General features: G+C 39.8%; 2 protein-coding genes across 6 annotated transcripts; one reads left to right on the forward strand and one right to left on the reverse strand.

Moving 5' to 3' along the window:
- The first annotated feature begins 6,022 nt into the window (after positions 1 to 6,022).
- ESCO1 (establishment of sister chromatid cohesion N-acetyltransferase 1) lies at positions 6,023 to 27,372 on the forward strand. Of its 4 annotated transcripts, XM_060775152.2 has the most exons (11): positions 6,024 to 6,323; positions 9,431 to 9,535; positions 9,639 to 11,635; positions 12,701 to 12,812; positions 15,189 to 15,255; positions 15,841 to 15,958; positions 16,282 to 16,413; positions 21,621 to 21,710; positions 24,676 to 24,816; positions 25,242 to 25,429; positions 26,185 to 27,372. In XM_060775152.2, exons 3-11 carry the CDS (start codon positions 9,641 to 9,643, stop codon positions 26,330 to 26,332), a joined length of 2,991 nt encoding a protein of 996 aa, XP_060631135.2. In that variant the 5' UTR covers positions 6,024 to 6,323; positions 9,431 to 9,535; positions 9,639 to 9,640; the 3' UTR covers positions 26,333 to 27,372. The 4 variants fall into 4 exon arrangements, 3 of the variants coding, with proteins under 3 accessions (XP_060631137.2, XP_060631135.2, XP_060631136.2); XR_009631436.2 differs by lacking the exons at positions 25,242 to 25,429; positions 26,185 to 27,372 and adding an exon at positions 20,893 to 20,953 and having other exon boundaries at positions 6,023 to 6,323; positions 24,676 to 24,761; XM_060775153.2 differs by lacking the exon at positions 9,431 to 9,535.
- Positions 27,373 to 28,484: 1,112 nt separating this feature from the next.
- On the reverse strand, positions 28,485 to 227,397 carry GREB1L (GREB1 like retinoic acid receptor coactivator). Of its 2 annotated transcripts, none has more exons than XM_060775150.2 (34): positions 227,220 to 227,397; positions 133,317 to 133,416; positions 115,966 to 116,116; positions 115,647 to 115,844; positions 104,219 to 104,395; positions 98,885 to 99,061; positions 97,067 to 97,189; positions 92,819 to 92,953; positions 91,752 to 91,889; positions 89,923 to 90,042; positions 87,531 to 87,668; positions 85,285 to 85,470; positions 80,495 to 80,821; positions 78,606 to 78,734; positions 74,776 to 74,910; positions 73,580 to 73,777; positions 72,652 to 72,832; positions 71,996 to 72,188; positions 70,545 to 70,678; positions 69,194 to 69,533; positions 63,201 to 63,316; positions 60,975 to 61,219; positions 57,978 to 58,531; positions 52,964 to 53,066; positions 52,094 to 52,249; positions 49,378 to 49,517; positions 46,980 to 47,141; positions 42,898 to 43,102; positions 41,441 to 41,606; positions 40,099 to 40,326; positions 39,470 to 39,611; positions 37,689 to 37,889; positions 37,103 to 37,241; positions 28,485 to 34,153 (listed from the first exon to the last, which is right to left on the reverse strand). In XM_060775150.2, exons 3-34 carry the CDS (start codon positions 116,111 to 116,113, stop codon positions 33,990 to 33,992), a joined length of 5,898 nt encoding a protein of 1,965 aa, XP_060631133.2. In that variant the 5' UTR covers positions 116,114 to 116,116; positions 133,317 to 133,416; positions 227,220 to 227,397; the 3' UTR covers positions 28,485 to 33,989. The 2 variants fall into 2 exon arrangements, with proteins under 2 accessions (XP_060631133.2, XP_060631132.2); XM_060775149.2 differs by having other exon boundaries at positions 115,954 to 116,116; positions 227,220 to 227,396.
- Positions 227,398 to 273,013: the final 45,616 nt, after the last annotated feature.

Raw genomic sequence — 273,013 nt, forward strand, 5'->3', positions numbered from 1 at the left:
TTCCCTAAGGTCCAGCTCTCACATCCGTAGGTGACTATGGGGAATACCATTGCTTTAATTATGCATTGCTCTCCTCCCAAGAAGTAAGTGTCTCCTGATTTTCTGGCTGCAGTCTGCGTCTGCAGTCATCTTTGCACCTAGAAATACAAAGTCTGTCACTACCGACATGTTTTCTCCGTCTATTTCCCAGTTGTCAAGCATTCTTGTTGCCATAATCTTGGTTTTATGTTTAGCTGCAACCCAGATTTTTCGCTTTCTTCTTTCACCTTCTTCTTTCACCTTCACCTTCATCCTGGGATATAGGGCCTGCCTGGAAGGGCCCTATATTGCAGAATTAGGGCCCTTCCACACAGCCCTATATCCCAGAATATCAAGGCAGAAAATCCCACAATACCTGCTTTGAACTGGGTTATCTGAATCCACACTCAGATTCAACAGGTGTGTGGAAGTGCCCTAGTTCTGCAATATAGGGCCCTTTCAGGCAGGCCCTATATCCCAGGATCTGATTCCAGGTTTTCTGCTTTAAACTGGATTATATGAGTCCGCATCGCCAGATTATCTGGGATAAACAGAAAACCTGGGATCAGATCCTAGTATATAGGGCATGTCTAAAGGGCCCATAGATGTACTGAATCAGTGCTATTTGCAACTGGTACTCTTTTCACCGACCACCTGCCTGATTTCATTCTTTGACTTGCAATGGGAGATGGCGCCCCTCTGATTATCCACAGGTGCATCTACATTGTAGAATTAATGCTGTTTGATACCACTTAAGCTACCATGACTCAATGCTATGGAATCATGGAAACTGTAGGTTGAAAAGACACAAGCACTCTTTGGCAGAGAAGGCTAAATACTCCCAGGACTCCATAGCATTGAGCCATAGCAGTTAAAGGGATGTCAAACTGCATTCATTCTACAATGCAGATGCATCCAGACTCCATTTCCAGCTGCCACTACCATTGCCAGATGCTTTGCATTTTAACTGTTTCCTTCTTCCCATTTGCTGGTGTCACTGTATCCCTTTGCTCACTCACCGCTTTCTTTCCTGCTTTGGGTCCCACACCTAAACTCCCTCGCAGTAGGGAAAGAGCAGACAAAAAAATTGTTACTATTTTGCAACACAGAATTTATGTAATATTAGCCGTCCCCTGCCATGCGTTGCTGTGGCCCAGTCTGTGTACCACCACTTTAACTGCTATGGCTTCATAGCTCTATGCTATGAAGCCATGGGAGTTCTAGTTTCACAAGGCATTTAGTCTCATCTGCCAAAGAGTTCTGGTGCCTCACCAAACTACAACTCCCAGTATTCTATAGCATTGAGCCATGGCAGTTTGAACAGAGGCTCTCTGAAGCTCTAGGTGCTCTTACTGCCTATTACAGGGAAAACCAGCTGATTTCTAATCCATCTAAAACACAGGCATGTGCTTTTCATCTTAGGAACAGACAAGCATCCTGAGCTCTGAGGATTAACTGGGAAGGAATCCCACTGGCACATTGCAGCACACCCAAATACCTGGGAGTTACCCTGGACTCTGACCTACAAGAAGTACTGCCTGAATATCAAGCAAGAAGTGGGCACTAGAAACAATATCATACGAAAGCTGACTGGCACAACCTGGGGATCACAATCAGATACAGTGAAGACATCCGCCCTTGTGCTATGCTACTCTGCTGCTAAGTATGCATGCCCAGTGTGGAACGCATCTCACCACACTAAAACAGTAGATGTGGCTCTTAATGAGACATGCTGCATTATCACGGGGTGTCTGCGCCCTACACCACTGAAGAAATTACACTGTTCAGCCAGTATTGCACCACCTGACACCTGGCGGGAGTAGCAATGCATAGTGAAAGGACCAAGGCAGTGACATCTCCGGCCCACCCCGTTTGGGCATCAGCCAGTACGCCAATGACTTAAATCAAGAAATAGTTTTCTAAGATCTACAGAGACACTCGCTGGAACACTTCAGCAAACGAGAGTCCAAAAGTGGCAGGCTCAAACCCAGAACCTCAATCAGTGGCTGATACCAAATGAGAGACTCCCTCCTGGTCACACAGAAAACTGGGCGACTTGGAAGGCGCTGAACAGACTCTGCTCTAGTACCACGAGATGCAGAGCCAACCTTAAGAAATAGGGCTACAAAGTGGAATCCACGACATGCGAGTGTGGAGAAGAGCAAACCACTAACCTCCTGCTGCAATGCAACCTGAGCCCTGCCACATGCACAATGGAGGACCTTCGCGCAGCAACACTAGAGGCACTGTTGGTCAAAGGACATTGAATAGAATACCAAGTCTGCAAACTTTGTGTTTTGTTTGTTTGTTTGTTTTTAATGCAATACAACTGTTTTGATTTGCTCCTGACATGATAAATAAATAGCCATGGCAGTTAAAGTGGTGTCAAACTGCAGTAATCCTACAGTACAGATGCATCCATAGTACCCCTTCCTACCCCCATCAGTCCTGGCACACAAAAGTTTACTATCAGTGGACTGGGGAGCCATAGATGTTGTCTATGTATTGTTGTGCTTGCTGTAGTAAAGGCAAGAAGCATTGGCAGGGCTAGAGATCATAGACGAGAAGGCCCAAGCTGCAGCACTTTGCTCAGTCTCTGACCCAGACGCTCTTCTCTTCTACGCATGCGCAAACGAGGCGGCATGTCAGGTTCTCCGCCGGAAATGCGGGTCCAGCTTCCGGAGGATTGTTGGGGAAGAGCCAGGAGGCAATGACAGTCAGGTGTTCGGACGCGCAATGAAGCGCTGCAGCTCCAGAGTTCGAGGAAGATAGTAGTCGCACATACACTTCAGGTTCTGCAATGCAGTACTTACAATCCACCACAATGGAAGGCAAAAGTATTGTCATGATGAGGAAAATCAACATGGTAACCAATCAGCTAAATATGTTGTTTTCTAAATTTTATTCTAAAGCTTTTGACTGTATGGAGCATAATAAACCGTGGCAAGTTCTTGGTGGTATGGGGATCCCAAGTCACCTTGTCTGTCTCCTGAGCAATCTTGTACAATGACCAAGTAGAACACCATGAAACAACCGACTGGTTCAACACTGGGAAAGGAGTAGGGCAGGGCTCTATACTCTCACCCGACCTCTTCAACATGCATCCAGAACACATCATGCAACGTGCGGGGCTTGAGGAATCCAAGGCTGGAGTTAAAATTGCTGGAAGAAATATTAACAACCTTAGATATGCAGATGATACCACTTTGATGGCTGAAAGTGAGGAGGAGCTGAGGAGACTTCTAACCAAGGTGAAAGAAGAAAGTGCAAAAGTAGGGTGGCAGTTAAACATAAATAAACCCAAGATTATGGCAACTAGACTGATTGATAACTGACAAATAGAGGGAGAAAACATAGGGGCAGTGACGACTTTGTATTTCTAGGTTCAAAAATTACTTTAGATGCTGACTACAGCCAGGAAAGATGCTTACTACTCCTTGGGAGGAGAGCAATGACCAGTCTCGATAAAATAGTGAAGAGTAGAGACATCACACTGGCAATAAAGATCCGTATAGTTAAAGCAATGGTATTTCCTGTAGTAACATATGGATGCCATAGCTGGACCATAAGGAAGGCTGAGCGAAGGAAGATAGATGCTTTTGAACTGTGATGCTGGAGGAAAATTCTGAGAGTGCTTTGGACTGCGAAAAGATCAAACTAGTCCATACTTCAGGAAATATAGCCTGACTGCTTACTGGAGGGAAGGATAGTAGAGGCAAAGATGGGGATACCAAGATGCTTGTTTATAAAGCCCTCCCAATCTTGTTATATTCCTGTGAAACATATGAAAGAGCTGAACTAGTAGTTTCTTAAATTGCCTCAAACTTCTAGTGCAGCTTGGGTGTGGTGCTCATCTCCATTTCTAAGCCAAAGAGCTGGTGTTGTCCATCCACACCTCCAAGATCATGTGGCTAGCATGACTGCATGGAGCGCCGTTACCTTCCCGCCAGATCTATTGATCTACTCACATTTGCATGTTTTCGAACTGCTAGGTAGGCAGAAGCTGGGGCTGACAGCGGAAGCTCATTCTGTTCCATGGATTCGAACCTGTGACCTTTTGGTCAACAAACTGAGTGCTTTAACCCACTGCCCTGGGGGCTCCCAAGTATGTATGTGTGTATACACACACACACACACACATATGCACACAATGTGTATCTAATGTATGTAATGAGTGTGTATGTATGTATGTTGTTGTTCTTCATTTGTTCAGTCGTTTCCGACTCTTTGTGACCTCATGGACCAGTCCACACCAGAGCTCCCTGTCGACCAGCTCCTTCAAGGTCAATCCAGTCATTTCAAGGATGCCATCCATTCATCTTGCTCTTGGTCGGCCCCTCTTCCTTTTTCCTTCCATTTTCCCCAGCATCATTGCCTTCTCTAAGCTTTCCTTTCTTCTCATGATGTGGCCAAAGTACTTCATCTTGGCCTCTACTATTCTTCCCTTCAATGAGCAGTCGGGCATTATTTCCTGAAGTATGGACTGGTTGGATCTTCTCGCAGTCCAAGGCACTCTCAGAACTTTCCTCCAACACCACAGTTCAAAAGCATCTATCTTCCTTCTTTCAGCCTTCCTTAAGGTCCAGCTCTCACATCCATAGGTGACTATGGGGAATACCATTGCTTTAACTATGCAGATCTTGGTTGCCAGTGTGATGTCTCTACTCCTCACTATTTTACCAAGATTGGTCATTGCTCTCCTCCCAAGAAGTAAGCGTCTCCTGATTTCCTGGCTGCAGTCTGCGTCTGCAGTAATCTTTGCACCTAGAAATACAAAGTCTGTCATGGCCTCCACATTTTCTCCCTCTATTTTCCAGTTGTCAATCATTCTTGCTGCCATGATCTTGGTTTTTTTGATGTTTAGCAGCAACCCAGCATTTGCGCTTTCTTCTTTCACCTTGATTAGAAGGCTCCTCAGCTCCTCCTCGCTTTCGGCCATCAGAGTGGTGTCATCTGCATATCTGAGGTTGTTAATGTTTCTTCCAGCAATCTTAACCCCAGCCTTGCATTCATCAAGCCCCACACATTGCATGATGTGTTCTGCATACAAGTTGAATAGGTTGGGGGAGAGTATACAAACCTGCCGTACGCCTTTCCCAATCTTGAACCAGTCTGTTTTGACTGTTGCTACTTGGTCCTTACACAGATTCCTCAGGAGAGAGACAAGGTGATTTGGTATGCCCATACCACCAAGAACCCAGAACCTCAACCAATGGCTGATACCAGATGAGAGACTTCCCCCTGGGCACACAGAGGACTGGGCGATTTGAAAGGTGCTGAACAGACTGCACTCTGGCACCACGAGATGCAGAGCCAACCTTCAGAAATGGGGCTACAAAGTGGAATCCTCGACATGTGAGTGTGGAGAGGAGCAAACCACTGACCACCTGCTGCAATGCAACCTGAGCCCTGCCACATGCACGATGGAGGACCTTCTTGCAGCAACACCAGAGGCACTCCAAGTGGCCAGATACTGGTCAAAGGACATTTAATCAACTACCAAACTCACAAATTGTGTATTCTGTCTGTCTGTTTGCTTTGTTCTGTTAGAAATGTAATATAATATGACGTTGTCCTGACACGACAAATAAATACCACCAAGAACTTGCCACAATGTATTATGATCCATATAGTCAAAGGCTTTAGAATAGTCAATGAAATAGATGTTTTTCTGAAACTGCCTGCCTTTCTCCATTATCCAGGGGATAATGGCAATTTGGTCTCTCATTCTTCTGCTTTTTCTGAACCCAACTTGCATATCTTGCAACTCTCTCTCTCCATGTATTGCTGGAGTCTTCCTTGCAGGATCTTGAGCATTACCTTACTGGCATGAGAAATAAGGACCACTGTATGGAAGTTTGAGGAGTCTTTAGCATTTCCCTTTTTTGTTAAGTTGATGCTTGTGTATGTCTATGGAAACTTTTTCCCCTTGACTCTGCGCCCACTCACATGGAGTGCCGCGAAGGACAACCGGAAATGGTTGTTCAGTGTAGTCTCTTCAGATTGCCGCAGCCCTTGGGAGCGGCAATGATAAATACCCGGATATTGGGAGGCGTTCTGGTCGCTTCCTTTCCACTCCGAGCGCTCTTCGGAGGCACCGGCCGGCCGGGTGACAGGCGGAAAGGAAGGACCTGCGCGAGGGCGGCAGTGCGCGTGCACGGGGCGCGCGAGAGAGAGGGGAAGGGGGCGCGCGCTCGCTCGCACTCGTTCGCTCGCCCACTCTGCTAAGGAAGCGACTTTTTGTTGTTGTTGTTGTTCCGGAGGCGCCCTCGCTCGCGCCCTCCAAGGCACCGCTTCCTTCTAAGGTAAAGAAGAGAGAGAGGCCTGCTTGGCTTCCTCATGCAGTTTGGGAGGGGAGGGGAGGGGGAGGTATGAAAATGGAAGGAAATCTACAGAGGCTTCGGCCTCCCTTCCTCGTCTTCTTCCTCCACTTCCTTATGGTGCCTCCCTCAGAGAGGAGGAGGGGATTGTATTCTATTTACAGTACACTCTCGGTTAACTGGAACTCTCCAGCAACTGGCAGAAAGATGGAAGACCTAGCACTTGAATTAAAATACATATGTAATAGAGTAAAACTTTGATTCATCTTAATTTGCTGTTAATTACTGTAATTCAATGTGAACATCAAGTCAATAGAGACTTTATGGTGTTTTATATATATACTGGATAGGCCTATGTTTTCAGAGTAACTCTCAAGCAACCAGAAACCTATCCACCAATGGGTGCTGGTTTACTGAGAGTCTACTGCAGAGCTTTCCAAACTTTTCATGTTGGTGACAGGTTTTTTAGACATGCACCCTTTCGCAACACAGGAATTCAGTTTTACTGGCAAACCGGAGGTTAAACCAACTCTTTATAAGAGTTTCATAGAAGATAGATAGATATGATACATTCATAGAGATTATATATATATTCCCTGAGAGTGCCTTGGACTGCGAGAAGATCCAACCAGTCCATCCTCCAGGAAATAAAGCCCGACTGCTCATTGGAGGGAAGGATACCAGAGACAAAGTTGAAGTCCTTTGGCCACATCATGAGAAGACAGCAAAGCCTAGAGAAGACAATGATGCTGGGGAAAGTAGAAGGTAAAAGGAAGAGGGGCTGACCAAGGGCAAGATGGATGGATGGCATCCTTGAAGTGACTGGACTGACTTTGAAGGAGCTGGGGGTGGTGACGGCCGACAGGGAGCTCTGGCGTGGGCTGGTCCATGAGGTCACAAAGAGTCGGAGACGACTGAACGAATTAACAACAACAATATATATATTCAAGGTGCAGGTTCTTACCTACAAAGCCCTGAACGATTTGGGACCTGCCTACCTGCGTGATCGTAGTATATGAACCCACATGATTCCTTTGATCTTCCGGGAAGGCCCTGCTCTCGATCCCACCAGCATCGCAGGTGTGATTGGTGGGGACGAGAGAGAGGGCCTTTTCAGTGGTGGCCCCTCGACTCTGGAACTCACTCCCTAAAGACATCAGACAGGCTCCAACTTTGGCAGTCTTCAGGAGGAACTTGAAGACGTGGCTGTTCCAGTGTGCCTTCCCGGAATAATGACCCCATAGCACTTTGTCCTCCAAAGCACTTTACATTTCTTTAGGTCTGCTCGTATGCCCTTCCACAAACACCAGTATCACCTTCCGTTCATGTCCCAGCATTATTTCCAATTTTAACTTAACATTTGGCCTTCCCACTGTTTTTAATTGTGTGTTGTTTTATTGATAATGTTGTCTATGTGTTTTAATTGCTTGTATTGTTGTTATTGCTTGTACTGTTGTGTTTGGGCTCCGCCTCATGTAAGCCGCACCGAGTCCCTTGGGGAGATGGTAGCGGGGTACAAATAAAGTGTTATTATTATTATTATTATTATTATTATTATTATATGGCTGGAGTTACACTTCAAAAATGTACCTGTTCTGACTTACGTACAAGTTCAGTTTAAGAACAAATTTACAGAGCCCATCCTGTTTGTAACTTTGGAATTGCCTGCACATATGTATAATGTGCAGGCAATTCACATACACACACTCACATACACATAAGTAAAGGTAAAGGTTTCTCCTTAACATAAAGTCTAGTTGTGGCCAACTCTCGGGTGTGGTGCTCATTTCCATTTCTAAACCGAAGAGCCAGCATTGTCTGTAAACACCTCCAAGGTCATGTGGCCAACATGACTGCATGGAGCACTGTTACCTTCCCACAGAAGCGGTACCAATTTATCTATTCACATTTGCATGTTTTCAAACTGCTAGGTTGGCAGAAGCTGGGGCTAACAAAAGGAGCTCGCCCCGTCTAGCGGATTCAAGCTGCCAACCTTTTGGTCAGCAAGTTCAGCAGCTCAGCGCTTTAACCCGCTGCGCCACCGGGGGCTCTCACATATATATATATATATGTATGTATGTATGTATGTATGTAGATAGATAGATAGATAGATAGCGTGCGCACACATGCACGCATGTTTTGGGTAGCATAAGGAAGTGTTAACATTCCTGTGGTATTTATTTTGAGGTCTGCCCCTGTTTAGAAGATTTTGCCTCACTTTTTGTCCCTATGATAATTGGATTTTGAAAAAATTGGCTTGTTTAGGAAACACTGATTGGTGAGAAAGCTTCAATGGAGACTCCTTTCCCACCATGATAACTCTTTCAGGAGTGAATTTCCCTTCCAAGGAGTAGATTTCTCTCCCTTCCTGTTGTTTCACCTGTGTTCTTACCTGGGAGTAATTTGTAAGTTGAATGTTTGTAACTCGGGCACTGTCTGCACATGGTTTGAACATGTAAATCCATCCTGAGGTTTGTTGCAATGTCCAGGTTGCCATTGTTTTTCCTATTATTGCTAAAATTAAATAAATCATGGATTGTGACTGGTTTGTATACTAACTTTTGCTGCTGTCAGTAGACTTTAATAGCTAACATTTCTTACTGTGTTGCCTGCTGCATTCTAATTGTAAGGATATCTGGGAATTGTAGTCCAACAGTCTGAAAGGCACATTTTGCCCCACCTCCCATTTCTTAACCCAAATAGGTTCCTCGCTGTGTAGATGTTCTGTAAAACAGCTTTATGTAACTCTCTGAACTCAGCGTTGTCCTTCATATGTTTCATATGTACTTGATTTTAATCCTCAAACAAATTCTGAACTTATGTGGAATGTTAAGATCAAGAAATGCTGAAATGTGTAGGTTACATGTTAAACCAAGCTTGCAAACTTTGTGTTCTGTTCGTTTGTTTGTTAAAAAATGCAGTGCAACTGTTTGGTCTGCTCCTGACACAATAAATAAATGTTAAATTCTCAGATTCTAAGAGAATTAGCAAGCCAGTTTGAAATATAACTTCAAAATGTGGTTCCAGATAATTAAACTTGGGGATATTTGTAAAATAGTTATCTGAGTAATATTTTGTTTCTGTGTTTATAGGAGATATATAACACTCTCTTTGGATGCAAATGTATGAGGAATGTGTTTTTCACAGATCATAACATTTCTTCTACTGAGACAAGGTGCACTTTTAAAACAGTACCTGTGAGTAAGCTAAACCATCGTGTAAACATTTGTATTTAATTTCTTATTTATGCAGAAGTAGTAGGAAAGACTGTAGAAATGACATAATACTTGTCTTTTTCAGAGATGGCAGCACAGAAAAGAAAATCTGTGCAAGTTGAACCCCCTGCTAAGCGGCAGAAATTGGATAAGAATAGTAAACTGGTAACAAGTAGAAAAGAAGAAAAATCGCTCACTGGCAAACATGTATCTGATAAAAATACGGTGCTGAAGAAAAAATTGTGTAAAACAGCTACCAAAACTGACCAGTCATTTGTCAATAAAAGTAGTTCTTCTGTACGCTCTTCCCAAAATAAACGAGCACAGGACTCTAAGCAGGCTTTAAATGAATTGAAAAAGAAAACTGATAAACCATGTATGAAAAGAACATCCCTAAAACCTTTGGGTAAATTATCTTCTACAAAAATATCACTGAGATCTTCCAAAATAAGCCATAAAAACCACCTCAACTCTACAAGGTCCTTGCCTAAGATTTGTTCTAGAAGAAAGAGAAAACTCAGTGATGTCAAAAACAAAACCTGTCATGAAAGCAAGAAGCAAAAGAAGTCACCTGCAGATACAAAAAAACGTTTTACTGAAGCTCTGCGTAAGAAATGTTCAGTGCGGCCCATTAAAACAACTCACAAGAACCAGCGTTCCAAAACAAAAGTGATGAAGGAAAATTCTAGAAAAGAGAGAAGTAGTAAATCTACTAAAGTTCTTAAAAGTAGCAGTGATGATTTAGAGGCTCAGAATTCCAAAAAGTCTTGTGAAAAAAAGACCACTTTTCAAAGAAATGTAGCAACACGGACTCAAAACTTTGATAGCAAAAAGCCTTGTGATAATAACCAGGAAAGAAGAACTACAAGGTCAATGGTTACTAATTCTAAAAAAAGTTCCACTAGAGTTAAACATAAAGAAAATCAGTTACATTTCACAAAAACCAAGCATGTGTCTCGGAAAGAAGTGCAGGACCTTCCTAAATTACAACGTAGTTCCTCATGTGACGAATTTCAAACTCGGAGATCACTAAGACTGAAGCCATCACTTAATGTACGATCATTGCAGAGTGGGAAAAATAAAGGACATGTTTCTGTTAGGACACAGAGCACACAAATGAAAAAACATGTCCCAAATGTTAAAAAATCTCTCCAGCCGAAAGTGGAACATAAGCTTTTGAAAAACGGTGACAGCAAAGACAAAGGGAGTAAAGTATTAAGTTGTGAGAAAAAATCTGCCGTAGATTCTAAAAACAGTGATTTTTCTACATCACAAGATAAGCAAGAAGAATCAGGAAATCTAAACAATATCAAAGAATCTACAAATAAATCTGCAAACACAGTTTCTAGCACTGTAACATCTTCTTGTACTGTGAAAAGTAAAGAAAAGCAAGTGGTGCATAGAAATGGAAAAATCAGTGTAAAAAGTAAGAGAGTATTGCCAGCATCTTCAAGTCCAAAACCTGCTTGTCAACCAGAGGATGTAATGAAAACCAAAAAGATTAGCATTCTTGCACTGTGTGAGGAAATTGCAGGTGAGATTGAGTCAGACACAGTGGAGGTAAAAAGAGATTCTCCTGAGCATGGAAAAGAAGAAGAGAGAGAGAGAGTAGAGGAGTCACCACAAACTGCAGTATCTGCTGAAGGAGAAATGAATCAGAATTCTCAACGTAAACAATTTTTCCCCAGCAAAAAAGGAATACCTGTCAAATGTACTGTGAATGGTAGACATAGCGCTGCAAACAAAAACTCTAAATGGACAAAAATAAAGTTAAAAAAGATTAATCATGTGAGCCAAAACATCTCAAATTCCCAAAGTACACGCAAACTTGGTATTTTAAAACATAGCATTCCAGCGGGAGAACAAGGAAGAACTACAGAAATACACCTTCCGGAAGAAGGCCAAATAAAATGGATACAGTCACAAAACAATGGTAATGCAGCATGTGATCAAAAGTTGGATAACGCTTCCCCTGAAGGAGGCCAGATTAAAGATAAGATTTCCCGTGATGAACTGTCTGTGCAGGGAATAAAAAATGGATTATTGGAGACAACGCCTTGTCCTGAACCAGCTCCAGATGAGGTAATTAGTTGTAATATAGCCTTGTGAGGGTATTTGTGTGATTAACGTTGAGGTATTTCAGTATGTTCCTTATTTTTGTATTAGCAAATTTACTAATATTTCCTAACTATAATAATTAGCATGAGTACAGCATAATTATAATACATTTACTATATGAGATTGAAGAGTCATATTTTGAGATTCAATTTATGCAGTAATTGAATATTTTATGTGCTTCTAGGCTACTTTTAGCATCCCTACTGCTACTTTTTTCAAGATAACACTTATTGAAGCTGCTCTAATCAGTTTTACAGTGATAAAATATGCATTGTTTGCTCTCAGTCATTTAACTCCCATTTGCAATACAGCAGAAGCTTTCCAGAGCTGATTTTCTAAAGGACAGTCAAACGACTCTACAAAACCCTGTTAGTGTACAAATACAGAACATAGCATCAAAAGACAAATGTAGGTGGCTGTTCAAAAAGTGATCCGCAGTAAGTTGCCCAAGATAACACCTGCAGGTATCTGTAATTAAATATAAGATTAGAGGGTTTTTTTTTGGGTTTTTTTAAAATTTAGAACAGAATATGAGAAAGTTTGAACAGGCTTTCGATTCATGGGATCTGTTTTGTTTTGGGTGGACCTTCAAAGTACACTTATCAAAACTAGGTGTAAATTAGTTGGAGAGAGTGTCTGCATGTAGTTAGTGACTTTCTATATCTTAAATGTATGTCAGAAAATTTAACACACACTCATAATAGCCAGTATAGGTTCACAAAGATAGTGTCAAAGGCAAACAAGTCTTATTTTACAGATGGAGAAGAAAGTGAGAAGATATAATTAATATAAAACAACCCATATTAGAACCCCTTTTGATCTATTATGTATCATGCAGAAATCTACCCTGATATTAAAAATACTTACATTAATAGGAATAATTAACTTGAAGTATTTAATTCCTCTAGGCATTTTGTAAGCCAGTATTAGGTGTATTGGCATTTTATGGGCATGTATAAGACTTTAATTTGTCGAGATTTCAGCATATGTGGAGCAGTAACTTAAATGGTATGTTCTGATTTTTTTCAGAGTTTCAACTTGCAGTTGGAGTTAAGTCCAGAAAATACACCAGTGAAAACTAATGCTGGACAATTGTCAGCAAAACAAGTCATAAAAACTACAGCAGAAATCAAATCTGCAGGTGAATATGAATTATTTGCATTTTTATAATTTCACTTTTGCTGAACCTTCTGGCATTTGAATGCTATGTTTAAATTAGTATCTGCAATTGTAGAACTACGGACTGATTTTTATGAATGAGAAAGGATGTTACAAAAAGAAATCAAATGTTGTGCACTTATCAAGGTAATCAGAACTTAAAGAATGACAGCCATTTATGTATAGCATGAAGACATTTGTTCTTTCTGAATTCTTATTTGGTATATTCTTTTAAATTTTTTTCCCCCACAATTGTATTGCTTTGGTCAATATATAATGCAATACAGTGGTGCCCTTGCTTTCCTTTCCTTCCCCCCTTGGTTTTATCTTTTGACTTCTGCTTGAGCACTGCTAGCATATTTCAGTTTTCTGTAGAACGATATTGCAAAATATATTATTCAGATGTTGTTTACTGTGTGATAGATAGCAAGTTTGGTGACTATACCTAAGATTTTGACCAGAGCTGCTTAGAATATTGTGATCCTAAGGTGAACTTGTCATGGGGTCCTCTTGGCAAGGTTTCTTCACAGGAAGTTTGCCATTTCCTTCCTGTGAGGGAAGTGAGAGAGTGTGACTTGTCCAAGGCCACTCAGTGGGTTTCCATGACGAAGTAACTGGTTTCCAGAATCATAGTCCAATTCCCAAATCACTACATTAACTCTTGTATTAGAAATCATAATCTTTCTATGCAGTCTAAAATGTCATTGATCCTTTGGACATGCTGCCTTCCTAATTATTCACTGTATTAATATTTTGACTATTGGAATTACATGGTCCTGTCTTATGAGTCTCACTATAGAGCTATCTAGCCACCTGTATTTCCTGTTCCTAATGTCAGTATCTTAGCAAAGCTTCAAAGTCTTTCCCAGCTCCATTGCTTTTTAATTAGGGGTGCCAACTATTGATTTGAGTCTTTCTGCTTGAGAATTCTGTCAATCAACTGTGGTCTATCTCCACTTTTTTTTTCATTATATGTACTATACAAAGAATGTATAATGATCCCTGTTATATGTATACATCATACAGTTCAAAATTCTATTTTTCCTCTCCACTTCAGTACATTGGCTGCAACATTTTAGGGTGCATTATTTTGTTCAGTAATTGAGGAACAGAATCTGACTTTTATTTCAGTGTCTGCAGTTCCATATAATCATAAAAAAGAGAATAATTTGTCTATATTCATTGGAATCATTCATCACAATGAATCCTCTTGGGTTTATTGATTGTAATTTGTGATTCCTAGATTATTTTCTAGTTATTTTTGAATTTTATTTTAGTTGCAAAATGCTTAATAGGTAACCATAAACCTTCAATCATGAGAAGAATTCGTAAAGAAAAAATACACAGAAAATGCATTTGTTTTAGTTGCATGCACCAAATTGGGAGGGATAACTAACACTCCAGAAGACAGGAGCAGAATTCAGAATGATCTTAACAGATTCGAGAGAAGGGCCAAAACTAACAAATTGAAGTTCAAGAGTGACAAATGCAAGACACCCCACTTAGGCAGGAAAAATGAAATGCAACAATACAGAAGGGGGATGCTTGACTCGACAGCAGTATGTATGAAAAAGATCTTGGAGTCCTCGTGGACAGCAAGTTAAACATGAGCCAACAATGTCATGCGGCAGCTTAAAAAGCCAGTGGGATTTTGGCCTGCATCAATAGAAGTATAGTGTCTAGATCCAGGGAAGTCATGCTGCCCCTCTATTCCGCCTTTGTCAGACAATACTGTGTCCAATTCTGGGTACCACAATTGGAGGGAGATGTTGACAAGCTGGAATGTATCCAGAGGATGATGACTAAAATGATCAAGGGTCTGCAGAACAAGCTCTGTGAGGAGCAGCTTAAAGAGCTGGGTATGTTTAGCCTGCAGAAGAGAAGGCTGAGAGGAGACATGATGGTTATGTATAAATATGTGAGGGCAAGTCATAGGGAGGAGGGAACAAGCTTGTTTTCTGCTGCCCTGGAGACTAGGACGCGGAACAATAACTTCAAACTACAGGAAAGGAGATTCCATCTGAACATGAGGAAGAACTTCCTAACTGAGAGAGAGCTCTTCAGCAGTGGAACTCACTGCCTTGGAGCGTGGTGGAGGCTCCTTCTTTGGAGGCTTTTAAACAGAAGCTGGATGGCCATCTTTCAGGGGTGCTTTGAATGTGATTTTCCTGCTTCTTGGCAGGGGTTGGACTGGATGACCCACATGATTTCTTCCAAATATGATTCTATTATTTAAATGCTACCATTTCATTTATAGGTATATCTATGCTTTGTGTATTTCTTTGTCATTCCAAATTCTTACAATATCTTTCCTCATGTACGTATTACTGATAAGTATATATACTGATTTGTTTTGTAGATCCAGCTCCCGGACAGTTGGTTCGAACACTGTTCACAAATAAAACCTTGGAGACAAACGAGAACAGGTACAGTGTTTTGTAGAGTTCTAAATCTACATTGCTTTTGTAATTTTGTTCATCCTTTTAAGTTTTGCTTTTAAATTTTGACCATTTTCCTTCAAAATAAATATTATCAATTTAGAGTTAAAAATGGTGTAAGAATATTCTATTGCCCCTTTCTGTATGCTGTGAGTATTGTAAAATAAAAATAAGTGTCTGCAAACTGTGAATTTTAGGTTGAGAACCACCTAGACACACACCAATCATAGTGCCATATCTGTGTAATGAGTGGGATCTGCATTGTTTACAAGGTGAATTGTAGGAGGGATTTTCGTCATTGCATGGTTGGGTTAGAATTTTTACACAGCAACCTTGAAAGAGAGTTGCATTGGTGTAAGTCTGACTTACACTAATTCACCAATATGGTATCAGCCCATAATATTTTAAGGAACCATGTTTAAAGATTTTGGAATTATATTTTTAACCCAAGTAAGTATCAATTGTTTTAATTACATATTTATTCCATTCATGTTGTTTGAGAACATTTATGTTCATACAAAAGTATTTTAGGAGGAATAACATTGTGTTCATGAAACTATTTTATATTTAAAGAGCATGTCTGCCAAAGATTTCATTAACATCAAAATGTGGTGGCGACTTCCCTTCATCTGAAGAACATATTCAGAAACTGAAAGAGGCAGCAAAAGATAGCGACAAGCAACTTATCATAGTAAGTGTTGTGCATATTCTAAATGTTGGCTTGTTTATTACTTTAAGCAAAACACATACACTTTTAAATGTGTCCTTATGTTTGGTTTTTTGATGGGTTTTTTTAAAAGGGAGGGGGGGGTTGTGAGGCACATTTATGAGTTGCACAAACTGCAATGTTGTTCACAACAATTATTCCTATTAACAAACAAACCAAACTACTTTCACTGTATCTTTTCGCAAAGTGGAGTTTACAGATACTTATTTTCATTAGCGTTTTTTAAAAAAAGTTATGTATATAACATATTATTCTGGCATTAACAATATATTTCATTTTAATATTAGGATGCAGGGCAAAAACGATTTGGAGCCATTTCCTGCAATGTTTGTGGAATGCTTTACACTGCTTCAAATCCTGAGGATGAAACCCAGCATTTATTCTTCCATAACCAGTTCATAAGTGCTGTAAAATATGTGGTAAGAACTGTTAATTTTTAAAAAATATATATAGAAAAGTTCATTCTTTTGCTTTAGGTTAATGAAAATTCTGCTTATTTCCAGTTATAACATGTTACAGAAAAGCAAGTGCCATTAATAATGTTTACACTGCTTTTCAGTCATTAAAAAAGTCATTCTCTCCCCCCCCCCCACCCCTATGAATTAATACTATATTTTCTTAGTACAAAGTATTATCCAAGCTACCAGTAGTTTCTCTTCAGTGACACATATTCATTTTCTATTGTAGTGTGTTTTGGGTGTATGTAAAAAAACAAAACATATAGAAGGAGTCATACTTCAAATATGAATATTTTCATTATATATGGAAACACTGTTTTGCTAATAGAAAATACAGTTGCCCTTGTTATCTCTGGGGGAGTGGTTCCAGGAACCTCCTCAAGGTTTCTAAAATCTGTAGATGCTCAAGTTCTTTAGCTAAAGGCATTTTTTCTGGGTTTTTAAAACTGTTTTTACTGGCCTTTTCATTGCCATTTCCTCAGCACAGGCAGCACAGCAAGGTTTTGTTTTCCCCTGACAAATATTCTGGACTGGCTTCTACTACAGCCATTCATTTGGGATTCCTTCTGTGGCAAGGTTTGAAACCTAGATAGAACAAAGATAGGAAAGTAAATAATTTCTCTCACTCCTGCACTTTAGTACCTTCCCCATGCATATGCCTCCTTTTGCCCAGGGAAGGAAGCAATAGAGAAGGTGTTGTCTCACAGGCAGAGAAAATCACATGAACTACCTCTTGGCAGTCCCTGGAAAACAGCCCTTCCACCTCACAAGTTGTTGAGGGAAAATTACACTGGGCTACTGAATTCAAGCATTCACAATATTATATATTTGAATCTGCTGTGGGGAGTGTACCGGCCACCTACTTGTGCCTTCAAGGTGTCAGGGTTTCACAAGGCAGAAGTAGATAACTGGCAGGGTTTGTTGCTGCTGCTGCTGTTGTTCTACATCATTTTTAACAGGGTCTGATTGTATAAGCTTTGTGTAGTTTCACAGAAGGATTGCAAATGCAAGAAGTTTATACAAAAAGCCCCTCTTAAAAATGTAGTGCAGCAAAAGAGGCAACAGCAAGTCCTGGGTGATAAGTGCACTGTGTCCTTCACATGCATCTCACCTAGTGTCTGTGGTTTCCCATCAACTTCTCTGCTGTCCTGTGCCATTTTTAATAGAAATTTGAGCATGTACAGTTTTTGGTATTTCTGATGGTGGTCCTGGAACCAATCTCCTCGGAAAGTGAGAACCACTATACGATTAGGTTAATATCCTGTAAGCCGTATTGAAGCCATTGAAGTTTGTTTTCTTTAGTACATATGTTACCTTCCATACTTTGCATTACATTGGTAAGACCTCCAGGATAACTGAACTGAACTTGCCAAGCTATTGAATTTATGCATACTATACGAATTCAATCATTGATTCACCTTGGAGTTATGAAGGAACATCTCCCCCACTTTCATCTGTCTTAGGTGTGCTTTTTCTTACTATCAAGCACTGACTAATTATGTGAGACAGTACTTTTTGTATTTTTTACATTGTGGTTATAAAATATTCCTGCAGAGAGAGACCTGGAGAGAAATACAACCTAGAGTATTTGGGAAAACAGTGGTGTAAATGAGGCAGTGGATTTGAAGTTTCGAGTTGAATTCTGTTGACTTAAACTAAGTAGAATTGCAGCCGCTTATTTCTGTTGATTTAGTTAGATAATGTCATAACATTTACAATAAAGTGTTTTAAATATAATAAAATAACATATACCTTATATCAGTCGTTCTCAACCTATGGGTCACAAATGTTTTGGCCTTCCACTCTCAGAAATCCTAACAACTGGTAAACTGGCTAGGATTTCTGGGAGTTGTAGGCTAAAACACCTGGGGACCCACAGGTTGAGAACCACTGCCTTATTTTAACTTATAGCAAGTCTATAAAAGCAGTTTCCTAAAGCAACTCAACAAAATTTACAGTTTTTACAAATGTATGAAAAATAAGACTCTCCTAACATCAGAAATGATCCAGAATAGTTACCAGATGAAACTCCACAGAAAAGTATTCCAAAGTTAAGGCACTGCTGCTTATCTCAAATAAGGTAAGCAATGAGAAATGCCTCTGATCTCAGAACAAAAGCAGGCATATGTGGAGTCTTGTATCTTGAAGGTACTCTGGCCCCAAGTTCTGATAAGTTTTAAGAGTCAGGGCCAGCATTTTCCATTGTGTTCCAAAATGACTGGGAATAAATCCCAGCATGGTACAGTTGTCTGAGCATTGGGCTGCAACTGGAGAACAGAGTTTGACTCCCCAGTTGGCTATGGAAACCCACTCAGTGACCTTGAGTGAATCAGACCTCAGCCCCAGAAAACCCCTTGATAGGTTCGTTTATTTATTTATTTATTTATTTATTTATTTTATTTACTTCATTTATATACCACTTTTCTCCTCAGTGGTTCATCTTATGGTTGCAATAAGTAGGCACCCAACAATAACAGCAAATGTAGTTGGTTAGCATCAACTTAACCATATTCAGCCATATTCTGAAGTAGAGAGAGTTTATGAATCATCTTCAGAAATAGTTCTGTATATAATCTATCAGAGCAAGCCATTTTGATGTCCCCCCCCCCCCCCCCCTTCTATTTCATGTTCCAACTTTCCCAACTGAGAGCTGAATCTTCTTCAATATCCCAGTAGGATAACACCTACTGGGTGATCTTGGGCAACTCACACTCTCACAGCCTCTGAGGGAGGCAAAGACAAATCTCCTCTGAACAAATCTTGCCAGGAAAACCCTGTGATGTTTTCATCTTAGGGTCACCATAAGTGTGAATCAGTTTGAAGACACACTACAGGATATCTTCCTCTAGTGCATCTGAGGGCAGACGGCTAATGTAGACAATACAGCTAAGGTCCTGTGGGACACAGAGTTCCTTAGTAACATGCTTATTGCTTGCTGATGCCCAGCACCTGCCTCCTGAGGTCACCATCTCTTCCTGTTTTAAAGCCAGCTATTCCTTTAGTTTAGTGTTTGACAATTGAAGATCACCCCATGGTACCCAATAGTGCTGGTAGTGTGAGATAATGAAATCCAAAAACTGGGGGAAGAATGTACAATTTATTTTGAGGGGTTTTTTTTTTAAAAAAAGATACTACTTTTCCAAACTTTAACTATTCTATCTTTGGAATCAGTGGTGACAGATAATGAACTGTACTGGTGAAGTGTAACTGCTTTTCCTAGTAGTGGTGTAAAAAAAAGCCTTCATCTGATAGTAGGGTTGCTGTAAGTTTTCCAGCTGTCTGGCCATGTTCCAGAATCATTCTCTCCAGGAGCATTTCACTCACATCTATGACAGGCATCCTCAGAGTTTGTGAGGTCTGTTGGAAACCAGGTAAGTGAGGTTTATATAATCTGTGGAATGTCCAGTTTGGAAGAAAGAATTCTTTGTTTGAGGTAATGCGAATATTGCAAATGGCCACCTTGACTAGCATTTAATGGTTTTGCAACTTCAAAGCCTGGCTGCTTGCTGCTTGGGGGATCCTTTGTTGGGAGGTGTTAGCTGACCCTAATTGATTCTTGTTGGAATTCCCCAGTTTTTTGAGTGTTGCTCTTTATTTACTGTTGTGATTTTGGGATTTTTAAAATACTGATAGCCAGATTTTGTTCATTTCCACGGTTTCCTCCTTTCTGTTGAAATTGTCCACGTGCTTGTGGGTTTCAGTGGCTTTTTGTGTAGTCTGTTGGGTGGTCCAGCATTTATGTCACCTGATGAACCAACCTGGACATAGCATATTTTTGAGAGCACAGAAATGCTGGACCACTCTAACAACTACCATGTCAGACTACACAGAGAAGCCATTGAAATCCACAAGTATTAAATGCTAATCAAGGTGGCCAATTGCAACATTCACACTTGCCAGCTATTCACACTTGCCAGAGAGCTCTTTCTCCCACCCTGAACATTCCACAGATATATAAACCCCACTTGCCTAGTTTCCAACAGATTTCTCACTTCTGAGCATGTCTACCATAGATGTGAGTGAAACGTCGGGAGAGAATGCTTCTGGAACATAGCCATACAGCCCGGAAAACGCATAGCAACCCAATGATTCTGGCCATGAAAACCTTTAACATCACATCTTCATCTTATAGAAGGGTTACCAGCATTAGTTTAGTGTGTTTTCTTGGGGGAAAAAACAAAACATTAATTTGATTTGAACACTTTTAGCAATGATTTAAATTGAAGGGATAATATTTTCTAATGAGTTTGCCTCCCCCCACTTTAAAAGTTGTTCACACAATCAGTTAAGCTTGTATATTAATTAGCCAATACTTTTTTCCTAATCCTTCTGTGTAATAACTACTTTGCACAGTCTTTCTGAGCAGTGTAAATTCTAATTTTTGAATAAGTCCCATCTTTATAGATTTAAGTGGCTTTTTGTTTTGTTTTTTCCATGCAGGTTCTGCTCATTAATCACCATCAGTGTGGATCTGAAGAAGAGTTAATTACCTCATTTTTGAGTATGTTTAACTTCAGATACACACAACATAGCAACTTTCCCCTTTAGGTTCTTAGAAGGTAGTTATTCTTTTTATAGTCTCATTTTTGTGACTATTATAGTTATAATCAATGACACTATAAGTAACTCCTTATTTTGAACCATTGCATGCCATTCAGTTCATTGAAAACCTCCTGGAGGTCTTTTGCATGCCAAAATATTAAGACTGTGGAGGTAACTGTGCTAAAGAAAACTTCATTCTTTCTTTAAAATTTTATTACCAGTATATATTTATTTGTGGCTAGAATATATATATATATATGTATATATATTTTCTACCATGTCTGTGTGTGATGTGTGTGTAAGCACACATAGTGTACATATATGTACACATACTTGTTCTGTGTTACTTTTAGGCATCAGTATGGTTGACAATATTGCCTGCCACTTCTAAGCTAATTTATACTTGAGGGGACACTCTACAGTAGGAAACAGTTCCAGAAATAGTTTGCTACTATAATTTATGTATTGTATAAGCTTCTAGTCATTTGCATAAGTGAAACAATTAGAATTTGCCCTATGGGACAAATGTAGACTACTTTACTACTGCCTTGCAAGAAGACACAGTTATGAAAAATGGGTTAAGCAATGTAAAAGTGGATGTGTTTAGTATTATTGTTGTTTTCTAGGGCTGGAAAAAAGAGAGAATTTTGGCAGAATATCCTGATGGCAAGATAATAATGGTACTTCCTGATGATCCAAAATATGCACTGAGGAAGGTAGATCAAACTTTTAAAACCCTGTATTCTCTTCTTGCTTTTGCATCTGAAATAGAAACTTCTAGGCTGGTTTGGGGTGCATTTAATAAGGTAGTCTTTATGTGTGTTAAAAGATATACCCAATTGCCACACCAAGCTATTTCAAGAAATGCACACTTTTATTTCTGTGTAGCACAACATTTCCTTCTTTATCTGGGTGAATGGGGTGGCATGAATGGTGATAAAAGAGGCACACATAGCTGCAGTATCTGGGTACATAGATGTCAACAAATATGATGGTAGAAAGGGGAGTGAAATTCCCTGTTTGTACCAGTTGGGGGAAAGGTTAAACTACAGTTCCCATGTAACCTTGCTGGGGATGGGGGGTGGGGGAATATGTTCCTAATCCCTAACTTGTAGAAAACAGTTCCTTTGTGTTTCCATTGTTTCTAGGCCAGTGACTGATGTCACTGTGTTGTGGATGAGTTTTATTGAACTGTATGCATCTTTTAAAGCAGAGATACTAATTTCCATCCATAGGGGGAATTGCTTTGCCACACTTCAATCTGTCAAAGGGCTGCACTACTCATTTGGGTTTTCTGCTCCTGCCAAAATATGGCAGCCGCCACATAATTTGCTACCAAGTTTGTTTGGACCTGCAGTGTTTCTTTGAGGTGCTATAGACTGCAGTATCCTCTCACACTGGAGTGTAGAGTAACAACATCTTTATTAATATCATGAAGTTTGCAGACGACACCAAATTGAGAGGGATAGCTAATACCCCAGGAGGCAGGAGCAAAATTGAAAACAATCTTTAACAGATTAGAGAGATGGGCCAAAACTAACAAAATGAAGTTCAACAGGGACAAATGCAAGAAAAAATGAAATGCAAAGATACAGAATAGGGGACGCCTGGCTCGACAGCAGTCCATGTGAAAAACATCTTGGAATCCTCGTGGACAACAAGTTAAACATGAGCCCAAAAAGCCAATGGGATTTTGGCCTCTATAAATAGGAATATAGTGTCTAGATGCTACCCCTCTATTCTGCCTTGGTCAGACCACATCTGGAATAGTGTGTCCAATTCTGGGAACCACAACTGAAGGGAGATGTTGACAAGCTGGAATGTGTCCAGAGAAGAGTGACTAAAATGATCAAGGGTCTGAAAAGGAGCGACTTAAAGAGCTGGGCATGTTTAGACTGAAGAAGGGACATCTGAGAGGAGACATGATGAGAGCCATGTGTAAATATGTGAGGGGAAGTGATAGGGAGGAGGGAGCAGGCTTGTTTTCTGCTGCCCTGGAAGCTAGGGCGTGGAACAATGGTTTCAAACTACAGGAAAGGGGATTCCACCTGAACATTAGGAAGAAATTCCTAACTGTGAGAACAGTTTATCAGTGGAACTCTCTGCCCCAGAGTGTGGTGGAGGCTCCTTCTTTGGAAGCTTTTAAGCAGAGGCTGGATGCCATTTGGGGTGCTTTGGACTGGACACGAGGTCTCTTCCAACTCTATGATTCTATGAAAGTATCTAATTTCTTTCTTGAAACTATGGGGAAGAGATAGAATGGAGGAAGTCACTCTGACTGTGGTGCAGATGGCCGTGGTGGGAGAATGTAAAGCAATGTTATCTACCCTTGTGCTAAGATGTCAGTTAGTTGAATCCATGATCTAACACAGCCCAACAAAAAAAATATTGGTGTCTTGGTTTTTAAGACTGTTCCTAATGTTGTTTTGGGTGCTGATTCAGAAAATTGCATTGGATAGACCACATCCACCCTTACGTTTCCTAGATATGGTTATAATTATTTTCTATGGGTGAGCAGATGAAGATTGGTATATAGCAGAGGTCCTCAAACTAAGGCCTGAGGGCCAGATACGGCCCTCCAAGGTCATTTACCCAGCCGTCACTCAAGGTCAACCTAAGTCTGAAATTACTTGAAAGCACACAACAACAGCAACGGTCCTATCTCATCAGCCAAAACAATTCCCACTGAAATACTAATAAGTTTATAATTGTTAAAATTGTTCTTCATTTTAATTATTGTATTGTTTTTAAGTGTTTTTGCACTACAAATAAGCTATGTGCAGTGTGCATAGGAATTCATTCATGTTTTCTTTCAAATTATAATCCAGCCCTTCAAGATTTGGAGGAACTGCGACCTGGCCCTCTGTTTAAAAAGCTTGAGGACCCCTGGTATATAGCATATGTTCTTCATCTCTAAAACTAGAGCTTATAGGAGAAAACTGGTGCCATTTTTGGAATCAGCAGGTCAAATATACCCAGAAACAGGTCTTACATTTGAGGTACCAACATGTGTGTTGGTCAGTGTCTGTTGAGAAGTGTAAGCATTTAAAGTGTAAAGAGTTTTAGTTTTTGTGGGTTACTATGATAGAAAAGTTTATAATAAATATTGCTCCTAGAATTTATAACGAGTCCAGTTTGCAGATTGGCCTTTACGTTTGCAAAAAGGTATCCTTATTGAGGCATTCTTAATAATACAAAAATCAGATAGTTATTATTTTCCAAAACTTTAGCAATTGAGATGTACTGTAGATGCAATTGGCCTTCCATATATTCATGGATTAAACCATCCACTGCTTGAAGATATTTTTTTAAAAATCCAATAAACAAACCTTGATTTTGCCATTTATGCAAGGGGTGTTATTTTACTACATCATTGTATATTATTGGACTTGAACATCAATTTGTTTTGGTATCCACAGGGGGTTGTGGAACCAAATTTCAGCAAATACTAAGGCTGGGGAAAGTGTGGTCCATCAAAAGTTATGAGCTGAAACACACATGAGTCTCAGCTAACCTAGCCAACATGATAATTGCAGTCCTGGATCTGGTGGGCCAGATATGTTCCACATCTTCATTATTTGTGGAAAGTTGTTGTTTTGAGAAAAGAACCCCTTCAAAAATCCAATCCTTACAACAAGTACATGTATCCACGTTTTGATCCTGTTGTTCTCTTTCTGGCAGATTGATGAGATCAGAGAAATGGTAGATAATGACCTTGGATTTCAACAAGCTCCTGTTACATGTTCCAGAACAAAAACACTATTATTTATTTCAAATGATAAAAAAGTAACTGGCTGCTTAATTGCAGAGCATATCCAGTGGGTGAGTAATGCTGTCTCCTGAAAAACGACTGTTTCTATTTTCCCTTTGTCCTGGAAATTTTCTGTAAGGTTTAATTCATTATACATTTATTAGTTGAAGCATTTCACATTGCTTTTTTGTTGGCTTACTCACAGCCAATTAAAAACTAGACTGTCTCTGCCTACAGTCTTTCAGTCTCAATCAGGTGACCCAACAAGAGGGAGGAAAGAGTGATGGGGGAATCAAACCTAGACGTGAGTTCAACTATAGTTTTTCTCATGGTCCCACTGGGATGGCTTGGGGGGCCAAATTTGAGGAGAAGCCTAATTGTTTCTCACTTAAGCCCATAGAATGAATCCACTGCATCTTGGTGGGATTTTTGCCAGTTGGGAGAGGAAAGAGGAGCCTTGGCAATAAAAATCCTGTCCACTCTTTGATTCCTCAAGGGCTACAGAGTTATTGAAGAAAAGATTCCAGAAGTCAGTACAGAAAACGAGAAAGTCACTTTTGAAAGGCAAAAAGCATGGTGCTGCTCTACATCCCCAGAGCCTGCTCTCTGTGGCATTAGTCGTATCTGGGTGTTTAGCATGATGCGTCGGAAGAAAATAGCTTCTCGAATGTTAGAGTGCTTGAGGTGAGTAAGTAGGTTTCACTGTATTGTCATGAGGTGGGCTAAGATCTTCTAAAACATGAATATCTGCTAACTAGAATCTATGAATACTACTACTATGTAACAAAATTTGAAACTTTTTCTATTCCTGGTTTGAAAGGATTACTTGCTGTTTAATACTGAGGTAATTACTTTGAAAGTAGTTATTACACTCAAGAAACTTCATTTTTCTGTCTGCCACAAACTATGTTGAATTGGTTGAGATATTCATTGAAAAATTATAGCAAAATTTGCTGCAGAATGTTCTGCAAAACCAATGTTTTTGCAGTTTAATACACTTTTCCATGTTTTTATGAGAGAACCAATGAGAAAATGTCATTTATAACCCAGGAACAAAAAAAGTGTAATAATAGCATCACTGATAGAAATTGTTATTGGCTTCAATGGCATTTTTGGGAAGCTGTTTCATATATCAAACAATCTAAATATTCCGAAACACACTATAAATATTCTATATTCATTATAAAGAGAAGCCAAGTTTATATGCCAATTGAGAGGCTGGAGGAAAGGAAAAAAACCCCCACAACGTATCTGTCTTAACTACTTTTTGTATTACTGAATGAAATGGATAATGGGGAAGTATTTCATTGCTGATAGTTTTGTATAAGAATGTCATAATTAGCAGTTATTTTGTTCACAGACACCACATCAATAGAAAGACAGCTGTTTTAAAAGGGGTGTTATTGCTACAGTAATTTATAAAAATATCTTTTAAACAGGAGCAACTTTATATATGGTTCATACTTGAGCAAAGAAGAAATTGCATTTTCTGATCCTACACCTGATGGGAAACTGTTTGCAACACGATACTTTGGCACTAGTCAATTCCTGGTATATAATTTTCTCAGCGGACAGCAATCCATTTAAAGGTGAACTTTTATAGCAAAAGACAAAGAAAACTTGTTAAAACCTGTTGCCTGGCTGTGGATGTTGACCAAGAGAATGGGACACCTATTAAGCAGTGAACTCAGGAGTAGTAACAACCAAAAAGGTGGTTGTTATATTTTATTAAAACTGTAAAGAGTGCAGATGTAGGGTGGCTTTTTGAGAAGTTATTTTTTTATAAAAGATTGTATGTATTGTCGAAGGCTTTCATGGCCGGAATCACTCAGTTCTTGTGGGTTTTTTCGGGCTATATGGCCTCTAGAACAGCCTCTAGAACATGGCCATATAGCCCGAAAAAACCCACAAGAACTGATTGTATGTATTATCTATAGTAACTTAGTCATGTTTACATGCAGCGTATAATTGTTCATAGTGGACTGTCTACTAGTGCAAGAGCTGTGGTCACCTTTTAGGTACATTTTGAAGTTCACAGAGTAATAATATACCAGGGCAGTGAAAGTGTGCTTTTGATTAAAAGCTTACCATTGGTGGTATAGCAGTGAAGGTTCTGCATCCTCAATAAACGATACCTAATATCAAAAATGGTCCAAGACAATTAGCACATTGTTTCAGTAGGGATCTGGATCTTATTTTAAAAGGTCAGGGGGCATAGAGACTAGCCTCTAAAGGGGATGAGATTTCTCAATTTGTTCAGCTATAGAAGGCATGGGCAAACTTCAGCCCTCCAGGTGTTTTGGACTCCAACTCCCAACTACTGGCTGTTAGGAATTGTGGGAGTTGAAGTCCAAAACACCTGGAGGGCCAAAGTTTGCCCATGCCTGAACTATAACATGTTGGATATATACCTTCATCTGTGGACTTCACTTTGTTACTTTAACCCAAACCCCTCCAGTTTCAGAGAGGGCTTATGTTGAAATAGCTACTGTGGCCTTTCTTGACCTGTATATAATGTAGATTAAGACTAAGCTATTTGATAATTTTTTAAAATAATGTACTAATGATAAATGCATTTAAGGAATTACTTTGATATGGTTGAATATTAAAAACTGATGGAAACAGAAGTCTGACTCGTGTATCAAAATAATGATTTGGGAATGACTATCATTTACTAAACATCTTTAAGGCATAAGAGCTCATAGTCCTCAGTCACTCCTTCAACATCTCCAAGAATGAGCCCAGTCAAATCAAATCACGTTTATTTTATTGTTTAGCATCCTTCTTTCCAACCTGCCTTAATTATATTTTCACAGCATGAAGGCCCGATTTCAAGCAATACAAACACTTATTCAGGAATACAGAGGAGTGTAATATTACTAATGCAATTTGTATCATGTTTGAATCTCTTAATCTATTCTGAAGTGCCAACTTCTAATCAAGGTGTATGATATTTTTTTGAGTCTAATGCTCACCTTTTTAGCTAGATTCTATTGCCAAAACTAGGTGTGCATTAGGTTCAATGGCATGTTAGAATTGTGTGCGTAAACCTACCTGTGTGAAAAGCCCCGGAGATGGATGGGGAGGAAGGGTGGGTTTGTGAAGATGTTGTTTTTGGTGGCAACGGCAGCAGCCTCAGGACTCTGTGGTGCCCTGAGAAGGAGGCAGAGGACCCAAGCAGCGATCCTACCGCTTAACTGCTGATCCTGCCTCCTAGGTGGCTATCAGGTCTCTTGCCCCCACACCTCCCACCCAAAGCTCAGGGCCTCATTCATGAGGCCTTCACACCCCTTGCCCCCCCCCCCCCCCGGTTTTGAAGGCCCTATGAATGAGGCTAGTTGGGAACAGTGCAAAGCTAGTGAGTTTGCCAGTCTCATCCTGACTAAGTGGTGTGGCTTCCCAAATGGCCTCATTCATGCTGCCTTCTGTCTGCCCTCCCTGGCATGCTGTGCCTCTGCTGCTGAGCACATTACATTTGAGAGCAAATCCATTTTTGTAATATGCAATATGCACCTTCAAAATTAAGGTCCCCATTACATTTGATGGCACATTATACTTGAGTAAATATGAATAGTACTTATCTCAACTTGCCTTTGAAATACTAGAAAATCATATGCGGATGCCATGGCAAGTGTCTGTAACATTGATAAAGGGAATTTTACAACTGTTGATTCACCAAAAAATTGTTTGACGTAGAGAAACCTTATACGAAATGAAAAATAGGACAGACTCTTTAAAGTAATGGAACATTCACTGAATTTAATGAAAGGACATTATAAACATACTATAGCCACAACAGCAGACAATTTCAGTTCAAACAATAAAATGTGAGGTAGACTGACTAGTGAAGCTAAATTCACCAAGTTTTGGTTAAGAGAGTTTATATTAAGGACTGGTTTGAACCTGATGGGCTTCCTACACAGACTGGTTCAGTGTGTGTACTTACAGAATGGCTGGACACATTATTTTTGCTTCATACAGATGCTTTGGGAAGTTGTAGCTAATTTTTCATATAGCCTAAATCCAATGTTATACTGATGTTGGTCTCATGTACCAGCATATCAGAACTTTTATTTCGGTGCTCTTTCCCCATTAGTAGCACCTGAAAACTGACTCCACAGAGTTTCCCAGCTTTCTAGGACAGGTGCTTCAGCGGCATGAGATTGCAGTGTGAGGAAGTACTCCTGTTAGCAAATATAATCTCCCATTGGATCCTGGCCATTGCCATCCCATAATTTACACAAAAATTAGTATGTGTAGGAAACTGGTCAAGTGAAAATCAGTCCTAAGAATGCAACATTTAACTCCTTTTCAGAGATCACACAAAGCACTGCATAAATTACAGAAATATCTGAGTGATTTATTTATAATTACAGATTACATTCAGTACAACCTGTGACCTGTCACTTACTCATGTTGAACAAGTCTGCAGGTAAATAATGCTGGCCTATTGAATACATTCATGTCGTTCTCTTCTGGCGAGGCCTGTAGCTAAAATAACAATATGGTGGCATTTTGTGGCTTGCGGATTCTTTTCTCTCCCATATGCCACACCTCAAGAAGCACATATTAATGTATTCCATTAAACTTTTTGATTAGTGTATGAATACATTTCCTAAAATGCTTCAACCAAAATGCTTCTTTCTTATATTGGTGACATTGTTTTGACTGATCAATTATTCTTATCCAGTACAGGAGAAAGCATTCAGGATCTTTCCACACAATCACACAAAGCATTCCCTAGTAACTGTAGTGAAATGTGTAGGCATCCACCAGTGAGAACACAACAAAACTCACAGTCCTGCATAAGTTGCTCAATAGGGAGTGCACAAGGAGAAATTCTAAATACAAACTGCATGAACTGGATAGCACTTGAGTGCAAATGCTTTACACAATTATTTTTAACTAAATGTATTTCTTTGTAAATGGCTACAAAAGTGATATTTTGTGCCAGGAGAAGGAAATACAGTACCTAGAATATGGTACATTTTTTTTCTAGATACTGGCTCAGAAACATAACCCAAGCTTCCTCACAAATGTGGCCCCAAACTCTGGATTGTGTGAAAAGGCCCTTGGTCTCCAAGTCCTCAACCTACAGATATTTCTTTATCTAAGGTCTAATTGTGTAATTCTCAGCACCTGGAATTTTAAGAACTTAGTGCAAACATCAAATATACAAAGAAAGTTTTGAAAGCTTTACAGCTGCAAATTTACAATAAAATGGCAGCTCTCTGCAAACTCAACAACTATATTCCAACTATGTAGGCATTGAATCCTGCTGACAGAACCAGAACAAGGATATCCCTAGAATAGCAGTCATGTGTTTGTAGGCTGTCCCAGTGAATCCACCAGTCTTACAGCCCCTAAACTGTAGCATCTACCCAACAATCCACTAAATTATAAGGCAGATTTTGTATGGGCACAAAAAGAAATCCCAAATCTATACTAAAGTAAACAATTGTTCATTTGAAATATGCTACATTTAAGTAAGACTATAATAAAACCAATTGGTTTGAAAACCACTACTTCCCTTTTTAACTTCAATCAATATATTATGCTTTTTGTCATTTGTAAACAGCTCTTTCACAAGGTAAAAAAAAGTTGCATGATTTTAACACTTTGTTCTAAATGCAGTTTTGGCAGGTGCTTCTTAACTGAGTCACAGTTAAGTATAATCAATGTAATGCAAATGAATATTAATTTCACCATCTTCTGAAACAGGTTGCTAGTCTTAAAATTTTGTGCAACACAAAGAAGTGTAAGAATGTTTATGAAGGAAAAACTATCAATATAGTAAAGAATAACCAAGAAAAGCTGGAAAAAGAAAATGAATCTACCACATCATTGTTAACTACAGTATGAAGACCCGATTGTACTAGACTTATTTAAACTCAGGCTATTTCACAGCACAAAGTGCTGGTGCAAAGAAGTTCATTTTAAAACAATTCAGTACCTGTTTAAAGTAATGCTATTTTGACACACCTCTCCATTTCAGACAAGCAAAAGGACTGTTGGATCCAGTCAGACATACATGCGGTAACTGCATCTGAAAGAGTTTCAGGAGACTTGGGTTTTCCTTATTTTTGTGAAGCACACCTGCAAGCAGTATAAGGAGGCATTGCAGATGGAGGTTCTTATGCCTTTCCCACAATCCACAGCTTAAAGTTTCTTCTGAGGAAGATGTAAACCATCATAGCCCAAGCTGCTAGATCACATAAACTGTTCAAAAAGATGACTGATTTCCCATTCCTACACATTGCATATGAAGGGATGGGAAATGGTGAGGAAAACGTGTCCATGAGTCCATTGAGAGTCTTCTGCTTGGATCAAACCTTCTGCATTTAAAACAGAAGTGTCAAGCTTGTGGCCCTCCAGATGTTTCAAACTCCAATTCCAAGAGGCTCTAGCGAATGAACCCAAAAGATGTTCACCAATGCTTCCTCCTCATCCTAGAAAGAAGTGACAAGTGTAGTGCCGCAGGGTTCCGTTCTAGCCCTGGTTCTGTTCAACGACTTTATTAACGACTTAGATCAGTGGTTCTCAGCCTGTGGGTCCTCAGATATTTTGGCCTTCAACTCCCAGAAACCCTACCATCTGGTAAACTGGCTGGGATTTCTGGAAGCTGTAGGCCAAAACACCTGGGGACCCACAGGTTGAGAACCAATGACTTCGATGAAGGGTTAGAAGGCATTATCATCAATTTTGCAGAAGACCCCAAATTGGGAAAGATAGCTAATACTCTAGAAGATAGGAAACAGAATTCAAAACGATCTTAACAGATTGGAGAGATGGGCCAAAACTAACAAAATGAAGTTCAACAGTGAGAAAATGCGAGATGCTCCACTTAGGCAGAAAAAATGAAATGCAAAGATACAGAATGTGGGACACATGGCTTGACAGCAATATGTGTGAAAAAGAGCTTGGAGTCCTTGTGGACAACACGTTAAACATGAGGCAACAATGTGATGCAACAGCTAAAAAAGCCAATGGGATTTTGGCCTGCATAAATAGAAGTATAGTGTCTAGATCCAGGGAAGTCATGATACCTCTCTATGTTGCCTTGGTCAGACCACACCTGAAATACTGTGTCCAATTCTGAGCACCACAATTGAAGGGAGATGTTTACAAGCTGCAATGTGTCCAGAGGAGGGCGACTAAAACGATCAAGGGTTTGGAGAGCAAGCTCTCTGAGGAGTGGCTTAAAGAGCTGGGCATGTTTAGCCTGCAGAAGAAAAGGCTGAGAGGAGACATGATAAGGGCCGTGTATAAATATGTGAGGGGAAGTCACAGGGAGGAGGAAGCAATCTTGAATTCTGCTGCCCTGGAGACTAGGATGTGGAACAATGGCTTCAAACTACAGGAAAGGAGATTCCACCTGAACATGAGGAAGAACTTCCTGACTGGGAGAGCTGTTCAGCTGTGGAACTCTCTGCACCGGAGTGTGGTGGAGGCTCCTCCTTTGGAGGCTTTTAAACAGAGGCTGGATGGCTATCTGTCGGGGGTGCGTTGAATGTCATTTTCCTGCTTCTTGGCAAAGTATTAAACTGGATGGCCCATGGTGTCTCTTCCAACTCTTATGATTCTATGTTTCTAGCCAGCTTGTCCAATGGCCCAGAATTCTGGGAAGTCCAAAGTACAAGTTTGACACCACTGCTTTAAAATAAATTAACCAGAATTTCTAGATGTATTCAAGACATTTAAAAAAACCATGGCTCCTACTGTTGGTCCCAACTCAGCCTAAGGAATTATGTAAGTGAAAAACATAATTTGGGAGGTGCTGCATTGCTCTGGCTGTAGGATTCACAGACACAGCTCCATCCCACTACTGCCAGCTGTAGGTGTGTACCTGCTAATATGAGATCCAGATCTTCATGCACCCGAGGAAGGAGGAGCCACCTTATGGGTTGAGAGGTATGAAGCACTATCATCCCCAGATACATTAGGGTAGCTGGAACATGGCCCAAGTGGCCAGCAGCCTAACAGATAGAGCTGCATCCATGAGCCTTCCTCTCTCCTTGCTGGGGGAATTTTTCACTTGGCAGCATGTTTCCTGAATCTCAACAGCCTGTGGTTTGATTTGCTTTTGTCATTAATTACTTTATTTAAAAACTATTAAAATCTTTAACGGGACAGCAAATGCTCTCAATAAGACAATAGTGTTATTTGCCCACAAGACCTGAGGCTTAAGCAAGATACTGATTGAAGAGGAAGAGGAGAAGGAGGAGGAGGAAGGTGGTGATGATGATGATGATTAAAACCCATGAATATCACTGGTGTAACAACCAAGCTAGAACAAAACAATGGGTTGCTTAGTCACTTCCCAATGGGTATTGGAAATCATTCAATGGTGTTTAAATACACTGCAAGAGACCACATGCCTAAGTAATCTATTTAGTCTGGCTGATCAGCTATTTTTCAAGGTTTCTCCCTACAGCTTGGGTTTTAAAATTTCAATTTGATACATACTATCGCAGAGAAAGAATCTGATAACATTTAGGGGATATGTCCTATCCCTTTTATAGAGACCTCTGGATTCAGATCAACAAAGTTGGTTACCCTAAAGGACGAAACAAAAGCTGTTAGACAAACCTGTGTGTGCATACAATGCCTGCTGTACATTCATTGATTTGTTCAGGCTTATGTAGTAAACGTTGAAACTTTTGTGAAAATTTTGCCAAAACAATTTCAATACATATAAAATTACAAACCTTAAGCTAACACTGCACAGAAAGTGAACAAAGATTACTCCTTTCAACACAAATATCTATGTTACTTTTTCATTTCAAACCCCTGAGTTTTACCGTACCAAATGTACAGATACAAAGAGAAACAAGAGATCATTCCTCAGTATATTATCTTCAAATTCTTCCCCATTCTTAGTGTGGACCGTATAACACATTCAAGTTGATAGAGAACAAAAGTCAGTTCAATTTCCGCTATTTAGCACAGTATGAAGAGCTCAGGAGACAGCATCTACCCAAATGTTATTCTCCTAAGTTGGGTCACAGTTGGTATACCATGATGTTCTGTAATGCTGGCCCATGAGGAATTAGCTTGAATGAATACTCGTTCCATCATAAAACAGAGAAACATATAAAGACTGGTCCAAAAATCTGGGAAATCCTTAGTGAACATAATTATTCGTTGCACTTTGCTCCACAGTGATTGTACTTAAAATGAAAGAAGGGGGAAAAACCACAGTCAGACTTTTTAGTTTCTCTTCTCTTCATCATTTTTCTCAAGCTTATATATGGCGTCCAGTCAGAAAATAGAGTGGCTTATCGTCACTACTGTTGGCAGTTTGAAATTCATCTCTCAGACGAAACTGCCATTCATCTTCCAGCTCTAAACGGACTATAGTTTGACGCAAGGAGCTCCTGTCTTGGCAAATGACACACAGGGTTGCACCTTAGATCAAAAAACAAAATACAGTTTACAACATGGTTCATCAACTGGCATGTTTATTTTCTAAAATGTCTTTTGCTATTTGAAAATATTAGCCAGACACAAGTAAGGATTGCTCCTGAATAAAAATCCTTTTCTAGGTTAATTTTATAGTGTATGTAATATGTTTGTATCAGAAAATTATGAGGGGTGGATCTCAAATACCACTCTTAAGGAAATAGTTTTCACATGCTTTGTTTCCTATTGTAATTAAGCACATAAAAGGGCACACAAGCCAAGGATAAACTAGTGGAAACTGCATGCTGCTATGGAGTGTAGCCATTTCTGCGATTTCTGTTGCCTTTTGTTCTCTCTTGGTTTCCACATTGGTTTCCTCCAGCAAACAAAGATATTCAGTAGACTACCAGCACAGAAATGGATCTGTTGTGATGAGATTCCTCAAACAGTAATCCAGTGGATGGGCTATATTAGTGACTATTTCTAGTGTTGAAGTTGCTGCTAACTGTGAGAGAAATAAGGTTGAACACTGTGTAAGCCACCCACTGCATGGCTATCAGCCTCCTCCCAGTAGACTCAAATTAAGGAAAAGCTTCATGAGAACCACCACTCCTCTTAATGTGCCCCCAACAACAGCAAGAGCATCTCTCTGAGCAGCTAAACCAGGTAATCCCAACTGGATGGGTCTACCTTGAGGGGCAAACCAAGAATGGTCAACTTGGAAGTCCCTGGACAGACTCAGGAGTGGAGTGGGCAGATCAAAAGACTACCTGGCTACCTGAAATAATCCTCTGCCTTGTGCGACTGTGGAGCAGAACAAACAACTCAGCACCTGTGTAGTTGTCAACAATGCCCTGCCTCGTATACAGAGGAAGTATTGTTTAAAGCTACAGATAATGCGGTTTTGATCAAAAATTATTTAGCTGCTTGTGCTCCTTCTAGTTTTATCAGTTTTATATTTATGTACGCAATGCTTTTGACATGAAATAAAGCAATGGCAAAGGTAGGCAGTCAAAATCTGCTGGCTGCGAGTAACTATGTACCTCTACTGCAGAGCTTTCCAAACATTTCATGTTGATGGCTTGCTTTTTAGACACATATCATTTTGCGACATAATACAGTAATTTAGTTTTATTACAAAATGGAATTTAAACCAACCCCTTATAAGAGACACAGACACAAATTATAATAAAGAAATCTATGGGGACACAACATAACTCATGAAAACTTTTCATTTATATTGCTTATTTCACATAGACTCAGATGTCTGCGCAACAAACCCCACTGTAGTTGAAACATGTTGCAATGAACAGTTTGGAAAGTTCTGCTTTAATGAATTCATTTCTTCATGGCTACAGTGTCCACAGCCTCCTCCTTCTTCCTACCTACACTGACATATGGTACCAATAGTGTTTTGGCTGTGACTTGAGATCCCATACTGTCTTAGGGTAACATTAATACCTGTTGGCTGAGCTAGCTTAGGACTCTGGACTTAGACTTGGAGTTGTCTCTTTTAAATGTTCTTTTAAACTTACAATTATGTTTTAATTAATGTTTAACCGTGTTTTTATTATTGTTGTTGGCATCTAATGGTTGCTGGTTTTAAGCCGCCCTGAGTCCCCCTCTGGGAGTGAGAAGGACGAAATATAAATGTAAATATAAATATAAATATAAATGTCTGAAATAAATAAATAGCTGAGTTATGATAGTCCCATGTAATTGCTATATTGAATACCACCGATGCACAATGCATGAGAAAGAGTAAATACACATATCTATCATGCTGTGCAATGTACTGTGTCAGTATGCATTGCACCATTTGCACTGATATACTGCTCAAAGCGTGTAATTGGGCATCTGCAATGATTCCACATTTGAAATTCCAACTGCACCAACAAATCATTTTGCATTGTCAAAGGCTTTCATGGCCAAAATCACTGGGTTGTTGTAGGTTTTTCGGGCTGTATGGCCATGTTCTAGAAGTATTCTCTCTCCAAAGGAGGATGACTAAAATGATCAAGGGTCTAGAGAACAAGCCCTATGAGGAGGGGCTTAAAGAGCTGGGCATGTTTAGCCTGAAGAAGAGATGGCTGAGAGGAGATATGATAGCCATGTATAAATATGTGAGAGGAAGTCACAGGGAGGAGGGAGCAAGTTTGTTTTCTACTGCCCTGGAGACTAGGACGCGGAACAATGGCTTCAAACTACGAGAAAGGAGATTCCATCTGAACATGAGGAAGAACTTCCTGACTGTGAGAGCCGTTCAGCAGTGGAACTCTCTGCCCTGGAGAGTTGTGGAGGCTCCTTCTTTGGAAGCTTTTAAACAGAGGCTGGGGTGCTTTGAATGCAATATTCCTGCTTCTTGGCAGGGGGTTGGACTGGATGGCCCATGAGGTCTCTTCCAACTCTATGATTCTATGATTCTATGACGTTTTGCCTGCATCTATGGCAAGCATTCTCATAGTTGACCTCAAAACCTCTGAGTATGCCTGCCATAGATGCAGGCGAAACATCTAGAGAGAATGCTTCTAGAACATGGCCATACAGCCTGGAAAACCTACAACTACCCAATCCATTTTGCATTGTTCAAAAAAGTCATTCTGCATGTGCATACATTATTAAGTATTATGGAGCAGCTGGTTCTAAATTATTTTTAGTGGACATCTTGAGGTACTCAAGAGCAATACAGAGTTTCAGTAGGAATGTTTCTTAAGAGTCTGGGGTGAATATGATGTATAGTGCCCATCTAGCTTTTAGGGCATTGGTCCCTTAGTTTTCAGATTTAAAGTACACTTGGGAAAAAGGAAGTGGAAGTTTTTAGTGATGCCAGCGTCCCTTACATTATGACAGCTCCTTCCTTATGCAACAGGTTCTTGCATGCATTGCCTAGTTTACTCTACTAGGAAAAAAAATAAGGAAGCACTAAATAATGGGTCAGTGCAGAAATTGTATTACCTTTCAGGAATTTGAACTTCTTAAGAAAATCTGCTCCTACAAAAGAGTCACAAAGATATAGAAGAAGCCCACTGAAAAACACCCCTTCGTAGCTGACGTTAATAGAGTGTGGCCGTGAACTGACATAGCAAAGAGCTACCTATATCGGGGGAAAAGACAGAAAGTTATACAGATTTGAATATTATCTCTTTTTATAACTTAGCATATCTGCCGCCATAACATCAATGGTGAACTTTAGCTGGAGAGAGGTTGGTCTCAGACCTGGCAGTTGCCACCCTTATTTAGATAACCCCAGAAGAAATTGAAATTATTGCCCTCAGCAAGTTTAAATCAGAAATCAGAAGAAGTATGAATGAAATCACATTTAAAAAGAAGAACCCATAGTAAATGTAAATGTATTAAAAGATGGAACATAAAAAATGAAATAAAAAGAGGAGCTAACTTATGGATGCCATTAGCCTACAGTTTGATGGAGCCCCACTTGTAGCAATTACAAAACAGCATTAGAGCTACAGCTTCATAAACTCTTTCAGAGGCTCATTTTAAAGAAAGGATTCGGCTATTTATAAGATTCCTAGAGACATACTTGCAGCCCAATGTTTAGATAGCAGTCAACAGCCAACACAGGGTTCTTGAAGTTGTGAATGGCCTTTGGGAAAAGCTTGTACGTAGCATGTTGAAGGAACTTCTCTAAAAGAAACTGAGCTGGAGCTGCTAGGAGTGTGTGCTCACTGTCCGGAGCACAGACATATTGAAGAGGCATTATTGGAGTCAAACTCTCTGATACCTGTAAAAACAACAAGAGGTTAATATATAAAATCTGTATGTTAATCAGAAGAATACTTGCAGATGCAACTCTAATGACTTCATCATTTCAAAATGTTGGGCACAATAGTAAGAATACTGCGCAGTTAGTGGAACCACACTGAGCTAAAGAAATATTACTACAGAGTAAAGGTCCTCAGGCCTTAACACATTTTCCATTGATCCAAGAAATTCAACTAATGTTAGAGCCCTGGATCTCTACTCTCATACTTTATCTACATACTTCACTTTCTCAGAGATCAGTGGGGATAACAACACGTAAAATCATCTGCAGTATCACTAGCAGCTAAATATATTTGGAGGACACAGCCAATGCTGAAAAGTGCAGAATGAATGCATGAATAATCGTTCTTGCCAAATACGCATGTTCAAACGCTATGCACTTGTGAAAGTATATGTGCATGTTTTACGGCTGGGACAAGAAATTGTAAAAAATATTAAAAATTAATTACAAAAATGTGAGTCAAGCACTGAAATATTAATGGATGCAATGACTCAGCGAAACTGCAGTTCAATATAAGCAGGTGTGCCTGTTGCTTAGTAATGCCTCAGTGTGACAGAAGCTTCTCTGTGTGAGAGAACGCTTCAGTGGGAGAATAGGTCTTAGTGGTAGTAGGCCTCAAAGGCCTCACAGTGTGAGGTAGGCTTTAGTCTGTGAGAAGCTTCAGTGAGAGACGCTCCAATGTGAAGGCTTTTGTGTAAAGCTACTTTGTAACTTTGGTGTGAGTGGAGGCTCCGTGAGAGCAAAGCTGTTTATCTGCATAAGAAAGAAGCCTAGCATGGAAGCAAAGAAGGAAGTGTAAAGAACTTTATTTGTCGTACCTTGTTCTTGTAAATAGTGCAACCATATTATTTTGCTATAAAGAAAAGTCTCCTATAGAAGAGATAACATTGTTCTGTGTGTTTTTGTTGTTTTTATCACTTTTGACTACTGGTGCTGGGTCATATTCTGCTGTGCATTTATAAGGAGGGTCTTTTGTTAATAAGCCCACTTGCCCAACAGAAATAACAGGGCTCCTGTCCCTTGAATGGCTGCGCATTCCTCACACAAAGAACGATTGTGCCTGGGACCAAATGACCACTGGGAAGCAGAACTTCTATGCAGACCTGGTTGTAACTAATGTTTCCAGCATCACATGGCAGGTTTCAGTTTGTGTGTTTTACTGTTTTCCAGCTCTACATGGGTATATTTTCAGGATGTCCCTCACTACCAAGTCAATATTTCCTGGAACAGCATTTACCAAACACTAGACTTCTAGATATTCTGGACTTGAGTTCCCAGAACCCTGCATCATATGGCTAAGGCAACCAAAGCTTCTGGGAGTTGAATTACTGTCCTAGAACAATTTGGTAACTCGGGTATTACCAATCATATTTTTACTTCATTGGTTACTTCAAAATGAAAATGGAAGGAAATTCAATTTTTGTCACTCAAAAAGAAAGAAGGATAGAAAGAATGAAAGAGAATGAGAGGGAGAGAAAAGGATGGGGGATACTATTTAGTCTTTTTCTTCCATTTTTTGGTTCAACCATGGCACTTACCATAATTTTTGGTTTAATATCAAAGTCCTTTTGACCTCCAACCTGGATGTGTTTCTTCATGAGGCTGAAGTTGTTAAAGCAACAAATAAGGAGACCGCTGCTATTTGTTCTCAGATTAAAATCTACATCTTCACAGAAATACCTAAACAGTTGGATATAGGATTACATGGATTCAATCAAAACAATGATTTCTACTTTCTATTACATCTTTTGATTATTTGCAAAAAGTTGTACTGAAACCTAAATGTGTACAATCCTGAAAATAAAACAAGTTGCTGATCTAACACTGTCTAAAGCAGGCATGGGCAAACCCAGGCCTACAGGCTGGATGTGGCCCTTTGGGCTCTTTGCCCGAACCCCCATCTGCTTTGGCTTCCCCTTCAGTATGTGGATGCAGTGGCCTGCCATGACCCCAGGCTGAGAGGAGGGCACTCGGCAGCAGTGTGTTTGTCTCCCTCCTTTCAGCTCTGGGGAAGGTGGGCTGCTGCCTTCCTGGAGCCCAGAGAAATAATTCTACTGACTTTCACACGCTTATTGCATTATCTGTACCCCTCAGTCTTATTTTAAAACTATTAGAAGTTTGCACTTATAACCAAAAGCCATATTAGTAAAGATTTTAATTTGCCTACCTGTTTAGATCATATTGCACATTTTGGGTCAGGTCTATGTTGAGCAGTATGAAGTCGTGTATGTGGCACCTGGAGAAAGGAGTTTTGGGTGGGTTGGAATTTAACTTGCTGTTCCATTTCTGAATGCCCAGGATTGCATAATGGACAATTTTTGGTGTGGCTTCAATGTGTTGTAGAACACTCTTCAGAGACACATTTTTACTAGTTGATCCTTGCTCCATGGGCTGACTGTAAAAGGTAAAATATTGTTATTGTACTCAACACTATAGAACATGAGTGAGAAACCTTATAGTACAGAAGTGTAAGAAATATGCAGTGTGCAGTGGGACTGCTAGAAAGTGAGCAGCTTTAGGAAGATTATGGCTCTGGCTTTTAACTATTGTGTGAGGAGAGGGCAACAATTAGAACTTTTTCACGTTATGATTGTGAAGTAAATGAATTGTTGGGACTTGGATTAGGGAGACCTGTGATTCTGACTGTTTCTGTCTTTTGTTTGGGGATGTTTATTTCCTTCTCTTTCTCATATTTTGTGATTGGTTTTCATTGTTGGCTGCTCTAAACAGTTTACAATCATCAGAAGGGACAGCTATATATTTGGGTTGCTGTGAGTTTTCCAGGCTGTATTGGCCATGTTCCAGAAGCATTCTCTCCTGACGTTTCACCCACATCTATAGCAGGCATCCTCAGAGGTTGTGAGATCTGTTGGAAACTAGGCAAGTGGGGTTTATAAAGGATTCTCTCAAGGCAGGAAGCTGCCAGGCTTTGAAGCTGTAAGGATATTCAATGCCAATCAAGGTGGCCAATTGCAACATTCACACTTGCCTCCAGCAGACAAGAGTTATTTTGCCCATCCTGGATATTCCACAGATATATGAACTCCACTTGCCTAGTTTCCAACAGACCTCACAACCTCTGAGGATTCCTGCCATACATGTGACACATCAGGAGAGAATGCTTCTGGAACATGGCCATACAGCCCAGAAAACTAACAGCAATCAAGTGATTCCGGCCATTTAAACCTTCAACAACACCACTATATATTGGTTCATAAATAAACGAACAAGGAGAGAGTAATCAGGTACATTGACATGAATTCATTGAATGAGGACCAGGACACAAATGGAATGAATTAATGTAATTTAGTCAGAAATATTTATAATAACTGTTGTTGGAAAAAAGATATGCAACTAGACAGATGTATTATGTGGAAAAACTATTCTGACACAAGGTGACAGAAGAGGAGACCTCTGTGTCAGAATACTAACACTGGGATTTAGCTTGGCTTTCTGGATGGGGAAATAAGTAGAGCACACATGCTAAATAGTCAACAGACCCTGAATACCTTGACTGCTCTTGGACACCATGACTATTCCATAAGACACAGGAATCATCCATGACAACAATAAATGGCCAGACACATTGGCGCTTGACTCCCAACTCCTCCAGCCGGTTTCTCTCCAGTTCCAAGTTATGGTAAGAAAGTTCCTTAATAAGAAATCTAGCAGCACCTGAGAACAAACAGCACAGAGATTTATTTTTGGAAAGGGAGGCCGGTGTTTCTAAATCTCAGCAAATATTTTTGAGCTTGTTGAGTCTATCGAGAGTTGTGTTATCTCAGGTGTTGTGATATCTCAAGTGAACCTAATGAACTCAATCTTTTACTTATTGGAGTGCAGCTGGCACTGCTGAAGGGTGCACCAAATGCCCTTAAGGAGGTCCCAGAAATTCCTGTTTCCCCACTTGCTTCCTGTTTGCTTTGGGGATCATTTTGCCTTAGACATATCTCTTATGCCTTCCATTATTGCGTTTTATTCCCACTTCAATTGCCATTGCTCATTAATATGGCATTCTAGGAAGTGTAGTCTCGTGAGGTCCTAAAGCTTTCTGGCAGAGATTTCTGGATACCTCATGAAACTACAAATCCCATGATTCCCAAAGACAAAATCTTGGCATTTAAACTGGCATCGAGATGCTCTAGTTGTATAGTAGGAAAGAAACCCCTAATTCTGTGATGTCTAGTATTACATCAGGGTAAGTTATAGCTGCCAGAGATAGTCAATTGCATGGATATAAATGCATATGTGTGCACACAAAAATACTGTTTTATTATTCAAGAATACAAGTAAATATAGACTGAAGCTAGATCTAGTTGGAGGATAGCAAAGTGTTAAATGAATGCCAGTTGCAGAATCAACTGGCATTGTAATTGTTGTGCATTCACCTGACTGAAGATCACATACATGGCACTTGGGAATAATTTCAAATGCCAGTATTATTAGGGCTTTTTTTCATGTCAGGAGCGGCTTGAGAAGCTGCAAGTCGGTTCTGGTGTGAAAGAATAGGCCGTCTGCAAGGATGTTGCCCAGGGGAAGCCCAGATGTTTGACCATCCTGTGGGAGGCTTCTCTCATGTCCCTCCACATGGGAAGCTGGGGCTGACAGATGGAAGCTCACTCCACTCCCTGAATCCGAACCGTCAGCCTTTCAGTCAGCAGTCCTGCTGACACAAAGGTCTAACCCATTGTGCCACCAGGGGCTCCTTGTATTATAAGGTAGGCTCTAGGTGTAAGCCATTCACACACTTGAGCTTTTTAAAAAATATTTGAAATAACAACTCAGTGATGGAATATTCCTCTATTTAAAAATATTTTACAGCAACGACTCCTGTGTCCAGCCTTAAAATGGTTTATGGCCAAATAAATGTCAAATTCTGTTTATTGAAACAATTCTTTATCTCCTCCTGGTTTTTGAAATAAAAGAAATATGTTTGCACTTTGGTATCTCATCCTGCTTTACTCACCAACTCCAGCATTGTTGAACATGCCTGGTAAAACTAGCATGATATGGTTGGGCCAGTATTTGCGGTAAAGTGGCATTTCATATTCCTTGACCACAAGAAGATGGAGATGGTTGATGCCTTCCATAGCATGGTAAAGATTCAAGAGGCCATGCTCATGGCGCCCACTTGAAGGAGTGAAAATGGGACTCTTTACTGCATTCAGATTCTGTTGGAAGGACAAGTTCAATGAATCTTTTTATGTGTATATGTGTTTAATTTTTTATTACTGGCTCATGTGACAGTGCAGTAAATGGCAAAAGTATTGTACAATATACAATGCTGCACACAATGTAATGCAGTTTACAGTAAATACAATATCCATACTATCTAATGGATTATTCCATTATTTTGGAGGTTGAACACATTGGATATTACTGTATGATAGACCTCAGTTGGGTTTAAAGTTCTGTCTTTCCATAACAATAACATTTACATTTTACTTTTACTATCTAACAATGCACTGGCTTTCTGCCCCTTCCAAATCATGCCATTCAGACACCAATATCCTTTTCACATGTGTAACTCATCTCACATTTGTACATTTAATTTAATTCTTCCTGCCCAAAATATGACAGTTCTTTAGTATTTGTGCAATAATTATTTTCAGAGAACAAAAACCTGAAAATCACCAAAACATGAGGAAATAAAGCAAGAGTCTAGTTCAGGATCACTAGGTTCAACAATTGTAACCAGAAAGAGATTAGCCAATTTCTTTGTACTTCGGTCATTGAAAGGCAGAAAACGTGGCTGTGCTTAATTACACAATTAATTACTGACTTAGCTCTACCACTTAGCAATAGCACCAACTGTCATCCCTGATTAATTGAAGTAGGTGCTTTAATGGGAAGGATGTATAATGTAATCTGAAGAGTGCCATCTCTCTGTTAGATGGATGATTGTAAAGGGTTGGTTTGTGACTCTTTCTGTCATCTGCTAAATTCAGCAGCTCCCTTTGTTCGTTCAAGTCTTTAGTTGTTTGTATCTTCCTTACACAATATTCACATCTTATAATTGCACCCTGAAGCTACAGTAGAGTCTCGCTTATCCAAAATAAATGGGCTGGCAGAACACTGGATAAGTAAAAATATTGGATCATAAGGAGGGATTAAGGAAAAGCCTATTAAATGTCAAATGACATTATGATTTTACAAATTAAGCACCAAAACATCATGTTTTACAACAAATAGACAGAAAAAAACAGTTCAATACATGGTAACGTTATGTACTAATTATTATATTTACAAATTTAGAACCAAAACATCACAATGTATTGTAACAGCTGTGGATGCGGGTGGGAGGCAGACTGTGTTGGATAATACTGAAGGTTGGATAAGCAAAGGCTGCATTAGCAAGACTCTACTGTATTTGGGTTCTGTGATTTGGAGTACAAGATATTTTTTTTCTGTATCAGGAGCGACTTGAGAAACTGCAAATTGCTTCTGGTGTGGAAGAATTGGCCGCATGCAAGGACGTTGCCAGGGGATGCCTGGATGTTTTTGATGTTTTACCATCCTTGTAGGAGGTTTCTTTCATGTCCCTGCATGGAGAGCTGGAGCTGACAGAGGGAGCTCATCCACGCTCCCCCCGGATTCAAACCTCTGACCTGTCGGACTTCAGTCCTGCTGGCACAAGGGTTTAACCCATTGCACCATGGGGGACTCTGGACTACAATAAGCTTACTCAATATTTTGATTAGTGTGGCACGGGGAGAAAGATCAATGAGCAAATCAATTGACCTAGAGGGCAATCATTTCCCTTGCTTCCTTATTTTCAGGAAAATTTCTAAACCACAGGTTTGACCTGTGACACCCTTTTTTTTTTTTTTTTTTGCTCTTGTCTTGAAAACCAGAAACAACTCTCGCAGCTCCTGTACTATAGACCCTTGAACTGAGCTGAATTGTGGGGATTTCCTTGCCATGATGTTTACAGTTGTGTGTTTTCTAAACAAGTTAAATCTGCAGCAGTCCAGTCTATTCGTAGTTCTGCACAAAGCGTTTGGATATGATCCTAGAGGAATTAATAGGCGAAAGACTCCTGTCTTTTGGGTGATTCAGCACTATGCTGAAGGAATGTCTTGTGTTTCAGGTTACAGATTCTGAATGGTCTGGGGGCAGAAAGAAGGAGATAAGATCATGCTTGTTACTGATCCAGGTGTTGTTCCATTCTTAGGTGCAATGGCGAAGTCAGAGCATTCTCTGGTGATGAGACTCATTTAGCAAGCAGGGAAAGACAAACTGGTAAGTAAAGCTGAAATTCAGCAGCTATCTCAGCTGGTGACAGGACACTACCATATGTATTCTATGTTATGTACAAACATACACCAACAGTATCCTTGCCTCTGATGTAACACATCCTTTTGCCCTGTAGGGGTCATGTGTACTTCACTACATCAAGGCAAGTCTGCCAAAGACTGTAGGTAAAATTTTCCCACTTCTCCAAGTCTAGGAGAGCTGTAATGTACAGTTAGGTTAAAAGTAGTTTCATAGAATCATTGAGTTGGAAGAGACCTCGTGGGCTGTTCAGTCCAACCCCCTGCCAGAAAGCAGGAAAACCACATTCAAAGCACCTCTGACAGATGGCCATCCAGCCTCTGTTTAAAAGCCTCCAAAGAAGGAGCCTCCACCGCACTCCGGGGCAGAGAGTTCCACTGCTGAACAGCTCTCTTACACAGTTAGGACATTCTTCCTCATGTTTAGGTGGAATCTCCTTTATTGTAATTTGAAGTCATTGTTTCGTGTCCTAATCTCCAGGGCAGCAGAAAACAAATTGCTCCCTCCTCCCTATGACTTCCTCTCACATATTTATACATGGTTATCATGTCTCCTCTAATCCTTCTCTTCTGCAGGCTAAACTTGCACTGCTCTTTAAGCCACTCCTCATAGGGCTTGTTCTCCAGAGGCTTGATCATTTTAGTCGCCCTCCTCTGGAAACATTCCAGCTTGTCAACATCTCCCTTCGATTGAGGTGCCCAGAACTGTACACAGTATTACAGGTGTGGTATGACCAAGGCAGAATAGAGGGGTAGCTTGACTTCCCTGGATCTAGACACTATACGCTATACTTTCGTGCCCATGTCTATTTAAATTCTGAATTACAGCACAATAGTCCTCCTATAGAAAGTTGCAGAGGAGTAAGGGACTGCAACCAATAAACTACAAGCGGGAAATAAAATTATACAACCTATTATACCAATAGTGACTTTACTAGTATTAAGAATTAACAATCATATCTTGGGAATACACAGTAATTTTTTACCTCTTCCGGAATCCTATATCAGAAGCAGTTTCTGAACTATCTTCGATGATAGTCCCATATCAAGTTCATTAGGCCAGGCTAAATGTAACTAGTACATGGATAATTGCGATAGGATAAAATCATGCCAAGTCTAGAATAACCTCACACTGTACACCTGAATCTTCAGGGAATGGGTACAACCTCATTAAACCTTGGAAGGTTTTTTTTATATCAGAAGCAGCTTGAGAAACTGAAAGTCGCTTCTGGTGTGAGATAATTGGCCGTCTGCAAGGATGTTGCCCAGGGGATGCCCTGATGTTTTACCGTTTAAGGACATAAGGGTTCTCTCATGTCCCCGAATGGGAAGCTGGAGCTGACAGGCAGGAGCTCACCCCATCTCATGGATTCGAACCACTGACCTTCAGGTCAGCAGTTCAGCCAGCATAAGGGTTTAACCCATTGCGACACCGTGGCTCTTGTTATTAAATCTTGGTTAAACTGCACTATTCATATCAACTCGTGGAATTCAGTCATGCAGTGCAATTAGCATCAAATTTCTGACAAAAGACAGAACCTTTTAGCTCAAGGCTTACTTGTGGCCATAAACCGATAAGTGTCTGCCCTACAATTGCATTCTGATTAGAAGAAGGCAAAGCAGAGGGTGAACAAAACTCAAAAACCTGGAATTAGACACTAGAGAAACCTGTTTGAAGTATTATTTATTTGCTCACTTTTTCAGGTGTAATACGTAATGACAAATTATAGCAAAAAAGGGCTTGTTCGATGCATCTAAAACATATTTCACTCACCTTATCCGAGACAAGAGGAAGACGCATACTTTCCAAATGTTTGCCCTGTTTGCTGAAGACAAAATAGCTCTCTTTGGATTTGGGGATTATAAAATGAAGCTGAATCTCTTCTCCTAACATTGAAGATGAGAATGTAAAAGCGTGTAGGGTGGAGTCAGACATCTGCATACAAGGGAGAGAAAGCAATTATGACCTACTAAGGAGTTTTGCATGCCAACATAAAGCATATCTGGATTTGTAGGAATAGATCATCAATATATTTATTTCTTTACTATATTTACATCCCACACTTCTCATCTCGAAGGGAACTCAGAGCTCCTAACAAGTAGGCAAGAATTCAATGCCACATAAAACAGATATACAAATAAAATAAACATATGCACTAATAGCCATAAAATTAAAAAACATCTAAACATTAAAACCAATGATTGAAAACACACAATCCAAAATCATTACATGGGCAAAATTATCATATAGAAAGTACTGTATCAGTTGAAGAATACAGCTGAACTGGGTGCATTTGTTATTTCCAAGGTTTTCAGTTGTTGTTGTTGCTGTCTGTCTCCAGGTAATTTTTGACCTATGAGAACTCTGAGGGAAACCTAACGCGGGGTTTTCTTGGTATGATTCATTCAGGAAAAAAAATCACAATTGGGAGAGAACAACAACTACTACTACTACTACTACTTTATTTTTGTACCCCACCTCCATTTCTCTGAAGGGACTCGGGGTGGCTTACACAGGGGCAAGCCCTATCAACATAGTTAAAATAACACATTAAAAATAATAAAACAACAACATTAGGCAAAATAAAACAAAAACAAACAAACAAGAGCATAACGCAATATAAAAACAACCATCACAAGTGTGACTTGCTGGAAAAAAAAATCACCTACTGGGTTTCATGGCAAACTGGGGATTCAAGTCCTGGACTCTGGAGTTGTAGTCCATGGTTCAAACCACAAACACCACCCTGATTCACCCAAGTTTACACTACACAGCATTTATTTTTCTTGTTTACTACACCAGGGCTCACAAAACTTCTATAACTGTTGCTTTTCATGTTGTTAGTAAGACAAATATTATGTTAGCAGCCTACTAACTCTTTTTTCTGAATTGAGAACAGAAGAAATGTTGTGCTGGATGGCTCAGATTAAAGGTCCGTCTAGCCCTATATGCAAGACTGGGCTGCAACAGCCTCTGATACCAAAGGTAATACATTCTTGTGATGAATAGCAGCTAATAACTGTGTGATCCTCCATAATAATAATAATAATAATAATAATAATAATAATAATAATAGGTAGTTGTGCGTTTTCTGGGCTGTATGTTCCAGAAGCAGTCTCTCCTGACATTTTGCCTATATCTATGGCAGGCATCCTCAGAAAATGTGAGGTTGTTTGGAAACTATGAAAATGGGGTTTATATATCTGGAATGTCCAGGGTGGGAGAAAAAACTCTTGTCTGTTTTTTCTAATTACCTCCCAACAAAGGATTTCTCCCAAGCAGTAAGAAGCCAGACCTTGTAACTGCAATGCCATTAAATGCTAATCAAGGTGGCCAATTGAAACATTTACACCTAGCTCCAACAGACAAAAGTTCTTTCTCCCACCCTGGATATTTCACAGATATATAAACCCAATTTTTCTAGTTTCCAACAGACCTCACAAACTCTGAGGATGGCTGCCGTAGATGCAGGTGTAACATCAGGAGAGAATGCTTCTGAAACATGGCCATACAGCCCAGAAAACAACAACCCAGTGATTCTTTGACAACAATAATAATAATTTATTTATATCCTACCCCCTCTCCAAAAGGACTCAGGGTGGCTTACAACAAATAAATATACATGCAAGCAAGAATAAAAACATAATACATAATGATAAAATAAAAAAATATTTACTCCCTTTTCATAGCCATACAAGCTGTTGGCTAACTGGGAAGTGAATCCCAAAATTTAAATATGCAGTGTAATGTACTTTAAAAAAAATCTGTTCTGAATCTCCAATAGCTTGGTTTTATTGGCATGACCACAGTATTAAAAGAGAGAGAACAATGTTATTCTCTCTCCTTTAATAAATATCCTGCAAACTGAACATCTTGTGCAAGTGACCACATTCTTACACTGACAGAAAAATGTGTGGTAAGAGGCCAAAACATTTATAGGATCCACAATATCAGCATATATAACCCATATTTTCAGAACAGCTCTGCAGTACAACTTAAATGTTGATTTTATATCACTAGATTGCTACACTATCTCCAAAAGAGTCCTGAGAGATGAGGTTTGATGATGACATTAAATTATTTCTGTTAGTGAGGTTCCTGTTTCCGCTGATAAAATGACAAATCCTACAATCTAAAACCAATTAGGTATAAATCTGGCCTGTGTTCATACCGAAGCTGAAGTATTTATATCCATATATTGATGACACTGTTCACAGTGATGGAATGTATTGTAAGCTGCATACTTTGTCAACATCATGGATACAGTATTCCGCTTTCTCGGCTCCTCGGCTTTCATTTCTTTGCTTGTTTCTGCAAAGACAATGAAGGAAAGCCATCAACATACATGTGAGGATCTGCTAATTGTTTCAAAACAAGAAACATTTGGAAATACCCAATGGGAGCCACAAGAAAAACAAGTGACACATTTTAAGATACTCAAAGATAATATACTTATTAGTTGAAAAGCCTGGTAAGTTTCAGCCTAAGTGTGCTCTTAAGAAGGGATAAGCAACTATCGGAAGGCAAGGGGATTGGATTATTCCCCCATCGGACCTCAGAAGGCTATTCTCCCATCATAGTCATTTGCAAACAAAGCAAAACATCAATTCCTCCTAAATGGTGTTAACTGTATGAACACCATGCTCTGATTAGCTGTGGTCCATGGCTTAATGTATCATGCTGAATGATGTCACCACAGACCATTTCCTATGACATGGAGTAGTTAATAATACTACCATTATACCTCTGATTAATCGCTACAATCCGTATTCATGCCTTTTTCGCCCCATCAGCTCAATAGAGATCTTGAGCAATGATCAATCTATTTGTCCCCAGGGATTGGAAAATTGATGCTTCTGTTCAAAGTCTGATGTTTTGTCTTATGTCTAATATAACAGGCTGCATTTTTATTTAATTTTAGTTATTAAGTCATAATTTGTTTTTATATGTTGGGTTGCCAAATTTTGTTACTATGGATGGCTGAGAGGAGATATGATAGCCGTGTATAAATATGTGAGAGGAAGCCACAGGGAGGAGGGAGCAAGCTTGTTTTCTGCTTCCTTGGAGACTAGGATGCGGAACAATGGCTTCAAACTACAAGAGAGGAGATTCCATCTGAACATGAGGAGGAACTTCCTGACTGTGAGAGCCGTTCAGCAGTGGAACTCTCTGCCCCGGAGTGTGGTGGAGGCTCCTTCTTTGGAAGCTTTTAAACCGAGGCTGGATGGCCATCTGTCAGGGGTGATTTGAATGCAATATTCCTGCTTCTTGGCAGGGGGTTGGACTGGATGGCCCATGAGGTCTCTTCCAACTCTTTGATTCTGTGATTCTATTGTTGTTGTGTTCAGGTGTTGAATGTTTGTCTTTTATGTTTGAAATCTGCCCTGAGTCCCTATGGGGAGATAGGGCGGAATATAAATGAAGTTATTATTATTACTACTACTACTACTACTCCCTAGGAGACACGAGAGGTCTGTGGTTTTGGGATGCTCCTGATCTTGCAACCCAGTTCGATCAGCCTGTGAATTCAATAATCTTGGAAGTGTGTCTCTAATAGACACACTGGCCACAGGTGTCCCATAGGTCTGAATGAATCCCATAGAATATTTTGTGATGTTTACTTGTGCTCCTTGAATGTGCTTCTAACACATTCAAGAATGTTCTTTGAATGCAATTCATAGACGACATGAACAAAAAGGAACTATCCTGTAGCACTTATCACTAACAACTGTTGGGGTTTTTTTTTTGTTGTGCTACAAAGTGTTCTGAATTTCTGTTTGTCCATTACATCACAGTATCATAGAATCATAGAGTTGGAAGAGAGCACATGGGCCATCTAGTCCAACCCCCTGCCATGCAGGAAAGCACAATCAAGCATATGATCCTATACAGTCCTCTGAAGGAGCTCTTATGAGTAAAGGGTGCCAAGCCTTTCAACCAATGAATTGTTTATTTTTGAGTATTGAAAGAAGCCAAAATATTCACTGCATTGCAATTTTTGAGCATTTTGACTTTTGTCTATTATTTCTCCAACTAATTATTTGAACAAATACTACTACTGCTAATAATAATAATAATAACAACAATAATGCACTCATTATTCGCCAAAACATCACATAGTACTAGACACTTGGGAAGCGTCCGACAACAATACAACAGCCAGCAGAGTGTCTGCTGTGGACTCATCTTGTTGTGTTTCAAATAATAATAATAATAATAATAATAATAATAATAATAATGACTTTATTTTTCTATCCTGCCATCATCTCCCCAAGGAGACTCGGGACAATTTACATGGGGACCAAGCTCAGCATAAACAAGGATTACAAGCTAAAATACAATTAAGAACCTAATGACATATAAACAGTATAACTGAAACAATTAAAACCAGAACAATAAAAACATCATAAAAATACATCAAATGACATCAAACAACCAGTAACCAGGAAATGGTGGGCATGAACAGTTTCGAGAGGGCAAGGCCAAACACAGACGATAGGGCCGGGGCTGGGAGTAAGGTGCTGAAAAACCAAATCAATAAATTCAGGCTGGACAGACCTGATTGGGGACTTAAACCATCATTCAAAGGCACACTGGAACATCCAGGTTTTCAAATCTTTACAGAAGGTGGACAGAGTGGGGTCAAATTTAATCTCCCTGGGGAGGGAGTTCCAGAGCTGGAGGCCACCACCGAGAAGGCCCTCTCTCTTGTCCCCACCAACCATGTTTGTGATGATGGTGGGAGTGAGAGAAGGGCCTCTCCTGGAAGATCTTAGAGTCCGTGCCAGTTCATAGGGAAGATATGTTCAAGAAATGAGTAATTCTATTGCTTTCAGAGGTATTTGAAAGGCCAGAAAGTAGGAACAGCAAAATCAGTTTTCACTTACCTTGTTTTACTTTTTGCACCTGTTCTGTATATACTGGACTCATAAGTATATATTTAGGATCATGCACACTGAGGTCAAAAGTCATTTTACTGATTATTTCAACATCAGGCCATTGATCATTGTTCGACTGGGCAACATCTTTGTCTTCTAAATTGCCTCAAAAATAAAATATATAGATTAAATGCCAGTATAAAGGTTCATAATAAAGGGGAAAATGCATCTATATTTTACACATGTCATTGCTAGAAGACATAGTTATGTCAATCCTTGACAGGTTTAAAAACAGGTTACAAAAATAGACAGTAGTCTGCCTTTCAGAAGTAACCATAAGATCCAAGAAAAGAATTTCAGAATTCAGTGAAAGATAGTATGCTATTAGTAAATGTTGAATTAACATCAAAATAGATGTCACCCTCATAATCTTGTGAGCTTATAAAGGCATCTGACTGACTAATACTGGAAAATGGACTTTTGAAGCTATTTGTAAATCATGAGTGTCAACTGCAGCCTGGTATCCTGTAAAAGACATCCTATATGCGGGAGAGTGGATATCTGGTTTTGGGCACTGGGAGGATTGGTATTTCATTCGTTCTTTCTATAACATAACACCCCAAGTGCTCCAAATTACCAAAAAAGGAAATTATTGGAATTACTATAATTCACTGCATTCAATGGTGATCAAGGAGAACTTGATGTAACATCCCTGTATATTGGACATCTGTACAGTATGCGTGAATTTAAAATCCATGTATATGGACATATTTATATTAAAGGATTAAACTGCCCTCCCTCTTCCAAGAGTTCTTTGGAAGTTTTTTCCTCATATGAGAGAATTAACTCAAGAAATGTCTATGAACTCCTGATACTTACTGATGTTAATTTCTTCCTCATCATATACATCCACTTCCAGCAATCTTATTAGCATGCGAAAGAGAATTCGTAGGAACTGTAAATAAGAGCCAGTTTTCCCAACCTAAATCAAAACCCAAGAGAAATAACATTTCAGAACATATAAATTGCATCTTTCTACAAATATTAGAACTGTACAGTTCCCATTAGGGTTATCTAATCCAATTCCATGTCAATTATGAAATTCAGACTGAAAGAACCAGATAAGCATTGTATGTCTGGTTAAAATATTCAGTAAAGTGCCATCTATCATATTCCAAGGCAGCCTATTCTGCTCTTGAACACTGTGATGACATTCTTCCTAAAATTTAGTCAAAAACTCCTTTTAAGCAATATTTTAGGTGCTATGACCATGTCTCAATCTTCTCCCCTCTAGGCTAAAAATAACTACTTTCCTCTAGGCCAATGGTTCTCAACCTGTGAGTTCCCAGATGTTTTGGCCTACAACTCCCAGAAAACCCAGCCAGTTTACTAGCTGTTAGGATTTCTGCGAGTCGAAGTCCAAAACATCTGGGGCCTCACAGGTTGAGAACCACTCTGCTAGCTTTCTGCTAGCTTGGCCACCTTCCATTTCCTTTTCCGGATTTTCTTTGAAACGATGTTGCTCAGAGTTGGATACATTACTTCATGGGAAGTCTGACCAAAGCAGAACTATGTGGTACTATTACTTCCTTTGATGTAAACCAGTGGTTCTCAATCTCTGGTCCTCCAGGTGTTTTGGACTTCAGAACCCACAATTCTTAACAGCTGGTAAGATGGCTAGGATTTCTGAGAGCTGAAGTCCAAAATAACTGGGGAGCCAAAGGTTGAGTACCACTGATGTAGACACTGCACTGATATATTTGTGTATTTGTTATTTCTTGCCTAGAACTATACACCTCACTGGAATTTATTTTGTTAGCATTGGCCTAGTTATAGTCTGTAACTGGAAGTTTGAATTACAATTCCATCTTAAGAGATGTTTGATGGCATCTGCAAACCTGATGAGCATGCCCTCTTATTCCCCTATAATCGTCATTTGTAAAAATGGGGGACTAATCCAGTCTCAAAACTGCAGCATCTCACTTGTTACTTTTCTCTGAGAGGATGAGAAGTGTTTTTTACGTGTGTCGTTCTTTGATTCATCCCACTGCCTGCTCCAGATCCCATCATTTGTCCAATTAAGCAATCCCTGGCAATGTCCCATTTATTTATTGCAGGAAGAATATTATGCTATTCTCTACTTGGAGAGTCTTATTTTATTGGAATAAGGATTTAGATCAGGTGATCTTAATAAATTTCTCCTCTAACTTTCAGTACAAAAAACAAAAGGCGCCCATTAAAATAATATCAATTCACCATTTTCTCTTCCTCTCATTTCCTCTTATCCAATATTACAATTCACCAGCACAAGACATATGTATTCAGACAAACACACAATGTTTATAAATGTTCAACAATGCATTGCATTGTTAAACAATGTTCAACAATGCAAACAATTTACAGTTTCCTCTCCCCACAACTGTTAATATATATGGTGAAGGGCCTCATGAAAAATACCGATTTCTTCCCCTAGCTAAGAACTCGAGAAGAGACTTGGGGCAGTGATTAACCTGATATACTGATGTATAAGTCTAGAGATTTTAGTTTTTAAAAAACCAACCCCCAAAACTTGGTTTGATTTACCTAAAGGCTGCTGTGAGTACTGTCCTTTAACTTTTATATAAAAAGGAACCATTCCCTTTCTGAGTAGAGTGGCAACAAACAAGAGTTTAGTCCAGTGGTTCCCAACCCTTTTTTTTTTAACCAGGGACCACTCTCCAACATTAGTACCAAAAGGGTTACAAATCGGTTTTTCGTCAACTTTAGATTAGGTTTGGTTATTTGGGATGCCGATTCAGAAAATTGCATTGGATTATTCACATCAGCTCTAGTTTCTGATACAGAACATATGTCATTATTTATTTATTTATTTATTTATAGTATTTATATCCCACCCTTCTCACTCCAAAGGGGACTCAAGGTGGATCACAATGCACACATACAAGGCAAACATTCAATGTCATTTTTAGATATACAAGACAGACGACCAGATAGAGGTATTTTGGCATTTCCAACTTCGGTACCTGGAGGTTATGTTCAGTTCCAGCCAAACTGGGGTGCTGTCACTTCATCCACTATGACACCAAGTCATTTTGATCATATTTCCTCCTTGTTCTTTGATCGCGGGCATTTTTTATGGTGTCATAAAATACCTCCCCGCTTTAAGCAGTCCCTAATTTCTCTACACACAGCAAAGCTCTTTTCAAACTGCTTAGGTGGACAGTAAGCTAGGCTTAACAGTTGGGTGCTCAATCCAACTTGGGCTTCGAACTTGCCACCTTCCGGTCGGCAGTGATCTATGGCCGCTGATAATTAACCAGCTGTGCTACAACCATCCAATAGTTGCCATCTGCTTGCTCACAGAAAACCATATTTAATAATCCAGAGCTGATTTAATCTATCCAATGCAATTTTCTGAATCAGCACCCAAATAACCCCAGGAATAGGCCTAAATCAAAGACACCAAGGTGCCCCCGCTTACAGGCACCACATGGAATGACTCCACTCAGAGGGAGGGCGGGCGGGTGAGAAGCAGCCATCAGGAGGCTTGTTGTTATGCCTTTCATGGGTAATCAGCCTCTCCCCTCCCAACATCCTCATTGCCTCAGCACTATTTCACGAGACCAATCACTCTTGTTGCAACAGTGTAGTAACTATGAGACCATATTTTAGATCTTGTGGACCAATGATGGTCCAGGGGCCACAGGTTGGGAATTGTTGGTTTAGTCAGTGATGGGGATCCTAAAAGAAACATTAGCACGCTCTGCTCTGGCACACTTCTGGCCTTTCTGAATGTAGGGAAAACGTAGCTGACTTTATGAGATGGGTGCTTCCCCCTCTGTGGAATGATCCTTGATTTATCCATGAGCCATATCAAAATATATAATGACCCTCAAACCCGCCTTTGACAGGTTGACTTATGCATGAGTATATATGGTACTTTCCCATGTAAAGCTATAATTTAGAGACTGGTACCTATGCACTAACTGAGGGTTTATTTTATAATTGAGAATTTAGCAGCCATGACCAGTTCAAAGCAAGCAACAGATAGTTTACCAGGAACTTTTAATATCAAGAGAAAACTTGAAGGCAATATTTCTTGAATTAGTTAAAGAACGGAGCAAAGAACCAGTTTAACAGTTTTGAATAGGCACAGTAGCTAAAATTGAGGCAAAACCTGCAAATGGAAGAAGGCTCTTCCGAAACATGGTTCAGAGATCAAATATAGGTTCAAGATTTTTATCCCTATTTTTAAACCACATACTTACTTTTGATAGTTTCTGCTTATATGTTTACAAACATGCATACAATATTGCAAATAAGATGAAGACATCACAAATTCTCCTACATACACTTATTTACAGGAAAAGAAATCTTACAGTATTATATCTAACTTCCTACATGCAGGGTAACTGGCGTTATGATATATGATGCAAATATATAACTGTAAAAAGCTACTTTCAGTTATTGTAGTTACTCAGCAGAAATGTATATCCCATATTACTGATATCACATATTCTTTGATAGTTCTGTGTGAATGTTTTGACATTGGCACTAATGTCCGCCTTAATTACCAAGGACTTTTCCACCTACACATGGATTTCAGCTGCAACCTAAACCCAACAGACAGCTCAGTGAGATCAAAGGAAAGGATTAGACTGGAAACATATTTAGAACCAATCATGCTATGACAGCAAATAATAAGATATAATCTTTAATTATTTGAAAACAGAGCTACTGACCATGTGCTAGACAATTGGGCGTCAACATCTGGAACACATGCAGGTACCTTACACCTGCTCTGTACCACTGATCACAGGGCTTCCCTATGCATTGGTTTACAGTGGGCAACAGAGCCAGAGTACAGTATGAAACCCACCATCCACCCTGTGAGACATTTATCCATGTCTGACATTTTTTTCCTCTCCAGGTATTTTCTTGGTTCTCTATTGAGACTCAATGGGCTAGAAATCCTTCATTTCAATAAGGTTCACAAATATATACAGTATTGCTTATCTTTACAAAGTCCGGGGACATATTCTCCATAGATTTGGGAGTCATACTATAATGGCATAGAGCAGTGGTTCTCAACCTTCCTAATGCCGCAACCCCTTAATACAGTTCCTCATGTTGTGGTGACCCCCAAACATAAAATTATTTTCATTGCTACTTCATAACTGTGATTTTGCTACTGTTATGAATCGTAACGTAAATATCTGATATGTAAGATGTTTTTTAATTTACTAGACAAAATTTGGCACAAATACCCAATACACCCAAATTTGAATGCTGTGGAGTTGGGGGGGATGATTTTGTCATTTGGGGGTTGTAGTTGCCTGGATTTATAGTTAACCTACAATGAAAGAGCATTCTGAACTCCACCAACAATGGAATTGAACCAAACTTGGCACACAGAACTCCCATGACTAACAGAAAATACTGGGTTTGATGAGCATTGACATTATAGTTGCTGGGATTTATAGTTCACCTACAATCAAAGAGAATTCCGAACCCCACTGACGATAGAATTGGGCCAAACTTCCCATACAGAACCCCCATGACCAACAGAAAAGAATGTGTTTTCTGGTGGTCTTTGGCTATCCCTCTGACACCCCCTCGTGATCCCCTGGGGTCCCAACCACCAGGTTGAGAAATGCTGGCATAGAAAATCATGCAATAGTGCACTATGTAATCTACTTGCAATTTTGATTTTTTTTCCCCTATTGATTTAAAAAATATGCAAACGGGGATATGAATGTATGGAAGAAAATACTTCCGTCCTTATAGTAAAATGTGGCTAACAACATTTTAAAATGATATTTTATATCTCAAACTCAGGCCTGTATTATTTAATGTTGTTATCTAGCAGTGCCAAGTTGCTATTTTCTTTTACCTGTGGAGGTCCAGTCAGGAGGAGCCGCCGTGGGTGAAAGCTCCGGCTGCCAGTGGTTTCATTGTGATTGCTGTAGTCTGCATGGTGTTGCCGGGCTGCAGTCCACTGCCTGTAGTACAACGACTGCTCTTCACTGCTCATATCCTTGTGTAGCAAAGGCCTCAAAGAGCTAACCCAAGACACGTCGGCATGAGGCAAGAGGGAGGAAGAGAAAGGCGGGTGCCCACTTTTCTGTGAGCCCAGAAGGCAGTAGGCAGCTTTAGACAAGATCACAATCCGGGGTAAGGCCACACGCAAGGCGTTGCGCTCCTTCACAGACTGACTGGGCCACCGGAAAGTCTGACTGATCGAAGAGGATGCCGCTGACAATTTAGACGTGGTACTGCTGGCTATCTGGTTGCCTAGAGAGTCACATTCTTGTTTCAAGGTCTCCCCAGCAGCAAAGCCTTCATCGATTGAGCTATTGGCCACATTTTGGAAGTTTAGAGATGATGGGGGCTTCTGAGATTTGTCTGTGGCACTGGAGGAGCTCACACCATTTTCGGCTATGGAACCTGAAATGAAATAGTAATAGATGAAAAGCTGGGCAACATCTTAATAAATTACAGTACAGAATATTAGTTTCCAGTGTAGAATGTTTATAATAGAATACTATAAAAATAATACTATTTAGTTCATGCCGTAAGACCCTGAACTGCCCTAATGCCCAGGAAATGAAAAGGCTGGTGGGTAAGCACAAAGCCAGACACATTTTCTGCTGTAAATGTTTAATGACGAACAGATGAAGATGCCAAAAACCTGAACAATGGCAAACAGGAAGAAAACAATAAATAGTAGATAAATGGAGCATCCAGTCTTTTCTTTCCTCAGGTGCTATCACTTAATTTTTATTTATTTACAGTATTTATATTCTGCCCTTCTCAAGGGAACTCAAGGTGGATCACAGAGCACATATATGGCAAACATTCAATGCCAATGATACAATAACAAGACAAATGACAGATAGAGGGGTGTGTGTCTATCTATCTATCTATCTATCTATCTATCTATCTATCTATCTAGGCTTTCCCATCTTTTAGTATCTTTGGAGGCTGTGCTTGGCTCCAGCCAGAAAGAGGTGATGTTGCTCCATTTCCTTGCCAATGAGCTTTTCTTTGCTCATAAACTTCCTCCTTTTTTCTAATCAAAACACACACTTAAAATACCTCCCTGCTTTAATGCAGTTCCTATTTATCTATTCACATTTGTTTTCAAACTGCTAGGTTGGCAGAAGCTGGGCAAAGGTCAGGCGCTCACCCTGACCCGGGCTCCAAATTATCAACCTTCCGGTTATCAAGATTTATTGCACTTTTATAAAATTGAGACATACTTATTCTTGTCATAATATTCTCCTATGTAAGATTATGACAAGAATAAAAAAAACCTCAGAAATGTTGAGGCAGCTCTTTACAAGGACAGGAATTCTCCACAGAAAGCAATGAACCCCAAGGACGAGTTGGGGGGGGGGGGATGATGGCCTCTGTAGCACAGCGGTTTAAACTGATAGCTGCAGGAACGCTGTTGACTGAAGGGTTGGCAGTTCAAAGCCATGAGTAGGGGGAAAGCTCCTGACTGTCAAGCCCTAGCTTCTGCCACCCTAGCAGTTCAACAGTATGCAATGCGAATAGATAAATAGATACTGCCTCGGTGGAAAGATAAAAGCCACCCCGTGCAGATATGCAAAACATGCCAGTAACAAATTAGAGATATCTATGGATAAAAGGCTCCTAGGCATGGAAAATGGGAGAACAGCACCTCCCCATGGTCAGAAGTTGAGCATCTCCTCCAGATGCTGGAAATTATAAGGGGGGGGGGGACACTTTTACCTCTGTCTGTGTATTGTAGGTTGTTTTATAAAAAGATATTGAATGTTTGCCTTGTATGTATTCTGCTTTGAGTCCCTCCGGGGAGATAGAGTGGAATATAAATAAAGTGTATTAAAGTATTTTACAAAATAACTTGCCAAATCTACCATGGAATGAAAATGACCAAATCATTTCACTTTCTTCTTGTTTATTTATATGTATACCACCTTTTTTTTAGCTTCAAGGACTTCAGGGCAGTGTACATCCCCCATCCCACCCCCATTTTGACTGCAATATTAGACTGAAACATTATGACTGACATAAAGCCACCCAAACTGTCTCATGAATGATTAAGGAAATTAACCTGGGTCTCTTCAGTCCTTGTTTTTACCCCATTCTTGTTCAAGTATTCCCACTCTGAAACCAATGAAAGACTAACACAGTGGGCATGCTACCAGGCTTCACTTTATTACTCAGACTACAGCTATGGCAACAGCTTTCTGAGATGAACAGATAGATGCCTACAGAAATGGCAACTGTAGTCTAAACCACCCCAGGGGAAACAAGAATGAAAAATTAGGTTTAAAAATAGATGGTATTGCATTTTTCATAATACCAAATTAGAAGGACACTTAATCTTTCCACCTACATTCAAGGCTAACTATTCCAATTCTAGATCTCTGAAACAAGAAGCAGATGTCCTAATAATATATCTGTTACTCATACAAAACTGTTCCTGAATAGGCAAAGAATGTACTATGTTTAAAGCACCATAATACCCATTTGTAAGTCTCTAGCTTTCTATTTTTTCCATTTCAGTATCTGACTAATTATGAAATCAACAGTCTAGATAATTTTAAAGTCTCATTTCTATCAACTCCTCCTTTCCCCTTGCCTTCACCTTCTCTTTCCCCATCTCCACATCCATCTTGTGTCTAAAAGATTCATGAAATATGGGAATAAGAAAGATGCAAGATTGTATATCTCATTTCCACGTTTAGATTCTTCTCTCTTGCAGAAATTGCAAAACCTTGTACCACATTGTACAAGTAGTTTAAAAGCTGGCAGCTCAGCATCCTCTGTTAGTTCAGTGCCTAAGACAAAGAGTATTCCTTGACAAAAGCAGAAGGAAACGATAAAGCGAGCAACCAACCTGAAGTCCCAGTCACAGCACTGCTGTTACTCTGGGGCCTCTCCAAGTCAATCAACAGCTCGTCAGCATCATTCTCGCCAACACTGGCCTTCTCCTGCTCCTTTTCACTAAGGTCAAGGGCCACAATCGGCCCTCGGATTGCTTCCTTTGAGACATAACAGCATGCCAGGCCCACTTCTTGTTCTAAGGCAGTGCGAGTTAAATAGCTTGAATCAATCAGACGGAGATCACAATATTTCAAGGACCTGGAAAATCAATAGATAAGGATGTGAGGGGCATGCATTCAATTATCTGTTCTCCATAAAAGTGTGAAACAGTAAGGATCAGTTTACCTGCACAAGAGAAGGAAACTTGGATAGGCAGCCTTTAGAAAAAGTTTTAAAACTTGGCTATTCTGGTGTGCTTTTGAAGAATGAATAATTAATTCCCATGTCAGGTCCTGCCTCAGTGTCAATTGGTTTTCTGATGCACTTTATCCCATCCCTCAGTTGAGAATAACCTCATTGTTTATCTCACCCGAGTCTCTCTCGAAATACAGCACTTTATTTATCTACCTCACCCACGGGTATTAAAAAAATTACACTACTCACTTGGCCTAGCTCAACCTTGTCTAAACTCTTGTATTGTTTTTATACCCTGTTTTATTATGTTATTGTTATTATGTTATTGTTTTATTATGTTATTGTATAAGAATTTTACATGATATTGCCATGTGTCTTGTATTTTTGTTTTTGTTTTATTGTAAGTGTTTGGGCTTGGCCCCATGCTAACCACCTCAAGTCCCCTTGGGGAGATGGAGGCGGGGTGCAAATCAAGTTATTATTTGCACCCCGCTGAGAGACTTCTCAGTTTACTGGCAAGTCTTATTCCATCAGGCTTCTCCCCTTCAATTTCCCCCCTGGAATTTGCAATCCACATTATCAAATCTTTTTTCAAGGGTGGAACTGAAGAACACAATTATTCAATTTCCCAAATTTTGCACCTTATTTCAACAGTTTGCTTAGCTCATGCCTTTTTCTTAAAGGTTACATGTGCTCTGGGACATATGTATTTTGGTTATAAGCAAAATGTATTGATACCATCCAAACAGGTCTGGAATTTTTGTACAGTAGACTCTCCTTTTTTAAAATCTGAGGGAACACCTTTCCAGGAATGTCTAGTATTTAAATGTAATTTTAATTATATTTCAACTCTTACACTCATTACACAATTTATTTTATTTTTATACTCTTATGCATATATTCACCTTGATTTAAATCTTATTGTATTGTGTCATGGCATTGTTAACAGCCTTGTGTCTCTATGGGAAGAAAGGCAGGATGAAAATGATGATGGTGATGATGATAATTTAAACCCATATATGTACACATTGCAATGCATCAGGAAACTGTGCAGGTAAAAAAAGAAATGTGAACTAAAGTGGCAGCAAGAATGGAAGTCTAGTTGTGTCCAACTCTGGGGGGTGGTGCTCATCTCCATTTTTAAGCTGAAGCACTGACGTTGTCCTTAGACACCTCCAAGGCTGTGTGGCCAGCATGACTGCACGGAGCACCGTTATCTTCCCGCAGAAGTGGTACCTATTTATCTACTCACATTTGCATGTTTTTGAACTGCTAGGTTGGCAGAATGGATTACCTAACATTAATCTGAAAAATTACCACGTTAAATTGGAAGATTAGTGGATGATACTGTGAAACAGTTTGTGTCTACAAATAAGAAATAAATTCTCAGCCAAAGTCCTCTTGGGTCTTATTAAACTAAAAACTCACAAATTCAAAAGAAGGTTGCCATGGTAGTTAAAGTGGAGTAATAGCAGAAATACAGTGTAGTGTGATAGGAGTTCATATTGGCCAGGTTTTAATATATAGTACCTTTGTATGTTGACTTAATTTTTTTTACTGAAGAATAATGTTGCATTTTTATAGTGTGGTTTTGCTACTGAAAATGAGTTTATATTTTTATAAGCACGGTTGCACTGACCACCCCAATATTCTGCTGTAGGGCTGCCTATAAAACCTCTGCAGCTGAATAAATTGTCCATTCAACCAACAACATTTTGAAAAACAACATTTATGTGTTTCCTTTTTCAGCAGAGGGCAAAATCTATAAAGGAAGGTGCACCCAAATTTAATAGACTGTTGCTCAAAATAAAAAGCTTAAAATAATACAGATATTTTAAGAGGTTTCTATCGTAAGACTTGAACTGTGGATTAGCTCGGGTCATACCTGGGGAATGTTTCTCCTAGTGGATCTTTGCCAGTTAAAACAACAATACAAGGCAGACCTTCTAAATCCTGGTATGTGTGAGGAAACCAATCATCCTGTTCATTTCCTCTCCATGCCTGTGAGAAAGAATATCAAGAAAAGCAGAACACTTCCTTCAGTTTTATTTTGCATACATCCTTCATGCTGAAAGTTAAATTGTTTCCTGGAACGAGCAGAACACAGGTGGTGAAATTTTTCAGGCATCAGCCATAAATATACTTAATAGGGAGGAAGACTCATTAAAAGCAGAGACTTGCATCTACTCATATACATGTTTCCGCTTGAGTAAAAAATATATACAAAGGCACTTTTGTTAGCCATACAGAAAAATCCAAAATGCTTTTCAGCGTTAAGTGCCTCTCTTCCTAGGGGTTCTTGCAGGTGAAACCTAAAAGTATTAGCTGATGGTCCCCCTTTTGAATGTCTGTATGTGATAGAAGATGGGAGATTTTTCTCTTCCTCTTTTGGACTATAGCTTCCAGAATCTTGCAACCTGTGGCCATGTATGTTGCATGAAATAAAGAAGGAAAGAATAATCTCCACATAATTTGAAGGTTGGATCATTCAAGGCAAGCTTGAATAATCCAAAGTGTACCAATGGGGTCCTACATTTACTGTTACCGCCTCAAATCCTTCAGATGCCTATTCTGAGTTTTTTGTTTTGTTTTGTTTCAGGAGTGACTTGAGAAACTGCAAGTTACTTCTGGTGTGAGAGAATTGGCCATTTACAAGGATGTTGTCCGGGGGACGCCTGGATGTTTTACTATCATGTGGGAGGCTTTTCTCATGTCCTCACATGAGAAGCTGGAGCTGACAGTCAGGAGTTCACCCCACTCCATGGATTCGAACTGCCACTTTCGGTCAACAGTCTTGCTGGCACAAGGGTTTAACCCATTGTGCCACCGAGGGCATCTCCTTTTCTTAGTGAAAATGATGAATTGCTTTTTAAAGAACTATCTGAGACTCTTCCACACCACACAGGATGTCATAGGACGCCACTGCACTACAGTGTTCCCTCACTTATTGTGGGGGTTCCATTCCAGGACCACCCGCAATAAGTGAAAATCCACAAAAGAGGGATGCCATATTAATTTTAATATTTATACATTATTTTATATATTATATTCTTACCTGCGCTTCCTTACCTGCCTCCCAGCCCATCCCAAAGGAACCTGCCTGTCTCCCTGGTCCCTGTCGACCCAGGCAGAGCCTCCTGAGCCACGCAGGTGGCAGCAGGCCAGGGAGGCAGACCTTCCCCACCGCACCTCAGGCCGCCGCACTCCCGGGGTCTGTGGAGGCCAGGGAGGCAGGCCTTCCCTGCCGCACCTCAGGCTGCCTTACTTCCAGGGTCCCTGGCCTCCGCTGGACGTAAATATATATTTTATTAATATTTTCAAAACCCGCAAAACAGCGAGTCCACTAAAAGTGCATTGCAAAGTAGCAAGGGAACACTGTATAACTATATGGAATGCAGAGATCAGTGGCTTCAAAGTACAACAAAGGAGATTCCATCTGAACATTAAGAAGAACATCCTGACTGTGAGAGCCATTCAGCAGTGGAACTCTCTGCCCCTGAGTGTGGTGGAGGCTCCTTCTTTGGAAGCTTTTAAACAGAGGTTGGATGGCCATCTGTCAGGGATGCTTTGAATGCAATATTCCTGCTTTGGACTGGGTGGCCCATGAGGTCTCTTCCAACTCTATGATTCTATGATCCCAATAGAAGCAGCTGACCTTTCAGATACACTAGATTGCATGCTCATCTCCTCACCTTACCATTAACAAAAAAAAATCTGCTTCATGTCCCCATTTTGGTCAGTCTGGATAGTACTTGGATGGTAGTAGAGCACAATATTGGTCCCATATTTGGCATAGATGCCCACTCCTGCTGTAACGCATAATTGAACATCTAAATGCTATCTTACCACATTTTGAATTAAAAGAAGAATATATACTTAAAGTAAAAGCAGCATGTAATAACAAACAAAGTAAAACACCCAGTCACACACCTGTCAAAAAAAGAATGAAGCAAACATATTTTTCAGATAATAGTGGGTGTAACACTGCTCTCCAAAAAAATACATTTGCACATAAACATGCAGTGACAATTTCCTGTCCTAGCTACCTGATCTTCTCTCTCTGATAATTTCTTTCTTTCTCACAAAATCTTGTGATGCATGAGTCATTTCTTTTGAGGTAAAAGAACAGGTCAGAAATGGAACACCTAACAGCAGATCAATGAGTCACTATTGTGTTCTGCGTTTTAAGAAGCTTCTACCGCAAAGAGGCCGATGACTAATCCTTTTCTCAAGCCTTGCAATAAAGGTTGTTTTTTTCTATTCAAAATCTACTTTCTTCTGTTAGTCATCCTGGCACCTCAGTTGGAAATGAAGGCAATACAATTTGGATTATGCCACTTACACAGACATCTGCCAAATATGAAATTACTATCTTATCATAGTCTATGCCCACAGGCTGTGTTCAGATGCAGGAAGTGAACAACAAGGGCACATGTGTGATTTTAGTTTTACAAATTAAAGCTTCTTCATCCCGTGAACAAGGAGTTGTAACAAACTGAGTGGGTAACTGTGGAAGTGTAAGGGGCCACACTGGTCCCAAGAAGACCTTGAATGGGCATTCATCCCTGGGGGGAAAATACAGCTTTTTGTGTACTTCACTCCCTGTAGGGAACATAAGGCATTTTCACCATGTTCTTGGGGCAATCTGAATAATTTAGGATCAAGAGGAACATTTAAAAAAGGAATTGAGAAGAAATAACGTTGTTCATTTCCTTTTTGAAAAAGAGAGAAAGAGGTCGTTGGGGACTATATTAACCCAGACCATCCAAAAATATGATGGAAGTGTTCCCATGTCCATGAGAGCAGGGCTTCTTAAACTTTTCCATTTACAACACCTTTCAGCCTGAGAACTTTTGCAGGACCCTGAGTAGATAGATATATAAAATAGGTATAAAACAATCAAACATTTGCTGATAACAAATCAACATTTGCAAGGCTTGCTAAAGAGATTGATTTCCCTTTTTATGAAGTACAACTGAAGCATTTTCTTCAAATTCCACTGTAAACACGACACAACAGTTTCGTGTAAATGTCTAGAACAGCCTATAGATGACATTTAGAACACTATTACTGTTGTCATTTTTGGGACCCCACCATTCAGCTAAGGGGACCCAATTTGGGGTTTCAGAAGAAATGGACGAGAGGGCATTTGGGGGCAAAAGGACTTTTGAAAAATTCCACAAAATGTATTTTGACCTCCAAAAATGTGATGCTAAATTGCATTCTGGAGCAACATGATTCGTTTCCTCCTGAGCACCTTGGGCCACACTTTGCCACCCTTGTCATAAACTGTCAATCCTTTAGAAGACTGTCTCCACCACGGTTTGGAAATACAGGATTTGTTCCTCGGCATCCTGTTTAATTTTAATGACTTTTCTCATGTTGCTATTCATTCTAAACTGCAAGTCTACATAAAATGTCATATTGTACCAAGAACTTGATCTTATGCTCCCATTAGTCATTTAGCAAAAAGCTTCTACTGCAACAATTAATTCCACTAATTCAAACTAGTCAACACTTATTCCCATTAAGAAAATGGTGGTCTAGTTGGACAATGGGTGGCTATAATTCTGCAAGGTGGGATCCTTGGCTATGTGAAAAAAATATATTGATTTGTCCATCATATCTCCATTACATATCCCTTCCTGCTTCATATTATTTGTCTATAGTGCACTTTGGCTTATTCATATGTATTGCTTCCAGAAGCTGTAACATTCTGCAAAATCTTAGACATTTTGCTATTATTATGTACCCACTAACATTGCAATATCAATCATTTAAGCCTCAGTGTCATCTGCATTTTTTTTCTTTTTGCTCCTTTGCATACAGACTATTACAAAGCCATTGGGCCAATGAGTATTTTACATTATTTCTCGAACAACAGGGCAATAATCTCCAAACAGTGCTGTTCTCTGGACCAGTGCCAGTTCATGAGCTATCTGATGCAATTCCCTGGCAGTTTGCAGAAAGGAAAGAAGCAATCATATATTGTGCCGGTCCCTGGCACAGATCTCCCGAAAAGCACTTATTTAAAAATGTTTTTCATTCACGATGCTGTAAAACATAGAAACTGAGATGCCAATGTTTGCATTAGTAATGTCCAGTTCAACGTAACTTGTCTACCAGGGATGTGCAAGCCATAAAAAATGGTTCAAAAGTCATCACAAAACTTGGGGGGGGGGGGACTTTCTTTCTCCTTGATTTTTTTACAGCTATTGGGGTGAAACATGCTACAATGGTAGAACACATTTACCACTTTTGGCCCACCAAATTTAAGAATGTTTCACTTATTTTGGGGGAATTTTCAAAGTTTCTATAAACATTTTTTTAATAATAAAGAAAATATGTCCCTAGTTTGAAAGTATTATTTCCCGTTTAATTGTGTAGTCCTTACTTTGAAAGTAGTGGTTTACACCAGGAACTTTGTTTTTGCATCAAAAACTTTATTAAATGGGTGGATGATGATGTTAAGTTAGTGGACTAAATCGTATACTACAGCAAAATGTGCTATAACATGATGTCCCTCATGCAAAGACAAAGTTTTTTTTATTAAACTTTCACCATGTTTTTATGATAGAACCAATTAGGAAATGACATTTATAACCCAGGAACAAAAATCATAGTGCAGAATATTCAATTTGTTGGAATTCTAGCTAACTACAAAGGAGCAAATCTCCCTGATGCTGAGCAGTGCACTGAATTCTGGGAAATGCAGTTTATGGCAGGGTCTTTTGAATTCTCTGGCATAGAGCTCTTCCCTTTCCAAACTACATTTCCCAGAATTCTGTGCTGTTCCCAGCAAACACTGCGCCCTCATTTCCCCGCTCCTTATGGCAACATTCCATTAATTTGCAGAGGAAAGGCAAGATTACTAACTGGTGCTTCTTACAGAGAGCGATCAACCCTCCTGTTTAAGGAGCTCCACTAACTGCCATTCATTTTCCGGTCCCAATTCAAGGTGCAGGTTCTTACCTACAAAGCCCTGAACAGTTTGGGACCCGCCTACCTGCGTGACCGCATTTCTGTGTACGAACCCACACAATCTCTTCGATCATCTGGAGAGGCCCTGCTCACGCTCCCACCTCCTTCGCAGGCACGATTGGTGGGGACGAGTGCCCTCCCCTGACTCTGGAACTCACTTCCCAAGGACATCGGACATGCCCCAACGCTGGCAGTCTTTAGGAGGTGCCTGAAAACGTGGTTGTTCCAGTGTGCCTTCCCAGAATAAGGAACACTCTTAGCAATATGTCCTCAAATGCACTTTAACATTGATTTAGGATTGCCTGCGCACCCTCATCTTTCTTTGAAACCCTATCCTAGTTATACCCTACCTGTTCATGCCCAGCATTATTTTTAAAATTTAAATTATTACATTGGCCCCGGCCATAGGTTTTTAAATGCTTGTATGTTATTGTTTATTGTTTATTTTTTGTTTATGATATTTATTTTAATTGTTTTGTATTGATTATTTTGTTATTGCCTTGTTTATTGATGTACTGTGTTGGCACCGAGTCCCTTGGGGAGATGGTAGCAGGGTATTAAAAAGTATTATTATTATTATTATTATTATTATTATTATTATTAAGGTGCTAAGGCAGCCTTTTCAGCTTTGCTTCCTTGCATTGAATAGGAAACTAACTTTGGGAGCCTTCCAAGATTTACAAAACCGAAACGAAAATGTTTGGGATAAGTTTTGATTCCAACGTATCGGATATTGCCTTGTAAGTACAAAGTTAACAAATTCGATACAACTTACAAGGAATGACAAAAATGCACACCTCTATTGTCTACATATCTATTTTGCACTTTTTTCATGTGGAGCCTTAAGATACCACTCCAAAATGACCATGTATTTGCTTGTCTTGGGTGTAAACAAACCTTTAATCTCTTCACAAAGTGCTTGGCAATAGTAAGCTCTGAGGCCGGGCTCCCCAAGATGATCTCGAAACGGTACTGCAGGCCAAGTTTATCTCGTGCTTCTTGCAGCCGCTCTTTCGCCAGCATTGCTAGTTGCACAGAGGGAATCCGAATGAGCAGCATGTGGCCACGGCCATTCTTGTCCTTGCCTGGGGTGCTGATGATGTCATCCATGATGCTGAGGATCTCCGGTGTACTGTGGTCCCTGAGTGAGGCCATGGTGGTGAGAGCCATCAGAGCTTCCAAATACTGCTGAATGAGCAGGTAGCAGCGGATCACCATGCTGTGCAGCCTGGGGTACCTTTGGAAGGAAAGTAGTTCTGTTTTAGTCAGGTTAAAACATGGTGGCCTGAAATGAGATCTAAACCCCAGAGAGCAGGGATTTATGAAAGAGGGATTTATCCTATACATCACTTAGAAATTCTTAACAATGCTTGTGTTTTAAACAAACCATCTCAGCCTGTATGGATGAAAAGGACAGAAATTAGTCCAAGTACATGTTGAGTACTGCTTATCTGAAATGCCTGGGACCAGAAGTGTTTTTATTTTGATTTTTTTAAATTCTGGAATTAATGTATTTGTATATAAACATGTATAATGAGATGTCTTGGAGATAAGGCACAAGTCTAAACACAAAATTCATGTATGTTTCACATATACCTTAGATGGCAATTTTATACAATATAATATTGTGCGTGAAACATAGTTTCATGCACAACAGAAAGCAAAGATGTCTAGACAGTCAGAAAGCAAAGATGTCTTTATTTCCGCCACCCATGTGGACAATTCCAGATTTTGTGATATATTGGATTTCCAGATTCTGGAAAAGGGATGTTCAACCTGTAATTGTAATCCCGCTGTACAATCCATGTTGATTCATACTGGTCTTCCTGGGTTCAGTATAGGACTGCAACCTAAGCCAGGCAGGTACCATCCCAGAATAAATGCAGAGTGAAAGAGAGAACGAGACACTTGAAGGCTGAATAACAACCTTTTCCTTACATAGTTACTGAAGCTAAGAAGTGAGACCCTCTATAAAGGAGATGTAGCTGTCAAATTAAGAGTGAACATGAAATATGGATCTGTCAGTAGGGAAGGAAGCTGGTATGTTGTCATTACACTGTGTTTCAGAGAGATGGCTGGCTGCATGCATCCTATTCTCATGATGCAGACACTAAATCTGTGATGACTAAAAAAAGCTGTCAGCCATGAAAAACTGCAGCCCTCAGGTCTAGCTTGGTTAGTTTAGTCAAGAATCTACTATATCAAAGCACTCTGTCCAGAAATCTTGATAATATCCTAAAGGATTTACCTCTCTAAAAGTGTATTCACCATTTTTTCAAAGGTTTCATCACATCTCAGAAGAGGACTTGTGATTCCCCATTGGAGAGACTTGCTGTATTCATTCAAGCCAAAATATAGCTTCTCATCTTGACTTAGTTCCTCCTGTTTGAAATGGAAATATTGCAAACAACGCAATTCTTATAGTTTATCCCTGTTTAACATCCAAAACATTAGCATATTCCTCCCTTCTCACATGCAAATGAACAACACCAGTTATATAATCTTATACAGACCTGTTTATATCATATTTAACATATACATTCATACGGTTAACGAAGCCCACAATTTCACTGCTTTCAGAGTCTATTGCTGAATGATCTTTTTAAAGAAATACCTTAATGATTACAAAATAGTGGCTCATAGAGCAGTCCACATGAACTAAAATGTTATGACACTTGTCACCACCTTGTTAGATGTGTAGTATATTACTTTAATGAGCTCTGAATAGACTGCCTTTTTATGGTACTTCAGGAATACCGATAAGTCCAAAATTCAGGTTGCCAAAATAAATAAACAAACAAATAAATATTGAGAGGTAAGCACATGCTACCATCTTCCTTGAGAAAAACTTCACTGTTGTCTTCCAGGCTGGAATTCAAAGTTCTAGAGACAATCATTAATAAGTCTTTCATAACTAAGGGCTTAAATACCTGGTGGTCCACAGCTCTGCTAATGCCCTTTGTAGATGCCCCAACCATGTGTGAAAAGATACGTAGCAACCAGGGAGAGAGCCTTTTCAAAAATATTCTGTCCTTTATCAGATCTCAGGTGGGCAAACAAATAAAACCAGTTTAAAGCATTTTTAAAAGTTAAAAGTTTAAACAGTTTGGGATAACTTGGGTAGTCTAAAAGTGTTTCAAACAACTTAATGTGAAAACTAATTAAAACAGTTGGAAGGAGTACTGGTACAAGGTTGGATCGAATTACTAGACTCTAAGGGCCAAAATAGGCCAAAATGAAGCCAGCATTGATGCTACTCAAACCTCCAAGGAGAAAACATTCCAGAACAGAAGTTGTCTCCTGTGTAGTCATATAGAAAACTTGTGCAACCAAGAGGAAGGACACTCTGGCAGACTTTAATCCTTGAGCAGGAGTCTATAGAGAGAGACAGCCCTTCAAGTACTGATGTCTCAGAACATTTAGGGCTTTAACTGTTCAACGCCAGCATCTTGAATTCAGATTAAAAGCACACTGGAATTCATGAAATTTTATTAAAACCAGTGGCATCAAGCTTCTGCATGATGTTCCAGTCAGCAGCCTAGCTTCTCAGTTGTAGTCAAGGGAAGCTTTGCACAGAGTGCACCCCTCTGACCAGGTTATTCTTGTCCAGAAAAGCCTAAAATAGATTATACGAACTGCAGTGCACTTACAAAACATTTCCTAAAAACTGTATTGTGCTTACAAAATGTAGACTCTTACCATGTTGCCAAATTGTATCCAGTGTACCTCATTGGCAGAGCTTATTCTGGACTGCAATGTTTGAAGACCATACGGGAAAGAACTCACTTGAAGGACAAGGAGATTGAAAGCTTCAAGAACCTCTCTGCAGTTTATCACTCTATCTGCAAGTCCATAGCTAGGCTCTCCATGGGATAGAGAGCTTGAAATAGCACTAGGAAAGAGGGATAAAGCATACAATTTGAACATTCTGTATCACAACTTGTAGATTTCAAAAAGGATTAAAATTATATGCATCACTTTTGGTCCACAAACGATCAAGACATAATGCTTAGAGCCCCCTGCCTCCAGTTCCCCTCGATCAAACTATATCCATGCATATTATATACAGTATGTCCATAATGTCAGGATTTTTAAAAAAAAGGGGGGGGGGGAGCTGTAGCTCTTTCTAAACTTGACAGTGACAAATGTGAACATATAGAAAGGGCACCAGACTATGATTTGCCCCTCCTGGATCCAAGAATTCTTGCTGTATCTTGAAAACAAATTCCAAAAATGTGTTCCATTCCTTGCCATACAACACGGTATATGAAAAGCTGTGGAAACATCCTTTGGAGCTAATCCTCATCATTTGTCCTATAATCTGTATAAAAACAGTTTTATTTTGAAGGACTTACCTCATCATATCTACATGGGCATTGTCATGTACCAGCACAAAAAGAGTGTATGGATTCTGCTTCACCCGCTTCATAAAAACATCAAACTTGGTTTGAATTTCATTGTCTAGCCGCACCACATATTTTTCAGCTCTTTGGTAAGCTGCTCCATTTTCTTCAAGGCCCAAGTCTACAAGAACACCTGGAAGAAGAAATGGAAAATGAAGACTTGCTTTCTGCTTCAAATTAGGAAAATATAACTATATTTAAGAACAAAATATACTGAAACCAGAATTGATCAATGCTGGGTGTGAACTCATAACAGATCCAAATGTCAGCTAAATTATCAAGCTGACTGGAAAATATTTCTATTTTCTTTTCTTCGGTTTGTACATATACATACACACACATCATGTCATACTACATTAAAGACTTGAGATTGATGTGCTTTTGCTTGTACAGATCTCCTTTGTGTCTAGTCCTGAATGTTATCAAAGTTAGGCTAGAAAAGGATCTGGAAGTAACACATTGCAAGCAACTTTGCTGCATGTAAACACATTATTTTGAGGGATGACAAAGGCATAATGACATTTATTTTGTGAAATGACGTAACAACTGTTTATCTTTTCAGTATAATGAGTAACATTTACTTATTTTTCTAAAAAAGTACTGTTTTGGGGAAATAATTTCAGCCATTCTGAGTCCCCCCAGGGGGTTGAGAAGAGCGGGGTAAAAAATATCAGAAATAAATAAATAAATCTCCTAATTTATTATTTTATTATCATTATATTAACAATGATGATGATAATGACAAGGATGATGATGATGTACTGTTCAAATACCAAAAAACCCCTAGCAAACTACTTTGTAAAACTATGACATAAGACCAATTTTGTTCTACATTTTAAAAAATTACATCCGAAGCTCTAAACCTGACTACTTTTTTTACCTGATTGTCGAATCCGTTGAATGGTTTGCTGGACCAGCACTTCTGAACGAGGGACCACAATGATGAAATCTACTTTGCTGAAGTGACCCAGATCCAGACTTTGGTTACCACTGTCTGCTATGGCACATACCTGCGACAAAAGTTTTCTGGCAATTGTGAGCTGTGGTTGATAAATTTGGAAGGTTTCAGTGTCCAAATCTATGAGAAAGAAGAGCCATAATTGAAATTCTAGTTCCAGAGATGCCTAATCACCTCAGAAGTTTAGAAATGGCTATCATCGCCTCAGCATGTGCTCAGAAGCTGGGTGAATGATGCCAAGAGAGGATGTCCAAGATCTAAAAATCTCTGGGCTCCAAGGGAAACTCTAAGGGGAAGACATAGAAGAAACCCCAAACTGTGCATACAATTTTTGTTGTTTTTCTAGTTGTTAGCACAGAACTACTACAAATGTGAAAGTAAAAGCATTTATGTGTTCCTGACACCACTTAGATTGGCTCACCTAAATTTACTCCACATAGGATAACTAGTTCATTGTTACAATGTGTGTATGACAGATTGATTTGGGTATACAGGTACTGAGAGAGATCAGATCCATCTATCATTGAGAGTAAAGAGTTAAGCTATGAAATGTGTTTATTTTTCAATGTAAGATATTTTGCAGATTTGCAGCAGACATGAAAATATAAATGAAATCTAAAAGTTTAACATTTAAATCCATAGCAAGCCGACTATGGGCACATTCCTCCAACCTGAACAAGAAAAGACATCAAGTTTGTCAGCTGCAGAAATCCTAATAATACTTCTCTTGCATTGTTGAGACTAGACAAATTTTTAGCAATAGATCTACAATTGTAGCATTTTCCTTCTAGGTCTTCTGAGCTTAATTGTCTGGGATGGTAGGAAAAAACCAGTTACTCAACAGCAAGGTTGGATGGTTGCATGGATGTATACCAAGATTTCTATAGATTGGGTATTGCAGCAAGTAAAAATCCATACTCTTGGATTGGGTATGTGCAGAATGTAAACTTCCCTAGGTAGGAAAGCCACATAACTCACAATATTCTTATTTGCTACACTGGTTTTGGCTGATGGGAGCTGGAATATATTATATTATATTATATTAACTGATCAGTAGATGTAGATTTAAAATGTGATTTTCACTTGTAGTGTTTCATTTCTTGAGAGGCAACCCTTACCTAGTTCTTGGGTGCAAACCATGGCAGCTGCTTCTTGAGATGATACACATTCATTAATATCTCCATTGAATGGAATTACAACATTATCTCCTCGTCTCTGCTGCATTGTCTCTAGCAACTTATCTAATTCATCACCTAGCAAAGGATTAGAAAAAAAATGTATCCAAACAGGTCATATAATATTTCTCTACAAGAAAAATCAAAAGCAGTAGTGCAAAAGAAGACGTGATATGCTTAACATCCATTTAACATGAACATTAAAATCAGCTACAGAAGTCCACACAGATTTTTGTTATTACCAGGGACTAGAAAATGAGAGTTATAAATAGCTAAGCAAAGTAGGGGTAGTGGTGATGTCTTGTAGTGGTTTTCCATTTCCTTGGAGGGAAAATTCTGTAAGTGGTGCTGGGAATATTGTCTCCATCACGACTACCAGTGAACCTATGTATTGCCACAACATTCAATGTTATAACTCGGGTTTTTAAACATCTACAACTGTGGTTTGATATTGTCCAGAGATATGGCATCTCACAAGGCTGGCGATGTCACCCAACTTGGTTTTTACTTTTCATCAGACCTGTGGGTATCAGTCACTTCTCTGAAAACAACCTTTTGGAATCACTGATGAAGATCACTCAAAGCAAAATTAAGTTAATGATTACTGGGGATTCGAAGAAGGCATTGAAGTCTTATTGTGGATGGATGGACTCTCTGCCTACCTAGGAAGAATTTCAGTTTGTTCTACATGAAAAATCACCTAACCCTACCTCAGCTGGTATAAATGTTCATACTGTCTTTATAAGTTCTTTTCCGTGTTCTCTCTATTTCTTGCTCTTGGTATGCTGCCTCACTAAACTCTGATGAACTTATCTTCCTAAAGATTGCCACTCCCCAACACGGAGACTTTTAATCCATCTGAGTTAGTTAGAATCTCATAGTGGTTCTGAATAATTTGAATTGGTTACTAATTTTTTCCTAAATTTGATTCAGATGTTTTTAACTAGTGCTTCCAAAGATTAACTGGGTTACATGATTGCAGCTTTGAAGATATCTGGCAACACCTATGTGGGGAAAGAGTGAATTATCAGCTGGTACTTGAAGAAGCTGGCTGAGTTCTGAAGAACCAGGCCAAGAGCATCAAAGGGAAGCTCTGCTATCTACAATCAGTGAGATCATAGGGGTTCTTGTAGGTGGACCGGGCTGTGGTGCATTAAATCACTACTAACTGAGAGGTCATGAGTTCGAAGCCCAGGTCGGAGTAAGCTCCCAATCATCAATAGACTAGCTTGCTGTTGACCAATGCTATGCAGCCTGAAAGACAGTTGCATTTGCCAAGTAGGAAATTTATTCAGGGAGGCTAATTTAACTAATTTACGACACCATAAAACCTTCCAGCAGCATGCAAAAGAATGAGGAAGTACTCCATCAAAGGACCTGGTGTCATAAGTGGACAGTGAAGCCGCAGGTCCCACTGTGGCTGGAACCGAGCATATCCTCATGAAGCCGGAAAAGCTGAAATGTTAAATTGTCTATATATGTTGTATGCCTAAATGGCATTGAATGTTTGACATGTATATGTGCATTGCAATCTGTCCTGAGTCCCCTGCGGGGTGAGAAGAGCGGAATATAAATACTGCAAATAAATAAATAAATAATTCAAGCTGTGGATTCCAGATAAGTTTCAAGTCAAGTTTGTTCCAAAGGTTCATCTTGTTGGCACTTCTCCAGTCTAGAAATGCCAATGGAACCAAGGTGTATCTTGTTATATCATAGTCATTAGCTGCTAGGCTTCTTTGACTAGTGCAATTCACTGAAAGCCAAGTTCACTACACAGGAGAGGAAGTCTAAATTTTCATGTTCCTGAAGCTGCATTTGGCCATACTTCTACAGTTCCTCAGTAGAAGCTTTCCACAAGGCTATTCCATTTTGCTTGGGTGTTCATGTTTCGTAATTTCCCTACGGCTTTGGTTGACCTTTGACTTATGACAATTTGACATTGACCTCAACTGACTTTCTCTTGTGTCACTTCCCAGAACTTGAACTTGTGTCCAATCATGTAGAAACTAATCTGGTTGGGAGTGACATCTGGGCAATCTTATTTTACAGAAAAGTAAAATGTTTTATAATTTCACATATTTGTCACAGGAACATTTAGGGGTGAATATATTACACCTATATTAAAATCACTCCACTAATTGCCAATTAGTTTCCAGGCAAAATAAAAGTGTTGGTTTTGACTTTTAAAGCCCTACATGGTTTGAGCCTTCTCCCATGTAACTCACCTTGTACACTTACATCCTTTGGGAGACATTACTTCATTTTACCAGCTAGAATCCTATTGGTGATTGTCCCTTAGAAAACCTTTTCATCAGCTGTCCCTAGATCTTGGAACAACCTGCCAGAAGAGATCTGACAGCTAAATGAGCAGTTGAAATTTTACGACAAAGTTGAAGATCTAGTATGGCAAGTCAATTTTACCAAGTCCATTTTAAATTATGAATTTCAAATGTACATTTTGTTAGTATTGTGTATTAATCTTTGTTCTACATATTTTAATATATGTATTTTAGTGTGATTGTGTTTAAATTGTGTTTAAACTGTGTTGGACCCTGCCTCTAGCAGTGAGGAGAGATGGGAAACAAATTGTTGTTGTTACTATTATTATTCCACTTGGGAATTTCATGGAAATTTGTTTTTACATTGTTTAGCTACTTTATTAAATCTTTCATATGTTCCCCTTTAAACTTATTAAAATGGCCTTAGGAACTTAGGAACTTCTGTGTAAAAATGTGGAATAGAAATGGAATATCAAACAAAACATCACCACTTCAACATTACAATTATTTTTAAGTCTAGGGACTAATGAACAGATTACTAACTGGAGCGACATACAGGGAACATACCACCCCTCTGTTATGTCAGCTCCACTGGCTGCCAGTCCACTTCCGAACACAATTCAAAGTGCTGGTCTCGGCCTGTAAAGCCCTATACGGTTCCGGCCCAGTTTACCTGTCTGAATGTATCTCCCTCTACGTCCCGCCTTGGAATTTAACATCGTCCGGGGAGGCCCTGCTCTCAGTCCTGCCCTCTTTGCAAGCACAATTGGCAGGGACAAGTGACAGGGCCTTCTCAGTGGTGACTCCCCACCTGTGGAATGCTCTCCCTAGCGAAATTAGGTCAGATCCGTCCCTCCTCTCTTTTAGAAAGAAGCTTAAAACATGGTTTTGAGACCAGGCCTTTGGACAGTAGATTTGGCAGTACTCACATTGCTTAAACTCTGACAATGACAGACTTGAACTGAGTCGTTGGTTGCTAAATTAAATTTGGACTCGGCTATATGATGAATAATAATGTTTTAACGTATTTTACTCCAATGTATTTTAATGTATTTTAAGCTAATGCTTTTTCTCTTGTATAATATTGTTGTAATGTGTTGTATGTTGTTGGCATCGAATTGATGCAATTGCAAGCCGCCCTGAGTCCCCCTTTGGGGACTGAGAAGGACGGGGTAGAAAGGTTGAAAATAAATAAATAAATAAATAAATAAATAAATAAATAGGAGGAGTAGCCCTCGCAACACACTCTTATTTTGGCCCACCATGTTCATTCCTTCAATAGATATGTAGTACATTTTAGCCAGTTTTGTGTTGTCTTGAAATTATGTTACATTTTTATATCATATTTTTGTAGCTTGTCCTTTTTTTTCTGGGAATAGTTTCAAATAGACTTACATTCAGTTGGGACGCAACCAACTTGGTTCATTTTTTACTGTGTGAAAATGATTAGTAACCCAAAGAGAGCAGTAGCCATAGGGGCTTACATTCACTCACCTAAAGATGTATTTTTGAAATGTGATGCCAGAAAACTAACTTTTCCAGTAATGAGCTCATAACTGATCTCCTTTAAAAACTCACTGGTAGTAAGCATGCTCTCTGCCAAAGCTCTTGACTGATGTTGACCTAGAAAACAGAAAAGGGATGAAGAAACCACAAGATACTATATTACAAGAACTTTGCCAACCTCATCTTCTTAATGACCTAGGCAATATGAATGGAGTTTTACATTTACAGCATTAAACTATACTGTTAAAGTACGTATGAATGTATTGGAATACCAACTTCATCAAATGTGATAAACTCCATGTTAGGCTATCCTCAAAAATGTGCTTATTTGTTTATCCATAATTTCTACATATTCAAGAAATTTGATGATCCCAGTGGTAGAGTTGTGCACCCTTTTTCCTATGCAGGAGGTAGCAATGTTGTATGTAAACTGTATTCACCTGATCTATTAACAGCTAATGTTCTGGAACAGAAAAAGATTAGGAATTCCTTTTTTCTCTAGGAATTTGATAGGTTCTCTAGATGATTTAATCATATGCTTCCCTTGGAAGTTACAACAGAATTGCACTGGAGGATCTAGTAAATTGCTAGAGAAGATACCTCTCTAGGAATCTCTAAGTCCTTCAATGCAACTCTATGGCATGCTGGAATTGGAAGTCAAGTAATATAATGGTGTTCGATGAATCTGTGGTTTCAGGTAACTGCAATCTGGGCAGGAATGTGAGTCTTATTGTATGCATTGCCATGTAAGATTTCAACTGTAAAATTATTCCTAATTTCCTGACTTTCCTTCTTTGTTTTGTTCACTTTTACTTACTCTGGAAATATGGAGTACTTTATTGGGGACAGCTATTGTTTCAAGCTAATTTGTGTTCATCCCTTTGGACCAAATTTTTCCTTTACATGACATCTTTTATCCAGAAAAGCATTTCCAGGCCAACCTGACCATGGGTAACAGCAGGCAAATAATGCTAAATTGATGTGGAAATGCACTCTTATATTTCTCTTTCTAGTCCAAATGAAATGGTAAGACTTGCTCATGGAATAAATAGTTAATTCATGTTAACATCGTGAGTCATTATCCATTGGAACATACAGTGCTGTCTTTGCAAACATTCAGACTCTCCCACATAGTATTAAAAGAACTATAAAAGCAAAACTGAAAACAGAAAACAACTCATTTTTAATCATCTACTATGCTTCTGCTGTAGGTTGGGTTTAAAAGAACACACAATTTACAGGTCAAGTCTACATCTATGCATTCAAAGATATCCTCAATTGAACTCACTAGGATTACAAAGCCTAGATACTGGATTGTAGTCTGAGGCCCCTTCCACACAGATGAATAAAATCCCACATTTTCTGCTTTGAACAGGAATATATGGCAGTGTGGACCGAGATAACCCAGTTCAAAGCAAACATTGTGGGATTTTCTGCCTTGATATTCTGTGTTATATGGCTGTGTGGAAGGGCCGTTAGGGTCACACAATGCTTTTAACACTTGAAGCTGAATTCCACAAATATATATTCCACCAATTGTCTGGTGAAAAGTGTAAATATTTTACAAATCCCAGAAGTCAAGGTAGTTAGAAGTGCTTTAATTGTGAAGTACTGTTGCATGTTCATTCTGGGGTAGATGAAAATACTGGCTCTGCTCTTAAGGCTTAGGTCTACTGACAAGAGCCCTGCTATTGGCAAGGGAAAGTACTAATAACTAATATGCCTCATAACTTTGTCAACAACTGCTAATACCATGAATGTTCTCCAAGAAATGGTCTGAAACATCAAATTTTAGTACCCCTTTTCACAACTGAATACAAGATAAATTGTATTACCCGTACTAAGTTCTTACCATTCTATGGAAAGAAGATACTCACCTAAAACTACTACGCAGAATTCATTCCCCCGGATCTTTGAGGTGCAGATTGCAACCACATAATCTGGCAATCTTTGCTGGCACTTCATTTCACTCAGTGATCTCAGTGTTTCTGAGATGCCTTCGGCCAGGGAATTTTGGGAGACTACCACATGCACCATGTCCTGAGAGACGCTGGCAATTAACCTAGCAAGCCATGGGAGCTGAGTTGGTGACAAGGAGAAGCACTGAGCATTCATTTGTAAAGACTGCTCTCTTAAAGTAAATTCCTGCATCGCTTTCAGCATTATCTGTTCAAATTCTTCCCTGAGAGGTATCTTATCGGGACCTGAAATATTTGTTAAAGAAAGAATCAAAACACAGAATCAGGATGATTCATTCTATTACCAGGCAAGAATGTTGTCAAACTGCAGAACTCAGAAAATCTTTGTCACAGGAAGACTCTCCAGTTCATTGCATCTGGAGCCTTTTCTCCTTTTCTGCAAGTACTTTTTGCATTGTGCTCTCACTCTGCAAGTGGCATGCAAGAATTTGGATTGCATGGCTATCTGATGACTGAGTGAAGGACTACTTGGTGGGTGTCTGGAACCACTCACTTCTAACAATTGTACAACAGACTACTTTTACAAACAAAGTGGAGAGAAATCAAATAAGAAACTGGCAATTGTACCATCGGCTAAAAGCACAGGCAGGCAACTGAAATAAGAAACTGGACTGGTCACAATACATTGTGATATACTGATAACAATGGAGAAGGGAGGAGGATGTGATGGCAGCAGCAACAGTACAAATCTATCCATATGAACTATACCTACCTACATATTTTATATCTTAGATTTCTCTTAATATGGAACCCAATATTGCAAACAACATACACATCAACGTGAAAGGAAAAATATGTCAGAAAGCAACATGTGTTTTCTGTAGCAAATATTTAGCTCCGATGAAAGCATTAATTGGACCTCATCACACAGAAGGTGTTCTCCATTTCTACATGCTTCAAATACGAAATTGCACAGATTCCATGGGTTGCTAATGGGATTTCATCTCTGCAACATGTAGAAACGAGTGATCGCAGCTCCCTCTATGAACCGGCGTGAACTTTAAGATCTTCCAGGGAGACCCTCCTTTCACAAGTACAGTTGGTGGGGATGAGAGAGAGGGCCTTCTTGGTGGTGGCCCCCCACCTCTGGAATGCCCTTCCTAGAGAAATAAGATAGGCTCCATCCCTCCCCTCCTTTCATAAGAGCTTGAAGACCTGGTGGTTTAAACAAGCCTTTGAGAATGACTAGTATATCTCATATTGCTGAATATGGCCGATTGGGCCCCAGAAATAAACAGCCATAGACTATACCTAATATTGTTGTTGCCTGCTATAGCATTCCACCAAATTTCCCGGGCCCTCTAGAAACAGGCAGGATTATTTTAAATATAATGTGCTTATTTTTATGCTTATATTGCTTTGTCAATTTTATGTTTATGTTAATTACTCTGTATGTATTGATGATGTTACTTGGAAACTGCTCTGAGTCCCCTCGGGGAGATAGAGTGGGATATAAATAAAGTTTTGTTGTTGTTATGAGTTTGAAAAATAGGTTGAAATTGACGTCACTCATTTCCCTGTGCGTAGAAACGGTTAGAAAATGCTTTTTGTGTGTGTGAGTGTGTGTGTAGGATGTGAAATTGTGTATTTGCCCAATTTCAGTTTGTTTTGTAGTTTCACAGTGGGGATACATGGGAGCAGTCATTTTATGCCCCTCAATGTTTCTTCCTCCATCATTACTTCTTGGACACAGAAATGAACTGGCAAATAATTCTATCTCCCTCCCCCCCCCCCTTTTTTTTAAATGTTGTAAGTGCAATCTTGAAGCACTGAATTCGGTCTTATTGATAATCTCCTGCTTTGAAAGCTCTGTGGCAGTTACACAATTTTTTAATGAATGGAAAAAATCCTGTGATGTGCGCATTTGTGGATGACAGAATGGAAGGAGACAACAGTATCCTGTGTGATGAGGAATGAAGTCCATGGTGTAACTAGAAATAGCGGAAGTGCATCCTGTGTGGTTGGGGTGAGCAAATTCTCTATCTTCTTCCAGGTTGGAATGTCACAGAACATGACAGGAAGATGACACTACTTCCCACTCCCCGCTTTGTGTGATGAAGTCCTGAAGGTTTAAGAAACATCACAAGCATTGCACAGCCTCCATCAAATGGGTGCTCTGCAGATGTTGTAGATGACAGCCATTGCCATTATTCTAATTCAACAGATGTGGTGGCCGTGGAGTTGGGACGGATCCATTACAGCCTCCAGGTACACATGATATCTATAAACATGGCCATGCTTTCAGCTGTGTTTGTGAGATATGACTGAATAGGGATTTTGCCTTGGGTTTTTTTGTATTATTTTTTTTCCTTCTCGCTAAACAGTTCTATGGCAGAATGTAATAGAATTGCGTAACATTTCAATTATTTTTAGACAAACTGAACAGTATTATTCACTGTAAGGAATGACCAGTTCTGACAGTTCTCTATTGCTTACCCAGAATATCACAGCAAGTGTCTCCTGTAACTCAAGTTACAGGAAAAATAAGAACCACAAGAGATTAAGAGTATCACTGGAGTAAGAATTCAAAAGGTTGACAAAGGCTATTCCATCCTTTGCATAGAACTTGATGGGACCACTACATGGTGTTTTGAGAAACCTAAGCATGAGCTTTAACTCTGTCCCACTAATAAGAAAAAGACCAAAATGCTCTTAACTGAACGAATCATGTCATGTTTGTATGAAGACAGCTTTTCTGCAGGGACCTGAAAGCTCTTACTAGAACAAAATATTATTTTGTCTGTAATGCCAAAAAACATTTTCCCCCATTTTATTCCGCCGACATAACTGAAACAGGAGATAATTGTAAGGTTCACACACAAAGCAGATTAGAGTCTGCAAAAGGACTTATTATCAATCCACAGAAAGCATCTGTGCTACATATTGATTGCAACCAAGAAGCGTGGGACAGAGGAACAGAAAGTACCTAAATAAGACCAAGGATGACGCTTGCTGTCAGATTTTGAGAATACCCAATGAGTTGGAAATGCAACTGGAATAACAGACAGAGACATCCACAGTCATTTGAAGCAACTAACAGACAGCTATAGATCATTAGTGAATAGAAGTACTCAATTGGAAAATACACACAACACAGAAAATGCATGGAACCATGTTCTGAAATATGTTTCTTCATTCCTGGATGACATAAAATCTTTGGAGATGCAATTTTGAGCAAGGAAGCAGCATTTTTCTAGATAAGCATATGAAACCCCATAAGAGGAAAATTATCTCAGGATGTGATTTTTATCAGAAAAACGCTCACATACACACCTCTCTTTTAGAAGGTACTAGAATGGGAGATAAGCATTGTCCAGGAATAATACATTTTAATAACCTTCACCTACAATCTACAACCAATTCTATATGGCAAATGACTACTTCCTTGAAGATCATAAAGAGATCATATGCTTCTCTCTTTTATCTTGTCTGAGTTTTTAATTAGTCTTAATTAGTTTGTTTTTTAATAATTACATGCAGCCCACCCATTGTTTCTGTGCCTGTGTCTATTGTAATTCTTATATTGTTATGTATTCATATGTTTTATGTAATTATGATGTTGTTTATTGTTTGCGTTTTCAGTTGTGTTTTGGTTTTCTTTATTGTAATTGTTGTTCGGGCCTGGCTCCATGTAAGCCGCTCCGAGTCCCCATTGGGGAGATGGTGGTGGGGTACAAATAAAGTTTATTATCATCATCATCATCATCATCATCATCATCATCATCATCATCTAATTAAGATCTCAGTAGTTTTTTGTATTATAAGGTAGCAGATAAATATACAGATCAGGAGATCTGCATATTTATCTGCTACCTTAAAGGTAAAGGTAAAGGTAGTCCCCTGACATTAAGTCCAGTCATGTCTGACTCTGGGGTGTGGTGCTCATCTCCATTTCTAAGCCGAAGAGCCAGCGTTGTCTGTAGACACCTCCAAGGTCATGTGGCCGGCATGACTGCATGCCTTCCCGCCGGAGCGGTACCTATTGATCTACTCACATTTGCATGTTTTCGAACTGCTAGGTTGGCAGAAGCTAGGGCTGATAGCGGAAGCTCACGCCGCTCCCCGGAATCGAACCTGCGACCTTTCGATCAACAAGCTCAGCAGCTCAGTGCTTTAACCCACTGCGCCACCGGGGGCTCCATATCTGCTACCTTACAATACTGTAATTATTCCTTTTGATGTAATAATAATAATAATAATAATAATAATAATAATAATTTATTTATACCCCACCACCATCTCCCAGAGGGACTCAGGGTGGCTCACAAAGCACTCAAAGGTGCAAACACACAAAATACAAAAAGTTTAATGATAATAACATAAAAGCAATTAACAATCAACATAAACATGACAAAGGCACTGCCATATACAATCCAAATTATCTCCTTTGAACTGGCAGCATAGACTCATATAATCCAGTTAAAAGCAATGTGCATCATCTACTTTAATAATCTGGATTATATGGCAGTGTAGAAGGGACCTAAGGTGCAATTTGCATGTCAGGATATGAATGTCATTTCCCCAGTACCAAAGTTATCAACTTCTACCAAAACCAAAATTGTTCTCAAATTTACCCTCACAAGCATCTAGTAATGAAAAGAGAATTATTGGTTTATTGCCTTAAAAAAAGAACAACAAGGAAACACTATTTATATATTTTAAAAATCAATGCACGTGTCACATCTTACCTAGCCGGACAAGATACTGTATTGTTAAAATAATCATGTTCTCCACAGTTAGCAACTGGCTCCCGGCCAATCCAAAGAGATCCAAATCTTTGCTTTCCATCTGAGGAATCTTGTAGCAGTTCACGAGCAAGGGACTTACTACAATGTCTCCAACATTCCCATAGAAATAGGGTAAAGTGCCATAACCTTTTAAAAAAAAAGACAAACTCAAATCAAGCTGATACAAAACAATTCTGCAGTAACTGAAATGTGTTCAAAATATTATTTTACTAAATAGAAGAAGGAATAATAGGCCAGGGATTGACTAGCCATGACCTTGACTAATCCAAGCCATCTCAGAGGTTTGTAGCTAATTGGTTTCTAGAAGGTATTTGCAAAACTGGATGACAAAGGTCTGGACTTTATGCCTTAAAACATGAAGTAGGGAAAAGAATGGAACTGACTAAAAATAGAATCTGCAAGCCAGGTTTTTGCTTGTAATAAATGAACACTAGTCAGGGACATCACCTTGAAGGCGGTGCAAGATATAAGCAACAACTGTTCTCTGATCTTATACCAGGAGAAACCGATGGTGTTGTGTATTTTTAAATGTTTTGGGATTGGATATACATTATATCCAGATGTATGATTCAAGTGTAATTCACACCTGCAATCTAAAGTACTGAGAATGAAGGCTATAAGGACACATAAAATATTATGTAAAATTAGATCTTTCAACATGAAGAGATGTGGTCTGGTAGGAGAAGGTTGCAAGGCAGCCTGAGATCCTTACTCCCACAAAAGTAACACTGGAACAGATTCAATATCTAGCTTTCTCAATATGTGCTTGGTACGCTTACACACTTAACACCACAATTGTATAACATGAAATTAAATGTTTTATGCAAATAAAATATCTTTTTGAAGATACAATTTAATTACTATTTATTTATTATTTAAAACATTTATATTCCGCCCTTCTCACTCTGAAGGGGACTCGGCATATATATGGCAAACATTAAATCCCGGGACAAGAATTCATTATATGCATATATAAACATTAAAAACATTTGTCTCAATATTAAATTACACTATTTAAAACCATCTTGATCAACTGCGTCTAATCTAATTGACCTGGTAAGGTTTCCTATTGCTGCTTTATTGCACTGTCCCAAAAGCTTGGTCCCACAGACAATTTTTTACCATCCTTCTGAAGGACAGGAGGGAGGGGGCCGATCTGATCTAACCAGAAAGGGGATTTCATAGCCAGGGGGCAATCACCAAGAAGGCCCTCTCTCTCATCCCCACCAGTCATGTCTGTGACAATGGTGAGATGGAGAGCAGGGCCTCCTCCTCGGATCTTAATCTCCGTGGTGGTTCATAGGGAGAACGCGTTCGGACAGGTAAATTGGTCCGGGGCTGTTTACCCATTTATCCATTTAGTATATTATTATTTTGGAGTGGGTGGAATTACAAGAAAAAACTTGGCTTGCAGAAACGGTTTCGGTTCAGCTAACCTGTCTGAATGTATCTCCTTCTATGAGCCAGCTAGGAAATTAAGATCTTTTGGGGAGGACCTGCTCTCGGTCTCACCTCCTCTGCAGGTGTGGTTAGTGGGGACAAGAGACAGGACCTTCTCAATGGTGGCCCATCTGCTATGGAACTCCCTCCTGAGTGAAATCAGATCAGATCACAATAATAAAAAGTATAGAGACAATTGTTCTATACTTTTTATTATTGTGCTGAAAATAAATTTTCAGCAAGTGTTGTTTATTATCCAACCAGGTAACAAGCAATTGATTTCTAGTGATAAAATATTGTGCAGAATGTCTCCAAGATACTTCCAAGTTTTGTGTTCAGATTGTATTCTGGTCACTTGTCACCATTCAAGGAACAGCTGATGGAATGAAGAGCTTTCTCAACAACGTTCCAAATTCACTGGGTTTTTGTAGGTTTTTCTGGCAATATGGCCATGTTCTAGAAGCATTCTCTCCTGACATTTCACCTGCATCTATGGCAGGCATTCTCAGAGGATAGATGCAGGAGAAACATCAGAAGAGAATGCTTCTAGAACATGGCTATATTGCCCGAAAAACCTACAACAACCCAGTGATTCCGGCCATTAAAACCTTTGACAATACATTGTCCCAAACTCATTTTAAACATGTGAGGAAAGGCTAAAATATGGAGGATTCGGGACCTGAATTTGCTAAACAAAACACAAATAACCCAGTTGTGGATTATTTTATTTCACACCCTGAACTTACCTATCAGAATCACTGGTCTGACTCCTGAGTTATTCAGCAGATTTTCAGGAACTATTACAGTCTCCCCTGCAGGGATGGGCTGAGGCTGTAAAATTCCAGTTAACATTGGTTGGGGAACTGGGACTGACAAAAGAGGCTCTATAAAAAATACAGAGAAAGAAAAAAATCCCATTACTAAAGGGCTCATACTGTGATTTGGCCTTATGAACAATTAAGGAGAAAGAAACCTCCACCCAGCCCTCCTGATAATCAAACACAATAAAATTCAAAACACATCCGCATTTCCCTTCAAAGCTATAATGGATTTCAAGAAGAAGAAAAAAACCTTCCATAACTCCACCCCATAAAGTTTTAAAAAGAGCTTCTCTTATTGTTTGCCGTTCCAAGAAGGAAAGAGGAATTAAAAAAGAAACAGGTGGTTATGTAACACAGCACAAGCCCAGATGTTGGGCTAGAGGTGTTCACAGGGGCCAACTTTTAATGCTATGGGAGTCCACACTAATCTGTCACCCATGGCATGACGAAGACACAGCTGCAGTTTCAAAGCTCAGCTGAAAATACACTCAAATTTCATAAAGTTCTGAATTCAGAACTGTAAATTTAAAAATAGTAGTTCTGCAGTAAAGAGGTGTCCAAATGTTTCCTAAGAGCAAGATAGAATTTTTATCTTACACCTGACCTCAGGAGCCCCCGATGGTGCAATGGGTTAAACCCTTGTGCCAGAAAGATTGAAGACTGACAGGTCACAGGTTCGAATCTGGGGAGAGCGCGGATGAGCTCCCTCTGTCAGCTCTGGCTCACCATGCAGGGACATGAGAGAAGCCTCTCACAAGGATGGTAAAATATCAAAACATCCAGGCATCCCCTGGGCAATGTCCTTGCAGACGGCCAATTCTCTCACACCAGAAGCAACTTGCAGTTTCTCAAGTTGCTCCTGACACACACACACACACACCTAACTTCGAAATTTAATCCATGAAACCCCAAAATATAGAAATAGTTGCAGAATTGCTGGAGTTACAATACATACATCATACATACACCTTTACAATGTTTTCATTTCAAATCTACCAGAAAAAAGAATGCGTCTTTTGTTTTAATTTTTAATATCTTCTCATCTAGAAAACGGCTCTCTATTAAGAATACACTTCAAAACAATCCAATTGAAGTGAAAAAGTACACCTGGAAACCACAAGATGCTTTCTCATATTTTATACAAAAATAAAATAAAATCCTGTGTGCTGTCTTAAAAGATAGATGTCAACATTTATATGGAATTTTATCCTCCAAGAGATTTTATGTGTTGCATTCTAAACTTTCCAAATGTTTTAACTATAGCTTGGAATCCATTAGGATTTTGGCTGTAATTTCCAGAAATCTCTCAGCCACCACAGTGCAGTAAAGTTGGAGGAAGAACATATAGTTTAAAAATAGTGCCTGTTTATGACCAAAGGATGTGGAGTCACTACTATGGGATGGGTAGGAGAATGGAATTGCATATTCAGACACAATGACTGTGTAGTTGTAAGGAAATATTGCATTTGTTTATGTATAGATGGTTATTTTTTTTGAATAAATATGCCAAATTAAAAACAAAGAAGAATTTTGTGAAAAATAGTGCCTATGAAACCAACAGAAACCACGAGGGTTTGAACTTTGTCACAATGTTTTCGAATAAGATCTTCCATGTTGTGGAGAAAGGGAGATGCTGACCTAGGTTGCTTTCATACTACACAATTATAGCACTTTGATACCACTTTAACTGTCATGGCTTCATGGCATCCTGGAATTTGCATTTTGTAGATGCACTAGCAATGGTTCTCAACCTGTGGGTCCCTAGATGTTTTGGCCTTCAACTCCCAGAAATCCTAACAGCTGGTAAACTGGCTGGGATTTCTGGGAGTTGTAGGCCAAAACACCTGGGCACCCACAGGCTGAGAACTACTGCACTAGAGGCAGCTGGTAGAGAATTTGAAATGCCTTACAAAACCACAAATTCCAGGATCCGTGGATGGAACCATGACAAAATATCAGTATGCTGTTAACTGTGCAGTGTGAAAAAGATATGGACAGATCTTGTAACTGATGAAACTTACTTCTTCAACAGAAAGGTTTGATAACACTCTGAGCCAAGTTTACATGAGATGCAAATCACTGTGGTATAGTGGTCAATGTCACCCTAAGTTCCAGGCTGAAGTTCCAGGCTGACCAAAGGCCTGTTTACTATTACATACTCACAACTTCTGCTGTGAGTAGAAAACTAGGGGAGAACTGTATATGTCATCTTAAGTTCTTCAAAAGACAAGTAGGACACCACTGTAATCAATCCATAATAAGAGTCAAAGAAGCAACATTAGGACAGTGTGCTAGCTAAACAAACATAGACTCTTGCCTGCTCTGGGAAGAGGCCGAATTGCAGGAACAGGCACGACTAAGCCAGGAGGAGGGACTGGTGATCCGGGAGACCATCCTCGATGACGTTTCTTTGGAGGCCCAGAACTAGACATGGATGCTAGGTTGACATAAATGAAAGCACATATAAAGAATGAGAAGTACAACAGTTCAGTCTTGCATGGTGCAGATCTCCATCTCTCTCTTTCAAAAGTGTAACCAATCTGCAATTGGATCTTGATGTAAACGATTTCTCCTATTAGGTGTATTCTCTAATTAGACATATTGCATCAACTTTTTATTGCAACAGGAGTGAACAATAACAGCTGCAAGCCAAAAAACTCCATTGAATATGTATGATACAACAGCACAGAGAACCTTAAAGGGATTTGCTTTAGTTGGGGATTCTACATAAGGTCTGATGAGCATAGACAATTTTTGTACTCCTCGGGTTGACTCCAAAGTTGCACTTTGTTCTATTCCTCACATGCTCGATACAAGGGATAAGGAGCCAGTCTTGGAGCTGCTCTGGAAAACTGGAGAAGGAAGAAGAGCCTCCATGGCTAGAGGCTCTTTTCTCCATAGTGTCACTCTTTGTGCAAGGGAAAGCAAGGCAAAGGAATTGGATTCTTCCTCATGTGTTTACTTAACCTAAATAGATAACATCTTGATTGGGGGTGATGTTTAGTACAGTGGTTCTCAACCTATGGGTCCCCAGATGTTTTGGCCTTCAACTCCCAGAAATCCGAACAGTTAGTAAACTGGTTGGGAGTTGTAGGCCAAAACACCTGGAAACCCACAGGTCAAGAACCACTGGTCTTGTAGATACCAACATCACAATTTGGACAATCTGTGATGTTCACTTGTGCACAACATTTATAGCAAACCACAGTTAGTGCATTTAATGCTTTTTGATATCTCTTTAAGTCAGTGGTTCCCAACCTTTGGTCCTCCAGGTGTTTTGGACTTCAACTCCCAGCAATCCCAGCTATCTTAGCAGCTGTTAGGAATTGTGGGAGCTGAAGTCCAAAACACCTGGAGGACCAAAGTTTGGGGATCACTGCTTAACTACTGTGGCTCAGCATCAGGGAATTAGGGGACATGTAGTTTGGTGAGGCACCTGCACTATTTGATAGTGAAGGCTAAAACAGCCTCCACGATTCCACAGAACTAAGCCATGCCATGATGCCAAGCTGCATTAATTCCATAATGCAGATGCACCCAGGGAGATAGAGCGATAAAGCTGGCTGTCCTGGAGGAGATCACCAAAAGGTATATTGATAGATTTTGCACTGAATTAGCTTACTCCAGGAGGAAGGATCCCTCTCCCAACCATCCAGTAAATTAAATATATGATAACCAGTCCAATCACAGAATAGCCCTGAAGATGTTTAGTGATATGAGACATAATATCTGTGTGACCTCTGGAATACCAAAAAAAGGCATATGAACCTGATGTCCAAAAGCTTTGTTCACACCCAGAATTGCTGATTCTAGAGCAAGGTACTACTTTTCATCTCACATAATTTTAACCAGCAATAAGAATTACTATGAATTAGACAACCAGTCCCAATTCTGGCCCCATATTTTGTTGGACAGTCTGAGGATACTAAATATATGCACGAACACTCATCACATCAATCAAGGAAGTAGAGAAAACAACATGGCAAATATACAATAGCATCCTTTTTATCCTTCTACAGATTATCCAATGTTCTCCTGTACCTTAATTCACTGAAAATTCTTATCAGAACATTCAAATGCTGGCCGGAATAATGAGGAAGTAAATAGTGATAAATCTGAAAGATTTTTTTTAGAAAAAGCAATTACCTTGCTCCCCCGCCACACAGCTAGGCCCAGGAGACATTGAATGAGGCACAGGGCGAGCGATTGGAGAGCTCATTGCATTCATCCTTCCTCCACTGTTGTTTCCACTAGCAACATCAGAGGCATGGAGAGGCAGGGGAGCTGAATGCAACAAAACACAGAGTGCCCCTTTAGGTGACTATTGGGAAAGGAACAAATGTGTTGCAGAATCAAATAAGGCAACAATAAGATGATAACTGAGTACCAACCGAACTCCCATATATCTCAACTCTCACCTCTGTTTTTCCTAACCTGAGCTTTAGAAGAAAAGCAGATATATTGTCGAAGGCTTTAATGGTCGGAATCACTGGGTTGTTGAAAAACCTGTTGGAAACTAGGCAAGTGAGGTTTATATCTGGCTACTAGTATTTAAAAACTCTAAAATCAGGAAAGTAAATAAAGAGAAACACTAAAAAGGGGAATCCCAGACAAGAATCAATCAGGGCCAGCTAACACTTCCCAACAAAGGATCTCCCAGGCAGCAACCAGCCAGGCTTTGAAGCTGCAAGGCCATTAAGTGCTAATCAAGGTGGCCATTTGCAACATGTACACTTGCCTCACACAGACAAGAGTCCCTTTTCCCATCCTGGACAATCCACAGACATGTAAACTTCACTTGCCTACTTTCCAACAGACCTCACAACCTCTGAGGACACCTGCCATAGATGTGGGCGAAATGTCAGGAGAGAATGCTTCTGGAACATGGCCATACAGCCTGGAAAACTCACAGCAACCCAATGAAATAAAAACTCAAATATTGTTTCACATACTTGTATGATCATTATGAAATAATACATGGGTATTGTAGGTGGAAGACCTTGTTGACATCAAGTGATAAAGGCAAGATTTTAGATTTATTTCAAACATTGGGGGGAAGAGGTTCGACATTCTTCAAGTTTCCTTACTCCAGAAAAGTGACACAGAACATAATTTTTGCCATGATATTTCATAAATACTTTCACAAATCTGATTAAATTGGCTACTTCCTTACATACCCTGTTAGTCCTTCTGAATTTCTGGGAAGACATTACCTGTTGCAAATGTGTTTCCTACAAGTTGCACAGGCAAAGCAAGTGGTCTCACTACATTCTTATTCCGTGACAAATCTTGAATTCCACTTAAATTAACAGCAGATGAAGATTGTGCTTGATTGAATACTGAGGAATCTGTCAAAGAGATTGTTGTAAATAACTATTAGGCAAAATCTACATTAACTTTGGAATTTTCCTGAGAATTTAACATACATAGTTCTTCCCTTAGAAGCCATTACAAACCTGAGAATCTATCAAAATATCCTCAGCATCATAATGTATAAGGAATTTCACACATTCAAAGCATTTATAAACTGTTACTAAAATTATACGTTTTACAACAAAATCTTTTAAAGCTATTTGCTGACAGAATTTTTTGTATCTTAGGAGACTAGTACTATTTGGAAAACATTGATAAATAAATGTTCTTGCGGAAGAAAGACAGTGTAAAAGCCAAGACAGGAATTTGCAGGTTTCTGATTCTCAGGTTTGTGAATTATTAATTTTTAAATACTAGGCATAAACAGACATATCATTCCCAGAACAAAAATTACAGACATTCTGAAATGAGGTATTTACCCAAAGTGAGGTGCCAAGGCTAGAAGCACGCACATGTATGTCACTGTCTCTATTTTTGTAGCATTGTGTTTTGCAGAATGTCAAAACCAGAGCTTAGTACCTAATATACCACCTAATATAGCCATTGCACTAGCTAACTGTGAAATTCTGGGAGATGGGTCCAAAACTCTCATGCAAAACTTGTATGTAAAGCTCTGCCCCCAGGCAAACAGTGATACAGAAGACGTAATAATGCACTTTATTTATATTCCTCTCTTTCTCCTTGAGGGGACTCAAAGCGAATTACAGTATACACATATATAGGCAAACATTAAATGCCTTTTATGCAGTGAACAATGACATACAATACACAAAGGCAACATTTTCCCTTTCCATCTCCAGCGTCTGGGGGTGATTCTCAACTCTGGCTATGGGGAGGTGCTCTTTCTATCTTTTTTCGTGTCAGGAGTGACTTGAGAAACTGAAAGTCACTTCTGGTGTGAGAGAATTAGCCATCTGTTAAGATGGTGCCAAGGGGATGCCCGGGTGTTTGATGTTTTACCATCCATGTGGGAGGCTTCTCTCATGTCTCCACATGGGGAGCTTTCCATGCCGAGGAGCCTGCTGTCTGTTGACCCTCCGGATCATGTTTTGCCAGCAAGGCTGCAGAGTGCCCTTTACCTTCTCGCCGAGGTGGTACCTATTGGTCTACTCACATTACATGTTTTCAACCTGCTATGTAGGCAGAAGCTCAGGCTGATAGTGGGAGCTCACACCAACCTGTGTCTTCGAACTGCCAACCTTCCGGTCAGCAAGTTTTTCTGTAGCTAGCAGTTTAACCCACTGAGCTACAGTGGCCCTCTGGGATAGAAGGAAATACTGATATAATGGTTTGAGTTGTCTGTATTCTGAAATCATACTGCCCAACAACAGAAATCCATATTGGCTTTGCTGATAAACCTGTTTCAGATAATCAAGATTTTAGTGTTTCCTAGACCCAGCAGCTTTGTTCGCCTTGGTTAGTTCACCAAATCAGGGACTTCTATCTGTGTCAACCTGTAGAAATCGTCAGTATTAACAATAAGGCAGGAATCATGTTGTCATAATTAAAGTGTTGACTACATCTCTTTGAATCTCCGTTCCACCATGGAAATCCACTGGGTGACCTTGGACAAGTCACATTTTCTTAGTTGCAGAGGAATGTAAGGACAAAAAAACCCTTTAAACAAATCTTGACAAGAAAACCTTGCAGTTGGATTTTCTAGGGTCACCATAAGTCATAAACAACTTGAAGCCATGCAACAACATCAGCAACATGAGTGATAAGAAGTGTCAATATTTCAGCTCCCATGTGGATAATTTTGAACTCTGTGGAGTATTTTGGATTACAGAATTCTGGATAAGAGATGCTCAACTTGTAATATATTTGCTGAAAGCTTATGTATCTAGAAAAATATTTGTTTTGCTTTAAAACAATGTTTTCACAACTTTGACCTCTCAGGCAAACAGTAATACAGAAAAGTAACCAAACAAAATAACAATGAGCCAAAAAAAGAATAAAACAGAAAGTAACTTTACAGCCTTGGCAGGTGTAACCCAAGACAAAACTATGTCTATATTGGCTTACTCATTATTAGAGACAGAATGGCTACTCTTCTGAGTATATGTTTCTGTGCCAGGAAACTTCAAAGGCAATATTTCAAAACATAAAAATGTAAACATCCTTTGCCTCCTGTTTAAACATTCTTAAGCTAGTTCAGAAGTTTAAGTGTCAGCATAAGAATGATTCTTGTTCCTTTAAAGTGTTATCTTACTAGGGAGAGATTACCATTGACTACTCAACTCTCTTCCGATAAGAATAAGTGAGGTATTAATACTAGATAGATAGATAGATGGATAGATGATGGATAGATAGACGTTAGCATTCTGACCAATAGAGAATGCCATTTTAACATTAAAACTTCTATTCATCTATACATTTATAGTGACTTAGATCTTTATAGTACTCATCATCACTATGTGCCAGTGCAAAGCTACCCATGCCATCTTAACACTTCAGCTGAATTAAGCTAAGCCAAAGAACAGGCCCGTAGCCAGGATTTTGTTTCGGGGGGGGGGGCTGAGTTTGGTTTGGGGGGGGCTGAGTCCGAGTGAAAGAGGGTCTACCCTAGCAAACCTTTTGTATCGTTACCCCAATACCCCCATGCATATGGGATATATTGAGCATGGTGATCAGATCATGATATGAATAAACATAACAGTTTAAATAATGTACCAGTAAGGCCTTCTCGCGGACCACCATGAGAATTTCGGGGGGGGGCTGAAGCCCCCCAAGCCCCCCCCCCCCTGGCTACATGCCTGCCAAAGAACTTGATCCCAGGAATGGAGGGAGCAGAAAAGGGTTTGTGGCCCTTCATCTCCTCTGTCTCTAGGTCAGAGTTAAAGGGATCACACTAACTGTAAGTATCTTATTTCCTTTCAAACATCCTGGCAATGATCATAAAATATATTTAGGAATCTTTCAAACAAATTATAATAAAAAAGAAAACAGTTACACTGTTTTTAAGATAGCATTTTCAAACAGTAAGTTCAGTTGCATTGAAACATTGGCCAATGTCAACACTGTTGTTGTGTAGCTTCAAATCACTTCTGGCGACCATGAAAGCTAACATATCATGGGTTTTTCTTGGAAATATTTATCCAGGTTTTGCCTTACCTTCCTCAAAAATGGAATGTGACTTATTTGACTTTGGTCTGAGGATTTCCAAGACAGGGATCTAAACCCTGTTCTCCAGAGTTGTAGTCCAGAGTTGTAGTCTAACACTCAAACCAACTTGGATGTAAGGAGCCTCTGCTTAACATATAAGTGTGATCCACAATGCATTGATATGTAGATGTAGCCCTTTGCAGCAACTGTCCTCTCAGATTATTACAATTGTAGGAGAGGACATCAGAGACTTCACTAGCCCCATTACCCAGATAGGGAAGATCTGAAGAGAACCTCATCAACATGGATAGGGTCCTTCCCCACATCCACTCCAGGTTTCAAAATCATATAAAGGGATATAGAAGAAACTTCCTAATCCAGACTTTTCTCCAGTATAGGACAGTGGGAAGGATGTATCTATGAGCCTTCCCTTCCTGTAACCATAAACACAAGAGGAAAAAATGCCCCACAAGGCCCCAATTTCAAGTGGGCTTTGTGCAGATCTTCTTCACACTGAAATTAATGCATCTTGGACATGGATTGCCACACTTGGATAGATTACTTCTTTGGTTATTGGAAACGTCAAGACATGTAAAACCAGCCCTCCTATATGCACTGGGAATAGTGGAATAAGACTCCTGTGAAAGTGAAAAATTGCAAATAAAGAAGTGCTATTTTTTTAAAACCTAGGAGAACACCTCTCTAGGAATTTCTAGGTTTTCCAAAATGATTTCCATCTTCCACTGACGATGACCACAGAATTGCACTGGAGAACCAAGCAATTCTTACAGAAGTGTTCTGGATCACAGAGTCACACTGGAGTACCTAAAGATTCCTAGAGATAACACTTTTAATCAACCAAATCCACAAAAGTCAAAACAGCAAATATGCAGGATTGACAGTAATCACAAGAAGCCAAAATGGTAGCCAGCCACTACTTCACAAGCATCAGATTTAGGACACAATTAATTCTCTACCCCTACCTGTTTGTGTGAACCCTGGCTTGTATCCATTAGCAGTTCCACTCTCAGCGGTCATGGATGGAGATGCGGATGAACTAGGTTTAACAGAATGGCTAGCAGCAGAAGATTGCCTGCTTCTACATTCTGCAAGTGAAGCAGCTATAGTACATATTAAGGCAGCCTGACTTGACAGTGAGAAAATACAGCATTAATTAACAAATGTTAATTAAACTCATCAAAAGGTATAAAAACACATTCTTTTCAAAAACCAAAAAGGCTATACATTCAACAGTTGAGTTCATTGTAAAGCAAAATTGCTGCAATGTCATCAAGAATTTTGTTCAGTTAAACAGTCACTTATACTTCAGTTGTGTGAAGGTGGAGGAGGGAAAATTCAATAATGGTTTTAATGTAGGGATATAATTCTTTGCAAATTTTCTTATCAACAGAAGCAACAACTAATTTTAGCATTTGTCACCCCCCTGCAAGAAAATGCTTAGAGCTGTTCAGTTTGTAGAGACTTTTCACAGTTCAAGGTTTATTCTACATACAATGGCATTTTTGTACAGAAAACAGCATTTTCTGCACAGAAAATAATATTCTCTAAAATGAATTTTATACTCTTATCTCAGTGAAAAATTCTAATCTACTGAATACATTCACTCACCATATCCTGGTCAATTAACTGGCATACATGAGAAAAAAAATGGTTCATGCAGGAACACTGAACTTTCAAGGCCCCAAAGTATATTTCGCTGCTTGCCCCATTTAAAATGTACACCCTAAACAACCTTTCAGGATATCATGGCGGGTAAAAGAAATATGATTAGCTGAAGGTGATATTGGACATTAATTTGGTCATAAACCCAACTTTGTTTTTATATGACTTGTGGAATAGGCCTTCAGTAACTGTTAGAGACAACCGAAACCATATGTTATCTTCCAAAGACTAAAAAGAACAGTGTAATGGTGTACTTCATCTTGGGACTCCAAACCCATCCATTTTTTTTTTAAAAAAGAAGCTGTTTAAACAGTTCCACTGGCTGCTGATAAATTTCCGGCCCCAATTCAAGGTGCAGGTTATCAACTATAAAGCTCTAAACGGTTCAGGACCTGCCTATCTTCGTGACTGTATCTTCCCCTACGAGCCCACATGGTTTCTAAGATCTTTTGGGGAGGCTCTTCTCTCATTCCCATCCCCCGTCTCAGACGCGGTTGGTGGGGATGAGAGAGAGGGCCTTCTCAGTGGTGGCCCCTTGGCTCTGGAACTTTCTCCCAGGGAGATCGGGCTAGCACCCTCTCTATTCACGTTTTGTAAGGAACTAAAGACATGGAGGTTCCGCTGTGCATTTGATTGACAATTTCTTGACAGAGGGTCCCTAACCATGGCCTAAAATCAAGTCCCTATATTTGACTACTGTACTTTTCAAGCTATAATGACCCTGTTATAACTGCTCTATCCCTATGTTGCTATATGACCTATGCACCTTATTGACCAGCCTATTTTCTAACTTGTTTGCACACCAGCACCCCCCCCCCCTCCAGCCATAATGAGACTTGAAGTATTTTGGTTGTTGCTTATGATGCTTGTCTTACTATTGTTATAATGTTGTTTTTATGTTGTTTTAATATTTTATATGCTATGTTTTTAATTCTATGTGTTTGGGCTTGGCCCCATGTAAGCCGCCCCAAGTCCCTTAGGGGAGATGGAGGCAAGGTATAAAAATAAAGTTGTTGTTGTTGTTGTTGTTGTTGTTGTTGTTATAAATAAAAATGTAACTTTCACATCTAATCATGCTACATTTCAACTTCTCTAATATTTAACAGGACACTTGTTACCTTTCCAGCATATAAGGGGTCCCTTTGACAGCACACCTTGAGAGGTTCTTACTAGGTAGTACTTTAAGTGCTTCTGCTTCTTTGGCTGAGTGGTGAGCTTCAGGTTGATGTGGTTGGAAAATTCAGTGAAATATCGAAATCCTCTTTCTCCACAGCCTACACAGTTTCCAGAAAAACCTATAAGAGAGGTGAAAGAGATGTTTTTCCATGATAATCTGTGTAGCAAGCCATTTCATTGCTATCAGCAAGGTTAATAAAGTATCTATTCAACTTTATTCACCAGTCATCTAGTGGACACATATTGTGTTTACTAATATAGCACCATCACACACAAATAGCATGCTAAAGAAAGAATAGAAATCAAAACCATTATTATTTTCCACGTTGCACCTACTTTGGTTTCAATCGTTCATGTACTTTCTAAGTTACTGGTTTATGGTCCAAACAGAGATTTTAAGGACTCAGTCTAGATCTCTGGTAAGAGTGAAACATGTAACCCACGCATGCTTGGTTATGGTCATGAGCAAACTCTGACAGGTTTCAACCACAACTTGAGAAAATAATTTTGGAGAAGAGCAATTTCCACAATCCCCCAACCAGCCGGGCCAATTCTGAGAGTTAGAGTGCCAAATAAAATAAAATAAAACATTTTCCAAACTGTGGTTTTACCCAAAGTAACATGATCCTCAACAGAAAAAAAAGTTTCTCACTCCTGTCCTAGAGTGACATTTCAAAGGAGACTAAACTTTCAAAAATCACATTAACATAGCAATCTTAGGAAAATGAAGTCATTTGGTAGATCTCTTCAAAAACTACCTTTCTTTGCTAGGGTTAGCAGGGAAAAATGCCCTTATCAATTCACTTTTAATGTTGCATCAGGTTTCTCTGCATTTTCAGAGGCTCTCATTTCAATTTAATATAATATATTTATTTCAAGTGTCTTAAAGGAATGAGGGAGAGAGAAAAATAAGTACATCTCCCATCTGTTCCAGTAAGAAGTCACCCAGGTGGCCATGGCATATTGTTCCTCTTACAGGATGTTCTAATAAAGCATAAATAAGTAAATATTTGAGGCAAAGCACTTAGTGCCATTGAAACAAAAGTTGAAAGCCCATCACTCTAAAGAGTGCTGTAATTTCTTCTAAACATAAAAGACTTGGGAGAAGAGGTCAGAGGGTCAAACTAGTTTTGCAAGGTGGCTAAATTACGTCTTTAATTGGGCTTCACGGGATATAGTGAGGGCTATATATTGACCTACTGTAGATTTCCCACTGATTTCAAAGATGTCTTTCTATGATGGCAGAAAGCAAATGAAAGTCAGTAGGTGAGTCATCACAAAGCCGCCTTCTTCTGTCATTGTAATTTGTTGCTAAGCCATTTGTTCAGCATCACCATTCCCATAGAAAAATGCATCGTGGCCAATATTGCATTATCTTTTTTAGAAGTCTAATTAACAGTTTGCAAAATGGGTATGGTGAATATATTTAACTAAAATGAAAAGCTAAGTCATTTTAAACATTTAGCAACTTCTCTAAACTGAAGCAAAAGGAAACGTGCCACTCCTAGGGAATGTATATTTTAATATTGGAGCCACATACTAAATTCAAAGGGCAAAACAAACATATGATGAAACCTTTCTCGTATGCATATAAAGATGTTTGCTGTTTTCTTATAGTACTTGTTGTATGCTACGTACACAGTCCTAACTTGCAGCAACCCTAAGGGGAATCTTTTAAAAGATTTGAGGGTGGGGGTGAGACAAGGTAAGTTTGCCATTGACTTCTTCTAGGGTTGGAAGGGGTGTTACTTGCCCAAGGTCCTTCATGGCCATTAGTTTTTCATGGCCAAGCAGGGATTTGAACTCTGGTATCCCATGCCACAGTCCTAGTCCAATGCACAAACTATTACACTACACTGGCTCTTCACCACTCCAATACAAGTTGTTGAAATAATAAAATGGAATACGTTGCAACTTGGACACTTCACATATGCTTAGTTTTAGGGATACTTTTAAAGAAACATGCAAAAATATAATGTAAACGGTGTACTAAACAGGAAATTTAAATTAAAAAGACAGAAAAAAAGATTCAAGAGGTACATATTGATAGCAATCAAGAAGAGAAGCTTATTCTGTATCTGAAGTATATTGAACACCCACACAAAACACTACATATCCAATTACTCTGAATAAAGGTAAAGGTTTAAGTTTAGCCATGTCCAACTCTGTGGAGTAGAGCTCATCTTCATTTCTAAGCTGAATAGCTGGCATTGTCTGTAGAAGACTCCAAGGTCATGTGGTCAGCATGACTGTATGGAGTGCCGTTACCTTCCCGCAGAAGCGGCACCTATTGTCTACTCATATTTGCATGTTTTCGAACTGCTAGGTTGGCAGGAGCTGGGGCTATCAGCGGGAGCTCACCACACTCCATGGATTTGAACCACCAACCTTTTTGGTCAGCAAGTTCAGCAGCTCAGCAGTTTAACCCGCCTCACCACCGAGGGCTCCACTGTATAAAAAATACAGCTAAATACCATCCTGAATTTTATGTTTCCAAAACATCACACATACTTAAACATGTCCACCTTCTGAAAGGGATAAATGACATTCAGCTACCTGAGACTGAGATTGTACTTGAGCTTCACTGACTGATTTAACATGTCTGGCTTCATCATGAAATGAATTGTTCCTATAACTTCACATTTGTTCTCTCCCATCACATGTGTTCCTCTCCTAACTGTTTTTATATAAACCAGATGACATATTGCCCCTTTTCCCATATGCTCACTAAAATTCACAAACCTAACCATAAAAATTGTATCCCACATGTTCAAAACTCAATTAATAAGATGCTGGTCTTACTAATAACTCCAGGACTATTGTTTTATGAATGTGTTATGAAACATGTAGGGTTATTGATAAGATCAACATGTCGGTTCCTATGATCTCTGGGTCACTATAAGCTATAACTGATTCAAGAGACGCTCCTCCCCTTCCATAAACTGCTCCTCATCCGAACACCTAAAATTTTCTGGGATAATCTTAATGTGGAGTGAGATAGGCAAGTAAATTGCATTGTTACCTCTGATCAAAGTTATGCTACTCAAAATAGTAATACAGAAAAATTATTATTCATGCACCCAAAGAAAATACTGAACATATATGGTTTTGAATTTACTTCCTGAAAAGCTGGAGTGAAAGTGCTTCATGCAAAGAAATACCACTCCAGAACTGAGTAAGACAGGATTCCATCTGGAGTAGTGACATTTTTAAGACAACCTCAGGCAAACCGAGTACAATTTGCAGGAACAACCAGATATGCAGTTCTCAAAATACGGCTGCCTAAAGAAATCTGCTTTCTTAACACCATGCTTATGGGGGGAAATCTGTAACATCTGTTATAGACCTGCAATATGCTGATGACAACGTCATCTGTGCACATTCAGAAGAAGACCTACAAGTCATTCTAAACACCTTTGCAGAAGCATATGAAAAGCTTGGTCTGTCATTGAACATCGAGAAAACCAAAGTGCTCTTCCAGCAATCACCAACCAACCCATCGGCAATGCCAGAAATACAGCTTAATGGTGTAATATTAGAAAATGTTGACCACTTCCGCTACCTTGGCAGCCACCTTTCTCCAAAAGTCAACATTGACACTGAAATACAACACTGCAAGTGCACCATTTTTCTGAATGAAGCACAGAGTGTTTGAGGACCGGGACATCCGTAGGGATACCAAGATGCTTGTTTATAAAGCTATTGTCCTCCCAACCCTGCTATATGTCTGTGAAACGTGGACTATCTAGAGACGTCACATGTCTCTAACAGAGGCTGGATGGCCATCTGTCAGGGGTGATTTGAATGCAATATTCCTGCTTCTTGGCAGGGGGTTGGACTGGATGGCCCATGAGGTCTCTTCCAACTCTTTGATTCTATGATTCTATGATTCTATGTTCCATCAGTATTTCGGAGACAACACTGATGGAACAATTCCATCAGTGTTGTCTCTGAAAAATCCTGCAAATCTCTTGGGAAGACAGGTGGACACATGTCAGCATGCTAGAAGAAGAAAAGACCACCAGCACTGAAGCGATGGTCCTCCGCCATCAATTCCGCTGGACCAGCCACGTTGTCCGAAGGTCCAATCACGGTCTCCCAAAGTGGTTGCTCTACTCCAAATTTAAGAATGGAAAACAGAATGTTGGAGGACAGGAAAAGAGATTTAAAGATGGGCTCAAAGCCAACCTTAAAAACTGTGGCATAAACACAGAGAACTGGGAAGCCCTGGTCCTTGAGCACTCTAGCTGGAGGTCAGCTGTGACCAGCAGTGCTGTAGAATCTGAAGAGACACGAATGGAGGGTGAAAGAGAGAAAAGTGCCAAGAGGAAAGCATGTGAAGCCAACCCCGACCGGGACCGCCTTCCACCTGGAAACTGATGCCCTCACTGTGGGAGAACATGCACGTCAAGAATAGGACTCCACAGTCACCTACGTACCCACCACCAGGACACCAATGGAGCCAACTGCATTCCAGTGAAATCTACTTTTCAAGATGTCTTCAAAAAGAGTCTGGGGAGCTACTTACACGAAATGCTCAAGATCAGAATTGAACAACCTGTGGCCCTCTAGGTGTTTGGAACTTTAACTTCCAGAGACCTTAGCCAGCTTGTCCAATGGTCAAAATGCATTGAGGGCTCTTCCAAGCAAATGGTTCTATGATTTTGCACTAAGAGGGATGAAGGCCAGTGCATGATCATGGGGAATTAGATTTCTAACCAAGGATAGAAGTAGTTGTTTAAGAGGTGAACATCATCAGCAAAAGCTTATCTGTGATAGAGATCCTACTGCATCATTTTATCGCCAACTAAGCTTATCTTATGGCAGTAATTGCACATCAGTGTTTATTATCAAATGAAGCCATGGGAGGCTGGAATTGCAGACAATTCCAGAACATTACAATGGTAAATCAAAGAGTTCTCCCCAGTCCCTTCCACCTTATCCCTTCCCCACCACCACCACCATTGGCAGACTTGCCATGAACTCCAAAGACTCCCACATATGCATCAATCCTGGCAGAGGCAGCAGCACAGTTGCTGACATTACATCTGTATAATGTATCCTCTGGACAGTCCTTAAGTGCCTCTGACTTTATAGCAATATTAAAACTGAAATACAAGATTCAGATCTTGTTTAGGAAGAGCCTTTTAAAACAAATTTCAGGGTATCATGATGAAAAACAAATGCACTGAATTGGCTTACCCTTACAGTAATCCAGCCTCTGGACACCATATGTTTATCATGGCAAGAAGAATAATGAATGAAAATCCATTTACCTAAAAGTGCATTTTTTCCATGGTCATCTGGCAGAAACCGCTTGTCAACAGCACACACTAGAATGTGCTCAGGAAGATTTGGAGACTTGGCTCCAACCAACAGGAAGCCTGCCGGGATATCGATCTGTTCCATACACAGCGATACTAACCGCAAATCTTTGCCTGCTTGACAAAAACCTGGAGAGAGAGAAAGAGAGATCTCACGAAACATGTAAGAGTGATTTACTATGCCCTCATCCACCTAGAACAGCTAGGGAGAATACTAGTCACTTGCAGCCTAATGTTTTTCCTCCTTCAGCCGCCTTGTCCTAATTCAACATTTCATCCAGCCCTATAAAGTCCATGGACAAAGAGAACTTGATAAAATAGTGTATGTATGTGTGTATACACACACACAGAGAGAGAGAGAGATACAAATGAGAAAACATGAAGAAGGAAAGGGCAGCGCTATTGTATGATACTGCAGAAGCCGTTAGTTATGTATTGTGCAAACATATCATTTCATTGTATTTTTTCTGGAAAACCAGTGAACATTTCACAAAGACAGGGAACACTGCAGTGCAAATAGAAAAAAATAATCTGTCTTCTTTTTTCCTGTTACAAATACTTCTTTGTTTCAGTCCAACCAAAGACTTATTGAAATAGGCTGGTGTTCAAAAAAGGTTAATGGTAAGTAAAACCTGTTAGACTTTAAGGTGAGCCAAGAATCGGTGTTGTTTTTGCTGCAACTGTACCACCCTGAATTCCAGTGTGTGCAAGAAAGACAGGTATGTATATTCCAGACCTGTTTCAATTATCCCTATCTTCCCCATATGAATAAATAAGGTTCAAAGTCAGACTCTCATCCTATTTGCCTGCACATAGTTGCTCTATTTATTATTTATTTATTTAAATTACTTATACCCCGCCCTTCTCACCCCCGAGGGGGGACTCAGGGCGGCTTACAAACAACGGCACAATTCGATGCCTGAATCAATAAACAAACAATACCTACAACAATTTAGACAGTTAACAAGTTAAAAACATTAGTACATAATAAAATAGCAAAACAATCTCATGCTCAGTGTTCAGAGTTCCGTATATCCATTCCATTCCATTCGTCCATGTTTGTCGTCAGATCTTCCTTTAGCTGCCAGCATGTCCAAAAGCTTGGTCCCATATCCAGGTCTTCAGTTTTTTCCTGAACGTCAGAAGGGAGGTCGCTGATCTAATCTCCCCGGGGAGTGAGTTCCACAGGTGAGGGGCCACCACTGAGAAGGCCCTGCTCCTCGTCCCCGCCAACCTCACTTGTGATAGTGGCGGAGTCGAGAGCAGGGCCTCCCCGGACGATCTTAAATTTCGAGATGGGATGTAGAGGGAGATCCGTTCGGACAAATACACTGGGCCAGAACCGTATAGGGTTTTGTAGGTTAAAACCAGCTGATTTCGGAAGAACCATACTTGAGCCAGACCACTGTACTCCTGTTCAGGTATCCAACTCTTTCCTTTCACAGTAGGAAGGTAAGTAGTGGCATGTCCCTGCCTCTCCTTCACACCCTGGAATATCTGTAGGTATTCTTAAACGTAAACAAGGAGTACATCAGATATGCACTTGAGAATGGATAGTATCAACATGTTGGGATACTGCTTCTTGAACAAACAGGGTGAATCCATATATTGCTGAAGTGGAAGGAGGATTTGGGAACATCTTTGTAGACTAGACCTTCATCTACATTTAGGCATACTGGCCAACAAACCACACACCATAATGCTTTCAACAGGATCTGCATTCACACCTAAGTTTGGATGCCAATAAACTGCCCGAGAGCTTGAATCATTGAGTTGGAAGAGACCTCATGGGCCATTCAGTCCAACTCCCTGTCAAGAAGCAGGAAAATCACATTCAAAGCACTCCCGACAGATGGCCATCCAGCCTCTGTTTAAAAGTCTCTCAAGAAGGTGCCTCCACCACACTCTGGGGCAGAGAGTTCCACTGCTGAACAGCTCTCACCATCAGGAAGTTCTTCCTAATGTTCAGGTGGAATCTCCTTTCCTGTAGTTTGAAGCCATTGTTCCGCGTCCTAGTCTCCAGGGCAGCAGAAAACAAGCTTGCTCCCTCCTCCCTATGACTTCCCCTCACATATTTATACATGGCCATCATGTCTCCTCTCAGCTTTCTTTTCTGAAGGCTAAACATGCCCAGCTCTTGAAGCTGCTCCTCATGTGCATCTGAATTGCTTGATTCCTGATCTACAAACTGTAGTTCCCCAAGCTGGTGTACTCCAGATGCCTGTCATCTCAATATACACAGCCTTCTCCGCTCCTTTTGTAAATTCCCTTATAGCTTTTTCAATGCCAGTAAAATTTTCTAAGATTTTATTTTCTGAATATTAGCGGGTGTAGTTATCATGTAGGCAGTTGAAATTACTTCTATATTGTGCGTATCTTGTTATTAATATTTGTTTATGTTTTTATGACTTGCAAGTTGCCTTGAAAGATTTTTTGATGTGCCAGTGTATTTATTTTCAATAAAAATGGAAATAGACAAACGTGCGATATAATCATTGATATGCTGTCGAAGGCCTTCATGGCTGGAAAAAAGATGGAGTAGCCATGGGGAGCCCTCTCAGCCAGGTCATAGCAAATTTCTACATGGAACACTTTGAAAAACAAACCCTAGAACAGCAACAATAAAAGCCCACTATATAGTTCAGATATGTGTATAACACCTTCACCGTTTGGAGCCATGGAGGAGAAGAACTAAACAAGTTCCTGGACCACCTCAAGAGCATCCACTCAAACATCCAATTCACCATGGAAAAAGGAAATGAAGGAAAACTGTCTTTTCTAGATGTCCTAGTCATCTGCAAACTCAATCAACAATTGGGCCACACAGTTTACAGAAAACCTACACACACTGATAGATACCTACATTAAAACTCCAACCATCACTCAGATCAAAAAATGAAGCACAATTAAAGCCCTGGCTAACTGTGCAAATCCCACTTCCTCCAAGGTGAACTAAATCACCTAGACTGGGCTCTACTGACCAATACATACTCCACCACAGACATCAGAAGAGCTGCAAGACTGAGAACAAGACACAAGAGTAAAGACAAAATCCACCCAGAGGAAAGGTGTGCTTACCATACATTAAGGAAACCACTAGCCACATAGAGAAACTGATGAAGAAACACAACATACAAAAAAAAATCTACAGACCCACTAAGAAAATCCAACAAATGCTACGTTCAGCAAAGGACAAGAGGGATCCTCTCACCTCTGCAGGAGTTTACCATATACCATGCAGCTGTGGACAAGTCTACATAGGGACCATCAAATGCAGCACTGCCCAAACACGAATGAAGGAACATGAAAGACACTGCAGACTACTTCAACCAGAGAAGTCAGCCATAGCAGAGCACCTGATGAGCCAACCTGGACACAGCATATTATTTGAGAACACAGAAATGCTGGACCACTCTAACAACCACCACATCAGACTACACAGAGAAGCCATTGAAATCCACAAGCATGGGGACAATTTCAACAGAAAAGAGGAAACCATGAAAATGGACAAAATCTGGCTACCCGTATTTTGAAAAAACTCTAAAATCAGGACAGGAAAAAAGAGAACACTCATGAAGCAGAATTCCAGACAAGAATCAATCAGGACCAGCTAACACCTCCCAAGAAAGAACTCCCTCAGGCAGCAACCAGCCAGGCTTTGAAGCTGCAAAGCCATTACATGCTAATAAAGGTGGCCATTTGCAACATTCACACTTGCCTCAAGCAGACAAGAGTTCTTTCTCCCATCCTGGACATTACACAGATATATAAACCTCACTTGTTTAGTTTCCAACAGACCCCTCAACCTCGAGGATGTCCGTCATAGATGTGGGAGAAACATCAGGAGATAATGCGTCTGGAACATGGCCATACAGCTCGAAAAGCTCACAGCAACCCAGTAGTAATTGATAGCTGATCTAATATAGAACATATTGTGCCAGTCATTTTATCCATGTTGGAGGTTTCTCAGATCAACAAACATTACACTGTTTGCTGGGGTTAGGGTACATGTGCCTTCAAGTCGCCTGTCTACTTTTAAAAACCACAGGAATTTTATAGGATTTTCTTAGGAAATGAATACTCAGAGATAGACCTGGCAGTTCTTTCTCCTGAAACACAGACTACAGCACCTAGTATTCATTGGTGGTCTCCCACCCAAGTACTAAGCAGAGCTGACTCTTCTTACCTTCCAAATTTGGATGGGATTTGGTGCCTCTGTGGTATCTAGGGCTGTGCTCTTTTACGTACCATAGCAGTTACCATTTCTGGACATCACTGGGGACCAGTAAATAATTTATTTCCATGGTATGGTCAAGAGCATAGCTAGGCACCCAAAGATGGGTGATAACAGAATCAAACAGCACAAATAATAAGGAAACAGCAAGGAGGGCTTGGTGTCATCATTATTGCGTGGTGTTTGGGGAGGGGGTTTGTCAGGACTATTACCTTTTTCAATATTATATGTGACATTACCAAAGCAATTCAGTCTAACTTCGTTCTAAACACATTATTTTACCACAATGTGTGATTATTAAAATGTGACATTATCACAAAAATAGAATGCCAAAAACAAGAGAGGCAACTTGTGCATTGTAAAAAAAGAGGAAATGCATCTCCTCCCCCTTAATAAAGTCAAAAGCAGTTAGAGATTTACATAGAGTTATATGTGCTGATTTACATGTAAAATGCAATTAACTGCTATCATTTAAATAGAAAAACCATAAAATTCCCTATACTCTTACCCACAGTCTACTATCCAGGTGTTAGCTACCGATCGGCAGCTTCAAGGCCTCTGTTCTCCCTTCTTGTTATTCCTTATTTCGAAAGTAGAATAAGACTGGCTAGCCCTTCAAACAGAGGACGATCTTCAACGAATTAGGACAGAACAGCCACGTTCTAACAGGGCTGCTGGTGATCTGTATGATCACTAGGATTCTGCTGTCACCAGCTGATCAATGCAGCTTGATGGTCAAACGACCAGCTCTGCAAAGAATCAATGAGATGAGGAATATCCTTAGCAACATCCAGATGCAGTTGCACATTCAGGAAAAAAAGGGAACAATAGTCTCCCATCTGGACCTCCCGGGATATTTGATCCTTTTCCCTAGCTGTGCTACTGCATCACACGGATCACGCATTGCCTATGAGGATGCACCTTGGCGCCATCACCCTGAAATAATATTGGTGGGGTTGTTGCACAAGAAGGATCTGGGTACCTTCTTTTGTAACAACCAAGTGCATGTACTTATGTAATAGGTGATAACATCAGCATCCATCACCTATAGGACTCTAGCCATGATCACCCTACTTAAGACACCCAACAAGAGCTTTTGATAGAGAAGAAATTCAAGTTGGGAGTATTGCTTCCAGACCACACCCTTTGCCCTTTCATCATGTATATATACACATGCCAATAGTTTTGTATATGTTTAAGATATCCAAATAACATATTTATTTGTATACATGTAAATATTAATTTTTATACAAATAAATTTTGTGGTGGTGCAATGGGTTAAACATCTGAGCTGCTGAACTTGCTGACTGAAAGGTTGGCGGTTCGAATCCACGGGAAGGGATGAGCTCCTGGTGTTAGCCTCAGTTACTGCCAAACTAGCAGTTCAAAAACATGCAAATGTGAGTAGATCAACATGTACATCTTTAGGAAGGTGATGGCGCTCCATGCAGTCATGCCGGCCACCTGACCTAGGAGGCATCTAAAGACAACACAGACTCTTTGGCTTCTGTGTTTGGTTGTTTCTAGGCATTGAATGTTTGCCTTTGTGTTTGTGCATGCTGTAATCCACCTTGAGTCCCCTCGGGGAGATAGGACAAAATATAAAGTATTATTATTATTATTATTATTATTAGATTTGATGAAACACCATTATTTTTTAAATCTATTTCCTCTTAAAGGACTAAGCACCTAAAGGTATAAATCCCATCTGATCTTGGAAACTAAACAAGGCCAACTCTTTGGGTGCTGTAGGTTATATTTCAGAGAAAGAAACTGGCAAAACCCTTCTTGAGTATTAATTGTTTATGGAATTCATGAGGTCACCATAAGTCACGAAAGGCAACATTTCCATTTAAGGGGTGCATGCATACTCAAAATTCCATTTCCTATAGTTGAAACTTAAACCTGGCCTTTCGACTTGCCCTTAAACTTAGTGAACATCAAAGGAACAGCATTTAATTAGATTCTAAAGAGTCAAATATTGAACAAGTGGCAGCCTAGTCATTTTAGTCAACATCAGCCATTAGCTGTTGTTGTTAATGTGGAGAGTAGAGTGTTATTTTCCCCCAGGAAGGCCACAGAGATTGTTTGTACTTCCACTATTGTCCGAGCAAAGACAGTTAAACATCTTGGACCAGGGATTTAGCTCAAAGCGAGAGGTAATTAAGAGATGCAAATCTGATTCTCTGAAGTAAAACATCTTGCATTTGCTTCCAAAGAAATGCAAATAGAGCTTGCAGAAGCCATTCATTAGCCTTTATTCCCTTTGCTTTTGACCCAGCAAATCATGATGGAGGGTTTAAGCGCCTGCTGGTTTTCAAAACCAAATCAACATATCCCCAACAAAAGCCCCCTCAAATTATACCAAAGTCCATAATATTGCTAGCACACAATAAACACACTGATCCTAATAAAAATATCACCAGACCAAGAATTTCCTTGCCTCATAAAATTAACAATACAGCATCTTTTGTTTTTTGTATTTTAAATTATTGTGAATGAGTGTTAGTGTCTCCAAGTGTTTAACACTCACAAGTATGTTGGGACTAGTTCAAGTTTCAGCAGTTTTAGTGAGCTTAACCTTTTTGGTCTACAGTCAGTTTATTACCTTTTGTCCAAAGTAAATATTGCTGGCAAAGTCCCAGAAGCATTCTCTCCTGACGTTTTGCCCACATCTATGGCAGGCATCCTCAGAGGTTGTCAGGCATGTTGGAAACTGGGCTATTCAATGCTAAGCAAGCTGGCCAACTGCAACATTGAAACAGACAACAGTTCTTTCTCCCACCCTGGACATTCTACTTCTCCAGTTTCCAATAGACTTCACAACCTCTGAGGATGCCTGCCATAGATGGTGGCAAAACATCAGGAGAAAATGCTTCTGAAACATGGCCATACAGCCCAGAAAACTTGGAGCAACCCAGTGACTCCAGCCATGAAAGTCTTTGACAACACATTGCTGGCAAAATTCTTATTTTCACAAATGACATACAACTTTATAACTTACTGGCCTTATAGACAGATACTTTTTTTTTCTTTTTTGGTCTCAGAAACAACTTGAGAAACTGCAAGTCACTTCTGGTGTGTGAGAATTGGCCACCTGCAAGGATGCTGCCCAGGGGACACCCAGATCTTTTACCATCCTGTGGAAGGCTTCTCTCGTGTCCCCAAACGAGAAGCTGGAACTGACACATGGGAGTTCACCCAGCTCCCCGGATTCAAACCGCTGACCTTTTGGTCAGCAGTCCTGCTGGCACAGGGGTTTAACCCATTGTGCCACCAGGGTCTCCTAAGACAGATAAATAAATAGATGTGAAGTTTATTTCCAAAAGATACCAAATTCATCTGAAAAATATGATACAGGAATTTAAAAAAAACATGCAGAGGATCTCCATTCTTTTGCTATAAAAGGCATTTTCCAAGCCTTGTACTGAAGTGATTTGTTCAATTTGGATAGTTTTGATCTGTGTAGAATAATATTATATTCTTGGCCAACAATGTTCTCCCACCTATAACTCTTTTTTTAAATTTGGTACATTTGGAAACAATGTCCACATGTGTGCAGTATATCTGTAGGAGATTTCCCACTATTTCTATTAATATTAGGAGCACTATTATGAATTAATAGCAAGGACCACCACCACAACACTGTCTAAAAATGTTTGATTTGTCTTATGTATTTCATAAATATTTTTGGAAGTGAAAACATAGTAAAATAGCAATTTCCACATCGACAATATTGATATATTCCCTTTTTCAAACACGGAGCATTGACAAGCACATTTATACAGACTTGGGGCCCTTCCAGACAGGCCCTATACCCCAGTATCTGATCCCAGGTTTTCTGTTTTAAACTGGATTATATGAGTCCACACTGCCAGATAATCTGGAATAAACACTGCCATATAATCTGGGATCAGATTCTGGGATATTGGGTCTGTCTCCATGGGCTCTTGGATGCACAACATATTTTCTGAAATGACTGTGATGTTTTCCACTGAAAGATTTAAGAGTTCAGTGTAATATTTTAAAATGTGATAGATTCAACATATGAAACAGCCATAGGGCCACACATACCCGTTTTGAATCAGTTTTCCCAGTGACTTGCAAAGTAATGAAAACATTTTTAAAACCTAGCTAGAAAAATATTTCTGACTTCCCAAGTTATTTAGATTTTTTTCAGCTAACCAAATCTATTTGCATACTACACTCACCTCCCATTTGAAAGCAACACTGAACTGACCAACTAAAAAGAAACTTAATTTAACCAACACAGCTGTGAAAACATAAACAAAAGCAAAGATTGTGTAAAGCAAAGATTGCCTTTCTCTCCCATCTCATTCGCTGTATCTTAGCAGCAACAATGAACATCCCCTCTGTGGGGTACAGACCTGGCATTGTGCTGCTGTAAGATAAGGAATCTGCATAAGAGATTGCCTCTTCAGATTTACATAAGAATCGGAGTTCACAGTCCTTTCCCCATGCATTTTCACAGCAGCTCATTAGGTATTAACTATCTGCCTATCTAATAGCCTCTGAAATTAAGGCCTGATCTCTCAAGGTGCAGAAAAACAGACAGTTTACAACCAGACAACATGACTAGCCTTATTTGTGTTTCCCAAATGTCCTGGATGCCCTTTTAAAGACACCAAATCACAGGCAGCTGCAAGGGCCATGGAAAACTAAACAAATGGTGCATGATCATAAAAATTAGGAGCATTCACCCACACACTATTGCAAAATTGACTGCAATACCAATGAAATCACACAAAGAGGAACACAATGCAATAAAAAAAATAGTTGCCTCTATGTATTCTTTTTAGATACAATTTTATAGCTCTATTAAGAACTCTTGAGAGATCTCAATGGGACACAATCCCAAAAGCTGCACATTTCCACACTCACTAGAATAATAAAATAATAGACATGGAAGAGACCCCAAGGCCATCCAGTTCAACCCTCTGTTAATGACTCAATACACAATCAAAGCACCCCTGACAGATGGCCATCCAAGCCTCTACTTTAAAACCTCCAGAGAGTGTTTTGAATGCTCACATTCCACTGCCAAACAGCTGTTACCAACAGTAAGTTCTTCCTAATGTTTAGGTGGAATCTTTTTTTTCCTGCAGCTTGAATCCATTGCTCCGTGTCCTATTCTCCAGAAGACAAGCTTGCCCCTCCTCAATGTGACCTCCTTTCAAATATTTAAACTTGCTATCATATCTTCCCTCAGCCTTGTTTTCTCCAAGCTAAACATACCCATCTTCCAAAGCTGTTTTTCATCTGACTTGGCTTCCAAACCTTTGACCATTTTGGTTGCCCTTCTCTGCTGAATTCCATTTTTTTCCATGTCAGGAGCACCATGAGAAACTACAAGTAGCTTCTGGTGTGAGAGAATTGGCCATCTGCAAGGACGTTTCCCAGGGGACGGCCAGATGTTTTGATGTTTTACCATCCTTGTGGGAGGCTTCTCTCATGTCCCCGCATGGGGAGCTGGTGCTGACAGAGGGAGCTAATCCACGCTCTCCCCGAATTCAAACCTGCAACCTGTTGTTCTTCAGTCCTGCCGGCACAAGGGTTTAACCTACTGCACCACCGGGGCTCCACTGAATTCCATGAAGCACCCAGAATGACTACTAAATGAGACAGAAGTCATAACAGTGGATGAGACCACTGGTTTCATGCTGCTGATGGATATAGAGAACCAATGATCCCAAGAAGGGTCATCGGAGAGAAAGCTTATTCTCAGACAAGGGCTCTTCTGACTGAAAACAACCTGTCCAACAATCTTTCTAATATTAATGAATCTAACCTTTGGAAATATCCTTTCTGCATTTACACTCTACATTTCATCTTGTATTAACAAGAGCTCTCAACAAGCTACACGTGAAAACTTGGAAACTTCCTATACTGGTCCTGTCATCTTGTAGGAATATTGAAGATGAGCCAGTTTGAACTCTAACTCCATTAGTATCTTAAATGTTTCTCCCTTTTGCTTTAAGCAACTGTGAAAACATTAACCAAGATAACCCTAGTCCAGTGATATATAATCATCTCTCATTTTCTCTTTCAGAACATATACTTGAAAGTTTCAACTTCCTTCATATTAAAAATATGAAAAATGTATATTTTTGTCTTTAGAAAGGGAGGGCCCCACTTAACCTAGAAGAGAGTGGAAACAGCTTCTAAGAATAACAAGGATTGCAAACAAAATTGTAAATCTTCCAAAATATGTATTTTAGATTAGTTTCTCTGTTCTAATATGAACATACTTTACATGCATTCTGAGTGAATCAAAGTTATTGTCATATAAGTGAGGAGAGTAAAATAATGAGAAACATGTTTATATAAGAAAAAGGCACCTTGTAGGCTGGTAAAATTATTACGTAGGAATCCTGCCATTCTATATTGGGTTACTAAAGTGAAAATTGTAGAGGTCTCCTATTTCTTAAATGGTTTTGTGTACAAAACCTACTTGACAAGGAACTCCAGATGAAATGCCATCCTCTAAACAACCATTAAAGGTACAGGAACGCTCTCCAGTTTTCAATCTGCCAATCCCAAATCTTATACCAATGTCTCTGGAAGTAAAGCCATGCCTCCACATTAGTGGGTTTGACTTTGTAAGTTTGATTATTTGTAAATTTGATTGTTTGTGGATTTGATAAATGTTTTCTCTAGGTCCTCTAGGCATGGCTTTGAGGTCTACTTCCACCAATAGTTGTGCTGGAGAACCTGGATATTCCTAGAGATGTTCTCTCAGCTAAAAACTGTATTTTTTTGTGTTCTCAAAGGCTTTCATGGCCAGAATCACTGGGTCGCTGTGATTTTTCCAAGCTGTATGGCCATTTTCCAGAAGCATTCTCACCTTAGGAGATAATGCTATACAGCCCGGAAAACTCACAGCAACCCAGTGTTTTGTTTTTTTTTAATCTATCATTTTCCACTTTCACAGGCCTGCAGATATGGAGAGCTGGCTGTACATTCCCCAGTGGAGCTTACTCGTTAATAGGAACAGAAATGGTAAAGTACCAGAAGGTGTTATATATGAACATTATATATTATTCTAATGGCTTTCCTTTTATGCATTTTTTGCTAAAGGAATATTCTAGGAAAGTTACATTTTAAATAGGAAATTCTTCAACCAACCATCAGTAGTGCAAGACCCTTCTGGGGCAGGTTTTTGTGCATAAGGAATTGGTGGACTATTGGAATCGGAGGTATCCTCATCTTCTTCTTCATCATCCATTTCATTAATAGTTTGGGTAGTGGAAAAATCCAAGCTTCCATTCTGGGTGTAACGGTGCATGAGTTCTTTGTCCAGCTCCTCTACTTTTGGCTTCACGTCTGAAGTTCAAAAATGGAAATGTCAGGAGAAATGAAAACTTTTGTGCTTTCTTATTTTCAAAAAAACGTTGTGTGTGTAGCATAAGAAGGACATGAAAATATGCCATACTTGCTTGGTTACCTTCCGGCGGCTGGTCAGGATCAAGATAAAGTTGGGAGAAAATGGGCCGAGGAACGACAGTGTTACATCTTAAAGAGGCTTCTATTGAGTTGTGGAGAGCTTCTTCAAAACGGGCAGATTTCAGTTGCCCTGCATATGAATTCCCCATGGTCTGGAAAACAAGTTTAAAGGGTAGAGAAGAGAGAAAGGGTTAAATATAAAGACACACAGCCCTTCATTATTGGAAAAAAGAAGTGATGCATTAACAAACATTTTGCATCAAAACCACATGAGGGATAAAACATTAGCAGTGACCAAAGAAGTTATAAAAATAACATCTTGGAAAAGTACTGTTTGTTCTAGCATTCATTTAAGCCTGCCAGCTTGGTTTTCAGTGATGGGAGTTATTTACTGTCACTTAAAAGTACTCTAAAATATCTGTTTATAAATTAATGCCCCTTTTAAAAAAAATCAAATTAAAAACCATCATTTCAGATTTCAATAGGGACAACATGAATTCAACAAAAACATAGGGCAAGCTTGTAGAAGACGTTCAAGGTTAAACAGTGCAAACATCTATTTTAGGAACCTCTTATGTTTTTGTTTTCCATCCTTAATATTTTGTAAGAATGATAGGAACTCTGTTTTGGCTGGACTGGCCGCCTGTTCAAACTCAAAGCACTACAGAAATGGCAAAGAAATGGAGGATAACAAGTTAATGTGTCCACGAAAATATGTGGTGACTGAGATCCAACATGCTCAAGCGTAATATGAGTTCAGTGTGTGGGCCATTGCTAGGGCTCCCTTGGCACCATCCCAGTCCTCTCCATTATGCTGGGTTAGCCTCCCCCAGAGCCATTCCATTGCTGATGGAAAGCAAGGGAGTCAAAAAAGATGAGAACATCTTCTGTAACCATCTCTGGATATATTCTAAATATGAAAACTTACACTATTGCTGGGGAGTAGGACCATGCCACAAACTCAACCCTCAAACTCTTAACGCTTTCCATCATTTCCAAGCAGCCGATATGGATGGCAAGATGGAGAAAAACAACTTCCCTGGGAGCTGCAACATTTTGCAATAAGGTTCCTAGTTTCAGGGAAGTCTCACACATAGAAATCTACATATCTTGTAGGCGTTTTCTCTGACAACCACACCTAAGTATGGTTGTCAGAGCAAGAAGCAAGGAAGACTATCCAACCCTTAATATTATTGAATTAATTTCCAAATGTCCCAAATTCTGAGTATATAGTGGATATCTTGGAGGAATATGTATACCCTCTTCTCCCATCTACAGAAGTGGCGCCACTACTCTTCCCCAGTCACTGAATGGGTGTGGACTGTGGTCTGGAATTGGGAGATTGCTTTCTCCTTGGTGAGGTGGAGCACTGCCCCTAGATATGTCAGCGTATGTCACAAACAGGATTCCAGCCTTCATTTTCATTGTGACCAAGGTTAACAGCTACATTTGTGGTGTTTTGTGTGTATTATTTGCTGTCATTGCTTTATGGAAGCTGAGAAGGGGGTATAGCTAATGGATGGAAGAAAACATGATGGATGTACAGTTACTACATGGTACCTCAGCAGACTGGACTGGCGGAGCTTTGTCTTGTCCACATAATGCAAACAGAAGCAAGAACTAAAATTCTCTTCCCTCACCTGAATGTATTTCCTGACACTGATAGCCAAATGATATATAAATAGGCTCTTTTCATAATCAATGTTTGTTAGTGACAGATGAGAATGGGATCATGCACTGCCACCTGGAAACTCCATTGTGTCCAATCACAAAGCACTGTTTCTGAAGGGGAGGATGCACCTGTTGTAAACAGATGGGCAGGATGTTGTGACTAGAAAGAAGCAAAATCAGGATTGGAATATGGTTCAATTGCATTGGTTTCAGCAAAGTAGTGCATCAACCGTGGTTTAGCCTGATGATGCAAATTATCAAACAAGCACCAGGAAAGAAAACAAGAAATACATTTTCCTTCTGTTTTAAGCACTTCCACATCATATGATGCTTTTCCTATTCAACTGGTACTCAGCATGAAGAATCAATATCTATCTATCTATCTATCTATTCACAACACACAAACATTTTTGAACCTTGACACACACCATCTGAAATGTATTTCACCCCTGCCTGGAATATTATCTGGAATGCTACCTCTGAAAAGATATATGAACACACGATGTGAGCATCTAACATTAACCAAAATTTAATGGACAAAGCCCACCATAAGACCATAAAATGAGCTTTATGGAATCAAAGCAAAGTATTGCCTAGATCTGAGTTTCTTAAACTTTTATACTCATGTGTATTTTTGACTCTGAGTGTATCAGTATATAAAATACATATAAAAATCAAACAATACTGATAACAAATCAGTATTTCCAAAGCTTGCTAAACAGGCTGATTTTTATGATGTAAAGCTGAAGCATCTTCTGCAGAGTCCACTGTTAACAATGCACAACAAATCTGTGCAAATGTCTAAAAGCAGCCACTAGGTGACAATCAGAAAAATTCTACTGTGTGCCAAATTTTTCATTAATCCAACACTGAGCTAAGGGGACCCCATTAGGGATTGGGACCCACAGTTTAAGAAGCAGTGTTTTAGAGTAGCAGTTCTTGAACTATCTGAGGAGAGGGGCAGCCAGGGATTTTCTCCCCCAATATGCTAGGGACTGTCACCATTTGTACCCATGGACTACAACCGTTTCTTACAACTATGCATTTTAACCTTTATTCATACACATATACACATTGTATTGTCAAAGGCTTTCATGGCTGGAATCACTAGGTTGTTGTGTATTTTCCAGGCTGTATGGTTATGTTCCAGAAGCATTCTCTCCTGACATTTCACCTGCATCTATGGCAGGCATCCTCAATGCACATACACATTTATTTATTTATTTATTTACTATATTTATATACCGCCTTTCTCACCTCATGGGGGGACTCAAGGCCGTTTACAATATGTTAAAGGCAAAAATTCAATGCCAACATATATAGTCAGAAAAAATCATAATAACTAAACACTAACAGATAACTATAAATTAAAATCATTAAAACCATTAAACATAAGACATAAACAACATTTAAGCATTTAAAAAGCATGAGAAACACCCTAGCATAAATATTAAAATCACATGATCAAAAAAATCATACACACATATATGCATACATACATGGGATTTTGATGTAAAAAGCAAATGTATAAAACAAAATAATAATACAAAATATAACAAAGAAAGCAATAAAAAGAAAGAAAACAAGGAACAGCAAAACAGAAGGATTTGTTTCCCTTCTCTCTCACCCACCTTCTTTAGAATCTAAACTTTTTTAGAATGAGATCTTTTCCCCCAACCTAAATCATACATAATTCAGTAGACCTCTTCCCATTTTAGCTGACACTGCTAAAACATTAAAATTGCTGATAAGGCAAGGCAAGATTCAGTGACAAAGCACTTCTCGATGAGGAAAAGGAATTTTGTATTCTGCAAAGTTAACTTGCCAAAACTAATTAAAACATTAATCCAAAATCTAGGAAGAATCTATCTATCTATCTATTTATCTACAAAAAACAACATTTAAGAAACACCTACCCCCAAATATATTGTATTCAAAAAGCTTGTATTTCTGAATCCGTGTTATGTTTCAAGTTCAATCAAGGACAGAGTTTGCAGAACATCTTTCCTTTGTTTGTAATTTGCAAAATCTGAAAATATAACCTACTGCATGGGTAATAAATCTTTTATTTAAGAGAATCCTGAGGCTAACTAAGCTTTTGCAACATCAGTGGGGAAGATAATTTACTAGAAAGTGTTTCTACTGTTGAGTGAAGTATACGGTGCGTATTCCAAGAAAATGCTGTAACTGTAAACCACATGCAGATTTCCCAACTTTCTTCCCAGTTCCCATGGCGAATCCCACTTATATCCACACTATGCACAATATTAGATAATATAATGAGGGCATTCTTTTCCTCCCCTCCGCCTCTTGCATCACAGAAACTTCACATGGAGTCTCATGGTCTAACGCAGGCATGGGGAAACTTCAGCCCTCCATGTGTTTTGAACTTCAACTTCCACAATTCCTAACAGCCTATGCCTTAGAGTTGTAATGCATTGGAAATTACGTGAAAACATATAATAATAACAACAAATATTATGATGATGGAATGTCTTCTGTTCTTAAATGCTATGTCCACTATATATTTGTACTGTGGAACCAAGGGCTACGTTTGTGAAACATAGTATGGATGAATGAAAATCTGAAACTTGATTATTAAATCATTTGGTCTTAGTTTTGTTGTTTGTCCCTATTTGAGTAGACCTACTGAATCAATGGTTGACTGTTGAGTCCACACATGGACAAATACCATCAATTCAATGGGTCTTCTCTAATAGGAACTAACAATAGGATTCAAACCTAAGTATTTTATTTTAACACGGTTTGCCTTTTCTTCTAGGACAGTGTTTCTCAACCTTCTTAATGCCGTGACCCCTTAATACAGTTCCTCATGTTGTAGTGACCCCCAACCATAAAATTATTTTAGTTGCTACTTCATAACAGTAATTTTGCTCCTGTTAAGAATCTTAACGTAAATATCTGATATTCAGAATGTATTTTCATTCACTGGACCAATTTGGCAAAAATACTGATATGCCTAAATTTGAATACTGATCGGGTTGGGGGGATTTATTGTAGAGTTGTAGTTGCTGGGAGCATTCTGAACTCCACCAACGATGGAATTGAACCAAGCTCCACACACAGAACTCCCATGACCATCAGAAAATACTGGAAGGGTTTGGTGGGCACTGGCCTTGAGTTTTGGTGTTGTAGTTCACCTACATCCAGGGAGCACTGTGGACTCAAACAATGATGGATCTGGACCAAATTTGGAACAAATACTCAATATGACCAAATGTGAACACTGGTGGCATTTGGGGGAAAATAGACCTTGATATTTGGGAGTTGTAGTTGCTGGGATTTATAGTTCACCTACAATTAAAGAGCATTCTGAACCCCATCAACGATGGAATTGAACCAATCTTGGCACACAGAACCCCCATGACCAACAGAAAATACTGTGTTTTCTGATGGTCTTTGGTAACCCCTCTGACACTCCCTTGTCACCCCCACAGAGGTCCCAATCCCCAGGTTGAGAAACACTGTTCTAGGATGTATCTTCACCCTTGAGATTTCAGATTCAAAAGAATAAATAAAACTGATCTCATAATCTGAAATAATGGCCATGATCTTGAGTATACTACACATACCAAAAATAGTACCCCTGAAACAAATGGGAATTGTTTTCCAACAAATTTGCTCAGAAGTTGCCAAACACAGATGTCAAAGTAATACATTTTGCTTTATAGAGTGTCGATAACAATGTCCAGCAAATAGAATAAACTGCCGAGCACCTTGAAAGCTTTTTTAAAAGCCTCTTAGATTAACATGGTAACTAACAAGCTACTTATGAAAAGCTGCACCATATGTCATTCTGTGCATCAAGCCTATTAATGCAACAGCTTGCCACTCATGAGTTTCTCCCCACCCTCCCTTATTTTGTTCTACTTTACTTTTCTTTCATTTTACCCTTACACTGCTTTTCATCTGTTTTCAAGGTTTTTCTTCTTGTGAGTTGATTTCAGTCAACTTGGAAATTAGTGCATTCTTCTAAAATGGACATGCACAGCCCTTCAGACATTGAGAAGTGTTAGTAGTGAACACAATTTTCTGAAAACTATAAACAATACTTTAAATATTCATTCAGTAAAGTTGTATATAGCGAAACATATGCTGACACACTGCAAATATTTTCATTTTGATAAGATATATCCATCACCAAACGGTATAGTGGGATGGCTTATATTTTTAAAAGCACACCACTGATCAAAAGTAAAATTTTGACAGATTCTGTAGCAATGTGCTGCTTCATATACATTTGAAAGCATTTTAATCTGTTCACAATGTGACAGGTTTGCAAGGACAGCCTTCTAAGATAATAAAATGAAATGGGCTTATGCTTGCAAACAGGAAGGGATAAAAATCAAGAGGGAATAAAGACCTGAGTGTCAGTACCATACATATTTCTGTATTTATTTTGTCTGTTCTTTGTAATTCTCAGTGGAGATCCGGTGTATGCAGAGCAGTGAGAATCTATAAAAACAGAAGATCTCTCACACGAAGGGCATCTTTTGTACATGATGAAACAGAAGGTAGTAAGAACATCAATCAGCAAAGTTTGACCTCATTGCAACTGTTAAATCCTGAAATGTTGATGTAAAATGACAGGGAAACAAATACAAAATATCACAAGTAAATTATTTTTTAAAACTGTTAGCTATCACAATGACGCATCACACACAAAATGCAAGCCTATTGAAATGACTTGGCATCTATGATCTATCTGATGTGGTTTACAACTATAACAAATTCACAGCAAGTTAATGTACGTCAACAGACACAGAAAGCTGAAAAGCACTTAGAAATGTTATTCTACTTTTTTAGATAGGAATTTCATGTACAGATTGTGAGTGAAAACTACTACTCAGGCATCTACGAAGGCCACTTTTATTGTTTATTAACCTAAGTATTTGTGTGACATATCACAATCCAACAGACTGAAAAACCAATGAAAATGTTTTTATTGGCACTCTGTTGCAGTTGAGTCTACTGGCAATGTTACAACTGATAGTAGGAGTAGCAGAGGAGGGAAGAGAGGTGCTCATGTGTTGGATGAAGAGCAACAAAGAAAGCGAATCAGGGAAATATTCATGTCACCTACAGACGAAGACTTTTTCGAAGGCTTCTCAGAAAGGGAAATGGAGAAGGAGGGAGATGGGAGTAGAGGTGTAAAAAGGACTACTCACGAGCAAGAGTCAAACAAGGAGTGTCAGAGGAAACGGATCCATGACATACTTACTGCTCCAACTGAGGAGGAAGATTTTATTGGCTTTACTGGAAGTAATGGGTCTGGGAGTAATAAGGACGAAGGGGAATCATTGGATTGGACTCAAGTACAAGAAGTCAGGAATGTGTGCATGCAACCCACATCCAATGATACTTTTGAAGGGTTTTCTGGGGATTGGCAGTCTGGTCACACCAGGGACTCATGGGGAGACCTAAGCCTTGACAGGAGGTGGAAGAATTGGAGAGATGGGTGTTGGTGCTCAGCTGTAATGGGTAAGACAGCTGACAGTGATGAGGAAAGGGCAGAGGGCAGCTCATCAACGGATGATGAGTTGTAGGATAAAGGAAGGCACTGAAAGTTTGGAACTTTGCAGTAGGCAAAGTGTTGGATTCGTGCCTTGGCTTCTGTCGCTGCTGTTTCTCTTGTTGGGCTTGGGTCTTGGAACTGCAGGCTGCTGTTTCCTCCGTGTATCAACTGGTTTGGATTATCATAAGTGTGGATTTCCCCTTCTCTTCAACCTTGGATTGTTTTGACGACGAACTGCCTTTTGGACTCTGAATACTTCTGGAATTTTCTCAACCTTGGGCTGCTTTTGGACAATAGCTTTTCTGCACAACTCTTTGTTTGTTTGCCTACTTTGAACTGTGTGAGTTTGGGGCATTTTGCTTGAACTTTTGTTTATCCCAGATTATATCTCTGTTTAATCCGGATTATTTTCCAAGTTAAGTTTTTGAGCTGCAAACTGCTACAGACTTTAAGTTTTGACCAGAGGCACTGAAGTAAGTGTCTCTGAGTCCTTTTGTTGCCTTAATAAACTGTTGCTTTGAGTTTACTCCTGTGTCTGGCTCTTTAAAGGTGTCTGGGTTCTGACACACTCTTTCAAAAGTTATTCAAATGTTTCTGCCTATGGAAGCAACTGCTGGCAAAATTATGTTGTGTATGTTTGATTTAATTGTGAGACTGCTAATACTTCAAAATTATCAGAAGGATCCTCTGTTATACCAAGCAATGGGCTTGTGCAATTTGGCTGGAGGGCAATCAAATTTTGGTATCTGAATTTCGTTGGGTACCCACATTTGTTTTCGGGAGCCTCCCAAAAACCAGCTAATGGAAAAATCTGTTTTTGGCTAGTCAGCTGGAAGATCCTGCCCTTTGGAGGGAATAGGGAATTTACGAGGCTCCTCTTTCCATTCCTGGGACCCTTTTCCTTTCAAAGGTGTTGGCGTCCGAGCAAAGGGGTTAAGGAAGCACCCTTTCTGGGATCCTTTCCTTTATTGCCTTCAAGGAAGTCTGGGTTTTAGTAACGGGGTTCCTGAGCCCCTTTTCTTTCCTCCTTTCGAGGGAGCCTGGGTTTCAGCAACAGGGCTAAGGAAGCATGAGCCACATGCTCCCATACAGAAAGGAAGAAGCCATGCCCAGCAGCCACATGGGCTGTTTCAGCCCAAAAAAAAACATGGCAGCTGAGCCCTTACTGTTACGGCTAGCTGAACAAGCCAAACAAGCCAGATTGGCTGAAGAAAACTTCACAAACCAAATCTGTGCACAAGCTTACCAAGCAATATGTCATAAATGGCATTGAATCCTTACTGTGGGTAGCAAATTTACCACCAGAGAAGTTGTGGCTAGTTGCAACCATGGTGGAATTTTTCATCTTTGGCCATGTCACCTAGGGCATATGAGATTTGTGGTTCTGAAATGCCACATGATTCTTATCCTCAGTTGCTCCCCAAATAATTGTTGTGAAGATAAACAAGGAGACTGATTTCTCTGAGGAATAGAAGTATGGTAAAAACATGTTTAAAAAACAGGTTATGTACTGACTTGTTGTTATCTGCCTTCAAATCTCTTTTGATTTATGGTAACCTTAAGGCAAAATTATCATGAAATTTTACTGGCAAAATTTATCCAGGAGGGTTGTCTTTGTCTGCCTCTGAGGCTGAGAGAGTGTGATATGCCCAAGGTCACCCACTCGGTTTCCATAGCTGAATTGGGATTTTAACCCGGCTCTCCAGAATCAAAGCCCAACACTTAAACCGCTATACCAAACAGGCTTTCTGACAATTTAATGCTGGATATGGGAATCTTCTGACTTTGCTGTAAGAGGCCTCTCCTTTACTCAATAGAAAACTGCATCACTGGTTATCACTGATGGAATTACAATTGGCCCTCCCTATCCGTAGATTCAACCATCTACACCACTGAGCACGGACAGATTTTGGTGTCCACAGGGAGTCCTGGAACCAAACCATAGCAAACATAAAAAGCCCATTGTGCATTAAATGGAAATGACTTGAAGACACACAACAAAGCAACCCACCAAAGACCAAAATTAGCACAAATCGTATCATGTTGATAAACTGGAAAAAAAATGAATGAATGATATATTGATTTAAAATTTCTAAGCTGAAGAGCCAGCATTGTCCGTAGACACCTCCAAGGTAACGTGGCCGCGGTTATCTTCCCGCAGAAGCAGTACCTATTGATCTACTCACATTTACATGTTTTTGAACTGCTAGGTAGGCAGGAGCTGGGGCTAACGGCAGGAGCTCACCCCGCTCAAGTTCAGCAGCTCAGTGGTTTAATCCGCTGTGCCACCAGGATGCATATGAGACATACTTAATTATATTTGTTTACAATGCAAGACAAAACTTTATTATGGTCAATAGCCGGCACAGTATTTGTTTATAATCAATCACATGTAGAATAATGCCAATAGCAGGGTACTGGATCAGTTGTGGGTTGTTGTTTTTTAATTAATCTCTCCTTTTCTCCTCTCCTCTTCAAAATGAAATACTGGCTGCTAGCCCATTATTGCTGTTTCAAGAAAGAAATGTAGTTTTGTGGTGACAGTACACGTTATCATGTGATGCTAGGTCTGCACAACAATCGTCTATGCTGATACAAATGGTCTACACATTGCCATTAAATTCTAGGACAGCTCAAAAACGTGCATAGGATCTATCTGCACAGTAGTTGCTCCATGCCTGCCTACTAACATCTAATCAATTTTGCCACTCTTAATTCTTCAATCAGATGGAGAGTTTCTGTGATAGCAACAGACATGGCCTTGCTCTGAAACTCTCCAAACAACCAAGATCTATATAGCAAGCCATACTAGAGACAAATGCAGGATTTCCAGAGTGGCTCTGAGACAGGGCTCTTGTAATTTTAATCTTTAACAGATCATTGAACAGGGAAAGACTCTGCCAAGCAGGACAACTGAACTGTTCTTGCTCATCTTCCAAATCTCACTTTTCAGCTATCTCCTTCGCAAAAGGAATAGTAGCTCAGCAGAAGAGAGAGAAAAGGAAAAAAATTGGTGACAAAAACAAAGCTAATCACACCTCTCTGTCCCTCCCTTCTTAGAGAGCTGTCTCTGACTCATTCTACTCCAAAATCACAATGATTGTGACAAGAAGAACATTTGTTTGTATCCTGCCTTTTTCCCCAGTTTGGGATTCAAAGAAGCTTACATCAGTTAAGGGTAAAAATCAGCTGAAAATTGGAGTTATAGTAGTCCCTTTTCCAGACCCAATCTGGCAACCCTAGGCTAATGATGAGGCCATTGAGCAACATCGCTAAAGCAACTGTTTTGAAGAAAATACGAGTAGTAGACAGATCAGTTCTGTGAATGGCAGTTCTTTTCATCAGTGTTTATTAATCTGCACTGTGAAAATATAGTTGACTCTGCTGTTTTGGCTGTCTCCATTGGCACCTGACTGTGTAATATTTTAATAATGATTTAAATTAATGTTAAGTGTTGTTTGTATAATTTATGCTGAATATCTTCTATGTCAGGTGCTAGACTAACTGATTGTTTTTGTTTCTACTTGTTTATTGGAGCTGGCATTGAATATTTGCCATCTTCTGTTGTAATCTGCCCTTAGTCCCCCCAGGGACAGAGGCAGAATATAAATAATTTTTAAAATATTGTTATTATTATTTTATAACATTATAGCACATCTCAGAAATTATCTTTATGATGACTCTAAATGAGACAGATTAATGGTTATGTCTCTAGTACAGATCAATAGTTATGTTTTGGATCATTCCATCCATCCACTCATTACAGTGAGTGATTACAATTATTTGTACAGCTCACAGATAATAAAGTAACTATTCTTGCCTTAAAGTTTTAAATTAGAAATTATACAACTATTCTTATTTATTTTTTTTGTGGTGTCAGGAGCGACTTGAGAAACTGAGAAATTGAGAAAATAATACATCCTTGTTACACATGCCTAAGCATGCAGTACTCATAATCAAGTTTTCAGTGAGTCAGTAAGATCTATTTCAAGGCTGGAACAATGCCAGTTTCATAAAATCCAGCCCAGTTTACTGGGAAAGTTCACTGCTTTCATCATTACAAATGCATTCCAAAAAAAGGACAGAAGTCACTCCTAACTTAGTCCCCACAATACTTACCCCCACCCCAGCTATCTTAAACACTCATTGAAATCACATCCTTTAACAGATCACAAGAATTTTAGGATATGAAAAGGCAGGAGGTGAACCTTGCAATGTAGACTAATAAATGTGAATGTTATGTTATATATCAGCGGTTCCTAACCTGTGGTCTGTGGACCACAGTGGTCCGCAAGAACTAAAATATGGTCCGCAGCCTACACAGTTGCAACGAGAGTGACTGGTCTCGCAAAACCCTCTTATAGTGCAGAGGCTTATTAAATATGGTATTCTGTGGGTGAGCAGATGGCGACTACTGGATGGCATATGTTTTGTATCAGAAACTAGAGCTGATATGGTCTATCCAATGGATTTTTTTGAATCAGCATCCCAAATAACCAAATCTAAAGTGGTCCAAAAACCAATTGGTAAACCTTTTGGTACTAATGTTGGAGAGTGATCCCTGGTCAAAGTGGTCCCTGGTCAAGTGATCTCTGGTCAAAAAAGGTTGGAAACCACTGGTATGTATCAACAATGCTGCCCTGTAATCAACATAAGGATTTCTTGTTTATCTATTACAGCAGTGGATCCCAACCTTTGGGCCTCCAGGTGTTTTGGACTTCAACTCCCAAAAATCTCAGCCAGCTTATCAGCTGTTAGGAACTGTGGGAGCTGAAGTCCAAAACACCTGGAGGCCCAAAGGTTGGGAACCACTGAATTACCATTAGTATCAGGGCCGGTCTCCATGGATGCCCATGTACCATGATATACAATGGCATACTAACATGCTGTCCCTAACATACACTGGAAAAGCCATGGTGTATTTTATTAATGTTTTTGAGCCATGGATGATGGTATCAGCGAATTAAGAATGTATTGATATGGAGGCTAGCTATAATAAAAATGTTATATCCTTACTGTAACCTAGCAAATGGGAATCAGTATAATGTAATGGCTTGAGCATTGGCTACTGGTCCATCTTAGACATGGCACACTCTCTAAGCTTCAGAGGAAGGCAAAAGCCAACCCCATCTGCCAAGAAAATCCAGGTTCAGCTAAGTCACAAATGACTTGAAGGCACTCAAGTACAACTAGTATTTAGTGTAACTCCATATGTATGTGTATACACACACACACACACATGCTTTGTATAGTATAGGGTAGGAGTAGCACCACTATGGTGTTTGTTTTGCTGTCTGTGACTCTTTTCAGAAGATGTTATTACACTTTCTGTCCCTGTGAGAATTGGGATTTTGAAAAATGTGACTTGCTGTAGTAACAAGTTTGGGTGATAAAACTTCAGTGGGGACCCCTTTTCCCCATAGTAATTATTTCAGGGGTGAATTTCCTTTCCTAGGGATAATTTCTCTCACTTCCTGTTGTCTCACCCCCATTTGTTACTATGAGTCGGATGTTTGTTACCCAGGGACTGCCTATACTAGGTTTGCCAGAGTAGAGAGGGAATCTCTGCAGATGTTGCTTGTTACCTGGCTATATGACAAGCAACATCTTCTGAAATTCCCTCTTCTGAGCAACTATTAAAGATACTGAGGTCTTTCCAGATTTTCAACCTGAAAATCCTATGAGTCTTAGGAAAAGCTCCAAGGTCATTTCCATGAGCTGGTTGTGACCCCAGCATCCAAACGAGTCCTTTTGTTAGTGAGTGATCAAGAAGGGAGCAAGCAATGAAGATGCAAGAGATGTAGCAACTAAGAAACTTATCTTCCACAGACCAGACTACAGATGACTCAAGAACAGGAGTGGAAGTGAATCTATATACCTCTTGTCAATATTTATTTTAAAAATTGGGTGATAAAACAGCATAGGTGCTGTGGAAAAATCCCCAAAAGGCCCATGATTAGCAAATTAGTACATATACATAATTTCTCCATTTTATTCCAGGAACTCAAGCATAACAAGAGAGGGTAGAGGAGAGAGAGGAGAAAGATACAGGAGAAGCATTATTTCCTTGCATTATTACCCAACTGAGGAAAAGCATGGCATAAACCTCCCACAATTCCAAGTTCTTTGCCTAACCATGGCTCACAAAGAGGTCTTGTAACACAAGCAGAAACAAACATTTCTTACTTCTTCCAATAAGAAAAACAAATGTGGCTACTTTTCAAATCCACCACTGTTATTCTTGATACGTTATTATTTTCTGGTGAGATGGGTTATTTGTGCAAAATGACACAGGTAAGAAAAATTAGGATGACTCAAGACTGTTAGCCATGACCTAAAGTATTATAGACTATATGTGTACCGTCCCTTCACAAAAAGAAACCTTTCTATTTCTCTCTGCCCTCACAATTCTTTAGGACCTCTTGAAAATGTTGTATAGGAATTTCCCATATGAGACACACACCAATAAGCATGAGAAGCTCATTAATTTTAAAAAGAGAGAATAGGACTCTCTTTCTTTCACACACATGCACAAAATTTCAATACTTCTGAATGGAAGAAAAATGTAATGGTAGCAAATGGAAAGCATATTGAGAAACAAAAGCATTTTTAGTTTTTTTTAGAAATTGTGGTTCTCTCTCTCCCCACCCCCAAATTCAACTCAAGGAAAGCACAATCTAGCCAAAGCCAAGAACTGCTAAGTCCTATTCATTTTAATGGATGAGGGACAAGCATATGCTGAACTCTTTTACTAAAATAAATTGACTTTCAAGCTCTTAAACAAGACTGTGGAGTGTCCCATGGCTTATAAGGATGGGGGGGGGGGGTATAAGGAGAACAATCTGGAAAACAAAATTAGGAAGTGAGAGTAACTGTCCATCATCCTCTGCTTCTGTAACTATGCCTTCCAGTCCTACATTGACCAAGCTGCCAACGCCTCAAACATTTGTTAGGGATCATCTTTTAATTTAGACAAAAGGATGCATTCCTCATTCCTAGACCAGCACTTTTTTTGCCATCAGGCTCATAAAACCTTTTCACAACCTGGATTACAAGAGAGCCCTTTAAGGTTTTAGGATGTGGCTTCTCTTACTAAGTAACAAAATACACCCCATGGTGTCTCATTGACCCCACTCAGCTGTCCTTTGACCTTTCCGATTGTTATAACCTAACTGGGGAGCCACAGAACTTGCCTCCCATATCAAAAAGGCTAATGTTGCTTCCTCCTAGCACCTGGTGAAACAAAATGCAAGGAGCAACCCCCACCCTTAACCCCAAACCCATGACTTCGAGGACTCTCCAGATGTTTCCATCTCAAATCTTCTTGAAAGCTGGTTTGGTGTCTGTGTGGTAACTAAGAAGCAGCAATTAGGACCTGGTCGATGGCAATGACCCTCTTGTTCTATCGGGCCTGAATACCCCATTGGGCCTCCGGCCCCTGAGGATACAGCAGGTCATAAAAAAGGAATAGATCTTTGGCCTCCTGGAAATACTGTGGCATTTAAGTACAGCTACAAACAATAGGACTCCGATCCACCATATAAAGTAAGCCATGCTTCTTTAACTGACCCATAGCGAAGAAAAGGGGAAAAGGTCACTTCCCAATCGCCCCACAAGTTATTTTCCCTCTTATTACTGAAATTATATCCATTCCACACTTTCCCCTTCTTTTTCTTTTATCAAAGAAAAAGATAAAATATTTTACAATTCTGTCAGGAATTCTAAACTATCTCATTTTTACTAACTGTACTGAAATCTGACACACTGATTGTGAAAACAAATGTCTACATTTGAAAGGAAACTGCCAAGTGCTATTCACATCAAGATTCCAAAATATTTCTAAGAGACATACTACTATATTATTCTTATGTCTGTTTTTCAAACAGGAAAATCTGAAAATATTAACTTTCAAATTCAACAACAAATACCTAATTAATTCCTAACTTCTTAATCATTGTGTTACTTTTGCAACCAATTGGTTGTAGGGGAATAAACTGAAATTTAGTCCCAACAAAACTGTTCATTGTTGGAAGTCTTGCTACTTTGGTGGCATAGGCCAACTCCTTCTAAACCTGTTCTACTGGGATGGATCCAGTGGTGGTACTACTGCTTCTTTGGGTGGTGGCACTGAATGGGAATGCTTTGACCCACTTCCAGCAAGTGGACCAACTATGCACCACAACTTTCACAGGCATCAAGAATATATTACAGTTGGATCTTAGGATCCATTAGGATTTGATTCCAGGACCCCCTGTGGACACCAAAATCCATGTATGTTCAAGTCCCATGATGTAAAATAACATACTAAAATGGTTTCACTTGTATAAAATGGCAAAAATCAAGGTTTGCTTTTTGGATTTTAGAAACATATTTTCAAGTCATGATGCAGAATCCATAGATATGAAAAGCCCACTATACTATGCCATCTGTCACATATAGCTAAACCTGAAAACAGCTTAGAAACTACAGATAATGCAGAAACCAGTTGCTAAAGTGTGAAGTGCAGAGCTTTCTTGATTAAGTTCTTATGGGTTTTTTCGGGCTATATGGCCATGTTCTAGAGGCATTTCTCCTGCCTCTAGAACATGGCCATATAGCCCGAAAAAACCCACAAGAACTTAGTGATTCCAGCCATGAAAGCCGTCGACAATACATTGAACATCTCTACGCTTTCTTGATTGTTTATCTGTTCCAATACATCAACTGAAAACTAGCTTCTGGTTGCCATTTGAATTGAATATACCCTATATAGTACAAGCCTAGAAATTTTAGTAAAATCACCCCCAAAAAATCTGAGTTGACTTATCCTTGAGTCAATGTGAGAGCTGTATTTCAAATATATGGCACAGATCAAAATCCATATCCCTCCCCCCCAACCTGCCTTCAACTGATACAGGAGGTTGACTTATACATGAAGGTATGTAGTACTTAAAGGGCAGCCTTGTCTTGCACATTCTTGCATAAATATTACACCACTGGACCACCCTTTAGGAAGGTAATCATTTTCAGTTGTGGCACCTAGCCTCTATAACACCACTCATCAGCAATGTTGATAATGTACAGTCATCTCTCCATATTCACAGATTCTGTATTCATGGATTGAAAATATTCCCAATTATTTTATATAATAATAATAATAATAATAATAATAACAACAACAACAACATTATTCTCATATACCGCTATCATCTTCCCAAAGGGACTTGGGGTGGCTTACAGATGGCACAAAGTGCCTAAAAACAAACATAAAAGTGAACACAATATAAAATACAATAAAATAAGACACATGCACACATAAAAACACCAATTCAAATTCAATCAAGCTGTGATCTGCTATATATAAGGGACACTATTTTACTACAGCACTGCATATAATGGGACTTGCACATCCAGAAGTTTTACGATCCATGGGGTGTTGTGGAACCAAACTCCAGTGTATACTGTGTTGTTGTGTTTTGAAAGGATTTTTTACTTGGGAAGGAAGAAAATAAACATTTCTAATAATGAATATGTAAATGTTAAAAGCAAATTGTACAGTACTTACAACAGACCAATAATAGGGAAAACATTTATACTTAATCCTATTACACTACATCCCCATAAATACACAAGTTTCATTTGTACTGCCGTCTATCTACAAGGCTTGAAACATCAGATGAAAATAATTAGTTTTTCTATGCTTTAAAAAGGTTTTTATTTTAAAATTATCACAACGAGGGTTTTGTTGACTCCCTGTCCTTTGGTGTATTCAAAGGGTTTCTTGAGCAAATTAATCATTGGTTCCAATCATTAACTGTGCCAGCAGCATATAAGTGACTAGGAACAGCATGTTCAATTTGTTAACCTCAAAAGCACCACGAGACGCTTGTTGTTAGGAATGGAATGCTGATCTACAAAGATATAAACTATAACATTATGATGATGCTAATTTCATAGACACATACTAACATAAGTGTTTGATATTCAAGCAGAAATCACTGCCAAGGACAACTGCGGTGAAAAAACATCTTTACATCTGAAAATGTCTCCATTAGGAGGTGAGATGAAATATATTCCTGCTTCCACTACAACTGGAAATCAAGTTGGTGCACAAAAGCATAATTATTCAAGCTGCATCATGAAGGTAGGGGAAAAAGCAGAGATACCTTCTTGTATTTCTTTCAACGTTTTTTAAATGCTTTCATGATGGACGGTTGCTCTCAGTTGTTCTGCCACTGGATCCAGATGGCTGAAAACGTTGAAGACCTGTAGCAAAACAAAATGATTTAAAATAATTGAGGATCCTGGTAGATTATGTGTAGGTAAAGGTAAAGGTTTTTCCCTGACATTAAGTCCAGTCGTGTCCAACTCTGGGGTTTGGTGCTCATCTCTATTTCTAAGCTGAAGAGCCAGCATTGTCCATATACACCTCTAAGGTCATGTGGCCATCATGACCGTTTGGAGTACCGTTACCTTTCCGCCAGAGCAGTACCTATTGATCTACTCACATTTGCATGTTTTCAAACTGCTAGGTAGGCAGAAGCTGGTGCTAACAGCAGGAGCTCACCTCGCTCCCTGTATTCAAATCAGTGAGCTTTCGGTCCTCAAGTTCAACAGCTCAATGGTTTAACCCACTACGCCACCGGGATTATGTGTACCAATTCACAATTTAGAGCCTCCTTATAAAAATCACATAGGAATTTGCATTGCAAATCTATGTGTGCCTAATTACACATTCTTCCATGTCTAATTATATGTTCAGGCTGCAGTTGGATTCCCCCCACCCCACCCTTTGAGAGATTCTCACTGCACGCAGCAGAATCTACTAGTGAGTAAACTAGCATAAGACTACAATACAATTTTCCTTGCATTAGTGTTACACAGACTCTATAATTTGCTGGGTTGCACTCTGAACAGATACATAGTGTTTCAGACTCGTAAACAACAAGGTCCTATGCATCCAAAGAATTTTGGATCAAAAATCCTGAGGATAGTTTGAAAACACATAAAAAATGACACAGACAAACAAAACAAAGAGTGGTCTCCAAAATAAACTGTGTCCGAAAACTCATGCAAATCCACACACCACTAGCACACCATGTGGAGCACACTCCACCCCACTTGGGTTTCAAGTGACTACCATATGGATATTCCTTTGTGTCAATTGGTCTGACACTGGGAGAGATAACTCCAAATGCTGAAAAAGTATTGCTAAGAAAATACATACTTGGCACATTCCCTATACACAGCAGAATGGAAGAACTTAATTGTACAGATTTGCCATCTACTGTAGCTAGGAAGTTCATAAAGTAGACAGTAAGAGCTTGAGAGAAAAAATCACTTGTTAGCCTCAACTAGACACATTATGAACTCTTTAATAGGTGCACCTACACTGTAGAATTAATGTGACTTGACACCACTTTAACTGCAACAGCTCAAGGCTATAGTATCCTAGGAGTTGTAGTTTGATGAGGCACCAGCAATCATTGGCAGAAGGGGAAAGGCTAACACCTTGTAAAATTACTACAATTGCTATTCCATGGCATTGAGTCATGGTAGTTAAAGTGATGTCCAACTGCATTAATTCTAGAGTGTAGATGTAATCTTGGTCGACACTTATGAAAGCCCCGTTTATTCAACCCTTAGTAGTAATAGTCACTAAATTTAAGAAAATTAAATATTGTATTAATTAACTATATTCCCTTTATTTTTATTTTATCCCACCTATCTCTCAATATAGGGATTTAAGACAGCTTAAAATAAACAACAAGCTAGATGTAAGCTTGCTAATGTTGCTTTATAAATATGCCATTGCTTTTAGTAAAGTCTATTACTTCAACCTTTTAAAGTCATTAACAACATGAAAATGCATCTGAATGGATGTGCACGTTCAGATGAGAAAAGGAAAAGCTGAAATGTATACATCGTTAAATGAGTTTTCTCAGCCAACACCTTGCATAAATACATTCAAATTAACATACAATATTTATATTACAATGTAACATAACGTAACATAATGTTTACATAGTATTTATGGTAAAACAACAGTCACCAACAATGCCAGAAATGACATCCAAAAGAAACACTGTGTTTTTAAAGAGAACATTCTGTTTTAGAACACGAGAACCCAGAAATTAAAATCTGGATGCAGGAAGGTAAGTTTATTGCACCAGAGAATTAAGGTTACCTTGTAATTCAGGAAAAAAAAACTATTACAACCTGTTTTCATACACTATATTGTAGTATAGGAAAACATTAAAGAGAAATATTCAGATAGTCATCAATTATGTGGTTACTGAAAAACACTGCGGCTTTGACCACATGGTTATTTTTATGTACCTATAAGTCAATTCTGATTTATGGAGACCTTAAAATGAACCTATCCTGGGATTTTCTTGGCAAGTCTTGTTCTGAAGTGTTTGTCATTGCCTTCCTCTTATTCTGAGGGTGTATCTACACCAGGCATGGGCAAACTTTGGCCCTCCTGGTGTTTAGACTTTAGCTCCCACCATTCCTAACAGCCCCAGGCCCTATCCTTTCCTCCCTCAGCAGCTTAATTAGGAAGGGGCTGGAAGCTGCCTTCTACACTGTAGAATCAATGCAGTCTGACACCACTTTAACTGCCATGCTATGACAACTGTAGTTTGATGAGGCACCAGCATTATTTGGCAGAGAAGGTCTTGTAAAACCACAAGTCCCATGATTCCATAGTGAGACTTGTGGTTTAACCCATGGTGGTTAAAGTGGTGCCGAAATGCATTAATACTACTGCAGATGCACCCTTAGAGAGTGTGGCTTGCCTAAGGTCACTTACTAGGTTTCCATAGCTAAATTGAGATTTGAAACCCAATCTCCTAGCATCCAATACTCAACCACTACTCTACACTGCCTCTTAACCTCATAAAGAAACAATTTTGTAGACTGCAACAATACAATGTGCCAAGCTTGACCAACCTTTCTGAGTGACCATAGCAGCACGGGAAGGTTCAGCTTATAATGCGATCAGAATACTTGTAACTGATTTTTTTTTAAAAAAAGACTACTTGTAACTGGTTGTCACTTGGTCTGAACTGCTGAAGTTTTGTGACTGAACAATAAGGAGCCATGTAATTCTACTTACCCTTCCTCCTAACATGTGTTCAGGGTTGAGACAGCTGGGAACATCTAAATCAAGTATTGTATAGCTGCAACCTCCAAGGGTCTGAGCACATTTCCTTCTACATGAACCTTTTGTCTTACAAAGCAGCTACTGGCCCTGGACCATGACCTTGAAATGGTTACTCCATTAATTCAAGCCTTGCAGGGTAGATTTAGGAATATATTTATTTAAAAGATAAACTCTAAAGACTTAACTTTGATACAATGTGCTTCCCATTTCAACCACAAAATAGCACAATAGTGAAGCTAATCTCTGACCATGTCCCGCAACTTCCAAAAATGCTGAAGAATTCAAGCAGAGCAAGGAAGACATCTATCATTATAATGCAGCATCTAGCCAGTCTAGAGCCAAGCCAACCAAGTATTCTTCATTGCCCTGATTTGTAGCTCTCCTCATTTTCTAACTCCCTCTAAGCTGTATCACTTTCCACACCTCCAGCTTTTAAAACAATCACTTATGGTCATTAGAGTCAAGCTACATTGCTCCTGACCCGGCAAATGCTTTCATTATGATTATTTTTAACGTCCATAATCCAATTCCAACAGCACCAGGGCTGAAATTGCTATTTTCGGGGCCACGTGCTGAACATTTCACCTGCTAGTAATGACATCTTTGTATTTTCTTCCAATTATGCTCAAAGCTAAGACCTTTTGCCCTGGGCCACAGACCTCTATTCAGGCTGCACACATTCGCTTAAGCACCCTGATCCTTTGTTGTCATTCTCAGTCTTTCATCTATTATTTACATCCATTGAAGGGGGAGCTACTCGACCATTTGGGAAGCTTTAAAGCAAAGCTTCTAATCATCTTAATTTCTTTGCCTTTTCCACTCCTGGTTCCCTCTGCGTGAAGTGACACAGCAAGCAAATTGACAAAATCATTTTGCAAGTACACAGTTTTGACACTTCCTCAAGCTTCCCAAAAGTAAGGGGAATCTCTCTCTCTTGTGTGTAATAATAAATATATACATGCAGTCTGAAAGCGAGATATACATTCAGTTTTCTTACCAGAAAAGTTCTAGCTTTTAATAATTTATTTTCAATCTATTATTCATTAAAATATGCCAAATACAATCAGCCAAACTAAGAAATTATTGAGCTTTTTTGTATTGATAAAATGGATACTGAGTAACTCCAAGATGTTTGCTATTTTAAGCTGTGAACTAATGACACAATCGGATAAAGCTTTGTATTAAACAAAACAGCACACTACAAAAAGCATTTTAAGAATGGCAATCATATACCAATTCCAGCATAGCACACTACAGTTCTCTATCTTATTTTTGTATACAATTTGAAGTATACCCCAAATGTACATCATACATACAAACCACAAAATGAAAAACACTCTGCTCAATCAACATGACCCCAAAAGGCAACCCATGATATGATGAAACATAACAAAACAAGATAGCTTTTTGCAGTCCTGATTATTCCAATGGCAACAAAACTCAAAAGTGCAAATTAGATTTTTCTGTTTACCATCATTTCAGTTAACTGGGTCTGATGATTATATCCATTGGAGAATCCTGAAATCCAACCAGAGCAGCGTGTAATTCATCTTGAAGAAGCTTTTTTTCCTGTAAGGACTCCCTTTCTAACTGTTGGTCTCTGCCCTCTTTGAAAGCCTCCTGCCCCCTTGTCTTTCCTTATTTCCACCATTTGTTTCAACCAGCAGTTCACCTGAGACTCATCTATCTTACAAGGCCTCAAGTGACAGATGCTCTTAGAAATGACCATATTGCTGAGTGAACAAAAGATAACATCACCTCTAGGAACTCAAGGGAGAAATACAACAGCAGCCTTAACACTGCGTCCTTCTGATGTTACATCGTAAACCATTCACAAGTGAGAAAAGACCATAGCTATAAAGAAAATAAGTCTTTCACAACAAATTAAATAAGAAAGCAGATTCCTGAAAAGTACATACTACAAAAGTGATCTAGGGTTTACTCTATTGGGAGGAAAATCTGTTTTCTTTATTGTTTATTTTCAAAAATTAACAAAATCAAGGATGATATGGTTGTTTAGAAAGAGTACACTGAAACAGAACATTGGTTGGTCTAAAACTGAGGAATGTTAGGTTGAATCAAGATTTACGCATAATTAACATATTCATCATTGAACCCAATCAAGCTTACGTTTAAGCACAATCACATCTGGCTCCAAGCAAACTCAGGTTTCAATCCAATTTGTGTTATACTTTCCAGGAGTGGGAAGACTCACTCTACTGAATGGAAGATATGGTTACAAATAACCAACTTCTGTTCTGGAATACATATCTTTTATTTTTCTACAACAAATTCTGATTGTATGCAGAAATGAAGAACTTTCACTCAGAAACAGTAATATTTATTTATCCTTACAGCAAAGCTAGTGGTATTGATTATGATAACAAGGGGGACAGACCAAGTCATCCGACTATCAAAATAAATTATACATTTAAAGATTCCAACATACAATTCAGCATCATACATATTAGCTGAAGCCTGGTTATGATGTTGGACTACAACTCCCAGAACCTCCAACCACTGTCACAGTTTGGGGTTTAAACCTCTGCTTTTGAAAGTTAAGTTAGTATTTCAAGGATAGAATGGAATTTTAAACAATTATTTTAAACTAATTATCATGAAATAAACAAAAGAAATGATTACTGCATTCCTTATCTGGTAGAGCAAGCATCTGTGCTCCTTCAAGATTTTCCTTAAAAAGTTTGTTTGTGTGGACAATTCTTTCCAAGGTCCCTTGCAATAGCTGAAGCCCCCTTATTCTATAACAGAGATAAGCCTTCATGCTGCCCCTGGTCCCCACTTTTACAGTCTCGACAATTGCCGTGATGTAAGCCTGTACATCAATTTAGAACTCAATTTGCGACAAAATAAATGTTTGCTTCCCCACCCCCACAATATATTTGAGCTGTGATTGGTTCCATCCATGGATACAGAAAACATGGGTGTGGAGGGTCAACCATATTTGCATTTTCCCTCTATGGTTCTTCTCACCACTTTTGAGAGGACTACTAAGGAAAATGAAGGTATTTGCCCACCTACAATGAAAGAACTGTGTTGGGATAACTACGGGCAACTTTTATTAATTGTTACCTGTTTAATCTTTCTTCCTGAACTGCAACTGACTATAAATAGGTGTGTACTTGATGTTAGATAAGCTGAAGCAGTGGCCCTAACAGACACAGTCCTCAGAGAACTTGGATGAGACACCAGAGAACATATATGAGAGGATGCTATTAAATCAACTAGGTCCTGTTATTGAACCCCAGCTTATTGAACAACAAGTGGGCTTCAGACCAGGAAAAAACGATACAGTTCAAATTCTTAATCCGACTGAGGACATCGAGGAAGGATATGAGAAAGGTTGCATTATTAGAACAGTTTTTGTCAACCTTGCCACAGCCTATGACACGGTGCAAAATAAAAAAAAAACTGCAGAAAGTCTACCATATTACCAGAAGCTATGATTTTACAAAAACAGCCCAGATCCTCCTAGAAAACCATAGCTTCTGTGTGGAGTTTCAAGGCAGGAAAAGTTGATGAAGGAGGCAAAAAAAATGGCTTACCCCAAGGCAACGTTCTTGCACCAACCTTGTTTAACATCTTTACTAACAATCTAAGATAGCCACCACTCACAAATAAGACTTTGAAACAGTCGAAATCCAACTTACTTATGCCGTGAAAGATCTCTCCAGCTACAGCTACCTGAAGCTTAAACCTGCCAAGACACAAATGTATGGTTTCTACTATGGAACCATGAAGCCAACAAGAAATGGAAGGTCAAGAGGTTGAACATTGTTTCCATCTTAAATATCTCAGTGTCACCTTAGATAGAACACTTGTTAATGTTTCATACCATCCTATTTGTAGTATTATTAAACCTGCTGAATTACATATCTCTGAACACGTATATGTTTACATATATGAACATATGGCCATTGATCTAATTATCTCCAAGTGGAGAAGGTACAATAAGGTATGTGGTCAAAACTTCAGTCTTTTATCTGAAGAAGTTGCCAACACTGGAACATGACCTTGAAATGACAACTCCATTAAAGCTTATCCTATACGGTCCGTCCGTCCCCCGTCCCCCCCTTTTTTAAAGGCCCTCGTTAAATTAACTACTTTTAAACACAATAGGATCAATATGAATGCAGGAAAAAGTACACCCTCATGGTAAGTTCTTATTGCATGATTGATCAAAAACAAAACAAAAAACCCTGTAGCTTTCCAGATCACAGCTAGTGCAAAAAAAAAAATACACCCAGGGGAAGAAAAATCCATCAGAATGAAAACTCTGAAAGGGCTTACCCTTCACCAACCTCTTTGCATTTCAAAAACTCCTTAAGTCCCTTCAGCTAAACCCCTGGGTTTAAAACACTGCAAAAATACAAGAGGGGGTAGCTGTCATTTATCTTCCATTTGGCCTCTGTTCAAGGCTGTAAAGTCAGCCAACTTTGAACAGAAAAAGAAAATAAGTCTTTGTGTGACCCATTCTGTTTGAAAGAAAACTTCCAGACGTGTACCATTTGTCCCTTTACATCTAATCTACAGTTAATAGCAAATAGTATAGCAGGGTGTTCATAAATGGCTACTGAAACCCGCATAATTATGAATTATATCTGTAAAACATTTGTGCGTACATATAAAAGGAAGTGTGTGTGTGTGTGTGTGTGTGTGTATACACACACACACAGGTAAAGGTTTTCCCCTGACATTAAGTCCAGTCGTGTCCGACTCTGGGGTGTGGTGCTCATCTCTATTTCTAAGCCGAAGAGCCGGCGTTGTCCGTAGACACCATGACTGCATGGAGCGCCGTTACCTTCTCACCTATTGATTTACTCACATTTGCATGTTTTCAAACTGCTAGGTTGGTAGAAGCTGGGGCTGACAGCTGAAGCTTACGCCGCTCCCCAGATTCAAACCTGCGATCTTTCAGTCAACAAGTTTAGCAGCTCAGTGGTTTAACCCTCTGCGCCACTGGGAGCTCCATGTATATATATACATACATGTATATATATACATACATGTATATACATACACGTATATAGGACATAAGAGAAGCTTCAAGTGTCCTTAAATGGCATGTTCCAAAATACAAATCAATACAAATCAATTCAAACTAATAATAAGTCATACACTAGGCAAGGTACAGGCTGTATCTTAAATTTCTACAGTTTAAGAAGCATAGGCAATTTCAAGGGAAATTGGGATTTTATCGGTCACGGGGACCTTCTTAAGTTTATTGTCAGAGCGCTATGACTCTATTTATATGTTCTGCCCTCATTATCAGACACATCCTGTAACTGCAGTCTTTAAAATGCTTTTTAGAGCTTTAAATTTATACAGCTCTTGTTTCAGAGTAATTTCACTATATTGATTAATCAAGGCATTCAATATATATATGGCAAAGAGAAAGAAATTCCATTTGGAAAAATGATATGCTAGTGTCATCTTTAATATCTGTTTAATACAGGCAACCCAAGCCTTGAACTAAAGTTACCTGAATAAAGTCTCACTGACATCAAAGAAACTTCTATTTATGGATGCGTGCTTCAAATCTGAGCCATATGGCACACGATCTGTAATCAACAGAGCTTTTTCCTAGCAACGTGTGCATACAACTGCAAATCCTAGTATACAAGTCATGTTCACAGATATTAAATGCATATTTTCCTGCTGGCTATGAACAGAAAACAAGTTGGCAGCAGTAAAAAGAAAACTAGACTTCAAATTTTATTCACTTTCTCTTGGGGTGCTTTGATGTTCTTTTTTTCCTTTCTATTATCCACTGTCTTTGTATAATTGCTGTATAACTTAGCAAGCAATTCTCAAAATTACCCTTTAACTGGATTGCCAAATTAACTTTATTTAAAATAGCCGTATTTCAAAATATTTGCCTTTTACCCCAGAAAACCACAGTGTTCCTAATTTGCAGTGAGTAGCAGGTGGGGGAAGAGGGAGGGAGGGAGAGAGAAACTTTATATAGTGTAATTATAGGAAATAATTGATTGCCTTATCAAAACAATTAAAAGGTTTTATGCAGATAAATGCTGGAATGTGCATAAATGATAGATTTAATGTAGCTTTCAGCTAAACTCATTGGATGAAAATTGAATGTATTACATTCATAATTACATATTTTGAATGTCATAAATATATCTGTTTTAGAACTAAATTATCAGACTGCAAATGATATCTGAATGAAACCAGACAGTCAGAAAAATTGTCTTCGACAATACGTTAGTCAGAAAACTGTTGTTGAAAACCAGTAAAAAAATCTACAAGAGAATGTAACAAATATGTTAAATGCTACATGCCATATGATAAAACTTAACATCGACATTCCCGTTTCCTGTTTGTGTTTCCAAGTAGAAAGATGAAACATACACTTTAAGTTTTCTGTATATATGCCACAAAGCCAGTATGATATAGTCATTTGAATGCTGGACTAGGACTAAGAGAGACCAGGGTCACCATAAATTGGGGCTGACTTACAAGGCACAAAGGGTAGCTCACCTGAAACTGTGATGAAACAATCTCTGTTTACACAGAGCCCCTTGACTTAGAACTGATAAGCAGCCCTCTCTCTGAAGCAGAACAACTGTCAAGAAGAAGAATTCCAGAAATGGCAGGGAGGTGTCATTCCTTACTGTGTGGATGGGAGAAGGGGACTGTTGTTTTACTATTCATATTCCTCTTACTGAAAAACAACTGTATCTATCATCACCTCAGCTTCAATTTATGGTGACCATATGAATGAGAGACCCCCAAGTCACCATATGTCCTGCAGACACAGGGCTGTGGTTTTCTTAACTGAGTCTATCCATCTGTAAGACAGAATTTCCCTTTTCCTCCTGCCTTTTGCCTTATCAAGAAGAAATATTATCTTCAGATGACTTGTGTCTTTTTGTGATATAGCCAAAGAACGACAGTCTTGGAATAGTCATCTTGGCTTCATGGGCTTCAAGCTTGATTTGGTCTAGGACCCACTGATTTGGGATTTTTCTAGCAGTCCATGGTGTCTGCACAGTTCTTCTCTGTACATAGCACCATTTTCAAATGAGTTGATTTATTTCTTCTTCACTGTCCAGGTTTCACAACCATAGATAATAATACAATAAATTATTATTATTATTATTATTATTATTATTATTATTATTAAATAATAATAATGTTATTATTTTACAGAAAATGAACACGTCAAACTACTCTGGGACTTCCGAATTCAGGCAGACAAAGTTTTGGAGAACAATACTCCTGATCTCACGATCATGTTAAAAAACCAAGTATGGATCGCCAATGTTGCAGTCCCAGGTGACAGCAGGATTGAAGAGAAACAACTGGAAAAGGTGATATGATAGAGGATTTAAAGATCAAATTGGCACAAGCCAGTAAAGGTGCTCCCAGTAGTGATCGGCACACTGAGTGCAGTGCCTAATGACCTTGCCCTGTACTTAAACACAATTGGCGCTGACAAAATTACCATCTGTCAGCTGCAAAAGGCCACCTTACTGGGATCTGCACGCATTATTCGCCAATACATCACACAGTCCTAGAGACTTGGGAAGTCTCTGATGTGTGATCCAATACAACAGCCAGCAGAGTGATCTTGTTTGCTGTGGACTCATCTTGTTGTGTTTCAAATAATAATAAACTTTATTTGTATACCACCCTATCTCCCAAAGGCACTCAGGGCAATTTCCAACATGGAAGGCAAACATTCAGTTGCCAGAAAGAAACCATACAGACACAATTACATCAAAATAAACACATTCGACAATATAACACAACCTAATTAAACTTAATAGACAAAATAAATACGTCATAAATACAAAAAATACATAGAAACTGGATTACAATGGCAGCGGCAATCCTAACTTCAGTATTCAAAGGTTTATCTTTACACTTCAGGGTGTTATCTAGTTTCTTTATGGCTTCTCTTCCAAATCCTAGTTTTCTGATCTCTTGACTACAGTCTCTATTCTGATGATGATTGAGTTATGGGTTGAAAAACTTCAGCTACTTCAATGTCTTTATCATCTACTTTAAAGTTCATTATTTTTTCTTAATTGTTCCAAGTAATTATTGTTCCAAGTAACTGTTCCAAGTTGATAATGTTTGTGAGCAGTGTGGTTTCATCTGCATATCATAAATAATTGGTGTTCCTTCCTTCAATTTTCATGCCTCCTTCTGCCAAATATTCAGTATTTGTCTTTGTAGCTTAAACCAGCTCTATTGGCACGCCATCTATTCCTGGTGATTTATTTCTTCCCACTGCTCTGAGTGCAGTTTCCACTTCACTTTCTAAAATTGGAGGGTCATCTTCATATGGTTCTTCCTTGATTGAATCTGTCATCCTTTCATCTCTTTTATATAGTTCTTCCATCATTTTAAAAATTTATTTCTAACTTGTTCATGAAATGTGTCCCATTGCTGGCCCTTAGCTTCAATTTCACTTTGATTTCTTGGATCTTGTGAAAATTATACCTATGCATTATTAAGTAAAGGTTTCTAGAAATATTAGAATTTGAAATTAGCAATAAGTGAGCATCATAAGGTTTTGTGAAGGTAATGTTGTGTTGTCATATAACTGGTACACATAGAATACCCAGAATTACCGTTTGAATAGTGCACCCAATGTTCTTTCTTTCTTGCTGTCTTCAGATCATCTCCAGGAAGAGCAACGAAATGAAGCTGAAGCTTAATCCAGACAAGACAGAGGTCCTCCTGTTCAGTCACGAGGTTGATCAGGGTATAGGGTGGCAACCTGTGCCCGATGAGGTTACACTCCTCCTGAGGACACAGGTCCACAGTCTGAGGGTCCTCCTGGATTCGGTGCTGATACTTGATGCCCAGATGTTGGTGGTGGCCGGGAGGGCCTTTGCATAGTTAAAACTTGCGTGCCAGCTGCCACCGTACCTTGAGAAGCCTGATTTGGCCACGGTGGTCCACGCCTTGGTTACATCTAGATTGGATAACTGCAACACACCCTATGCACCTTGCCTTTGAAGATGACCTGGAAACTGCAACAAGTACAAAGGTTGGCAGCCAGATAACTAACTGGAGCTAGTTATAGGGAGCAGACGATGCCCCTATTAAAGCACTTCCACTGGCTGCTGATAAGTTTCCAATCCCAATTCAAAGTGAAGGTTATCACCTATAAAGCCCTAAACAGTTCAGGTCTTGCCTATCTTTGCAACCGCATCTTTCCCTATGAACTGGCAAGGACTCTAAGATCTGCCGGGTAGGCCTTCCTTTCACTTTCGCTACCGTCACAAACATAATTGGTGAGGACCAGAAACGGGGCCTTCTCAGTGGTGGCCCCCCAGCTCTGGAACTCCCTCCCCAGGTAGATTAGATTAGCCCCCACTCTGTGTGCCTTCCACAGGGACTTGAAAACAATGTGCATTTGAATAACGGTTAGTCCCTGATCATGAATGCCCAGCCCTAATTTACTGATAAGGTTTTTCCAGTCCCGGTGCTATAGTTTACGTTTTGCACAAGTCCTTGCCCAGCCCTCTCTAATCTGATCATGCCTACCACATTCCTGGTTTACTGGTTGTTGAAGTAGATTTGTTACATTTTATGATGTTTTAATACTCTGTGGGTTTTAATTGTTTTAATTAGATTGTTTATGTCATATTATACGTTATTATGTTTTTAATTGTGTCTTAGCTTGTAAATTTTGTTGTATGCTGGGCTTGGTCCTCATGTAAGCTGCCCTGAGTTCCTTTCGGGAGATGGTAGTGGGGCATAAAAATAAAGTTATTATTAATAATAATAATAATAATAATGATGATGATGATGATGATGATGATATAATACTATGTTACATCACAATGTAGATATGATCTTGGTCATCACAGCTGTGTTTGGAATTTAGTTATTGGGATTACAGGAGGATTTTACCCCGATATTACACACATAGAAATAATTGCCTGGTTGATACATTATGTTTGTTCATGTTTGTTAATGACTAACAGTGGGCGAGACTAATCATGGGAACAAAAAACATTAGCTGAAAAACGTTGAGCCTCCTAAATAATTTTTAGTTTATTACTGGCTGTGAGGCTAGAACTATGGGAGTTGAAGTCCAAAACTTTTGAAAATCCAACATTTTCTCTGCCACTGCTGATCAGTGTTATTTTCTTATCTTGACAGATTCCCAGTTTCACTGTATGGGGTAAATGGGAAAAAATAATTCACAAATTCAATCCTCATAAAACAAAAGAGGGTTTCTTTAAAAAAAAAACTAGCCAAAAACTGCCCAACTCTATAGGGAAATAACAGGAGCATTTAACTACTATCTTACATGGCAGCTAGTACATGTTAAATATTTAAAGTTAACCATAGTCAAAAGAAATGTACTAGAATTAAAATGCAATTAAAAAGGAAGATGAAAAATAAAAATGCAGTGCATACGAACACACAAGCTATTCTGTGAATTCACTAGCAACTAGGGTGGCAAGCCCTAGCCTAATTCCCTAATAAAAGCTCATGACAACCTGCAGTGTATAGGAGTGCAAATCACATTAGTGGGAGATACCAGATGACCAAGGAAAGTGCTGGAGGCCTGGTAAAACCAGTAAACAAAAGGCAGCATTCCAGATAAATACCACTGCTAGGGTCAGCATTGTGTGATGCCTGGATCTGATAATGCAAAAACAGATTAGATGCTAACAACAAAGGAATAAAACGAAGAACAAAAGGGTCATTCTGACACATCAAGGAATTATCTTCATTAACCCAAAGTACATTTACTGAGCGGTAATAATAAAAAAAAACAACCTCACCCTATTCTTAAATGCCATTTGCGGCAATGAAACTGCTGACGACCCTGAGACTTCACAGGCTACTGGATGTGACTCTTTACTGCATCTAATTCACCAGGCAAATTGGTCCCTTTCCTTCAGAAACTCTGTGACATTTTAAAGACCTTTAATGATTTTAAGATTTGTTGTTTAGCTCATTACAATTTCCTGCTGGATTGCCACAGTGTAGAATCATAGAGTTGGAAGAGATCTCATGGGCCATCCAGTCGAACCCCCTGCCAAGAAGCTGGAAAATCACATTCAAAGTGGAGTTTGAGATGGAAATGATATACGGTGGTCTAAACGTTACTAGCTCCTTTTTATGTGCTCATAATACAGTTACTGTCATATAAACTAGGTTTCACCCCATGCTTCAAGAAATTACATATTCTGGAAGGTCTGCCTTAATAAGTCCTTGAAATCCAATGGTTATAATTTAGTGGGGTCTAAAATCTACTATATTTATCCCTCAAGTCTGAGCCAACTGTACTTTCAGTCTTTGGGTTATGACCAGATGCAGACACATGGCTTGACCATCAATATTACTTTCCCTCATCCCTTTCTTAGGTCTTGCTTAGCATTCTGCCTATCTGAGAGCTTTGGAGACCTTAAAAGCTTGGATAGTCTTTTGCGACTTTGGTTTGGTTAACAGAGATTTGACATTTTTCTTTCAATCATAATACAGCTATTTTGTTTTTTCGTTAAAAGTGTGTAATTCTCACACTGACTAAATTATCATGTACCTTTAAAAATATTCCAGCAAGTGAGTATGTTGGTACATTAGGAATTATGTTTAAAATGTCAAGGATACTTACAGCGCAATGTATAATTCTATGCTTCTCCCTTTGGATATATTTTCTGCTTTTTAATACTTCCAGCATACAATGTGCCTCCTTGGACTAATGCAGTTTTGTGTCTATGTGTGTGTCAGGAGCAACTTGAGAAACTGCAAGTCACTTCTGGTGTGAAGAAATTGGCCGTCTGCAAGGACGTTGCCCGGGGGACGCCCGGATGTTTTCGATGTTTTACCATTCTTGTGGGAGGCTTCTCTCATGTCCCTGCATGGGGAGCGGGAGCTGACAAAGGGAGTTCATCTGCCCTTTCTAATGCATAGGAAGACCTAACTGCAACAGTGCAGTCTTCTCGATGTCCAAACAAAAGTGTAAGCCTCATTGAATTCAATTATATTTACTCCCAGCTCTGTTGGAAAAGGAATACAACCAATGCTCCCGTTCTACTCTGCTGGAAGTATGTAAATGGGACTTGAACTATATATGAATATCCAGAAACCTCACAAGTGACTTATTTTCTCATTAGGAATCAACTTCTCCTGTAAGGATGGCATATTTATAGGATTTGCAACATCTTAAGAAGCAACATGAATTTAGACAAAAGTCCCCAGTATTATTATTAATAGGCTGGAGCATTCTGGGTTTCCTTATTACCAAGCTATTCCACAAGTTATTACAGGCACATGCTCAAGAAATCTTGCTTCAGCAGAATTATGAGCCAGCTAGAATAAGATTTCACCTCACTTTCTGTCTCTGCGATACTTGAATTTTGAAAAAAACTGGCTTGTTATGTAAACAAGGATTGGTAATAAGGCCTTGGTGGTAACACTTTTTCCCTAGGATAACTTCCAGGAGTGAACTTCCCTTCCTAGGGATGAATTTCTCTCCCTCCCTGTTGTCTCACCCCCATTTGGAACTATGAGTCATTTGCAAGTCGGATGTCTGTAACTCGAGGACTATCTGTATGCTTCAAATATCTCCTTTCCTTTAAAAGTTCAAGATAGAGACAGCTAAACTACACTTCAGAAATGCTTTCTTTTCTAACAGAGATGGGTACCATAGATCAGATCAGATCAGCTTAACATGCCATAATCATTTATGGGAGTTTTACTCAAGTTGTTTCCTTTCTGTTGTCCTAGCTAATCTATGACATCTATATAGCAACTTACTAAAAAAAATTAAACCAAAAAAATCCCAAGTACACATTGGGGTGATATCTTTATTAGGCTAATGACCAAAAGGTGAAAAAAACAATTTTCAAAACGCACTAACTACATCTTCAGTAATGAGGAGAAAAGTGACAGTGGCAGTATCACAGCCCTACACCTTGCTAGAGATATTTGCGTAAATTGTTGCCCTTGATGGTCCTGAGAGAGAACTGAAGCACAAAGGCCACACACCTCTCCTTCAAACCATGGTCTCCAAAGTTGATGTCCAATGCTCAAACCACCATAGCACCATTTTATCAATCTCTGTAATTTGGAAAACATCTCTGCCAAATAATAGTGCACTGGACAAAATTTTGTAGCACAGCAAACAAAAAATTCCAGGATCCTATAGAGCCATAGCTCTCAATGTGGTGTCAAACTGCCATGTTTGCACTTAAACACTAAGTAGGAGACATCTGCTTAAAGGTAAAACAAGGACATCAGACAAGCCCCAACACTGGCTGTCTTTAGGAAGAGTCTGAAGACCTGGCTGTTCCAGTGTGCCTTTCAAGAATAGGAAACTCCTGGCTTCAAGTCCCAAATGCACTTTACTAGAGATTCAGGATTATCTGCACATTGCACCTACCTCCGAATATATATAACCTGTCAAGCTCAGCACTTTTAAACTTTGTTCATTACATTTGGCCCGGCCTTTGGTTTTAACTGTGTCATGGTGTCATGGTTTTATTGTTTTACTGTTTTGCTTGATATTTTATTATTTGCTTATAAGTTTATTGTGTATTATGTACTGTATGTTGTGTTGTTGGCGGCCTTGGCCTTTCTAAGCCGCATCGAGTCCTTCGGGAGATTTTGCGGGGTATAAATCAAGTTAATAATAATAATAATTCCAATGATCTAATTCTATTTTAATCTGTTGGAATTTAAAAGTCAATCTACATGTTTCCACTTGCAATATTTCAAACTCAAATTATCCCAAAGTTAGATAGTGATTTTATGAAAATCTCAAACACTGTAGAGACAAAGATGAAAACAATGTAGTAGCTTCTACTATTACATCAGTGACCTCGTTTTCGAAGGGTTGCGATTTCATTGGTTGAGAAATAATTGTGGTGTCAACATAAGATACAGTACCACCAACTCATGTAGCAAGTACTGTTTGCGTTTGAGGTGGGGGGTGGGAGTCAGTGGCCAAAAAAAAAAAAAAAAAAAGAAGAAGAAGCAACAAATAGGCTTTATCCCTCAATTAAAAGTTAATGTAACCTAGGCCAAAACCTGTTGTAGGCTAATATCCATGAATGGCTTTGGAAATTATTATTGCTCATTAAAGTACCCCAGTGATTTTTCATCACAGGTACTGAATCATCACCTGAGGCCAAGCACAAGAATGGCACACTCCGAAGACCAGGATTTGAATACCCATTTGCCTAGGAAACCCAGTGGATGACTTTCACCAAGGATAAATTTTCAGTCTTAGAGGAAGGCAATGGCACATCTATTCTAAACATATCTTTCTAAGAAAATTCTGTGATAGGTCCATGTTAGGTCTACAGTAGATTAGAAATAACTTAAAGGCACACAACAACCTCAACAATTATGCCATCACTGTAAGATGAAGTGCCATCCCCACCCAAAGCATGGACCATAGGTACTGCTCCAAATAGCTTATTCCCCCCTCTGACAAGTGCAAATGGCCTTTGGCCATCCCATCATTACAAAATTTGTTCAGGGTGACATAATGGAGGAGCAACCTAAATTGTAAATAGTAGAGCCTTGAACAATGGATGTTTGAAACATATTGCATAATGTTCTAGACAGAACCTATTCCAGCAAGTAGATTAAGGGAAAGGCCCTCAAGAAGCACTTGGATATCTTGATCAGAGATGTTATTACAAAAATGATTTCTAGTTTACTCATATTTTTAAAGTCAAATAACAAAAAAAAAATGGGTTGTTCCAAATTAAAAAATAGATCAAGCAAGATAAAACATGCAATCAAAGGCTGCAATATCTCAATAATATATTGGGAAAGTGGTGACAGGGGGGAGGAAGTCTCTGAAAGCAAATCACTCTGAACACTTTTATGATCCCAGAATACCCTAGCGAAAGGATACTGGGAGCTGCCATCTCAAAAAGGAATTTTCTCAAGCCCCAATCAACTGTTTTTATAAACTGAAACTGTGCTGCACAACCAGTGTGCCTCATCTAGAAATATAAGATTGCCAGGAAATTTTGAAGCCATGGGAAAAAAAATGAGGAAAAGTTTTTTTCCTCAGAAAAATTGGGGGAAATGCATTGCTAGTATCTTTTACAGCAGGCATGGGCAAACTTTGGCCCTCCAGGTGTTTTGGACTTCAACTCCCACAATTCTTAACAGCCTGCCGGAGGGCCCAAGTTTGCCTATGCCTATTTACAGGTTGAAAATAATTTGTTACTTTGGGAAAATACAATGTATTACATACATAATAGGATACAATTATAAAATTTTGTTTGGCATATAAATATCTTCTTTTGTGTCATTTCAGCCAGACACGTGTTACAAATGGAATTCCCATTTAAAAGCTTAAAAAAAAATTGCTAAGAAATTGCTAAGGTTTCATACTGTAAGAAACCTTTTGGTTTTATTAGGACCAGGCAAATAAACAATACGTTTTATTAGGAGCAGAAAAATAAATAAGGAGTTTTATTGGGAACAGGCAAATAAATAAATAAATATAAAAGAAACCATCAACGTTAGTAAAATCAATTTTTGTCTCCTCTAATCTTCCATAGAGTCAAAAAGACATAGAAAGAAGAGTGAAAAGGATACCAAAACTAAGTATTATAATGATCTGCTTCTGTACATTAGAAATGACGTACATGTTAGAAATAGGAGTATTGTGCTCCAGAACTCTGTCAGTCTGAATTTGGAAGTCCCAGAGGAGTTTGACATGTTCATTCTCTGTAACTTTTTCTGGCTTGTGATCCCACTAGTTCTTTGTCACAGGTAAATTATTATTATTATTATTATTATTATTATTAAATTATTAATTATTAATAATAAATTATTATTATTATTTGACCAGGGACCACTTAGATCAGGGACCACTCTCCAACATTAGAACCAAAAGGGTTATGAATCAGTTTTTGGTCAACTATAGATTCAGTTTGATTATTTGGGGGACTGATTCAGAAAATTGAATTGAATAGATCACATGAGCTCTAGTTTCTGACATAGAACATATGCCATCCATATGCCATGCACTACAAGAGGATTTTGTGAGACCAGTTACTCTCGTTGCAACAGTGTAGGCCGCAGATGATATTTTAGTTCTTGTGGACCACTGGTGGTCCATGGATCACAGGTTGGGAACCACTGGTATATAGGGTAATCCACATGACATTATGTTATATTTGCGTTTTTATTTTTGCAAGGAGAAATTCAAAAACCTTCAGTTGTTTTGCTGATGCTCAACTGACCCAAATAATTACTGTCCAGTTAGCCTCAAGTCGATACCAGGCAAGATTCTGGAAAAGATTGTTAAGGAAGTGGTCTGCAAGCAATTAGAAACAAATGTGGTCACCGCTAATAGTCAACATGGATTTATCAAAAACAAGTCATGCCAGACTAATCTGATAGAGGTACAAGCTGGGTAGATGCGGGGAATGCCATGGATGTAGCGTACCTGGATTTCAGTAATGCCTTCAACAAGGTCCCCCATGACCTTCTGGCAAACAAACTAGTCCAATGTGGGCTAGGCAAAACTACGGTGAGGTGGATCTGTAATTGGTTAAATGGACAAACCCAGAGGGTGCTCACTAATGCTTCCTCTTCATCCTGGAAAGAAGTGACGAGTGGAGTGCTGCAGGACCATCCTGGGCCCAGTCCTGTTCAACATCTTTATGACTTAGATGAAGGGTTAGAAGGCATGATCATCAAGTTTGCAGATGATACCAATTGGGGAGAGATAGCCAATACTCCAGAAGACAGGAGCAGAATTCAAAACGATCTTGACAGATAAGAAAGATGAGTCAAAACTAACGAAATGAAGTTCAACAGTGACAAATGCAAGCTACTCCACTTAGGCAGAAAAAATGAAATGCAAAGATACAGAATAGGGGACGCATGGTTCAAGAGCAGTACGTGTGAAAAAGATCTTGGAGTCCTCGTGGACAAGAAGTTAAAAATGAGCCAACAATGTGATGCAGTGGCAAAAAGGCCAATGGGATTTTGGCCTGCATCAATAGGAGCATAGTGTCTAGATCCAGGGAAGTCATGCTACCAAGTCATGTGCCTTGGTTAGACCACACCTGGAATATTGTGTCCAATTCTGGGCACCACAATACAAGAGAGATATTGACAAGCTGAAAAGTGTCAAGAGGAGGGTGACTAAAATGATCAAGGGTCTGGAGAACAAGCCCTATGAGGAGTGGCTTAAAGAGCTGGGCATGTTTAGCCTGAAGAAGAGAAGGCTGAGATAGCCATGTATAAATAGCCATGTATAAATATGTGAGAGGAAGTCATAGGGAGGAGGGAGCAAGCTTGTTTTCTGCTGCCCTGGAGACTAGGACACGGAACAATGGCTTCAAACTACAAGAAAGGAGATTCCTCCTGAACATTAGGAAGAACTTCCCGACTCTGAGAGCCGTTCAGCAGTGGAACTCTCTGCCCAGAGTATGGTGGAGGCTCCTTCTTTGGAATCTTTTAAACAGATGCTGGATGGCCATTTGTCAGGAGTGCTTTGAATGCAATATTCCTGCTTCTTGGCAGGGGGTTGGACTGGATGGCCCATGAGGTCTCTTCCAACTCTTTGATTCTATGATTCTACTCTTGCCTTCTCAGTCTAAGTCAGAAGACATTTGCCATGCTTCTATATTCAAAAACCAGTGTTTACTGCCTCATTAGACCTGGACAGTTGGCTTGGGGCCTAAAAGCTGACACAGTAAGGCAGCCAGTTCACACAGTAGACAGCTGGCACTCTGGAATTGCTAAAGGTCTATCTGTTACAGAAAGGCTGAGCAAATGGACACAGCCAAGTGCTATTCCAGATGCTTCAAACTTGATTTATGGAACCGTGCTACTGCCAGAGTCAATTACTGAAGATGCTTTTCTGTGTTTCCTATGCTTCCCAGCCACCGAGACATGATCAAACATGCCCACTTTAAGGCATAGATGTTTTAATTTCAATGCAAAATTTTAAAGTTAAAAGAATCATTGAGTAGACTTTAGGCATCTTGTTTAAAGGTTGCGGACTAGGAAAAGCAGATATTGTTCCCTTATTAAATATTAGCTCAAATTGTTTGAATAAAGACTTTAAAAAATTGAGATGTAGGGAATATAAAGCCCCAAAGGCTCTGTTCACAGATTCCTGACATTTATGGACTGTACATATGTTAAACAATTTTTATGAGGCCTCAATATTACTAATTGACAGGAAAGGCTGACAGTTAGTGAAATTGCTCCATAAATCTTTGCCTGGAATATACTTTGACTCTTGAGATTTTCTCTAACTCTGATGTTTACAAAGATTTTTGTATTTCATAAAGCAAATCCTGAGAGAAGTTTTAGCATCTAAGCAATTTTATAAAATTATAATGTTATTATTTTTCCTATTTAGTATTTTACAATTTTTATTTCATTATTATACTTTATTTCATTAAACAAACATTTATTATTATTTGGGGGGTTGGCTATTTTCTCTCTCTCTACTTTTTTACTACTTCACTACTTTACCATTCATTAATTCAATATGAGACTTATTTCTCAAACATGTTTTTCCTGCTTTTTAATAACTCCAATAACTGTAAAATTATAAGGATAAAATTTGAAAATGGAAAGTAGCATCATCGTCATATAAAGCCCAGGAGCAGTAAACCGTTTTTGATTTTAGGCATAGTTTCAATGCCATAGGATGGTCTCTACATGGGCCCATATACGCAAAGCCTCTGCTCTGAATATTCTGCCTACCCTTGTTCAAAAGTCAGTTTTAGACTATTATGACCCAACCAATGTTGAGAAAGAATCAGAAGCAAGTGAGCATTGGCTGAATCGAGAATTCATAGATCTCACCACATTAGACAGAGTAAGTACCATTAAGACAGTGGTTTCAAAGGTTTTCATGGCCAGAATCACTAGGTTGCCGTGAGCTTTCTGCACTGTATCACCATGTTCCAGAAGCATTCTCTCCTGATGTTTTGCCTACATTTATGACAGGCATCCTCAGTGTTTGTGAGGTCTGTTGGAAACAAAGGAAGGGAGGTTAATATATCTGTGGCGTGTCCAGGGTGGGAGAAAGAACTCGTCTGCTCGAGGCAAGTGTGAATGTTGCAAATGGCCACCTTGATTAGCATTTAATGACTTTGCAGCTTCAAAACCTGGCTGGTTGCTGCCTGGAGGAATCCTTTGTTGGAAGGTGTTAACTGGGCCTGATTGTTTTCTGGTCTGGAATTCTCCTGTTTTCTGAGTGTTGTTCTTTATTTACTGTCCTGATTTTAGAGTTTTGTTTAATAATGGTAGTCAGATTTTGCTCATTTTCATGGTTTCCTCTTTTCTGTTGAAATTGTCCACATACTTGTGGATTTCAGTGGCTTCTCTGTGTAGTCTAACATTGTGGTTGTTCGAGTGGTCCAGCATTTCTGTGTTCTCAAATAATGTGCTGTGTTCAGGTTGGTTCATCAAGTGCTCTGCTATGACTTCTCAGGTTGAGTTAGTTTGCAGTACCTTTCATGTTCCTTGATTCGTGTTTGGGCAATGCTGCGTTTAGTGGTCCTTGTGTAGACTTGTCCACTGCTGCATGTATACAGTCGACTCCTGCAGAGGTGAGGGGACCCCTCTTGTCCTTTGCTGAATGTACCATTTGCTAGATTTTCTTTGTGCAACAATGGAGGCAAGAGATTATGCTAATGGAGCAGAGTCTATTCCTCTGTTCTCCCTTACTGTAGGTACTGCTAATTGGTCCATAGACCCAGGTCTGATGGAAGTGACTCCATTACCAGCATTGAAAAGACAACTGTCCTTATTTTAAAAATTGGATGAAACGTGGAAATTTGTATCTTTGTCTCCTAAAGTGGGATGTTGCAGGCATTCATAAGCAATTACATTGGAGTTCATAAATGAAAAAATGTGAACATTAAACTTTAAAGGTCCCACAAGGCTTCTTTTTAGAAGAAATAATGCAGCAATGGCAAAAAAAGTTGTGTTGGTAGAAATAATTTCTCTCACATTTCCATGCTGTTAGCTAGTAGAATCATCTTTTTCACCATTTTCCTGAGTCTGTTCTTGGCTATTAGAAAATGCACATCCGGCACCCTTGTTTCTTCTCTCCCTTCCTCTCTCTCTCTCTCTCTCTCTCTCTCTGGCTCCTTTCCTCCTTTTCTCTTCCCCCCTCTCTCTCTGCTAGTGAGGGGATTGTTAAAACAACAAAATGAGACCTCAAGCAAGGAGGGGGGGCAATAGAGGGAAAACAGCAAGACTGTCCAGGTATTGACCTTTGTGTGTACGTGACTTTTTAAGCCCCCCTCCGCAGACACATGAGCCGACACAAAGCCAGGCCTCTCAGTTATTGCACTCTTCCAGTGTGATGTGGAAAAATGCCAGTGTGCTAGCAATTACATTTCCACCACAGTTAGTTTAACCTTTGAAACATGTCAGTCAGTGGACAGACCACCAGGTAAGGTCAGCACAACCTTGCCCATGCCAGCATTCCCTCTCTGTTTGTTCAGCAACTTAGTCCTGTGAATTCACAATGTTCCCAGCCGATCAGTTAGATACCAGCCATACTTAAGAGTCACAGCAGGGAATCAAGGCTACATTTATATTTTAGAACTGTAGCCTATGTTAAGATTATTAGTTGAAAATCAGGTGGAAGTTTACAGAAGTATCATATATTACCTTATTGCATTGATATGCCTCCATCCACCCAAAACTGTGACTCGGAGAGCCTCAGAAAAATTTCTTTAAAGCACAATTAGGTATTGTGTAGTAGGTCCCCCATTATTGCAATGTTTAGGGGCAAAATTCCCATGAAAGTGGGGAAAACTCATTTTTTTTAATGTGAGAGAATACCTTTCTAGGAATTTCTAGGTCCTCCAGGGAAACTCTTGCCAGATCTAAGGGTGAACTTGAACATGAGGCCCCACAGCTCCATATTTCCATCAGTTCTCCCTTCCCCACTCAGTCTTTAATACGTTAGAGGAGATCTGAAAGCACAGCAGAGCTGAGATGAACTTCAAAGGACTTTCTGAGGAACTTGCCCTATGCATGGAGTCAATGGATGAGCTGCGGGCCCTTCCACACAGCCATACAACCCAGAATATCCCACAATATCTGCTTTGAACTGGGTTATCTGAGTTCACACTGCCATATGTTCCAGTTCAAAGCAGATAATGTGGGGTTTTATTCCGCTGTGTGGAAGGGGCCTGGAAAACACATGTTCAATCATTTCCCCATAAACATACGCTGAATTGATTCCAGTAGATAAAGGCTATAAGAGTTGGTCTCACATATTTTCCCTCAGCCTCAATTTCCAGATCCATCGTGACAGAAAGCAGTACAACTATGGGAGGTGAGGAAAAGGAGAAACATCTGATAGGAGAACCAAAGGAGATAGGAATTCAATTTTTCAAGTTCTCTCCTTGTCCTCCACCCCCATTGCAGCCCACCATATTCATCAGGTTTCCCTATAACCTTGACTGTAAAGATCTGCTAGACAAAACATGGAAAAGACATGTACTAATTTACAAAAGTTCAAGGGTGGAAGAAATCAAGCCTAGTAACCACCTTTTCCAATTCCCACCCATTAGGTATCATTAAGGAAGAAAGACGAGTATACTAATGTGTTACTTTCAAGGGCCTTTGATTCAAAATGATTTCAGCATAAAATGTACCTCCTTTAGAACGAAGAAACACAGAGAACTCGAGGGTCAGAGAAAAACTCTAAATGGCAGGTAGTAGCATTAGAAGATTTGACAACAAAGTTATTAATGTTCTTTTTGTATGTTTCTGAAGAGTGTACATCGAACACATGCCATAGAGTGTTCTCATTCAGTCGGGAAGTATGCATTTGAAAACAAACACAATGTACTTTGGATGAAGAATGCCGAGAGCTCCTTAGGTACTTTAGAACTGGCAGGAGGTGGGCAGGAGGTCAGCTTAGCAGAACCAATTTCTTTTTGTTTTCTGAGAACATGCATTTTAGCACAGCTCTATTTTCAATGACAAAAATATCAGAAAGTATTGTTAGAAGTACAGCAATGCCGTCCTTTTTTCACAACTCAGTTGGTTGCCAAATATTTCAGTTTTAGCATAGAACATGCAATTTAGTGCTTCTTGGCTAACTCTAAATCTGTTCCATTACACATGTTGTTGTTGTCTCCCCAAGCCCTTCTTTTTATGGTACCAAGGAGATCTTAGAGCAAATCTGACCATTGCATATTTCGGAGTTGCAGTCTCACACATTCCAAAGAAGTCTGTAAATGTTTTCTAATTCTTAAGGATTTAAAGCCTTAATGTCTCTATAGTTGCCTAGAACAGCAAGCACTTCTTGAAAATATATCCCACTATAGCCCTTTTGAACAGTCCCTGGTTATTCACAAGCATTATCATGGAGGCAGAGTTTAAGAAAGTTAGTTTTTAAGAAGAATAGCTCTAATGACATGCTGAAGCCAGCAAACACTTGACAGGGGTAGGATGACGTTCTAGACCACGGGTTCCCAAACTCTGATCCGCAGGCCAAATGTGGCCCTCCAAGGTCATTTACCCAGCCCCTGCCCTACATTTTCGACATAGGGTCACCCTAAGTCTGAAACAACTTGTAGTTACACAACAACAGTCCTAATGAACTTGACTCTCCCAATCAGCCAAAAGCAGGACTATACTTCCCACTGAAATACTGGTAAGCCATTATATTGTTTCTATGATGTTGCTTGTTTATGATGTTTTTATTGATCTATTGTTGTTGATTGTATTTTACTGTGCTTGTTTTAATCTGTAATTCTTGGCTTTTCCCTTTGTAAGCCACCCTGAGTCCCTTCGGGGAGATGGAGGCGGGATATGAAAATACAGTTGTTGTTGTTCTTCTTCTTCTTCTTATTATTATGGTGGTTATAACTATTATTCATTTTAAATGTTGTATTGTTCTTTCATGTTTTCTTGCACTACAAATAAGATGTATTCAGTTTGCACAGGAATTCATTCATTATTTTTTTCAAACTACAGTCCAGTCCCATAACAGTCTGAGGGACCATGAATGTGGCTTCTTTTTAAACAGTTTGAGGATCTCTGTTCTGGGACGAGGATCATCCTACTACTGATAGCTTCAGGATACCAAGAATCATAAGAACTGGAAGACATTACATTCTAGCCCCCTGCTATGAAGGAACACACCAATCAAAGCACTTCCGACAGATTGCCATCTAGTCCCTGGTGAAAACACACCAGAGAAGGAGATTATTATTAATTAGTAAGTAACTTTCCAAGCTCTTAAGCAAATTTCCAAGCTCTGCATGGGCCATCATTGCCTTTCCTGCCTTGTAAAACATGCTTCTTATTTCAAAGAGTAAGAAGCATGTCTACAAGGCAGCGAAGGCAATGGTAATCAAGTCTTTTAAGTCTTTCCCTGAATAGTCTTTCCTCTCAGAGATCAGAAAAATGACTTCCATCAAAGTGGGTGAAATGTTGCAGTGTGGCATGCACACAATTGATCTTTGGCACCCTTGACAAAGAAGTTCCTTGAGAGGAGAGCCTTCTGATTGCCTCCCAGGGCAGGAGATTGTCTTGATCCATCATTCTGACTTCCTGTTTTCTTCTGCCAACTATCCACATCAGCAGAACTGCCTATCAGATGAGACAGCAGGAAAGGAAGGACTAAATGATGGATGAGACACCAGTCCTCTCCCATCCCCATTTAAGTGTAAGGATCTATTGTCAGAAACTGACTTTACAGCAGTTTAACAAATATAATGGTTGCCAGATCAACCATTGTGCGACTAGAGGTGACCTAAAAGCACTGGGGGGGGGGGGGGGGAGCATGTTAGCTAATTACACTAAGTCAAATCTTAAATCCAGTTGATTTCTACTGGCAGGATAGTGTGAAATTCACAAATACCACAAGAAGATTGGATACTTATATTTAGAAATGCTGATATCAATGCAAATGCAAACAGTTTTAACACAGCCAGTGATTTCCAATTTGCACTTGGATAGCAAAATCTTGGTTCATACCAAGTTTAAAACCTCACTTTAAAAAAGTATTCCATAATTTGGCAAATTGGTAAAATGGCAGTTGTAGGAAATCAATGATGGAAATGCTGAAGAAGAAAGACATATGTTGTTTTACCTTCTATATACTTAATTATGTGTTTTGTGATTATAACACTTTTTTGCCAATTTTCTTGCTATGCCATAATGGAATATATTGTTTCTATTCTTACTTGCTTTAAAATCATTCCCAACTTATGGTGACACATGCCTGGCAGCTAGTGTGTTATAGTGGTTTAAGTGAGTGTAGGCACTTGGAAACCAGGGCTTGAATTTCCACTTGGCCATAGAAACGTTGGGCAGGTCACATACTCTCAACCTCAAAGGAAAGCAAGAATAAACTCCCTCTGAACAAATTCTGGCAAGAAAACCCTGTGGCATGTTTGCCTTAGGATCGACATAGCTCAGAGATAACTTGAAGGCAAACTTATTAAGGTATTTTCTTGGCAAGATTTGCTGCATTTCACTTCTTCTAAGTTTGCGAGATTGTGACTTGCTCAAGGTCACCTGAAGGTTTCTGTAGCTGAGTGGGGTTTGAACCCTGGTTTCCAGAGTCATAGTTCAACACTCAAAACAGTGCACCACATTGGCTCCCAAAGAGGAATGTGTTTCAGATAAAGCTCAGATAATTAGCTGTGTTAGAGAGTAATGTGGTATCTTAAAGATTAACTGATGGCACCCATCATTATCCCCCAAGGGCAACAGCCTACCAAAGAAGATATTTCTTCAATCAGTTAAAACAGACTATCAAAGGAAACACATTCCACAGTAGGTCAATTATAACAACCCAATACTATTTGCAATTAGATACACCGAAGACTGCTTTAATCAGAAGACATAAGATTAGTAATACTTCTTAGGGATATATCTTTGTTTGTGAATCCCATCACATGAGAGGAAAGAGTACTGAGATGTTTGTTGACCATCTCCACCCGCTGTGTTTTCAAAAGCCCAGTTTTGCAGTCTCCCAACTCTGTGACAACTCTGACAAAGTGTATTCACCAGAAACCTGATTGCCCTGGTACATGGTTCACAATTACACTTATTATTATTATTATTATTATTATTATTATTATTATTATTTCTTACCCACCTCTCCTCGATCCAGAGTGAAACAGTCAACACATCATGAGAAAACATTGCATAAGATACATATATTAAAATGTATTTCTATGAAATACATATTAAAATACGCAGAGAAAAGATTAAAATACAGTAAACACAGGACATAAGTTTAAAATTCATAGTTAAACACTGATTGGGCAAGGCTGCCTGAAGAGATAGGTCTTCAATTGTCTCTTGAATTCCTACAGTTGATGAAGGGTTGTATATTACACAAAGAGCTTACACAAGGGAAGTGCACAGCCAAGGCAAAAGTGCAGTTCTCCCCAATTCATGCAATGAGGAACACATGATGGGAAATACCAAAACAGGGTTTCATACTGCAAGCTATTTTTCCATATTCTTCACTTTGAGGTACTTTTGGAAATGGCAAGCAGAGCTTGGAATTTTTACTCTTTGGGTTCTTGGAGCCCAGCAAGTATAGTCAATGGCCATACTGGCTGCAGGTTATGGAAGCTGTTAACTTTTCCAATTCATGATACTACTATAATGTAGTGGTTCTAGTCCTTCCAGATGATTCCCCAAGCAGTAGTAGTAATTGTTCATGGATCTGGACCTTGGTGTCAACAGTATATTGATGACATCTGACATATTTTCCCCTTCTCTCTAGTCATATGGTGAAATTCTGACCCAGTGTCAGGGACTAGATTGTAGTTTAAACTCAAACAAGAAAAAAAGCATCAACCTTTTCTGAATGGGTCATCATTCATTAAAACAACCAGGTGTGCAGCTTGAAGGGTCCTTGACTGTTTCAGTGATATCTACAACCAGGAGTTCTTTTGTTGTTGTCATGGTGGCTAAGCCTGGAGTGCCAACTAACCATTTCCTAAAGAAAATAGTTCTTGCATGCCTAGGCAACAGTCCGCTTCAAATGCATGAATACACGTTACATGTGGCTGCATTTGAGTTTTTGAAAATGTCATCATTGACAGATTATTAAACAGAGCTTGTTGCAGAGCATGTTATTTGGCATCTTCACTAGCCCACATGTTTTTCTAGTCACATTTGAAATTGTCAAACTCTAAATAATTTGAGTCCAAGATATTTCTGAGACTGTCCACTTACCAGAGGCTTATGTTCCTGAACTATCTAAGTATGGTATGTAAGCTTCTCAAAGAAGACCTCAAGTTTCTTCTTTGGAAATACAGGAGTTTCAAGGAGAAACATGAAATATATTCAAATATGGATTGCTAAATAATGATTGCTATTGGAGTCCTCGTGGACAACAAGTTAAACATGAGTCAACAATGTCATGGGGCAGCAATAAAAAAGAGCCAGTGGGATTTTGGCCTGCATAAATAGGAGTCTAGTGTCTAGATCCAGGAAAGTCATGCTACCCCTCTATTCTGCCTTGGTCAAACCATACCTGGAATACTGTGCCCAATTCTGGGTGCCACAATTGAAGGGAGCTGTTGACAAGCTGGAATGTGTCCAGAGGAGGGTGATAAAATCATCAAGGGTCTGGAGAACAAGCCCTATGAAGAATGGATTAAAGAGCTGGTAATATTTAGCCTGTAGAAGAGAAGGCTAAGAGGAGAAATTATGGCCATGTATAAATATGTGAGGGGAAGTTATAGAGAGGAGGGAGCAAGCTTGGTTTTTGCTGCCCTGGAGACTAGGATGCAGAGCAATGGCTTCAAACTACAGGAAAGGAGATTCCACCTGAACATTAGGAAGAACATCCTGACTTTGAGAGCAGTTCAGGAGTGGACCTGTCCAAGAGTGTGGTGGAGGCTCCTTCTTTGGAGGCTTTTAAGCAGAGGCTGGATGGCCATCTGTTGGGGGTGCTTTGAATGTGACTTTCTTACTCCTTGGCAGGAGGTTGGATTGGATGGACCACAAGGTCTCTTCCAACTCAATGATTCTATGATTCTATTATTACTGTGTCATTGTTATGTTTTGTCTAGGTGATAAATCTCCTACTGACTAACAAAAGTCAAATGAATGAAACCCGTGGCTGAAAAATTGAAAATGAATGGCAAAACCTTTCAATAAACATTTTTGATGCTCAAAGTGTGGCCCATTTCTATAATTGTGACTAAAGAGGGTGTCTGAATGTTCTAGTAGTATGTTTTCCCTGATGTACGTATATGCAGAAGTGGACTGCAATTCAAATTAAATATTCACTTGTTGAGGCATGTGAATACAAAGAGCAAAATATTCTATACATTATTTTTCTATCATTCTTTATTACTAAATCAAATGATCAAAACTCAGAGATGACCAAAACTTGCAAGTATCTCTTCTTTTCAGTGAGTGGAGGAAAAGCCTCCAAACAAGGCTAGTCTAGAGCCTTCAGATAGCTGTTGTACCAGTACATCAGGGAATCGCAGCAAAAGGTTATAGCAGCCTAGATATGCTTTTGTTGAGACTGCCAAGAAAAGCAAGATATGAGAACTGAGTGAACTTTTCCAGTTTATCTGTACCATTATAACCTTGACTGTTTAGGTTCTGGACTTGCATCATAAAAATATTTATTTGCCTTGTCTGGTCTTGAATGTTCTGAAGGCTGGCTTTTCCCCAAGAATGAGAAAAAGCAGGCAGGAAAAACCTTGGAAAAGCAAGATTAGATAGGCAGCATATCACTTTACCTAAAAAGCCTCTGCTCTCCCTTCAAAATCAAAGCTTTTTTCCTAAACAGAGCTAAGGCATCCATAGGGGGTCTTGCACATTTTTGCACATTTGCAAGGAGGGTTTAAGCATTTAATTTTGCACCAGAAACGCACAATGCTGGATCAAGAGCCTGGTCTCACATACTCCTTCTATCAAGGTTTGGTGCCCCTTTGAGTCTACTTATGGAGAGAAAAAGTGGGGGTATAAATAAACATAATAATAATCATGAATGGTGTCACTACAGTCTGCCCGCATAGTTGCGTCAGTCCTTTTCCCTTTAGGAATTATGATCAACTGACATTGAATCCTCTGGAAAGATAAGGCAACAACAAATTCTGCCAAATCCCTAACCATTGGCTATGGAAAACAACATTTAAAATTAATAACGTAAACACTTGCCAAAATGACAGCTTTAAATAATCAGAATTTTAAGCTAGTGCCATTTATTAATGGGATGATAGATAGGAGATAGATAGGATGTGTTGTGTGTGTTTTTATAGTGTTTTATCTCTTGTTTTAACAATGTTATACCCTGCCCTAAATTAATTACATTATTATGGTAATTATCTGAAAATATGATTGTGAAATGGTCAAATACAGCCTGGTTAATGGAAAAGTATTACATGTTACCACCAGAGCTTATTAACAGCCAAACTATGAAGGACATATCTACATTGCATAATAAATGCTATTTGACACCACTTGGACTACCATGTCTCAATGCTATGGAATCACGAGAGTTCCAGTTTTACAAGGCTTGGAGCCTTTTCTGCCAAAGCGCAATGGTGCCTCACCAACAATAAATCCCAGGATTGCATAGCATTGAGCCATGGTAATTAAAGTAGTGTCAAACTGCATTAATTATGCAGTATGATTATCCTGAAGATAAAAGCAGAAGATGTACCTACATCAGGTATGGGTAAACCTAAGCCCGGGGACTGGATGCGACCCTTTGGGCTCTTTTCTCAGGCCCTTCTCTCTCTCACCATCCCATCCTTCCTTTCTCTTTCCTCCGTTCTTCCATGCTTCCCTTCCTTCCTTACCTTCCTCTTTCTCTCTACTCCTTTCTCTCCCTTTCTCATTCCTATCTTCCTTCCTTCCTTCCTTCCCTCCTTCCTTCCTTCTTTCTTCTTTCCTTTCATCCTTCCCTCTTTCTTTCTCCTTCCCTCCTTCCTTCCCTTTCATTCCTCCTTCCTTCTCTCTCCCCCCCCCCCCATTTCCTTCCACCCTTCTATTCCTCCCTTCCTTTTTCTTTTTCCTTCCTCTTTTCCTCCTGGGGGATGTTTAGCTAGGAGAAGAGAAGGTAGAGAGGGAACATGAGAACCATGTTTCAAGATTTAAAGGGGTGGCCCATTGAGGAGGAGGGGTGGGGCTGACATTCTGCTACTCTAGAGACCAGGACACAAGAGAGCATTGGATTCAAATGGCAGGGAAAGAGATTTGATTGAAAAGATTAGGTAAAACTTCCTGAGAGTAAAAGCTGTTGGAAAGTGTGATGGAGGCTTTTTCAGAGGCTGTCTAGCGGGAGTATTTTGATTGTGATATCTTGCATGGCAGGGGTTTGGCCTTGATAGCCCTTGGGGGGGGGGTCTCTTCTAGCTCTAGGATTCTATATAAGGAGTGGGCAATACGGGGGTCTAATGGATACGCTTTTTCTCTCCCGTCAACTATCTCAACCTGACCAAGGCTAACCCTTTTGGGATCCAAATGTTTCCTGTCTTTCCTTCACTTTCTGCCTCCAAAAGAAAAGAGGAAGGGGAGGAAAGGGTGGGGAGGGGGCTCGGGGAAAACCTCCCCCTCCTTACCCGCCCACCCCACTCTGCCCTACCATGCAGCCCCCAAGTTAGAAAGTTTGCCAATGCTGACCTACATGATCCTCAAGTACAAAACAATGTATGGTTCTTTTAAAAAAGGGAGCGAGCCATGGGATGGCTTGTCCATTATAGGACCAGAGTTCTGGGCAAGGGAGCTAACATTTCCTTTGAATGAAGCCACAAATGTGAAGCTACACTTCACGGACTTATTATACAATGTCTTAATGAAGATGAATCATGGCAGATATGTGTTTTTCAAAGCTACTAATCAAATTCTACTGTAATGAGAATATATTATGAAATAATAGACTAAATCTTACTGTTCCGGTGATGGAATAGACCATATAGTTTGCATAAACTTGTAAAGTTTACAAGCTTATGTAAACTGTAAGATATATTCTGTTATGTAAAGCAAGCAGTAACAACTTTAGATCTGACATTATGTACTTTCTTTGATATGGCTGAACACATGACTAACGATCAGAATATCTATTTTGGTCAAAGAAAGTACCACTGGTTCTTCACTACACAGCATTCTTTGATCATAAGCACTTTTTAAAGGTACCAAATCACATCAGAAAAATGGGGAAAGCTACATGTAAAGCATGTTGACTCTTTTATCATTTACTTTGTAGTCTCCCATTGTCCCTCTTTGAAGAGAAGCTATGCATCTACAATACAATATTGGCTCACTCAGTTATGCAATTCTTGCCAACACTTCTATAAAGCTTTGCCTTACATCAAACTTGCTAAACTGGGATCATGTGGAAGGAACCGTGATTGTGTTGCAATTTTTAAAAAATCTGCCTTGGGCTGCAATTTGGAGTATGTCCAACTGAGCCAGTGGGACACATGTTTGAGTACCTTGTCCTAAGACTATGTGAACATCTCTCCCAAGCAGCTTGAGGAGAACTCATTTCCCACACAAGATTAACAATTTGGCCTGCTTTCCAATCTGACTTTTTTTTTTCAGCTTGGAAAATGAGCTCAGATTGTATATATCAACAGAATCAGCACTATCAGATGAAATAAGTGCTTGTATGCTTGACCCAAAGACTGAGGAGCAGATGGGGAATTCTCTTGCTCCTGTAAATGGAAGTGGGGGGGATTATTTCCACCCTTTCAAAGAATTATACAACCATTCTTGGGCTAATAAAGTCTCTGACGAAGAAACTCCTTTCCACAAAATCTTTTTGTACTGACTCAGATCGATTTTCCCGCTTGTCCTCTGTCTGACCAGGGATTTTCTGAGGCATTGGAATTGGATGGATAATGAAGGAGAGTTGGAGAAACACAGACCTTTGGTGTTGTGTTGCACAAGCATATCTGCAGTAAACAAGGCAATAAAGCCGGGAAACGGCAGGATTCTACTGTAGTCTACTATAGAGTGTGTGCTTCCCCACAACAAGCGAGGTTAACAGCAGCTATCTCCAGAATCCCTTACTGAGCAGGCATGAACAGACATATCGGCCTACCTCACTAGCCAGCACCCAACATGTTTTCTTTAAATCTACCATATATACTCATGTATTCGCTGACCTCATGTATAACTCGACGGCAGGTTTGAGGACTAAAATTATTGATTTCGATATGACCTGTGGATAAGTCCTAGGATGGCCCACTCACTGATCTTTCATGATTATACTTTGAAAAGGGGTTGGTTCCTATTTTCAAATAAGAGTTAAGGAACAGTATTCACATTCAGCTCAATTCTCAACTAAAATTTCAAGATTTTTTTGGCTGGTGAAAAACACAATTACTGGATTATTTTGGAGGAAACTTTTTAGTGGTCAGTAGAAAGTTCAAATTCATTTTATTTACCCATGTATACTTAAGTATAAACTGACTGGAATATAAGCCAAGGCACCTAATTGTGCCAGAAAAAAACTGGGAAAACGTATTGACTCGAGTATAAGCCGAGGACAGGAAATGCAGCAGCTGCTGGTAAATTTTAAAATAAAAATAGATACCAATACAATGACATAAACTGAGGCATCAGTAGGTTGAATGTTTTTGAATATTTACATAAAACTGTAATTCAAGATTAAAGTGTCCAACTCTGATTAAACCATTATTCTAACCTTCTTCAATGTAAATGTGCTTATGTATCCTTCCAATAATAATACAGTAAAATAATAAATGCAATAAAATAATAGAGTAAAATAATGGAAATGTAATAACAGTAATAATAAAGTAATAAATGTAATAATAACAATAATAAACAGAGTAAAACAAATAATAAAGAGTAAAATAAATGTAATAATGATAGAGTAAAATAATAAATGTAACAAATAAAAAATAATAGAGTAAAATAATGAAAATGTAATAATAATACGCAGAGTGCAACAATAAATGTAATAAAATAATATTAATAACAGAGTAAAATAATAAATAACCTTGATTCAAGTATAAGCTGGTGGGAGCTTTTTCAGCCTAAAAAAGAGGCTGAAAAACTAGGCTTATACTTAAGTACATACAGTATGCAAGGTTCACCTGACCTCGTGGGCCATCTGTCGGGGGTGCTTTGAATGCAATTTTCCTGCTTCTTGGTAGAGGGGTTGGAATGGATGACCCATGAGGTCTCTTCCAACTCTATGATTCTATGGTTGTAATTTTACTTGAGCATATTGAGAGTTTTAGATAAAAAGATTGCTGAAACTTGTTCAACTGCTTTTAGTTACTTTATAGGAACTCACCCCTACCCTTTCCATATTATTTCCAAACCTGATACCAAATTTTGTGTTAAAGGAATAATGCCCAGGGGAAGAAATGGGGTAGAAAGACTACTACTAATTCTGTTGCCACTTATAATAATAATTTCCATTAACTAAGATAGAGCTGTATGGAAGATGTTAAGGGAAAATATGAGGTGAAAGAAAAGCAGCTCACTGTTGACGCATCAGATCGATAAAAGAAACTCTTATGCAAGTAAAATGACTCTCCTAGACCCAAGCCAGTATTTTTTCCTCAAAAACAAGATGGCCTTAGGATGTTTAAATGTGCATTATTCAAATCATACTACTACTAGTACTACACACACACACACACACACACACACACAAAGAATTCTGTCTGATGATGACTCACACATGTCTGAACACTTCATTCTTCTCAGTTGCGTGCTGTTCTTACCATCACAAACTATTTACAACAATTCTTATCTTCAAGGGGTACATTTTGTTCAGTGTTACTCAAGCGTGTATGCCAAATAATAAATTAGGGATGATTGCCAATATAATGGAATGAATGATGGCCACTTTCATACACATTTACTTAAGCCTTTGGAAGCCAACTCAGCTTCCCCTGCACTTTTCCCTCTCCCCTTGCACACTAGTTGAAATTGTTGATTGCTTACCTTTTAAGAATCTCAATTCTCTTGGCTATTGTTTACCACAGTTACTTCTGTCAGATAACATCACACATATCCTATTACATAACACAGTACAGAGCAGGCATGTTCAAACTTTTTAACTTGGGGGCCACATTGCGGGTCAGAGTGGGGTGGGTGGGCCGGGAGGGAAGGGGTTCTGCCCAAGCCCCCTCCCCGCCCTTTCCTTCCCTTCCTCTTCTCTTTCAGAGGCAGAAAGTGAAGGAAAGACAGAAAATGTTTAGATCCCAAAAGGGTTGGCCTTGGTCAGGATGAGATGGTGAACAGAAAAGAAAAGGTTTATTCATTAGACCCCCATATTGCCTACTCCTGATATATAATCCTAGAATCCTAGAGCTGAGATAGACCCCCAAGGGCCACCCAGTCCAACCCCCTGTCTTGCAAGAAGACGCAATCAAAGCACTCCCAATAGACAGCCTCTGCAGAAAAGCCTTCTGAGAAGTAGGCTCTACCACTCTGCAACAGCTCTAACTCGTATTTTCAGTCTCTTTCACTGTCATTTGAAACAAACGCCCCTTGTGCCCTGGTCTCTAGAGCAGCAGAAAGTCAGTTTTCCCTTCTCCTCAATGGGACACCCTTTAAAATCTTGAAACACGGTTCTCACGTTCCCTCTCTACCTTCTTTTCCCCCAGCTAAGCATCTCCCAAGAGGAAAGGAGGAAGGAAAATGAGGGGGAAGGAAGGAAGGAAGGGAGAAGTAGAAGGATGGAAGGAAGGAATGATGGAAGGGAATGGAGGGAGGGAGAAAAGCCAAAGGGAAGGGAAGGGAAGGGAAGGGAAGGGAAGGGAAGGGAAGGGAAGGGAAGGGAAGGGAAGGGAAGGGAAGGGAAGGGAAGGGAAGGGAAGGGAAGGGAAGGGAAGGGAAGGGAAGGGAAGGGAAGGGAAGGGAAGGGAAGGGAAGGAAGGAAGGGGAAAGAGAAAGACGGAAGGAGGAAAGACAGGGAAGGAAGAACAAAAGGGAAGAAGGGAAGGAAGAAGGAAGAGAGAAAGAGGGAAGTAAGGAAGGGAGGGAGGAGGAAGGAGAGAGAGATGGAAGGAAGGATAGAATGATGAGAGAGAGAAGGGCCTGAGAAAAGAGCCCAAAGAGCTGCAACCAGCCCCCAGGCCTCGATTTGCCCATACCTGGTATAGAGCCACCTTATTTGTTGAAAGCACTTTAGTACAAGAATATTTACAATTATATCTTCAAGATTGCATAAGTGGGCAAAATGACCTTCATGCTGACACATTTGTAGAGGATCATGGCTTTTCCATGCACTGATGATCATTCTAAAACATAACTATGAAAGCTGAACTGGATGACACTCAGTATTAGCGCGGATAGAAATATTGGGGGGGGGGGGGGGAATCAGGTTTCTAAATCAGTTTTTTTACATTTAAATAACATATCACATTTCTCTCAAAAAAATTAAAAGTTCAAACAAAGCTATTATCGTGATATTAGTTATACAACTTCAAATTATATTCTAGTAATACAGTAGTAGCAGTTTGGGAAGATGGAATATAAACTCAACATTCTTTAACTTAATGCTCTTTTGCTTTCTTGTTCACTACAATTTTCCCTTCTTCCCTCTATAGGTTGTATATATGTATATGTGTATCTTCAAGCTGACTATCAGTCTATGGGGACCTCATGAATTTCATAGGGCTTTCTTAGGAGTATCCAGTTACCAGTTCCATCCTCTGAAATATTGCTTACAGCAGCTGGTATTCACTGGTGATCTCCCATCCAAGCACTTTCTAGGACTGACCCTGCTTAGCTTCCAAGATCAGCTAAGAGTGAATGTCTGACCAAAAATAACCTCCAGCAAACAAGCCAGACTTCTCTGAGTCATAACTAGTTTGCTAGGAGAGTAATAACATTGTACATCTTGCTGCTTTAACCTCTTCCTTGGGAAGCAATGTATGTAAGAGTCCTTCTAGATAGCCTATAACCCAGAATATCAAGGCAGAACATCCCACAATATCAGGTTTAAACTAGGTTATCTGAGTTCACACTGCCATATATTCCAGTTCAAAGCAGGTGATGTCGGATTTTATTCAGCTGTGTGGAAGGGGCCTGTACTTATATGAATCACCATCATACGTGGTGGCTAATGCAATGGGATGGATATACTTCCCTCATTCAACTGTACTTTCTGGATATTAATGGAAACATTTCACACATGAAACCCATTTGACACTGCATTACCAAAACAGAGAGGAAGGTCCCAGGTTCACAGCAACGTGTTCCGTCTTCCTTCAACATGACCGGAAGGAGAAATAAACCAGCATTCAGGTTTCTTTCTCCTGGCATGAACTCCCTTCTTCCCTTGGATGCAATGCTAAGCTATGGTTTAGGGCTTCTATATGAAACCTGCCAATTTTTGGAGAGATTTTTGGATGTGAACTGGCTCATTGCCTCAATAAATAATGCATGCAAACTCAGCTCAAATGAAGCTTCAAAAGAACACAAAGAAGAACAAGAGACGTGGAATGTTATAACTCCCAGGCCTGAAGGATTTATACTTCTGTTCTTTACCATGCCATTTTAAAGCTAGGAATCCTTTTAAGTATGTAACAATTAAACAGGAAATAGCAAAGTCATAATCAGTAACCTTAGATCTTTTTGAAGTGCAAAGAAGCTGAGTGACAGCCCACTGAGTGAAAACAACATCACACCTTTGCAGAGGAGCAAGTGAGTGATGAGAGAAAAATCATTAAACAGCCATGCTATTGTACAGTGACAACTTAGAAACCAATTACACTTAAATAAATTGAGGTGGGGGAAAATTCACATTACATGCATTTCACATTTAGAAACCTGTGCATTGTAACTGTAACATCAAAGCAGCATCTGAAGGCTTCAGATGAAAACACTTCTGCAATTTTGGTTCCTCGGAAAACAATATTTATATTATTTTAATATGTTTGTATTAAAATTATGCAGAGCAATATTATTTTAAAAGTAATAATAAATAAATAAAAACTTTATGAAAAATCAGAAGTGACCAAGAAATTGTAAATATAAAGACTTGTCTCAATGGGTTTTTTAAAGTCTGCTTAATATGTAAAGTGCATGAGAAAAACATCTACATAAAATGAACATCACAATATTAAAGGAACACATTAATGATGATGATGATGACGACGACGACGACGACGACAACAACAACACTTTATTTCTATACCACCCTATCTCCCAAAAGGGACTCAGGGTGGTGTGCAACAAAAGATCGGCAAACATTCAATCTCGGAGAAGCGTAACATAATAAAGCACTTCAAATAATAATCCAATAGAAAGTATCAGGATATACTTCTAAAACAACTTAATAACAATAAACACAATAAATCTATACCATTCTTGCTTTTTAAAATTGCACGGCTGTGCAATTACTTAAGTAAGATCTTTAACCTCCCACACTACAGATTTAAATGTGTTCACAGAGAGAAAAGGGCACTCAAGCATCAAAAAGAACACAAATAATTACCCTGCATAAAGCATGGCTTGGCTTATAAATTACGAGATTTTAAAGGAATTAGTTTTTTTAAAAACAACTATTATGTGATTTGAACCAAGAAAGCAAATTAATAATTCAAAATCCTTGTCCTGAATGTCCCACAAAGGAGCTTTAATACATCAGCTCTACGATTATCAAAATATGGTTATACAAAACCAACCAATAGGATATCATGCGATTAATATCACATATATTATGTCATCCAAAGGGCCTAAAAAATTAGCAAAGTTACATTCTTATTGTAGAATAAAGGGAATCTATTTCAGATGAAAGAAATGGAAACAAATCAAAGATGAAGTTGGATGAAATGGTCTGAAAACAGATGTATGTTGGCCAGTACAGTCCAGAAAACAACTATGATATGAAGAAAGTAAACTTCTGTAATGTTTACCTCTCCTTTCAGGAAACACACACATTCACAACCCACATAATTTATGTCAACTTCAAAATCAACTCCATGTTTGTCTTTGATTCTTCTGCCCATTTCTTCTGGTGCAAAGAAGTAGGAAATCAATGAGGAAGCATCACTCAAAGCAGAATCATTTATTGTGCCCTCGAAAGGGTAAGTGCCCCATAAACGGCAGTGATCCGTTTCCAATTAGTGTCACACAACAGAAGGCAACATCACCTACATTAACATTTTTTACAGCCCCCATACATTTTAAAAAAAGGAAAGTTGAGGAAATTGCTTATTTCTTTTACTTCTATAAAACACAATTTCAACAAATGCTGTCATTGTTTGGCATGAGGATGAAGAAAACTACATTTCTCCTACTAGAAATGTGATACTATTGTTTTTAAATCAATACATTAATTATTACTACCCTTTTTTAAAAAAGGAAAGGAAAGATAGAGCTTGAAACATTATTTATGTGCAAGGAAGGAGAAAGCATACAGAAAAATCCTAAGAATAAATGAACAAGAACAAACCTTCAGAAGACAAAATTATCGCATCATATTGCATCAAATAGAATCAATGTATTTCATCATCATTACAGAAAAGTGAAGAAAGGCCACAATTTTCCTCTTTGTTCATTGCTTGCTTCCCTTCTAGGACAGCCAAAACAATGGCTTCAGATACACTAATTTAATGGAGAACAGAAAAGTATAATATCTCAGTCACAACAGAAAAATATAGGCATATAGCCATTTTCTAATTGCAGCTACACATTTCTATTAAAAAATCTGAGAGAAAGATTCTAAGTTGGAAGAAGTCCCAGAAGCAAAACTCTTCGAAGAACTCTTATGGGATTAGACCAGTGGTTCCCAACCTTTGGGCCTCCAGGTGTTTTGGACTTCGGCTCCCACAGTTCCTAACAACTGGTAAACTGGCTGGGATTTCTGGGAGTTGAAGTCCAAAACACCTGGAGGCTCAAAGGTTGGGAACGACTGGATTAGAAGGGTTGGGTTTTTGATATGGACAAAGTTCCCTTGTGTGTATGAAGCAACTTTTTTTCGTGTCAGGAGCGACTTAAGAAACTGCAAGTTGCTTCTGGTGTGAGAGAATTGGCCGTCTGCAAGGACATTGCCCGGGGGATGTCCGGATGTATTACCATCCTGTGGGAGACTTCTCATGTTCCTGCACGGGAAGCTAGAGCTGAGACGAGAGCTCACCCCGCTCCCCAGATTCGAATCACCAACCTGTCGGTCAGCAGTCCTGCCAGCACAAGGGTTTAACCCATTGTGCCATTGGATTCAACTGTCCTCCTTGGATAGCTGACAAAACCTCCTGAGAAATACAAACATTAGGAAGGCAGAACATATTGTTACTAGATGTTTATATAACAAAGGAAAATCACTTGGGATGGTTCGAGGAGCTACCCCTGTTAAACCAAAGAAGATCCTTCGGTATTTTTCATAAGCAGCCAGCCATGTGGGACTCACTGCTAGCTTCCCTAACACATCTATGTAAAAATATAAAGAAAGGAAAATACCTAATAGAGCAAGCACAGCACTAACAGATAAAAGATATCCACTAGACCAATTATTTCTGTATCCAGAGGTTCCTTCCTTCCTTTTTTAGAAGATGAGAAATGTAATGGCACAGAACACTTGGGTTTTTCAAAGCAAACATTTAGCAAGGTGATACCTCAGTTGTGTGCCAACACTATGACGTACTCATAGAAAAAACAAACTTGGCAAAGATTTTAAAGAAAAACAGTAGCTTCTGGTTTACAGAAGACTGTCTCTTTCTATGAAATTAATCAGCCAATACATTTTATTTATTTATTTATTTATTTACTGCATTTATATACCGCTTTTCTCATTCCTGAGGGGACTCAAAGCTGTATACAACAAGTAATGGCAAGATTCAATGCCAACATATATACGAAACCAAAGCATAATAACTAAAATGATAACATGTAACTATAAATTAAACCTTAAAATCATATTAAAGAATAAAGTTAGAAGGCAGACTTCTCTGAGTCATAACTAGTTTGCTAAATGTTAGTGGTTTTATTAAAATGCAGCAACCATGACACATTCATTTAACATGCCACTGACATAAATAATATTTCTTCCTGTACCATCCACATGTTCTTACTAATGACCAAGATCGTGGCACACTGTGGCAATAATATACTGGAAAGTAAGGAAGTAGAAACTCAGCCAATTATAACTAAAGATGGCAAATTAAATGGCTTTTGTAACTTAACAAATCTTGAAGGAGGAAAAGGGACTGTAAAGCATCACTTCTCAAGCTATTGGATGTGGGGGACTGGCAACTATTGTTTTCCAATGTGTCATGGACTGGCACATAATTTGTGCCCATCTACTGCAAATCACCTAGAGATCTTTCAGTACATAGTGATCCACCTTCTGTCCACGACTGCCACAGACCCTAAAACTACATAAAAATCAATATATATTTGCCCACATAATAACAGCTCATGGTAGTGCTGTTTAAATCTCAGTCATTATGATACAAGAAATCAGACTAGTCAGAAACAGGTTTTTGACACCAATATTTGTTGTCAACAGTGATTGCCCTTACCACCCACAGAATTCCCTACCTCAAGGAATGTCGTACAGCTTCATAAATCACACAAAATGCACCAAAGAAGCTCAACAGGGAAACACTAAGTACTGCTGGTAAACTTTTCAAAGTACTGAATAGTCTGAAAGCACAACTTCAAAGCATGCCAAGAAGTTACTGAAATACTTTAATAATCTCTTTAGAGGCAATGATCTCTCCATGTCCATGCCTGGTTTTCTCATCTGCAGCATCCTCATATTTTCTCCTTATTTTATGGGCCCCAAGACACATCTATCAGGCATTTCTCCCACTCCCTCAGTTTATTCCAATCCACCTGTTCCAGAAATGGTTGGCAAGTGGTCTCTAAACTTCCGAAATATCTTTTTTATTTTCCAGAAAGAGCAAAACGGTCAATTGGAAAGGGCTAAAAGTAGGCATCACGAAGAAAGCTTAGATAAGACAATGATGCTGGGGAAAATGGAAGGAAAGAGGAAGAGGGGCCGACCAAGGGCAAGATGGATGGCTGGGATCCTTGAAGTGACTGGATTGACCTTGAAGGAGCTGGGGGTGGTGTTGCTGTGAGTTTTCTGGGCTGTATGGTCATGTTCCAGAAGCATTCTCTCCTGAAACTAGGCCTCACAACCTCTGAGGATGCCTGCCATAGATGTGGGTGAAACGCCAGGAGATAATGCTTCTGGAACATAACTATACAGCCCGGAAAACACACACCAACCCAGTGATTCCGGCCATGAAAGCTTTCGACAACATAAGGACACATATTTTTACTACACATTTATCTTATGAGCAAGGATTCAGAACGGTTGTTTATCTCTCCAATTTCTTGTGGTAAGCAGACTTAAAATGAACTCTTAATTTACATTCTAATTATCTCTACAAGATGATACTCAGATAAGCCTAACCATGAAAAATAGTAAACTGAAGAATCAGCTTTTAATTGTTACCTCCAGTGGAGATGATAGAGCACATGCCAGATGTTGTCTACTTAATCTTTTATTGCAGCCACAGCACAATTCATGTAATATTGTTGCATGTGCATAGCATATTGCTTCTAGCCCATGCAACTTATGACATGTTTTTTGGTTTATTGATGTTACAAGAATGTCTTCTAAGCTGCCAAAACACATAAAAGCCAGGCTAAAGTCCACGTGCCAAAGCTGTATGAAGAGCTGAAATATCAGCCCTTTCTTCTAAAGGTGGTCACTAACCAGATACTGACTTCAAAGAAAGTTTCAGTTGTACTGAATAACTCATTTCCAGGGCTCAATGAAGATGATTTTGTGCTGGAGACACTTCAAATGTTTTGAACTACAACTTCCATAGGTTTGGTGCAGCATGACCAACAGTAGAGGAATTATAATCCAAAACATTGGAAGTAGAAACCTGATTTGAGTGATATGTTCGCACGTTTCCAAGGCTTACAAATTTCTCTTCCTTCCTCCTCCCACTTTGCTTTTGTACACCTATAAAGAATGAACTATCACAAGAATTTGCAATTATAGATTGAACTGGAATTGTAGTGTTTTCTAAGCAAGTTAACCCCCATCTACACTGCCATTGAAATGCAAACTGAACTACCTTATGTGATCAGTGTAAACCAGATATGGGCAAACCTAGGCTTGGACCCGGATGTAGTCCCTTGGGCTCTTTTCTCAGGCCATTCTAGCCAGCCTGCCTGCCTGCCTGCCTTCCTTCTCTCTTTCCTTCCTCCTCTCTTTCCTTCCTCCTTCCCTCCCTCCCTCTCCTTCCTTCCCTTCCACCAATTTATCCTTTCTTCTTTGCATCTTCCCTCCCTCCTTCCTTCTCTCTTTCTCCTTCCTTCCTTTCTTTCTTCCTTCCTTCCACCAATTTGTCCTTTCTTCTTTCCATCTTCCCTCCCTCCTTCCCTCTCTCTTTCTCCTTCCTTCCTTCCTTCTTCCTTCCTTCCGTCCTTCCTTCCACCAATTTGTCCTTTCTTCTTTCCATCTTCCCTCCCTTCTTCCCTCTCTCTTTCTTCTTCCTTCCTGCCTGCCTTTCCTTCCTTCTCTCTTTCCTTTCTCCCTCCCTCCCCTCCCTCCATTCCTTTCCACCCTTCCTTCAACCCTTCTATTCGTCCCTCCCTTCCTTTCTTCGTTCTGTTTTTCCTTCCTCCTTTCCTCCTGGGGGATGTTTAGCTGAGAGAAAAGAAGGTAGAGAGAGAACATGAGAACCATGTTTCAAGATTTAAAAGGGTGTCCCATTGAGGAGGAGGAGGAAAATTGACTTTCTGCTGCTCTAGGGACCAAGGCACAAGGGACAATGGTTTCAAATGGCAGGGAAAGAGATTCGACGGAAGAGATTGGGAATAACTTCCTGAGAGTAAGGGCTGTTGGAGAATGTCATAGGCTGCCTGGAAGTGTGGTGGATCCTCCTTCTCTGGAGGCTTTTCTGCAGTGGCTGTCTATCGAGAGTGTTTTGGTTGTGCCTTCTTGCATGGCAGGGGGTTGGACTGGATGGCTGTTGGGGGTCTCTTCCAGCTCTTGGGTTCTATGATTATATATAAGAAGTAGGCAATACAGAGTCTAGTGAATAAACTTTTTTCTCTCCCTTCCACCATCTCATCCTGAGGAAGGCTAATCCTTTTGGGATCCAAATGTTCCCCATCTTTCCTTCACGTTCTGCCTCTGAAAGAGACGAGGAAGGGGAGGAAAGGGCTGGAAGGGGACTTGGGGAGAACCCCCTCCCACCTGGCCCGCCCAACCCACTCCGGCCTGCCATGGAGCCCCCAAGTTAGAAAGTTTGCCCATGGCGTAGACTCATATAATGAACTTTAACTGCATTGACTTGTATTATATGACCATATAATATAGTTCAGTCTGCATTATAATAATAATGTAGATGGTACCTTAGTTGTCAAATACAAAGCGACTTTCTTATTTTGAGGGACCATACAATGCAGATGTAACATAAAATACAGGCAGGGAAATGTCATTCAAGCAAAATGTGTGCCAAAAATACTATCACTAAAGTGGGATACATTCTCTATATATTCACCTTCCATTTTGTATAAGTGCAATGTATACATGGGAGGTGAAAATTCTAGAGAGAAGACTCAAATGAGTGCCTTTTCTTAAGCGATCCCTAAGGGATTCAGAGAAATCTTACATGCCTTAAGAACTAGCACAGAATTGAATATATACATTCATGTCTGCCACCTGGAAATATCCCCATCAACAGATGTTAGTACTTAAAACATTAGCTCTCAAAAAGGGGTAGAAGAGATTAGTGGTCAGACAAAGTCTTGAAAAATCAAACAGCCTTCCATCCAGATAGCCAGTTCAGGGCAGGCTAAATCCTTCCATTCCCCAAGAATGGAAATAATTTTTTACTTTATGTTTTACAGAAATAGTACGCTTGCGTTTGCATTATTTGGGACAGATAATAATGATCTTTGTCTTTGAACATACACTATCTCTTTCATTCCAGAAATTGATTTCAAGGGAAAGTTCAAAATTATAGTTTCAAATACAGATATAATGGGATTGTTGTGAGATTACTGGGCTGTATGGCCATGTTCTAGAAGCATTCTCTCTGGACATTTTGCCCACATCTATGGCAGGCATCCTCAGAGGTTGAGGGGTCTGTTGGAAACTGTATACCATGCAGCTGTGGACAAGCCTACACAGGGACAACCAAATGCAGCATTGCCCAAACACAAATCAAGGAACATGAAAAGCACTGCAGACTAATTCAATCAGAGAAGTCAGCCATAGCAGAGCACATGATGAACCAACCTGGACACAGCGGATTATTTGAGAACACAGAAATGCTGGACCACTCGAACAACTACCATGTCAGGCTACACAGAGAAGCCATTGAAATCTGCAAGCATGTGGACAATTTCAACAGAAAGGAAGAAACCATGAAAATGAATACAATCTGGTTACCAGTATTAAAAACCTCTAAAATCAGGACAGTAAATAAAGAGGAACACTAAAAAATCAGGGAAAATCCAGACAAGAATCGATCAGAGCCAGTTAACACCTCCCAACAAAGGATTTCCCCATGAAGCAACTAGCCAGGCTTTGAAGCTGCAAGGCCGTTAAATGCTAATCATTGTGGCCATTTGCAACATTCACACTTGCCTCAAGCAGACAAGAGTTCTTTCTCCCACCCTGGACATTCCACAGATATATAAACCTCACTTCCCCAGTTTCCAAAAGACCACCATCTCTGAGGGTGCCTGCCATAGATGTGGACGAAACATCAGGAGAGAATGCTTCTGGAACATGTCCATACAGCCTAGAACACTCACAGCAACCCAGTGATTCCAGCCAAGAAAGCCTTCAACAACATATAGATATAATTTCCCAATCAGATCTGAGGCAGCTGTCCTCACAGAAAATCTGTGATTAGCAGCTTTCTAAGTGAATATAAACAGTGAAACAGAAAGTTAAATGATCATGTTCAAACTGATTGCCAACACCAATGATTTTCTAACAGATGGCAAGCATCAAGAATTCAGTCTGTAGAAAAAGGCAACTAGAGTACTGAGCATCAGGTTGAAGTGATAGGAATCGTATCAGATTTTTAAAAACACAAGTGTTCCTGACTGATAGGGTTTTGCAATAATACTGGGTGAAAACATAACATGATTCTGAGAGGTGGCGAATTACAACCTAGTGATTACAGACAATATATTGAGACCATTCTGGCTCATTGTTGCAAAACATTAAAGGGTACAAAAGCAATGTATAATTTACAGGTCAAATATTGCTTCTGAGATCTGCTAAAACTTGGAACTTTGTGTAAAGTTTTTTTTTTCTTGTCAGGAGCAACCTGAGAAACTGCAAGTCGCTTTTGGTATGAGAGAATTGGCTGTCTGCAAGGGCGTTGCCCAGGGGACACCCAGATGTTTGATGTTTTACCATCCGTGTGGGAGGCTTCTCTCATGTCCCCATATGGGGAGCTGGAGCTGACAAAGGGAGCTCATCTGTGCTCTCCCTGGATTCGAACCTCTGACCTGTCAATCTTCAGTCCTGCTGGCACAAGGGTTTAACCCATGTGCCCCTGAGGGATTGTAAGAACAATCATCTGAAGACTAAGTGCAGTAAGCCCCCAACATCCATGGATTCTGCATCCATGGATTCAACCAACTATTAGTAAAAAATATTCAAAATAGAAAATCCAAACAGGTAATTTTGATTTTATCTTTTGCTATGCCATTGTATATAATGGGACTTGAATGTCCAGTGATGTTTGGATGCACAGGGGAAGGGCTGAAACCCATATTGCCACAGGAAAAAAATGTGACCATTCTTGCTATCCTTTTGGCTCCAGTTGGGAGGATGTTCCATCATTTTATGGTCATTCCTAGATACAGAATTTCCTTCCAAATCATGGGACTCCCTTGTCCCTCTTATCCTTCTGCCAGCAGCCAAACAGTTTTCCAGTTTGATAGGGCATCAGAAACCAACCAACTGAGGTCTTTAAATAGATGTGCTGGCCTTTTTAATGTTTGTCAGCTTATTTATTATTAGAGTGGCATTTAAAAATACTTTAATTGGTGGTGATATTGATATTAATTTGTTGTTATTCATTTGTTCTGTCGTTTCCGACTCTTCGTGGCCTCATGTCCCAGCCCACGCCAGAGCTCCCTGTCGGCCGTCACCACCCCCAGCTCCTTCAAGGTCAATCCAGTCACTTCAAGGATGCCATCCATCCATCTTGCCCTTGGTTGGCCCCTCTTCCTTTTTCCTTCCATTTTCCCCAGCATAATTGTCTTCTCTAAGCTTTCCTTTCTTCTCATGATGTGGCCAAAGTACTTCATCTTTGCCTCTACTATCCTTCCCTACAATGAGCAGTCGGGCTTTATTTCCTGGAGGATGGACTGGTTGGATCTTCTCGCAGTCCAAGGCACTCTCAGCACTTTCCTCCAACACCACAGTTCCAAAGCATCTATCTTCCTTCGCTCAGCCTTCCCTATGGTCCAGCTATTAATTAGAATTAATATTAATTATGATATTAATAGAAGAATAAAATTCATTTACAATTTTAATGTGATTTAATTTCAACATATCACTATCAGTTCTCTCTCCTTCATCCATTTGTTCATAATTTGCGAGAAAAAACAGCATCATCTTGTTTCTATGGGGGAAATGTTCCAAGATGCTCTGCAGATGTCAGAAACCATGGATAATAGTGAACCTACTTTGATTATACTTGCATGGAAGCAGACTTGCACTGGAGGACCTAGAGAGCCTCACCAACACTTCTGGGGGTAGGAGTTGAGTTGGGGTAAAAGAAATTAGGAATATAGAGTCGATAGATAAGGATGTTGTGCCATACTCCCAGAAAAAAAAAACATTTCTATAGGGTGGGATGTCCGTTTACATTTCAAACTCTGTTGCTCCCTTCATTTGCAACCCACACAGAAAAACTTTTTCAACTCAAGGGCCAGATTTCAAAGTAGAAGAGTCTCCAGGAGCCTAACTTCATATCTGAGTAGGGACAAAGAGCAGGAGTGAAAGACCTAAAATGCTAAGTGTGCGCCTTTGTAGAAGAAAGATAGCGATGCTTTGGCATCTCATAAAAAAACAAGTCTGAATCGCTCAGCTATATTTTCAAATAGCTCTCCACATGCCAAGCTCAGTAGCAGGAGAGAGTAACATGTCTACTCACAAGTAAGTAAGGCAAGCGTCTGAATGTCTAATCAGAGGTGTATAGGACAATACTTTGATAGACAACCTCAGACGTACGCACCAGAAGTCTCAAAAGAAAGGACTAGTGAATGAACCAAAGTTATTATGCACACAAAATACATACCTACAAACATCTATTCTGACTCACACAGTACATTAACTAAAGGCAAATGCTATACTGTTATCGCCAATGGATCAGTTGTTTTAATCTCTGCAAATAACAATTTATGATCTGAATTGTACACTCTAATATGTGTAGATAAGACAAGGCCCACATTTGAGTTACAACCGTATATACTAGAGTATAAACCAACCCAAATATAATCCAAAGCACCTAATTCACCACAAAAAAACTGGGAAAACTTATTGACTTGAGAATAAGCCAAGGGTGGAAAATGCAGCAGCTACTGGTAAATTTCAAAATAAAAATAGATACCAATAAAATTACATTAATTGAGGCATCAGTGGGTTAAATGTTTTTGAATATTTACATAAAACCGTAATTTGAGATAAGACTGTCCAACTCTGATTAAATCATTATTCTAAGCTTCTTCAGTGTAAATGTGCTTAGGTATCCTTTCAATAATAATAAAGAGTAAAATCATAAATGTAATAGTAGCAATAGGAAATAGAGAAAAATAATAAATGTAATAATAATACTAATAAATGAGTAAAATGAGTAAAATAATAAATGTAATAAAATAATAATAGAGTAAAATAATGTAAATGTAATAATAATAATAATAATAAATAGAGTAAAATAATAAATGTAATAATAATAGTAGTAGTAGTAGTAGTAGTAGTAGTATAATAATAATAATAATAATAATAATAATAATGCAACGCACTCTACATGGGGTTGCCTTTGAAGACTGCTCGGAAGCTTCAAAGAGTCCAATGAGAGGCAGCCAGGTTAATAACTGGGGCGGCATACAGGGAGCATACAACTCCCATGTTACGCGAGCTCCACTGGCTGCCAGTTTGCTACCAGGCACAATTCAAAGTGCTGGCTTTGGCCTATAAAGCCCTAAATGGCCCCAGCCCAATTTACCTGTCCGAAGGCATCTCCCCCTATGAACCACTGCAGAGATTAAGATCCTCCGGGGAGGCCCTGCTCTCTGTCCCGCCATTGTCACAGGCACGATTGGTGGTGATGAGAGACAGGGCCTTCTCGGTGATAGCCCCCCAGCTTTGGAACTCCCTTCCTGGCAAGATCAGATCGGCCCCCTCCCTCCTGTCCTTCAGAAGGATGGTAAAAACTTGGCTGTGGGACCAAGCCTTTGGGACAGGGCAAAAAAGCAGCAATAGGAAGGACTACCAGGCTAATCAGACTAGACGCAGATGACCAAGACGGTTTCAAATGGTGCATTTTAATATTGAGATAAATGTTTTTAATGTTTTATGTATGCGTATATGAATTCTTGTCCCGGCATTGAATGTTTGCCGTATATATGCTGTGCTCTGCCCTGAGTCCCTTTCGGGGTGAGAAGGGCAGAATATAAATGTTTTAAAGAAATAAAGAAATAAATAAGAAGGAAGCTTTTAACATTAACTACTTTTAACATTAACTACTTTTAACATTAACTGGTCAATGTTAAAAGTAGTGGGATCCACAGATGGGTGTGCTCACATCCTCTTGTGATTTGTTATATGAATAAAAGGAAAAACCAAATGATATTGAACACATATCTCAGCTTTTGAGAAACTGGTTTCGGTAAGTATGGGGAATACTGGATTAAATCCCACGATAAAGAAAATGGTGAAAGAAAGGAGTTTATGATTTATGGCTTTTGCCTAAAGGCAAAAAACTGAAGGTGCTGTTGCAGATAATTTCAATGAGAAACAAAACTGCAAGCGTGTAAAGAACTTTCAGATGAGTTGGAATTGAAGAGAGACATGTATAAGAAATAGAATAAGGAAAATTGCCAAAGATGAATACAAATAGCCAGAATTCAAATAGGAAAATAATAGTACCAACCCTCATTTAGTTACATCTCGACTGGAGTACTGAGCCAAGTTCACTATGAATACTGATGAGCTGGAATGTGTTCAGAGGAAGATAATCAAGACAGGAATCTAAGCCCTGTGAGAAATGGCTTGGGTGTGTGTATATATTTGGCTTGGAAAAGAAATGAAGATTCAGTTACACCAAGATGCCTATCTTTCAATATCTGAGGTTAGGTGAGAAAATAGTATCTACCTAAACATTAGGAAAGTCTTCCTAATAGTAAGAACTATTCAATTGTGAACTGGACCAATCCAGAGGATGGTGCCTCTCCTTTTCTGGAGATCTTTAAACAGAAATTGGATGGCCATCACACTCAGGAATACTTTAGCTATGTATCCCTGCAGAGCAGGCCTATAAAGCCCCTTCCACACAGTTATAAAATTCACATTGAACTGGAATATATGACAGTGCGGACTCAGATAATCCAGTTCAAAGCAGATATTGTGGGATTTTCTGCCTTGATATTCTGGGTTATATGACTGTGTGGAAGGGCTCTAAGTGCCACGATTTTGTGATTCTAGCATTCATCCCCACACCATGACCAGCTCAGCACAATATGCCCGTCGATGCACTTTATCTCATCTTTTAGTGATATTCACCCCATTGCTTGTTCCCCCACCAGGCACACTACCCTATTCATCCATCTCACCCAGGGTTTTTATATTTTACTCTACCCCATGTAACTTGGCCCAGTCCGCTGTGCACATTTTTATATCCTTATTTCATTTCCTGTATTTGAGTTTGCACTAACTTGTTTTGTTTACATTTAATTTGATGTTATTATTTGCTGTATGTATTTTATTTTGATTTGTTGTAATTGTTGGGATTGGCCTCATGTTAGCCGCCCCGAGTCCCCGTTGGGGAGATGGTGGCAGGGTATAAATAAAGTATTATTATTATTTGAAACACAACAAGATGAGTCCACAGCAGACAAGATCACTCTGCAGGCTGTTGTATTGGATCACACATCGGACACTTCCCAAGTGTCTAGGACTGTGTAATGTATCGGCGAATAATGCGTGCAGATCCCAGTAAGGTGGTCTTCTGCAGCTGGCAGATAGTAATCTTGTCAGCGCTGCTTGTGTTTAAGTGCAGGCCAAGGTCTTTAGGCACTGCACCCAGTGTGCCTATCACCACTGGGATCACCTTAACTGGCTTGTGCCAGAGTCTTTGCAGTTCAATCTTTAAATCCTCATATCCTCATATCGTGTCAGCTTTTCCACTTGTTTCTCTTCAATCCTGCTGTCACCTGGGCTTGCAACATCGACAATCCATACTTTGTTTTTTAACATGATCATGAGGTCAGGATTATTGTGCTCCAAAACTCTGTCTGTCTGAATTCGGAAGTCCCAGAGGAGTTTGACGTGTTCATTTTCTGTAACATTTTCCGGCTTGTGATCCCACCAGTTCTTTGTCATTTACAGATGGTATTTGTGGCACAAGTTCCAATGAATCATCTGAGCAACGACGTTATGCTTCTACTTGTAGTCTGTCTGTGTGATCTTCTTGCAGCAGCTGAGAATGTGATCTATTGTTTCATCTGCTTCCTTGCAGAGTCTACATTAGGGATCCGTTGTCGACTTTTCAATTCTGGCTTTGATGGCATTTGTTGTAATGGCTTGTTCTTGGGCTGCCAGAATCAGGCCCTCCGTCTCCTTTTTCAAAGTTCCATTTGTGAGCCACAGCCATGTTTATCTTTGTCAATTTGGATCTCAATTTTTCCCAGGAACTGTCCATTTAAATACTCATTTGGAATCATCCAACCCCAATTTTCAATTCTCTGCAGACACATAAAGAGATGTGCTTGTTAGCTAATATTAAGTTATTGCAATGTGTGATTCCTCAATCCAGATTACTTTAAATAGGAGAGAGAGAAATGAGAGTGAAAGAGTGAAAGAAAAAGGAGAGAAAGCTGAAATAGTTTCTTTACCTAGTTTTGTTTTTTAAGTACCTTGGCTGATGAAAAGAGAATGTGATTGATTCATTACATCAATGTCCATTTTATTTCTTTTTCTGTTTTAGCCCTCATTCAAAGGACATTGTTCAAATTGCCCTAATTTGAAAGTAGCCACAATGCATGTAGGAAATACTTGACAATGAAGATGTAAAACCTCTAAAAATCAGTTACCTTAGTAACCAGCGAGCATGTAGAAGGCGGAAGAATACACAGATAGTAAGGACATCATTTCAGATGCTACAGGATTTAGGTTGGAATATAGTCAGCTTTCATTGGCTTTTTGTTTTTCTCAGCAGGTCCTTGGACTTTGAAAGGAAATCTGAATGACAGCTAAGAGGGATTCCAGGCTCAGCCCCCACCCGCATTACCCATCCCAAATATGACTGTTTTATCCAGTATTAGTTTTCCAATTATTCCATAATCAGCAAGCCTGTGAATTATATTACCAAATCATAACCAATATATGCAATGATCTTAACAGAACTAATATTTGGATATTTAATGAGCAAGATACTGGGGAAGGAGAGCAAAGCTTGCTTCTCTCCCTTCTGACAACAGTTAGTATATCAGCCAGAAAAACGACAAGATACTCAAAGAATGAAGCCTTCTTGTACACACAAGCCATGATGTTTAAAGCTGGGGAGCAGAGGCTCTCAAAGTTTAAAAAAGTCTGCCCAAGGTCACTAGTGTAACGTCTGGCAAAAGTCAAAACGTACAAGAGATTGCTAGCTACAGTACTAAGTGGGCTTTTGGCTCAATAGCTACAAATAAAACATGATTGAAAAGATGGTTTGGTAGTTCAATATTCAATGCCAATGGAATTGGGGCTTGCATATCCTCCACTCCCACTGCCGACTTTGATGGTGCAAATACACAGAAAGATCTGTGCCAAATGGTTTCCTAGAGCCCTAGAGCAAGTGACGTGGAATGGTAGTGTTATGGAGAGCAACTAATTCTAGTGGACATGGTAGGATCTAAGCCAGTGGTTCTCAACCTGTGGGTCCTCAGAAGTTTTGGCCTTCAACTCCCAGAAATCCTAATAGCTGGTAAACTGGCTGGGATTTCTGGGTTTGTAGGCCAAAACACCTGGGAACCCACAGGTTGAGAACCACTGATCTATGCAGAAGTGCTGTGGTGGATCCTATCCATGGAGACAACATATCTTGAGACTCTCTTAAAATAAACAGTAAGGTACCATATATATTCGAATATAAGCTGACTCGAAAATAAGCTGGAAAACTAATTTTACAAACAAAAAAACTGGGAAACCTTATTGACTCAAGTATAAGTCAAGGGTGGGAAATGCAGCAGTTACTGGAATATTTCAAAATAAAAATAGATACCAATAAAATTACATTAATAGAGGCATCAGTGGGTTAAATGTTTTTGAATATTTACATAAAACTGTAATTTAAGATAAGACTGTCCAACTCTGATTAAATCATTATTCTAACCTTCTTCAATGTAAATGTGTTTACATATCTTTCCATAATCATCATAGTTTATTTTAACTATACATTTTGGGGGAAATGCTATGTGTATATGAATAAGGAAATGTGGGAAAGACTGGTACCGAAAGAGGAGGAAAGGCGTGTGCTGTGCCGAGAGAGGAAGGTGCATGCTGTACAAGAGAGAAGAAGAAGGAGAGCTGGGTTGCTATGCAGAGAGGAAAGGGTCCTGGCAGGAAAGTGTGGTGCTGAAAGAAACCCTTCTTTCAGCCGGCATTCCCACCAAAACCCTCACCCGAGTATAAGCCGAGGGGGGGGGGGCTTTTCAGCCTAAAAAAGGGGCTGAAAAACTAGGCTTATAGTCAAGTATATACAGTATTTCTTAGCAACATATTAATAGTAATGGGAGTAGTTCGTGGAATTGCAGATTTAAAAACGAAACATGAGCAACTCTATAGCTATTGCACAGACTAAGAATATCAGTATTGTTTTATTTTTTGTTTCAGTTGAATTCTCCAAAACTCCCTCCTATGATTCCTGGTTTGTACTTGGATAGGAGACCAGCAATAAATACTAAGTGCTATAAGCTATATTTCTTAAGAACAACCTGGCAAAACCATCTCTGAGTATTCCTCGCCTTAAGAAAACCCCTTGAAATTCATAGCGTTGCCATAAGTGACAGGAAACTTGAAGGCACGCACACACATATGTATTTGGAAACTTTAGATGAAATAATAAAATGGAGCATGTTAACATAATTAAAATTTCATTTCTAAGATCAATCACAATAATTTATATTCAGCGAGCTGTCAAAATAACAGCAATATACATAAACACGGTATGGTTTACATTCCGCGCCAGGCTGTCATATTTATAATATGTTGAAGTCTGAAACAGCTAACTAAATATAAATGACTGTGATTGATATCAAAAATGAAATTTTAATTATGTTTACATGCTCCATTTTTTATTACATCATGAACCAGTAGATTAAAAAGTTTGAGTTTGTTTCCCAGGGGCCATCAATTAGCTTCTTTCTTTTTTCTCTCTTTCTTACAAAGGCAACAGAGGGAAAGCTCAATTATTCCATTTGTGGCATTACCTCTGTAATTACAAAGTGGTTATTTTTATTTTTATTATTGTCATCAGTGCCATCCAAATACAACTATTCGGCAAGCAAAGCTATACCATCAGTTTCATTTGGAATTGTATATGGGCCCTAAAGAGAAGCAATTGTTTAAAAGAGACAAAAGCCAATTCAATAGGAAGCCAACCAACCCAGGACAGATGGTCACTGATTCTAGGTTTCACCCCCTCCCACTACAAAAATAAGCTTAAGAGGCATTTTCTGTTACTAAGCAACATGCCAAAGAAGGCATAAGTCTTTTACTACATGTTATTTCCTCTGGTTCTTTCTGATTTACTGTAAGAAAACAAAGTTATTGTTTTCAAATGGTGAGGTTTACAAGACGAATTGAAATTAGCTGAACTGTTCACATCCCTAACCAAAGCTAGCTGTTTATTTGCTCAAAGTATATAAATTAAACAACTAAAGCTACACACTTCAAAATAAGATATCCAGCATTTCAAAATGTATATTCCAGGCTTTGGGCACTTAACACTGAAGTCATATATATTGTTGTCTGGATTCATTTCAAACATGTGGGCTAGAATGTATTTTAATCCATGTTTTATAACCCAAGAATGCAAAAACTGTAATTCATTGTTTCTGTTATTCATTTTGGAATGTTACAAGAATATCTGAAACTAGCCATGAAAGGATGGCTAGTTTCAGATGTCCCTGTAACATATCAAAGTGCAAGTGTCCCTCGATTTTACAAAAATCGTTTCTCAACTTAGGGGTGGTGGCGGCGAGGGGGTGTCAGAAGGGTTGCCAAGGACCATCAAAAACACAGCACTTTCTGATGGTCAAGGGGGTTCTGTTTGGCCCAATTCTATCTTTGGTGGGGTTCAGAATGCTCTTTGATTGTAGGTGAACTATAAATCCCAACAACTACAACTCCCAAATGTCAAGATCTATTTTCCCCAAACTCCACCAGTGTTCACATTTGGGCATATTGAGTATTTGTGCCAAGTTTGGTCCAGATCCATCATTGATTGAGTCCACAGCGCTCTCTGGGTGTAGGTGGACTACAATTCCAAAACTCAAGGTCAATGCTCACCAAGCCCTTCCAGTATTTTCTGTTGGTCATGGGAATTCTGTATGCCAAGACTGGTTCAATTCCATCATTGGTGGAATTCAAAATGTTGATTGTAGGTTAACTATAAATCTCAGCAACTACAACTCCCAAATAACAAAATCAATCTCTTCAACCCCACCAGTATTCAAATTTGGGCATATTGGGTATTTGTTTCAAATTTGGTCCAGTGAATACATCCTGCATATCAGATATTTACATTACAATTTATAACAGTAGCAAAATTACAGTTATGAAGTAGCAACAGAAAGAATTTTATGGTCAGGTGTCACCACAACATGAGGAACTGTATTAAGGGGTCATGGCATAAGGAAAGTTGAGAACTACTGTTTTAACTCCACCTCAAATACACACTGTTTGGGGGGGAATGAAAAAAGCAAGTAACAATGTAAACCAGGAGCCATAGAACTTGCTTTTAGTGACATGGATTCACTAGAACATATTCCTTCAAATATAAGCTTTTGTTATAGACATTGACATAGTATATTAATACTGACATCTAGCCTATTACAAGTGATAAGCATCACAAGAGTCTGCAGTCTCGCTAGCTAGAACGGAGTGATTTGTTTCACTTTGCCATTGTTTCCAAATACTACAACACAGGCCCACAAAGTATGTGAAAATGTAAACACAAGCATTTAAAAAATCAGTTAATGAAGGTTTCCTCTCACATCCCTTACCAGAATCTGTCCACTGCTCTTGAGTATCAGCTATAGAGCAAGGACTGGCATTTCTTTGCAGCCTTGACATTTCTATCACAGGACAAGCCAAATAACTCCCAAATGTCTGCAATTGCAGACATCAGGGACACACACTAAAAGGACAGGGGAGGAGAAGAAAGAAGAGTTAATAGGAGTTTGAAAATGCTATCAACATAATCTCCACAAAGGAAAAATGGTTGAAAGGCTGAGCTGGTTATGGAGAAAAAGAATGATGAGTCAAGAACAGAGCAAAAGGAGAGTTTCCTTAAGGCCTTTTGGTTCAATTCAGATTAAGATCAAGAAAGAGCAAACAGGTTTGTTTGACCCTATTTTATACAAGTGGCTAACCAGAGGTCCAGCTGCAAAGGCACATGGTTAAAGTTAGCCATACAAGTGATTAATAATAATAATAATAATAATAATAATAATAATAATAATAATAATAATAGCTAAAAAGATTGTCAATTATATTTACCCCAAAATGTGATGGAAAGACAGCAGCTTCTCAAAACAGTAGTCAATAAGCTCTGGGGCCCTTGATATACCACTGTCACATTCTTAAGCTGTTTTCACAAAGGATTGAGTGCCCCCTCCCCACCCCTGCCAGTCTTTGCATGTCTTGTTTTGCCTATTCAAGCACAGACTCGACATTAGCTACAGTGGACATTCATTGTTGTCTTTAAAGCAGCCACCTTCTGCCTCTCTAGCTCACATTAACAACATTTATGCATTCCAGACTAAAAGGCGTCAGGATCACTAGGTGGCGAAGAAAACACCCACAGAGTACAAAACATATGGTCAAATCGAAAACAAATGAAGAGGAGGAGTGCTATGACAATATGTGCTCTAGAAAGGATCTGAGTTGTTGCCCACAGCATTGCCGAATCCTGTACACTGATGTAAGCTTTAGGAACTATAAGCAAGTGTTCTATGAGTGTGGGATTGTTACATTTTTACTAAATGTTATTAGACATTGCAGCACATCAAAATATCTGGGAGTCACTCTGGACCATGCTCTGACTTATACGAAGTACTGCTTGAATATCAAGCAAAAAGTGGGTGCTAGAAATAATATCATATGAAAGCTGACTGGCACAACCTGGGGATCACAACCAGACACAGTGAAGACATCTGCCCTTGCACTTTGCTACTCTGCTGCAGAATATACATGTCCAGTGTGGAATACATCTCACCACATTAAAACAGTGGATGTGGATCTTAATGAGACATGCCACATTATCACAAGATGTCTACATCCAACACCACTGGAGAAATTATACTGTTTAGTAGGTATTGTACCACCTGACATCTGTTGGGAAGTAGCAGCCTGTAATGAAAGGACCCAGGCAGTGATATCTCCGGCCCAACCCCGTTCGGATTTCAGCCAGCATGCCAATGCTTAAAATCAAGAAATAGCTTCTTAAAATCTACAGAGATACTAGTAGGAACACCTCAGTAAGTGAGAATCCAGAAGTGGCTGCGCAAAACACCAAACCTCAATCATTAGCTGATAGCAGATGCGAGAGTCCCTCCTGGGCACCGAGAAGATCAGGTGACCTGGAAGGCACTAAACAGACTGTTCTCTGGCACCACAAAATGTAGAGCCAAGCTTAAGAAATGGGGCCAAAAAGTGGAGTCCATGACATGCGAGTGAGGAGAAGAGCAAACCACCTATTACCACCTATTACAACACAGTCTGAGCCCAGCCACATGCCCAATGGAGGACCTTCTCACAGCAACACCAGAGGCACTCGAAGTGGTCAGCTTCTGGTCAAAGGAAATTTACATGTGTCCAGGATTAAGAAAAGCTATTGGTGAACACCCTTTGGGTTTGGCTGGTCAACAAATTACAAGTTCACTTAACAACAGCATTGTATAGCCCACATGTTATTATCTTCTTTGCAAGAAACTTGTTAAAGGCCTTTTTGCAATCAAGATCTACTACATCCACAGCACTCCCTTCATCTACCAAGCTTGCAAATCTATTAAAGAGAGAGGGAGAGATAAGCAATCTGGTATGACATGCTTTTGAGCAATCCATGTTGACTGATCTGAAAGAAGATAGTGAGGCTTGCTGGGCATAATGCTTTTAGCAACATCAGAGCTGGGAGGCAGGTGAGAGAAATGCAGGCATTGTGCCATGTTTTAGTAGTAAATAATGCAATAAATTAATCTTGAGCTGGGAAAGAGGGTGGTTCTTCTCCAACTAATCCAATGTAGCCATGCATGCCTCCGCAGCTGCCTACAGAATACTTTACCATTCCTGCACACATAGCAAAACAGACCAGATTTATTTATTTATTTATTTACAACATTTCTGCCCCACCCTTCTCAACCCCCAAGGGAGGACTCAGAGCGGCTTACACTGGCAACAATTCGATGCCGCAAATATCACAATATAATAGCAATATATAACCATAAATAAACAATAGATTAAAAACAATAAACATTAATTATCACAATCATGTGGCCATTTCCACTGTCATAATCATATGGTCCAGTTCGATGTTCAAAGTGCCGTCATGCCTGCTAGCCAAAGGCTTGGTTCCAGAACCATGATTTCAGTTTTTTCCTAAAGAAAAGGAGGGAAGACACCAACCTGATCTTGCTGGGGAGCAAGTTCCACAAGTGGGGGTGGGGGGGGGTCACTACCGAGAAGGCCCTGTCCCTCATCCCCACCAGATGTGTTTGCAAGGCTGGTGGACTAAGAGCAGGGCCTCCCAGGTGGATCTTAAACTACTAGGTGGAATTTAGAGGGAGATACGTTCGGACAAGTAAGCTGGGCCAGAGCCGTATAGGGCTTTATAGGCCAAGACCAGCACTTTGAATTGTGTTTGGAAATGGACCGGCAGCCAGTGGAGTTGACACAGCAGGGGGTTGGTGTGCTCCCTGTATTGCGCTCTGGTGAGCAATCTGGCTGAAGCCCGTTGGACTAGTTGCAGTTTCTGTACAGTCTACAAAAGCAAACCATGCCTATCCAGGGTTTTAAATCACAGATCTGAAAGTCTGCCCACCAAAATGGAATTCACAAGCAAAGAAGCAGCTAGCAATAGAAAAAGTAATCCCTGGTGACATTTTAGAGAAGTGTTTCTCAACCTGGGGGTCAGGACCACGGGGGGGGGGGGGGGTCGTGAAGGGGTTTCAAAGGCGTCATCAAAGGCCATCAGAAAACAGTATTCTCTGTTGGTCATGGGAGTTCTGTGTGGGAAATTTGGCCCAATTCTATCTTTGGTGGGTTTCAGAATGCTCTTTGATTGTAGGTGAACTATAAATCCCAGAAACAACAAGTCTCAAATGTCAAGGTCTGTTGTCCCCAATCACCACAAGTGTTCACATTTGTGCATTTTGAATATTTGTGCCAAGTTTGGTCCAGATCCATCATTGATTGAGTCCACAGTGCTCTCTGGATGTAGGTGAACTACAATTCCAGAACTCAAGGTCAATGCTCACCAAGTCCTTCCAGTATTTTCTGTTGGTCATGGGAATTGTGTATGCCAAGACTGGTTCAATTCCATCATTGGTGGAGTTCAGAATGCTTTTTTGATTGTAGGTGAACTATAAATCCCAGCAACTACAACTCCCAAATGACAAAATCAATCCCCTTCCCCAACCACACCAGTATTCAAATTTGGGCATATCGAGTATTCGTGCCAAATTTGGTCCAATGAATGAAAATACATCCTGCATAACAGATATTTACATTACGATTCGTTACCGTTGCAAAACTACAGTTATGAAGTAGCAACGAAAACAATGTTATGGTTGGGGGTCACTACAACATGAGGAACTGTGTTAAGGGGTCACGGCATTAGGAAGGTTGAAAACCACTGTTTTAGAGGAAGCCTAAAAGTGCTTTCTTCAAGGTTCAAAGGGGTTTTGTTTACTGATGCAAGGTTTATCAGATCTGGTTACTTCACTTCACACATACATAATGTTTCACTTTCAGTAAAAAAGTGTTTCTGCTGAAGAAGTAATGTCTAGGAACACATGCACTTTTTAGGTAAAGTATGTACTGAATATCTATATTTTCCTCATTTTTTGGTCTTGGTGTCCTACTTTTTCGTGTATGTGTGGATAGGCAAGGTTGATGATTGCTGAATTATATTTAATACAGTCTGCAGACCACCCCTTGGCAACCTCACCAGGGCCCACTTCCTGTGACTTCATTAGAGGTCAAACCTTGGTCTCAGCTTTTGGTCCTGAAACCTTGGGGCTTGGCATAGTCATAGGCTGAACACCTTTGTCAAGTCCACAATCTAGCCTACAAGACAGGGAATCCCTAGTGTCCAATGCTTGCTATAGACATTTCTAAGGAAATGAAGACCATGACAGCATTATTACATATATCTCCAACATAAGGATCCAAATAATTAAGGTTTCATCTTACTGCATTTGAAAGACAGTTGAATGGGACCTAACAACAGCTAATAGATGTAAATCTTGCTCTGTCAACTTCACCTTCTTTTACTTTGTTCCTGAATTACAGGACTAGAGAACAGAAAGAGAATGTTCTGCCATGCTCATCAAATGTTTATATTACATTTTGTTTCAAGTGCCTTGAGAAATCACATTGGCCTCTTCCTGTTTCACCAAGTTAAGTTTCATTTAACTTTCTGTCCTCAGCTTCACAAATCTGGAAGAGATTCACATTCTGACATGTTTTTCAAATTAAGCTTGATTAATATGACAAAAGCTAACCATTACATCATCACCGATCTTGAAAAAAAATCCCTTAGGTCTGATTTTGGTAGAATGCAGGAGGTGGTTCAAAGAAGTGGCTCTTGTCTGAACTGACAGCCTTAATCAAGTTCACATGGAAGCACTGGGTTGGAAACATCTTCACAATACATACCCTTTCCTTCCCTTTAAGAACATTCCCTTCTCTCCTACCTGCTTGCGACACTTCCTCATCAGTCTTAAATGAATATATTTAAAATAAATCCTATGTTGTCCAGAGGAACCTCTTCCAATGATGCGAATCTAGGAACAACAGCATTTCCAAAGACAAGAGGGTAGTGCACAGAAACACATTCTGCCTTTCTGTCTTTCAAGAAGGCCATAGCTCTCAAGGGATCTACACATTTTGGCACGCTTTTATTACAAGAACTTTGTGTTCTCATTTGTAACTACTAATTAATTTTCATAATGAATATGACTGTTGGTTACATTTTTAAATAGCCCGGGGAGGAGGAAAAATTAGATGTAGGTTCCACAAGACCTTTGGCCATATGTCTTTCATTGGCTCTTTTGAAATCTTGAGTACTATTTAATAGAGTTGGCCATCAAATCCTTCTGGGCTGCCAGAGCTAGATTGGAGTGAAAGGAACTGCTGCTGTTTGGTGGGTTGGCACTGGATCAGAGTGCTCTGTAATATCTATTCTGTCAGTGGGCTTTGTCTTGTGTTCCAGCAAAGTTTCATGTTGTTCCCCAGCACTTTTCAATATCTGCCCTGCATGGAACCACTAGATGAGACTGTTTAGTCTTCGTAATTCAAACTATGTATACAATTGGATAATATGTGGCCTGGTTTTAGTCTCCCTGCACCAATCTAGGCTTGTAGATTGTAGATACCAGGGAAGGGAATGAGGCCATTGCTTCAACAACAAGAATTTTCCCCCCATTAAAGTTCCCTGGTAGATCCAAATTTAGAACCAATTTAGATGCAGAAATTGTCTCACAATGAATACTGGATATAGAAGCTCAGAAAGACATTGCTACCTTCAGTAAGGCCGGCTCATTGAAATGGCAAAGTCGTTTTAAACATACTTTTCAAACAGCCCAATACCTAAAGACAACAATACTTAAACCTCAGGCGGGTATTTACCAGAACTAGATTTGAAGAGCTGAACACAACGGTCACATATGGAAGGTTTAACCAAGTCCCATATAATTAATGATTTTGTATCTGTGGAGTGACAGAGATAGAAGGTGTGTGTGTGTGAGGAGTGACTTGAGAAACTGCAAGTCGCTTCTGGTGTGAGAGACTTGGCTGTCTGCAAGGCCGTTGCCCAGGGGATGCCCGGATGCTTTGATCTGGATCAGGATACCATCCTTGTGGGAGGCTACTCTCATGTCCCCGAATGAGGAGCTGGAGCTGATAGAGGAAGCTCATCTGCGCTCTCCCCGGATTCGAACCTTCAGTCCTGCCAACACAAGGGTTTAACCCATTGTGCCATCGGGGGCTCCTAGGTAGAAGATATCACACATGTACTCTTTAGCTGTAACTTGTGTAAGAAAGAGAGAAACTAATATCTTGGGCCATACATTATACAAAAGACACACTGGGATTCTTAAATTATAACTACATTTTATTGCCTGGCAGAATGCTAAAATAACATCCAAACGGCCCTTTTTCTATTTAAAGCAACTCAGCTGAGAACTTCATATTTGGAGTCAACTGGTGGAAATTGTAGGGATGATGCAGAAATTTGATCTGGATCAGGACCTTGGCCCCTTGTTAACAGCTTGCTTATTTTAACTTTGATTGTAATGAGGGTTGTATGCTGTATGGGTATGTGTTAAATGTGTTCGTTAAATGTTTTGATATATATATATGTTTTATTGATTAGATGGGCTAATCAATAAAATATATGTATACAATTGGATAACATGTAGCCTGCTAGTGCTTGCCGTCTCCCTGCCCCAATCTGGGCTATTTACAGGATTATAGATACCAGGGATGGGAATGAGGCCATTGCTTCAACAAGAAGAATTCTCCCCCATTAAATTTCCCTTCAGTCCTCAAACCTGTCCCTCACTAATTTAGTCTTTTTGTATGATCCCTAAACTGTCTCTACCTCTTCCACTGAAGTTTAAAGTTATGGCAATGCTAGAAATTTAGAAAGTATGGGGGGCATATAAGGCAAGATTTGGGGAAGGAGTGCCCCTATTTTGCTGCCCCATCCTCAAGATTCAGTGGCAAATTGTGTTCACCAGATGTTGGCATTAGACCAGTGGTTCTCAACATGGGGTTTCCAGATGTTTTTGTCCTACAAATCCCAGAAATCCCAGCCAGTTTACCAGCTGTTAGGATTTCAGGGAGTTGAAGGCCAAAAACATCTGGGGACCCCAGGTTGAGAACCACTGCATTAGACAGTCAAACATCATTACAGCAAGCAGTTTCTGACCTTTATTGAAATTTAGCAACACAATTCACTGCCACATTTTGAAAGTTAGCAAGAACATGCAGCCCATAGCAGGTCCTGAAACCTGGACTGGCCCCTCATGCAGTCAGGAGAGCCAATTTAAAAGGACTGTGGTAGTTATCGTTCATAATATTTGGACATCCAAAGGCTCCCTAATCCTGTTAGGTCTGCCATTATTTCTGGGTACCTTCCTCCCTTTATTCCTCTTCATGCCCTTAGGTAGGTGTTTCATACAGTTATTTTCACAGAAGTACAAAGTCACAGCTTCTTTATGGTACAGCTCCATATCTGCAATTTGGCCATTTCTGTCTCCAAATTCCAGAACCAGGCCCTTCAAAAAGGCTAATTGTACTGACTAAAGATTTATTGATTTGGCTGCATGCTGTTATTTTTTAAGGATATAATTGTGGGTGGTTTTCCACTTCGCCCGTGAATTTTATTGGTAGCTGAGGGTGACTTCATTGTTAATGAATTTGAGTTTTGCATGCTCACTGCTTTGAATAAACAAAAATAAGTGAAGGTAAAGGTTTTTCCCTGACATTAAGTCGTGTCCAACTCTGGAGGTTGGTGCTCATCTCCATGTTGAAGCCAAAGAGCCGGCATTGTCCAAAGACACCTCCAAGGTCATGTGGCCGGCATGACTGCATGGAGCACTATCACCTTCCCGCCGGAGCAGTACCTATTGAGCTACTCACATTTGATTGATTTAAATTGCTAGGTTGGCAGAAGCTGGGGCTAACAGTGGGAGCTCATGCTGCTCTCCAGATTCAAACCTGCGACCTTTTGGTAAGCAGGTTCAGCTGTTTAACCCACTGCATCACCGGGGGCTCCAAGTAAACATAAACAAGCAGAAATATGAGCTTAAAAATGCTGAATGAAGGAAAAGCATTCTTGCAGTTAAAAAGACTTCTTTAGTGTCAACATGTTTTAGATGCCCTCATGTTATTTATGTTAACTATGTTGTATCCATACAATATTTGTCAACCTGTAAAATTACAAGTCATTGAAAGAAAAAGCAATCTTTCAATATATATATCCCCTCATTTCACCAACAAACTATTTTCATATTTCCTGGCTCTTTCTTCTGCCATGAACAGCTGGCAATGGCTTGCCATCCACCTATTTCAGTGCCATACATGTAATCCAATTCTCCTGATAAGCAGCTGCTCCTTTTCCAAACACTGTGAAGAGTTACTCAGAACTGGCCATTTCCAGATAGAAATAGCGAAGGCCAGTCTCAAAACTGGGAAAAGGGAACCAAGCAGAAGCTGTGTTTTTATGGAAACTTGCTGTAAATCAGCTCCTTCCAAGCCAAGAAGACCTGCTTCTATACAATTACTGTATTTATGATCTGCTTGCTCAAGTGAACTTATACTCATGTTTCTTTAATATCTTTGGATGCAGAAGTTCTTCCTACTTCACAGTAAGCAGAAGAGATTTATCTACTGACAGATCCAAGGATGAGTTCGTGTGCCACTTTACAGGATTACTTTATGATGTTACCATAAAATGCTTCAGAACTTATGCAACTGGAAAGCATTATAGAAATATTTCTAGCAACAAATGTGGACTAGGCAATAGGAAGAATAGCTCTGAATACATTTTAATCAGTTTTAAGGATTTTAGGTAAAGCTTTTCCCCTGGCATTAAGTCCAGTCATGTCGGACTCTGGAGGTTGGTGCTCATCTCCATTTCTAAGCCGAAGAGCCTGCGTTTTCCGTGGACACCTCCAAGGTCATGTGGCCAGCATGACTGCATGGAGCGCCATTACCTTCCTGCCGGAGCGGTACCTACTAATCTCCTCACAATTACATGTTTTCAAACTGTTAGTTTGGCAGAAGGATTTTAACTGTTTGTTCTAATACCACTAATATTTAATCGTATTTTAATATCTCTATATTTTTTAGGTTTCAAATGGTATTGCATTGGTTTTGTTATGAGCTGCTTTGAGTCTCTGTGGTAGAGAGAAAAAGTGGTGTATAAATAAACATAATAATAATAATAATAAGAGATGCTACTCACTGCTTCACTAGATAAGCAATTGGAAGTCTTTGAGAAAACTGCAGCAGAAAGACTGTATTCAAGCTACATAACAGAATCCTCCCCAACAGCAGACAGAAGCAAATGTAAAAAGAAATGGACATCATTAAAAATTAACTTGACCTCAACTCTACTCCAAATTGTATTCTCACTATCACAACTCGGCAAGACCCTTTAACCATGGTAAACATACCTGCAGTTTCACTTGCCCATGTCTGTAAAATAATGTTTCTCGAGCTTGGTGATTCAATGGCATACTTTCTTGGAAATTACTGTAGAGTTTGTTGGTGGACATAGCAAATCCCTAGAAAAAAATACCTCTCTAGGGATCTCTAGATCTTCCAATGCAACCGAATGGTAGGCCAGATCAGAAGCCTCCCACAAGACTGGTAAAAATCAAAACATCTGGGCATCCTCCAGGCAATGTCCTTGCAGATGGCCAATTCTCTCACACCAGGAGCAACTTGCAGTTTCTCAAGTCACTCCTGACACACACACACATACAAAAAAAAATACTGTAGATTATGTTGGCTACAACAAACAAGTCCCTGGGATTATAGCCCAACTCTTCTTGAGTTTATAAAGCCCTAGCGCTGGCAAATAGTGCAGTTACACAGAAAAGAAGCTTGCAAAGAAACAAGTCTCACTACAAGTTTTACATTCAGAATGGCAAAATACTATGGCTCATCAGAAGCCTCTGCTATGGCATACTAGTCCAAAACCACCTGTTGAGAACAAGCAAAAAATCCTTATTTACACAACAAACAGTATTTTTATTTATATAATCAATACATCTCTATAAATGCATCTCATAAACTAAATATTTTTAAAACATTGAAATGCCAACAAGACAATAAATGAAATTATTTTCATAAATACAGCAAAAATAAAATAACAATACAGTACAAGCCGTTTGTTCCAATCATACAGCTCTGTGAGGAGTGTTGCTAATCTTCCAATGCTCTCCCAGAGTTTGGGTTATTATTATTTTTTGGACTGCAACATCCAGAATTCCCTAGTGAACACGTTAACTAACTGGCCATGCAGGCTAATAGATTCTGGGAGCTGTTGTGCAAAAAGTAATTTTCTGAGCCCTATTGTTTTTTCATAATACAGTATAATCCCCTTCAAAAAAGGAATTGTCCTTCAGACTATTTTTGTCCTGGACTGGAAATGTGAAGTTTCCAAATCTTTTATTTGCTTGTTTTCGCAATGTTGATATGCATATCAAATCCTTAAACTGCTCACAATAATACATTTTGATACATAGCTACAACCAGATGGAAGAACAATGCAGGTAACACCAATGACAATTTATTCCCTGGTGACCAATGTCTGTTCTTCAAAGGAAGTGGCCTTAGTGCGATGAAGAACCATATTGTTCCAGCTGTAGTAAAGAATCTCTATTCTTCCACATGTTCAACTCCCACCAACCTCACTGTAGGGTTAATAGACCAAAATATAGAAAAGGGAAAAGGTTACCCACCCTTCCCAGTGATGTTACTAGAAAGAACTATATGAAAACAGCAAACAAACATAGCTGGGATACAGCGGCCAAAACCTCATTTTTGTTGGCTGTTTACAACCCCATTCTGACAACAAAAGTTGTCCTTTATTTGTTTAAAGCTGCTAAAAGGAGATCAGAGTACATAGATCAGATTGGGGTACAGTGTATGCATATATCTATGCCTAAACTATGTTGGTTTTAAGTTGATAAATTCCTATATATTTGTTTTCTATTTTAATAGAATAGGACCAGACGTATGTTGTATGTTGTGTTTGCACTGTCTGTTTTTGATATGGCCAACTGGCTAATCAATAAAAATAGTTGTTGCTCAGCAAATAAACATAACTGATTAACTAGGCTCAAGATTACTTCTTAACTGGTACCGCCATTAATAACTACAGGAGTCTAGATGTCATGATTTAAGAAGGAGATGGACAAGTTTATATGGCTATATTTGTAAAGAAAGGAACAAGAAGGGAGGCAAATAATAAAACTAGAATGTAAAGAATGTCAGTGCTAGAGAGTATAACCAAATGTAAAGAGTGATGGAAACCTCAGAAACAGATCTTTAGAATACCCAGTTGTTAGATTAAACAGATTTAACTATAATACAGCACATAGGCTAGGGAAAGCACAGACTGAATAAGTCCATATTACCATATGTTTATATCTATATACACACACACACAAGTCTTTGTCTATGTATGACTAAATACCAAGGAATACTGCATGTCATAAATACTAAACAACCACACTAATCTGTAGGGGGAGAATCCAAAACTGAAAATAGGTAAACGTCATTAGTAGAACTAGCACCCACCTGCTTCATAGGAAATCTGCTACAAAACAGGAGTTTTTTTGTTGGTTTCCAGGGCCAGAGAAGCAGATGGTGAAAACAGAAGAACAGCCTGCCTTTGGGGAGCGTGCTTGCTCCATTGATGTTTAATATTTACACAAATGATCAGCCACTACCAGAAGGGACTGAGAGTTTCATCTATGCTGATGACTGTGCCATCACCACCAAAGCAGAGAGCTTTGAAAGCTCTCCAAATCTCTAGGTGCTCTACTGCCGATTACAAGGAAAACCAGCTGATTCCTAATCTGTCTAAAATGCAGACATGTGCTTTTCACCTTAAGAACAGACAAGCATCTCTGAGGATTACCTGGGAAGGAAACCCACTGGAGCATTGCAGCACACCAAAATAACTGAGAATTACCCTGGACCGTGCTCTGGCTTACAAGAAGCACTGACTGACTATCAAGAAAAACGTGGGTGCTAGAAATAATATCATATGAAAGCTGACTAGCACAACCTGGGGATTACAACCAGACACAGTGAAGATATCAGCCCTTGTGCTTTGCTGCTGAGTACGAATGCCCAGTGTGGAGCACATCTCATCATGTTAAAACAGTGGATGTGGCTCTTAATAAGACATGCCACATTATCACAAGATGTCTACGTCCTACACCACTGGAGAAATTATACTATTTAGCTGGTATTACACCACCTGACATCCGCCAGGAAGTAGCAGCCAATAATGAAAGGCCCATGGCAGTGACATCTCCAGCCCATCCCCTGTTTGAATATCAGCCAGCATGCCAACACCTTAAATCAAGAAACAGTTTTCTAAGATCTAGAGAGATACTCGCAGGAACATCTCAGCAATCAATAGTCCAAAGGTGGCTGGCTAAATCCTGGAACCTCAATCCATGGCTGATACCAAATGAGAGACTTCCCCCTGGGCACACAAAAGGCTGAGCAACTTGGAAGGTGCTGAACAGACTGCGCTCTGGCACCATGAGATGGAAAGCAAACCTTAAGAAACGGGGCTACAAAGTGGAGTTCACAACATGCGAATGTGGAGAAGAGTAAATCACAGATCAGCTACTACCATGCAACCTGAGCCCTGCCACATGCACAACGGAGGATCTTCTCACAGCGACAACAGAGGCACTCCAAGTGGCCAGCTTCTGGTCAAAGGAAATCTAGTATAATGCCAAGTATTTAACTTTGTTTGTGTTTTAAAATGCAGTAAATATGAAATCATATTTCTCTGAAATCATATTGGAGGTGTTGCTGGACTCCAACTCTCAGCATCCTTTATCACTTGCTATGATATTTAACTCTAACATGAACTGAAGTCCACTAGCATAATAATGTCCTTGCTCAAAGCATTAGCAGAACTAAAAGCAACTTGTAATTTTATTAGCTACAGTTCTCCCTTTTATGTTCTCCTGGCAAATTTGTAATACATTAATAAATAAAATGTTGCAAACATCCTGTTCTAAAATCTAATAAGTTGAATAAGAATCACAGGACTGTGAGTAACTGCTACTTTTTATATATTTTACTTATTTTTATTAAACATTCTAAATTCTTTAACAATAAACTATGCGGATAATCAAACATATGGAACACAATCAGATAAGGAAATACATTACAGGCATTTTAAGGTGGCATACCAAATACAAGCAGTGCCCGAGTTACAAACTACTCATAGTTAAGAATGGAGCTAAGACAAGAGAAAGTGAGGGAAATCTATCCCTCAGAAGGGAAATTTATTCCTGGAAGAGGTATCATGGGGAAAAGGTGTCTCCACTGAAGCTTATTCCCAATCCATGTTTCCACAAAAAGCCAAATTTTTCAAAATGCAATTATCACAGGGTCAGAAAGTGAGGTGAACTCTTCTGAACAGGGACACGGAGCGCAAAACAAATACCAAATGCTATCCAAACCTAAAATATATCTATTTTTGGCTGGCGTTACACTTTAAAAAGTACCTGTTCCGACTTACAAATTCAACTTACCAGTAAAAACAAACCTACAAGAACCTATCTTGTTCATAACTTGGGGACTGCCTGTATACCAATATTTTCAATCGGCAAAGTATCTCTACAAGAGCATTTTTTCTCAAAATAATTAAAAATCCAACTTTTCTATTAAAGTGGAGGTCCTTGATTGCTTGGTAGTGAGCAAGGACAAAAGATGTGACCTTCCCTCCCTACTCTTCCTCATACAGCCCTTGTGTTGTTTAAAGCTGCCAGGCAATTGATATTTTCCTCTCAAATACTTATATTCACGTCAGGAAAAGCCTCCCCTTGGAAATCTCTCCTTCTCTTCTAGAGCTGCTAGAGGCACAACCGAAGAGACAGGAAAAACTACAGGTTCCAATTATATAATCATTTTAGCTTCCAGCACAGGTTGAGTATTACTTACCCGAAATTCTTGAGACCAGAAGCGTTTGGGATTTTTTTTTCCAAATGTTGGAATTTGCATATATAGGCGGTCCCCAAGTTATGAATAAAATAGGTTCTGTAGGTTTGTTCTTAAGCTGAATTTGAATGTAAGTCAAATAAGTACATTTTTGAAGTATAACTCCAGCCAAATATATGTATGTAAGTAGGTAAAGGTTTTCCCCTGATATTAGGTCCGGTCATGTCCAACTCTGTGGGGTTGGTGCTCATCTCCATTTTGAAGCCAAAGAGCCAGTGGTGTCCATAGACACCTCCAAGGTCATGTGGCCAGCATGACTGCATGGAGAGCCGTTACCTTCCCACCTATTGATCTACTCACATTTTCATGTTTCAAACTGCTAGGCTGGCAGAAACTAGGGCTAACAGCAGGAGCTCACCCCGCTCCCTGGATTGGAACCGGCGACCTTTCAGTCTGCAAGTTTAGCAGCTCAGTAGTTTAACCCAGTGTGCCACCTGAGGCTCACATGTATGTATATATATGCAATAATAATAACTTTATTTTTATATCCCACCACCTTCTCCCTGAAGGGATTCGGGACGGCTTACAAATGGGACCAAGCCCAACACAAAGTTTACAAACTAAAAACACATTTTAAAAATATAATACACATATAACAATCTGATTAAACAATTAAAAACAGCAGAATATAAAAACAACCATTAACATGAAACAAAACAAAACCTCCATAACCAGAACCATGGAAAAGGTGGGCAAGTTCAGAAGTTGGAGAGGGCTGTGCATGGGCTTGTGCAAAAAGTGCTGAGTTCACTGTAATGGTCAGTTTGGGATGGACATTCAAGACAGACAGACGGCTTTTAATAGCATAGGGAAGGGTCAACACCCCTGTGCTGTTTGTCTTGCTGTCTATGCACCTGTTCAGAAGATTTTGCCTGATTTTTTCTCCCTGTGATAATTGGATTTTTAAAAATTTGGCTTCTTATAAAAAAATGGATTTGTGGTAAAAGCTTCGGTGGAGACACCTTTTCCCCATGACAACGCTTTCAGGAGTCTAAATACATGAATTCATTCATATTTCATATACACCTTATACTGTAGAGTCTCGCTTATTCAACATAAACGGGTCGGCAGAACATTGAATAAGCAAAAATGTTGGATAATAAGGAGAAATTAAGGAAAAGCCTATTAAAAGTCAAATTATATTATGATTTTACAAATTAAGTACCAAAACATCATGTTTTACAACAAATCAACCGAAAAAGCAGTTCAATACATGGTGACGTTATGTAGCAATTACTGTATTTATAAATTTAGTACCAAAACATTGCAATGTATTGAAACAGCTGTGGATCCAGGTGGGAGGCAGACCGCATTGGATAATACAGAACATTGGATGAGCAAAGGTTGGATAAGCGAGACTCTGCTGTATGTTGTTGCTCATTCATTCAGTCATTTCCGACTCTTTGTGACCTGATGGACCAGCCCATGCCAGAGCTCCCTGTCGGCCGTCACCTCCCCCAGCTCCTTCAGAGTCAAGCCAGTCACTTCAAGGATGCCATCCATCCATCTTGCCCTTGGTCTACACTGTATACACAGCTTGAAAATAATTTTATACACATCATTTTAAATAATTTTCCACATGAAACAAAGTTTGTATACACTGAAGCAACAGAATACAAAAGTGTCACCATCTCAACCACCCATGCAGCTGTTTGTGGAAATATATGACCTGTGATCATTCTAATGTCAGGAACACCCACACAGATTTTACTTTTACTTTTTTTCAAGGAAAAAAGATGGTTTACATTACCTTTTGAACACAGGCTTTTCTCCAGAGCTCATTCTGCTTTCAAGGACACCTAGTGCTTGATACAACTATATGCCAATTAACTGATATAGACAAAGCACAGAGTAAAGTTTCTTTTTTAGCATTAGTTTCCAGAGCGCCTCATCTAGACTTGCTAGCTTTTCCCAGTTCTGGTTCAATATGTCTAGGGCAGTGTTTCTCAAATTTCCTAATGCTCCAACCCCTTATTGCAATTCCTCGTGTTGTGCTGACCCCCAACTATAAAATTATTTTCATTGCTACTTCATAACTGTAATTTTGCTACTGTAATAATAATAATAATAATCTTTATTTATACCCCACCACCATCTCCCCCAACAGGGACTTGGGGCAGCTTACATGAGGCCGAGGCCAAACAACAGATTACAACAAAATAAAACCAAAAACATTACGATTCATACTGTTATGAATCGCAATGTAAATATCTGATATGCAGGATGTATTTTCATTTACTGGACCAAATTTGGCACAAATATCCGATACACACAAATTTCAATACTGGTAGGGTTGGGGGGGGAGGGGTGTTGATTTTGTCATTTGGGAGTTGTAGTTGCTGTAATTTAAAGTTCACCTACAATCAAAGAGCATTCTGAACTCCGCCAGTGATGGAATAGAACACCCATATCTCCCATGACCAACAGAAAATACTGGAAGGGTTTGGTGGGCATTGACCTTGAGTTTTGGAGTTGTAGTTCATCTACACCCAGAGAACACTGTGGACTCAAACAATGATGGATCTGGACCAAACATGGCACGAATACTCAATATGCCCAAATGTGAACACTGGTGGAGTTTGTGGGAAATAGACCTTGACATTTGGGAGCTGTAGTTGCTTGGATTTATAGTTTACCTACAATCAAAGAGCATTCTGATCCCCACCAATGATAGAATTGGGTCAAACTTCCCACACAGAACCCCCATGACCAACGGAAAATGCTGTGTTTTCTGGTGGTCTTTGACCACCTCTCTGACACCCCCTCATGACCCTCCCAGGGTTGAGAACCACTGATTGAGGGATTTAGAGTGCAGAATTTTTAATTGCTACTACACTGGTGAGAGATGCTATGAACAATAACATGAGTCTCGTGTAATGAAATTGCTAATGGGATCCTCACTGTGTCATGGCCTGTCTGCTTCCATAAAGACCTTTCCTGCTTTTGATATCCACTGCAGTTTGAGGCTCTTCTCTCAGAACACATCTCCACTGTAGAATTAATGAAGTTTGGTAATACTTTAAATTCCATGGAATAATGCTATGAAAGCCTAGGAGTATTTTACAAGGTATTTTAGTCTTCTCTGCCAAAGAGTGCTGGGATCTCTACTAATCCCAGGAATCCATAGCATTGAGCCATGGCAGTTAAAATGGTGTCAAATTGCATTAATTTTATAGTGTAGAAGCAACCAGAGAGTGATTGCCATCTGACCTTTATACACAGAAGCTAGCTTCTTGCTACTATTTAGCATTAAATGAAGTAACAGGAAAAGCTGTGAGGCTAGTATGAGTGACAGTGAGCTTATGAGCACAGATTCCTAAGCAGCTGGTGTGCAATGCAATGTTTGGTAAGGAGAAGGCAATAACAATCTGCAACTAAGGAGATTATAGGGGTCTTTGTTTTCTTGGATTTCTTTGGAATGGGGAAGAGCACAGATTCTCTCACTTGCAGTATGCCCTTGACCTGTCCCCCAGAAATACTATATAGTAACCTGAAGACTTGGGGGTTGCTAAGAAGTTGGTAAGGATACACTGAACCATAACCAGATAGTATTGTGTTGCATGGCTTATTCCAGGTAGTGCCACCTGCAGATGTGTGGAGGCATGGTGACAGTGCCTTTTTGGTTGTGTTAACCTTTGTGAAATGCTCTTCCTTTGGATGTTGCAAACACATTTCCTAGCTGCCTGCTAAGCACATCTGCAAAACACATAGTACATTTATTTGGTTTTTCCTCCATAACAGGCTTTGTGTGAATAATAAGGAATAAAAAGGCTGAATAAATAATAGCAGCACACAGGAGAATTACAATGAGCCCACATATAATCCAATGCTTTGGGTATGGCAAATGGTTACTTAAGTCCTGAAGTGTGCATTTTATATCACCGCCATTCAATAATTTGGGGATACGATCATTTGTGGGGGGGGGGGGGTGTATTGGTGCAAGTTCTCATAACTGGGGACACAATAGTAAAGGTTTTCCCCTGACATTAAGTCTAGTCATATCCAACTCTGGGGGGTGGTACTCATCTCCATTTCTAAGCCGAAGAGCCAGTATTGTCTGTAGACACCTCCAAGGTCATGTGGCCAGCATGACTGCATGGAATGTCGTTACCTTCCTGCTGGAATAGTACCTATTGATCTACTCACATATGCATGTTTTCGAACTGCTAGGTTGGCAGAAGCTGGGCCTAGGTTGGGGCTAACCGCGGGAGCTCACCCCACTACCCACATTCAAACTTGCCATCTTTTGGTCAGCAAGTTTAGCAGCTCAGCGCTGTAACCCACTGAGCCACCAGGGACACAATAGATCTCACTATAAATCTATATATAAATTAAAATGTAATGTTCATTTGTGGGATTAACATAACTCAAAAATCACCTGGCACATTGACACCACATTTGGATCCAATACACTTATCAGGCCAACGAGTGACCATCACTCATAAAAACACTGGAAAACACAGCAGAAGTGACTTAAAAAGCAAAAAGAATACACTGATGCATGCGCCAAAAAACACACATATATATGCAAACACACACATATATATACGCATATACACAAATATATATATCCACATATATTCACACAAAACACATATACACAGACTTGGCAACAGCAACATGTGGCAGAGGACGGCTAGTAAATCGTATTATTCTTTTATTACAGCCACATTAACTTCTATAGTAGCCTTGGCTGAAAGGAACCCTCAAAGTTGTTATTCTTGTTATCTTTATTTATATCCTACATTTCCCCCAGAGTGGGGCTCAAGGCAGAGTTTGGCAGGTAAACAAACCCAGCTAAAAAGTCACAGCCCACAAAAGTTTAAATTCAGTGAGACCACTATAAAAAATCAGTTAAAAACATAAACTAAGTCCGGCCCATTATACAAGGCCCCTTTCCCCTAAAACAAACAAATAAATCAATAGCCTGCCAGAATAAAAAGAGTTTTTTCCTTGCTTGTGGAAAAATAGAAGGAAGGTCTAACTTTCTGGGGGCCCTTCCACACAGCTGAATAAAATCCCACCTTTTCTGCTTTAAACTGGAATATATGGTAATGTGGTCTCAGATAACCCAGTTCAAAGCAGATATTGTGGGATCCAAGTCCACACTCAGGGCCCTTCCACACAGCCCTATATCCCAGAATATCAAGACAGAAAATCTCACTTTATTTGAGTGTAGACTCAGATAACCCAGTTCAAAGCAGATATTGTGGGATTTTCTGCCTTGATATTCTGGGATATAGGACTGTGTGGAAGGGACCTTAAATACAACTCCCAGGATGCTATATGGTTGAGCTACAACAGTTAAAACAGTGTCAAACTGCATTCATTCTACAGTGTAGATGCACCCATACATCCAAAATGCTTCGGACCAGAATTGTTTTTGATTTTGATTTTTTTCCTAATTAAAAACACCTATATTTTCATATATGTAAATTGCCTGATTTCTTCTTTAAAACTTGTATTAATCTGGTAGTTTAGGCTAACTTGGCAACTGTAATAATATATTATTTTATCTTCAGTGCTACCAACTATTTCCAAATTTGAGCAGACAGTATTTTTGCTGCTGTTGTCATATACCATATAGACCATATTTGCTATTCAGTTCTTTGTTCATAATGCTCAACAAAAACATGTTTATGAGCTCTCCCTTACAAATAATCTGCTCCTCTTTTATCTCACTCTGAGTTTTAGCATTTTATCTTGTACATGTGGCCCACTCATTGTCATTGTGATTGTGGATATTGCATTTTTATATTGCTTATTGTATTCTAACGTTTTATGTAGTTCATTGTGTTGTCATTTGTGTCTTTGGTTTTTATTTTATTGTAATTTGTTGTTTGGGCTTGGCCTCATGTAAGCCGCCCTGAGTCCCAGTTGGGGGAGATGGTGGCAGGACATAAATAAAGTTTATTGTTATTTCTGGTACCACTGCAAGAGTTACCTTTACATTTTTAAAATTAGCACATGAATCTTAGACCAATAGCTTTTGACTTTCTTACATGACCACCACATATGAAAAAGGAACCCTTCTTATCCTGACAACTCCCACATTGATGATGATGATGATACTTTATTTATACCCCGCCACCATCTCCCCAAGGGGACTCGGGGCAGCTTACATTGATTTAAAGGACCTTTACACATTTTTGAGAATTAATTTCAAGTAAGACACTCCTATAAAATAATGTTTAAGTGGTAACTGAAATTTCTGATCCGGAGAAAAAATGAAGTCAAATATTTCAGACCGGAAAAGAGGGAGTCAATCCCAGTGCTCTCAACAATACTTCAATTAGAACTATGACAAGAGAACAGAATACAAGTAGCAATGGGAAGTTACATCTGAAAGTAAACACTCATGATAGTTGGAAAATGTTTGTGACATCATATAAATAATAATTAAATCACATTTATTTTATTTTTCTTCATTTGACTTGTATTTTATTTTCATTCAGAATTATTCAGAATTATATATTATACACAAAATACACTGATTTTAACAAGACTCTGTGTGCGCATGTGGTTTCTAAGTTTTTCTCTAGCCATGTTATATATAGATTAAACAGATTCCAATTCAAATAAACCAGCAAAAGCTAAAGAAATTCCAAAGCTCAAGGCCAGGGAGGCTTAACCAATCCCTTCACAAGCATCATATGCTAATGGAAGAGCTCCAATTGTCTTTAACATATAAGGGAGAGAAAGGAAAGAATTATAGTGAGTTATGATCAAGTACAGAGAACCTTCTGGAGGGAAGAAAGAGACTAAATTCCTGAATTGTACTCAGAAACCAATGTTCTAGTCTTCAAAGAACGGGTAGAATGTGTTCCTGGTCACAAGCTGTGCCAAGCAGATAGCTGGATTTTGCTCCAAAACACAAAATGTTCTCTCCAAAATGTGTGCAGCTAGAATAACCAGCTATCAAAATGATTTTTGTAACAGCGTTCCCGCTGTCAATTCCAGAGGGGTGGGGAGGGGGGCACTTTATTGCACAGCAGTGGATTAATCTATTTTATACGTGGAAAAACTGGAGATTGACAGAAGAAAATATGAATGCATATGAAGGGAATAAAATGCCAACCAGTGCCTTCAGATGAATATTCAAACTTCTCTTCAAATGGGCCACAATACAGCTAGAGTACCGAAGTAATTCCATTTTGGAAGAATAATAGAATATTAGATCTGGAAGAGACGACATGGGCCATCGAGTCCAGCCCCCTGCCATGGAGGAGGAGCACAATCAAAGCATGCCTGACAAAAAACCACCCAGTCTCTGTTGAAAAGCCTCAAAGACTATCAGAAAACACAGCAATTTCTGTTGTCGTGGGGGTTCTGTGTTGGAAGTTTGGCCCTATTCCATCATTGGTGGGGTTCAGAATGCTCTTGATTGTAGGTGAACTATAAATTCCAGCAACTACAACTCCTAAATGTCAAGGTCTATTTTTCCCAAGCTCCACCAGTGTTCACATTTGGGCATTTTGAGTATCAGTGCCAAGTTTGGTCCAGATCCATCATAGTGCGCTTGGGATGTAGGTGAACTACAACTCCAAAACTCAAGGTCAATGCCCACCAATCCCTTCCAGTATTTTCTGTTGGTCATGGGAGTTCTATGTGCCAAATTTGGTTCAATTCCATTGTTGGTGGAATTCAGAATGCTCTTTGATTGTAGGTGAACTATAAATCCCAGCAACTACAACTCCCATATGACAAAATCAATCTCCCCCCCCCCAACCCCACCAGTATTCAAACTTGGATGTATCGAGTATTCGTGCCAAATTTGGTCCAATGAATGAAAATACATCCTGCATAACAGATATTTACATTACGATTCATAACCGTTGCCAAACTACAGTTATGAAGTAGCAACAAAAATAATGTTATTGTTGGGGGTCACCACAACATGAGGAACTGTATTAAGGGGTCGCAGCACTAGGAAGGTTGAGAACCACTGCTCTAAGGGCCCTTCCAGGCAGGTCCTATATCCCAGGATCTGATTCCAGGTTTTCTATTTAACCCAGATTATATGGCAGTGGGGACTCATATAACCCAGTTTAAAACAGAAAACCTGGAATCAGATCCTGGGATTTAGGGCCTGTCCGGAAGGGCCCTAAGGAAGGAGTTTCCACCATATTCCAGGGCAGAGAGTTCCACTGTTGAACAACAATCAGAAGAAAGATAGTTTGTCATTACTATACTTGCACACTATATATGTCAAACAAACAGCTGTAGTATATTTACTTTCTCAGAATTCCAGCACACTGCTCTACCACCACTCAATAGATAGATAGATACTAGATAGATAGATAGAAAGATAGATAAGACAGATAGAGAATTTCTCTTTGCCAGGACAAGTCCATACCTGAGTGTTTACTCCGGTTCTTACTACACCTTCAGATTTGGAGGTGGGTGTTAAGTTGTGAGAGTTTCTTTTTAAGCAGCCCCACACCTGAAGCAGGTTTTAACCTACTATTTTTCTGCAAATCCCTCAGCTTACCTCCTTTTTGATATTGCAGCCTGAATCAAAGGGTAACAATTCCTCTTTGGAAGTTTTTTTTTCCCCAAGGGTCTGGACACAGGTGAGTATTTTTAACTTATGCTAGCACTCAACAGAATGTAGTTGCTGGAGGGGAAACAGCTGCATTCTTGGGGTAACTGCAGGTAACTCAGAAGGCAACAGCTACAACAAAGGGTTGTGCGCCTTTAAAAGATATGCAGATAAAGCCACCAGGGACTGTTTTACCCTGTACTTTACTGTCATGGTGAGACAGGCCACAATTACCTATTTATGTAGAAGTCAATTATAATGAAGAATCTTGTATGCTTTGGAAGCCAGTGTATATTCTGTGAGGGAGGCAACGTTTACTTGCCCTAATACAGGTATCAGCCATGTGTATTTTGGATCTTAAACTCAATAAGTGACATCACAGGTTGGCAAATGGAATCCCCAAAACTTGGAAACAATCACAGCAGACTATCAAGAACAATACAAAGTGGCATTTTAAAAAAATCTTTCTTAATTGGATTAATTGAAGATTGAAAGGGTATTGGTGCACTTATATGTTCCTATGGGCTAAAACCCATTTGCATCTGCCCTGCAGGAAATAAGAAAGGCATGGGTTTTTTTACAGCTAGCAAAATCTCTGCAAAGCTATGGAATGCCTGGGCCACAAAAGTTTATATCTTCCAAAACTTATGAGAAGGAGAAGAAGGAGGAGAAGAAGGAGAAGAAGGAGAAGGAGAAGGAGAAAGAAACTGTGACTGCTAACCAGTACCTTCAAATGATTTTTTTTTTCCTCCTCCCTTTCTCATTTTATGCTACAAGAGATTAACAAAGCTTATCCACCATCTTTGGTGCTTCTTCAACACATGAGTGGAGAATATTTGGGCAACTCAGTGGTTCTCAACCTGTGGGTCCCCAGGTGTTTTGGTCTATGACTCCCAGAAATTCCAGCCAGTTTGCCAGCTGTTAGGATTTCTGGGAGTTGAAGGCCAAAACATATGGGGACCCACAGGTTGAGAACCACTGTGCTAGGTTAACCCATTGCCTTATCCCAAACAGTGTCCATAAATATTTACTATGGTATCAGAAGCAAACTTAGGGTACAGTTGTAATGTATTAAAAAAACACAAAGTTTTAAAAACTTGGCATTATACTAAATATCCTTTGACCAGTAGCTGGTGACTTAGAGTGCCTCTGGTGTTGCTATAAGAAGGTCCTGCATTGTGCATGTAGCAGGGCTCAGGCTGCATTGTAATAGGTAGTCTGTGGTTTGCTTGTCTCCACACTCACATGTCATGGACTCCACCTCGTGGCCCAATTTCTTAAAGTTGGCTCTATATCTCGTGGTGCCAGAGTGCAGTCTGGTTAGTGCCTTCCAAGTCACCCAGTGTTCTGTGTGCCCAGGGGGGAGTCTCTCATTCCAGGCTCCAGGTTTTAGCCTGCCACTCTTGGACTCTCACTTGCTGGGGTATTCCTGCGAGTATCTCTGTAGATCTTAGAAAGCTGTTTCTTGATTTAAGGTGTTTGTATGCTGGCTGATATCTGTACAGGGGTTATCACATACCCACAAAGCGGTGTGATCTATTTTTACTCATAATTCGACTCAATAGTCCTATTTCATTGTGTCTTCCACTTTGCAGATGGAAATGTGTACATGCAGCAGGCAATAAGAGTACAGGCAGTCTCCGGATTACAAACATCCCAAATCCAAAACATTTATGGGCTCAATTATTTTGTATAAAGAATATTCCACCTGTACTCAGATTTTGTCAGCTAGCTTGACAAACAGTCCCAAATCCTCCTAATTCTATGACAAAATGCAAAAGACAAAGAATAAACACAAACCACTTGATCCAACTAGCTAAATTAAGCTACTGGGGGCCCTTCCAGACAGGCTCTATACCCCAGGATCTAATTTCAGGTATTCTGTTTAGCCCAGATTATCTAACAGTGTGGATTTAAAGCTGAAAACCTGGGATAAGATCCTGGGATATAGGGCCTGTCTGGAAGGGCCCCGAGTCTCGTTGACTTCTACATAGTAGTAGTTGATTTATATAACCCCTGGATTTAGTTATATAGAATTTCAGTTGAAAAACTGTATGAATTGTTTACCTGCCCTTCAACCTATTAAGATTGCAGTTCTTCTTATCAGGTCAAGTCCAAGACCCCAATGTCAGTGACACAGTGTAGCAGCTGGTCAGAGGCAAAATAAGATACCTAGTTCAATATGATCTCGTACATTTGGTTTTACTAATAATAATCTATTCACTAGTGATTACAAATTTAAATGTAAGTTAACCCTACATAGATATGCTTAGCGAATTCCCCAAATCCTGCAGCCATCCTGCTCTGTTGCCATGCCAGTTGGGGGATTCAGGGAGAAGTTTCCAAAAATGTAACTTCTCCTAGCTTTGCATAAATAATATGAGTATCAGTTATTCTTCAAGGCATCTTATAAAATATCATTCAAAACAGTAACGAGAATTAATTTCCTCATCTGGGCTTTAACAGTTAATAAAGGTAAAGGTTTCCCCTTGATTTTAAGTCTAGTCGTGTCCAACTCTGGGGGTGGTGCTCATCTCCATTTCTAAGCCAAAGAGCTGGCATTGTCCATAGACGCCTCCAAGGTCATGTGGCCATCATGACTGCATGAAGTGCCGGAGCGGTACCTATTGATCTACTCACATTTGCATGTTTTCGAACTGCTAGGTTGGCAGAAGCTGGGGCTAACAGCAGGAGCTTGCCCAACTCCCTGGATTTGAACCACCAACCTTTTGGTCAGCAAGTTCAGCAGCTCAGTGGTTTAACCCACTGCATCACCAGCTACCCCAGTTAATAGTTAAGAATAAATAGTAGGGGATTATTTGAAGGCTAAGTAAATACATATTGCAGAACCAATGCGTCACAAACAAAGCTACAAACTTCATTGAAAGTTTATCTTGTAATTTTGTAATACTTCTCTGTTATTGTAATCTTTAGTTGTAGTAACAGTGTACTATACTGTGTATACTTTTGGGGGAGGGAGAAGGCACCCCCCCCCCCCCCGTGTAAACTGTTAGAAATGTATACATTTTTAATACACACAACAGAGAGAGAACAGGGGGAGGAGGAGGAGGAGGATATGTCTGTATGCATACACATTGTATCTCCTTTATTTAGTATTATTTTCATCTACTTGTAATCCAATTTGGGTGGAGAAAGATGGGATAAAAATCCAATACTTCCAGTAATTTTAATACATAACAAATAAAATGAATGCCAACATAGGAACAACCTCTTCTACCATTCTAGTTTTACAAAGTCAGGAAAAATCTGCTGAAGAATTTAACAGCTCAAGAACATAGAGGTCACCACCAGCTAGTAGATATTAGGATTCTTACTGAGATAGACACTCACAACCTCCTCCGTCCAGGTAGCCATGATCAAATAGGTCCCACCAGCATTGAAGCAATGCTCCTACGCCATCAACTCCGCTGGACTTGCCATGTTTTCTGAATGCCCAACTCAAAAACGAAAAACAGAATGTTGGTGGACATAATCTTAAAAACTGTGGCATAGACACTGAGAAATGGGAAGCCCTGGGCCGTGAGCGCTCTAACTGGAGGCCAGCTGTGACCAGCAGTGTTGTGGAAGAGGCATGAATGGAGGGCAAAAGGAAGAAACTTGCTGAGAGGAAGGTACATAAAGCCAACCCTGACCGGGCCTGCCTTCCACCTGGAAACTGATGCCATCACTGTGGAATAATAATAATAATAATCTTTATATTTTGCCACCATCTCCAAAAAGGGACTCGGGGCGTGTCAAGCCAACCCTGACTGGGACTGCCTTCCATCTGGAAACAGATGCCCTCACTGTGGAATAATAATAATAATAATAATAATAATAATAATAATAAACAATAATAAATTGAAGTTCAGGAAACTAAAGAGGAGAAAAAGTTAGAATCCTTTTTCAGTGCCAGGAGCAACTTGAGAAACTGTAAGTCGCTTCTGGTGTGAGAGAATTGGCTGTCTGCAAAGAGGTTGTCCAGGGGACTCCTGGATGTTTTACCATCCTGTCGGAGGCTTCTCTCATGTCCCCGCATGGAAGCTGGAGCTGACAGATCTGAGCTCACCCCACTCCCCGGATTTGAACTGCCAACCTTTTAGTCAGCAGTCCTACTAGCACAAGGGTTTAACCCATTGCACTATCAGGGGCTCCACTTAGAATGATAAAGTTAGTAGAACTGTTGTTTTGCAGCAAAAAAATGGTTTTGAATATGCTTATCTACAGATAGCTATGCTGGCTTTATTTTCTCAGCATTTTCCTTTTAAGGCAGGTCACATCCTTGCCTATGCTTTTGTTGCTAACATTCTAATCTGTGACCTTCTGAAGGGTAAAGGAGCTCAGCCTCCAATTCCCTCTCTTGAAGATCAACAAGAGATAGTCCAGGTTCTGCCACCCTCCTTTGACTCTGATTAGTGTCCAACCTGATCTCACATCTTTCCCTTCTTCATCTGAAGAGACCTCTTCCAAGTGGGGTGGATTGTGGTAGGAGAAACACAATGGTGGAACAAAAGTATGATTTCTATATCCCTAAGAATGCCTAAACAACTTGAAAGCACTTGATTTCTTCTGCTATCTGAATCTAAGCAAGGTCAATCCTGGATAGATGTGGGACTGACATGGACTATCAGGCCCTGGAGGCTGTGGTACAAAGGAAAGCAATGGCAAACAGAGTATTCCTTGTCCAAGAAAACCTTATGGAATTAATTGATTTGTCAGAAATAGACATAAATAGACTTGGAGACATGGGCACTCACACACAAAAATGCTGCCAAGTAGGACTTCAAACAGGTTCTCAAGTAAAGATGTGATGGGCAAATTGTGACCTGAAGGCTAAATGATATCCCCAAGCACTTTATTGCAGACTTTAGGGTACTATAGAATTTTTATTTTTCTAAGCAAGAGGATTTTGCAATTTCTAATTGAAATTAAGCAGCAAACCATTCAATACATAGCAGTCAATTAGGAAAAATACTAAATGCATTACAGTGAGTAGGACAGTCAATATCGTTGATAATTTCCTTTTAGTTCAATATGAGTAGCCAGTATTATGGACAATACTACATTAGAGGTCATTTAAGTACATTTAAGGTTCAATTCTACATTAATATAAATGTAATTATGATCCATGAAGTTTGAATTGTGACTATTAAAAGTAAAGGTAAAGGTTTCCCCTTGACATTAAGCCCAGTTGCGTTTGACTCTGGGGAGTGGTGCTCATCTCCATTTCTAAGTCAAAGAGCTGCCAATGTCTGTAGACACCTCCAAGGTCATATGGCCAGCATGACTGCATGGAGCGCCGTTACCTTCCCACTGAAATGGTACCTATTGATCTACACACATTTGCATGTTTTCGAACTGCTAGGTTGGCGAAAGCTGGAGCTAACAGTGGGAGTTCAGCCCACTCCCCAGATTCAAACTGCCGACCTTTCGATCATCAAGTTCAGCAGCTTGGCGGTTTAACCCACTGTGCCACTGGGAGCGCCATAGAGATGATTACTTTCCAATAAATCTGGATTTTTAAAGAAATGTTAATAAAATATAATGGATTTCATCCCATTTTGTCTGTTTTACATATGAGTAGTTAATTTTTATGTCTTAATTCCTTGAAAACATCTCCAAAACCAAAACAAAATGATGAGAAGTGCCCCCAGCCTTAACTGTAGTTCTCCACCTTGTGTTGCATTTTAAGTCTTTCAGAAGAATCTGAAGGCCTTTTTTCTCCATCAGCACTCCATATATATGTTTCATATAGAATGGAGGGGCTAACCCAGGCATAGACAAACTTCAGCTCTCCAGGTGTTTTGGACTTCAACTCCCACCATTTCCTTTCCCCCCTCAGCCGCTTAAACCAGATCCAAACTAACAACTAACAAGAGAGAATGCCTAACTAAGCTTATGGGGATTGCTCAGTTTAACTCCAGATTCGAAAGACTGACAAGGTTTCAGCAGACCTGACAGCCATGTCAACAGAAAATCCCTTGGTGTGGTCTGGAACTAGTGGGTCTCTCAGTAGACCATTACAACTGGTCTGTGTCTATAAAGCGGAGCAAAAACCAACCTAATCATGAGGAAATTCATTTTAAACCCCTTCCTGCACACACAAACACTGAGAGAGAGAGAGAGAGAGAGAGAGCTTTTAAAAAGTGACTATGGGCTTGTCTACACGGACTGCTTAGATCAGTTTGGAACTAGATTGGCAGAAACCACTTTCGTTGAATTGATTATTAGACAGGTATTTCTGGAACAGGTTAGAGGTCAAGGTGATTACATTGACCATGGAACTTGGCTTCAAACCGGTTCCAGAATCTGTAGTATTCACACCTTGACAAGACATTGGAGAATGCCCCCCCCCCTTTTCTCCAGCCCCCACAATTTTCCAGTAAAATACGCTACAGAGTTCTGGAGATATACAAGAAACAAACAAGAAAGGTAAGTGACAGTTAGCAGAGGAGGTAAGTTGCCCCCCTGCTGTCTACCTATGACCTTGATGGAGCAGCCTCCACATTCTGACTTTTACAAAGCACTTTAGCATGGTTGGTGTGTCCGCAATGCGCTTCACATTCTGCAGAGCCAATTTCACTGTGTGATGAGGTTTACATTTGGGGTTTACATCACAGTCTTTCCCTTGACTTTGCTTGATGTTGTCTAAAGGCCTTAACTGGTCAAGTAGTACACTTTGGTAGCATGCATTTTCTGGGCAATGGCCAGCGTAAATGACCCTATGTCACCAATAAAATGATTTGAAGAAGGTAGATAATGGTGTCTGTAAAGTTCCCTAAGGACCCTTCCAGACAGGCCCTACATCCCAGGATCTGATCCAAGGTTTCTCTGCTTTAAACTGGATTATATGAGTCTGTACTGCCAGATAATCTGGCATAAACAGAAAACCTGGGATCAGATCCTGGGATATAGGGCCTGTCTGGATGGGCCCTAGAGGTGCTCAAATCTCCCAAACTCAAATCCCCAATCCTATTTCTACTGGTTCAAGTAAAGAGACTATAATGCACAAATCAAAGCATTTAATGTCCTTTGGACCCACAATCTACTATCATAATGCAGGTCAAGTCAGCTCTCTTATTCAGGTTTGAAGACAATGGTTTGAATGTCAATCAGTAACACTAGGATTGATGATCTGCTGACAGGATAAGAGTCCACAGCCTCCATGATCCCCTCAAATCATCCTCAACTCATTAACACACACACATCCACCAGACTTCTTCAGAGTTGAGGAGAAGGTTCCCAGGCCAGCAAAGTCCCTGGGGATTTTGTCTTAGAAAGAAACTTTTCCAAACTTTGACCTTGCCAGGAAAAAAAGAAAAGAAAAAAAGAAATACTACAAAACGGAAAATATAAATTGCCATTTAGGTTTTCTTTTCAAAGCAGACGTATTAGCTGCTTTAAAAACAACATCAATAACAGATTAATAGCCAAAACCAGTCACTCACTTAAGCTGCAGTCTTAAGCACATTTGCTTCCAAATAAATACTTCTGAAATCCACAGCAGATTTCTCTCTGAGTAATATCCCTGAACAGGAGTTTTCCAAATGGGCATTCACAGATCCAACCCATGCTTGCTTACTTGAAAGCATGGAAGAAAAGAAGAAGAAGAAGAAGAAGAAGAAGAAGAAGAAGAAGAAGAAGAAGTGTCCAACACGTGATCCAATACAACAGCCAGCAGTGTATCTGCTGTGGGCTCATCTTTTTGTGTTTCAAATAATAATAATAATAATAATAATAATAATAATAATTTATTTCTCTCCCCCAAGATATTCAGGGCTGTTTACTAATTCAAAAAAGGCAAGCATTCAATGCCTCAGGTGGGTACAAACATATCAAAATAATATACAATAAAGCAACAGTAATAACAGTGAGCTCGCGACAAAGGATTAAGCATTCTGATGAAAAATAAAACAAGATTGGTCCCAATCTTCAAGAAGGGAAAAAAGGACGACCCAAACAACTACCGTCCGGTCAGCCTCACGTCGATACCGGGCAAGATTCTGGAAAAGATTGTTAAGGAAGTTGGTCTGCAAACACTTAGAAACAAATGCAGTCATCGCTAATAGTCAACATGGATTTATCAAAAACAAGTCATGCCAGACTAATCTGATCTCTTTCTTCGATAGAGCTACAAGCTGGGTAGATGCGGGGAATGCCGTGGATGTAGCGTACCTGGATTTCAGTAAGGCCTTCGACAAGGTCCCCCATGACCTTCTGGCAAGGAAACTAGTCCAATTTGGGCTAGGCAAAACTACGGTGAGGTGGATCTGTAACTGGTTAAGTGGACGAACACAGAGAGTGCTCACTAATGCTTCCTCTTCATCTTGGAAAGAAGTGACGAGCGGAGTGCCGCAGGGTTCCGTCCTGGGCCCGGTCCTGTTCAACATCTTTATTAATGACTTAGATGAAGGGCTAGAAGGCATGATCATCAAGTTTGCAGACGACACCAAATTGGGAGGGATAGCCAATAGTCCAGAGGACAGGAGCAGAATTCAAAACGATCTTGACAGATTAGAGAGATGGGCCAAAACTAACAAAATGAAGTTCAACAGTGACAAATGCAAGATACTCCACTTTGGCAGAAAAAATGAAATGCAAAGATACAGAATGGGGGACGCCTGGCTCGAGAGCAGTACGTGTGAAAAAGATCTTGGAGTCCTCATGGACAACAAGTTAAACATGAGCCAACAATGTGATGTGGCGGCAAAAAAAGCCAATGGGATTTTGGCCTGCATCTATAGGAGCATAGTGTCTAGATCTAAGGAAGTAATGCTACCCCTCTATTCTGCTTTGGTTAGACCACATCTGGAATATTGTGTCCAATTCTGGGCACCACAATTCAAGAGAGATATTGACAAGCTGGAATGTGTCCAGAGGAGGGCGACTAAAATGATCAAGGGTCTGGAGAACAAGCCCTATGAGGAGCGGCTTAGGGAACTGGGCATGTTTAGCCTGAAGAAGAGAAGGCTGAGAGGAGATATGATAGCCATGTATAAATATGTGAGAGGAAGCCACAGGGAGGAGGGAGCAAGCTTGTTTTCTGCTTCCTTGGAGACTAGGACGCGGAACAATGGCTTCAAACTACAAGAGAGGAGATTCCATCTGAACATTAGGAAGAACTTCCTGACTGTGAGAGCCGTTCAGCAGTGGAACTCTCTGCCCCGGAGTGTGGTGGAGGCTCCTTCTTTGGAAGCTTTTAAGCAGAGGCTGGATGGCCATTGTCAGGGGTGATTTGAATGCAATATTCCTGCTTCTTGGCAGGGGGTTGGACTGGATGGCCCATGAGGTCTCTTCCAACTCTTTGATTCTATGATTCTATGATTCTATGAAAACAATCCAATAAGACATGGTTAACTAAAACATAAGTAAACATTACAACAAATACTCTAAAAGCAATTTAAAATACAGTTACTTTAAAAATGGCTGGAGTGTTCCAATGACTGGCATGTTCCAATGTACTGGTTGAGATGGCTACATTAAATCTCTTTTTCTTTTTCCTGCATCTGGAAATGTTAATTTAAAGAATGCACTAAGAATCAGTATAAGAACCAGGTCTCTAGAAGAACTCAAAACCATTTTTTCTGCAAATACTACTGAACTGAATAGAACTCTATTTAGAAGTAAGCGTGAATAATTCAATTTTTAAAGATTAAGTATATAAATAGTTTTGAAACTAGAAACAAAAGATAAACCTGTACAAGTATATATAATAGGTAAAGGTAAATGTTTTCCCCTGACATTAAGTCCAGTCATGTCCGACTCTGGGAGTTGGTGCTCATCTCCATTTCTAAGCCAAAGAGCCGGCGTTGTCCGTAGACACCTCCAAGGTCATGTGGCCAGCATGACTGCATGGATTTAAACCCAATCAAAATGTCAATATCATAGAATGCTGAGTTTATCAAAATAAGGATGGATTTGTAAGAAGGTGGAAAGTTAGTAGTCTAAGATTTTGCATGTTAATTAAAACAAACATAGATTTTGTAATATTACCAGAAATGTTTTTGTCGGGTATGATTAATGAAGAATTGGGCAGTAAATATGGGCCACTTCCGCAATCATAATCCAGGCCAAATCCATCTATTGCACTATATTATTCTCCAAAGGCTTGATCTCTTGCTGAAGGTCAGGAGGGAAGGGGCTGATCTAACATCACTGGGGAGGGAGTTCCAAAACCAAGGAGCCACCACTGAGAAGGCCGTGTCTCTTGCTCCCACCAACAAGACGTAACAAGGGGATTGTAAACTCCCTGTACACTGCTCTAGTGAGCAATCTAGCTGCTGTCTGTTGAATCATTTGGAGCTTCCGAATAGTCTTCAAAGGCCAACCCACATAGATTGCATTGCAGTAGTCTATTCATTATGTAACCAGAGTGTGGACTACAGTGGCCAGGTCTGACTTCCCAAGATATATATAGTGGCAGAGAATCTGTACACGCACAGTCCGTGAATTATGGAGAGCCAGCTGTATTTTAGAAATTTTCAGGAGCAATTCCTCAGCATTCACAAACACAAAATCACCTCCACCATTACATCCGATCAAGCACAATTCTGGGTTTGTTTGCTACAACAAACATACCCTTTTCCCAGAGTTTGTGGCATACAAACCACACTTCTGGGGGAAAGCAACACAGTGTGTTTACTGTTATAGTGAAGAGCTGGCCCTCTATGGAGAAAAAAATGCAGTTGTCCCTCCACATTTGGAGAATTTGATTATTCCTCCGACGTGGTCAATGTCCTCTGGTCATGCTGGAGGACCTGAAGCTTTCTATAGAGAACACATCTCCAGGAATCTCTAGGTCCTCAAGTACAATTCTTTGGTTGGCTTCCAGTGGAAGACAACCATAGCGAGATACTGGTAGACCTGGACATTCCTAAAGAGATATTGTCTCAGGGGAAAAAAAATACCCATCTCTTCACTCATGGGAGTCCTGTGATCCTAACCCCAGAAAATGTGGAGGGTGCTTTCAGTTGTGTTTGAATTAGGTTGTGGCATTGAATTTTTGCCTTTTGTGTGTGTAAACAAGCCTGAGTCCCCTTGGGGGGAGAGAGGGCAGTCTAGAAATGAACTTTTATTATTATTTCAGTATTAAAGAAGGTGGGAGATGGAGTTTTCACATCTTTGTGTATATTTCCATGATTAGGGATGGAGGAGACTTATGTGCTGAAACTCATCACATTAGAGAAAAAATCCATTTAAAATCCGGCTTCTGCCTCCTGCAGAATTCTGGGGTTTGTAGTTTAGGGAGGAGCCTTTAACAGCCTCATTAAGCTACAAACCCAAGAATGCTGCAGGAGGCAGAAACCAGATTTTAAGTGGATTTGTTCTCAAGCGTGATGAAGTGGCAATGGCTGCGCACCAAAGTCTTCTGTGGACTTGAGCCCATCAGTGTGCAGCCCTCCTTGGAGTTGCTGAATAGAGGCTCCTTTATTTTCCCCATGATACAATTACAATACAGCCTCGCTTATCCAACGTAAACGGGCCAGCAGAACGTTGGACAGTAACATTGTGTAATTACTATATTTACAAATTTAGCACCAAAACATCTCAACGTATTGAAACAGCTGTGGATCCGAGCAGGAGACAGAATGCGTTGGATAATGCAGAACGTTGGATGCGCGAAGGTTGGATTAGTGAAATTCTATTGTATTGTATGCCTCCAACTGGGCATGTGTGTGCGTGTGTGCAGAGGTGACCCTAAGGTAATTTTCAATGGTAAGCATTTTCAATGGTAAGCAGTATTTTGGCGCCCCCCACCCCCCAACCAATCATTGACATATATTTTCTGTTGGTCGTGGGAGTTCTGTGTGCCATATTTGGTTCAATTCCATCATTGGTGGAGTTCAGAATGCTCTTTGATTGTAAGTGAACTATACATCCCAGTAACTACAACTCGCATATGTCAAGGTCTATTTTCTCCCAAGAGTGCCTCAAGAGCACCCCTGGGCAAAATCAACTATACTGTAAATGCTTACTTTGCGTATGGGGTTGAGCCGCCCCTGAGTGTGTGTGTAGGGGGGGGGGGGAGGCAGACTCTGAGTTACAAACATTCTACTTAAAACTGACTCCTAATTAAGAACACCTAGTGAGACAACAGGAAGTGAGAGAAATCTACCCCTCAGAAGGGAAATTCACTCCTGTAAGAGTTATCATGGGGAAAAACTGACTCCACAGAAGCTTTCTCACTAATCCTTGTTTCCACAACAAGCCAAAATTTCCAAAATCCAATTCTCACAGGAACAGAAAGTGAGGTGAAATCTTCTGAACCAGCGCACAGATAGCAAAACAAACACTACGGGGATGTTAATCATTCCCCACGTGATCCAGAGCAAACACACACATACACATATTTGGCAGGAGTTACACTTAAAAATGTACCTGTTCTGACTTACATACAAATTCAACTTAAGAACAAACCTACAGACTCTATCATGTGTATAACTTACGTGTGTACAAATATATCTATATATACACATATAGATATATAGAGGGAGGTTCTGGCCTTGATGGAAGCCAAGTTATTAACTTGATGGTGAAGATGATGAAGGATAGGGTGCTCTAGCCTGCCCTCTCCTTGATCTCTATATTCTGTGTTTCCCTTATTCAGCCCTTCTTTGCATTTGCTGAATAGGGTCGTCTATATTTTCCCCATGGTAAATGTAGCATATACTTCCAACAACTGCCTAATACAGGCATGGGCGAACTTGGGCCCGCCAGGTGTTTTGGACTTCAAGTCCCACCATTCCTAACAGCCTCAGGCCCCTTCCTTTACCCCCTCAGCCGCTAAGCGGCTGAGGGGGTAAAGGAAGGGGCCTGAGGCTGTTAGGAATGGTGGGACTTGAAGTCCAAAACACCTGGCGGGCCCAAGTTCACCCATGCCTGGCCTAATACTTTGTGTTGTGTGTATATATGTGAATGCATGCCTGTGTGTGTCAGAGAATCATGGAATTGGAAGAGACCCCCAACCCAATCCTCAGGAAGGAGCACACAATCAAGGCACCCCCGACAGATGCCCACTCAGCCTCTGCTAAGGAGCCCCCGGTGGCGCAGTGGGTTAAACCCCTGTGCCGGCAGGACTGAAGACCGACAGGTCGCAGGTTCGAATCGGGGAGAGCGCAGGTGAGCTCCCTCTGTCAGCTCCAGCTCCCCATGCGGGGACATGAGGGAAGCCTCCCACAAGGATGGTCAAAACATCAAATCATCCAGGCGTACTCTGGGCAACGTCCTTGCAGACGGCCAATTCTCCCACACCAGAAGCGACTTGCAGTTTCTCAAATAGCCCCTTACACGACAAAAAAAGCCTCCAGAGAAGGCGACTCTCTCTGAGTGAGATCTTTCCCGCAGCCAAGTTCCGAACTTGCTCCAGCCCAGGGCCACTCTCTGCTGCCTTTCTGCCTTGTTCTGCCCAAAGCCATCCAGGCCAAGGGGCGTAAACACTGATCAGCAGGGCCTCTGTCCTTGTCAGAAGCCCTCCCAGGTCCCGCGAGTGAAAGAGACCCCCACCCTCTTCCTTCTTCTCCTCCACTAACACGGAAAACTTTAACGCCACGCACGGAAAAGCGACTCAACGCTCCCTGCTTTTCTTTCCTTCCCCCCTCCGCCTCCCGCTGCCACGATCCGGGGGTCTGCAGCCCCCTCCTCCGATCCGAGCCCCCCCCCCCCCCCCCAGCAGGAGCAGCAGCTAGTCTTCCAGCTCGCGAAGTGAACCTGACACCCGCCTGCGTCGGCGGAAGGAGGGGAGGGGGGGACGGGACGCCAAGGCTAAGCGCAGCCAAGGGCCAAGGAGCTCCCCTCTCCCCTCTTCCTCAGCCTCTCTCTCGGGGAGACGGAACCTCAAAGCCAAGCCTCCTCCTCCTGGAGACGGAGCCCAAGCCAGGGGCCACCCTACCTCTTCTCCCCAGGGGCCACCCGCGGTTCCCTGCCCTCTCCTCTGCCCCCCCCCCTCCCCCGGCCTCGCGGTTTCTTACCGGCGAAGGAGGAGGCGATCCAGAGCCACGTCTCTCCGGGGGGCGCCGTCCCGCCTTCCTCCTCTTCCTCCTCCTCCTCCTCCTCCCCCCACGGAAACTCTCCGCAAGCGATCCCCGCTCGGTGGGTCTCTCCCTCTCTGTCTCTCTCTCTCTTCGGTTCTGGAGAAGGAGGGGCGGGGACGGGGGCTGGACTCCTCGCGGGGGCGCCGCCCCCTGACTCCGGACCAGGAGGAGGAGGAGGGGGAGGAGGAGGAGGCGGGGAGGGGAAGGCAGCCAAGGCTCCGCCTCCTCCCTCCTCCTCCTCCTCTCCTTTTCTTCCTTCTTCCTTCTCGACCGTCTCCTTTTTTTCCTTGCTTTTCGTCCCTTCACATTCCTCCTCCTCCTCTTCTTCTTCCTCCTCTTCTCCTTCTTCTCCCTTCTCCTCCTCTCTTTTTCCTTCCTCCTTTTCTCCCCTCCCTCTTCCTCCCGCTTCTCCTCCTTCTCGTCCTTCCCTTCTCCTTTCCCCTGCTCTTCGTCCCTTCACATTCCTCCTCCTCTTCTTCTTCCTCCTCTTCTCCTTCTTCTCCCTTCTCCTCCTCTCTTTTTCCTCCCTCCTATTCCTCCCCTCCCTCTTCCTCCCGCTTCTCGTCCTTCCCTTCTTTCCCCTGCTCTTCGCCCCCTCACATTCCTACTCCTCTTCTTCCTCCTCCTCCTCTTCTCCTTCTCCCTTCTCCTCTCCTTTTCCTTCCTCCTTTTCCTCCCCTCCCTCTTCCTCCCGCGTCTCCCCCTTCTCGTCCTTTTTCCTCCTCTTCGTCCCTCACATGCCTTCTCCTCTTCTTCGTTCTCCTCCTCTTCTCTCTCTTCTCCCTCCTCCTCTCCTTTTCCTCCCCTCTCTCTTCCTTCTCGTCTTCTTCTTCCTTCCTCTCCTCCTTCTTCTCCCTCCAATTCTTCTTCCTTCTCTTTCTTCGCCCTCCTCTTCCTCCCCACCCCTCCTCCTCTTTTTTCCTTCGCCTCCTGTTCTCCTCCTTTTATTTCCTCCTCTTCCTCCCCTCCCACTCCTCTCCTTCTCCTTCTTCTTCCTCCTTTTCCTCCACCCCTCTTCTTCCTCCTTCCCTTGTCCTTTTCCCTCCTCTTCGTCCCCTCACATTCCTTCTCCTCTTCTTATTCTTCCTTCTCCTCCTCTTCTTCTTCTCCCTCCTCCTCTCCTTCCCCCCCTCCCTCTTCCTCCTCGTCCTCGCCTTCTTCTTCCTTCCCCTCCTCCTTCTTCTCCCTCCACTGTTTCTTTCTCCTCCTTCTCCCTCCCCACTCCTCTCCTTCTTCCTCCTCCTCTTCCTCCCTCCCTCTTCCGCCACCTTCTTCCTTCTCCTCTCCTACTCTTCTTCTTTCTCCTTCTTCCTTCTTTCTCCCTCGTCTTTCTCCCCACTCCTCCTCTTCTTCTACTACTACACTGTAGGATTCATGAACCCGCTTCCACTGCCTTGGCTCAAGGCGACGAAATTCTGGGAGTTTTACCCGACCTTTCGCCTTTCCTGCCAAAGAGTGCGGGTGCCCCCATCAAACTACAGCTCCCGGAGCCTTGACTGTTTTGGACTTCAGCTCCCACAATTCCTGGCTTCAGGCCCTTTCCTTTACCTCCTCAACCGCTTAAGTTTCGGCCCTCCAGGTGTTTTGGACTTCAACTCCCAGGCATTGTAGGATGTGAAGTCCAAAACACCTGGAGGGCCGAAGTTTGCCCATGCCTGAAGTCCCCTCTAGAGTTTAACCTATATCAATTCTGTAGTTGCAGTTTTCGTGGTCTTTAGTCTTCTGTGCCAAAGGGTGCTTCCACTATTCCATAGTATTGGGACATGCCAGTGAAAGTGATGCGGTGCTGCATTGTTTCTGCAGTATACTAAATACACCTTGGTCTGTCCTGATTTTGGATGACGTTTACTGGCAGGCATCAGGATTGCTAGATCCAAAGTGGGGCGCTCCCAAGCTCCATCATCCAGATAATTCTCATGGCGAGGGGAAGACCCCGTGATGTTGAATTTGATGTTGTCAACACACACACACAAAAGCCTTGAGAGAAGGGGCTTTGTTTGGATTGGCTCCCTGCCCCCCGGAAAGCCAGGCGATTGGGCGGAGCGGTTGCTAGGCTGGCCAAACCTGCCCAGCGCCCGTTTGCTCAGAAGTCGAGTTCACTCAGGGGGGCTGCTCTTCTGACGTGTGTCGCCCCCTTGCCAAATGAAAGACAGCCCCGATGTGTGTGAACTACAACGCCGAGAGTCTGGAAGTTGCAGCCCCAAAAGTGTGGTTTTTGTAAAAAGTGGGGTCCCTAATTTGAAAAGGGACTCGCCAAAGTTCTGGGATTCAACAGAAGTGAAATAAGGGAAAAAAGAAACAAAGTCAAATGAGCAGGATGGAGGAGAAAGGGCAGAGAAAGGAGAAGTAGAAGATGGAAAAGGAGAAGAAGAGGAGAAAGGAAAGGAAAAGAGGAGTAGAAAGAGAAGAGAGGAGGAGAAAAGGAAGAAGAGGAGGAGAAAGGAAAGGAGAGGAAGAGAAGGAGAAGAGGAGGAAGAGAAAGGAAAGGAAAAGAGCAGGAGGAGAAAGAAGAGGAAAAGGAGGTTGAGGAGAGAAAGAAAAAGAATAGGAGAAGGAGAAGAGAAGGAGGAAGAGGAAATGGAGAAGAAGAAGAGAAGGGAAAGGAAAAGAAGGAAAAAATGAAGAGGAGGAAGAAAAGAAGGAAGAGGAAAGGGGGAGAAGGTGGAGAGTAGAAGAGAAAGGAAAAGAGGAGGGGAAGGAAGAGGAAAAGGAATAGAAGAAGAGGCAAAGGCCAAGGAAAAGAGAAGGAAGAAGAGAAGGGAAAGGAAAAGAGGATGAGGAAAAGGAGAAGAGGAGGAAGAGGAAAAGGAGGAGAGGAAAAGGAGAAGGGAAAGGAAAAGAGGGGGGAGAAGGAGAAAAGAAGGAGGAAGAGGAAAGGGAGAAAAAGAGGAGAAGGGAAAGGAAAAGAGGAGGAAGATAAGGAAAAGGAGAAGAGGAGGAGGAAGAGAAGAAGGAAGAGGAAGGGGGAGGAGAAAAGGAAAAGTGGAGGAGGAGAAAGAAGAGGGAGAGGAGAAGAAGAGAAAGGAAAAGAAGAAGAGGAGGAGGAGGAGATAAGGAGGAAGGGGAGAAGAAGAAGAGAAGGAAAAGGAAAAGAAGGAGGAAGAGAAGAAGAAAGAGGAAAGGAGGAGGAGGAGGGAAATGAAAAGAGGAGAAAGATGAAGAAAAGCTGGAGGAGGAGAAGGGAAAGGAAAAGAGAATGAAGAGAAGAAGAGAAGGGAAAGGAGAAGAGGAGGGGGAGGAAGACAAGGGGAAGAAAAGGAGAAGTAGTAAAGGAGAAGAAGAAGAAGAAAAGGAGAAGAAGAGGAGGAGTAAGAGAGCCTTCGACAACACAACCCTTAGTAGTTGAACAGGAGATAGGGAACGAAGGCTCTCTTAGGAGGTGGGCAAGGGACATTTGGCCAGCCAGACCACCCACCACCTCAAAGCCGCTCCTCTCCCTCCCCTTTTCTCCTTGTCCTTCAAAAGGGGAAAGCTTGCAGCCTTGGGGATTGAGATATCAAGGGCTTAGCCAGCAGTGATATCCTGCCTTGTTTCTCTCCTTGGGGGCTGATGGCTACACAAGCAGCCCTTTCTTGGGACACAGATATGTCTTTACTAGCCCTTTCAAACTGGGCTGTGTATGTGTGTGAGAGAGTGTGTGATTGACAGAAAGATAGAGAGAAAAAGAAACAAGTTTGAAGGCTCAAAAGACTTCCACCAAAAGTTCAGGTGCCACAGAAAAAGCACAGTTAAATAGCAATTCATAATTTTCTGCACCCCAGTTAAGCTTTATAACACCCATCCTTTCTCTTTAATACAAAACTTTTTGTGAAGTATTGGCCTTTTGGCTTTGGCTGTCTGAAGGTGGATCTGTACCGTAGAATTGATACAGCTTGACACCATTTTAAACCGCCTTGGCTCAATAGTATGGAATGATGGGTTTTGTAGTTTTACAGGGTCACTAACCTCCTCTGCTTCTTCAAACTCCAAACCCAGGATTACACATCATAACATTGAACCAGGATGGTTAAAGTAGTGTCAAACTGCATTGTTTCTGCAATGTTGGTGCATCCTGCTGAAAAAGCAACTTTTCCAAACTCAAATATTCCTATTGTAGAGAAAGGACCCTTTGCCTCATTGACACACCTTTCCACAAAATAAGAAGTGTCCTCAAGGAAGAAAAGATTCTTTTTCACCTTGAACTCAGTCGAATTCAGCCCACTTTGAATCCAGAAAGGCCACATTTCCTTCATAATCTTTCCTCCTGGCAATCAGTTCTTATTTGAAGTGGATCCCTTGATTTTAATCTCTTGATTATTTACTGCTGAATATGTAAATATGTGGCAAGGTGAAGTCAGGTGAACATGGGCATAATTCACAAATCCAAGACATGGCCCCAGGCTGAAGTTGCCGTGCATGTGTGAGCCTGTCTGTTTTTCCCATGTTCACAGTGAAGTTCTGGTGTGTAGGGAGATCGTAATTTTGACAGTGGGTTTCTACTGGGAAGATGGGTGCCTGTGGGGGGAGAGGCAGAGGGATAAATTTCCCACCTCTCCACAAATGTAAATGCATCTGTTTCTTAATTTACAGAAACTAGGATACTTTGAGTAGGTGCAAGAAGAAGGACTGACCCATGATATGTTGATATCCGAAGCAGAGCAAAAATTGCCTCCTACTCACCCAGGTCAGGCTGCATAGAAGAAAAACACAGGTTTATCTTGGCAAATGAGGCTGAAAAATCCCACATATCTCTTTCTGTTGTTTGTAGTAATTATTATTATATTAACTTTATTTATTTTGGAAAATAGATATTCAAAACCTTTTGGGAAAACCAGGAATATCCACAGGCTTTTGGAAGCTTGATCCTTTTGGAGATTTTTTTTTTGTCGTGTCAGGAGTAACTTGAGAAATTGTAAGTCGCTTCTGGTGTGAGAGAATTGGCCGTCTGCAAGGACGTTGCCCAGGGGACGCCCGGATGATTTGATGTTTTTATCATCCTTGTGGGAGGCTTCTCTCATGTCCCCACATGGGGAGCTGGAGTTGATAGAAGGAGTTCATCCGCCTCTCCTCGGATTCGAACCTGCGACCTGTCGGTCTTCAGTCCTGCCAGCACAGGGGTTTAACCTACTGTGCCACCGGGGCTCCCTTTTGGAGATGAATTGGCATTCACACCACTTAGAATAATCATAACCTATTGGAAAGACATGACCTTGTTAGAGATCCTAACCTTTTGTAAAGTACAGTAGAGTCTTGCTTATCCAACCTTCGTTTATCCAACATTCTGTCTTATCCAATGCTCTTATCTGATGCCCCCCCCCTTTCCTCCAGCATTTTCAGTTCAATTAAAGGAGTGCTCCTCAACTCTTTCCATTCCCAATAATTTAAAAAGGCAAAACGAGGAGGAGGAGGAGGAGGAGGAGGAGGAGGAGGAGGAGGAAAGGGGAAAAAGAGGCAAGACCAGAAGCAGAAGGGTGCTCCCTCCTTCCCTCTGTGACTTCCACAATCCTCTTCCGCATCTGGGCATTTCCTCCTAGGCCTCTCTAGCCCTGAGGCATTGCCTTGCCTTAACCCTTTGAGTCCCTGTTATTAGTATTCTAGGTGTCTAGTGCCACATCGGATGGGTAACAATAGGAGACTCCATATTAGCCGACATTTTCATTTATCCGACATTCTGCCAGCCCGTTTATGTCAGATAAGCGAGACTCTACTGTATGATCTTCCTGAGAATAGTTAACAACTCACTCAAGTCAACTTTATCCTTAGTGGTAAATATCTACTAGTATTCATGCAAGGCAACTAGGTCTCTCAGCTGTTAGATTGATATAGCTAGGCATTTCTTTGAACTGTTAGGAACAAAGATACACCAATGCACAAAAAACAAAACAAAACCCAGCAGTTTCTCAAGTGTTATTTCAATTGCCCAAAAACATCTACTCTCCCTTAAAACATCTTGGTTTAAATCATGCTCTCAAGAGACCAAAATAAAGTAGTCTTCATTAAAATAGCATGGTTGGTTACTCACAAACGTAATGCATTCAGCATACAGGTACATTACATATCAATCCAGTTACAGATAGGTTTGAAATAGTTTCTCTGTGCAGATAACACAGGGCATCTTTCTTATAATCAACAGTCCACAGTCTAAAGCATCTCTCCAGTCTGAGAGTCTCTATATTTTAAAATGGAGTCTGAGATCTGAATAGTCCCAGATCTGATCACATGGTCTGCAGTCCCTCCCACAACATAGAGTTAAGGTAAATCTGCATACCAGTACACACATATACAATACAGTAAGCTATCTGAATTTCTTGGTGATATGGGAAATACCAAATCACCATGTCTCTCTCCTGAGGAATCTGTATAATGACCAAGTAGCAACAGTAAGAACTGACCATGGAACAACAGACTGGTTCAAGATTGGGAAAGGCATACGGCACGATTGTATACTCTCATCCAACCTATTCAACTTGTATGCAGAATACATCATGCAATGTGCGAGACTTAATGAATCCAAGGCTGGGGTTAAAATTGCTGGAAGAAACATTAACAACCTCAGATATGCAGCTGATACCACTTTGATGGCCGAAAGTGAAGAGGAGCTGAGGAGTCATCTAATCAAGGTGAAAGAAGTAAGTGCAAAAGCTGGGTTGCAGTTAAACATTAAAAAAACCCAAGATTATGGCAACCAGACTGATTGATAACTGGCAAATAGAGGGAGAAAACGTGAAGGGAGTGACAGACTTTGTATTTCTAGGCACAAAGATTACTGCGGATGCAGACTGCAGCCAGGAAATCAGAAGACGCTTACTTCTTGGGAGGAGAGCAATGACCAATCTCAATAAAATAGTGAAGAGTAGAGACATCACACTGGCAACAAAAATCCACATAGTTAAAGCAATGGTATTCCCCATAGTAACCTACGAATGTGAGAGCTGGACCATAAGGAAGACTGAGCAAAGGATGATGCTTTTGAACTGTGGTGTTGGAGGAAAATTTGGAGAGTGCCTTGGACCATGAGAAGATCAAACCAGTCCATACTTCAGGAAATAAAGCCCGACTGCTTATTGGAGGGAACGATATTAGAGGCAAAGATGAAGTACTTTGGCTGCTTCATGAGAAGACAGGAAAGGTTAAAGAAGACAATTATGCTGGAAGGAAAAAGGAAGAGGGGCTGACCAAGGGCAAGATGGATGAGTGGTATCCTTGAAGTGACTGGCTTGACTCCGAAGGAGCTGGGGGTAGTGACGGCCAACAGGGAGCTCTGGCATGTGCTGCCCCATGAGGTCACAAAGAGTTGGAAGCAACTGAACAAATAAACAACAACAATCTGAATTATATATAAACAAATTACTAGTGGAGGCTTGAAGAAGATTGCTATTTCCAATAACAACAACAACAAAAAGAACAAGTTTACAATCTCCACGAAGGGACTCAGGGCAGCTTACATATGGGTCAAAATGCCCACAAGACATAAATACAAAACAATCAATTAAGGCAAAAACATAATTAAAATAAGAACATAATAAAATATAACAATCCAGAAAAAAAACACAATTAAGGAAAACATAAGAATATAAAACAGCAGCGTTGAAACTCAGTCAAAACCATGCTAAAAAAACCCCCAACAATTTATACCCCACCTTTCTCTCCATGGGGAATCAACACGGCTTACAATCCCACCCACACTAGACAAGTTTTAAAAGTGCAATACAAAAGTTAAAAATAATTGGTAACAATGTGGTAAAAAAAATACAATAAATACACTTCAAGTGGCCCTTAAAACTCATAGTAACATAGTAACTAGCAGCTATGTGTCTAGTTTAATCTGCAAAGTTTGGGAGGGGAAAATGACCTTCACTGCCCACATTCTCAGCAAACACAGTCACTGCTAGGAGGATTATGGGAGATGTTCAAGATTTGAGGAGTTGGGGAGAGAAACTTTATTTTCACCTTACCACCAAAGAGAGTCTTCTCAGGCCCCTTCCTCACAGCTGAATAAAATCCCACATTTTCTGCTTTGAACTGGAATATATGGCAGTGTGGACTCAGATAATTCAGTTCAAAGCAGATATTGTGGGGTTTTCGAGCTGTGTGGAAGGGGCCCCAGAGAAGTTTACAAATTGTTAATTTGACCATTCTTTGCCCTCAGGCTTACAATCTAAAAAAGCATGACAAACAAAGAAAAGGAGATAGCAGTTGGGGGTGAAGATTAAGTCCAGCAGATACCAGGCTGCTTTTCTTTTCCTCAAAGGCCAGAGCAGTGGCAATTGATACAGAGAGATGTTAATTAATTAATTAAGTGATCTCTGTTAAAGTGGTTTCAGTTTTTCCCTCTTAGTAATTGGATGATTTGCAAATGTCTTCATTAGACGTTGCTAGTTCCTGCTCACCTACATCTCTATCAAAGTATATACTTGACCATCACCTCAGGCAAATTGCTGTAGGACAAGGTAAAGCTCACTTCCAAATAGAGACGCAAAGAATTTAGGCTTTTTCTCTTCACTTTAGAGGCTAGGCTAGATACTTGGCATAGAAAAAGACAAGATTATCAGATTATCTGTTTTGAACTGGATTATGTGGCAGTGTATATTCATATAATCCAGTTCAAAACAAGTAATTTGGATTCTATATGGCAGTGTAGAAGGGGTTTCTATCTTATATGGAACTGTAGGCTCACATAATCAATAGACCAGTGGTTCCCAACCTTTGGTCCTCCAGTTGTTTTGGACTTCAACTCCCAGAAATCCCAGCCAGTTTACCAGCTGTTAGGAATTGTGGGATTAAAGTTCAAAACATCTGGAGGACCAAAGGTTGGGAGGCACTCATATAGACCTTTGCATGCTATTGAACTGCAAGTCCCAGCAGGTCTAGTCAGAATACTCAATGGTGGGGAATATTAAGTGCTGCAGGCCAACATAATCTGCAAGGCTGTTGGACCATCACTCTGGATTTAGCCCACAGTGTTTAAGATGGAAGGATAATGACAGGATCATGGGACATCCTTGATAAAAGACACTTATATTCCTATCTAATCCACCCAGATGTCAAAAATATTAAGCCACAATAATCCCATATCGCTTAAAAGAGAACTCGTGGTTTACACAAATAGTCATGGTTTACACAAATAGTCATGTTTACACAAAAGATCCTCCTCAGATATTTGCTTATTGAGAAACAGCTCTTCACAAGGTCCTAGCTATGCAACAAAGCTGTTAGATTTGCATAAAACCTGGCATAAACTGAGGCTCTTAAACAAAATGTGAGCAGTATGCAATCCACCCTTCTATGGAGACTGACTGCCTTGCTATGAAGTTTGATAGAAAAAAATTAAAAAGAGGGGAAAGGAAATATTCTTGTCCAATTGTAGTTTCAGAGATGCAAGATGGAGACGTAAACATTAACCAACTTGCTAAAAGTAAACTTGAGAGCTTGAGAATTTTGTTCTAGTGTCCTACAACTCTGTCTTAGAATCAAGTGGCATTTGAGAAATAGGAAATTCTGGCAAATAGATGCTTAAGAGAAGTGTTGAAGAATACACCAAGTTCTTTGGTTTCATAATTCAAGACCACTGCCACAGAGAAAAGAAATAAACTCAAGTGATAAGGTCCTGGAGATGAAAGTGGAGAGGCCGCTTCTTGCGATGAGTGTTGACATACTTTCTTTATCTCTCTTCCCACTGACTCACTCTTGAAGAAGACCCGAGTTGAGCAACTGGCAAAGAAAAAACCACTCCTGGTATATCTCTCTCATGGAGCATGTGTTAGAGGAGGATTAGAAAATAGGTGCCTTAGAGAAGGCATCGTATGTGATGTGGAAAACAGAACTCCTTTGTATTGTCGAAGGCTTTCATGGCTGGAATCACTAGGTTCTTGTAGGTTTTTTCGGGCTATAGGGCCATGTTCTAGAGGCATTTCTCCTGACGTTTCGCCTGCATCTATGGCAAGTATCCTCACTACCTCTGAGGATGCTTGCCATAGATGCAGGCGAAACGTCAGGAGAAATGCCTCTAGAACATGGCCCTATAGCCCGAAAAAACCTACAAGAACCAGAACTCCTGTTTCCATGTCAAATTCTAATGGCATTATACTGTTATATGTGTACATCTACAATTGTTTGTGACTATGCTCTTAGGAACATGAACCTGGATGCAAACATGTATATTTTTGCTCCCTTCTGGGTAAGATTATGAAAATTTCTGCATGATTCAAAATAGTTTTAGTACTTTAAAAAACATTTTAAAACGTTTCCACAGAAAAACGTTTAGACAAAACCCCCAGTTTTATGCCAAAAATCCTCAATATTTTTGCAAGAAACACTCTTTTTGTGCATAATACACCATTTTCTCTGCACAAACACTATTTTTGTGCAACATTTCCCCCCAAATTTGCCAAATGAATTTTTCAGAAAAATGAACAAAAATGTGAAAAATCACACAATGATTTTTTTTTATCAAGGAGTCTCAGTGTATTGTCACAACCCTTCTGAGACACAAAAACCTGCAAGTATGCTATATATCCCCACTCATTTGTGAACACTTTGCATGGAAGTGTATGTGCAACAATTGTGACTGATACATAATGTACAGAACTTGTTCTTTTCAGATGACAACACCTATCTTCAGGAAGCTAGATCATTGTGAGAGAAGAAATGCAACAAGCCCTTGATTTCTTCTAAATGATCTCCCTGTTCAGAGAACCAGGAGACCTTAGTGACAGGTTCTTTGATTTCAGGAGAATCTGTACAGAAGCCAAGTGCAGGTCAGACATAAAGAAGAAAGAACAGCCATGTAGAATTTGAGCCTGGATATGTGCAGTGTTCGACTTGGATCACAAAGACTTGGCTGAACAACAAACTCTTGTGTGTGTGGGGGTGTAAATAAAACTTCCCCCATCTTTGGTCCATTGAAGAGTAACAGGTGAAACCATAGGGAAGCAAAAAATACAATGTTTTATCATCATTTGATCACATAATGCCTTGTCCTGCAGTCTTGTAGACTAAACGTTCATATCTGAAAGGGGATACCCAAAACAAAATATTGTTTCTGTTTGTGCTCTGTATGCTGATGAACAACCTTTCTTTCTGAGCTAGCCTTGAGGTTAGTGTTAAAGTTCCCTAGGTATATTATGCTGCTGGACTTCAGTATCCAGGTTGGGTTCTGTACAGAATAAGTAAGGGTGTCATGATTTCTATAGCAATCATGGATCTGTTCAATAGGTATCCAGCCCTATTTATTCAGGATGCCACACTCAAGTCTTGGTTACCTGTTCTGGGAGGGGTGGTGGTGTTCAGGATATGGAAGAAATTTCTAAACTTTCCAAGGAGTATTCCCCATCAGAAACTTCAAAATATAATAACATGGTTAGCTACGTGGTTCAGAGAATGCTCCCAAACTAGTTTTCCATGCAAGATATCATGAAAATCTGGGTATGTTATGGGAACGGTGATGAGTTCACTCAAGCAAAGTCATGTTCCTGGTCTCATAAACCATGATTTAAGAGACTGTGATTACTATTTATGAATTGGACAACTGATACCATCACTATTGAAATAAAATAAACAACAACGAATGAGTATAATTACATCTTAGCAATGTAGCTATGAATGTAATTAATGCAACCCTGAGGGTGTCTGAAGCTTTAAAAAGTCTCATAAAAATCACAATGTCACAAGAGAAGTTTGTCCGTAGGGACTATGTTACAATACACAAGAGATTGCAATACTCCAGGGTTCTCTTAACTAATCAAAGTGAAGCTGTTGTTTTCACAAATCAGTCATATCCTGGATAACTATAACCTCACTTTTATCTTCTATCTGTGCTGTGATTCAAACAGGCATTTTAATTGTAGCCCTGTTACCACAAGGTCAAACTGCCAAAAAAGCAAGATGCTTTTGAAAGGTATCCCTAAGGAACATTATTCATATATTGTACCTAGATGAATATGATACTGGATTTCTCAAACCTGCTTCCTTTGAATGGGAAAATACACCTTTAAGGATGCCTGCACTGTAACTTGCCCTGCTAGAATGAAGGAATTGTTCTGGGTGTGAAAATTAGTTAATAATATTAACTAATATTTTCTGTGTAATGACTATTATCTACTTTGGTAATTTTAGAGAAAAGTAAAAGTTGCCCCAGGCATTTACTCAAAACTTGGAAAGCCACAATAAGTTCCAGAAGCCTCCACTAGCCATGTTGACTGGGCATCCTGGATAGTACACTGCAAAAGAATAACTTTTAAAATCTCCAATGCCAATGCAAGATCTGCATAGACAGGATTAGCATTGTAATGTTTACATCATCACGAAACTCTTAACTTTAAACATGACAGTACCTCTCACATGACCTTTGTTAGAGAATCTATGAACTCTGTGCAGGCAGCTGATAAACATATGAAAGAGAGATCACTGCTAATAAACCGTGAAGCGTTTGTCCACAGTTACATATTGTCTGCATTTGAACTGTCTCCTGGTTAGGAATTTTTGCTGACTATTACTTTTTGATCAAATTCAGAAATTTGAGATCTGAAATATATTCTTCCAGGAGATAGCTATGGCATTGTTCCCTGTTGTTTGTAATTAGTCATGAGTTGTGCTCATGGAAGGACTTTCACCCGAATTTGCATCACAAGAAATCCCATATGGATTTTGTTAAATTTTGCTCTAAGCTTAGCTAGGGTTGGAAGCCGTTCCCTGCCTGAAGGTTACATCACACAATGGAAAGGGTATTGTCCCTCCCCATTCAATTTCCCATGTTAGAAATTAAAGAACACCCACTGTAGGATCCTGAATTGGGGGGAGGGGATACTGGCAAATTACCCCTTGTGTTATACTGTCTTCTCTTTTTAAGATCTATGACTGAATTGCTTGCTTAGGCTTGACTTCCTCTCTCCTTTCTCAGATACCACTTCTTGCTTCTTCTTAACCTGCCCCCTCTCCACCTCCCCCCAGCTATGGGACAAGCAGGCAACACAAGGAGTCTCCATGATGATTGCCTGGGGGGATTTGCATGCCTAAAAGCCAGCTTTCGTGGCTCTTGTAACCAAGTCAAGGTTCTTTTGTTTCCTCTTGACATCTTTGATGGATGTTCTAAAACAACAAATGCACATTTTTCTTGTTACATGCATCCAGAATAATTGCTCCTCTTTTACAGCTCTGACCTTATAGCACCGGGCTGCTGTATTCTGCTAACATAAATACCAAATATTTTTACAACCTCTGGGTATTTGCAGGGAGGGCCTTGGGTGGTTTCAAGGCCTGACAGGAATTGCATAGAAGCAATAATAATTAGTGCAGACTGGCATTCTTTGCTCTACGAGATTGCAGCTGCATTTTCCACTTTGCCCAAAAAGACAGCAGATTCTGGTGAAGATACTACATTGGGTTTCTGAAGCATAAAGTCCTACTAGTGCAGTTTCATTCAGCTCCTTGTGTAAGGCAGATCCAGTGCCAAGGGATGGCCTCACAACCATTAAGTGGCCATGTCAAATCAGGGAGCATTTGGGTAGGATCCAGATGCATTTTTGCAGCCAGCAACAGAAAACAAATATTGATCTCCTTAATCTCCAGTGAGTATGCAAATACTGTTTAAATTTAGCATCTTCACACATTGAAATGTGACCTGTTTTGTTCTCCAGCAGATGCAGATTGCATCTCATTCCAGAGTCAAGGCTGAGTCCCTCTCAGTCATCTACTTGCGCTGCTAACACTGATGTGCAGACTTTAAAGAAAGATATGGATGACTCTGGTGGTGGATAAATACTATCCTTTGGTATTTTGGAGTTTGGACTCTGACAGTGAATTAAATAAAAGAAGTATAGAAACCAATAGCATAAAAAAATAATACAGAACAATGAGGTTGTTTTAACCATCATTGGTTATGATGTTCTGTTTCTTTATAAAGATCTTCAGAAATTATTAATGTTTGTTGTGGACAGTTCAGTACAGCAAGGTTCTCAACAGCTGATTAATAAACCATCAAGGACAGATTTAGATATTTCAAACTGAAAGGATTTATTGTCTGCCATAGTCAGGGCTGGATTATCCATTTAGACTAAGTATCCCTCTATCTAGAAAGGCTAGTCACACTGGAGGTCAGCTGGATAAAAAATTCACTCAGTCAGAAATTATTATAATAAAAGTCTTTGCGACCAAGAAATATTGTTTATATGATATGCCCCAGAATGCTTAAAGCCTGGCAGAGAGGGTCTCCTATGGGCTCCTATTACATGGATTCTAAATTGGCCTCTATGAACTTTATCATTCAAAGTAGGCAAACTGGCATTGCATACAATGTCATGTCAATCCTGCTGCTGGTCTGTCTCCTTGCTGTCATTATTACATCCCTTGCTATTGACAGAACAAATACAGCAATAATTTGCAATCCCATAATGTTCCCGTCTCCTACCATGGCATACTCTAAGACAGCATTTCTCAACCAGGTGAGTTGCAAGGTGGGTTTCAGAGAAGTCACCAAAGACATATTTTTGGTGGTCTTAGGAACCCCTTTGGCAGAGAAAGCTGAAGATTTTTCCACCTGTCCTTCTCTTCCTTTTTGGAAACAGATGGTGAATCCTCCCACCAAAAGCCCTCCTGCTGTTGAGATTGGCTGGCCTCTCAGCTGGCCTCTCAGCCAAGGAGAAGGCTGTTTCTGAGACCAAGTGGGGAGAGTAGGCATTCTTGACGCATGGCAATGTGGTGTACATGCACAGGCAAGGAAGAGTGCCCGAGGCTGGAAGGAGGCTCATACCAGTTAGTCTCTTCAAGGCAGGAGAAAAAGTGCCCACATGATGTGAGACTGAGAGTGGCCCAACAGCATCAGGAGGAGGAGTACAGCAGAATGTATTAGTAACACAATTTATCAGTCTTTCCTTTTGTTTTGTTTTTTATTAATGCTCCCATTAGAAAATGCATAAGCATGTGGGTGAACTACAACTCTCAAAATTGTGGGTCAATCCTCCCCTAATCCCACCAGTATTAATAGTTGGCTATGTTGGGTCTGTGTGCCATTGTTTGAGTCCACAGTGCTCTCTAGATGTAGGTGAACTACAACTCAAAAGCTCAAGGTAAATGCCTACCAAACCCTTCCAGTATTTTCTGTTGGTCATGGGAGTTCTGTGTGCCAAGACTGGTTCAATTCCATCATTGGTGGAGTTCAGAATGCTCTTTGATTGTAAGTGAACTATAAATCCCAGCAACTACAAGTCCCAAATGACAAAATCAATCCCCCTTCAACCCCACCAGTATTCAAATTTGGACGTATTGGGTATTTGTGCCAAATTTGGTCCAGTGAATGAAAATGCATCCTGTAGATCAGATATTTACATTATGATTCATAACAGTAGCAAAATTACAGTTATGATGTAGTAATGCAAATAATGTTATGATTGGGGGGGGGGGTCATCATAACATGAAGAACTGTATTAAGGGGCACGGCATTAGAAAGGTTGCGAACCACTGCTCTAAGAATTAGGGTTAGTTTTGTATTGATGCATTTGACCAGTTAAGAGGACCAAATAATAATTGCTTTTGCCTTTTTAATATTTCAGATTAAGAATGAAATCCTATTTTAGCCATTGGACTTCATCGCACAAAGCTGCTATTCTACGGCAGGAACATACCAAGATAATTATCCTTACTTTGCATTCGTGCAACTGCACTGTTTCAGTGATCCACAGTCCCATGGATGTACTTCTGCTTAACCTTGTAAATCTGCCCTCCCACAGTTCTCCTGCTCATTATTTTTTTTACAATAACAGATATTTTTAAGGAGATTTTTTAGAATTAAAAATAAAGCTTCAGATCAAGAATTACATCCTCAGAAATAGTGTAGCAGAGTGGGGAAGGACTGAGAAGGACAATCCCCTCCCTGACATCATCTCAGTGCAGAACAGTCTCATTGTAACAGGAAAGTATCAAGATTGTGATACAACCTATAAGTTTTCCTCTCCTTGGAAAGTGGCAGGTTTATCACAGGAAGGAGGCAGTTTGGTAAAGGGATTGTACATTATGGTGAAATAGGAAATGTCATCAAAGGCCCTCTTTCAATGCCAGTTTGTTTTCTATGTATGATAAAGTCCATTAGAGTAGGCCTTTGATAATGGCTAAACATTTTGCAATTTAATGGACTGAAGATTCAAATAGGAATTTTTTAACGGGATCTGCTAGGACAGTGGTTGGGATGTTTTTAATACTTAGCATTGCATAAATATTATGTACTTTATATTATTTTATTTATGGATGATGTCTCTTGTGTTAGATTCTCATGTTTTGCTTAATTTTTCATGTATTTTGTGTTGTTCACACCTAACTGCAGCAGGGAAGAGCTCCTTGCCCCACCCCAGCCAAAGTGTTACACTTTCAAATGCTTCATGCAAGTTGGATATTTTAAGATTTTTTTAAAAAAGAGAAAAAAAGAATTTGAGTTTGTAAAAACTCAGATATATAAACCCTTGTCCTAATTCCAACAGACCTCACCACCTCTGAGGATGCTTGCCATAGATGCAGGCGAAACGTCAGGAGAAATGCCTCTAGAACATGGCTCTATAGCCCGAAAAAACCACAAGAACCTGTGTTGTTATTGTTTATTTAATGTTTGAATTGCTTATATATCTATTATTATATATTTTGTTATTTTATATTGTTCTGAGTTGCTCTGAGTCCCTTCGGGAAGAGGCAGGAGGATATTATTATATCCATAACACTATGTAACAATATTTGGAAAAAAAAAACCTTCCTGGTTTTAAAATGTTTTTTCCTGTTTAATTTTATGGTATTTACTTTCACAGTAATTGTTATACTTCAGAAACTGTGGCAGCAACAAACTATGTTGAATTGCCAGGTTGCTGTTAATTTTCCAGGCTGTATGGCCATGTTCTAGAAGCATTCTCTTCTGATGTTTCACCCACATCTATGGCAGGCATCCTCGGACGTTGTGAGTTCAGTTGAAAACTATGCAAGTGAGGTTTATGTATCTGTAGAATCTCGAGAACAGGCAAAAAACCCCTCATGTTTGCCTGAGGCAAGTGTGAATGCTGCAATTTACCACCTTGATTAACATTTAATGGCCTTGCAGCTTCAAAGTCTGGCTATGTTGAATTGGTTGCGAATCTATGAGATATTCCAGGCATGGGCAAACTTTGTCCCTCCAGGTGTTTTGGACTTCAACTCCCACAATTTCTAACAGCCAAGTAAGCTGGCTGGGGTTTCTGAGAGTTGAAGTCCAGAACACTTAGAGGGCCAAAGTTTGCCCATGCCTGAGATACTCATTGAATAAGTATAGTAAAATGTGTTAAAGGATGTCCTGCAAAAACAAAGTTTTTGCAGTTTTAAGTTGATACAACTGTATTTGCAGAATTATTTATCTGGTGGTAGTCTTCTGCTCCATAAATAGGGATGGGTAACACATACTGAGAATTGCAATGTAGCCCTCGCTGAACCATGTACCATTGCTGTCCCAAAAAGTTTATTGAACTGCAAAAACAAAGTTTTTGCAGTTCAATAAACTTTTTTCCATGTTTTAATGATAGAACCAATTAGGAAATGCAATTTATAAGCCAGGAACAAAAATCATGTTATATAGTGTAATTAGAGGGAAAATCCATTAAGCCTGCATCTATATTAGATGAATCAGAATAGTTTTGATGCTCTGGGAAACAGATCAAGGGCACACTGGTCCATGTCTAGCAAAACTCCTTGATTCAGGTGAAGCAGAGCTTTGTACGCCAGAAACCATTCTTCCCCATTTTCATAGAGGAGCAACCCAACCTTGAAAGTTTCATTGCAGGCTAGAATGTCAGAGTGAGCCAGCTCTGACTCATCAGCGACAGCACTCATCCTTGGCTAGCATGGTGTGTTTTCATGTCATGACCTTCTTTTGATCAAAACTGGCTGGTGGATCTTTGCCTGAGACTGAATCTTTGCTTCTGAGTTCTGAAAGCATAGAGTGGAATTCTGCATCAGAGTGAGCCTCATTCTTTTGTGAATTTTTAGACCAAATGCCTCTCTGATGGCTGCACTTGCTGCACCTTTCAATGGTACAGGAGGATGCCAAAATGCTGCTCACCACTCAAGAGTAGTCCCATTCTACAAGCATTTCTGTCCCATTGGGAAGGGAAAACACCAAGCATAGAACCACAGAAATTTTTTTTCAGAACTACTATGTGTTTTCTCATGGCATAGTTGTATTAGTAACTACAGATGTGCCTCTCATTGTGGCACTTTTTGGGACAGCAATGGTACATGGTTCAGCGAGGGCTACATTGCAATTCTCAGTATGTGTTACCCATCCCTATTTATGGAGCAGAAGACTACCACCACATAAATAATTCTGCAAATACAGTTGTATCAACTTAAAATACTGCAACAGTAGTGTACTCTTTTGTGGGGTCAGCTGTTTTTTCCTTACTTGAAACTTTATCAAATTGTTTGAAGAATGTACTTGGAAATGGCAACACTCTTTTATTATGCCAGCATTGTTGGAAATAGCAACCTTCTACAAGTCACCTATACTAGCTATTTCTTATGTATATAAGTGAGATTGCTTACTATAGTGTTACTTACTTATTTACTTACTTAGGTTATCCCTCGTAGCTCGAGGATGATTGTCTTCCAGATGTGGTGTCTTGGCGGTGGGTCCGTAGGTGGCTGTGGAGCCCTATTCTTGATCCACATCTTCTCCCGCAGTGAGGACATCGGTTTCCAGCTGGAAGGTGGTCCTGGTCAGGGTTGGCTTGGGGTGCCTTCCTCTTGGCATGTTTCTCCCTTTCACCCTCCGTTTGTGCCTCTTCGAATTCCGCAACACTGCTGGTCACAGCTGACCTCCAGCTAGAGTGCTCAAGGACCAGGGCTTCCCAGTTCTCAGGGTCTATGCCACAGTTTTTAAGGTTGGCTTTGAGCCCATCTTTAAATCTCTTTTCCTGTCCAACAACATTCAATTTCCCGTTCTTGAATTTGGAGTAGAGTAGCTGCTTTGGGAGATGTCAATTGGGCATTTGGACAATGTGATCAGTCCAGCGGAGTTGATGGCGGAGGGCATCGCTTCAATGCTGGTGGTCTTTGCTTCTTCCAGCACACTGACATTTGTCTGCCTGTCTTCCCAAGGATTTTTCAGAGGCAGCGCTGATGGTATACACTATACTATAGTGTATGTATATGTTTGTATATAGTTTTCCCCTTAACTCTATGTTGTTTGAGGTTGTGGGAGGGCCTACAGACCATGTGACCAGATCTGGGACTGTTCAGACAGAGACTCAATTTTATTTATTTATTTATTTATTTATTTATTTTATTTACTATATTTGTATACCGCCTTTCTCAGCCTGAGGGCGACTCAAGGCAGTTTACAGAGGCAAGATTCAATGCCCAACAACACAAAACATTTTAAAACTTTAAGCATTAACATATATGATCATAGAAGTCAGTACGTAGTCAGTACAGTTGAATATAGTATGTAGTCAATATAGTTGGGTATAGTATAGTAGTATGCATTAGAACTTTGTTGAATACTGTATGCATCTGAAGAGAGTGTTAGTCTGTATGCAACAGAGAAGAGACTGAAACAGAATGCTTAAAGAACAGACTGTTTAAACTTTGAACCAATAAGCAATGTATTTGTATACTGAATACATGAAGTTTTGTAAGTAAATCAACTATGTTAACTTTTTAACGAAGACTGCTTATTTTTGGTCTCTTGAGAGCGTGGTTTAAAAGCAATATATTTTATGGGAGAGTAGATGTTTCCTTTTGGGCCACTGAAATAACACTTCTGATGATCTGATATATATTTTAATGCATCGGCATATCTTTGTTCTTAACAGTTCAAAGAGATAACCAGGGACATCAGTCTAAAAACTGTGGCCACTTCCACACAGCTGAATAAAATCACACATTTTCAGCTTTGAACTGGAATATATGGCAGTGTGGACTCAGATAACCCAGTTCAAATCAGATATTGTGGGATTTTCTGCCTTAATATTCTGGGTTATATGACTGTGTTGAAGGGCCCCAAGAAACCTAAATTGCCTTGCATGAATACTAGTGAATATTTACCACTCAGGAGAAGACTGACTCAAGTAAGATTTTAACTCTTCTCAGTAAGATAATGCTTTACAAAGACAATATGATTATTCTAAATAGCGTGAATTCCAACTGATCTCCAAAAAGGGTCACACTTCCAAATGGCTATGGAGATTCTGGTTTTTCCAAAAGGTTACGTCTCTAAAAAGTCATGCCTTTCCAAAAAGCATTCCCATCTTAACTCCTCTTACACTTCTATCAGGATCTTGCTTCCTCTTTTTCTGTTTCCACATTTGCCTTTTCACTCTTGTTCACACACTTGGTGTTTCATGACCTTGTTTCCTGCTGCTTTCTTTCCAATTTGTTTACTGTTTCCTTGTCCATTTATACTTCCTTATTCCCTCCCTGTCATCCAGTAAGATCCCATTTTTCTGACAATCTAGGAAAGATGTGCGTGTGAAGTTCTAAGTCTTATCTGCTTGATTCAGAGCATTTTGTTGCCTGATGTAGAGCAGCAAATGGTCCACAACCCCCAGAGGATAAATAAATAGCACCCAAGGCCAGACAGTTTATTTTGGCACCCAAGGCAGAAAATTCCACCATCTCCCTCTCTCCCCCTCTTCTCTTTGCTGCCTTGTCATAACATCCCAATCCGGCTGCCTGGAATACTATCTTGTTCCACTTAATGTAGGGTTAGCTCTGCTCTCCAACCGCCACAGAACAATAGATATAACAGAAGAGAAAACCCCTGCAGCATCCCCAACTTGTTTAAGATGCCCTTACATAGGGCATTGTATCATCCTCAAGTACTCTGGGAAAAGGGATAATATTTCCCCCATTTGACAGGAAAAACCCAATTATTTCATAAGTAGATACCCAACTGGAAACAATATGGGGACCACCAGTGAAGAATAAACCCTGGGAAGCATATATTAGCCTAAGCCTAATGTGTTTGTTCCAACTAGAGTAAGCCCAAGAGAATTTGCATCAGTGTAAATCAACATGTGTAGGCGTGGCACACATTTTAACTTTTCATATTTATTTATTTATTTATTTCATATAATTGTACCCCGCTCTTCTCACCCCCGAGGGGGGACTCAAGATGGCCTCACACCAAACACCATTTGGTGCCATCATAATGATAAGAACAATCAACAAATTCATTAAAACAAAACATTAAATAAACTGTAGTTAAAACACGCCAATTAAAATCCGGGTCCGGGTCAATTCATTGTCACTTCAAAATTGCTTATGTCTTCTTTATACGAGCCGCTGTTCAATGGTCAAATGCAAGGTCTCACAGCCAAGTCTTGAGTTTCCTTCTAAAGGGCAGGAGGGAAGTGGCCAGTCTGATGTCTTTGGGGAGGGAATTCCACTGATGGGGAGCCACTGTTGAGAAGGCCCTGTCTCTTGTCTCCACCAATCGCGTTCGCGGTGGCTGTAGGATCGAGAGCAGGGCCTCTCCAGATGATCTTAAACATATAGCAATGGTTATATTGGTCTGCTTTAATTTTCACTGACAGTTGGATTTAGACCTTATTGACTACTTCCTTCCTTCCTTCCTTCCTTCCTTCCTTCCTTCCTTCCTTCCTTAGGTGATCCCTTTTAGCCCGAGAATGATGGCCCTCCAAGTTCAGTGTCATGGCGGTGGACCCATATTCTTGATCCGCATGTTCTTCCACAATGAGGACATCGGTTTCCAGGTGGAAGGTGGTCCCGGTCAGGGTTGGCTTAATGCACCTTCCTCTTGGCACGTTTCTCCCTTTCACCCTCCATTCGTGCCTCTTCGGATTCTGCAGCACTGCTGGTCACAGCTGACCTCCAGCTAGAATGCTAGAGGGCCAGAGCTTCCCAGTTTTTGGTGTCTATGCCACAATTTTAAGGTTGGCTTTAAGCCCATCTTTAAATTTCTTTTCCTGTCCACCAACATTACATTTTCTGTTCTTGAGTTGACAGTATAGTAACTGCTTTGGGAGACGATGACTGGACATTCAGACAACGTGGCCAGTCCAGCAGAGTTGATGGCATAGGAGCATCATTTCAGTGCTGTGGTCTTGGCTTCTTCCAGCATTCTGACATTTGTCTGCTTGTCTTCCCAAAAGTTTTGCAGGAATTTTCGGAGGCTATGCTGATGGAATTGTTCCAGGAGTTGAGTGTGACATCTGTAGACAGTCCACGTTTCACAGGTTGGTAGGACAATAGCTTTATAAACAAGCACCTTGGTATTCCTATGGCTGTCCTAATCCTCAACGAGGGGGACGAGGGACAGGGCCTTCTCGGTGGTGGCCCCTCGCCTGTGGAAATCACTCCCTGGGGAAATTAGGTCATCAACATCCCTCCTCTCTTTCAGAAGGAAGTTAAAAACCTGGATATGGGACCAGGCCTTTCGGTAAGCTGGCTGATGGATAAAGACACTGACGACCAGAGTAGGAAAGGACTATGACAATGCTGGATGGATTATGGATTTATGAATTGGCGAACGTTGACCACAAGATGATTTTATTGCTGCTATTGTATTAATTTGATTGTTTTAACTAGTTATAATTGTTGTTGTTATACTGTATTTTGTATTTTGTGAACTGTTGGGCATCGATTGTGCCTTTTGTAAGCAGCCCTGAGTCCCCCCTAGGGAGTTGAGAAGGGCGGGGGAGAAGCACTCGAAATAAATAAATAAATAAATAAATAAATAAATAAATGTTTGCTATTGTTATGTTGGAATCTGCCCCGAGTCCCCTCGGGGAGATAGGGTGGAATACATATAAAGTTTTATTGTTTATTATTATTATTGGTTTTGGGGTTCAATCTGCTAAGGTTAAATAGCTTGCCTGGTGGGGACAAGGAGCAGGGCCTTCTCAGTGGTGGCCCCTCACCTGTGGAACTCACTCCCAGTGGATATCAGGGCGTCGACATCACTCCTGTCTTTCAGGAGGAGGGTAAAGACGTGGTTGTGGGACCAGGCCTTCGGGCAATCTGCTAACTAGGTAAGGACAACCAGACAAACAGGACTGGCAGGACGGATAAATATGGAAGGAAACTCTGAACTATGAGATAGCGAACATTGACCGGCAATAAGGAGTAATTGGTTTGTATCGGTTTGTATGAAATTTTTATTGGTTTTATTGGTTTTAACGGGTATAGATGTAATGTATTGTTGTTGTTTGTTAAATTGTGTTATTTGTTTTATTGCTGTGGTATGTTACAGGCATCGAATTGTGCCTTGGATGTGTAAGCCGCCCTGAGTCCCCTTCGGGGTGAGAAGGGCGGGGTAAAAGTAAACCAAATAAAAATGATTTCCACTCCAGTGGGAAGCTTCCCGTGAACAAGATGAAGTATCATAGCAATGAAGATGGAGAATAAAATTGGGGCAGTAATACATCCCTGGTTGACATCTGAATCTACCTTAAATTGGTCACTTTGGGAGCCATTGCTGTCCAAGACTGCTGCCATCATGTCATCATGGAGGAGCCGCAGGATGTTCACTAATTTGTCAGGGCAACCGATCTTTTGGAGGATGGTCCAGAGAGCACTGTAATTCACTGTGTCGAATGCCTTCAAGGTCAATGAATACCATGTACAGAGGTTGATTTTGTTCCCTGCATTTTTCTTGGAACTGTCATGCAGTGAAGATCATGTCCACAATTCCTCTGGAGGGGCGAAAGCCATTCTGGGATTCTGGGAGGGTGTCTTTTGAGAAAGGTCAAAGGCAGTCTGCAAGGATTCTTGTGAGGATTTTCCTAGCAGAGGTTAGAAGGGAGACGCCTCAGTAGTTCCACGGTCTATTGCAATGGTATTAGGGTTGTGTCTCCTGAGGCAAAAGGAAACTTTATAGTCTATGGACAGGATATTCTTTGCCCTTTAAAGGTATTAATATGCTTCATTTGGATTATCACCAAACAGGTACTTTAGTCCGAATTCAATCCTAATTAGAGTAGATCCATTGAACCAATTGCTGAATGCAGTAAATTTCATTGATTTGGAGGGTTTACTCTAGTTGGGTCTATCAGTGAGATTCAAGCTTCTGTGGTAATTATTGTTATTAATTCAATTTATACCTCACCTTCCATCATGAGATCCAAGGTTAATGACAGTTGTTATTATTATTATTATTATTATTATTATTATTATTATTATTACACTGGTTTCTCTCTCTACAAAAGAGGTTCAAAGCAGCTTACATTAAAACCAAATGAAACACAATTTGAAACCTAAAAATATAGAAACATTAAAATAGAATTAAATAATAATGGTATTAAAAAGTTAACAGCTAAAATCCTGAAAAACCGATTAGGAATGTATTCAAAGCTAAAACCATAGCACCCCTTAACCCAGGCATGGGAAAACTTTGGTCCTTCAGGTGTTTTGAACTTCAAAACACCTGTTCGGAATTTTAGGAGATGAAGTCCAAAACGCCCGGAGGGTCAAAGTTTTCCCATGCCTCCCCTAACCTGATCTTTAAAAAAACATTTTTAAAACCCTGCCAGACTAAACAGGCTTTAGCCTATCCCTGGAAGGACATCAGGGAGGGGCCTTTCCGGCTTCCCTAGGCAGAGAGTTCCACAGTTGAAAGGCAACCACTGAGAAGGCCCACTCTCTCGTTCCCACCATGAGATGGAGGGGAGACTGAGAGAAGGGCCTCTCCTGAAGATCTCTGGGCCCGGGCAGGTTCGTACAAGAAGATGCGATCAGCAAATAGTCTGGGCCTGAGCTCTCAATAGGGATACATTATTAATTAAAACAAAATATGATTAAAAACCTGATAATAAGTTTAAATGCAATTAAACAGTGCTTAGAACATTAAACATTGCTATTTATTTATTTAGAAGCTGCCTAGTCAGCAACAAAAGAGGGTGCGATCTAGCTTCTGTCCTTGGCCAGTGCTGCATATAGGGTTGGCATGGAAGAATTATTTGTTCATCTGAATTCTTCACTTCACAGCGAAATGGTGGAGATTTCTGTTGATTTCATCTGATATGCTATTCTGAATGAGAGTGTGAATAGAGAGGGCATTAGCTGCTCATGCAGATATGTAACCTAAAATAAGGTAAAGGTAAAGGTTTCTTCTTGACATTAAGTCTAGTTGTGTCTGACTCTGGGGGGTGGTGCTCATCTCCATTTCTAAGACGAAGAGCCAGTGAAGACCTAGATGGTAAATGCCTAACATTCTAAGAAAACAGTTCCATATTCTTATATTGATTTTCGTTAGCTGGAAATAGGATGGTGGCAAAAGTGGATGTGAGAGGTGGCATGCTTTTTAAAATGCAGCAATAGTGACATCTAGTGTCGATCAATGTACAGTTCGTAAATAATTCATGTGGGATTTTATCAGAAATCAGAGTGAAGAGCACCAGTGAAAATAGCTAATAAAGGCAATAAAAAGGAGGAAACAGAATGATCTGGTGTATTTAAAAAATACAGGATGTTTCAGAGTCACGGTGCAGTGAGAGTATCTGGAAAACAGATACAGAAACAAATAGCCTATACTTGTTAAAATGTTTAAAGACTTTAAGGGACTATTATACTTGAGAATAGTTATAGAGTAGGCATGGGCAAACTTCAGCCTTCTAGGTGTTTTGGACTTCAACTCCCACAATTCCTAACAGCCTCAGGCCCCTTCCTTTTCCCCCTCAGCTGCTTAAGCTTAAGAAACCTCTCAAAACATTTGGCTGTTCCCTGGGCAATGTCCTTGCAGACAGCCAATTCTCTCATACCAGAAGTGATTTGCAGTTTCTCAAGTCACTCCTGACATTTAAAAAATCAGTATTATGTAGCAGAGTTTATAAGAAAGGCTCCATCATTCTGTTAGAGGTAAAGTGATGAAATATTCTCTGCAATCTCCAGACGGTCAAGGAAACATCCCTGCCTAAAACTATTCTGCCCATCAGTGTGTATTCATCTTGAGGTAATGGACCTGATTTGTCATAAGATAGCTTTCTAGTTCTGTGATCTTTTAAATCTCTGAATGTACTCTCCAAGTGCAACATGAATATTCCTGTAGACTAAGTACCTACCACTTATAGCTGACAGTTTACAGAGAAGGGAAACCTTTGTTTTTAAAAAAGCTTTAACTTCCTTAAATTTGCTACTTGAAGCAATTTATTGTGTGTGCTCACTCTTATTAGGGCTATTGAAAACATGAACATGAATCACATATGTGTCACATCTAAATTATTGTGACTTATCCTGCCTGTGTACCCTAAAGACACAATTGATCATGGAAGTAGGGTCGGCCCTAGTTAGTACTTTGATGGCAGACAGTCAATGAATCCCACGTGCTATAAGCTATATCTCAGAGGAAGGAACTAGCAGAACAACATCTGACTCTATGAAAACCATATGAAATTCATGGGTTCACCATAAGTTGACTTGAAGGTGTGCATGCATGCGAATGCACGCATGCACACACACACACACAATCTTTCAGTCTCTTAAACCGATTGTGTTTATTTCACTAGCAACATTTTTCAGAATGCATTATTATTGATATTTTATTGTGAGTAAATCTTTCTGAACACAGGTCTTACTTCTGAGAAAACTTCTATAGGATTGCGTTGTCAAAGTCACCTCAAGTAAAGTTTACCAGTGGCTTGATCCCACACTCCATCTCTTCCCTTTAGAAACTGAAATTTTTGGATCCCAAGAAGCTTCTTTTGTACATTTTCCATATCCTCACCAAAAAATGGCATGGATTTTTTAAGGATCCAGTCAAGTAACAAGGAAGTTTCATGTGTTGGATCTCCTATGGTTTTTCTTTTGTTAAGAAGCAACTCTACATGATTGCTTTGAACTCGAGAGAGGAGTGCAGTGAGAGATAGGAATGGTGTCTGTACGGACTTTCCTTGTCCCACCCCAGTTGAGAACAGCAATGGAAGTTCACAAACAGGTATCTGGCACCCTTGTTCAATACCCAAGACAACTACAAAGAATTAATTCAATTTCTCTGTGGTGTCCTCTATCTATGATGCACCTTGAATTTTCTTGTCATGCAATTATCTCACCATGAGACAAGGCAATTTCTTGCTTATGATAAGGAAGCATTGAAACGGTTAGTATTTAATGGGCTGGGTTTTTTTTTTTAATGTGTCAGAAGCAACTCGAGAATATACTGCAAGTCACTTCTGGTGTGAGAGAATTAACATGGCCATATAGCCCGAACATGGCCATATAGCCCAAAAAACCTACAACAACCCAGTGATTCCGGCCATGAAAGCCTTTGACAATACAGAAAATTAACTGTCTGCAAGGATGTTGCCCAGGGGCACCCAGATGTGTTACCATCTTGTGGGAGGCTTCTCTCATATCCCCCTTTTGGGAACCTGGGGCTGTCTGATGGGAACTCACCCTGTCTTGCAGATTTGAACTGCCCGACCTTCAAGTCTTCAGGTCAGCAATTCAGCCGGCACAAGGATTTAACCCATTGTGCCACCATGGCTCCCTTAATGGTTTGGTGTCTGTGGGTGAAATCCAGGGGTGATGTTCTGCTAACAGAACAGCTTCCATCGACTGAACTAGAAGGAAGTGATGGATTCCCACTTTTCCTTTCCTCCTGTATGCTCTCATAATTGGCTCCAGAAGGTATTCTTCAGAGCAGATTTTGGGAGAGATGTGGTGGATTGCAGATGACAAAAGACCAGGGAAAGTCCCACAGCACAAGTGAACAGCTGCTTATGACACTGGTGTTCACCCAATATTTTTAGTTAATGTTTTTATTCAATCTTTTTTTCTCCACTTATCTGTGCTAAGCTTTTTCCCCTTGGAGGAACCTATAGGAGGTTTATAGAGTACCCCAAAATGGAACAAACAAGCATGTTTTTGAGTTAAAGGATAGGGCTGTGTCCTATTTACCTTCCCACTCTTTTTGCTGGAAAATGGAAGGCCTCTGAGAATGAGTTGGGGACTCAAAAAAAGACTGAATGTGTGTCGGAATCCGCTCTTGGCCCACTTCAGGGTGTCTAAATTGGTCTTTGGTCTCTGGTTTCTGAAGGACATTTTGCCTGATGTTTGACCCTTCTTTGTCAACATATACCACCCAGTCTTCCCTTGGCTCTTAATTATCTCTGTTCCTAGTGTTTGTGCAACATTAGAAGGCAGAACTCCACCCTGATTAGTGTGATTTTGCATAATGCAGAATGACTTGCAAGACACTGTATGTGAGCAATGTAGCTGCTCCGATTTTGCCTCCTTAATTAAGCCATAATTATATATTTTAGCAGCAATACAAATTACCAATACTTAGTTTTAAATCAGGCTTTTGTATATTAAAGCTTGAAAAGTGGCATTATTAAGATGTTCTTAGGACTGATGTAGAAATATACTCCCAATATGAAGATATGCCACTCAGCAGACACAGAAAGCAAGGATATGAGTGTTCATGAGGAATCAAAAAAGCCTTCTCTAGATTGTCAAAGGAAGGGTAATAGAGTTAGAAGTCATAATTAAAAATCTTAGCACACAATTTTGTCATCTGAACACTTTAAGCCCTACTGTATCAGAAGAAGAGTTAAGCAGCTTGTTCAAATAATATCCCTCATTGAAATTAATTAAGGTAAGGTAAAGGTTTTCCCCTGACATTAAGTCGAGTCGTGTCCGACTCTGGGGAGCGGTGCTCATCTCCATTTCTAAGCCAAAGAGCTGGCATTGACCGTAGACACCTCCAAGGTCTTGTGGCCAGCATGGCTGCATGGAGCGCCGTTACCTTCCTGCTGGAGCGGTACCTATTGATCTACTCACATTTGCATGTTTTTGAACTGCTAGGTTGGCAGAAACTGGGGCTAACAACGGGAGCTCATGCCGCTCCCTGGATTAGAACCTGTGATTTTTCAATCAGCAGGTTCAACAGCTCAGCACTTTAACCCCCTGTGCCACCAGGGGATACTGAAATTAATTACCCTGTAGTTATTTTTAAAAGTGCCCAACTTTGGCTGGATCATGCCTTTAATTCTTTTTTCATTTTCAAAATTAGTGGTTTCCAATTCTGTAAAGAGAAGGGAATTTTAGTAAAAAAAAAAATGAAAGAAAGGAAGGAAAGGGAAAAACATATCAAAACATGCAGGTCACTGATCTACAAGATCTTACATGAGGGATGGAGAACCTTTGGCCTTACAGATGTTTTACACTTCAGCTCCCATAATCCTTTACAGTGACTATCTGGTATTCTGGGAACTGTAGTGTAAAACCATCCACAATGTCAAAGGTTCCCTTTTACTTTCAATAATATATCTCTACATATACTAAAAAAAAAAAGCCATACCTTAAAAAAAATCTGGCTGACCTTGCTTAACCTCTTGTTCTTTCTGCTGCTTCTGAAATTGCTGCACCATGTTCACTTGGAAACAAAAAATCCAATCATAGAAAAACTTTCAAGGTTATTTTTTTTTAAAAAAGTTCTTATTTTAAAAATAGAAGCAGCAGTTTCCCTGTATGTGTGACATTAGTTCAAGTATGTTGATGCAGTTTCCAAAGCAATACCAAATGCCTCCGGTCACATTTCAGTTAGGTCAGCCAAATCCACAACCAAGTGGTACAAAAAGGGGAAAATTATGTTCTGCGTTCTGGATTTAGATCACTGTTCACATTCTTATTTATGAAAATATTTTTTTCTTTGGAACTATATTTAAGGCTTTACTTTGCTTTGTCTAACATGCTTTGATTTTCATACATAGCTGCTTTTTGGTGATGAATGAGACCATTGGATTATCTTGCTGGGCACAATCCAACTGACAATGGCTTTGGCTACAGATTTGCCACCTCAGTCAATTTAAGTGATCCTAAAACAGGGGAAGGTAATGTTGGACAGCATGTCCCCACCTGCCTTAGCCAACAGAGCGAATGTTTAGGAATGCTGGGAGCTGTAGTCCAATTTACTTACGTACTTACTTAGGCGATCCATTGTAGCTCAAGGACGATGGTCCTTCAAGTCTAGTGTCTTGGCGGTGGGTTTGTAGGTGGCTGTGGAGCTCTATTCTTGATCCGCATGTTCTCCCTGTTGTTCCATGCCACAAGTACACAACTAAATCTGTCTGCACAGATGGCAAGACAGGCAATCTTTAAAAAGTGTCAATAATGCCGAAGTTCTATTCCTGGCTTGAAAGTGTTTATTCCTGTTTGATAGTGTAGTGCTGACTTGGACAGAAGTGGTCATACCCCATTAATTTTTTTGCCAGAAGCTTCATGAAACGTGTGAAGTGCACATTTTCTCTGGCCAGGACAAAGAATGGAGCGTTTGCAACGATTTGCATCTTCGCATATTTGCATCTTCAAATTTTGTTTTATAAAAAAACCGCTTAAGTTTCCGGTGGATGTTCTGTGGTGGCCATCTTGGGGGCTGAAAAATCCCAGGACAAAGCAGCAAGTGTGGAAGATGGAGGCAGAAATCCTGGGACCAACAGGTCTGTATCTGGACATCTTCCCAGGTCCCCATTTTTTTTTTTTGGCCCTGACTAAAGCATGCTGCCTGAAACCACCCTGAGATGTACCTCCCAACTGGACACCAACATTATGGGAAAACAAGGAGTAGGTCCTCACTTGCAAAGACAAGGCTGGATTATTAGTGATTTAGCTCAATTTCTTGAGCCTTTGCTGGCTAGGACCCAAGTGCTGAATGAAAAAACAGAGCCTTGCTTCTCCTTCCTTTTTCCCTCCAAAGTCACTTCCTTCTAAATTTCCTGATGCTACTTAAGATACTGAGTCAATCTTCAGTTAGACTCAATGCAATTTTGGTGCTGAAAATGGATTCCCATAGAATGATGTCTATTGCATGCTAGACTTCATTTATTTAATTAATACATTTCTATGTCATTGTTCTCAGACCTGTTCACATATGTGATGAGGGGTATGCCTATATTTTAGAACAGCTTCCAAGCCTCCAACTATCTTAAGCTTTACTGAGCCTCACTCAGTCTTTGGCCCTGCATTGTAGCTATATCCTTGTGCGAGAGAAGCTTTGGATTTGGGATCTGGATCTGGTCTTGAATCTCAGGGCCTCGACTGTCTTGTTCTTAGGATGAGGAATTTGAGAGCTTGAAAGACATACAAAATTTGATCTGAATCCTATTAATGTTTTTTTGCTTTCAAATCAGTTCTGACTTATGGTAATCCTTATCCCAATGTTTTCTTGGCAAGATTTATTCAGAGCCTTCCTCTAAGACTTAGAGAGCGTGACTTGCCCAAGATCACCCAGCGAGTCTCCATGGCTGGGTGGGGATTTGAACCCTGGCTTTCCAGAGTTGAAGTCTAAAAGACATAAATTACACTGGCTCTCACTCTATTGGTAGCATGATGAAAGCAGACCTACTGAATCACTAGAATTTACCTATGTGTAAATTTACCATTCAGCAATTCATTCAATAGATTTACTCAATGCTTACAATTAGGATTCAGGATATACTGATACACCCTTACACAGTTACTGTAGATTGTTCAGACCACAGTTTAGAAAATGTTCTTTGACTGAACCACTACATGCCCTTAAAGTTAGTCCATGTAAAGGTGTAACAAACACATCTATGGAAAATGTGTGTGTATGTTCTTTTCACACGGAAAACTAAATTTCTTGACAGAAAAAAAAACAATTTTCTTATCTGTGTTAGACTTGTTTATTATCTGAATGATGTGCTCTGAGAAAATGTGGTTGATGCTTCAGGTAGCATGCTTAATACCATCAACAGGACTTTCCCCCTGTAACATTGCCTAGGGCAAACCTTGGTCTTGGGGTGTGGCCTCTGAAAACTCAGGGCCCGAAATGTTCCTAGCCTGGCAACCCTAAGTTTTGGCATAAGAAGGTTCCTCCCTTCCCATACCACCCACATTTTAGTTCTTCCCTGAGCAAATCTTCACTTGCAGAGCAGTTCTGCCAGCAGACAACTCTTTTACTAGATGCCTTGAGATCAGCTGATAGAACATGATTCTACAGATAGAAGAGGCTTTTGTTTAATCTTCATCTCTTTCAGCCACCATATCTTTGTATTCAGTTTGAAAATTCAAGTTTGCATTGTACAAGTGGGGTAACTCAGGTCCCATATATTATATACAAGAATTCCTGTGTATATCCTCCAAACACAGGACATTCATGCCTAATGTACCTCCCCAGTGACATTCGATAACAGATTTGGAATATGTACAATGACTATGGAACAGCTTGGACTACGATTGTGAATGGTGTGATTTTTTTTTAATATAGAAAGTAATGTTTTTCAGTGTTCAGTATGTATTAATTTTAATTTATTTTTATTTTTAATATTTTGGAATTCTATGTGTTTTAAGGCACTGAATAATTGTCTCTATGTTATTAGTTATTTTGTTATTGTATTCATATGTTTTTTAATGTTATTTTGATGATGTAGCTTGTTGTTTATGTTTTGGTTTTATTTTGATGTAATATGTTGTCCGGGCTTGGCCCCATGTAAGCCGCTCCGAGTCTCCATTGGGGAGATGGTAGCGGGAATATAAATAAAGTTTATTATTAATATTTATTATTATTATATGTAAGCTGCCTTGAGTCCTCTTCGGGATAGAGAAAGGCGAGGTATAAATAGGGTAAATAAATATTAATTAATGAATTAACTTCATTCTTAACCATCTTTCTTAAAACTATACTTACACTTTGAACTTCCATAAAAACCCATTCATAAGGTTTTGATATTTTGTCAGATAAGTATCAAAGGTGACATTTTAACCACATTTCTGTACAGGGTACCACACAAAAGAAAAATAGAAAGAAAGACTAGTGCATTAAATAATTATAGTAGCTTTGGCTGAGTTTTTGTCCCCAGATTAATCCAATATAAAGGACAGTTGCAAGAATAAAGTTACCTGGAAAAGGAGAAAAGGAAAATCCTGCATCTGCGAAACACCTTGAAGTAAGGATGGGATTTTTATAATAATAAAATCAGTCTCTTTTCTGAGGATTTGGAACATAGCTTTTTTTTTTAAAGGACCAGGGAGGAGCTATGAAATTACAGATGTATTAGGATAATATTTTGCTCTAGGCAGCTGGGGTAAAAAAGCAGAATTGAAGATAGAATTATTAAACAGAACTAGCATGACTTCTTTAAATAGAAGTCCTGGTTTTAATCTAGTGGTTTAGAATTCTTATTTACATAAGCAATTTTTTACTTCACTTTCCTATTGAGTAAAATCTTAGAGCAGTTTATAAACTAGTGCAATCCCCCAGGTTATCCTGTTACAGTTTTATCTATATATAAAAAAAATGCTCTGTGCATAATTAGTACCTTAAAAACAAAAGAACCAATGAACGAAATCCCATCAAATTTGGCAACAAAACATCTCACAATACAAGGAGTGACCATCACTCAAAAAATTATGATTTTGTCATTTGGGAGTTGTAGTTGCTGGGATTTACAGTTCACCTACAATCAAAGAGCATTCTGAACTCCATCAACGATGGAATTAAACCAAAGTTGGCACACAGAACTCCCATGACCAACAGAAAATACCGGAAGGGTTTTGGTGGGCATTGACCTTGAGTTTGGGAGTTGTAGTTCACCTACATCCAGAGAGCACCATGGATTCAAACTATGATGGATCTGGACCAAACTTGGTACAAGCACTCAATATGTCCAAATATGAACACAGATGGAGTTTGGGGGAAATAGACCTTGACATTTGGGAGTCGTAGTCACTGGGATTCACAGTTCACCTACAATCAAAGAGCATTTTGAACCCCACAAATGACAGAATCAGGGCAAACTTCCCACACTGAACCCCCTTGACCAACAGAATATACTTAAGGCCATCCAATCCAACTTCCTTCATCAGGGCAAGAAAACGTAATCAAAGTCCTCCTGACAAAGAGCCATCCAGCCATAGATAAAGATATAGATATAGATAGATAGATAGATAGATAGATAGACAGACAGACAGATAGATAAATAGATAGATATGATTCACAGACTGAGAGATATAGTATCATATATTGGAAAGAGACCCCTAAAGAAGGACAATTCTATGTTGCATGTTCCAGAGTAGGCAAACCAGACACCAACACTGGCAAAGAAACAGCTAATAAATACTGTTTACCCACAAGCATAAAGAAATTACATATATTAGAAACCAACACTTTCTCATTATTTTATTTTTCAGATCAACAGACTGGACCACAGCAACGCGTGGCAGGGGACAGCTAGTAGAACTATATTCCATTTTAACTTCCAAGACAACATCCTCAGGAATTATGGAATTTAGTGTGGACCAAGAGCTCTCTGGTTGAAAATGTTAAATGCCTTTTCTAAAATGCAAACTCCAGGATTATATAGAGTATTGATAGGGAAGTTAAAGGTCTTCATCAGATTGATGCCCCCTCTCTGCTATTCAAGAAGGCACGTGTGGTGACTTGCGGCAACCTATGTGCCTTCCCTCCCTCCTGCATTTCATGGGGGAATCAGGAGAACGCAGGCTGATGCCCTGCCCCATTAGATGGGGGAAAGTGCCAAAAATACAGGTAGCTCTGTTGGAGCAACCCAAAAGACACCGTATCCTCCAATATTGAAAGTTGAATAAAACCCTGTTGTTGGATGCCACAAGTATACAATCAAATCTGTCTGGCCAGATGGCCAGGTAGCCAGGCTCTAAAAATAGTAGATAATTACAAAGTTCTGTTTCTGGCTTTAAAATGTGTGTACCTGTTTGTGTACTGCTGACTCGGGCAGTAGTGTTTTTACTCCATGAGGTTTGTAAGTGCGAGAGAAACTTCATGAAACGTCTGAAGGGAATTGTTTTTGAGGCCAGGACAAACGATGGAATTTTTGTGGTTCACCATATATCTGAACGTCCACATATCCATATATTCGCAACCCACAATGGTTTTTAAAAAAACTGCCAGTTTCCAGCAGAAGTCCTGCCTCTGGCAGCCATCTTGGGAGCCTCTAGTTACCTTGGCACTATCTTGGGACAAAGCATGACGTCTGGACAGCAGAGGCAGAAATCCCAGAACCAACAGGTGTGTATGTGGACATCTCCTGAAGTCCCTGGACTTTTTGCCCTTCACTAAAGCCCGTGATAAAGTGCTGTCTGGAACCGCTCTTAAACATTCTGGCAAGGAGGTGACCTATAAAGCAATATAAAGCAAAAGTAATCTTATTAAATATTTGGTGGAAGCAAAGAAAAATATAATATACAGTGGTAGTATCCCACTGTCCTGCTTGTGTGTGAGGGTGTGTGTGTCTCTTGTCCCTCACGACCTTGGCAGGGCCATACCTGTCGCTACTAGTAGTAGTAGCAGCAGTAAAGAATCTCCCTTTATTGTAATTGGTAGCAGCGCTGGCCTGCCATTATTTTTACAAGATCCAACATTCAGTTTACAATTTTCAATTTCTCATCACAGAGGACATTTTGTCTTTTTCTGTACGAGGAAGCATTTAATGGACTAACAAAGAATCTAGATCTAGCCTAACACAAGAACACTTACTCTATGAAAGTGATATAATTATCCAAATGATAATATAAACACACTGCTGTGGAGTAAAAATAACAAATTAGATTTTACATCTTTTTTAAAACACAATTTTTAAAAGTGAAACCTATTAACACATTGTTAGATGACTACATTTCTTCTTCCTTCCTCAGAAACAAATTAAATTAATAGCTCTAGAAAAAATAAATGTGTTATGATACAATTCCTTGCATTACTACTCTGAAGTAAGTGAATTCATGTCAATGAAGTTTACCTCTGAAGAGGTAGGAACAGAATTGCAGTTGTAAGAGATGACAATCTTGAACAGAAACTTCAGCACAAATTTAAGGCTGCCCTCTTACATCCAGTTACCTGAGCTCAGCTGAACACAGTGGTAGTTGCTTTTCAGTGCTGTGTAATTATTCCACTGCAGTGAGGAAAATTTAAGCATCATTTACATTTATTATACTTAATATTTGCTATGTTGTGGTCTCTAGCATTAAACTAGTTTTACAATGCAAATGATGGATTTACAGTGCAGATGTTTGGTGCTTGTCAGGTATAATAAAACAGATGGCACAAAGTTTATTGGAGGATGTAATTATATAAATCCAAGGGACTTACTGAATAAATATGCAGTGGATTGGGCTATACACACAGAAGCTCTGGTGTTATCCTCTTAAAGTAAACACCCTAAATTTATGAATTAAATTATGGTGGATATGTGAAGTTTCAGTTTTGGTAAGATCTTGTCAAAAATGTTGTGAATGTACAGTCAGCTCTTGTGGGTTTAACTTTTGTGGATTTGATTAATATCTTCTCATTAGGAATCTCTAGATTCTCCAGGGCACCTCTATAGTCAACTTCTGGAGGAATTGTCCATAGAATCCCACTGGAGGGTCTAGATCAGTGGTTCCCAAACATTTTTTGACTAGGGACCACTTTGAGCAGAAATATATCTCCAACATTAGCATCAAAAGGGTTACGAATCAATTTTTGGTCAACTTTAGATTAGGTTTGGTTATTTGGGGTGCTGATTCAGAAAATTGCATTGGATATACCACATCAGCTCTAGTTTCTGATACAGAAAATATGCCATCCAGTAGTCGCCATCTGCTCTCCCACAGAAAACCATATTTAATAATCTAGGGTTGATATGGTTTTTCCAATGCAATAATCTAGAGTTGATTTTTTGAATCAGTACCCCAAATAATCCCAGGAACAGGCCTAAAAACGAAGACACCAAGGCACCCCCACTTCCAAGTGCCACATGGAATAGCTCAGGAGGAGGAGAAGCAGCAGCCAGGAGGCTTGTTGTTGCACCTTTCATGGGTAGTCAGACTCTTCTCTCATGACATCCCTGTTGCCTTGGCACTATAAGAGGGTTTCGCAAGACCAGCTGCTCTCGTTGCAACGGGGTAGTAATGGTGTGGCCGCATACCATATTTTAGTTCTTGTGGACCACTGGTGGTCCACAGACCACAAGTCAGGAACCACTGATCTAGATATTCCTAGAGATATATTTTAAAATTGCATTTTAAAAATTAATGTTTTTTCCCACTTTTGCTGTGATCTTGCCCCACAAAAGTGAATGGCTCACTATATACTCATTCAGCCTTGGTTCTACAGGAAACGATTGCTAAATTGTTGGTAATTGAGAGATTTTATATTCCTAGTTCAAAGGATCTGTAAAGCACAAAAACAACTAATAATGAAAATAGATACATGAACAAAAATAATTTTGGATTAAATTTGATAGTTGTTCCTTCTAGTCATCATATCCTATGCTTGCTGCCTTCTTCTTCTTTTAAACGTAGCTAATTGTTCAGTAAGAACTTCCTTCACCACTTGGCTTTCCTTTTAAGTTCTCTGTGGTCACTTCATGGGCAGAGTCAGGAAACAATTTTGCAAGCGTTTATCTGGCTGTGAGCCATGTATGAGTCAGCCATTTTATATGTACATTAAGAAACCTCATATCTCCTTAGGGCAGTGTTAATCTTTTCTCTAGTTAAAGCACCCTCCCTCTGTCTAATTCACTTTAGATATATTGGACCATAATTTGTAATAAACGAAGAGATTCTGGGAATTGTAGTTTAATACATTTGGAGGTATCTGGTTGGAGGAGACAGCATGCTAAACAGTGGATGTTTATAAAAGTCTTAACATAAAGGTGTCATTAATCTTTTTAGATCCTACTACATGAGATCAGGAACAAGGCCAGATTAAGACATGCTGAGTCCCTAAACTGTGTCAAGTTTAAGAATCCTTATGTCATTACTCTAAAATATGTATTCGCCTGAGAAATTTGGGGCATTTCATGATGCAGTGCAATCTGAGGTTGAAACTGTAATTTTTTTGTTTGCACATAAATCTGGCACAGATTAGATGAGATCAGAAATTAGTTACTTTCATTTTTTAATCTCATTTTGTGCCTCTTCCATTAACATGTAGCAAATTCAGTGGTATGAGTAGAATATGCAAACTGAAGTGTTTTGCCTAGATCATTGTCATGCCGTCACTCTGTTCACCTTTTGCAATATGGGGCAAGATATGTGTGGAAATGTTGTTCCAACAGCTCTTGATCAAAGGCAAGGAAACAGGAAAGGGATTTGAGGACCGCAATATTCACAGTACTTGCTGTTTTGGGCCTGTTTTGTCTGTGATCTCTGAACTTGTTGTGTTTTTGCTTGTGTATTTTTAAAGTAGTTTTGAGAATTACACAAGCAAGGATGGTAAATAAGAAGATCAACGATAAACTGTCTATAAAATTGAGGGAAAATATTTTATTTTTTGGATTTATAGTGATGCGAGACTTTAAAGGGCAAAAGGAGAAAGAATGGAAGTCAACAACCTTTTTCTTTCCCCCCTTTCCCCTCTTTCTCTTCTTTTCTTTTTTATTATTTTTATTAGTTTTGAACTTTAGCATGTTGTATAATATTGTATTTTCCTTCTCCAAATGACTTGTGCTTTACAGATTTGATCCTGTATCATCAATGTTACAATCTTAAATATTTTTTCCTCTGAAGGAAATTCTATTATGTTTAATGAGACTTGTCCCTTCGTCAGGTTTACGATATGAAGGGCTAGAAATGTACTAGCCACATTTCTGCACTCAGCGCTGGAATACTTCTGCATTATGTAGTCACTGCTTTTGACATCTCTTTTGTTACTAGTATTGTATACCTTTGACAGACTTGTTGTTCTTGCTTGATGTACTGTAACGTGTCATTTTACATTTGATGGTGCTATATAAATAAACAGCAATGATGATGATATCTGTTTAGCACTAAATTGGAGATAACACAATGAGTTGAAGAGATAGGAGCTTACAGGCTTAAAGAGGCTTCCATAGCAGAAAGCAAACAATGGAAAGATGATAATTGGGATTAAGGATAATATACTACTGATGCAATTAAAATTCTTACATCAAAATACATAATATAATAATCAAAACCTCATTTAGTAGTATTGAATACTAAATTAATATGGGGTAAGGATCTCAGTTTTCCATTGTTGAGCATAATCGAACAAACTTTGGTCACAACTAAAGTTCCTCGGCTAAAGAGCATGCGCACATACATTATTACATAGAACATGAAACACTATGGTGAAATAGAATTCTACAACATAGTAAAAGTGTGGCTATTGACATCCCATTTTCCCAAGAGATAAAGAAGCAGAACCACCCTAACAAAATGAACTGGAGAACAAGGAGCATAATACTGCAGATTAGTGAGATGGAGAGAGAAGTTAGAAGGAAAATGGGCAGAGGAAAGGATGCCAAATTTCTAGTGAAGTGAAAATATTACTCTGTTTTCCAATGGCAAAGACTGGAAAAATTCCTAAGTTCAACCAAAGTGATATGCCAGTTGGCAGCAATACATGATTTGGAGTTGTTCAAATAGCTACCCACACTGTTCAACAATATCATACATGATAGCCATGCAAGCAGGGATTGTGCTTGGTGGTAGTAGGTATCTTAAACCAAGGCAGGTTTCATTTCATTCCCTTTGCTCCCTCCTTAGGCTGAACCCCCCCCCCCCCCCCAATTATATGAAGCCTGCAGAAAGAGCACTAGAAGCTCCTGGACTGAAGGTGCCTTCTGAGTATCTTCCACCGATGCACAAATAGACTATCGCCCCCCTTCAGTTAACATGCTACACAAAGATGATTATCATAAAATGGAGAGGGCATTTATTTCTTGATGGACAATATGTGGTATTGAATCTGAAGGTAGCTGTCCCCTGCCATTTGCCTATCCCTTTCAGATTAGATTATTCCAAGAGATTTGGGAAGCTTCAGCAGCCACACACTGAAGTTAAAGTGCTAACCAGGAGCTAAGTATACAGAAAATATGATTCTAATTTTGTTCTGTTTTGATTGGCTCCCCAGTTGTGTAGAAAGTTCTTGTTTCAAAGTTTACAGCCTCAAATTGCTTAGGATCTAATTATTAAAAATGCAGCATCTTTCTGTATAATCCTAAGAATCCCTCCATCCATTTTCAGAAGTATAGTTGGTGGGAAGGTAAGACAATGCCTTCTCAGTTTTGCTGCTTTCTGCCGTGGGAGGCTCATTTGGTTCCTTCCTTACTGACTAGGTACTTTCACTGCTGCACAGAGAAGACTATCTAGTTTCAGTATGCCTGAGGGACTGATTAGCTGTCACCTCCTTTGTTTGCTTGTGCTAACAATAATGTATTTTTGCTAGCCATTTTCATGCAGCGCAATCTTTAGTATTTCCATTTTCTTTTGTTTCTTTCTAAGCTTTTAACTTTTTCCATAATTTTAAGGTGCAGAAGGCATTAAAATCCTGTATCTTGTCTCAGGCATTAACCAAATTTGAGACTGTAGTCAAGAAATCAGAAGAATACTAATATTTGGAAACACAACCAAGACAGATAAGATCCTAAAATATAAAGACGTATCACTACATACCAAAGTCAGAATTGTCCAGACCTTAGTATTTCTGTTTCCTATGTATGGATGTGAAAACTGGAAAGTTGATAGGAAGAAAATCAACTTTTTTGAAACACAGTGAAAATTGGAAGAGAATTCTACAGATTCCATGAGTTATTTAAAAAGACAAATACCTGTGTATATGTCCAAGAGCAAATCAAACTTGAATTCTCCCTATACCGCCAGAATGACCTAATTGAGGCTATTATACTGGGCCTATATCGTGAGACAAGATGATATGGCAAAGTCAAAGGCAATAGGAAAAGAGAAAGCCCACAACACTGGTGGATGGATTCCATCAAGGAAGCCTGGAGTTGCAAGATCTTGGAATCAAGTACTACTGCATTTTAGCTGGTGAAATTTTATTGTTGTGTATTTTGACTTCGTTATTGTAATTCTATTTCTGATACAGCTGTGTGGTGCCTTTGGGAACAACATGATCAGCTCACAGAGCAGATATTGTTCATATATTGAAAGCATAGGTTGTCATCACAAATTATGGTATCTAATGATAACTTTTGAAAACACAGGTAATATCAATACAAAAATAGCCTGTATTCTTATTGTATTGCTTCGCTGCTTTGATTGGTAAGAGTAATGGTTCTGCATTCAAATAGGCTACATTAAGCAACAGAAATGGTGAAGATATATATACAATCAAAGACTGCATATGTGTTCTTTGTTACTAAGGGGGCTGAAGATCCACCTTCAGTCTCTTGCTTCTTTACCTCTCTCTTTGAGGCTTTTCTATAAGAATGGACAGAATACTCTTGTCAAAGGCCTGATCACCAATAGAAGGCTTTTGAAAGTACCCTAAGAGTCACATGTTCTAGGATTGCATGTTCTGTTTGACCGAAGGTCACAGGTTCTGTTCATTGCTATTGGTTTTCCTTTTGTTTTACTATGCACTCTTTTAACAATTAAACATGGTTATTGTTTGCATTTCAGTTTTTATTGGGTTGTACATAGTTCAGAGAACGATAATTATTGGATAGCCTAGAAGTAGAATCAATCAATCATTTGTTCTCTTCCATAACATCATGCACAATACCACATATGGCCCTTGGCAAGAAAAATTAATGGGAATAATTATGCATTACAGTATATGTTTTTCTGAGGTATGATAGCTGGGTTCTGCCATAGAAAATTCATATATGTTTAATACAGGGATGGCCCTCCAGGTGTTTTGGACTTCAACTCCCACAATTCCTAACAGCCATTAGGAGCTCAGCGGAGCACATTTTGAGAACCTACAGGAATGGTAGGACAGGTATGTAATTTTGAATTTGTTAACACACTGATTGTGTTGTTTCTGCAGAATAGGAGTTACAAAAGCTATAAGTATAAAAACACTTTTCCAGAACAGCAAACTGTTTCTATGAACTAGAAATATATTGGATGCTTAGACATTGAGAGATCTGAGCAAATTGCTTGTGGTATCCTGGAGGCTCATCATATGAACAATCTCACAATTTTGAACAGTTCTCCTTAACCGAAAGGCAGACTACAGGTTAATTTGCTGGTTCTCTGCCTTCAGATTTATAGTTTAAATAAAACAGGATGTAAAAGGAAAAGGGATGGAAGTGGGACAGGGATTAAATTTATCAGGAACTGCGAGTTCTCTCACCCTCCAGTGGTAGCTGGGATGGATAGAATTTCCTTTGCTTCTGGTCTAGGCGTGCTTATTATCCTCTTTTCAAGACCATGGCAGTGGCAGCTGAGATGAAGGGGAGGCCTTTCCCCTGCTTTTGGACCTAAGGATGATGAAGCTGTGCCCATCTCATATTATCTTCCTTTGTGGGCAGGGCAGTGGCAGTTGGGAGGGAAGATTTTCCATTTGTTTCTGAGCCTAGGCATGCTTATTTTGCTCTCCTGCCAAAGCAATGGCAAGAGGGATGGTGGAAAGGCCCTTCATCTGCTTCTGGGCTCAGGCATGATGAAGCTGTGCCTGCCACTTCTTCCTCACAGAACATGATTATATTTTACCCAATAGTGCCTGATTTTTCTGGAACTCATAAACCAATTGAGCAGAGGTTGCTGGGTCAGACATAACGTGAGAGTGATGCTCACTTCCTGTCCTGTTCAGCAGAGACCAGGTGTATAATGTCCACACTGCTTCTTGTATCTGTGTGGGCACCATGTCTGTTAGTGTGCTGCTTCCTTTGTAAGAGCAACAGTAACCGGAAAGCGGTGAGGACAGGCCATTAAAGTGAATCAAATCCTTTGGCTGACAGAAAATATACGGTAACTTAAGAGCATCATGTGCTGAAACATTTTCAGGTACTCCCAACTTTAGGGAAAAGAAGAAGGGGTTCAGTTGGACTTCAAAGCCACCCAGTGAGTTGCAGGCTATGTCTGGAAGAAGGTATTAGCTAGAAATAGGAGAGCACGCATAAGTGGATTTTGGTGGGTGCCTAGTCAAGCATTTGTTTCCATAGTTGAGAAAGCACTCCCTTCTAGACATGTTCTTCCTGTAGCAAGAAAAACCATACCAGTGCATCTCCTTTAAGTGGTGAAGGACAAAGTTCAATGGGATTGAAATACATTCAAAATTATGAGCAAAATTGTATGTGTGGGGGATTACCATATAATCCACTGGGGAATGGTCTCCACAAAAAGTGTTTCCTCATTCACATTCAAAATGGCTACTCAGCATGGCCAGTGGAGGATTGTAAAAAGCTAGGAGCAAAGTTTAAAACTCCAGTGGTATTGTGATGTAGTCAATGAGTGTAATAAACACAAAATAACAAAGTAAAATACAACACACAAATACAACTTGATTTGACCACACAGTTCAAAGGAATCTATCATTAATTGGCAACAGGTGGAATATAAATAATATGATGGTTAAGAACATCATACTGATTTATATCAAATTATTTCTACCAAATAAAAATCTGCTAGAAATACAAAACATGTGTCTTCCTAGAAATACACAGTGTTAGAAAAACATACACATAAATCCTAGAGCGAATCAGATTCCAACTCTCTCTAGAAGTCAAATGACTAAATAGAGGCTGACATACTTTGGCCACATCACAGGAAGACGGGATCAACTGGAACGCTTGGCAAGGTAGAAGGCAGTAGGAAAAGAGGAAGACTTCATTCCAGATGGATACAATGGTCTTGGGTCTGAAAGACCTGAAGAGGGTAACTTGGAGGTCTCATTCATGGGGCCACCAAAATTCAAAATCAACTTGAAGGCAGTTAACAACAAAACCGTCTTTCTCCCATATTAGGATAATAAAATATCACTATATGTGTACTTGTCTTCAAGTCATCTGTTGACTTATGGCGACTCCATAAATTTCATAGAACTTTTTAAAGACAAGGAATATTCTGAAGTGGTTTTTCTAGTTCCTTCCGCTGCTTGCTTTCAAACACCCTGCTATAGTGGCCTACTATCTAAGAGCTAATTAGAGCTGATGTTGCTTAGCTTTCAAGATCAGGTGGGATCTGGTGCCTTTAAAGTATTAGGCCACAAAATATCACTAATCTGACAAAAATAGGATTCGAAAACACTTCTATGTACAAGTAAAAAATATCTGTGCAGAAGGGCAATGAGGTGTAAGCTGTTGCTTAATCTGCTACTAGGCTATACACGCTGAACTATCCTTTATAAAAGTATATTTAAAGTTATTTTATATGGGGGATTGGCAATTTCCTTTCCAATATTCCAGGGACATTGGCAGTTAAAATAGAATCATACTGTTTAATACACGGTGGGTGTGAAATTACCTCTGGTACCCAGACAGGCCCCCTAAGCAGAGTAAATGACACCTGACGATAAAGGTCCCTTTTGTGATCATCAGTCTGCCCACCTCTGGCCTGCTGCAACCCTTTTTTGTAGCTTCTGTAAGCTTTGCCGGTGCTTGCTTTGAGCAGTGGTTCCTAACCTTTGGTCATCCAGATCTTTTGGACATCAATTCCCAGATATCCCTGCCAGTTTACCAGCTGATAGGAATTGTGGGAAGTCCAAAATATCTGGAAGAGCACAATTTGAAAAACTCTGTCCAAGAGGATAAGGTTCTACATACCCAGAGAAATATCTGTTTTTTTGGTGGTGGTGTCAGCAGCAATCTTCCACAAAGATGACAACATGGGTATCAGGGATGGTGTGAGAAGAGTTTTGTGTGAGAATAGACTGTGAATATATGCCTGTGGAGGAGGGGGCAAGGAAGAATTGTGCATGAGTGCACAAAATTTGTTTCAAACACTAAATTATTAAACATATTGTGTCAAACTACCTTCATGCTATGTTCATAAAGGGTACATGAGACATACATGAATTTCAAAGTTAGACTTGGGTCCTAGTTCTAAGACATCTCATTTTTGTAGATGCAATTATGCCAGTGCCCTACAAATCCGGAAATCCAAAACACTTGTTGAGTGTATCTTCACGCTACTATATTTATTATTTATTTATGACATTTATATGCTGTGCTACTCACCCCAAAGGGGAATACTACTACTACTACTACTACTACCGCACTAAATACAAAGTGCTTGTTATTACCTATAAAGCCCTGAACGGTTTGGGCCCAGACTATTTGGCCAACTGCATCTCCAAATACAAGCCTTCTTGGTTACAACAATCAGCAGATGACACCCTGCTCTCGGTCCCACTCCCGTCTCAGATTTTTTTTATCTTGTTTGTCTTTTTTTTGTTTTCCTTAAGTTAGGTGTGAATTTGTAATTTTGTTGTTATACCTAAATTTTTGTAATGTCTTTATTATTTTAATGTGGATGTTGATTTGTTTTGTGAGACTTGGTTGACTTTGGTTATTTTGTTCTTCGCCCAGCACCGTACGGCATTGAACGTTTGCCGTAGGAAGATAGGGCAGGATTAATATAAAGTTTTATCTTATCTTATGGTGAATTGTCCTATTGATTTTATGCTAGTTATATGTTGTTGATTGAGTTTTGGTTTAAGTATGTAAGGCACCTAATTTTGCCATTATTTTTGTGTAAACCACTTTGAGTCCCCCTCAGGCGTGAGAAAAGCACCACATTTTTTGGACTAATTTGGAGCATGTTCACTTGGTGAACTGTTTTTAAATGTATATTTATTATTAAAATTATACATTTATTATTATTATTATTAGTATCTTGGGTTTGTCTCTGTTGAACTTCATTTTGTTAGTTTTGTCCCATCTCTCTAATCTGTCGAGATTGTTTTGAATCCTGCTCCTGTCCTCTGGAGTATTGGCTATCCCTCCAAACTATCTACCATCTGCAGTATTCCACAGCATTGAGCTATGCTGGTTAAAGTGTAGAGCAGTCCCGCACATCCTGTTGCCCTTCAGGTATCTAGGACTCCAACTCCCAGCAGTCCTTAGCCGGCTCCTCCAGTGGCCAGAATTCTGTTTGCTGAAGTC

The sequence above is a fragment of the Anolis sagrei genome, chromosome 4 (assembly GCF_037176765.1).
Source record: "Anolis sagrei isolate rAnoSag1 chromosome 4, rAnoSag1.mat, whole genome shotgun sequence".
Classification (NCBI taxonomy): domain Eukaryota; kingdom Metazoa; phylum Chordata; class Lepidosauria; order Squamata; family Dactyloidae; genus Anolis; species Anolis sagrei.

Coding starts and splice junctions, on each gene's coding strand:
- GREB1L (XM_060775149.2), bottom strand. CDS start 116,113: ATGGGGAATTCATATGCAGGGCAACTGAAATCTGCCCGTTTTGAAGAA. Junction 85,471..87,530: donor CAGACCAGTGATTCTGATAG/GTAAGTTCAGGG, acceptor TTTTTTTAAAAG/GTTATGGCACTTTACCCTAT. Junction 37,242..37,688: donor ATCTAAACATTGGGCTGCAA/GTATGTCTCTAG, acceptor CCCCCGATATAG/GTAGCTCTTTGCTATGTCAG.
- ESCO1 (XM_060775152.2), top strand. CDS start 9,641: ATGGCAGCACAGAAAAGAAAATCTGTGCAAGTTGAACCCCCTGCTAAG. Junction 12,813..15,188: donor AGCAGAAATCAAATCTGCAG/GTGAATATGAAT, acceptor TTTGTTTTGTAG/ATCCAGCTCCCGGACAGTTG. Junction 15,959..16,281: donor GCGACAAGCAACTTATCATA/GTAAGTGTTGTG, acceptor TTTTAATATTAG/GATGCAGGGCAAAAACGATT.